General features: G+C 39.6%; 4 protein-coding genes across 24 annotated transcripts in view; 1 reads left to right on the forward strand and 3 right to left on the reverse strand.

The window, feature by feature from the left end:
• Positions 1-3,408: 3,408 nt before the first annotated feature.
• Positions 3,409-56,065, reverse strand: LOC125176887 (protein NPAT). The gene is made up of 18 exons (XM_047878802.1): positions 55,859-56,065; positions 37,710-37,828; positions 33,754-33,814; positions 32,081-32,153; positions 30,501-30,541; positions 29,010-29,237; positions 27,412-27,493; positions 24,259-24,346; positions 23,417-23,508; positions 23,249-23,336; positions 15,907-16,003; positions 14,928-15,056; positions 12,410-14,080; positions 10,166-10,281; positions 9,982-10,090; positions 7,251-7,311; positions 5,931-7,089; positions 3,409-4,690 (listed from the first exon to the last, which is right to left on the reverse strand). Exons 1-18 carry the CDS (start codon positions 55,893-55,895, stop codon positions 4,613-4,615), a joined length of 4,329 nt encoding a protein of 1,442 aa, XP_047734758.1. The 5' UTR covers positions 55,896-56,065; the 3' UTR covers positions 3,409-4,612.
• An 80-nt stretch (positions 56,066-56,145) lies between these two features.
• On the forward strand, positions 56,146-188,384 carry ATM (ATM serine/threonine kinase). 16 transcript variants are annotated; one of them, XM_047877192.1, is made up of 65 exons: positions 56,146-56,529; positions 56,816-57,269; positions 58,484-58,593; positions 62,704-62,799; positions 62,882-62,994; positions 64,885-65,030; positions 69,143-69,307; positions 78,728-78,893; positions 79,734-79,972; positions 81,762-81,925; positions 83,390-83,559; positions 85,351-85,722; positions 86,372-86,566; positions 87,319-87,414; positions 88,518-88,743; positions 90,786-90,911; positions 91,479-91,604; positions 92,537-92,626; positions 93,893-94,064; positions 95,000-95,199; positions 100,133-100,215; positions 100,312-100,467; positions 101,136-101,211; positions 101,340-101,470; positions 102,198-102,315; positions 109,453-109,626; positions 110,521-110,690; positions 112,196-112,442; positions 115,319-115,434; positions 116,312-116,438; positions 116,891-117,090; positions 120,191-120,365; positions 121,137-121,301; positions 122,134-122,266; positions 124,094-124,189; positions 126,385-126,556; positions 130,043-130,184; positions 133,449-133,625; positions 135,528-135,705; positions 138,216-138,303; positions 140,232-140,387; positions 143,548-143,656; positions 146,287-146,375; positions 146,475-146,577; positions 147,287-147,435; positions 149,092-149,196; positions 150,430-150,549; positions 158,095-158,329; positions 158,824-158,991; positions 160,588-160,701; positions 161,424-161,641; positions 162,374-162,581; positions 163,473-163,586; positions 163,937-164,095; positions 164,542-164,680; positions 165,671-165,753; positions 167,523-167,663; positions 168,617-168,733; positions 172,209-172,358; positions 174,681-174,846; positions 176,201-176,287; positions 177,684-177,798; positions 179,179-179,242; positions 185,592-185,728; positions 185,818-188,384. In XM_047877192.1, exons 4-65 carry the CDS (start codon positions 62,728-62,730, stop codon positions 185,999-186,001), a joined length of 9,192 nt encoding a protein of 3,063 aa, XP_047733148.1. In that variant the 5' UTR covers positions 56,146-56,529; positions 56,816-57,269; positions 58,484-58,593; positions 62,704-62,727; the 3' UTR covers positions 186,002-188,384. The 16 variants fall into 16 exon arrangements, 11 of the variants coding, with proteins under 11 accessions (XP_047733148.1, XP_047733147.1, XP_047733150.1 ...); XM_047877191.1 differs by having other exon boundaries at positions 56,816-56,999; XM_047877194.1 differs by having other exon boundaries at positions 56,816-56,962.
• A 13,578-nt stretch (positions 188,385-201,962) lies between these two features.
• Positions 201,963-262,855, reverse strand: CD1H11orf65 (chromosome D1 C11orf65 homolog). 6 transcript variants are annotated; one of them, XM_047876788.1, is made up of 9 exons: positions 262,780-262,855; positions 248,799-248,888; positions 234,497-234,589; positions 227,984-228,037; positions 227,655-227,855; positions 225,846-225,976; positions 213,190-213,360; positions 204,808-204,863; positions 201,963-202,459 (listed from the first exon to the last, which is right to left on the reverse strand). In XM_047876788.1, the coding sequence occupies exons 2-9, from the start codon at positions 248,877-248,879 to the stop codon at positions 202,308-202,310; spliced, it is 939 nt and encodes a 312-aa protein (XP_047732744.1). In that variant the 5' UTR covers positions 248,880-248,888; positions 262,780-262,855; the 3' UTR covers positions 201,963-202,307. The 6 variants fall into 6 exon arrangements, with proteins under 6 accessions (XP_047732744.1, XP_047732741.1, XP_047732742.1 ...); XM_047876785.1 differs by having other exon boundaries at positions 262,762-262,840; XM_047876786.1 differs by having other exon boundaries at positions 262,751-262,789.
• Positions 262,856-264,157: 1,302 nt separating this feature from the next.
• POGLUT3 (protein O-glucosyltransferase 3) overlaps positions 264,158-288,358 on the reverse strand; it is a 29,203-nt gene continuing 5,002 nt past the window's right edge. Inside the window, exons 2-8 of the mRNA XM_047876784.1 lie at positions 280,583-280,780; positions 277,446-277,732; positions 273,586-273,802; positions 271,907-272,103; positions 269,899-270,093; positions 268,460-268,564; positions 264,158-266,613 (exon numbers count right to left, since the gene is read on the reverse strand). Coding sequence (XP_047732740.1) covers positions 266,488-266,613; positions 268,460-268,564; positions 269,899-270,093; positions 271,907-272,103; positions 273,586-273,802; positions 277,446-277,732; positions 280,583-280,780 — 1,325 coding nt within the window. The 3' untranslated portion in view covers positions 264,158-266,487. The remainder of the gene's footprint in view (positions 266,614-268,459; positions 268,565-269,898; positions 270,094-271,906; positions 272,104-273,585; positions 273,803-277,445; positions 277,733-280,582; positions 280,781-288,358) is intronic.

Consider the following 288,358-nt stretch of genomic DNA (forward strand, 5'->3'; position numbering starts at 1 on the left):
GCAGAGAGAGAGGGAAAGAGAGAATCCCAAGCAGGCTCCACATTGTCAGCCCAGAGCCTGATAAGGGGCCTGAACCCACAAACCATGATATCATGACCTGAGCTGAAACTGAGTTGGATACTTAACTGACTGAGCCACCCAGGCGCCCCCCATAAAAGAATTTTAATTCTAAATAAAACTAGTGATCCTAAACAGTTAACCAGGACACATGGCAGGAGTGAGTACTTGAAAAAAATAGTAGTTATAATGGACACAAAGCTATAATCACTTAATCAATGGCACAAAATCTATACACCACAGTATATAGTATACATATGTATAATTTTTTTTTCATGTTTATTTATTTTTCAGAGAAAGAGAGACAGAGTGTGAGCGGGGGAGGGTCAGAGAGAGAGGGAGACACAGAATGTGAAGCAGGCTCCAGGCTCTGAGCTGTCAGCACAGAGCCTGAGGCGGGGCTCGAACTCACAAACTGTGAGATCATGACCTGAGTTCAAGTTGGCCGCTGAACCGACTGAGCCACTCAGGTGCCCCTATGTATAACTTTTATTAAAGTTTATTATTTTTGAGACCGAGACAGATACACGAGTGGTGGGGACAGGCAGAGAGAGAGGGAGACACAGAATCTGAAGGAGGCTGCGAACTGTCAGCACAGAGCCCACAGCAGGACTTGAACCCACGAACCGTGAGATCGTGACCAGAGCCAAAGTCAGATGCTCAACTGACTGATCCACCAGGTGCCCCTGTATGTATAAATTTAATATAGGTTCGGCGTCTTTGGTCTTATACCTTTAAGGTTAGCTGGGTTTCATGATTCATAATATTCAGGATTTTTAAAAAGTAACATGATGTGTCTATCATACCCAGTCGAATCTCAAACAGCACACTAAGCACATTACTACTTTTCTAGTAAAACGTGAATATCCATACCAAATGAGATAAAGATTCATGTAGCCTCATGTCAAATCAGGTCAGGTTTTGCCATAAAATGATTTTGATGCTAAACTTAGGGGAAAAAATTGGTGTCAGAACCTTTTGGATTTTAGAACTGTAAGAGATTGTGGATCAGGACAGAGTAAGGGAGACATTATAAGCAGATGCATGTGAAGAGAGAAACCTTATTTTCATCAATTACAGAATCAAATGGTTAAATATTTAGGGAAAAATTAGACTTTGATCCTTACCTCAGACCAGATACTAAAAAAAATTTTTATATGGGTTAGGAGCTAATACCTAATTTTAATAAATCAAGAAATAAAAGCCTAGAAACCAGTGATGATATTCTTCACTGTATCTCTGGTAAGGGAGAAACTGATGCTGTGGAAGAAATGACAAACTGAAAAAATTTTCTGCAAGAATTTGTGAAAAAATTTTGAGATCCTTAAAAAAAATGTGCACTCAGTTTTTAATTTGGTAATTCTGCTCTGTAAAATGTCTCCTAGGGGAGCCTGGGTGGCTCAGTCAGTTGAGCGTCTGACTTCGGCTCAGGTCATGATCTCACAGCTTGTGAGTTCAAGCCCCACGTGGGGCTCTGGGCTGGCAGCTCAGAGCCTGGAGCCTGCTTCGGATGCTGCTTCGGATCCCTCTCTCTCTGCTTCTAATACACTCGCATTCTGTCTCTGTGTCTCTCAAAAATAAATAAACATTAAAAAATAATGGGGCGCCTGGGTGGTGCAGTCGGTTAAGCGTCCGACTTCAGCCAGGTCACGATCTCGCGGTCTGTGAGTTTGAGCCCCGCGTCAGGCTCTGGGCTGATGGCTCAGAGCCTGGAGCCTGTTTCCGATTCTGTGTCTCCCTCTCTCTCTGCCCCTCCCCCATTCATGCTCTGTCTCTCTCTGTCCCAAAAATAAATAAACGTTGAAAAAAAAAAATTAAAAAAAAAAAATGTCTCTTAAGGAAGCAACTGATAACACAAACAAATAATAACTGGTTACAAATCTGTCAGTGCTATTTTTTTTTAAACTTTCTAAGCTTTTAAATCATTCATAAATTAAAATCATGACTCTTAATGGCTGTCATATAAATGTTTTTCTTTTTTCTGTTGGTAAAAACTGGAAAATGCTTGGTATTATTTGAAGTGAAAAACAGCATTAGGATGTTATATTTACAGTTTAAGTTCAGCTATACAGAGAAAATAATTTAGGAAAAAAGCATGCCAAATGTTAACTAGTGTTTATAAAAAGAAACAAGTCTATGAGGAGAAAAAGCCTAGGGGGCGCCTGGCTGGCCCAGTCGGCAGAGCATGTGACTCTGAATCAGGGGGTTGTGAGTTTAAGCCCCACGTTGGGCACGGAGCCTACCTAAAAAAAAGGAAAGAAAACAAAAAGGCTAATAATAAAGTGAAAACTTCATGCGGAATTTCAAGAAGCTGAGACTATGGCTGAAAGATGGTGGCTTGAGAAATAATGAATGTAAAATATATAATAATATTGCGTTTGAATTTACTCCTTATCAAAAATAAAATCTTATCCTCCCCTAAGAGTCATGACATCTAGCCTTTGGCTGAATGCTGATGGATGCTCTTCCCATGTACAACTTCAACATACTAAAAGATTCTAATAATATCCGGGCTAAAATAGTCAAACACTTTAATTACAAGAATTCCCAGATTTAATACACGACGACATTAATCAGTAAGTAATGTCCACAATAAAGAGTAGATCCTTACGTGTACTTACAAAAGTAGGCATAAGTTGTTTATAGTATATATACTCTTATCCAAAAACGTAGTCCCCGGGCACCTGACTGTTAAAATAGATTACCGAGTATACGCTACAACTAAGTCCAGGACTTTGGACTTTTAAGGTAAAATGGAGGTTATGGTTTTACTCTTGAACGTGAATGCAAGTTCCAAGTACAGGTTGTTTTTGGACTATATCTAATGGCTCCTGGCTGGTGACCTAACAATCTTGAATAAAGCAAACTTTATTTGTATGTGAATTCTTAGTACTTAGCAAATACTAATACATATTAATTGAATGAGAAGAAAATCTGTATTTTCCAACATTATGTGAACTTGTGAAAAAGTGGCTTGCAAAGGAATTTAATCAAAGTATCTAAATGAGAATGACTGCCAATATAAAGTAGTTCAAACTTTTGAAGTTACCGAAAATATTTATTCAAACCTAACTGTAGTACAGTATCACACTGAGTTAAATAAACATTAAGTGTATGATATGTAGTTCCTTATGAATAGACCACTGCCATATCATAACTCACAAGACAAATTTCTGCAGTAAGATTCAGCAATTATGACGTGATTTCCACACTGAGAAAGAGAAGTAGGATGCATTTAGTTTTCTGAAGGCCCAGTATAAAAAAAAAGGCCGAGGAAAAGGACTCTTTAACAACATACACACCTGTAGAAAAAAATCCTGATATACTGATATTTAACCAAACAGAAAGCACTTAAGAGAATATACTTTAATCTAGGCACAATTGGTCACATATTAAAGATAATTTCTGTTCTCATAAAGATTTAAACGAATTTTTCAACTTAACTGATGCATTTGAGTCTGAAACAGAGAAGGCACCTCTTTCATTCTCCTTAAGGACTCTGTGACAGTAACTCTTCGTAACACCTTAGGGGGCACTATATCTAAGTATAGACACAGTTATGTAACAGCCCATTTTAGGAGAAACTACATTAAAATATAAAACTATGATTTTTCTTTTTTACATCTTATGATGGACACAGCTTCCCAGACGATGGCCCTCCACACAAGCTTTAACCCAGAACACAAGACTTAAATCAAATGTGCACTGGTCACTACTACGTAAGAAGTGCTATGGATTAGTGCAATTCTTCAAATCCCCAGTATGTGGGGGAAAAGGATATACATACCAAGAAGTCTCAACTACCACATGAATAGACTTTGTATGGCTCAATAGTCTAAACATTTAAAGTTCTGTAAAAGATCTCAAAAGTTATAAACAAAAGATCAGAACACTCAAAAATGGTTTACAAAATTCTCTTTAAAACAAAGAGACCAGAACCATCAGAAGAAACAGTGAAAGTGTAAAACTTCAGGAATATAACCTTTACTGTAATAAGAAGGGGTAATAAAGTATTCACTCTAGAAAAAATCCTAAATTGTTAATTTCTGGTCTCTCTACCACCAGATGAGGTTGTCATCACTTCTGTACCACTTTGTGGCTGTCTTCAAACATCTTGTATGACAGTCACCAAAGGCAACTGTAAGGAAAAGCATCATTTTCCCCCCAAAAGTGAGAAACTAGTCCAGATGCATCAACCTCAGAGTTAGGGATCACAAGAAGTCAAAAAACACAATGTAAGAACACTAGGCTGATTTAACCTCTATTTCAACCAGATTCATAACAATATTTACAATACATAATTGTCACAGCTATACAGTTTTGCAGATTGGATTTACTTACATTTCTGCAAATGTTTTTTCCAAAATAAAAAATATACCAGGTAAATCTATTTACAAAGTAGGAAGCTGCTTCAGAAACAGCATGATTCAGGTATAAAGTGAAATTTCAGTACAAGGAAAGTGCAGGTCAGGTTCTGTCAGTATCTCATTCCCTACACTCAGAGTTTAAGGGATACGAGTTTTAAACAGCTACTGTTCTTTTAGGTTCAGAGTGTTTACTCATCATAATGCAATGATAACAAAAATTTGTCCACATCCATTCCAGCTGGAAATGAACTGGGTAGCTTCTTTTTCTGTTAAAAAAAAAAAAAAAAAAAAAAAGAAAAGAAAAGAAAAAAAAAGAAAAAAGAAAGAAAGAAAAGAAAAAAAAGAAAAAATAAACCTAAGTTAACATATTGAACTCAAACAAGGGCAAAAAACTTTCATTTACAACCTTATATCAGGTTCTTCCTATAGTACTACAATTCTGCCAAAACTTTTAGTTCACTGGAACTTGAGTTACACAGAGAAGCAGAAACACATTTTCTAAATCCAAAGTTACTAAATTATACCTCAGTGGTACTTTAACATTAGTTTAGGGCAAAAGACATTATACAAATCCAGAGCTGATGAATGCTGAGTAAGATAGAACACGCTTTCTATAAAGGTGGTCATTATTACCAAACCATAAACCTTAGAAAGCTTTACTGACTGTCAGTCACAGGTACCGTTCAAGTTCTCAACACTTAATGCACCCCACATATTTTATCAACACTACACTCAGGGAAGACGTGTGGTAACCTCGTATCAAGTGATGCAGCCGAGACTTGAGACTCGGGCACCACGGGCTTCACCATAGCCACAGACCCAGTGAACAGAAGATGTGAGATTCCGACCCAGGCTGGCACGGCATCGAGGCCAACACTCTTCCCCCGACACCATACTTCCCGTAAGACATCCTGAACACCTTTCTTTCTATTCAGTTCACTCACTAAATGGCTAAAGAGGTTTAGGAAAAATGGGTTTCAGTTATCAATGCTCTCCCTGCGTTACCTTCCCACAGAGAACTACGGTCAAAGAAAAAACAGGTAAATGTAATTTTTCCTCTGCTCCAACACATTAGCATCTGTTAGAGCCAATGGAAGAGATGGCAGGACGTGCGGAATAAAAACAAGAAGGAAGAGCCGCAAAGTTGCTTTCTACTTGGTAATTCCACACGTGACAGTGGCTTCCCAATCTTTTATGCCTTACAGCATTCTCCCAAACACCTGGGTCCTACCGTGACAGAAACAAAAACCTCCTTTCCCCAAGGAAGACGTTTGGAGATAAACGCCTTAGCAACGGTTTTGCAAACGCTCCATTCCACCTAGACACACACTGAGTACCACACTGGCTGAGACACACCACCATAAACACATTCTGTCAACCAAAACCCAGAGCTGTCTCGACCAGAATGTGCAGTTAGGGAGCTCTGGCAAAAACGCGGAGATCTCTACCGTGAGCACTGAACGAAGGGCAAAGGTGTGGTTTTGAAATTAAGACTTTCAAACTTGCCTTAATTTTCTTCTTTTTCATCGGTAGTGACGAATTTGCAAGACTTTTATTGGAAGTACGGGAGGTTCGTTCGCGTTCATCTAATTCCTCAATCTTCCGCTTTTTGGTGGCGCTCCTCGAAGATGCTCTGAATTGTTGTTGTGTGTTGTCTTTCAGGGGAGTTGTCGAGGCGGTCCTGGAGATGGCAGCCCGGGACAGAATCATCAGCGTGTGGGCAGCCATGTTCACACTGTTCTCACTCCCTGTCTCGCTGGCAGGGCTGCAGGCAGGCAGGTCTGGGGTGACAGGAGGGACCATGACTTTGGCTGTGCTACTGTCTTCACCAAATCGCCTACTGGAGGGGACCTTGATCCCATCTCTAGGTTCTTCTTTATGTTTGTCCCCTGCCCCCAAGCCCGCCGTCCGGGGTACAGAGGAGTCAGAGCTATCGGGGAGCCTACTTACTGGGCTGTGCCACTGACCATCCTGCAGCATTTCTGAGCCAGGTTTGGTTAGCGGGTTAACCAAAGAAGCGGCACATTTAGTTTGTTCTTGCTTTGGATCCTTCCCAGCTGCACCTACCGAAATGACATTTTTACTACTTGAGGACGTGCCTTGTTTTTTGGTCAGTTCTTGCAGTGAAGTTACGGTTTTCTCATTCCGTATACCCCCATTTTGCTGCCCATTTGACAGTTTTGAAGTTTCGGGATTTTTCTGCCTTTCGACATCGCTGCGTAATTCATTCTCCTTGTTAGCTGTTGTTTTATGGAAAGATTCAAGTACAATTTCTGTCGGTGGGACTTTCTTTTCTGACTGAGTTTCTTTTGTGGTGCTATGTCGGCTATTGGGAGTTTCTGATTTAGATAAAATCTTAGGCAAAGGAGGTTTCTCTCGGTCTCTTTTGAGAGCATTATTAGAAGGGGCCTTGGAGGTGGAGGACACAGTGGGTGACTCGAGATTAGGAAGTGAAATGTCATTCCTTTCCTTGTTTTGGGACACCGCCTTATGGTTTGTGCCCTGTGTATTCGCCACAGAAGCAGTGCTATCAAAACAGAGCACACGTCTGTGGCTTTCAAATGGTTTGCTAGCTGGAACTACACTCTCTAATGAGAAGGGAACCGTGATTTCTTCCAATTTTTTCCCGAGATCGGTGGCCATATTCTTGTCAGACACTTCAGTTCTGTAAAGTAAATAAATAAAATTTAGCAACATAAAGAGATCCTTGTCAGACTTCAGTTCCGCAAATCAATAATTAACTGTTTTTAGCAACACAAAGACATCTTTTATGTTTTTTATCTGAGCATTCAAAAAATCTAGAATGGAAACTACATGGATGCTCACCTTTGTGCATGACATCCAACTAAATGACTAGACGAATCCACCAAATTATTTACCTGCTTTCCTGGAATTATAAATGAAATAATTAGAAAAGAGAAACATTCCTGAGAGAAAGAGTACATTACTCTGAAAGGAAATGGAACAGACCACAGTATCACACATCATGAGAAAAATTTAAATGACCGCTAATGTACAAATGAAGTACTCTCACATACTGGGTGTAAAAAGCAGCTTCTAATTTTATATAAAAGAAAGTCACTCATCCATTTTACAGAGGAAATACACACATGGAGCAAATGACTTGTTTCCAACTTCAGGCAAATATTATGAATCCAGTCTCTGGATTTATCGATTACAATGTTCAACATAGCACTTAAGGGTACTCCTTAGATTCAGAAAGTTAAAGAAAGCAATATATTAATGCCTATTTTGAAATTCTGCCCATTTCACTGTCATATTTGCAAGCCTATGTCAGGCAGAGCACCAGCTCTGGAGTTTTAATAGCCATATTTTAATTTCCACGGACTTAGGAACTGATGTGGGGAGTAGCAAGATATGAAGCTAGAGAGAAAAGCAGAGATGAGCTCATAAAGGACCTTGTGCATTATGCAAAAGGTTTCTTTTTTTATATATATATTTATTTTGAGAGACAGGGAGGGAGGGAGGGAATCTTTTTTTTTTTTTTTTGAGAGAGAATCTTAAGCAGGCTGTGCGCTGTCAGCACAGAGCCTGACACAGGACTCAAACTCACACACCATGAGATCATGACCTGAGCTGAAACCCGGAGTCGGACGCTCAACTCACTGAGCCACCCAGACGCCCCTTTGCAAAAGGTTTCATGGAGAATCCTTAAAAGTTTAAAATAGGGAAGATGCATAAATCGATTTATGTTTTAGGAAGTCATTCTGGCGGTAGTGTAGAAGATGGACTAGAGAAGCAAGAAAACTGCAAAGAGAAATTCTACATACATGACTACAAATACTCCAGGTAAGAGATGAGAGAGGCGTCAGGAGACAGGGATGGGCATTCATAAAGACATGAAGGGTGAAGGAAGACTCAATGGTGACTTCAACCAAGGAGAAAAAGCAGGGAGAGGAGGAGGTCTTTGACAGGGAAGAGCTGAGAGGCCGAGACATGTCGAAGTTGAAGGTCTTGAGTTAGGCACGAGAGCAGGAGTGCACTAGTTGAGTGGTGGGTTCAAAAGCCACCAACAGCATCAAGTGCTAGAGGGAATAAGGTTAGAATGGAAACGATGCAAAGCATATGACGTTATCAGGAGGCCACTGATGATCTCCATTTAAACAGCTGTAGTGGAAAGAGGAGAAAAGACAGTAACATGGATGAAGAAAGAATGGGAGACGGAAGTGTTGGGGATAAACAAAGGGCTGGCAGGTGAGACAAACCCAAGGAACTTGACAGCCAGAGAGGGAAGAATCCAAACAAGAAAAATTTAAGACATACATAGGACACAAGATGCAGGCAGACTGCATTAACCTTAGGAAGAGCGAGATCATTATTCCTGTAAGAAAAGAAAGGAAAGGGAGGAATGATTCTGGAAGAACAGGTACACACCAAATGGGAGTGATGTGAGAAAATGCAGTTTCCTACTGATGAGGTGGGAGAGAAGAGTGCTGGCCTGACAGGAAGAGGGTGGGGACTGAAGAGATGTGAGAAGAGCTGTGAAGTCAGAAAGAGCCTGAAGGGGGATGGGAAAGAGTGCCAGGAAGACATGTGGAGTGACCGCTAAGAGACCGTGAACAGCCCCACTTTGAATGCAATGCCGGAGAGCCCAGGTATAAAGGCAGGGATGGGTGCCGGGACAGACCCAGGGCAGACAGCAGCAAGAGGGACGGTAGAAGAATGTGTTGGCTGAGGCCGTACACCGTCGGTCTAGCCTGGATGGGGAAGGGAGTCTCCAGGAAGGAAATGGGAGGTTCATGTGAAGTGTGAAAGTTCAAGTAATGGGAACTCACACTGGCGGCCGAGGTTCTCCGGTACGGGGGGAAGAGGTACGGGAGAGGCTGACTGGCACACACATACAGACTTGGAGACGGAGGGGTCTAAGGATCATGCAGGTTAGGCTGCGGGCCAGGCTGACACCACAGGCATTCATTATCCATGAGGATGGGAAGTGTGAGAACTAGATGCAACCCCGAAATGAAGATCGGATATTGTTCTGTACACAGTGTCTTCTGTGAACACAAATCTTTAATTTTGGAGTAGTCAGTGCTATCAACTTTTTCCACTATAAGTGGAAAGTGATTTTTTTTTTTTTCATTTTTTAAAGCAATCCTTTTATCCTTGTGCCATTAAGCCATTCTCTTACATTTCTTTTACTGTTTAATTGTTTTGCTTTAAATTTTTAGGTCTTTAATCACCTTGGAGTTCACCTTTCACCTTTGTATATGGTATGAGGAAGGGATGTAAAGTTTTTCCTATAATGTATGTAATGGCCAATGGGATTAATTTATTAAACAATCTTTCCCCTTCTCTCTGACTTTTGATGTTACCTCCACCACATACAAATTCCCTTAAGTACATGGTCTCTTTCCGAACTCTATTTTGTTCCATTTGCCTTTTTTTGTTTTTATTACTAAAAAAAACCTTCAAGCAAAGGTTGGACAATCACCTGTTGGGAATGAGACAAGTATTCAAAAAGAAAATACTGTGGCGTTGCTGCAAACAAATGCATATGGAGAACATAAAACTGACATTAATGAACTTAAAAATGTACCTGTACAAGGCTTGTTTCTCAGTCCCTGAGTCTTCTGAGACTTTGGAGGGATGGGGAATTGAGGGATACTTCTACTGCATACAGGTGCCGCCAAAGGCATATGAAGGACCTAGAAGAGAAGCAGCTGTTAACCATACTACGTTCGAGAAGCATCACTGTGCCATTTTCAATTCAAAAATCTTACCTGCTGAGGTGGAGCAGGAAAGGTATTTCCATTCTGTCCAACCACAGATACAGGGATCATCCCCACCATTCCTTGGAGTACAGGTTGGACAGGAGAGGCAATTATGATGGCAGATCCTTAAAAAAAAGAAAAAAAAAAAAATCTCAGTACGCTTCTCATAAACAAGAGACTCCAAAGTAATTATTAATTTAAAGTAAATTCTATAAAACTGTATCTCTTTCCCTTAGAATCTACTCTCCTTAAAAAAATTTAGGAACAGCAAGGCTACAAATTAAGAAAAAGGCAACCTGAATTATTAATCTTATGGCCCTTTCGGCCAGAACTGCCATCTTCCAGTAATTCACGCAAATGACCAACACAAAGGGAAAGAGGGGGAGTACCCACTATATATTCTCTAGGCCTTTCAGAAAATACGGAGTTGTTCTTTGGACACATTCATGCAAATCTACAAGCAAGGTGATGTTGCGGACATCAAGCGAATGGGCACTGTTCAAAAGGGAATGCCCCACAACTGTTAACAGGGCACAACTGAACAGTCTACAATGGTACCTGGCATGCTGTTGGCACTGTTCAGAGTAAGTTAAGGTCAAGATTCTCACCCAGAAATAATGTACATATCGAGCACATTAAGCACTCAAAGAGCCGAGATAGCTTCTTGAAGTGTGTGAAGGAAAATGAACAGATAAAGCAGGAAGCCAAAGACAAAGGTACTTGGGTTCAACTGCAGCACCAGCCTGCCCCACCCAGAGAAACACACTTTGTGAGAACCAAGGGAAAGGAGCCTGAGCTGCCAGAGTCCATTGCCTATGAGTTCATGGTGTGATAACTGTAAAAAAATAAAAGACCTCAGGCCTGTAATACATACGTACACACACAAATATACAAAGCAATCTTACAGCATTTGGTCAAGGTAAGTATCACGAGTAATGCATTAGACTTCACAGCCAGGAGATCACATTATAGCTATATGTTGACTGTCTGGCTAGAATAGTGAAACTGATTAGAAAATTGATGGTGAAGCCTTCAAGTTTCAATCTTATACCAGAAAATTAGGGTCTCAACTGAATGTTTACGGCTCAAGACTCGCTCAGACTCCAACCTATAACCTCTAATGGTACTTGTCAAAAAGAGTCCAGGGAAGTGTACAAACCGTCAAAACTATGGGGGGAAATTACAATGGCTATATGCTCCCTAGAAATCAACAATATAGTCTGTGGCTATCCTCATATATCCCTGTCGCACAAGTGAAACTTTTCCTTAGAGTCACTAACAGTTCCTGTCAGGTGGATCTCACTTTCACAAACACCCACTTCTGTCTCTCAAATACCTACTTACACTTAAGAATTCCCTTCCTTGGGATGCCTGGGGCTTAGTCTGTTAAGCATCCGACTCTTGATTTTGGCTCAGGTCATGATGTCGCAGCTTGTGGGATTGAGCTCCGTTGTCGGACTCTGTGCTGACAGCATGGAACCCACTTGGGATTCTGTCTCTCTGCCCCTCCCCTGCTCTCTCACTCTCAAAATAAATGCATGAACCTTCCAAAAAAAAAAAAAAAAAAAAAGAATTCCCCTCCTTTACTCCAACTACTACTTCATTTCTCTGAGCTTCAGCTCAAGTCCCACATTCTCTACTAATTCTGATCCCTCTTTTGTTATTTTAAACAGCACTTCAAGCAGATCCATCATGCTTGCTAGTTGATTGTTCACATTTAGTCACATTTTATTATATGCCTATAATATAAAAAAAAAAGGAAAGGAGTTTGGGAACCAACATATAAGGAAAGGTACATGAATGATGTATCATCAGCTCCAATCTCCAAGAATCACTGAAACCAGTGAATTCTGTAACTTAAAAAAAAAAAAAAACAACTTTATTTATCTGGGGGGGTGCAGATAGAGAGAGGGAGAGAGAGAATCCCAAGCAGGCTCCGCATGGCAGTGCAGAATCTGACGTGGGGCTCGAAACCCACAAATCATGAGATCATGGCTGAAGCCAAAGTCCAGAGTTGGACGCTCAATTGACTGAACCACCCAGGCTCTCCATGAATTCCATAACTTACTACTAGATTTAAAAAAAGGTTTGAGTGAATGAATTAGGGAGAGAAAACAAGGGCATCAACACAAATTTCAGTCTTTTCTCACACTATATATCCATGATTTATCACCTGCTAGTCAATAACTGCACACGCAAGAGAAATGAGATACCATTCCAGAGATGTGAACTTCAACGTGTTCTTGAAGTTACCTTGTGAAAAGCTGGGTGACACGGTTTGATTGACAGCAAATACGCTGTTTGACCTTGGCGGTGTCTGTAACTGAGGCGGTGGGGGCTGAGCAGTCCCAGGTACGGAATTTCCAGGCAACACCACCACATTAGACTGACTGACAGTGGTTCCTAAGGCTGTTGGATCAGTCACGCATGTAGCTATCAGAATGTTATTTGAATTTCCGAAAGTTGTGCTTGTAGCTGGCATCAACTGTATGTATCCGCCATCCTTGGAGACGCACGGTGGGGCACTGGCTGAAAAAGCCACGCTGCCTTCACTCTGAGCATTCACTGCGGAGTCTTCGGGTTTGAGGGCCAAGAGGCTCTGTTCCACCGATGCTGAATCCCCTGTTCTTTCCGCACATGTGAGAGCGCCTGCGGCTTCTTCTGAAGACAGGCACTTAACCAATTCTCCATTTTTGGCAGGGGACTTAGTGGGAGAGGACAGTATTATAGTCGGCAGGTTCTCCCCACTGATACTAGAAACAGCACTGTTCAGTTCAGTATCTGAGGAAACAAATGGATCGTCACTAATGATAATTTTGAGAGAGACAATATTTGCTGCATCCACGTCTGCCGAGCTGTCAACACTAGGTCTGTCAGTGGTGTTCTGGGACTCAGGGTGAGAACCTCCCACTGAAGAACACACAGATTCTGACAGAACAGCACGTTTATCTTCTACAGGATCACCTTCTGGAGCAATCAATGCAACTTCCCCACAGTTACCATTCTCACTTAAAGTGAGAAAAATACTATCTCCATCTTCTTTTAAAGAGGAAGGCTCTTGAGAATCGCCAGCAACTTTCTCAGACCTTGAGGGCTGAGTTTCATGTTCTTCCGCGTGATTTAACTCAAGAGATGATGAACCATCAGGCGGCTGTTTAACCGAAGATGTTGTATCTTCCAGACAAATGTCTACTTGTTCGGATATATTTAAACCTGAACTTTCAACCGATACAGGTAATATCTTGCTTTGAAGTGGAGAATTATCATGGCAATCCACATGTTGTTGTGATGTGACCGGCAATCCGTTGTGAATCTCAGGTTCACTCTGCAGAATCTCTTTAGGGTCTGGTGACTTAGAACCAGGGAGGTTAGTTTTAAGTCTTCCTGTGTTGTTAGAGCTTTCACAAAACTGACTTGTTTTAGATGTCTTTCCAGTTAATGGAATATTTTGGGATAAAAGCTGAGAACTCTTCCCAGAGAGAACGAAGTTTTCACTGTTAGTTTCCCCCCCGAGGGAAACAAATGACGTTACTGGTATACCAGACTGATCAGGCTGTAATGGAGAATCACGTGGCGCATCCGGCAAGAGAGAACTCTTTCCGACCTCCATTGCCATGGCGGTTTCAGTGGACATTTGATGGGTGTATAATTCGGCACAACGCTGATTACATTCTGCATCAGAATTTACTCTTTGGTTAAAGTCATTCAAATGAGGCACAGATTCAAAGGAAATATCGAGGTTACACTTCTGTTCATTAGGTACACCCGTTTTAAATGCCTTTTTCTGGACGCTAGAGCCTATCTGAGGAAAGTGTTCCTGTGCTTCTGGTCTAAGCTCATCGTGGTTGCTGCCATTCTTCAAGGCATTGGATGTGTCTTCATTTTGATAGGATGTACAAAATGGGGGCTGCCCAGACTGATCACCTGCAAAATAGGATGGAAGAGACAGGGAGTATGCGTTGCTTTCTGAGGGAGTCACGTTTACTGTAAAACCTGTTTTGTCAAGGAAGTAACGCATCTCGGACATAACGGAAAGGGCAAGTCTGAAAAACCGTATCTCACATTTTCTGAGTATCAAAAAATTCACAGGCACTTTTTTTTCTTTCTTTCTTTTTTTTTTTTTTTTAATTACTGATGCCTTTCTGAGTAACTGCCAGATTGTTTTTCAAACCTCTTGGAAAACAAATGACACAATGAAGGAAAAAGTATATAGGTTTCAGAACATCCAATGTTTATCAGTAGGTAAAACTGGCCCCACACATGCAGCTGTTTTCACAATAGCTGGCTTTTCAACTTCTACCATTTCTATCAACCTTACTTTATCTGATATATTTTTCACGGTGAAATGGGCCAAGTACACTGTGCATCATCAGCATTTGATGTTACTGTCTACTGTGTGCAACATTCAACGTTCAGTAGAAACATAGGAATATGACCTAAAATGTTTTAATATCCAGAATTCAAGACTATCACTACAGTATATAATTCCCTCTAAGCAAGTAAGATATAGATCTTGAGCACTCAGCTGCACTTGCTTACCAGGCTAAATGATTAATAACACACACCAACGTTACATAGCAGAGATTTGGACTTGTAACACACAAAAAACTGTTAAATGTTATATAGACTTTTGTCAAACTGGTCAATTCTATTAATGCTAAATTGCGCAGGTCAACAATTATGAAAGAATGAGTACTAAAAATTCTTTTAATAAAATTACTAAAAGGCTTGGGATTTTTTCTTTAATGAAAAGAAAAAAACTTATTCTTACCAGATTGTTCTGATTCAAAAGAACCTTTAACTGCTAGATTAGTTTCATCTGCTAACACTACACTAGGATTGGTGTCCAGATGTGGACTGCAAATGCCTTGGGATATCTGTTTATTATTCTTGGATTTACCTGTTAGAAAGGGAACAGGGAAATAACTGGTTAAATGATCAAAATAAAAAAAAGCATCAGTTAATACAACTTAACGGTGATCCATCAAATGTTTAACTTTATGTCTTTTGGATATAGCCTTGTATATCATGGACAAAACCAAAGATTTTTGTAACAGACTGGTAGTTCTTAAGCTTTAGCCTACATCAGAATCATCTGGAGAGTCCAAGAATTTGCATTTTTAACGTGTTCTCAGATAATGCTGATAATGCTGGTCTGGAGACTAACTCTGAGAATACTGCATGAGACCATAAAATTGAGGGCAATAGCCAATTTCTTGCATTCCTTTTGTACTACCCAATTGTGTTTAATATAATGTATGTGTTAACCTCAACATATTTGTGCTGACTGGCAAAAATGCCCATACAAAAAACAAAATACAAAATGTTTTTCATTTTTTTTTTTTTAAACGTTTATTTATTTTTGAGACAGAGAGAGACAGAACATGAACAGGGGAGGGTCAGAGAGAGAGGGAGACACAGGATCCGAAACAGGCTCCAGGCTCTGAGCTGTCAGCACAGAGCCCGACGCGGGGCTTGAACTCATGGACCGTGAGATCAGGACCTGAGCCGAAGTCGGACGCTTAACCGACTGAGCCACCCAGGCGCCCCTGTTTTCCATTTTTATAGCTAAAGTTTAAGGAAAAAACCCACCCTCCCCCACTCCCAGACCCTTCACAGCCATAGATTTGCTTTGAAGAAAATAGGATATTTTTCCAGATGCTCTGGGAATTTTGCTTCAGTCTGGTTAAGGTGCCCAAGAAATGGAAACTTTTTTCTTCTAACTGCCTTGAAAGAAATGGTCTACTTACCATAGTCAAAGAGATCAAAAAGTGCCTGAAATGCCGGATCTGATTCTGTCTGCTCCAGTATGTCCTGGATAGCCTCCTCAGACATATGGATTTCACTCTGCAAAAAAAAGAGTGATCCTAACTCAATTAGTATAGTTTAATACCAGCAAAATAATCATAGGACATCTGATAGCTCTCAACTTCTATGTATAATTATTTCCCTCCAGGAAAATTTCTTCTGATTATGACACTAGGCTCATGTGAAATAAATTAAAACAAGACTAGAAAGCAGAAAATGAATGTTCCCTCATTCAACTTCCTAAAGTTAACTGTCTTGGTGCATATATTCCCAAACATTAAACATAAGTAAAATCACACTATAAACGTTCTTTTTTAAAAACTTGACATCTGGCACCGAGTAAGTGCACAGCATCATGTCTTCACCTACATATGGTGTGAGATAATGACCACAGTAAGTTTGGTTAATATCTATCATCTTATACAGATATAACAACAGGGAAAGTTTTCTGAGAACTCTTAGGACTTCCTCTCTTAACCATTTTCAAATATGCCACACAGCGGTGTTAACGACTCATCATGCTGTACATTACCCCGCAGTGCTGACCGCCTTCATCCAACTGCCCCACTCTCAATGCCCTGCCTCTGGTAACCACAAATCTCATCTATTTTCCTATTAGTTTGGCCTCCTCCTGTATAAAATCTCACACTTTTTATCTACCTGTTTTGGCCTCTTAATATTAAATGCTTTCCTTAAGTGTCAGACAATCCTTGCACGTCCATTCACATTTGAGTAGCATGTCAAAAGCTACCTGCAAACTCTGTGCTAAGGGAGGGAGCTTGTCAATTACCAGGTATGCAACAGAATAATCTCACAGAACCATCCGTATTTTTAGTTTTTTTTTTCTTTTTTACATTTTTGTGAGAGAAAGGAAGAGGGAGAGTGTGCAGAGGGTGGAGGCAGACAGAGAGTGAGACACAATCCCAAGCAGGCTCTGCTCTGTCAGTGAAGAGCCTGATGTGGGGCCTGAACTCACAAACCACGAGATCATGACCTGGGCTGAAATCAAGTGTCGGAAGCTTAACTGACTGAGCCACCTAGGCACCACTAAGTTTTTTTTTTTGTTTGTTTTGAGGGAGTTAGATTTCTTGGTGGATGAGCTTAGGGCTGACAAACGTGTTTCTGGTAAACAGTGTGAATGGGGGCAATGTTGAGACTTTAACTACGACCTCCTAAATGTTGCACGCTGTCTTCCTGCTTTAGCTATCTTTACATCTGCTTTCGGAGCTACTGGTGCTAAGCTTTTTGGGATTTCTATGTGGTAAAGTTGGTTTTTCCTGAGCTTCGCCTTTACTGGCTTAGAACTCGGAATCTCGTAAGTACTACATGTCCATTTTGACTTTTGTAAGTTTCTTTTTTCCCTTTTCTATCCTCTTTCCTTTGTTCTTGTGAGTTTTTAAAATTTCCCTATACTGTCTAGTAGTAGGGTACAAAACTAAATGTTTAATCCACTATCTATGTAAGAAAAATGAATCCCTTTGTAACAGGCTTTTTGTTTGCTAACTATGCCACAATTTAACCAATTACCACTGCTGGATGTTAGAATTTTTTCAAATTTTCAGTTACAGTAGTGAATACTACAATGAAAATCTTTATCTAGGAATCTGTTCATTTCTTTCAAAAAAAGTTTTTTTTAACGTTTATTTATTTTTGAGACAGAGAGAGACAGAGCATGAACAGGGGAAGGGCAGAAAGACAGGGAGACACAGAATCTGAAATGGGCTCCAGGCTCTGAGCTGTCAGCACCGAGCCCGACGCGGGGCTCGAACTCACGGACCGTGAGATCATGACCTGAGCTGAAGTCGGAAGCTTAACCGACTGAGCCACCCAGGCGCCCTGGAATCTGTTCATTTCTTACAATAAATTCTTACCAACAGAATTACCGATTCCACTGATGAGAAGCAGCTGGAGGATATACACATTTAAAATTTTGAGAACTGGGGTAAAAAAAAAATGGGGCACCTGGGTGGCTCAGTTGGTTGAACGTCCGACTTCGGCTCAGGTCATGATCTAGCAGTTTGTGAGTTCGAGCCCCGCATAGGGCTCTGTGCTGACAGCTCAGAGCCTGGAGCCTGCTTCGGATTCTGTGTCTCCCCCTCTCTCTGCCTGTTCTCTGCTCATGGTCTCTGTCTTTCAAAAATGAATAAACGTTAAAAAAAAAAAATTTAAAATTTTGAGAACTGGGGAGCCTGAGCGGCTCAGTTGGTTAAGCATCCGACTCTTGATTTTGGCTCAGGTTGTGATCTCACAGTTTACGGGATCAAGCCCCACACTGGGCTCTATGCTCACAGCAGGGAGCCTACTTGGGATTCTCTCTCCACCACTCTCAAAATAAACATTTAAAAAATAAAATACCAAGTAGCTTTCCACAGAAGTTGTGTAAGAGTTCTCGTTCTGTGTAACAATGTACAAACTCTTAACAATAATGGGCAATATCAATTTTTAAGCATTGTTAGTCTATTAAATAAAAGTAATCTGTTCTCTTAATTTGTGTTTATTATTGAATTGAATATTATCTCCATGTTTACTAAACATTTCAACATCTTTTTGAGACCAATATGATTTAAACAGAATGACACTGAACACACTTTAAAACAATGCATTCAAAGCTGGTGAGGAACCAAGAGGGTGAAGTACATCCTACTCTTAAGCAGTCAACAAAAATGTGCTGAGATTTTTCAAGTTCACAAGTCATTGGGGTAAAGCACCACCATCGCCACCAGCTTTGTTTCCTTTAAAAGTTGGAGCAAACAGATTAGATTGTTACTTCACACAGGGATATGACAGATACTCAGTGAAAGGCTGGAGTAGTATGCCAGAGGGTATGCAATCTAGCTAGATAAAATGATGTATTTTCCACTTGCATCCATTTTACATGAAAATAGAATTTTTTTAAATTTTTTTTAATTAAAAAAAAAAAATTTTTTTTAACGTTTATTTACTTTTGAGACAGAGAAACAGCATGAATGGGGGAGGGTCAGAGAGAGAGAGGGAGACACAGAATCTGAAACAGGCTCCAGGCTCTGAGCTGTCAGCACAGAGCCCGACGCGGGGCTCGAACTCACGAGCCGTGAGATCGTGACCTGAGCCGAAGTCGGACGCTTAACTGACTGAGCCACCCAGGCGCCCCTAGAATTTTTTTTTTAAAGAAAAAAATAGGGGCGCCTGGGTGGCGCAGTCGGTTGAGCATCCGACTTCAGCCAGGTCACGATCTCGCGGTCTGTGAGTTCGAGCCCCGCGTCGGGCTCTGTGCTGACGGCTCAGAGTCTGGAGCCTGTTTCCGATTCTGTGTCTCCCTCTCTCTCTGCCCCTCCCCCGTTCATGCTCTGTCTCTCTCTGTCCCAAAAATAAATAAACGTTGAAAAAAAAAAAAAATAAAAAAATAAAAGAAATATAGACTAAGAAGCAAAATTGTAATCTTGTCAACTAAAATATTATTATTTCAAAGAAGTTTCAGTACATTCTGGCTGGAGTCTTCGTTTACTCTTCTCATAGTTGAAGATTTAAATTTCTCAATTTTAGTTATTTATAAGTCATGCTGCAATGTTGCATTTTTCAAGATTGATAAGGCGCACATTTGAATACTGTGGAACAGGAAATTCACATGCAGCAAGAGTTAAAGGGGAACTTTCATGAAGTGGTAAAAACTTGGATTTTTTTTTTTTTTAATAAAAATGGCCATAAAATGAAAAGAAGAACCTGTCTGAAGTTAAAGAGCCAGTCAACTTTGATTATGAGGATGTACAGAGAACATCAACAATTCTTGATGAAATGTGATTTGGGAGGAAGCCTGGAGCTTGAACAAATATTTCTATATACATGAACTTGAAGATTTACAGTCATGTAAATAATGTCAAGGATTCAATGTAATCAAATTATGAAATGGTGGATGCACTCTTATAAAAGTTAATGTTGATGAAATATACTCTTCTGGTCAATCGTTTTACTCTAAACTTCAAAAGTTACAACCAGAAGAATCCTGAAATACATGTTCCAATCAGTCTTCTAACTATTTTTAAAAATCAAAGTAGAATTTACACACAATAAAAGGCACAGATTTTAAGTCCACAGCTCAATGAGCTTTGAGAATTTTAAGGACTATGTAACCACTACTCCAATAAAAAACGTTAAAATGGGGCTCCTGGCTGTCTCAGTCGGGGGAGACTGTGACTCTTATTTTTTTTCTAGTTTAAGAAACAAAGATTGTCAATCTGGATTTTATTTTATTACTATTATCACTATTATTTCTTATTCTCAAGTTTGTTAATATACAGTGTAGTCTTGGCTTCAAGAGGAGAACCCAGTGATTGACTCATGTCTTACAACACCCAGGGCTCATCTCAGAGCTGTGAGTTCGGGCCCCACATTGAGAGTAGAGATTACTTAAAAATAAAATCTTTAAGGAAAACAAAACAAAACAAAACAAAACAAAACAAAACAAAAGTAAAACATTTCCACCACTCAAGAAACTCACATACCTATACACACCATTCCCTCTTCTAGAGAATTCTTCTCCTCGGCAAATCACTCCCCTCACCCTCACTGGGGCAACAACTTCTGATTTCTATCACCATAAATTAGTGCTGCATGTTTCAGAACTTTATATAAATGGAAGCACACCATTTGCATTGTTAGTCTATCTTCTTGATCAACATGTTTTAAGATTCATCCATGTTGCTATATATACTAATAGCTCATTCCTTCTTACTGTTCACCAGTATTCTATTTCATGGCTGTCAAAATTTGTTTATTCCTTTTTGTGCTGATGGACATTTGGTGAACATTCTTATAGAAGTCCTTTTGTAAACATATACTTATTTCTTTTGGGTAAGCAGCCTCGTAATTTCTAGGTTAAAAGGAAGGCATACAGGTGTATACATAACTTTGTAAACTATCAGTTTTCCAAGCAGGCTGTACCATTCCTAACCTCCATCAGCAATCTTTCAGAGTTCCAGGTGTTTCATATCCTTGTCCCCATTTGATATTGTCAGATTTTTAACTTTTTAGCCACTGTAGTGAGTGAAAGGGTATCTCATTTTATTGTTAAAGTTTACTTATTTTTTTTGAGATAGTGAGAGTAAGCACATGAGCAGGACAGGGGCAGAGAGAGAATCCCAAGCAGGTTTTGAGCTGTCAGCATAGAGCCGGACATGGGGCTCAAACTCACACAAACCAGGAGATCATGAATTGTGCCAAAAAGAATGAGACACTTAACTGACTGAGCCACCCAGGCACCCTTCATTGTATTCTTAACTTTCATTTCCCAAATGACAAATAAAGTTGTCTTTTTATAGACTTATTAGCCATTCCACTATCTTCTTTTGTCTGTCCCAGTCTTTTGCCCATTTCTTAAAATGGGTGGTTTATCTTTTTACTATTGATTTGTGGGAGCTCTTTTTATACAGTGGATACAAACTTGTCAGATAAATGTATTATGAATATTTTCTCCAAGTTGGTGGTTTGATATTTTCTTTAATGATGCTTTTAACAAGCAGGTATTTTAAATTTTAAGGAAGCTTTTTTCTTTTTCTTTTGTTAAATTTTTTATGTGTAAAAATATCTTGCTACTCCAAGGTCACAAAGATTTTTAACTACTTAAAAATTTCTACTTCACCTATTCATACAACTAACTAATCACTTCTTAGTGTATCTGATGTTTTTACTACTCAGTTGGGCAATATGTCTTGCTATTCTTGTAAAAAGTTATTTAGGGGCGCCTGGGTGGCCCAGTCAGTTGAGCATCAGATTCTTGATGTCAGCCCATGTCATGATTGCACGGTTCACGGGATCCAGCCTCACAATGGACGGCGCACTGAGCATGGAGCCTACTTAAGAATCTCTCTTTCTCTTTCTCTCTCTCTCTCTCTCTCTCTGGGTGCCTGGGTGGCTTGGATGGTTGAGTGGCTGACTCGTGATTTCAGCTCAGGTCATGATCTCATGGCCATGGAATCAAGCGCTGTGTTGGGCTCCATGCTGAGTGTGGAACCTGCTCGGGATTCTCTGTCTCTCTTTCCCCTCCCCACCTCCGCCCCACTACCCTACTTACGCTCTCTCACACTAAAAAGATTCTCTCTCTCTGCCCCCTCCCGTACTTATGCTCTCTCTCCACCAAAAAACAAAAACAAAAACAAAAAAAAAAACACACAAAAAAAACCCAACTTATATTTCGTTAAATTTACAGAATTTCACTATGGGAAAATATCACAATTAAAAATTATTTATTTATTTAGTTATTTATTTAGAGAGGGAGAGAGCAAAGTTTGACCAGCGTAGGGATACAGAGGGAGAGAAAATCCCATGCAGGCTCCATGCTAACAGCACAGAGCCCCAGGCAGGGCTTGATCCCATGAACTGTGAGATCATGGCGTGAGCCAAAACCAAGAACCAGATGCTCAACTGAGTGACTCACCCAGGTGCCTAGAAAATTTTCTTAAAGTATTCTGAAAGAACGGACAAAAAATAAATAAATAAAATAAAATAATTCAGTGGTTTGACCCAGAATTCATCTGAAGCAAACCTGCTACAATGAATTCCATTGGTGGGCATGGCAACAAGCACTGATTACACTGCATGAGAGCCCAAGTGAAAGGATGCGCTACAGTCACAAATCTCTGCCGCTCTTGAGAAAGTATTTGCACAGGAACAAATCTCAAAGATACAATATTATATTCTCCCTCCACCAGCTTACAGTCCTCCATCTTCACTATCACTGAGCAGCCCAAGTGACTACAGCCCCACCTTCCTTCTGTTAGTGGTAAGCGGTCACACTAGTTAGTAACCTTTCTTTTTCAAGTGTCTTGTTCATTTTATTTGGAATCATTAAATATCTTCAACGTAGAACTTCATTGTTCCCTCACGTTTTAACCTAGTCTGTAGCACATAAAAGGAATCTAATTTAAATATACGCTGTATCGTATTGTTGCTTCCTGTGCACCCATGTACCCACTCAGGTACCTGAAAGTATTAAATACTTGGATATCCAGGACAAGGGCTGTATAGCTATAGCAGACAGCTTTAGTGATACATGGAGAAACTGGAGATATTAGATGGCTTAGGATGCCTTACTCCTTTTACCATTTAAACAATGCAATTTACACTGATGATTTGAAAATTCACTAGCACATTTTCAGGAACACATTATATTACATTGAGATAAAGAAGGAAATCTCTAAAATTATGATTTTAAATAATTTTATACATCTAATCTGTTGGCAATGGATGTGACATGAAACCAAAATGTTAACTATGAGCATATGCACTATATGCACACACCGTAACCTGTACCTGAAGTCCCAGGAGCTCATCAATTGAAGTCTCTGGTTCTGTAGGGTTGCTCTCTGTTTGCTTAGGTACTTGAGCAATATTGTTGTCACTGTAATACAGAAAGAAAAATTTTACCATAGCTCTCAGTTAGGTGAAAACAATTAAGCATTTTAAACACACATAGCTTACCTAGTCAGAAATTTATTAATGTTTTCTGCAAGCTTTTCTTGAAGAGATTTGTTACTTAATATTTTTTCTCGTGCATTTTCAATAACCATTTGCTGGAAAAGAAAGTCAATATTAGAAAAAAAATAGGGTAGAGCTTCCAGTAAATGACAGCGAGGATACTTTTAATAAATCTAGGTGGAAACCCCGAAATTGTGGCTCCCTCCGTATTAATACTCAAATACAACACTTCACAATTGTTTTCACAGATCCTTTACCAACCTTTTCTTAACTGATTAGAAAACACAATTCCAAGCTCTTTATCTTTTTAAAGTTTATTTATTTTTGGGACAGAGTGACAGAGCATGAACGGGGGAGGGGCAGAGAGAGAGGGAGACACAGAATCGGAAACAGGCTCCAGGCTCTGAGCCATCAGCCCAGAGCCCGACGTGGGGCTCGAACTCACGGACTGCGAGATCGTGACCTGGCTGAAGTCGGACGCTCAAACGACTGAGCCACCCAGGCGCCCCAAGCTCTTTATCTTTTTATACAAGGTTTCAAATAATTTGCCTCTAGTAAAATGCCCTTTGTATCGCATAAGCCAGCACCCACAAGATATTTACAGGTTCCCAAACATTACACTGTTTCTTACTTAGTGCATTTGCTCATGTGACCTAATCTAAATGGACTGTCTCCTACTCATAAATTTTACTACTCTCTATCTGAAGGCAATTCCTCTGCACAGTGTTGTAGAAATATTATAACACACAAATGCATATACACACTAAATATATATACCCGTTTCTCTATCAGTATTTTAAAACTCAGGAATGTCTCAAGTTGCAAAGCTTGGTAAGGTCACTTACTTTTTCTACTGCAAATGCATTTGGATCCTGGAAATTCCGTATTGTTGAATGAGGCCCAGACAGAGTGTTACTTTTCCTTTGAGATTCACTGAAACACATTTTAAAGCTTGTCTTTTAACTAGCATGTAAAACAGATTCAATGATAATTATATATGCAGACACAAATCTTAAGATCACGGAACACCAGGCATTTTTACTCTTTGTGGTGGGAACAAAGGGCAGTAGAACAGAAAAGCATTACTAAATTTGGATTAATAAAAAATGAATCTGAGGTCCAGCTTTACCACTTACTATGTGGTCTGAAGCAAGGTAGGTTCTGACTCTTTGACCTACTTTTTAATGGGATAAGACCAACTCTATTATTAGTTTTATGAAATAATTGAATAAAGTGAAGTATGTGAAAAGACTTCATAAAAAGGCCAAGCTTTCACTCTCGCCATTGTTATTCAACAAAGTATTGAAGTCTTAGCCTCAGCAATCAGACAATGCAAAGGAATAAAAGGCATCCAAACTGGCCAGATGGAAGTCAGACTTTCTTCACAGATGACATGATATTCTATATGGAAAACCATAAGGTTCCACCAAAAAACTGCTAGAACTGATCCATGAATTCAGCAAAATCACAGATTATAAAATCAAGAGATTCCACCAAAAAACTGCTAGAACTGATCCATGAATTCAGCAAAATCGCAGATTATAAAATCAACGCACAGAAATTGTTTGCTATCCTATACACCAATGAAGCAGCAGAAAGAGAAATCAAGGAACTGATCCCACTTACAATTGCACCAAAAACCATCAAGTACTTAGGAATAAACATAACCAAAGAAGTGAAAAATCTATACACTGAAAACTAGAGAAAGCTTATGAAAGAAAATGAAGAAGACACAAAAACATGGAAAAATACTCCATGCTCCTGGATCGGAAGAACAAACATTGTTAAAATGTTGATACTACCCAAAGCCGCCTACATATTCAAGGCAATACCTATCAAAATAACACCAGCATTCTTCACAGAGCTAGAACAAACAATCTTAAAATTTGTATGGAACCAGAAAAGACCCCGAATAGCCAAAACAATCTTGAAAAAGAAAACCGAAGCTGGAGGCATCACAATCCCGGACCTCAAGCTATGCTACAAAACTGTAATCATCAAGATAGTATGGTACTGGCACAAAAACAGACACTCAGATCATTGGAAAAGAAAAGAGAATCCAGAAATGGACCCACAACTGTATGTCCAACTAATCTTTGACAAAGCAGGAAAGAATATCCAATGGAATAAAGACAGTCTCCTCAGCAAGTGGTGCTAGGAAAATGGACAGCAACATGCAGAAGAATGAACCTGGACCACCTTCTTACACCATACACACAAAAAAACTCAAAATGGATGAAAGACCTCAATGTAAGACAGGAAGCCATCAAAATCCTCGAGGAGAAAGGCAAAAACCTCTTTGACTTCGGTCACAGCAACTTCTTACTCAACACGTCTCTGGAGGCAAGGGAAACAAAAGCAAAAATGAACTATTGGGACCTCATCAAAATAAAAAAGCTTCTGCACAGTGAAGGAAACAATCGGCAAAACTAAAAAGCAAATGATGGAATGGGAGAAGATATTTGCAAACGACCTATCAGGTAAAGGGTTAGTATCCAAAATCTATCAAGAGCTTCTCAAACTCAACACCCAAAAAAACAAATAATCCAGTGAAAAAATGGGCAAAAGACAGAATAGACACTTCTCCAAAGAAGACATCCAGATGGCCAACTGATGCAGGAAAAAATGCTCCACATCACTCATCATCAGGGAAATACAAATCAAAACCACAATGAGACACCACCTCACACCTGCCAGAATGGCTAACATTAACAACTCAAGCAACAACAGATGGTGACGAGGATGCGAGAAAGAGGATCTCTTTGGCACTGCTGGCAGGAATGCAAACTGGTGCAGCCACTCTAGAAAACAGTAAGGAGGTTCCTCAAAAAAATTAAAAATAGAACTACCCTATAACTCAGCAATTGCACTACTAGGTATTTATCCACAGGATACAGGTATGTGGTTTCGAAGGCGCACATGCACCCCGATGTTTATAGCCAGCACTATCGACAATAGCCAAAGTATGGAAAGAACCCAATGTCCATCGACAGATGAATGGATAAAGAAGATGTGGTATATATATACAATGGAGTATTACTCAGCAATCAAAAAGAATGAAATCTTGCCATTTGCAACTACGTGGATGGAACTGGAGGGTATTATGCTAAGCGAAATTAGTCAGAGAAAGATAAATATCATATGGCTTTACTCATATGAGGAATTTACAATACAAAACAGATGAACATAAGGGAAGGGAAGCAAAAATAATATAAAAACGGGAGGGGGACAAAACATAACAGACTTTTAAAGAACAGAGGGTTGGAAGGGTTGTAGGAGGGGGATGGGCTAAATGGGTAAGGGGCATTAAGGCATCTACTCCTGAAATCATTATTGCACCATATGCTAACTTGGATGTAAATTAAACAATAAATAAATTAAGAAAAAGGGCTAAGGTTTCTATAAATGTTAGATACTCTTATCGTTATTTTACTATTAAAACAATAAAGGGGGGGGAGGTCAGCCTTGAATGGGAGACAACCAAGTAAAAACCATAACAAAAATACCCATGGCATGGCAGTTAAGAAATCAGAAAAAGCATTTAAAAACTATTCTCTCTCTTTTCTGAAATATCCTTCAAACAAAGACACAGGGCTAAGTACAGAAAGAACTTTGATCTCAAAGACTTCCTGAAAGGATTTCTGACTTTGAGACTCTAAATATTTGTTTGTGAAAATGCCAGTATTATTTATATTTACTCAAAAACAGCCTACTTAAAAAAAATCTGATAGTACCAATTTTAAGACATATTTTTATGCACTGTTTTAGAAAGAACAGATTTCCAACAAAACAGTGATAAGCCATTGATTATAAGATACAACTAGGTATCAAGGAGGTTAAAATGTGGGAAAAAAATGCATTTTGCAATGAATGTAATAGTAAATAATCCCAAGAAGTGAATCCATTCTTGTTATTTTATTCATAATGTAAATATCCTGGTGTAATTCTTATTTAATTTTAATGGTTATTAGAAACTCTTCCTTTTAAAAGGCATTTACCTTTTGCGTCTAGCAGGAGACATTACACTGGCTTGAGTTTTCCTTTCCTGAGGACCAGGAATGATACTTAAAGACTCTCCAGCTGTATTTCAAGAAAAAAAGTATTAAGTTAAGGACATGGAATAGTTTTCTAAACTTGAATTAATGGAATAAGCAGCATCACATACTGATTATTTTATATTAAATTCAGTTAGCATACACTGAATGCTTCACTATGTGCAAGGCACTGTAGAATATATTAGAATGAGTAATATCTATCGTTTGACTTCAGGTTTTTTAAAAAAAAATTTTTTTTAATGTTATTATTATTTATTCTTAAGCGAGATAAAGAAACAGAGCATAAGTGGGGGAGGGGCACAGAGAGAGAGGGAGACGCAGAATTCAAAGCAGGATGCAGGCTCTGAGCTGTCAGCACAGAGCCCGGCGCAGGGCTCGAGCTCACAAACTGAGAGATCATGACTTGAGCTGAAGTCGGACGTTTGACTGACTGAGCCACCCAGGCGCCCCGAGATTCTACATTTTTGACAAGCTCCCAGGTAATACTGATACTTCTGGTCCACTGACCACCATTTGAACAGACAAGATTCAGATTATTTTCAGTATTTTGTCATTATAAACAGGCTCCCCTAGATTAAAAAAAAAATTTTTTTTTAACATTTATTCATTTTTGAGAGACAGAGTGCAGGTGGGGGGATGGGGCAGAGAGAGAGGGAGACAGAATCTGAAGCAGGCTCCAGGCTCTGAGCTGCCAGCACAGAGCCTGAGGCGGGGCTCGAACCCACGAACCATGAGACGTGACCTGAGCCAAAGTTGGACGCTCAACTGACTGAGTCACTGAGGCGCCCCATTGTCTGACTTCAGGTTTTACAATTAAGTAGAACACAGTCTCAACAAAACATGGCAGATTGGAGGAAGTGTAAGAATTGTAAGTGTACACTAGAGTGCGTATATACTACATGTTTTTACCCAGAGGTGTAAAAAAGGGTGGAGAAGAGATGGAAATGAGGGAGGATGTCATGGATGGCAGTAAGTTTCAGCTGCACAGAAGAGAAAAGAAAACTTGTCTAAGTGAGACTGGCATCTGAATTTTAATCCCAACTCTGTTATTAAATAGCTTTTCGCCCCTTAGTATCAGGTGTTTTCAACCATTTCAAGTACACAACAAGCAAGCTATACTAGACGATCTCTAAGTGTACCTCCAGCTCTGAGATTCACAGAATATGAATGATTTTCAACATGTAGATAAAGATGGAGGTGAACTGGAAGAACACTGTTCGTTCTAGGAGACTGGCATGAACAAATATAAGGAGGTGGTCAAATTTACTGTGTATTACTTTTAAAATCAAATATAACACAAGTCTTTTCTATCAATGTAGAAAACGGAGAATTAGAAGAAAGTTCAAGGTTGGACCTCAGAATAGAGATAAGAATTCTAGATTAAAATGTTTTCTAAGTATAACAACATGCTCACTTTAAAACAAACTTACCCAAAGTCTGTTCCAGTTTATAGTACTTTACAATTTATAAAGACAGTAATATATCATCTATTTACACAATGTGATTAAAAACAAAACTCAGAGAACAAAATTTAAACTCACTGGCCACAGTGTCTTGTGACTGTGAATGGTTAACCACTACAAAATTTGACCTCACGGGAGCTGTAATCTGGCCAGCTGACCGGACAAGCTGTGTGGCTGTTGAAGGAGTAGTAGCAGGACATTGTCCTGAAAGATACGCTAAAGTCAGCAACTCTGAATTGACGGGAGCCGCTTGAGAAGCGAGCTTTCTCTGCCTTTTGATTTCTGCAATTCCACTTCTCGTTCGGACTGCAACACAGGAGAATTTAAAAAATTAACTCAGTGTCAGAGTGCTCTAGCAATTTTAACAAGTCTATGTGATACACATCCTACTATTTAATAACATGTTAGAGCTATAGATTGAAAAAGAGCCCTTGAAAGTAACAACTAAGTTTAGGTGTTAATTTCGTATGAAACAAACTAAAATGCATACAGTTGACCCTTGAACAACACAGGGGTTAAGAGCACCGACCCTTTGCACAGTCAAAAATCCAAATACAACTTTTGACTCCCCCCAGACTTTTTTTTTTTTTTAATGTTTATTTATTTCTGACACAGAGAGAGACAGAGCACAAGGGGGGCAGGGGCAGAAAGCGAGGGAGACACAGAATCCAAAACAGGCTCCAGGCTCTGAGCTGTCAGCACAGAACACGACGTGGGGCTCGAACTCATGAACGGTGAGATCGTGACCTGAGCCGAAGTCAGACGCTTAACCGACTGAGCCACCCAGGCGCCCCTCCCCCCAGACTTTAACTACTGATAGCCTACTGGTGACCAGAAGCCTTACCGATAACCAACAATTGAACACATATTCTGTATGTTATATTATACTGTAGTCTTACAACAAAGTAGCCTTAGAGAAGAAAACGTGATTAACAAAGTCATTGGAAGCGAAGATACATTTATATTCCTGTACTGTATTTGTTTACAGAAAAAAATTGTGAATAAGTGAACCCACCCAGTTCAAAGCAGTGTGATTCAAGGGTCAACTGTATACACAAAGTTTATAAATCTATGAGTATATTTCTTTAGTAATTCATACTGATAACACCTCTACAAATTAAGAAACAAACCAATGAAATGAGAATTAAAGACATGAATACATTAGAGTCAATGAAAAAAAACAGGGAGTACTTCAAATGCTCTTTTCTACAATATAATTTCCTATTATGGTAATAACTGTACTTCAAAGAGCAGTAGTTAAAAAAAATTTTTTTTTTAACGTTTATTTATTTTTGAGACAGGGAGAGACAGAGCATGAACGGGGGAGGGTCAGAGAGAGAGGGAGACACAGAATCTGAATCTGTGCTGAGCTGTCAGCACAGAGCCTGACGCGGGGCTCGAACTCACGGAGTGCGAGATCATGACCTGAGCCGAAGTCGGACGCTTAACCGACTGAGCCATCCAGGCGCCCCAAAGAGCGGTAGTTTAAACAAAATATATACTTAGCATAAATTTGACAGTTTAAGTCTGAATTAATGCTAAACATTATTTATAAAGCTGAATACCTACCTCTCTGACTGGCAACAAACCCTGGGGAACTTTGCATGCTCCTAACAAATAAAAGAGTTAGATGTTAAAAGATACGGTCTAGTTTATTAACAGTCAGACCTGAAGTAAACTGAATTAAAAGATAATAGACCTCTCTCAGATAAAAAAGATACGCACATTTTTTTGAGGGGTGACCAATCTTACTTGCTTTAGAATGGTGGCATGTTAACACACTCACACACACCGAATTTTAATAATCAAGTTTTTATCCAATGCAGTAAGTGTTAGAGAACTCTGACATCCCATTTAGAATTCGACGTGACTTTAGGAAGTCTATATATTTAAGGAAGCCATGGATAAAATTCTGTAGTTATTAATTACCTTTTATCACTACAGTGATACCTTCACAAAGAAATTCTTCATTTCACATAGGACTCCATACATAAATACGTCAGAATCCCGAAGTTAATTTCAAAGAATATCCTGCTTTTAACAAATTTACTACTTATAAAACTATTTTATCCAGTGTCTAACAAAGAAGGAAAACAAACAGGAAAGCAAACATATAAGAAAATTCACAGTATAAGGTGATTCTCCTTTTATTACGAACTGGTTACCCAATCACAGACACTGCTCTCTTCCTGGGAAATCTGTTAAATTAGTCTCTATGAAAAAGAGCAATAAAACTTACTAAATTGAAAAAGCATTTTTAATAACACACACACACCAATCTTGGAGAATATTTGACTAAGAGCCTTTTATTTTTATGTAGCATCTCAACAAAACATCTCAGTAACTTATAAATATTTATAGGTGTTTATTAAATTGTGAATGTCTTTCAAGATTATTTGAAAGGGGAGAAAGAAGTCAAGAAAGGGGGAATAAAGGTAAGAGAACCAAATAAGATGTGATAGAGTTAGACAGAAAGCATTTGAAGCCATTTCAGCAGTTTAAACTGGGAAGGAAATGAAGCCCCCTGCTGCATTTATGCTGAATGTTCCACTTTCTCTGGGAGAAAGGGTAAGAAACTGTTTTCATACTACACTCTAAAGTTAGGTAAGAGCTGTTTACCAGTAGGGCATTGCATGGCCATGACCTCGGTAAAAGGTGCATATTAGTACCATGAGAAAATTCCAAAATTAGAAGATTCCACAAGTAGCATTTTATTTAGGCTTGTTTCTTTACAGGGGAAGAACCAATGAGGCACGAATTCAACACATCAATTCTTTGCATGAGTAATGAAGATTCAACTGTGTAACGAAATTCACACAAGGCTGGATTAGATTTATATTGTACCCAGAGAGCTGCCTCTAAATTGCTAAGGGACTTTGGGAATATCATTAAACATGTGTAATTCTCAATTTCCTTATTTCTAAACATTTTATTACATTATTACATTGGAATAACATTCAAATTATTCCAATAAAAAACAGGAATATCCATAACCTCTGGAGTAAATTTAAAATTAGATCAGTATTACAGAAGTGCACTGTGTGGGTCATAAGAAGATTTAAATCTTAAGAGCTTTCTGCATGTGTTTGCATTCCCAAATCATCATGCATGTTCTGATAACTTTACTATACAGGCTTTTTATTTATTACCTGATCTGGGAAAGCGTATGGTCTAACTTCTTCCACAGAGATGACATAATTGCTGGAACATCATTTGATGTTTCTAGGGAAGAAGAAAAGTTAATGAATATGGCTGAAGAAAACTCATCACTTAATTTGGTCACAAAATCAACAAGGAAAAAACCTTTTCTCTCAACTGTTGACCTTATGTTGGAAACTAGGAAATAAGCCTACTTTGTAAAATGACCTGCAAAGCTGTACTTCTTTCTTTTCTCAAGCCACTGACTATCCGACGCAATGAGTGGAAATGGACATCTGTAAAGTCTCTGAAGCTTTTTAAGAACGATTTTATATCTTCTTTGCATTAAATAAAAGAGAAACTATTTTATTTCCTTTTTTTTTTTTTTAAAGACTTTTTAAAAATTTTAAATAATCTCTACACCCAACAAGGTGAGCTCACAACCCTGAGATCGAGAGTCACATGCTCCACTGACTGAGCCAGCCAGGTGCCCCCGAAAGGACAAACTATCTTAAATCTGTTCTATTTGACAACATGTGACATTTAAAAGTGAATTAAAATAATGTGATTTATAATAAATTTCATAAAGGTTATGCAAACTCCTGTGAATATGGAAATTATTTTTCCACAACCAATTTTTTCATGTCTAAATTACTGTGATTGGTCAGCAACCCCTCAATAAAAGCACCACCGCTTACTATACTTAAGATTTACAGGTAAAATTCCTGAGAACTGATTTTTTTTTTTTTTTTTAGGATATGCTCTTAAAGTCCACAGTGTTAGGGAACTTACAGGATATTTAAAATCTTTATCATATACTTACAAAAAACTCAAACCAGAGAAAGCTACCCAACATAAAAATGGGATTAAACGTTCATATTGCAATAGCATATAGTTTTTGATGTTATTTACACTGTAAAAATTCCTGTAGAGGGGCACCTGGGTGGCTCAGTTGGTTAGGTATCAGGCTCTTTATTTTGGCTCAGGTCATGATCTCACGATTTGTGGGATCAAGTCCTGATTTAGGCTCTGTGCTGGCAGCACGGAGCCTGCTTGGGATTCTCCCTCTCCCCCCAACTCTCTGCCCCTCCCGAGCTCACACTCATTCTGTCTCAATGAAAGCATCTAGCACAAAGCTGCCTACAGACAAATACTCAATAAACATGAAGCATCTTTTCAATGCTATTGTTTTATGGTAATTCTTGTTAATGTTCTGAGCTACAAAAATAATATTAGAGAATAAAACAATTTTAACTTTCCCCTTAAAATATTAACTTAGGCAAGTATTAATTTATATTCTGGTTAATATGAATCAGAATTTTATGACTGGGTCCTGTGTCCAGATTTAGACTACAAAGGACTTAAAATGTTACCTTGAAATTCTCTAACACGTAGCAATGCTGTTCATCAAGGCAGAGACCTACATTTAGGAGTTTTATTTTTTACAAAATTTATTTTGTTACATTCATCAGCATTCAGATTTTTACAATTTCTCGATATAAATGCAAACTTTTTAATTAGGTATTTCCCAGTAAAACTTCTCTCATCGTAATGGAGATAAGTTTTTTGCTTTGTTTTGTTTTTTGAAAAGTTTTCTTTTGATTTGGAAGAGGCATTAATATCCTTTAAAAATTATTTCTACTTAAAAATTAAATAAAAAGAATCCCTGAACCTGAATTCTTACCTTTTGCTTTCATAGCTACATATTCATTCAGAATTGTTGTCAAGTTTTTTCCAAACAAGGACTGAAAAGAAAAAAATCAAGCATTACAAAAATTGTGCAACACTGCCAATAATCTTCCACCATAGAACGTCTATATAACATTATAAAAGACCTGGATTTTTTGATGGGGGTGAAGAACAAGTTATCAAAAATAAAGAGTCACTTAAGTCAGGAGTTGCATCAAATCTTCCACGAGTCGAGAAAATTGCCTGTTTGAAATTTAAAAAAAATTTTATTTATTTATTTTGAGAGAGACAGTGAAGAGTGAGCAGGGGAGAGGCAGAGAGAGAGAGAGGGAGAGAGAGAATCCGAAGCAAGCTCCGCACCATCAGTGCAGAGCCTGACGTGTGGTTCAAACTCATGAACCATGAGACCATGACCTGAGCCCAAGCCAGAAGCTTAAATGACTGAGCCACCGTGGCACCCCAAGGACCTTGTCTGTTTGAATAAGACACTAAGACTATGTTTTTTTAGCTAAGATAGTCCAAAGGCAGAAAAGCAGTTTTCAGCTGCAAGGGAGGGATCCAGTCACCTAAGTTTTAAAACTGTAAGGACCCACTCCTAATCTGCCCTTTCTTTGAAAAAAAATTCTTTTTAAAATATTAATTTTTGAGAGACAGAGAGAGAGAGAGAGAAATGTGAGTGCACAAGAGTGAGTGGGGAAGGGGCACAGACAGGGAGACACAGAATCCAAAGCAGGCTAGAGGCTATGAGCTGTCGGCACAGAGCCTGAAGTGGGGCTTGAACCCACAAACTGTGAGACCATGACCTGAGTCAAAGTTGGTCACCTAACCCACTGAGTCACCCAGGTGCCCCACCCCCATGACCACGACCATTCTTAATCTTATTTGTATGTTCTTTCTCACAGAGAAACCTGGCTCCCATTATCTACATTACATTTTCATTATTTGTTGAGAATGGCTAATTTAGTAGAACTCAGAGGGATTTATTTAAGATTCATTCACGCTTTTTGAGTCAACAGCATGTTTGCTTTTTGTTGTTTAGTAATATTCCATTCTATGGCTGTACCACAGTTTATCTGTTTATTGGCTAAAGGACAGCTTGGTTGTTTTCAGTTTTTGACCATCACAGATAAACATCAGTGTGCAGGCTTTTGTGTGAACATGTTTTGCAATTTACTTGGATTAAGTATCTGGGTGTATGAGTGCTGGGTCACATGGGGAACACATGTTTACCTTTATAAACAACTGCCAATTTGTTTTTCAAAGTGGTTGTATGATTTTACATTCTCAGCAGCAATAAATGTGAGTTCCTGCTGTTTTGCACCATTACTGCTAATGATCTGACAGTTTTTAAACTGTTCTTTACAGTAGCCATTCTAATATATATATGCTGGTATCTCTCTCTTTTTCTTAATGTTTCACTTATTCTTGAGAGACAGAGAGACAGACGATGAGCAGGGAAGGGGCAGAGTGAGCGAGGGACACAGAATTGGAACCAGACTCCAGGCTCTGAGCTGTTAGCATTGATCCCCCGTGAGGCTCAAACTCACAAGCGGTGAGATCATGACCTGAGGCGAAGTCAGAGGCTTTACGGACTGAGGACTGAGCCACGGACGCACCCCTGTTGGTATCTCTTTAGAGTATTAATTTGCATTTTCCCAATGACAAATGATTTGGAGTTTTTAAATTAGCTTATTGCCATCTTCAGATCCCTTGCCTTTTAAAAAGATTTTCTTTTTTGGGGCACCTGAGTGGCTCAGTTGGTTAAGTGCCCGACTTCGGCTCAGGTCATGATCTCACGGCTCATGAGTTCGAGACCAGCATGGGGCTCTGTGCTGACAGCTAAGAGCCTGGAGCCTGCTTCAGATTCTGTGTGTGTGTGTCTCTCTCTCTCTCTGTCCCTCCCCCACTCACTCACACTCTCTCTCTGTCTTCCTCAAAAATAAACATTAAAAAAATTAAAAAAAAAAAAAGATTTTCTTTTTAAAGAGGTTGTGTTTTTTTTTTTAATGTTTATTTTTGAGAGAGACAGAGAAAGAGACAGAGTAAGAGCAAGGGAGGGGAAGAAAGACAGAGAGAGAGAGACAGAATCTGAAGCAGGCTCCAGACTCTGAGCTGTCAGCACAGAGCCCGATGTGGGGCTCGAACTCACGAACCATCAGATCATGACCTGAGCCGAGATCAAGAGTAGGATGCTTAACCGACTGAGCCCCCCAGGCACCCCCAAAATAATTTCATTAAAAAAAATTTTAATAGTTTTTAAAAGGGTGTTCTGGGTACAAATCCTTTATCACATAACTGATAATGTAATTTTTTTTTTTCCAGCCTATGGTTGGTCATTCTTTGAACAGTCTATTGTACAGCAAAATTTTTAAATTTTTAGCAAGTTTAATTTACCAATTTTTCCTTTTTGTCAGTGTCATACTTAAAACTCACCATCAAATCCAAGTTAACATAATAAATTTTCTCCTGAAAAGTCTTATAGTTCTATGCTGTACATTTGGTCTATTATCCATTTTGGTAGTCTTTGTATGATGTATGTGTAGAGAATCTTTTTTTGAATCTGCATGATTATTGCTCTATCTCCATTTGTTGATAAATTACCATCTCCAGTGAATTCCCTTTGTACTTCAATCACAAATCAGTTTTGCATGGGTCTACACTGGGCTCTATTCTGTTCCACTGATGTAAGTGCCAAACCTCTCCCTAACATCACCGGATCATGATGACCAGAACTCATTAATAAGTCTTACAATTAAGTAACAGGACTCTTCCAACTTATCCTTTTTAAGAACTGTTTGGAGTATTCTAGTCCCTTTGCTTTTCCACATGAAATTTAGAAATCAGCTTGTTGCTATCTATAAAAATGCTTATGGGGATTTTAATTGTAATGAATCTATAGATCAAAATGGGGAGAATGGACATCTTAAATGAGTGCACTATCTTCGATATTCTCTAGCAGTTTTACTTGTCTTTTCAGGTTTCCTCCACAGAAAAGAATGTTGTTTGTGACAGCTGAAATGAATCTAAGGAGGCATGTTTAAAATAAATTAACAAAATAATATGTCAAATAACGTGGTTACAAAATACACCCACTGTATTCCCAATGATGCTCTGTTGGTCTAGTAATCTTTTTTTTTTTTTTAAATGTTTATTTATTTTTGAGAGAGAGAGAGACGGATACAGAGACAGACTGTGAGCAGGGGAGGGGCAGAGACAGAAGGAGACACAGAATACGAAGAGGCTCCAGACTCTGAGCTGTCAGCACAGCTGAAGTGACAACAAAGATAACAAAATACCTGTTTTTTATTTATCTAAAGTAAGCAACCAGATGCAGGAAAAAATTGGTTAACTGTAAGACACTATATAGCAGGTGGCTTAAATAATAGGCATTTCTTATTCTGGAGGCCAGCGAGTCCAAGGTCAAGGTGCCAGCCAATTCAGTTCCTGGTGAGGGCCACCTTCCTGGCTTCTAGACATCGCCTCTGTGCTTATTCAAGGAGAGAGATCTCTCTCTTCCACTTCTTACAAAGGCAATAATCACAACACATGGGGCCCAACCTCACGACCCAATCTAAACCTAATTAATTCTCAAAGATCCCACTACCAAATAGCATCACACTGGTGATGGGGTTTCAACATATGCATCTTGAGGGACACAAATATTTTAGTCCATAGCAAGCAGAAAACAAGTGAGCCTCAAGACAAACAGTAGTGGAATTAATTAGAAATGAGAGAGTCATTTTGGAACTGATTCTTAGAGGCAAAGTTGTAATTGTGTGAAATAAATGTGTGAAAAGAAGAGTTGGCCTTCTCTGGGTCTTTCCACTCATGCATGAATACTATCAAATCTTTGCGAATTCTGATACTGCTAATGAGCTGATTTTAAGACTGTGTTTACAGTCTCTCATGTTGGCCAGTGAGGAAATATTTCCTGTAAGGAACATCACTCACCAGTAAGCAGGCTGGGATAAAACCTTCATCTGTACAATGTTCGGCATATTCTTTTAAATTTGAACTTTCCAAAATAAAAGTCTGGCAGGTAGAAGTGAGGTTTTCCTGTTGCAAGTAACCTAAATGAAAAACAGAAGTTTAGGTGACGCCAGTAAGCTTCTCTATTTTTACCAAAATGCTGTTGAAATGCTACAGCAGTTTCATATCACAAATGAACCCTTAGGTAGAATGTGCTGGGATTCTGCAGCCTTGCCCAGAACCACCAGTATGGGCTTCAGTACAAAGTAGTCTTCATAGAATAGATGGCTGTTTGATGGAAAAAAACTCCAGGTAAACGAGAAATATAAGGTGTCTGATAAACAGCAACCAACACCCAGTAATGCTTAGAAGAGAATAAAATAATGATCAATAACAGGAGAACTAATAAGGAAATGATAAATGTTCTTCTACTCCATGAACTCCATACTCACAAGGATGGCATAGAGTATAAATTAACTTACTGGCTTATCAAAAAATACTACATTCTCCTAAAATTGCTACTTACTTGTACATTTCACTTATTTGCCTGCTGGTTTAAGAGAAAAATGAACAAAAGACCTACTTTTCAAGAAAGGCAAGAACGGCACTCTTTTGATTTTTCATTTATGCCCTTTGGGAGTCAAAACACTATTTCAACAAGAACTTTATTAGCATTTACATCTAACCAACATTTATGGAACAATCTTACGTATCAGTGCTTGGTACTTGCACACATACGACCTGACTAGCAGTCAGTCTATCCTTGCTGTTTTGTTTCTTAGCATTACCAACCACTAAAAAAAGGTAGTATAGTACAGAAAGAACATTGGATAGGATCCTGGGAGACCAGGTTCTTCTTCCATTCTGTTAAAATAAGCATTGTGAATATAGGGCAAAAAAAATCACTTATATTCTGCAGAACTAAGGTGCTTCATGTATAAAACATCACACTTGCCTTGACTTGTGGATCGAAGCTGGTGAAATTAAACCCTTGTGTAAAGCCCTTTGATCATGTGTAAAGCCCTTCCATCACTTCCTGTATCTCTCAGTTTAAATTTCTAAAATCTTAGCAGTTTCAGTAGGAATGGCAACATAAGGACCTCCAAAAATCCTCTCGTCCATAAAAGAAATGAGAACGCTAGCACAAATTATTAAAAAAAGGTCACAAAACTCTGAATATAATCAAAGTTTTGAGAGCATTTAAGAAAAATAGATGAACATCACGTATAATGAACATCTTGGCACTTAAACTAGCTCTATTCCCATGATCATCTCCCTAGCTGAGCAATATATACTTGAAAGTCAATAGCCTGCAATCACAATTAAAACAAACAGCCTAAGCAGCCAATGGAGGAGCTGGAGATGCTGGAATTTTTCCAAAGACTCATTTCCAGAAATTGTCATAATGTGATCTGTGTGAAAATTCCCTGTAAAACTCTGGTTGCATGGCTTGTCTCTGAGATGAATCCGAATTTACCCAGTGCAAAGAAACTTCTTTAAGATGTTTGCTTAAAACTACCGGCACGAATTGCTAAACACTACGGCTGCCTGTGACAGAAGAGTAGGACAAACAAGCTAACTCAAAAAAGTTAAAAGGAAAAAAAAAAAGCTGGGGCATGAAGAGTACATGGCAGGCTATGAAGAGCTAGGATATATTCCTGAGATAGTAGGAGGCCACGTGCAACTGTAGGGCAATGTGCACACTCAGAATATACGTGACAAGGCCCCAAGCCCTCGCCTCTGGCTGACTAGGTAAGGCTCTGCGGAAGCAGGAAGTGAAAGCTCAGGCAGAGTCGTCAATGGTTTAGCTGAATGTTGAAGTGTGCCGAATATACACACAGCCCCTTGGTAAACAAAGGGAGACCAACTGACAGCAAGCATTTAAAAAATGAAAAAAAAGGCAGGGGGATAGGGGCGCTTAGGAGGCTTAGCCGGTTAAGCGTCCAACTTCCGCTCAGGTCATGATCTCACAGCTTGTGAGTTCGAGTCCCACTTTGGGCTCTGGGCTGACAGCTCAGAGCCTGAAGCCTGCTTCGATTTCTGTGTCTCTTGCTGTCTCTGGACCTCCCCTGCTCAAGCTCTGGCTCTCCCTCTCTCTCTCTCAAAAAAAAATACACATTAAAAAAAATAAATTTAGGGGCGCCTGGGTGGTGCAGTCGGTTAAGCGTCCGACTTCAGCCAGGTCACGATCTCGCGGTCCGTGAGTTCGAGCCCCGCGTCGGCCTCTGGGCTGATGGCTCAGAGCCTGGAGCCTGTTTCCGATTCTGTGTCTCCCTCTCTCTCTGCCCCTCCCCCGTTCATGCTCTGTCTCTCTCTGTCCCAAAAATAAATAAACGTTGAAAAAAAAAATTAAAAACAAAAAAACAAAACAAAACAAAATTTAAAAAATGAAAAAAATCATTCTCCAATCATAGGATATAAATTTAAAGACTATAGACCTCACAGAATTAGTTCAGGCAGCAGTTCACAGCCACTACTGAAGCAATAAAGTGCAGTAACAAAGAGAGTCTGATTATAAGAGTTGTCACATTGTATTATTTAAAACGTCAAATTTTCAACAAAAAATTATGAAACACGCACAGAAACAAGAAAGTATGCCTCATATGCAAGGGGAAATAAAAGTAGTCAACAGACATCATTCCTAAGGAAACCAAGACACTACAGTTAAAACTTTTAAAAAGTCAGCTATTTTAAATAAGTTCAGAGAATTAAAGAAAACTATTCATAAATAGTTATGAGAGCATAACTAAAAAGATTATGAGAGCAATGTTTCACCAAACAGAAATAAGACAGAAATTCTACAAAAAGCATAAACAAAATAAAAACCAAGTAGAAATTCTAGAGTTGAAAAGTAGAACTAAAATGAGAAATTCTCTAGAGGGGGGCTCAACAGATTTGAGGCAGATGAAAGAATTAGTGAACCTGAACACAGATCAAATGATCTGTATCCAGCATAAGGAACAAAAACAAATAGGATCGCGAAAAGTGAACAGAATCCCCGGGAGCTGTGGGGTATCATCAGCTGTACCAAGACACACATTATCAAAGTCCCAAGAGAAGAGACACAGAAAAAAGCAAAAAGACTATTTGAAGAAATAATGTACAAATAATGAACCTCCAAAATTTTTGGAAACACGTTAATCTATTCATGCAGGAAGGTCAATAAACTCCAAGTGGGATCAAGTGAAAGAAATCCACACCTAGACACAGCATATTCAAACTGTCAAAACACCAAGAGAGAATCTTGAAATCAGAAACAGCTCATCACATACAAGCAATCCGCAGTAGGATTAATGGCTTTTTTCTCATTAGAAACCACAGAGACCACAGGCAGGGAGATGACACATACAAAATGTTAACAAAAGTCAACCAAGACCAGCAAAACTCCTTCAAATTGGACAAATTAAGATATTTCCACATTAACAAAACAAAACAAAACCCAGATGCACTGTTGCTAGCAGACTCACTCTATAAGAAATATTAAAGGGAATCCTAGGGGAGCCCCTAGGGTGGCTCATTTGGTTGGGCATCTGATTCTTGATTTTGGCTCAGGTCATGATCCCCGGATTGTGGGATTGAGCCCCATGTTGGGCTCCATGCTGACTGTGGAGCCTGTTTCATATTCCTTCTCTCAGGGCGCCTAGATTGCTCAGTCGGTTAAGTGTTTGACTTCAGCTCAGGAGGTCATGATCTCGCAGTTTGTGAGTTCCAGCTCCACATGGGGCTCTGGGCTGTCAGCACAGAGCCTGCTTCAGATCCCCTGTCTCCCTCTCTCTCTCTGCCCCTCACCCACTCACTCTCCCTCTTCTAGAAATAAACACTTAAATAATGGATTACAATAAAAGGATGGAAAAAGATATACCATTCATACAGGAACTAAGAGCTGAAGAGGCTACACTGAATCAGACAAAGTAAGACAAACATTGTTAGTAGGGGCAAAGATGGCGAAAAAATATCCAATCATTCAAAAGATACACAAAACACAAAGGAGATACTCACAAAAGTGCAACAAGAACTAGACAATTCAATAAAAGTTATACACTTCAAAAAAGTCTCACTTTCAATAATGAATAGACAACTAGAGAGTTCAATAAGGAAACAGAAGACTTGAACACTATAAACCAACTAGACCTAACTTCTACAGTGTACTACACCCAATGACAGCCGAATATACATTCTTCTCAGGTGTATGTGAACATCTTCCAGGATAAACTATGTATTAGGACATATAATAAATTTAAAAATTGATGGAAATTATATAGAGGATACTCTCTGACCCTAACAGAATGAAATTAGAAATCAATAATAAGAAATTCATAAATATGCAGAAATTTTTTAAAAAGTTTTTTAACGTTTATTTATTTTTGAGAAAGAGAGAGTGCAAAAGGGGGAGGTGGGAGGGAGACACAGAATCCAAAGCAGGCTCCAGGCTCTGAAGTGTCAGTACAGAGTGAACGTGGGGCTTGAACCCACGAACCCTGCGATCACCTGAGGTGAAGTCAGACGCTCAAACGACTGAGTCAACCAGGCGCCCCACAAATACTCAGAAATTAAACAACACTCTCTTAAATAATCAAAGCATCAAAGAAGAAAACAAAACGAGACAGTATTTTGAGATAAACAAAAACAAAAATGCAACATGCTAAAACAGGATACAACTACAGCAGTGCTTAGTGGCATATTTATAGCTTTAAATACCTGTTTTTTGTTTTTTTTTCAAAGCAGGCTTCACGTCCAGCTCAGGGCCCAATGCAGGGATTGAACTCATGACTCTGAGATCAAGACTTGAGCTTACATCAAGAGTCAGACGCTGGGTTAACTCAACAACACAGGCGTCCCAGTAAATACCTGTATTTAAAAGATAAAATCCTGGGGGTGCATGGGTGGCTCAATCAGTTGAGCAACTGACTCCTGATTTTGGCTTGGGTCATGGTCCCATGTTTCATGGGTTTGAGCCCTGTGTCAGGCTCTGTGCTGACAGTCTGGAGCCTGCTTGGGATTTTCTCTCTCCCTCCCTCCCTCTGCCCCTCCTGCATGTACTCTTTTCAAAATAAATAAATAAAAACTTAAAAAAAAGATAAAATATCTCAAACCAATACCCTATCCTTCCATTTTATAAACTAGAAGAAGAGCAAACTAAACCCAAAAGAAAGCAGAAGAAAGAAAATAGAGTAGAAAAAAAAAATGAAACAGAGAATAACAAAAGAGACAAATCTATGAAACTAAAAGTTGATTCTCTGAAAAGACTAACAAAAACCAACAAATCTGTAATGAGACTGATAAAGAAGACTTAAATTCCTATATTCAGAAATGAAAAGGGGGGACATTACTATTAAGTTACAGAAATAAACTGGATTATAAAGGGATACTATGAATAGTTCTATGTACTATGAACAATTTAGAGAGCCCAGGTAAAACAGATATTTCTTACAGAGACATTAAATGGACTCAAGAAAGAAGAGAAAATCTGAACAGACTTAAAACAAGTAAAGAGATTTAACTGTAATAAAGAATCTTTTCACAAAGAAAAACCTACGATCAAATGGCCTCACTGGTGAATTCTATCAAACACTAAAAAAATTTCACCAACTCTTTTAAAAAAAGTAATAAATAAATAAAAGAGAGATTTGCCAATTCAGTTGCTAGTGGTGGTAATAATCTGATAATAAAACCAGACAATAACATCACAAGAAAACTACACACCAATATCCCCCATGAAAAAGTAGATGTAATAATTCTCAACATAATACCAACAAAATAAATTCAGTCACATTTAAAAATGATTATACACCATGACAAAGTACAGTTGTGCCAGAAATGCAAGACCAGTTCAATAAAACAAAAATAAATCCATGTAACACACGATATTAAATATCTAGTAGCCATTACCCTATATATTAATAAAGAATAAAACCATGTTATCTCATAAGATGCAGAAAAACCATGACAAATTCCAGTATCTTTTCATGATGCAAATATTAGGAATATAAGGGAATTTCTTCAACCTGATAAAGGCATCTATGAAAATCCCACAGGTAACATATCACATCTCAAGGGTGAAAGAGTCAAAGCTTCCCCCATAAGATCACAGACAAGATGATGCCTGCTCTTGCCATTTCAATGCAACACTGTACTAGAGGTTCTAGCTTGGGCAATTAGGAAAGAAAATAAAATAAAAAGCATCCAGATTAGAAAGGAAAAAAATCAAATATCCCCATTCGCAGATGATATGATGTCTTAAATAAGAAAATTTAAGGAATGCATGTACACAGAAAAACTATTAAAGTCAATAAATGACTTCAGTAAGGCTGCAGAATACATGATGAATATGCAAAATTTAACTGCATTTCTATATACTTGCAATGAGCAATGAATTTCAAAAATGAAATTAAAAAAAGTTTCATTTACAACAGCATCAAAAAGAATAAAACAGGAATAAGTTTAGCAAAAGAAGGAAATTATACTAAAAACTAAAATACCACTCAAAGATATTAAAGACTAAACAACTGGATAGATATACCTTGTTAATGGATTAGAAGAGTTAATATTATTGAGATGTCAATACTCTCAGACTCAACATAATCTCTATCAAAATTTTAGTTGTCTTTTGTGCAGAAATTCACAAACTGATCCTAACATCCATAATACAAGGGACACAGAGTAGTTAAAACAATCTTCAAGATGAAATAGCTGGTGGAGAAACACCCATTTCAAAATATACTACTATGTAATAGTAATCAAGCTAATATGTTACAGGCATAAGGATAGACACATAGATCAATGGGACAGAATTCACAATCCAGACATTTATGGTCAACTGATTTTCAGAAACAGCGCCAAGTCAACTCAATGGGGGAAATAGTCTTTTCAACAACTGATGCTGGGAGAACTGGGTACCCACATGCAAAAGAATGAAGTTGGATCCTCATGCCTCATGCCAAATATAAAAATTAACTAAAAATAGATCAAAGATGTAAGTTTAAGAGCAAAATCCATAAAAGTCTTAGAACAAAACAGAGGTGTAAATATTTCTGACATCAGATCAGGTAATGGTTTCTTAGTTATGACATTTAAAGAACAAGCAACCAAAGAAAAAATTAGATGAAATGAATTTCACCAAAATTAAAAACAATTTGTGCTTTCAATGAAAAGACAATGGATGAAACGGAAGAAAATATGTGCAACTCATCTACCTGATAAGGAACCACAATCCAGAATTTATAAAGAACAAACCATTAAGCACCTGAGAAGAGGCTCAACTTCATTAGTAATTAGGAAAATTTAAAACCAAAACTACAATGGGATACACCAATTCATACCACTAGGATAGCCAGAATTAAGACAGTCGTGAATATTGGCAAAGATGTGATGAAACTGGAAATCTCATACACTGCTGGTAGGAACTTAAAGTAGTACAAAATCGTTAGAAAATTCCTTGTGAAGTTCTCAGAAATATTAAACATAGAATTACCAAATGACCAAGTGATTCTACTAAGGTATATATGTAAGAGAGCTGAAACAGTATGTCCAAACAAAACTTGTACATGAGTGCTCACAGCATTTTTCTTAATATCCAAAAAGTGGAAACAACTTAAATGTCCATCAGTGAATGGACAAAATGTGGAATATCCATACAATGGAACAGTATTCAGCCATGCAAAGTACTACTTCCACTTGCTGCAACATGGATGAATCCTGAAAACATTACATTCTAGAAGTCAGATACAAAAGATCACGTATCGTATACGGTAAAACCTTGGACTGCAGCAGTAAGCTCACACGTTGTATGCAGTAAAACCTTGGATAACTTGTTCTGCAAGTGTTCTGTAAGAGCAGTGAACATTTCTAATACAAAACTTTAACTTGATAAACCAGTGATGTCTCACAATACTAGTAGTGCATGACAATGAATGTCACGTGATCACAACTGAGTCAATGATTCTCGAAATTCACTTTGAAATACAAGTGCTTTGGATTACAAGCATGTTTCCGAAATGAATTCTGCTCAACAAACCAAGGTTTTACTATAATTCCATTTATATAAAATGTCCAGAATAGGCAAATCCACAGAGACAAAAGGAAATTGGTGGTTGCTAGAGGATGGGGGGGATGGGGCAAGTGGGAGTGACTGTTAATGGGTTTGGGGTTTCTTTCTGGGATGACAGAAACATTCTGGAATTAACATAGTGATGATGGTTGCACAACATTGTGAATATACTGAAAACCACTGAATTCTACATGTTGTGGTACATGAAACTCAAAGTAAAAATGTAATCCTTAATTCTTAATATGTTATATGAAGTTCTACTTGTTTTCCATCCCAATTTCTTCTTGAGACTTGTGTCATTCCATCTCTCTCAGACTAACTGGTCTCTCAATTGTGCAAATTCATGAATGTTCTGATATCAAGGCCATTGTAAATGTCATTCCTGTTGCTTGGGCAGCTTATCCTTTCTTAGTCTAGCTAATTCCAACTCATTTTTCAGGTCTAGGGTAACTACCACTTACTCAGAGACTCTTTTTTGGCATGTATTATACTCCTCTTATCAGATACTTTTGTAGTATCTGATACATCTCAGTGCTAGTACAGTACTCAAGTATTTAACTACCAATGCAATTATTTAGATCTCTTCCAACTTTAAAATTATAAGGTTCTACTCTTCTCACCTGGAACTGTGTCCTTAACCAGGCCCTCCAAGTCAAAAAAGTAGCAAGAGTGCTTATGAAGTCATTATATATGAAGGTTATAAAAGGAAAGAGCCAGAAAACTGTCATCCCATTTTAGGAAATGGCCTAATTGGGATCTGGGAACCAACTCACCACAGTTTTCCAACCTTTTGTTAACTAATGCTACAGGAAGAAACAAATAAATATACCAATAAAAACCCCAAAGATATGTCCTTTGGAGTATGGGAGGACATTTAGAAACAGAAGAAACCTTTTATCTCATATATTACTACTTCAATATCTCTATCACTGAAGATGTGAAATCACCTCAAATAGGAAAGCAGATCAAGGATAAATGGCTATTTTTTCCTTTTTTATTTTTTACAAATAAAGAGCTCAAATATAAACCGTTATAATTCTACAGCCAGCTGAGAAGTTATCATTTTTATGAAGGTTTGCTTTTTGAGTTACATTATTTGTAGTAAGTCAGCTGCTACTAGGATTTCATGAATACAGAAGTTTAAAATATGTTAAGAACCACTGGAGTCACTCTGGAATCAGGGCAGGTGGAGCTTTTTATATGCTTCAGAATTTAAACTGAAGATAAACAATTTCTTTCCATGGGAGAGTTTCAAAACTTCTAATCACCCAGATGTATTCATAACCACTTGAGACTTCTAACAGGTGGTGGTGTGAAATCTAATTCCTTAAAGTGGATTTGCTTTTCTGCAGACCAAACATTCTCAAAAGAACAACATAGCCTTAAGGGGATGAAAATTGGTACAGAGGCAGCAAGGGAACAAAGAAAATACCACTGTTTTTATGCATAAGTCACAGATATACATACAATATGTAAATAGTGTACTTGTGACATTAAAATATTTGGAAATGGGGGGGGGGAGTCTAAAAATACTCCTTAAGGGTATGATAATGAAGTAAGGTTGAGAAATACCTCCCTAAACACAATGTAGTAACAGAAGTAACCTTTCTCAGAATAATATGGTCACTTGTGGTAGCATATGCTGGCCAAGGAATGGTTACAGATCAGACAGTTTATGGCTTATCATAAGACATTACACTTCAGTATACACTTCAGAAAAGGCTTTGTTAAAAGACTAAGTTACTTCTATAAAAAACGTTCAAAAATTACAATGCATCTTAAAATATCTAAGATATTTGGCTCTTAGAAACATGTCCAAGTTTAGGCAATCTAGAGTTCCCACTTTAGATTAGATTTAATGTGTTCTGCTTTACTTTTTAAAAATGAAAACAAACAGCTAAAGTTAATAAGCTAGTAGTGTAGACAAAATGGAATACTAAAAATAACCCATAAGAATGTAGGAAAAAATGGCACATTTTTGGTTGGAAACAAATGAGACAAACAGAAAACAAATAGTGAGATAGTAAACTCAATTTAGCAACTACTTTTTGGTATTTACTCAAATGAAATGAAACTTATGTCCACACACAAACTTGTAAGCAAGGTTATAAACATTTTTTAAGTTTGTATAAGCTTTATAAAACTCAAATATGCATCAACTGGTGAACACAGCATATACATTAATAATACATATATTGTTTACACATACACAATACATATTGTATATGTAGCATACACATATACAATAAAATACAGCAAAAAAGACGGATAGGCTGGATTTTCAGGAAGCTTTCTTTGGAGTAGGGTTTGTTAAAAATTGGGGCGCCTGGGTGGTGCAGTCGGTTAAGTGTCCGACTTCAGCTCAGGTCATGATCTCACGGTCCGTGAGTTCGAGCCCCGCGTCAGGCTCTGGGCTGATGGCTCAGAGCCTGGAGCCTGTTTCTGATTCTGTGTCTCCCTCTCTCTCTGCCCCTCCCCCGTTCATGCTCTGTCTCTCTCTGTCCAAAAATAAATAAAAAACGTTGAAAAAAAAAAATTAAAAATTGAACGAGTTCCTGAATAAATGGATAGCTAAATGAACAAATGAATAAAAATCTATGATAAAGGATGGTCTTTCAGTGTTTTCTGGCATTTAAAAGAAAAGCAGTTTATAGCACACATATATCCTCTTGGGACCTCGCTTTCCACCAATGTATCATAGAGCAAGCAGTTGCTACTTTTCTGGGCCCTTGAGAAGATCAAATAAGATAATAAAATATGGGGTGTCTGGGTGGCTCAGTCAGTTAAGTGTGCAACTCTTGATACTGGCTCAGGTTTTAAGATTGAGCCTTGTACTGGGCTTGGTACTGACAGTGCTGAGCCTGCTTGGGATTCTCACTCTCCCTCTCTCTCTCTCTCTCTGCCACTCCCCCACTCGCTCGCTAGCTCACTCACTCACTCACACACACACACACTCCCTCTCAAAACAAATTTTTAAAAAGTCCATTAAAAAAGATGTAAAAAAAATATTTAATATGTCTGGCCCCTAATCAGAGAAAACTAGTGATGTTTAAAGCTATGATGCATGTGTGCAGGAGTATGGGTACCTAATCCTGAAAATTCAGGCAGAATGGCTTACTTTATTTTATAGCCTGGTTTCCATCTTGTAGCATTATCATCAGTTTACCAGAGAGGGACAAGAGACTTTTCAGCATCCTCCACATGACCCATTTTCTCATGTGTAGGGCTGATTTTGTGCTTGTACAGACAATTTATGCCTTTCCTCAACTCTTATAATTCGAGTTATTAGTCATGACCATAGGATTAACAGTTTATATTGAAAGTGTTCCCAGGGATTCTGTTAGTACCTTTGGCTTCTACTCAAATTTAACAGAGATTATTAGAATTAGTATTTGCGATTTCACCCAGCTTCAAATATTTTACAGATGCTTAACTCTTAGATCCTTTTATCATTCCAACAGATTTAAACTCCGAGATAAATATTCGTTTGGGAGCTTTTATTTTGTTTTGATAGAAAAACTACCAGAGGAATGTGATTTGAAACTGACTTCTAAATGAGATACTCTCTAGCAATCCAAATATCTGACATGGCCATTATTCCACTGCAAAGCACAGTTTACCCCAGGGAATGTACTCTCAGAGAAAATTAAAACATAGCTGCCCACATCAAAGCCCATTAAGTCATGAGGTGGCCCTTCAGTAAGTGAGCTTCATTCTGCTGCTGGGCTGCAGGGCACTAGGAACCCTCCCAGAGACACTGACGAGAGCCTCCTGCCTGCAGATTTCTTTATCCAGGAATCACAGAATTTAGACCTGAGATGGACGTTGGGCTTCCTCAATCTGAAGAAGAAACTGGGCACAGATGACATTAAATGGTTTTTCCAAGATCTGTATCAGGTTACATAGTTAGGAAAAAACCCAAATACCCACAGCATCCTAAAATCCAGATTCTGAGTGGTCCTGAAGGTGGGGTCAATTATTCTAGACTGATGTGATTTGGACACTGGAATCAGAATACCATCTGGGTTGATGACTGCTTCAGATGAAGTAAAAGGATTCTTCAGGGGCGCCTGGCTGGCTCCGCCACCGCAATATGCAATCCTTGATCTCGTGTTGTTGAGTGACATGTTGGGTGTAGAGATTACTTAAAAATAAAATCTTAAGAAAAAAACACACCAATTCTTTAAAAACAAAACAAAAAACATGCCCAACTTTGGGCGATCCAGATTGGACACTTTAGATTAGACTTGATGTATTTTGCTTTACTTTTGTCTTAAGACTTCCAAAACAATGTGGTAATTGTATTAAGTGCCTACTTCACAGTTTTGACTACTTCAAAGCTTATACATATATATACACACACACACACACGCAGACGTATATATACACACATACATATACACACGCACATACATATATATATATAACCAGTTATTTGCTTACTAAAAGCTTACTTATCATCATTAAGTACTAGATCGTGACCAATTCTATTAGAATAATAGAAGCTGGGAATGCAAGCTGGTGCAGCCACTCTGGAAAACAGTATGGAGGTTCCTCAAAAAACTAAAAATAGAACTACCCTATGACCCAGCAGTTGCACTACTAGGCATTTATCCAAGGGATACAGATGTACTCTTTCGAAGGGACACGTGCACCCCTAAGTTTATAGCAGCACTATCAACAATAGCCAAAGTATGGAAAGAGCCCAAATGACCATCGATGGATGAATGGATAAGGAAGATGTGGTGTGTACATATATATATATATATATACATTGGAGTAGTACTCGGCAATCAAAAAGAATGAAATCTTGCCATTTGCAACTACGTGGATGGAACTGGAGGGTATTATGCTAAGTGAAATTAAGTCAGAGAAAGACAAAAATCATACGACTTCACTCATATGAGGACTTAAAGAGACAAAACAGATGAGCATAAGGGAAGGAAAACAAAAATATAAAAACAGGGAGGGGGACAAAGCATGAGAGACTCATAAAAATGGAGAACAAACAGAGGGTTACTGGAGGGGTTATGGGGGGGGGGATGGGCTAAATGGGTAAGGGGCACTGAGGAACCTACTCCTGAAATCATTGTTGCACCAGATGCTAATTTGGATGTAAATTAAAAAAATTAAATAAAACAAAAACTCACAGAACTGAGATTGAGTGATTTCCACTGTATGTAAAATTTTCATTTAGGGGCGCCTGGGTGGCTCAGTCGGTTAAACGTCCGACTTCAGCTCAGGTCACGATCTCGTGGTCCGTGAGTTCGAGCCCCGCGTCGGGCTCTGGGCTGATGGCTCAGAGCCTGGAGCCTGTTTCCGATTCTGTGTCTCTCTCTCTCTCTGCCCCTCCCCCGTTCATGCTCTGTCTCTCTCTGTCTCAAAAATAAATAAAACATTAAAAAAAACTTAAAAAAAATTTTTTTCATTTAATAAAAAATTGTAAAAAAAAAAATAGTGTAAGTTTTAGGTATAAATTATTCCAAATGTCAAAATTTACAATGAAAATACAAAATAGGGGTCAAAGATCTTATTATAATACATATAATTACTCTTTAATTAACATTAGTGATTATTTTTTACTTCTAAAGACAGCTTTTATGTAAACTTATTTTCAAAGATGTACAAAAGGTAAGAAAGCATGCCTGAGTTTCCTTTTTTCTTAATATAATACTGTCTTCAGCCTGCTTTTCAGTGGAGGGAGTAATGAGTAACAAAACAGACCAAACGGGAAATATAACTAGAAAAGAGAAGGAAAGATAAAATCCTAATTATACCTAGAGTATTAAAATTTTAGACTCATGGCAAGAGTCGATCTTCTTTCATTCTATTTATGGAGAAAGAAAGAGAGGTGCCTCATGAAGAAAGCAAGAGATCTCAAAACCCCCGACTTGAAAATAACTCCTTCACATTTTTTTAAGAAACTGTTTTATTTCTGACAGGGAGAGACAGAATGCAAGCGGGGGAGGGGCAGAGAGGGAAACACAGAATCTAAAGCAGGCTCCTGGCTCTGAGCTGTCAGAGCCCGTCACAGGGCTCGAACTCACCAACCACGAGATCGTGACCTGAGCCCAACCTGAGCTTAACTGACTGAACCACCCAGGTGCCCCAATCTCCGACATATAATACTTTTCCAGAAATTATCCAATTATTTAATGATTAATGATATTTTAAATATGTAAGTGATTCTGGGACGCCTGGGTGGCTCAGTCGGTTGACCATCCGACTTCAGCTCAGGTCATGATCTTACGGTCCATGGGTTCAGGCCCCGCATTGGGCTCTGTGCTGACAGCTCAGAGCCTGGAGCCTGCTTCAGATTCTGTGCCTCCTTCTCTCTCTGCCCCTCCCCCACTCACACGCTCTCTTTCTCTGCCTCTCAAAAATAAAGAAAACTAATAAAAAAAAATTTAAAAAAAAAGTGATTCTTGGGAAGACTTAACTTACTAATGTAACTAGATTCACAAATAACAAGTTTCTGTCTATAAATAAGTTATCTAAAAGGACCCAAAAGATACATATGCAAGTAACTGTAATACAAAGAAAAGGTAGTAACACAATAGGAGTTACTTCCTGAGGGGATGGGGCTAGAGAAAGTATTACTAGATTTGGGGAAAATTATGACTATCACAAAGATGTTGAGTCTCAAAGGACGGTTGGGGAATCCCCAACAAAGCTGATGAAAAGCATGTATGGAGAACATGCCCAATCTGGAGGAAGCACAACGTATATGAAAGAGAACAGCTGGAGATACAACTGAAAAGACAGAATGAGTAAGGATCATAAAAAGCTGTAAATGTCAGCAATGACATTATTATGAATAATATGAATAAACACAATCTGAATAAAAACAGAAAACATGGGTAAATGACATCAGTAGGCAAAAAGGACTGTTACGATCACAGTTGCACGTTTGTAAATATTTATCAAGTATTTATAATGTCTTAGCTATATACAGGTGAATAGGATCAGTGGCTCTTGACCTTCCAGGAGTGTGTCAATTCTGGTTCTGTTTGCTTTCAATCTCTTCTTCCTCTTTCTCTGCTTCGAAAGATAGGAAACCTGACCCCACGCAATGTTTCCTAGGCTCCAGGTCAGCTGGCTTCTAGCTGCATCCAAACAATGCGAAGCACTGGTGGGGGACTGGAGGGCAACTGGAAGAAGCCATATTGTTTTCTCTCACTTCTTCTTTACCTTGGCAGAATATCCTCTGTGACAACTGCTCCCCTCACCAGACAAGTCTACCTTCCATCTTCCCCAGAGAGAACCCAGCCTCTGGATTGCTTCATCTCTCCTTGTCCTCCTGATTATCATAGTGGCTTCCTGCTGAGGCTACTCTGAGTCTGTTCACATAAGCTGCTTGTCTTCTTAGTTCTTCTATCACCAGTGTAACCAATTCTCTCATTAAATCCCTTCCCTTTAAATACTCACATTCGTTTTAAGTTTTCCTGAACGGACTCTCAATCATATAGAAAGGAACAAACCTATTGACAAATCCAAAAACAGTTCTGGATCCTATACCCATAAAAGTGCCCAACTGTACATAAATCTTTACAGACAGTTTCGGGGGGCTTCCAAGAACCCTCGAAGCTGGTCTTATTAATCTCTGATCAAAAATACCAAGGACAGAAAGGCAACTTTCAATTTGGGAATATGAAAAACTACAGGTCGATGATGGTGATGGTTACAGAACAATGTAAATGTACTCAATGCCACAAAACCATACACTTAAAAATGGCTCAAGTGTTGTATATATTTATATTATGTACATTTCATAAACATAAGTAAATACGGCATTAGATGGAACATCAGGTGGGGTCTAGGAAAAGTATTTGGGGGGCAGGAGGGGCACATGCGTAAGGGTAAAAGAAAAAAACCACAACCCTAATTATGTGAACTCTAAAGGGAGAACTTGTCTATTCTTAGCATTTAGCACAGTGTCCGATACTAAGCAAAGATTTGCTTAAAGAACATTATGAATAAAAGGAACCAACAAAAAGGGAGCTGCTGAAAAAGGTGCTTTGTACTGAAAGAAGAATCATGAGGAAATAATGAAACTATTACTATTTTAGGCTTCTATGCTTTGTAATTATGGATCACCAGGTGCTAACATAACTTCAAGATACATAATACTAAGTGAGAAGAGTACGAATGGGTGTGGGTGGGGAGACTTTCTTTTCTTTTGTATTACACTACACTCTTTTGCCCAACATTAAATTTTGGTAAGTGCATACGTTTTTCAACTTTTAGAATAGGAGGTGTAATGTAAATGCTTTAGGCAGACTTGCTCAATAGTAAATATCAATAGCAAGACTATTTGAGAAGCCACGAAAGAGGTCCAAAAGAAGGCAAGGGGGGCGGGCATATTAAGTAGGACTGGCGGCAATTAAATTGGAATGTGAATGACAAAGAATTTTAGGAAAAGAAACAATTAATTTGGAGTTTTTATCCATTAAAAAAACTAGGAAGTCAAGCAGAGCAGATGGCTTGTGGAGAACACAAGTAGGTGTGAATTATTCCAGTTAGAAAATCATATTGCTTTCAGACCGGTTGTTTTTAGCTGGGGGTGATTTTGCCCTCCAGGGAACATACTGGCAATATTTAGAGACATTTGTTAAATGTCATAAGTGGGTGGGGTTGGGACTGAGGTCTTACTGGCATCTATCCATACATGCCAGGTATCTAAACATCTCACAATGCACAGGACAGCTCCCCATAATAAATAATTACCTGGCGCCAAAAGTCAATATCGAACAAGGTGAGAAACCCTGTTAAGGACTTCTATAGTTACATAAAATCCGGTGCATTAACCAAATTGCCAAAACTCAAAAATTCATAACCAAATGATACACCTTCAAGAAAAAACAAAGTATGTCAATATTATCTTCAACACCGTGAAAGTCTACTTCAGGTTATGAGGTTTACCATAAACCTCATAAATGTAACTAACAATTACAAGATAGCCAGCTTTTTCTCACAGATAGAGATGGAGGCTAACTACTGATAAGTTCTCATAAAGTGGACAAAACAGTAACCAAACATTAGCAAAAATACTAGTTTAAGCTTATGTCACTAGTTTCTCCAAAAACGGGCCGTGGAACCGTTAAGTCTCTCCTGTTTCCTGCAAAACGTGCTCATCAAAAGCCCCGTGCACGAAGACCTGTTTTTCTGGGCAGGGCTGAGTATTTAAAAAAGTAAGACTAATGGGATTTTCTAACAATAAGGTAACAATAGCAACTACTGTGGACACGACGGGAAATTTCATCACAGATGTTTACCATTTACTTTCAGGGGTGTCGCGTATGAGGTCTGCAAACCACTGGCTCGGGATCTGAGGGTTTGAGCTTCCTACAGATCTGGTGCTCAGCAGCACGACCCTCTCCATTCTTTTGGGAACAAACAACAACAAAACCCGTTTCCCACAGAAACAATACGTCCTGACAACAGGCCCGCTGAACCGACCGTCCTCAAATGGAGGAAAACACTAACCATCAGAGCTAGAAAACGTTCAACTGGAAGGCATTTCCTCTGCGAAATTGCTCGCCCGTCCTGTTTTAGAACATGCAGCTGGCATTTCAGACCTCGGTGCCGGACGACTAACTGCGGGGAGGGAGGGTGAGGGATGGGGAGGCAAGATCACCCCCGTTCGCCCCACATTCGTAGTTCTAAGGGCGAGGGACGAATAGGGCGTCGGGAAGGTCTTTCTGCACGACCGGGTGGCTCAGGGACGTCCTCATTTTTCCTAATTAGAACGTGGGTCCGTCCGTCTCGTCCACAAGGCTCCTTGCAGGGGTCCCAACGAAGCTTGCAGGCCCGGCTCCCCCTCCGAATCCAGGCCTCAGGTGTTCCGCCCGGGCTTCTCCTGGGCCCTCCCCTCGCCACGCAGCCTCCGGGGAGCGCAGCATCCACACAAAGAGGCTTAAGCGGTCTGAGAGCCCGGCTGGGGGAGAACGGCCGCCGGTCAGAACTTGCAAACGCGGAGGCAAAGCCCCAGAGCCTCCCCGCCCCGGGAGAACCTCTGGCCCCAAAGGTCGTTCCGTCCTGCTCTGCCTGGCCCACTAACTGTCCCTGCCGCGCCTGCACTCACCCAGAACCAGCCGCGCAATGTCCGAAGGTAACAGCATGACCGAAGCCGCAGCAGGAACCGCAATAGGAGACGAGACTCAGGTGAAAGCCCACACACCGACAGCTCCTGCGCCGCATCTCCCGGTTCCAGTGGCGGCACCGAACCCGCGGCAATTTGGCCCGCCTCTTTCGCCCCACGTCCGCCAATCGCTTCCGCCGGAGAAAGAAAGGCGCCGAAATGAAACCCGCCTCCGTTCCCGTCGGAACTGTCGTCACTTCCGTCCTCGCGTTAGGAGGGGTGGGGCTGAAGGCGGCGAGGAGGTGGGATGCAAGCGCCGGAGCCCAAGTCGGAGGGCGAGCGGAGAGCTCAAGTTCGCATGCCATTGGCGGGCGACGCGCAGGCGCGTTCGCTCAGACGAGCCGAATGTTTTGAGGGGAGCGGGGGCAGGAGGCGGAGAGCGTGCGGGGGTCGTCGCGCATGGGCAGACCGTGCCCGCTTCTGGGTCACTCTGACTTCTTCCTCCGGAGACCCAGGCTGTGCGGGCACGCCGCGTTTGAACCGGAAGCGGGAATAGTGGCTGTCTACTCGGCTGGAGCCGCTGTGGACGCGGGGAAAGGCGAGTGGAGCGGGATTTAGGCTGCAGCCGCCGCCTCCGCTTTGGGAAATTGCACTCTGGCCGTTCGAGTGCAGCGGTAGGTGCGCGGCGAGCAGGCAGCGGCTTCTGCGTGGGGGTACTTGAGGGGCGTCCAAGCCATTCTGTGCCAGCCCCCTGATGGCCGGTCTACCCTGCTGCTCTCTAGAGGGGTATTATTCCGCGCTGCACTTTTCTCCCGCTCTCTCTGCGGTCCCGTAGCGGACTTAGCGGAGTTAATAGCCGGGACTCTTCTGCCAAATGCCGCGTGCGCGTCCCCTTTCTCTGTCCCCGTATGGACCAGCTGTAACTAAATGACTAATCATGCCCCCCCTCTTCTTTATTAGATTTGATCTACGAGCATCTGTTGAGGTTTAAACTAGATTGGCGTGCGTTGGAGCGCGGAGTGTGGAATTACTTTTGCTGGAGCTGGAATTCTGGCTGACATCTGCAGCCGCGCTGTACAGTCTCCCTTGTGATTATTCTGGCCTGTGGTGAGCACTCAAGAGCGTTCGCTGCTGTTCTTGCCGGGTACCGAGAAATTTTAGACTTTTTTTTTTTTTTTTTTTTTTTAAAGAGTGGCAGAGGGAGAGTGAGGATCTCAAGCCGGCTCCAAGCTCAGCGCTGGGCTGGATCGGACGACCCTGGGATCATGACCTAAAAAGAAATCGAGCGCCCCATGCTCAAAGGACCGAGCCACCCGTGTGCCCCGCTAGGCACAGACAGTAAAAGGACCCTTAGAGCTCAGGGGGATAATCTGAGAGAGAACTGTGACGGCAGAGGAGCAAATGAGGTTGTGTGGTAAGACCTCCAATTGTTCAGTTGCCCCCGGAGGGGTATGGTAGGTGCCTTGCAGACAAGGAGAAATGCATGTAAAGGCATAAAGTGTGGAAGGTATCTGAAGCTCCAGGGTGAGGTCTGGCGTGGAATGAAAGATGTGGGCATTTTCAGCATGGTGGGGTCTTAGGGATGGATGCTCAACCCTGGGAGAGCATAGGTTGAGATGTAAGGACACAAAGATCCTCTTGCAGGTGTGGGTGGAAGAAGAACCAGCAAAAAAGATTAAGGAAACAAAGGGAATAATGATAATTGGTAGCAACGGTTGGGCATTTGCTGTGTTCCAGGCACTGTGGTAAACACGCGCATGCACCCTTACAAAACCTTTGAAGTAGGCACCCTTACAATACCTTTGGTATTGTTTTTTATTTTATCGTTGACAGAACTGACGTTAGAGGAAATAGCTATCTTGCTCAGGCTTATACAGTTTGTAAATGGCAGGACGAGGATTTGAACCAGTATGATCTAAGTACAGAGCCCACACACTATTACACCGGGAAAGAATGGCATGCCAAGGGCAGAATTGTATGCAGGAAGATGAGGTGTAGGTATCGTTGTCAAATTCTGTAAAGGGACCAACTTGATGGAGATCTAAAAAGGGACATTGGATTTGCCATTTCAGAGGTTGTTGCTTAGGAAATGTGTATTGTTTAACTGCTTGTTGGTAGTGGAATGTAGATAGTTCTGGATGAATGTATTAATCAAATTCTACCTGATCTGTTGACTCTCTTGCTGTAGCTGACTGCTTTGTAATTCTTTGGTTTTCTTTCACTTCCTCCAACATACCATGCACTTTTCCATTTTAAGACCTTTTGGTGATACTAGTCTCCGCTGAAATGTTGGCCCTCTAGCTGTTTCATTGATTGGTACCCGTTCAGATCTTGGCTTTGTTGTAACCTCTGCTGGGATGTGTTCCCTGGCACCTTATCAAAAGTGATCTTCTCCATTGTTATTGTATATTGTGTTTCCTTTGAGTCATTTATCAGTTTGGAATTATACATTGATTTTTCAGTGTACTCGTTTGTCGTCACTCTCCCTCACCACTTCTGACTCCACAAGGGTAGGATTTGTGTCTCTTACCTGTAACATAGTACCTCGAACACAGTAGTTGCTCAGTAAATGTTGCATGTATCAGTGATTGAACATTTCCTGATTGAACTGTTGTGTTTTCTTGAAAGTAATCCATTTTTGGGAAACGGAAGAGAGAAAAATAGAAAGAAGCCAGCAGAAAAATCACAGCTTTAAAAAAGAAAATTTGAGGGCTACATCTTCCTGGAAGTGTCACGTGGTCAGTAAACATGTGATTTTTTTTTTTACATTACAAACAACATGTTTTGCATATCTAGAAATAAATGTGCCTACCTTTATGGTTCTTTGGATATTGCTAAGGTGTTTTCATTGGTTACAACCCCAGTTTTGTTTTCCATATTGACTCACTCCAAGAGGGTTTTAAGCTAAGAGTGAGTAAGAAGGGGGAAGAGTCCTAGATAAAATTGTGAGGAATGGAAATGAAAATAGCATGAACATGGAAATAATAGTTGTTTTCCTCGAGAAGTTTACGACCAAACAAATAAGACTGTCAAGTAAATAACATCCTGTAATCCACAGCAGTGTAGAGGAGGTTGTACTAGGGATAAAAGAGTGAACAACCAATGAATAAAAATGAAGAAGTGACTTAGACTTTTCTACCAGTGAAATAGGTAGGCTCATTAGGTAGTGTGCCTTCACTGGATGTTAAAAGAGTGTTGAAATAATTTTGTAGGAGAGATTTCTTTGTACGAAGATTGGACGTGTTCTCTCAGTTCCGGTTTTAAGATCCTGTGAGTGAAATAGCAGCAGGGAAACATACTTGATCTTTAAAGAATGAGTAGAATTTATGTGAATGCATGGGTAAAGGACACCCCCCCCCTTGCCTCTTGAGATAGGTAATACACACAAAAAAGTACATATTTTCTTTGTAAATATTTATAGTCTAACAAAAATGAAGCTTCTTTGTAAAGTGACTCAAAATTAATGACACGAAATGCTTTTCTTATATGAGTTCTTTTAAAGGTTATCAGAGGTAGGCTTGATTATGTTCAAAAACCTAAGAGGAGAGCTACAGCAATGGCATTCAAGCCCAGTAAGATGTAGTTGATTTTTGACTTTTGCAAGGGATATCTCTGTAGTATTTTTTTTTAAATTTTTTTTAACATTTATTTATTTTTGAGAGACAGACAGAGACAGAGCATGAGCAGGGGAGGGGCAGAGAGAGAGGGAGACACAGAATCCAAATCAAGCTCCAGGCTCTGAGCTGTCAGCACAGCTAAGCATCTGACTTCAGCTCAGGTCATGATCTCACTGTCTGTGAGTTCAAGCCCCACATCAGGCTCTGTGCTGACAGCTCAGAGCCTGGAGCCTACTTGAGATTATGTGTCTCCCTCTCTCTCTGCCCCAACCCCACTCATGCTCTGTCTCTCTCTCAAAAATAAATAAACGTTAAAAACAATTTTTTTTTTAAATGAGAACCATCAGCCAGTTGAGACTTAAGTGCTAGGCAAGGTTTGCCAGCTCTGATAACCTCCTAGCTATCAATTCCAGAGCACAGCAAATTAAACTTTTGGCTCAACAAATGACACATCGCTACATATAAGAAAGAGTGCTGCTGTTAAAGTGCTAAATCCTTGGGTGCCCTTTTCCTTGTTCTTGACCTGTCTGTCTTCTGTTTATCTTTTACGTTTTAATAGAAATATCATATACATGGAAAATCCGATAGACTCCACCAAAAGTCTGCTAGAACTGATACATGAATTTAGCAAAGTTGCAGGATACAAAGTCAATGTATAGAAATCAGTTGCATTCTTATACTCTAATAATGAAGCAACAGAAAGACAAATAAAGAAACTGATCCCATTCACAATTGCACCAAGAAGCATAAAATACCTAGGGATAAATCTAACCAAAGATGTAAAAGATCTGTATGCTGAAAACTATAGAACGCTTATGAAGGAAATTGAAGAAGATATAAAGAAATGGAAAAACATTCCGTGCTCATGGATTGGAAGAATAAATATTGTCAAAATGTCAATACTACCCAAAGCTATCTACACATTCAATGCAATCCCACTCAAAATTGCACCAGCATTCTTCTTGAAACTAGAACAAGCAATCCTAAAATTCATATAGAACCGCAAAAGTCCCGGAATAGCCAAAGTAATTTTGAAGAAGACCAAAGCAGGAGGCATCACAATCCCAGACTTTAGCCTCTACTACAAAGCTTTAATCAGCAAGACAGCATGGTATGGGCACAAAAACAGACACACAGACCAATGGAATAGAGTAGAAACCCCAGAACTAGACCCACAAACGTATGGCCAACTCATCTTTGACAAAGCAGGAAGGAACATCCAATGGAAAAAAGACAGTCTCTTTAACAAATGGTTCTGGGAGAACTGGACAGCAACAGGCAGAAGATTGAAACTAGACCACTTTCTCACACCATTCACAAAAATAAACTCAAAATGGTTAAAGGACCTGAATGTGAGACAGGAAACCATCAAAACCCTAGAGGAGAAAGCAGGAAAAGACCTCTCTGACCTCAGCCATAGCAATTTCTTACTTGACACATCCCCAAAGGCAAGGGAATTAAAAGCAAAAATGAACTACTGGGACCTTATGAAGATAAAAAGCTTCTGCACAGCAAAGGAAACAACCAACAAAACTAAAAGGCAACCAATGGAATGGGAAAAGATATTTGCAAATGACATATCGGGCAAAGGGCTAGTATCCAAAATCTATAAAGAGCTCACCAAACTCCACACCCAAAAAACAAATAACCCAGTGAAGAGATGGGCAGAAAACATGAATAGACACTTCTTTAAAGAAGACATCCAGATGGCCAACAGGCACATGAAAAGATGCTCAACGTCGCTCCTTATCAGGGAAATACAAATCAAAACCACACTGAGATATCACCTCACGCCAGTCAGAGTGGCCAAAATGAACAAATCAGGAGACTATAGATGCTGGAGAGGATGTGGAGAAACGGGAACCCTCTTGCACTGTTGGTGGGAATGCAAATTGGTGCAGCCACTCTGGAAAACAGTGTGGAGGTTCCTCAAAAAATTAAAAATAGACCTACCCTATGACCCAGCAATAGCACTGCTAGGAATTTACCCAAGGGATGCAGGAGTACTGATGCATAGAGGCACTTGTACCCCAATGTTTATAGCAGCACTCTCAACAATAGCCAAATTATGGAAAGAGCCTAAATGTCCATCAACTGGTGAATGGATAAAGAAATTGTGGTTTATATACACAACGGAGTACTACGTGGCAATGAGAAAGAATGAAATATGGCCCTTTGTAGCAACGTGGATGGAACTGGAGAGTGTGATGTTAAGTGAAATAAGCCATACAGAGAAAGACAGATATCATATGTTTTCACTCTTATGTGGATTCTGAGAAACTTAACAGAAACCCATGGGGGGGGGAAGGAAAAAAAAAAGAGGTTAGAGTGGGAGAGAGCCAAAGCATAAGAGACTCTTAAAAACAACAAACTGAGGGTTGATGGGTGGTGGGAGGGAGGGGAGGGTGGGTGATGGGTATTGATGAGGGCACCTTTTGGGATGAGCACTGGGTGTTGTATGAAAACCAATTTGACAATAAATTTCATATATTGAAAAAAAATAGAAGTATCATGTCTCCTAGAAAAGGTCTCAGGGACGCCTGGGTGGCTCACTTGGCTAAGTGTCTGACTTCAGCTCAGGTCATGATCTCGCAGCTCCTGAGTTCGAGCCCCATGTTGGCTTCTGTGCTGACAGCTCAGATCCTGAATCCTGCTTCCGATTCTATGTCTCCCTCTCTCTGCCCCTCCCCTGCTCACGCCCTGTCTCTGTCTCTCAAACATAAACAAAATCGTTAACAAAAAAATTAAAAAAGAAAAGTTCTCAGAACAATAAATTACATGTTTTCTATTTTTATCCCACTGCTGCACACAAGTTTACATGTTTGAAGCTTTGTTTTGATATTTTTTTTTTTAATTTTTTTTTCAACGTTTATTTATTTTTGGGACAGAGAGAGACAGAGCATGAGCGGGGGAGGGGCAGAGAGAGAGGGAGACACAGAATCGGAAACAGGCTCCAGGCTCTGAGCCATCAGCCCAGAGCCTGACGCGGGGCTCGAACTCACGGACCGTGAGATCGTGACCTGGCTGAAGTCGGACGCTTAACCGACTGCACCACCCAGGCGCCCCTGTTTTGATATATTTTAAGAAAATCTCACTTGAACATGGAAACGTTAAGAAAAACCACTGTATGTTGAGCACATTATATCTCTAGTTGTGTAGTTTGACCTGCCTATGTATTAATACCACAATCCGAAGGTCTAAAATAATTTTGCATGTACGTATTTTTTACAGTGACGTTTTCTGAAATTCTGAACCATGAGTCTAGCACTTAACGATCTGCTTATTTGCTGTCGTCAATTGGAACACGATAGAGCTACAGAACGAAGGGTAGTAAATTCCTGAAATTTTATCTTTCCTTGTAGCAGGTGTGTGATTGGCAACCCATTACCATGTTGTTCTTCATTTTCAGAAAGAAGTTGAGAAATTTAAGCGCCTTATCCGGGATCCTGAAACCGTTCAACATTTAGATCGACATTCAGATTCCAAACAAGGGAAATACTTGAATTGGGATGCTGTTTTTAGGTATTCCATTCTCATTTCATTTTAGCGTCTTTATTTTTTGCTTTCATTTTTATTTGTTGTGATGTTTTTGTGTATGTAGGTGTTACTTTGCTCCCTATATACAGTTGTGCTTTGTATATAAAATTGCTGCTTAATATTCATCTGAAACATAAGTTTTAAAGGATGTTCATGTAGAAAAAGTTACATTTTTTAAGTCATTTGATCAATAAAAGGTGTTAGACATATCTCACTCAAGATTAGAGAAAATTCTGGGGTGCCTGGGTGGCTCAGTATGTCGAGCGTCTGTTTCTCGGTTTCAGCTCAGGTCATGATCTCACACTTCATGAATTTGAGCCCCATGTCAGGCTCTGCGCTATGCAGATTTAGTTGATTTTTGACTTTGGTGAAATCCTCTTTCTTTGCTGTTTCCTACTTGGTGCTTTCGCTCTCAAGAAAATAAATAAATGAATGAATGAATGAATGAATGAATGAATGAATGAAAAGATTAGAGAAAATTCCTTTCATACTAGTTAGTTCAAAAGTCTTTATTTCTAATTCGAGAATAAAATTAAGTTATAAAAAGTACTTTATTATTTTTGCATCTTTTAAAGCTTGTTTATTTATTTTGAGAGAAAGAGAGAGAGCACGCAGGAGGGTGAGGGACAGAGAGAAAGGGAGAGGGAGAGAATTCCAGGCAGGCTTCGCACTGTTAGTGCTTGTGGAGTTTGATACCAGGCTTGAACCCACGAACTGTGAGATCATGACCTGAGCTGAAACCAAGGGCCGGATGTTCAGCTGACTGAGTCCCACCCGCACCCCTGTTATTTTTACATCTATATTGCTCTAAGTAACTGCCATATGTTAAATTTTAACAATAACAAACAAAATTCAGGATTCAGGCATTGGAAAGACAGAATTGATTAGTGGACTGGAATGGCAGACAGAATTGATGCTTTTTTACATTAAAATGTAATTTTTAACTGTGAAGTCTGTAACTAGAAATAGATCGTAAGACTTAGGGCACATGAGTGAAATATTTTAAATTAAAAGAGAATACTGGGAAACATGAAACAACATTTTCAGTCAAGGAAGTTGTTAGTATTTAGAAAGAACACTTTTATTTTTACTGTGTATTTGGTACTGGAATGACTTACAGATTTCAATGCAGATAACATGAAAAATGCATGCTTCTCTTCCTCTGGTTAGTTTATTTCAAATACCACAACTATAGTTATTATCTAAAGATGACTTTTGCGTAAACTGTTCAGATAGGTCAGAGATGCACTTGGCACTTTCAGCTAATCATGAATATTTTCTAGGCCGCCTTTATTCCAAAGGTAGAAGTGTTACCAACTGCTTAGGAGAGGTGTGGGTTGTACAGAATAACAGGCAATAAAGAATCAAGAGCCCTAAAACCATTGTAAGCTTTTAATAATAAGGTGAGAAAGCAAGCAGGAAAGCAATAGAAAATCACGGAGGCTCCAGATCCAGACCAGACTTTAAGCGGGTGTGGTGGGGCTTAGGCCTTGAAAGAGAAAATTGTTTTATTTAGCTGGTACATTGATGGCACATTGTGGCTTGTTCTCTGTATAATGGCATAAGGACTTTTTAGAATTGTTGCAATAATTTTTTTTTTTAATGTTTATTTTTGAGAGAGACAGTGTGAGTGGCGAGGGGGGGGGTGGTGGGGGGCATGCGCAGAGAGAGTTGGAGACATAGAATCCGAAGCGGGCTCTAGGCTCTGAGCTGTCAGCACAGAGCCCGATGTGGGGCTCGAATTCACGAGCTATGAGATCATGACCCAAGCCGCAGTCAGCCGTCCAACCAACTTAGCCACCCAGGCGCCCTGAACTGTTGTAATAATTTAAGCATTTAATGAGTTTTCTGAGATTCTACTTTGTTTTCTTGAAGATTTTTACAGAAATATGTTCAAAAAGAAACAGAATGTCTGAGAACAGCAAAAGCAGGTGTATCCGCCTCAACACAAGCCACCAGGCAGAAAAAGATGCAAGAAATTAGTAGTCTGGTCAAATACTTCATCAAATGTGCAAATAAAAGTAAGTGCTGTTGTTAGTTGTAACGAGCTGGTTTGTTAAGAGTTACTGTGGCCTGAGTCTGGTTGGAATGTGTTGAGGTAATAGTTGATGCTAACTCTAATCTCTAGTACATATCGTGGTTTTTAATACTATAGATTTAACTATTTGGATGAATTTATGCAAGCATGGAATGGTAGTGCCTGGATTCAAAGATTAAAAATTACTATTCCAGCTGCCCATTCTTCTTCTTGGACCCCCTCTATTTGTTCTTAGCACTTAGGTGGCCTTAATGATGAACATAACCTTTTGAGGCTTTTTTTTTGCTATCTTTGAATAGCTTTAATAGTAGTAAAAACTTGTCTCCCTTTGTTATTTGTTGCTTCTGCCTTCTCAGGTAATAAAGACACATCCCAATAAATTTTTTCAAAATGGTATCCTTTGAGGTATTTGAAGTTAGCCATGACATTTTCTCTGAGGCTTTTTCTCTAAGCTAAACAGATAAACTTCCTTCAGCTCGTATGACCTAGTATTTGTGTCAGTCTCTTCTGAATTTTCTTCAATTTAATTCTATCTCAAAGTGTGGGACTCAATTATAGGTATGTTCTGATTGGTACAGAGCAGTGCAGGACTCGTATATCTTTTATTCTATACTTGTAACTCATTTTGAGATCACAGTGGCTTTCTTGGCAGTCAAAACCCACCCTTGTAACTATAACTGTGCCTTCTATTGATTAAAAAAGAAAATAACTGATTTTTTTGCTTCTGTTGAGCCACATATTTCCATTTTGAACTGATGCGGTGGATGCTTTAAAGAGTTCATATTTTTGGATCAAAACACAGGATCCTTGTAGGCTCATGTAAAGAAATGGGCTTCATACAATCCTGAAAACTAGAAGCAGAAATGTTTGTGTACAGACTCTTGGGCTTAAACTCTGTTCACTCTTCAAAGATGTGGCTTTGTTGGGAATGCAAGCTGGTGCAGCCACTCTGGAAAACAGAATGGAGGTTCCTTAAAAAACTGAAAATAGAACTACCCTACGACCCAGCAGTTGCACTACTATGCATTTATCTAAGGGATACAGGTGTGCTGTTTCGAAGGGACACGTGCACCCCAGTGTTTACGCAGCACTATCAACAATAGCCAAAGTATGAAAAGAGCCCAAATGTCCAACGAAGGATGAATGGATAAAGAAGATGTGGTGTGTGTGTATATATATATATATATATATATATATATATATACACACACACACACACACACACACACACATACACAATGGAGTATTACTCAGCAATCAAAAAGAATGAAATCTTGCCATTTGCAACACTGTGGATGGAACTAGAGGGTATTATGCTAAGTGAAATTAGTCAGAGAAAGACAAAAATCATACGACTTCACTCATATGAGGACTTGAAGAGACAAAACAGATGAGCATAAGGGAAGGGAAACAAAAATAATATAAAAACAGGGAGGGGGACAAAACAGAAGAGACTCATAAATATGGAGAACAAACTGAGGGTTACTGGAGGGGTTGTGGGAGGGGGGATGGGCTAAATGGGTTAAAGGGCACTAAGGAATCTCCTAAATCGTTGCACTATGTGCTAACTAATTTGGATGTAAACTGAAAACAAAAATAAATTTTAAAAAATGTGGCTTTGCGATACCAAGTTTAGTTTAAGAATCAGAAAAGCCATTGAGTCACTGTATATTGGACACCTGAAAGAAATATGACACTGTAGGCTATCTTGGAGTTAAAATAAGGAACTTAGTAAAATAAAAAGAATCAGAAAAGGCCAGTGTTGGTAAACGTTATTAAGTAGAAGGATACAGATGGCTAGCAAATGATATTTTAGAATGGTGGTATGAGACTTGAGTCTAAAAAGTGGTGGTTTAGGAGAAATTTATTTTTCCAGCTCTGAGATGCCAGTTGTGTGGATAGGGGCAAGCCCATGTCAGGGACTCCAGCATGGACAGAGGAAAGCTACACTGAAATACTCTGCACCTGCTTTTGCCCTGTAGGATAGCCCTGCATTTATTAAAATTTGATTTCTTGGCTACTGACATTGGGTTCTTAATAGATTTTAATCTGTACTTAGAGAGTAAGGAGAGAATGATACCCAAGCCCATTTGTAACCCCTCAGAAAAGTTTGCAGCATGTAATTTTTCATTAGAGTGAAAAGACCTTTAGTCACAAAATTAACAGTGGACATCACATTTGAAAATGTGTGAAAGTATCAATATTTTGTTTACAGGAAAGAGTAGATAAAATTATCAATATAAGATCATTTAAATGGTTGAAAAGTGGTTGTTTTCATTTGAAGCTTCCTTTTCTTTCAGGTTTAACTTTGAATTTTTTTTAAAAGTTTATTTATTTTTGAAGGGGAGAGATGGGGGGGTTGAGTGAGGGAGGGGTAGAGAGAGAGAGGAAGTCACAGAATCTGAAACAGGCCCCAGGTTCCGAGCTGTCACCACAGAGCCTTATGCGGAGCTCGAACTCGTGACCTCATGTGCCCTGAGATCAAGACCTGATCTGAAGTCTGATGCTTAACTCATTGAGCCACCCAGGTTCCCCAGTTTCAGGTTTAACTTTGTAACTTAAATGTCTTTAACCTCAGAACAAAGGTAGGGTGTTACTATTATGTCTTCTCACTTCTTTGTGTTTTTCAAAGAGGTGAGAGAATTGATAGGAATTGAAACACATGTGCAGACTTTGCCAGACTTAGTTAGCACTGGTATTCAAAGTGTGACGAAAGAAACAGATTGAAAAAACACATTTGGGAAGGAACCAATAAGCATTTGTTCATTTTTTTATGTAGGCATTTATCTGCTTCTGCACAAAGCACATTTGTAAAATGTTAAGTTCTATGAGGTTCCTTAAATCCTTTTCAGCTAACTTAGTTGTCCTCTGGAGGCAGATTTTTTTAGAAAAGAGTGTCAGCATAATACTTGAGGCCTTTCTCACATTTGGCAGAGGAAGGAAATATGTTGGGACTAAGACCATAGGGAAATGTGACTTCATCCTGACATAAATTTATGCAGTTAATAAATGTTTACTAAGCAAACACTATTTAGGACAGTTACTGGGTTGTGTTGCAATATAGAGATTAATTAATTCCTTAGGAGTGTTACAACAGACGTTATGGATAAGAAAATGATACAAGGACCATAAGAGAAAGATACACAGGGTGTTAAAGCAGAGGATCGTGGGATTGTGCATTTCATGATTGGCCAGAGATGCCTAAAATTGTAATATAGGCCACAAGTGAAAATAGTACTCCGATTATGTCAGTGTGTATTTATTTACCGTAGTTTGATGGTTGTCACCATATGAAAATGCTGAACTAGAATATGATCAGATACGTATGATTTGCGACCTGCTGATAGCTTATAACAAAAAAATGTTAATGTGTGGTTTTAAGATTGTTAATGTTGAAATAGGATAAAATTTTAGCCGCAACATCAGTGTGATTTGCTGAAAATAGGAAACAGTTTTTAAATATCCTTTTGTTAAGAGTATATCCTTTAGTACTGAATTTTTGGGACCTCTAGTAAATAAAAGAGGAAATATTACTGCCTTACATACTTACATGCCATACATGCTGTTGTAGGATTTGAAAGTAATTTGATTTTTAGTGTAAATATCTTCCTTACAATCTCAAGTTATTCTAATGAATTCGTTCTTTTTAAAAAGTACCAAGAAACGTTGGATCATTTTAGGTCTAATTCCAGAAGTTGTGAATTATTAAGGATAGGATGAATGATTGTTTTTGCTATATATTCCCCTAGAGATCAGCAAACTTCTTTTGTCAAGGGACCAGACTGTAAACGTTTTTGACTTTTTAGGCTCTCTAGTCTGTCTCAGTTATTGAGCTCTGCTGTTGTGGCATAAAAGTAGCTGTAGACAATGCAGAAATGAATGGATGTGGCTGTGGCCCCGTAAAGCTTTATTTCCCAAAACGGGCAGCTGGCTGCATTTTGCCCATGGGCCATAGTTTGCTGCTCCCTGCTCTGTGAGAAAGAGATTAATAGTAATTTCCCACATGGAATTATTTATATAGTTGTACTTCCAGGTGTTCTTATTTGTCTTAAGATTTATACGTTTTTATTTACTTGCTTGTTTATTTTTAAATAGGAGCACCCAGACTAAAATGTCAAGAACTCTTGAATTACATCATGGATACGGTGAAAGATTCGTTTAATGGTACTGTTTATGGAGCCGACTGCAGCAACATACTGCTCAAGGATATTCTTTCAGTGAGAAAATACTGGTGTGAAATAACTCAGCAACAGTGGCTAGGTATGTTTTGAAGTTTGTTATTTTTGAATTTTTTCTGTGAAATGAAATGTCACTAAAAGGCTGGTCAGAATCTGTATCCCCCAAATGACCTGGCCGTTTAACAGTATCCTGGTAAAATGAAATGATTACAGAATCCAACACCTAGTTTCATTTTTTAAGGACTTCCGAAGTTATTGTCTCTATCATAGATAAGGAGTTACAGAATTGAAAGAAGCCATACCTTTCCTCAAGAACTTGACAGGCCAGTGGCAGGAAAAAACCAAGTAAACCAAAAATTCTAACACACTATGACATAGATATGTTTGGAAGCCGTGACTTCACAGATCAGTGACACCCAAACCCCACCATGATTGAAGTACAAAGAAGAAAACCAGTAGGGAGAGGTGTTGTAGAAGTGAAAGCAACAGAGTTTCAGGTTGGAAGGGGGATGACGTTTTAAGTGTGGTGGAAATGATAAAACACATAAGAATCCACTGGATTAGGCTTGTAGCAGGTCACTTGTAAGGTAGCGCACATCACGAATAGCACAGGATGTACAGGCCCCAATGACTACAAGATAAGGAGAGTGGGTGCCAGGGAGGAATCGAGTGTTTTTGACAGCCTGTAGGTGAAAGTTAGTAGAGACCACAAAGGAAGGAAGTTAGGGTCAGAGACTGAAACATTTGAGTTTATTGATTTCAGAGGTGGAGCATTTTCATTGCTGAGTGGGTTCAGTGGGTGAGAATGGGATTTGGCTTTAGTGAAGCCACTCTAAGCCATGTCAGAGTCGTCTAATACAACCACCTCTGAAAATCTAAAAGCTCGGTATTTTTCATTGTAAGTATTCGAGATAAATTTTGCTGACTACCTGAAAAGATGTTTGTCTGTATTATTTGTTGTCAGTTTCTCGTTTCAAAATGAGATAAATGTGGATGGTAAAACCATGACCTGATCAGTGCTCTGCATTATACTCTACTGTTCCCACATGAAGGAAAGCCTTCTGAGCTGCTGTATTAATTTCTTAGATGTCATCTGGGGCCTCTCTTGTTCTGGACATAAGGGAGGCTGTGTCCCAAATCCGACCCTCAACAAGTCATATAGAGAATAGGCTAGTGATATCCAGGATACTGTGACACCTCTCTATGACCAAAGTGGTCCATCCTAAGTATTCAGAGGGTTAGATTATTACATGTAACCACAGGTCTCACTGAAACAAAGGTGGTCCTTTCTGTAGCATCCTAAGTATGGTTCCATCATCTGGCATGTTCTCTGAAACGCTCTTTTTATTTTTAAGCATACTACTTTCACTTCTCACTATCTGCCCCTTGGTTGAATTGTTTTTCTAGTTAGCTCCCTCCTCTGATGAGAACTTGCTTCTCTAATGAGGACTTTGCTCAAGAAGTGAAGTTTATGTTCAGAACCCATCTTTAATAGTGATGTTGATGGAGCCCATGGTTAGGGATGAGACTTTTTAGAGGGAGAGTTTTGAGGAGATGAGAAGATGGCCTGAAGCCATCCAGCATTTTCATACAAAGTTTGGAATCAGTTTGTTGATTTCTACAAAAAACCCTGCTGGGATTTTGGTAGGGATTGCACGGACTCTACTGAACAATTAAGGAAGAATAGACTTCTTAACCATGTAGAGTCTTCTAATCCATGAACATGATGTATTTCTTTGTTTAGGTCTTTGTTTTTGTTGTTGTAGTTGTTGTTGTTAGTGTTGTAGTGTTGTTGTTAGTTAATACATAGCGTTAGTATTGATTTCAAAAGTAGAATTTAGTGGTTTATCACTTATATACAACACCCAGTGCTCATTGTAATAGGTCTTTTTTGATGTAAAGAAGTCAATGTTTTATGATTATCAGCATACAGGATTTGTATATTTTTATTAGGTTTATATAGCAATAGTTTATATATTGTATAATGTTAAAATTTTCAACTTCTGTATTGTTCATTACTATCATACAGAAGTACAACTGATTTTAGTGTATTAATCTTGTGTCCTGGGACCTTGCTAAAATCACTTATTAGATCTAGGAGTTCTTTTTTAGCTTCCGTGGGGTTTTGTCTTTAGGCAGTCCTGTATCTGTGTTTTTTCCATTCATTTCTGAGCTGTGTGACTTTTATTTATTTTTTTCTGCTGTATCCTATTGACGAAGAGCTTCAGTATGATTTTTTCAAATGATGAAACGTACATGACATAAAATTTACCGTCTTAACCATTGTTAAGTGTACAGTTCAGTGGTGTTACGTATTATATCCACATTGTTGTGCAACCATCACCTTCCATTTCCAACACTTTTCTCATCTTCCCAAACTGAAACTCACTCCTGCAGCCCTTGGCAACCATTCTGCTTTCTGTATCTGTAAGTTTGACCACCCTGGCCGCCTCGTGTAAGTGAAATCATACAGTGTTTGTCCTCTTGTCAATGGCCCATTTCACTCGTGTCTTCAAGGTTCATCCATGTCGTAGTGTGTCTCACAACTTACTTCCTTTTTAAGGCTGAGTAATATTCTACTGTGTGTATATACTACATTTTGTTTATGTATTCATCTGTCATTGAGCATTTGAGTGGTTTCTACCTTTTGGCTGTTGTGAATAATGCTGTTATGAACATGAGTGTACAAATAGCTCTTTGAGTCCTTTATTTTTGGGGGGAGGGTGGCACAAAGGTGATTTTATTAAAGCACAGGGACAGAACAGGACCCTTGGGTAGGAAGAGCTGCCTGAGTCCTTTGTTTCAGTTCTTTTGTGTATTTATCCAGAAGTAGAATTACTGCATTATATGGTAACTCCGTGTTTAATTTATTGAGGAACCACAAAACTTTTCCTCAAGGGCTGCATCGTTTTACAGATCCACAATCACAAGCGTTCCCAGTGTCTCCACACTCTTACTACCAACACTTGTTCTTTTTCTTGTTTTGATAGTAGTCCTCCTAATGTGAATGCGTATGAAGTGGTGTCTCGTTGTGATTTTGATTTGCATTTCTCTAATGACTCTTCTCTAATGACTTTAACATGTACTTATTGGCCATTTGCACATCATCTTTGGAAAAGTATCTATTCCTGTCTTCTGTCCAGTTTTTATTCTATGTATCTGTGTGTCTATTTATTTATATGTTTTTGAGTGAGTGAGAGAGAGAGAGAGAAAGGGCGTGAGTGAGCAAGGGGCAGAGACCGAGAATCCCACAAGGGGCAGAGAGTGGGACGGAGGGAGGGAGAGAGTGAGGGGCAGAGAGAGAATTCCACATGGGCTCCGCACTGTCAGTGCTGGGCTTAAGCTCACCTGACGTGGGGCTTGACCTCAGGAACGGTGAGATCTTGACCTGAGCCAAAGTCGGATGCTTAACCAACTGAGCCACCCAGGTTCCTCCTTTGTCCAGTTTTTAATCAGCTTGTTATCTTGTTGTTGAAATGTAGGAATTCTTTACATATTCTGGATGTTAACCCCTGATTGTCAGATATATGGTTTGCAACTATTTTCTCCCATTCCATGGGTTGCTTTAACGCTGACAATAGTGTTTTTTGGTATACAAAAGTTAAGTCAACCTTGCATTCTTGGGACATACCCTCCTAGGGCATGATGTATTATTCTTTTTACATATTACTAGATTGAATTTGAAGGTTATTTTTGGAAGGTGATTTTTAACTATGAATTCAATTTCTTTAACAGATATGGGAATATTTAGTTTATTTCTTTTTTTGTTAGCTTTAATAACTTGTGTAAGAATTTGTACACTTTAAGTTGTTTAATGCAGGAGCATAAAGTTGTTCTTAAACATTATTACCTTGTTGTCCTTTTAATGTATGTAGGCTTGATTTGGTATTGCCTCTTTCATTATTGATTTCTGGTATTATTCTTCCCTTATGTTTATTTTGGGTTTAATTTGTTCTCTAGTTTCTTAACGTAGAAGCTTGCATCATTGGTTTGAGAGCTTCTTTCCTAATATGTGTATTTAATATAATATAAATTTTTCTCTAAACACTGCTTTGTCACATCTCACGCATTTTGGCATTATTACATTTTCATTTGTCTTCAGTTCAAGGTTTGTTTTTCTTGAAAGTTCTTCTTTGACCTGTGGATTATTTAGAAGTGTGTTATTTAATTTCCAATTATTTGGGGGTACTTTCCTATTTTTTATTTCATTTTCCCTTTTATGGTTTTTAGTCTAATTACATTATTGTCAGAGAACATACTTCTTATAACATATTTATAATTATTATGACTTCTTTCATGGGCCCAGGATAAAGTCTAATGTGATGAATGCTCCATATGCATTTGAAAAGAATGTCTGTCTGCTGTTATGGGTGATTCGTTCTGTAAATGGCAACTAGAGTCAGTTGGTTGATGGTGTTCAATCCTGTAACAGACTGGTGTGAGAGCTTGAGTGACAAGTGAGGAAATGGATTAGCAAAACGACGGTTTCCGAAGCTTTGGTTGTGAGGTGAAGGGAAAGGGGTCCTGCTAGAGAGGAGAGTAACTAGAGTATACCTAAATGTAATCGGAAGGATTTCATGCAGAGAGAGTGTGTGAATACACAGGAAAATGGATTATGTTTTCTGAGAATAAGTGTTTCCAAAGGAAGAGCTCTGGGATTGTCCCAAGGAAGAGGGCAGGTTTTCTAATGGGGTAGGAAGGAAGAAACGTTAAAACTTTTCGTGGCTTTCCTGTAAAACTAGCAAGAAACGTCGACTCCCCCTTTGCTCGGCCTTGGAAGTGTGGGGTAGCTCTGCCTGCCTCTCTGACCGTAACCAAAAGCCTGCCCCCGTCCTTCTGATCTCTGTGTTCTGGCTGCAGTGGCCCTCATTCAGATTCTCTAACCCAGTGGTCTCCAGACACTTTTTAAAAAACAGACTGCATTTTTTTAGAGCCATTTCAGATTCATCGCAAAATTGAGCAGGAAGTACAGAGTCTGCGCGAGCCCTCACACACAGGCACGGCTTCTGCTCTTGTCAACTTCCTGCATCAGAGTGGCACATTTGTTTCAGTCCACACACCCACACTGACGCCTCCTGTCACCTGGCATTCACACTTGACATTGGGATCACTCCTGGTGTCGTCCGTTCAATAGATTGTGACAAGTGTGTAATGAGGGGTATTTACCATTATAGTGTCACATAGAATAGTTTCACTGCCGTAGAAATCCTCCGTGCTCTATCAGTTCATCCTTCCCTTCCCACTGATCCCCAGCAACCAGTGATCTTTTTACAGTCTCTCTAGGTTTGCCTTTTCCAGAATGTGATGTAGTTGGTATCATGTAGTCATAGTACATAGTCTTCTCACACTGGCTTATTTCACTTAGTAATATGCATTTAAGGTTCCTCCGTGCCACCCCATGGCTTGATAGCTTACTTCTTTTTAGCGCTGAATAATATTCCATTGGCTGCATGTGCCACACTGTAATTTTCCATTCATTTACTGAAGGACACCTTGATTGCTTCCAGGCTTTGACAGTTATGAATAAAGCTGCCATAAACATCTTTGTGCAGATAGGTTTCCAGCTCATTTCAGTAAATACCAAAAAGTATGATTGCTGGATCATATGGTAAAACTTTGTTTAGTTTTATAAGAAGCTGCCAAAGCTCTCTTCCCAAATGGCCGTTATTGATTTCTACATCAATAAAGCTTAATTTTTTATTTGTAATTACTTTTAATTTAAAAAATAAGAGTTCTAGTATTTCCTTCTGACACTGCTACGGATCATCTCTCACTGTTTCGAGAGTGCAAGCCCTTTCTTGCCTCATGACCTGTCCTCCTCTTGTTAGAGGCTACCCTTTGTATGGCTGGTTTCTTCTCATCCTGCAGGTCTCAACTTAATGCCACTGCTGTGTTCTGGTCTCCCCTTCTAAATTTGTTCCTGTCTTTTTATATTCTACCATAGTACCCTGTTTCCTCAGGAGTCTCGCAGAGTCGTGACACCGAGGCTTTTTTCTTTAATTTTTTCTAACGTTTATTTATTTTTGAGAGAGAGAGAGAGAACGAGAGAGAGCTCACGCGCGGGGGACGGGGAGACAGGGAGACACAGAATCAGAAGCGGCTCCAGGCTCTGAGCTGCCAGCACAGAGCCTGACGCAGGGCCTGAACCCATGAACCAACCATGAGATCGTGACCTGAGCTGAAGTCAGATGCTCAACCCAGGTGTCCCAAACACGGAAGCTTTTTATCCAGGAAGGAACTTTATTTGTGCCAGCACCACTCAGTTGGGTTCCTACCCAAAGAACTGAGCACTCAACGTCACATGGCATAGTTTTGTTTTGTTTTAATTTTTTTTTAACGTTTTATTTTTGAGACAGAGAGAGACAGAGCATGAACAGGGGAGGGTCAGAGAGAGGGAGACACAGAATCCAAAGCAGTCCAGGCTCTGAGCTCTCAGCACAGAGCCTGATGTGGAGCTCAGTCTCACAGACTGTGAGATCATGACCTGAACCGAAGTCGGACGCTTAACTGGCTGAGCCACCCAGGCGCCCCTCATGACATAGTTTTTTAAAATACATTTTCTATTTCTTTGTCTACCCATATATGGTAGGTAACAGATTAACATGTAGTCTGATTAAGTAGTCTCCGTTTACAAGGTCATGAGGGATGTTGTCACGCAGGCGGATAGCCAGGTTACCTTGAAGTTTTCTCTCCCTTTTTTTCTCCCCTTAGGGAGGGGACCCTACCACAATAGTACTTTTGTGAAAATAAATAACACACTTCTGAATTCATGGGTCAAAAGAAAAGTCTTCAAGGACATCAAAGTATACTTAGAACTGGATGAAAATGAAAAAAAAAATACAAGATGTCAAAATTTGTAGAATGCAGCTAAAGTTATATGGAAAGGGCAATTTTTATAGCATCAACTGCCCATACTAGGAAGGATGAAAAGTCTCACATCAGTAACCTTAGCTTCCACCTCAAGAAACGAGAAAAGCAAAACCAAACTCTTTGAAGCAAGTGGAAGTAAAGAAATCACTGGAATTGAAAACAGAAAAACAAAAGAGAACAATTAATTAAATAAAAAGCTGATTCTTTGACAACATCAAGAAAATCTAGAACTGCTAGCAGGAGTGACTTACATACAAAAGAAGACACAGATTGCTGATATGAGGAAGGAAATAGATACAGTTGCATGTTTTGCAGCGATTAAAAGAGTATTGACATACTATGGACAACTCTATGCATTTAAATGCAGCAGTTCCTTTATGGATTCCTTCTTTTTTTTTTTTTAATGTTTATTTTTGAGAGAGACCGATCGTGAGTGGGGAAAGGGCAGAGAGAGACGGGGAGACACAGAATCTGAAGCAGGCGCCAGGCTCCCAGCTGTCATTGCAGAGCCTGATGCAGGGCTCGAACTCAGGAACCTTGAGATCATGACCTGAGCTGAAGTCAGACGCTTAACCGACTGAGCCACCCAGATGCCTCTGGACCAGTTCCTTTAAACCACACCCTATCAGAACTTACCCACTGGGAAATAGATACTCTGAATAGTTATGAATCGATAATTTAAAACCATTCATGAAAGACACTGGGAACAAGGCAAGAATGTGTGCCCTCCCCACTCCTGTTGAGCCTTGCACTAGAGGTTCTAGACAGGGCAGTTAGGCCAGGAAAGGAAATAAAAGGCATACAGATTAGAAAGGACTAAAGAAAACTGTTCCAGTTTGCAGATAGCATGAGTGTCTATGTATAAAGTCCTAAGGAATCTACATTTAATTTAAAACTTTTAACTCCAGAAGTCCTTTTAAATATCATGTTCCTTTACTATTCATTCTTTGAGCTTTTCTGTCAGTGTTGAATTCATGGAGGAAGTGAATCCACCTGGAGGCATGTCCTACAGCCTTTTTTTGAAGAAGTTGGACTCTTTGCTTTTGAGACTTCTGTTGACGGCTTATGCTGGTTTTTTTTTAACCGCTTGCCAGGATAGTATGTGGGATTCTATGAGAATTGGGATCAACTTCCCTGATCTAACATAAATGCCTTAGAACTTGAGCTTTAATCCAAGACAGTTGGCTTTCTCATTTCACCTCTCTGCACCTACCAACTAATAAGAGTAAGGTAACCACTCCTGTGTTCTCTTCTCCACGTTTGTGTGTATTAACTCACAGTTTTACCATTTAGGTGTTGTATGTCATGATGAAACTTTGAGAAGCACTGATGTAGAGTTGCATAAATTGATGTCATATACGATAGGAATCATTTGAACGGTTATTTTCTTTACTATCATGTTTGAGGTATTTATATTGTCCTTATTCTTTTGTATTTGATAACTGATTGTAAACTATTTTTGCAGAATTAAGTGATATTATACAGTTGAAAAGGCAGATACCCATGGTGTTAGTCTTACTTTACCAGCCAAGGACTTTGTGTTTTTCTCTTTATGGGAAGAAAATCCTGCATTAGCAACTTTGGTTTTCATTGTTTTGGGAGATGATTCTCAATGCATTTCAATGTTTCTGTGTGTCTTATAAGCAGACACTGGCTGCTTTATTCCTGGCTTTTTTTTTTTTTTAATGTTTATTTACTTTTTGAGACAGAGAGACAGAGCATGCGTGCGAGACAGGCAGAGAGAAAGAGGGAGACCCAGAATCCAAAGCAGGTTCCAGGCTCTGAGCTGTCCGTACAGAGCCCCACACAGGGCTCGAACTCATGAGCCGTGAGATCATGACCTGAGGTGAAGTTGGACGCTCAACCGACTGAGCCCCCCAGGCGCCCCGTCCAAACCTTTTTTTAAGTACGTGTGTATAGCAGACCTTGGAAGCCAGAGATGATGGCTTCCTCCGAGCAAAGGACAGGCTTCCTTGCTGCCTATTTGTTACAAGTGGCTTGAGATTTCTCTTCTATAATGTAGCTCACTTTTGTATCATGTCCCTTGTCCCTCTTCAGGTTGCCTTCAGGGCTGAGGAATTTATGTAAGAAGGAAGGTCCTGTGGCTATTGTCATGGCTGTGAGAAATAAACTGTCATTTTTCTCGGATCAAGAATATCTTGTCTTCTGCCAACACCCAGGAAACTGGCATTCTGATTCCTTAGGTTTCAAGTAGAATAAAATTTTATCCCCTTGACATGGTTCTTGATGCTCTTGATATATTTTACACGTGTTATTAATCAATTGGCTTTAAAACAAAATAGTAGATTGTGTGTGCCCTGTGTCACATGCTCTGTTAGACCTACATGGAAGGACGTAGATATTGAAGAGGTGCCACAGCTTGTCTGAGGGCCGGCTGCACATGGTCTGCGGCCTTAAGTTGTTCCTCTCTCGAAGGCAGTTTACATAACATAACATTAAATACTGATTGAACACTTTTACTGTTTTGAGTGTAAATTAGTGTAATTTTTAATCTTTTTGTCTGTATGGGATTATTGAAATTTAAATTGTAGCAGGACCTTTAAGTTAAATGCTTTCATAATTTTCTTTTTGATAACATAACTAAAATGGTTGTTTTTGTTTGTTTTTTAAGAGTTGTTCTCTGTGTACTTCAATCTGTACCTTAAACCTGCACAAGACATTAATAGAGTTTTAGTGGCTAGAATAATTCATGCTGTGGCCAGAGGGTGCTGTTCGCAAACTGATGGATTGAATTCCAAATTGTTGGATTTCTTTTCCAAAGCTATTCATCATGCAAGGTAATCTAGTCTCGTTTTGTTCTGTATTGGAAATCTATTTGATCTTTTTGCAAGTATATCTTTTATTTTGTGTGTGTGTGTGTGTGTGTGTGTGTGTGTGTGTGTGTGTGTGTTTTAATGTGTATTTATTTTGAGAGAGAGTGCAAGAGGGGAGGGACAGAGACAGAAAACCTTAAGCAGGTGCCATGCTATCAACCCAGAGCCCGATGTGGGGCTCAGACTCATGAACTGTGAGATCATGACCTGAGTTGAAATCGAGAGTCAAACGTTTAACTGGCTGAGCCACCCAGGTGCTCTGCAAGTCTGTCTTTTAGATCTAGCATCTGAAAATGTTACCAATTAAAAAAACAAAAACATCGGCCCATTGTAGTAGAATTAGTAGATTCCTAAAGAAAGTAGCACTCCAGCTATTCTTGAATATCCAAAGGCAGAACATGAAAATGATGTTTTTAAGTGGGAGATCAGTGCTGCTTTATTAAAAAAGATAAATATCCTCTTAAGTAGTTTGATTTTCCCCATTTTTGAGAATAGATGTACTAAGAAAAAATGAACTAGTGTATTTTGGAAGTATCAATATCTTACGTTTGTGCTGCATTAGTCTATAACATGAAACATTGTATACATGGTGTTTGAGCAGCAGAGAGAGCTGGTGTCCTAGCACCAGATAATGTTGTTGCTGCCTGTAGTCCCACTAGGATTTGTTTCCTGAATAGTTCTGAAACTAAGGCTATTGTTATTTGAAGATTAGATCCTTTTTTCTTTCCAGCGTGCAACTTCATAACTGTCTTCAGTGTTCATTGTCTTCCCTGTTAAGCGGAGTGTGTTTATTTTCTGTGACAGACAAGAGAAGAGCTCTGCAGGTCTAAACCACATCTTAGCAGCGTTTGTTATCTTCCTCAAGACGTTGGCTGTTAACTTTCGAATTTGTGTGTGTCAGTTAGGAGATGAAGTTCTTCCTACCTTGCTTTATATTTGGACTCAACACAGACTTAATGATTGCTTAAAAGAAGTGATTATTGAATTATTTCAGCTGCAAATTTATATCCGTCATCCAAAGGGAGCTAAAACCCAAGAGAAAGGTAATAAAAGGCAGTTTTTGCTGTTTTGAATTTACTTCCTCATCGAAATGTAGGGGCTTAAGTATGAAAATTGTATTTTGTAGGAGGTTATGACCTTCTTATGGATTACTGTGCTTGATAATGGTATTAGTCATAGGGATATTTCTCACACTTTTTTTAGAATTTGAAGTTGTGGTAGCAAGTCATATTGTGCTGTTTGTTTAGTACATTGCTAAGCATCACAAGGAAACACAAATATGACGCGATGTCCCCTCTGGGAGCTGATGATGCAGCAGTTAGGTGCTAAAAGGTATTTCTCATACTGTAGCGTAAAAGAGTTCAGAGAAGGCAGGGCCTTGTTTATTTACATGTGGCTTTTATTAGGAGGTAGAAAAGATAAATATGGACCCAAAGCCGTCAGATTAGTCAGTTCCTCAGGGAGATGTGTACATACTGCTTTAAACCTCATACTTGATCCAGGCCCCTGTTTGCTGGGAATACCAGAAATGAATGATTTCTCCTCTTTGATACCTTTACCTTCATTTTTCATCAAGAGAGTATTGCTGGTTAATACATATCGCATATTTGAAAGCAGCTAGGATAGTAGATCTTAAAAGTTCTCATCACAAGGAAGCAGCTTTTTTTTTTTTTCTTTTTTTGTTATGTAAGGTATGTTAACTAGACTTACTGTGGTCATTTCACAAGGTTATACAAATACTGAATAATTACGTTGTACACATGAAACTAACGTTGCATGTCAATTATACCTTCATAGAAAGAGTACTGCTGGGATGGTTTCGCTTCATTCAGTAGAAGGGAACTTTATTGGGCGGAACAGGAACTGAACGAGTTCCCCCATGCTCAGGGTGTGTTTACTTTTGGCCTTGTACTGGCCTTTGGATGAATTCATCATGGCGAGCGTAATGACTGTGTTAGGAAATCATGCTACACTGAGTAATAGCAGCTAAAATGGAGGAAAACAGTTATAGCCAATTTTTTTCAAAAGTAGCAATGTTTAATGGGCTCTTCTAGTATGTGCAGTCAGAGTATTTGTGGCCCAAGAAACTCCTGAAGTCAAAGAATGGCGGATTCTCTTAGTTTGTCATCTTTCACACAGCTTTCACCAGGATGAAGATCAGGCTTAATTTATGGGATGGCATGATATGTTTAGGGTTTTAGTTAATGGTATATTTAGGATGAAAATTGACAGGATGGTGAGTTTGCCAGAAACACTAATGTAGTGTTAGACTGTGTTAATAGATTTTATGGTTCTTTGTGGGGAGTAACAGCTCCTTTGTTACCCATCTGGTCAGATGACAGTGGGAGTATTCTGTCTACCAGATTTTGGACAGTCACCATTTGAAGAGAGATATAGTAGAGTGGAGTGTGTTTAGGGGAAGGTGACCAGAATAATGAGAAGTCTGGGTAACATGTCATTTGTACACCAGTTAAAGGAACTGGTAACATTTTTCTCTAAATGATGTAGTGAGAACTTGGTCCTCATGTAAATGACAGAGCATGTTAATTACATTTGCCTCAGGGGAGAGACACAGTTAAAGTTCGATTGAGATTTTCATTGAGTTGATCAGAGAAAAATCAGACTATTGAAGAATTTTATAGGACACACAGGTAAGCTGAGCATGAAGCGGACACTACAAAGTAGAGTTTGCCAAGGATATTGTCACAAGAGGCGTTAGTACTGAGTGGGCAGTTGGCCCAGTTTCCGCCTCAGTAGCTGAATGGTTTTGTGGGAGGTGGTGGGGCAAATGGAGTGTGTATGTAGATTATATTCTCTTTTTTTGAATTACAGGTGCTTATGAATCAAATAAATGGAAAAGTATCTTATACAACTTATATGATCTGCTGATTAATGAGATAAGTCATATAGGAAGCAGAGGGAAATACTCTTCAGGATCCCGTAATGTTGCTGTCAAGGAAAACTTGATTGACCTGATGGCAGATATTTGTCACCAGGTACAGTTGGTTGAAATTTTCCATTAATTTCCTTTTAATTGGTGGGTTTTTTGTTTTTTGTTTTTTTGTTTTTTTTAGAGATAGAGAGAGGATCTTAAGCAGGCTCCGGTATGGAGCCTGATGTGGGTCTCCATCTCACGACTTGTGAGGTCTTGACCTGAGCCAAAATCTAGTTGGATGCTTAACCAACTGAGCCACCCAGGTGCCCTTTACTGGACTTTTCAAATGTGCGTTCTGATAGGAAACCTTGTCAAATTATTTTGTATATGTAGCTTTTCTGTTCAAAATACTGTAAATATTTGGAATTAATCTTCTGACTTAAAAAATAACTATTTTGCACACATGAACTTAGTGAAAACTAGTGATGAACTCTTCATTCTTAAAAGGTTGTCTGTAGAAAATCAGATCATGTTTCTTGTTTAAAATTTTTTTTTCTACTGAGTTAGAAATCACATAGCATACAAGTACACAATTGAGTGGTTTTCAGTATTTTCACTATATTGTGCAAGCATCACCACTGTGTGATTCCAGAATATTTCCACTACTCCCCAAACAGACTCTGTACCTGTTAGCAGTCAGTCCCAGTGCCCAGCTTTTTTCAGTTTTTAGCAGCTAACCACTAAGCTCCTTTGTGTCTCTAAAGATTTGCTATTTTGGACATTTCATGTAAATGAAATAGAAACACAACTGTAAACTACGTGGAAGCAACTTGTAGTCTTTCGTCCATGTTGTGCTAGGAACTAGTGGTTCATTCCTTTTTATTGCCTGATAATGTTTAGTAGCGTGGGTATTTTACATTTTGCCCGTTCATCAGTTGATGGCAGTTTTGTTTTTTTTTTTAATGTTTTTATTTTATGTTTGAGAGAGAGAGAGAGGGACTGAGTGTGAGTGGGGGAGGGGCAGAGAGAGAGAGACACAGAATCTGAAGCAGGCTCTAGGCCCTGAGCTGTCAGCACAGAGCCCGACGTGGGGCTCGAACCCACAAACTGCGAGATCATGACCTGAGCCAAAGTCGGATGCTTCACCGACTGAACCACCCAAGCGCCCCTATGCCTTAATGTTTCTTTTTAAAAAAAATTTTTTTTTTTTTTTAATGTTTCTTAAGTAAAACTTTTTCCCAGAAATTTGATTAACATCCTGGGTAATTTCATTTGTCAGATATTTTCTTAATGCTAAACTTAAAATACTTTTTTTTAATTAAAAAAGCTTTTTTAAATTTAATCCCATTGAAAATAGAGATTTTTGCTTGGTAATATGTGCTTCCTGGAGAGCTGTTACAGTCCTGTAAAATGTTTGTTCCTTACTATGTTATCATGCTTATGTATTTCCATGATTTATTACTTTTGCTCTATGACTTTCCTCTGTCTAATTTGAGGAGGAACATTTTTTCCCTCATGAACTATTAGAAAATAGGAACAGTGTAAAAAAACAAAAAAAGTAAGTTGTCTTTTTGTTATTTTACAGGTTTTTAATGAAGATACCAGATCATTGGAGATTTCTCAATCTTACGCTATCACACAAAGAGAACTTAATGATTACGGTGCAACTTGCAAAAAGAGGAAAATAGAATTAGGCTGGGACGTAATAAAAGATCATCTTCAGAAGTCACAGAATGATTTTGATCTTGTGCCTTGGTAAAATTTTCTCTTTTTCAGTGTCATCCTGGTCTCATTTAGTTTTTCTTATGAGACCTCTACTACAACAGCCTGGCCATAACTAGGTCATCTGTCCACTCCTAAACCAGTCATTGGCGGAGGGGAAGGTGGTTGCTGGGACGTGTTGAGGTCCACCACCGTGGCTCATGTGCTCTAGCCGGGGCCACGGCCTTAGCAAAGGAGATGGGGGGACAGCAGCCTGGGAGACAGTCATGTGTGGCTCGTGGAATTTCCTGAGTTGCGCATCTCAACGTAGACATTTTAGCAGGTACAGCACCTGCTAGTAAAAGTAGCTTGGGAAGAAATTAAAGATGGCATTCAGAAATCACAGAATAATTTGGACCTCTTGCCACAATGAAAGGTTGTCTTTTTAAAATTTTGCCGGGTACAGCATACACAGTTACTTAAATGATTAAATTGTTGACCTCTGTGATAACATAAAATATTAGGTTTGGTAGGAGTCTTTAGAATTCATCCAGTCCAGCCTGTTCATTTTATCAAACTGAGGAAGGTTCCGCAGCTTGAACAAGGACACTTAGAAATTTGTAGGTGACAGTCAAGCTTCTGTGATCCCTGTCTCCGTTTTCCCCATGTTGATGTAATAGTTAAATATAATTGCGTTGTGGGGGAAAGCATCTTGATTTAGATACCTAGTGTTTGAACTCATGTTTATTTTATATAGTGGAGGATCCCTATTTCAGATTCTTCAATTTGTTCATTTCCTGCAGGGTTATTTATTGAATACTTGCTTTGTGCCAAGCATTATAGATGCAAGGATGAATAAGATAAAGTTCTTCTTCTTGAGCAGTATGCATTCTAAGAATTCACAGCAAATATTTTTTGACTTAACCAACATCTAGGAAGAATAGTTGTTTGGCTTTTTTGTTCTTGTTTTAGAGGAATATTCTTCGTGGCTAAAGAGTAAGGATGGGTGTGATAATTCAGAAGTAGAAAATTGGGTCATTTAGGGGCGTCTAGGTGGCTCAGTCAGTTAAGCATCTGACTCTTGATTTCGGCTCAGGTCATGATCTTACGATTCGTGAGATTGAGCCCCACATCAGGCTCTGCACTGACAGTATGGAGCCTGCTTGGGATTCTCTCTCTCTCTTTCTCTCTGCCCCTCCCCTGCTTGCTCTCTTGCTCAAAATAAATAAATTTTATTAAAAAAAAATTGGAGCATCTGGGTGGCTCCATCAGTTGGGCTTTCAACTTTGGCTCAGGTCATGATCTCATGGTCCGTGGGGTTCAAGCCTCACTTCGGGCTTTGCTCTGACAGCATGGAGCCTACTTTGGATTCTCTGACTCCCTCTCTCTCTGCCCCTCTGCCACTTGTGTGCTCTCTCTCTCTTTCAAAAATAAACATTAAAAAATTAACAAAAAAATAAATAAAAAGAAAATTGATAATTTACTTTTTATTTATTTTTAAGTAGGCTTCAATGTGGGGCTCACACTCCCAGCCCTGAGATCAAGAGTTACATGCTCTACCTACGGAGCCAGTCAGGTGCACTTACCTTTAGTTACTCCTCAGAATTTTTGTGTAAGGGAAATATGACAGCTCCCCTACCTGGCCAAAAAGTTGTCATTCTTCCTGTCACTTTAGGAAGTAGGGCTTAATAAATACTAAGAGCCTTTTATTTGGAGAGTAGTATGGAAAGTAATGATGGTGATTCTTTAGGATATTGTAAAGGTGCTATGTCTGTAGATTTGTTTTCTGTTAGCTTGTTAATAGACTTGAATCATTTTCAAATTAATTACACTTTTTTCTTTTAGGTTACAGATTGCAACCCAATTAATATCAAAATATCCTTCAAGTTTACCTAACTATGAGTTGTCACCATTACTGATGATACTGTACCAGCTTCTGCCTCAGCAGCGACATGGGGAGCGCACGCCATACGTGTTACGGTGCCTTGTGGAGCTTGCATCGTGTCAAGGCAAGAAATCAGACCTGGAAAGCTCACAGAAATCAGATTTATTGAAACTCTGGACTAAAATTTGGTCTATTACTTTTCGTGGTATAAGTTCTGAACGAATACAAGCTGAAAACTTTGGCTTACTTGGAGCTATAATTCAAGGTGGTTTAATTGAGGTTGATAGAGAATTCTGGAAGTTATTTACTGGGTCAGCCTGCAGACCTTCATGGTAGGTTGATTTATGTATTGTATTAGATTTTTATATATACATATACTTTTTTTTTTCCCCCCTCTGGTTTTTGTAGTTTTTCACTTCAGTTAAAAAATATGTTAAATTCTGGGGGTGCCTGGGTGGCTCAGTCGGTTGGGCATCTGACTTCGGCTCAGGTCATGATCTCCCTGTTCCCGAGTTCGAGCCTGGCTTCAGGCTCTGTGCTGACAGTTCGGAGCCTGGAGCCTGCTTCAGACTCTGTGTCTCCCTGCTCTCTACTCCTCTCCCACTCATGCTGTGTCTGTGTCTCTCAGAAATAAACGTTTAAAAAAAAACAACCAAAGAGATACAAATTGTTCTTGAGGGAAAGAATGTGGACAGGAGATGGTAACTTAAAATTGGTGCATTGCTGCTTTTCCTGCAAGAATATATAGGTAGCGTTTATAGTCTCCTCTTGCAATTCTTTTCTCCCATTCTTGACTCTCCTATTCTGTCACTCAAGGGTGGGGAACGCTTTGTCATTCTTTGATCACATGTAATCTAATTTTGGTTATTCTCGTGATAGCACTTACTGCAGAAAGAAAACAGAACTATTAGGACTGGGCCCGGGGTGGTGGTGGGGGGGGAAAGCTTATTTTTAACAACAGCGCCCTCTGTTTTGTTGTAGTCCTGCAGTGTGCTGCTTGACTTTGGCCCTGACCACCTGCGTTGTTCCAGAAACAGTAAAGACAGGAGTGGAGCAGAATACATGTGAAGTAAATAGAAGCTTTTCGTTAAAGGAATTGATAATGAAATGGCTCTTATTCTATCAGTTAGAGGATGACTTTGAAGACAGTACCGAGCCGCCCCCAGTTCTTCACAGGTGATTTGAATTCCTTAGCATCCAGCTGCTTTTTGTATGGGGAGGTAACGGAGGCTTGTGCTTGTTTGATACTCGTTGGCTTGTTGCACAGTGGTAATGTGGGGTTTCTCAGACCTTACCCCAAATATTAAACAGTCCCTTTGTTTTTCCAGTGTTCTGTGTCTTTGTGCTTGGATGTCTTCATGTCCTTTTACTTTGTTTTTATCTCTGCTGAGACAGTGAGAACACAGGGGGATGTGCCTGTATAATACAAATTATAATTCTTTGAGCACTTCCGTGTTCCTTTGTGATTTTCTGTGAGTAGGTTCATCTGCATGTATGTCTGACGCAGACGTATCCCGGAATCAGAATGGGAGTATCTTGTGCGTGACGGGTGTTAAATTAATGGGGGGGAGGAAACTGGAGACAGGGAGCAGCTTGACCCTGTAACCTTTCCACAGCTGGTGGTCAGGACTGAAGGAGTAGAGGATGGGATTTTGTGGGTCCTAGTGCTTTTGTTTTAATTTCACAATCTGTTTCAGATACAATTTTTAAAAATTAGATGAGTCTGCTGCCAGCAAGTATTGAAAATTATAGTAACATAAAATAAACGTATGCTTCTTAATTCTTGTTTTAGATGTTAAAAAATTCAGTAACGATGAAAGAAAGTGATGTCAAGATTTACAACCAAACATGGATATTTAAGTATAAACAATGCATTCAATGGGTTTTGGTCTTCTAAGTGAAGATTTTTTTTTAATTTTCCTTTGTAGTAATTTTCCTCATCTTGCACTGGAGAAAATTCTTGTGAGTCTCACTATGAAAAACTCTAAAGCTGCAATGAATTTTTTCCAAAGAGTGCCAGAATGGTATGTTATCTAATAGAGTTCTGTATTCGTTTAAGCTATGGCTGTTAATTACAAAGATAATAATTTTAGCAGGGTAGTAGCTACGTCTTAAAAGTTATGAACTAAGTTGATCAATTAAAGAAAATTCCATCTCTGAGCCAGGGAAAAAGCTGCTTTTAATTCAATGATAGTGATCTGCGTTCTATAATTTTAGATCCTGTCGACTGGTTTTTTTTTTTTTTTCTTTTTTTTTTTCATCGTTTATTTATTTTTGGGACAGAGAGAGACAGAGCATGAACGGGGGAGGGGCAGAGAGAGGGAGACACAGAATCGGAAACAGGCTCCAGGCTCTGAGCCATCAGCCCAGAGCCTGACGCGGGGCTCGAACCCACGGACCGCGAGATCGTGACCTGGCTGAAGTCGGACGCTTAACCGACTGCGCCACCCAGGCGCCCCTGTCGACTGGTTTTTAATGCCGTGTAGTATAGCGTGGCAACACTTGCCAATGGAAGAAATACAATAGTTATCACGGGTGGTTAAGACATGAGTTTTTTAAAGATGTGACCCATTTTTGTATGCCATGTAAAATCTGTTCATTTTAAAATTAATGGTAATGGAGGATAGGTCAAAGTAAAAATAAGTCTAAAAACCTCATTTTAGTTGATTGACTGAAGAGGCCCCTGATTATCACTGTGGCGGAAAATGGCTCACTAGTATTAAGACTCCTGATCTCCCTTGAGAGGGCATAGCATGAAAAACTCCTTCATTTTGGAGAAATCAAAGCAGAAAAAAGGAAAGTGTTTTCAGATAATGTTTATCTTAGTGTTTGTACCTGGTGCTATTAATGTTTTCTTTTTAATGTTTTCTGACTTTGCCTTTGAAATTATAACCTATGTGTCTTTCATCCATGTGTTACTGGAATTTGCTATTGCAAAATGAAAGCTGGTACACGAGCATAGCCATTCCAAAGCCGAGAAGCCTTTAAAAAGACTAATCCGTTAATTGTGTAAGCAGTCTGTAAAGTAGATGCTAAGTTAAAGTTTTCATTTGTGATAAATTGCTGCTGCGTGGAGGTGAAGCAGTTGGTCACTTGATTGTACATTTAAGGTCTTACTCTCTTGAAGTGAACAACACCACAAAGATGCAGAGGAGTCTTCGTTCTCAGAAATTGAAGAACTGTTTCTTCAGACAACTTTCGACAAGATGGATTTCTTAACGATTGTGAAGGAATGTCCTGTAGAAAAGCTCCAGTCCAGTGGACGCATTTCTGTCCACCAGAACCTTAAGGAATCACTGGATCGCTGTCTTCTGGGGTTATCAGAACAGCTTCTAAATAACTACTCCTTTGAGGTGAGATTTTCAGAAGAACTAAAGCCTACATCTGACTCAACTTTGGTGGACTGTTAGGAAGGAGAAACAGGCAGAAGGGGCCCTGAGGATGGTGACAGGCTTAATTAAAAAAAGCATAGTGACAGTACATGCGTACAAATAGGGAAGACTTACTACAAGAGCAGAAAGACCCAAGAAGAATAATTTGTGTTTCTTTTGTACCAGGAATTCCAGTAGATGTTAAAGAAGTAGAAATCTTTGTGTGGGTTTGTGGGGAACAATAATGGTTTGGAGCATAGGGATTATATGATGAGAAAGAACCTCTCCACTGAGAGGAGGGAGAGGTTACAATAACAGACAAGAACATCATTTAAACTGATCTCAAAGATCTTGGTGACACTTGAAGAGGGAGAAGTGTTAATAAAATGTAACAAATGATCTAGCAATCACCCATAGTTTAGAGGTCACTAGTAATTTCTCATAAATCGTTTTCTTCACTGTCTTAAGATCACACATTCTCATGGGGCGCCTGGGTGTCTCAGTTGGTTAAGTGTTTGTCTCTTGATTTTGGCTCAGGTCATGATCTCGTGGTGAGATTGAGCCCCGCGTTGGGTGTTGGGCTCCACGCTAGCAATGGAGCCTGCTTGAGATTCTCTCTCTCTCTCTCTCTCTCTCTCTCTCTCTGTCTCTCTCTGTCTCTCTTTCTATTTCTCTCTTTCTCAAAGAAAAAAAGATCACAAATTTTCTTTGTGTGTACCATTCTCTTGCCGAAACTCCCGTTATTTTTGACGTGAAATAAATATCTTTCTACCTATTTTTTGTGTGTTCAAAATCATCCACATGTCAAAATCCTGCTAAAGCCTTTTTTAGATAATCTCAGCCATAATAATTCATCTTTTGATTTTCACAGTACTTAGTATTTGTCAAAAAAATTTTTTTTAATGTTTTATTTTTGAGAGAGAGAGCGTGAGTGGGGGAAGAGAGAGAGGGAGACAGAATCCGAAACAGGCTGCAGGCTCTGAGCTGTCAGCATAGAGCTTGATGGGGGGGCTTGAACTCGAGGACCAAGATATCATGACCTGAGCCAAAGTTGGATGCTCAACCGACTGAGCCACCCAGGCGCCCTAGTATTTCTTTTTAAAGTAACTCTTAGTATATTCCTTGTCCCATGGATATTTGTGTGTATGTTTTATATGCAGATGTTTCAAGCCATGCTGTAAATCTCCTTAAAGGACATCTGTATTTTTGTTAATCTTTGGATCTTCCACAATGCCTTGTTATATTGTAAATGGTGAAATATTTGTTGAATAAAATAAAATTTGTAAGTTACTCAGAGGAGTGAATTCATTATCTGTGGGATAATGACCCACAGAGCCAGAGAAGAGATAGTGTGTCTGTTTCATATGTCTTATCCTTAGTTACTGACATTCTGCTAGATCACGCTTGTAACCATTTTCATGACAAAGTAATAAAGTCTTCTGTGTTTTCCCCTAAAATGCCATTTCCTACAATATAGGAACAGAGCAATCTGGAAATGTTATTTTTCTGTGTAGCCATTGCAGATTTGTAAATAATTGTGTAAATTTGGCTGAGTGATATCTACTTGCAAAATTTGTGCAAGTTTCTAGAGTCTAAAAAGCTGGGTAAGTCAGGGTTCTTATCTTTCTGAAGCTCAAAATGTCATTTTAATATCTCTTTATATGAATCTGATTTCTGCTCCTATTCAAAGAGTTATAGACTTTTATTTGTGTATCATTTTTTTTCTTTCCACCGTACCTCAAATATTAAGGGCCTTTGTGTACAGTACATTGTGCTACTTTAAGAGGAGATAGATGCCTAACTTGGCCATTAGGAGATAGTTTTGTTTTTCCCAAGATTTCTAGTTATCACAACTCCGCAGGGATCTCTTAGATGTTTTTAGAGATAATCAGAATTATGCCACTATTAAATCAGTTAACTAGTTTCTTAATGTGTACCTAAGATTTGTTCCTACAAAAGATAACTGTGGTACTCAAAATTATTTGTGAAACGTGTATATTTTTTCTTTCTTGGTTCACTTGAAGTCTACAGATGCAGAAACGCTTATCCGATGTTCAAGTCTTGTGGTGGGTGTTCTTGGCTGCTATTGTTACATGGGTGTAATAGCTGAAGAGGAAGCATATAAATCAGAGTTGTTCCAGAAAGCCAAGGTATGAGAATTCATTCTGTTCACATTCTGGATAAATATGAGTGCAATGTATTCCTGGGGAAATTGGTATATTTGCTTGAGAAAACATAAAAACTTCTACATAGGGTAACCTTTTCTCTTTGGTTTATGCTGTCTGAGAGAAATGGAATTATCCATCCTTCCTTAAAACTTGATTTTAACCCAACTATACGTAGAGTAATTGAAATAGTATCACATTAACACTTAATCTTGTTAAAGAAAAACACTGACTTGTATGGGCACTTTTAAACGTTTTTTCTGTGATCAGTTATCCTAAAGAATCCTTGACTGAGTGTTAAGCAGGTTTGCTGGACACATGAAACTTACTTTCATCTCTGAGTCCTGTTCTGTCAGCGTGTGGTTTGTAAGGAGAACAGAGTATACGTTAAGTCATTAAAAACACTGTTAATTGTTACTATGACTTTTAGTTACTCTGGATAGCCAAGTATAACTTAAGAACACTGATTTTATTTCTTAAGTAGACTTTGAAGAGCAATCCCTAAACTGTCATTTTAACTAGAGTTTGGATTTTTTCTTCTTTTATCAATAGTCTCTCATGCAGTGTGCCGGAGAAAGTATCACTGTGTTTAAAAATAAGCCCCATGAAGAATCTAGGATTGTCTCACTGAGAAATTTGATGCATCTCTGTACGCGTTGCTTGTCTAACTGTACCAGGGTAAGGTGTTCTTACTTCACTGTGTGGTCACTCAGCGTGGTGGATAACTGGGTGCTGGTGGTACTGTTTTTTGGTCCATTTGTAATTTACAATTAAATGGAATGTAAATAAAGGTAGCATCCACAGGAATAAAGCAACAGGTAATCTGAGTTTCTCAGGAACGAATTTCATCATTTCGGGAAGGTTTCTGGGATTACCACTTTTATAGCCAACTACAGAGGCAACTCTTTTATGGGCAGCGCATTTTCTTTCATTTAGTAAAAATTTGTTGACTGTGGCCATGTGAGGTGCATACCACTGTACCGGGGCTAGTGAGCACCATGAAGATAGAGAACTCCAGCACATGCCTTGTTCTCTTTTGCCCAGATAGTCTTGTAGAACCCTGGGCAGAAAGAGTGTTGCTCTGTGTCATCTTTGTTTCGATTTGGAACAGGCCTAAGTTGTACCTGAGCCAGGCCAGAGTGTCAGTCACAGTTGGAAAGCAAGTTTTTCGAAAGCTAATGATAACTACATGGCTACATAACAATATTACCAGCACATATTTTTGATTTTATAATGTGTTTTTGTTTTTGGCTAAAAAAACGTAATGTGTTTTTCTGTGTTTTTCTGTAAATGGGGAAGGAGAGAAATGGAAGTGTGAATTCAAACTTACAGTTATCACTTGTGTTTAGGGTCACTAGTCGGTATTTTACTTTAATGTTTATACACAATATACTTAAATGTGCTGTAGTTATTACTCTAAGAAAAGAGGTTAGTGTTGTTGATGCAGTTTATATCTTGGCCCTGATAGTAAACTGATCATCCATGCTTCTCATGATAGAGAATTTCCAGCGTCAAAGAAAATTGGTATTTCATTTAAGATAGAGAAGATATTGTCTGCCAAGAATAAGTTTTTATTTTTTTGTTTGCTTGTGTTTTTGTCTTCATTACAGCCCAGTCCAAGTAAGATTGCATCTGGATTTTTCCTGAGATTGTTGACATCAAAGCTAATGAATGATATTGCAGATATTTGTAGAAGTTTAGTAAGTATGCGTGTTTTACCACCCTGTTTCATTGATTCTTTGATTCTTTTTTCGTCGATACCTCTCTTCGGTAGGTATTCATCTCACGATATATGGCACCTTATGTATTTTTAAATGTGGAAATTGAAGTTATTTGGTTTTGGAGGGGAATATATTCTTTGCTTCTTAATATCAGTACATACTGGTTGGCTTTTAGTTTTTCAGTAATTAGTAATAGACTGAATGATTGTAAAGTAATCATCCAGGCTTACACTTATTTCTATGTAATATTATACCAGAATTCAAAGTAATTGTTTATCTTTAAAAATAAAAACAAAAACTGTGTCAGACGAACAACACCTTCTCATCATGGCATTGACTTTTCTTCCATCCATACGAATGGGCTTTTGCTACATGTATTCTTTAGTCTAGAACAGTGCCTGGCGTGTACACTACTTACTCAAATGTATGTTGAATGAAAAATATTCTGTAATTTGGTCATTCTTCTATGTTGCTACATGCTGCTGTTTTTTATTTATTTATTTATTTATTTTAATGTATATTTATTTTTGAGAGAGACAGAGACAGAGCACGAGCAGGGGAGGGGCAGAGAGAGAGAGAGAGGGAGACACAGAATCTGGAACAGGCTCCAGGCTCCAAGCTGTCAGCACAGAGCCGGACGCAGGGTTGAACTCACGAACTGCAAGATCGTGACCTGAGCCGAAATCAGATACCCAATTGACTGAGCCACCCAGGCGCTCCTACTTGTTTTTTTAAAGTAGCATTGTATCTCATTATATGGGAATGGTATATATGTATTTTTAGTCCATCTGACCTTACCATTAGATGTCGTTTCTATTTTGTTGTTGTTACAGAGAGTTTTGTGGTAAAGATTCTTGTATTTCTGTCTACTAGTATGTGTGTATATCATGAATGTAGAATAAATTCTAGCAGTGGAATTGCTTGTTTAAAAGGAATGCGAATTTTACTTTTTGATGGATATTGTCAATTTCCTCAAAAACAGTCCTACCAATTTATACTTTTCCCCATATGCTCATGACATTTGGGTGTTACAAAGCTTATTGTAAGAAATTATTTTTAAGGTTTGCGTATTATTGTTGTATATACATACTACAGTGTATCCATTTTTTATTGTTAGACATTTAATAGAAATAATACTGCAGCATTCATACATGTGAATGTTGAATTGTTTGATTAGGTGAATTTTAACTAAAACATGCTTCTGGAAGAAGCCAATTTAAACATCTTTGTTTTTCTTCTCTGAAGGCATCCTTCAGCAGAAAGCCATTTGACTATGGAGAAGTGGAATCAGTGGAAGATGATCCTGATGAAAGTCTGATGGAGGCGGAGGATCAGTCATCCATGAGTCTATTCAGTGATTACCCTGCCGGCAGTGTTAGTGATGCTAACGTATCTGGAGAGGGTCAAAGTACTATTGGTAAATACGCATTTACTTCTTTTTCCCTTTGTATTGATTTGGCATTACGAAAGGCCTCAGAGATACCAATTTTTTGCCCATTTTATTTTCCCTTCTATAGTCTGCTGGGATTGGTTCCTTTCTGTGTACCTTAGATTTCTTTGATTTTGAATTGAATTTATTAGTTACCTGTGTTATTCTTCATCTAAGGAATTTAAAATAGATTATTTGGAAAACAAAGCAGGAGAGTGAAAACACCCCTGGGGCCATCGCTTTTTGGAATCAGCATCAACCGTTCACATGTTTTTTTATGCCTTCATTTCCTTTTAACAACTGTGAGCATTTTTTTTCATTAAGCTTTATTGGTAATTATACCTAAAAATATATATTTTTTAATGTTTATTTTTGAGAGAGAGCAAGAGAGAGAGAGAGAGAGAGATTTAGAGCAGGGGAGGGACAGAGAGAGAGGGAGACACAGAATCTGAAGCACGATCCAGGCTCTGAACTGTTAGCAGAGAGCCCAATGCGGGGCTCAAACCCACGAACTGTGAGATATGACCTGAGCAGAAATCAGATGCTTAACTGACTGAGCCACCCAAGTGTCCTGATCATTGTACTTTTTAATGGCTTCGTAATATCCAAATTAACATATGTACCATAACTCACGTGACCATTTTTTTTTTTTTGTCAGAAGTGTGGGTTCCTCTCTGTTTCGCTGTACTTGGCAGTGCTTCCGTGAATGTTTGTATAGATTATTTATTGATGACAGAATCCTAGAGTAACTTTTCATGAAGAATTTTGAAGCTTTTAGTGTTTAATCACTTTCACCATAATTTTGCTTTCCGTAGACTTTCATCCCTCTCTTTTTTTTTTGTAGACTGGAAAATGTTTGAGTTAATGTTCAATATATGTGTGTTGTGTCCCTCTCTTAGTTTTAATAAGGGCTTTTTATTCAGGTGCCATGAATCCTTTAGCTGAAGAACATCTTTCAAAGCAAGATCTGCTTTTCCTCGACATGCTCAAGTTCTTGTGTATGTGTGTAACTAGCGCTCAGACTAGTACCGTGTCATTCAGAGCAGCTGACATTCGGAGGAGACTGTTAATGTTAATTGATTCCAGCATGCTGGACCCTGCTAAATCCCTCCACCTGCACATGGTGAGTTCAGGGAAAGTGACACACCTTCAGTTCTGTCTGATGTTGCTGGATAAATAGAGTAGAGTATATGATACTTGTGATGGTTTGAAACTACTTCCTTGAGGAACAAATCTGACGCCAGTTATAAAAATGCTAGTTACCAAAAAATGCTGGTTATAAAAATATAAAAATCTGATGCTAGTTATAAAATAGACTTTTCCTTTTCATGTACCGTGAAAAAATTTTAAGTGGATAGTGAAACATTAAAACTCGGTTGGACTTTGGATACATTTATTATTTTTAGTTATAATTAATTATTATAAATTACTTTAAAGTAGGCCAAGAAACACAGAGTCCCGAGTAAAAATAATACATACCTTGTAGTTGAATTCTGAGTCTTGCCTTGACCTTATTTACATGTTGTAGATATTTTTAGATGTAATTTCAAGATGACAGTAAAGTAATGATACTACAAGAATTCCCCTATTTCCTTCACACGCTTCCACAGGTAACATTTTACCACATCTGCCTGTTTAGTAATTCTCTATCCTTGCCTCAAATTGTCATGCGTTTTCAGTCTCTTTCAATCTGGAACAGTTCTGTAGTCTTTCCTTAGGACGTTAGTATTTTTGAATAGTATAGGCATTTGTCCTTCTCTTTTTTTCACTTGCATACACCACACAGTGCTCATCACAACAGTTGCCCTCCCAATACCCATCAGCCGTCTAGCCCATCCCCCTGCCCACCTCCCTTCCAGGAACCCTCAGTTTGGTTTTGGTTAAGAGTCTGTTTTATGGTTTGCCCCTCTCCCCGCCCCCCCATGTGTCTCTTCAAATCAGTATGTTTTTTAATGTTTCTTTATTTTGAGAGAGAGAGAGAGAGGGAGAGAATATGAATGGGGCAGGGGCAGAGAGAGAGAGAGAGAGAGAGAGAGAGAGAGAGAGAGAGTCCCAAGCAGGCTCCACGCTCTTAGTGTGGAGCCCCGTGTAGGGTTCCACTCCACGAACCGTGAGATATGACCTGAGCCGAAATCAAGAGTCAGACGCTCAACCGAGTCACCCAGGCGCCCCTCGAATCAGTATTTTTACATCCTTCAGGTAAATACCTAATAATGCAACCGTTAGGTCATAGGGTAGTTAGTTGTGTTCTTAACTTTTTGAGGAACCTCCATACTGTTTTCCAGAGTGACTCCACCAGTTTGCATTCCCACCAACAGTGTAAGAGGATTCTGCTTTCTCCTTATGCTAGCCAATACCTGTTGTTTCCTCTGTTGTTAATTTTAGCCATTCTGACAGGTATCAGGTGGTATCTCATTGTGGTTTCAGTTTGTATTTCCCTGATGATGAGTGATGTTGAGCATCTTTTCATGTGTCTCTTAGCCATCTGGATGTCTTCTTTGGAAAAGTGTCTATTCATATCTTCTGCCCATTTCTTAACTGGATTATTTTTTGGGGGGGTGTGTTGAGTTTGCTAGGTTTGCTGTAGATTTTGGATACTAACCCTTTATCCGATATGTCATTTACAAATACCTTCTTCCATTCCATAGGCTGCCCTTTAGTTTTGTTGATGGTTTCCTTCACTGTGCAGAAGGTCTTTATTTTGATGAAGTCCCAGTGGTTCATTTTTGTTTTTGTTTCCTTTGCTTCTGGAGATGTGTCTAATAAGTTGCTGCCTGTGTTCTCCTGTAGGATTTTGATGTTCGTGTCTTACATTTAGGTCCTTCAACCATTTTGAATTTTTTTGTGTACGGTGTAAGAAAGTGGTCCAGTTTTATTCTTCATGTTGCTGTCCAATTTTCCCTACACATTTGCTGAAGAGACTGTCTTTTTTCCATTGAATATTATTTCCTGCTTTTTTGAAGATTAGTTGACCGTATAATTGTGGATCCATTTCTGGGTTTTCTTTTCTGTTCCTTTGACTTACGTGTCTGATTTTGTGCCAGTACCACACTTCCTGGATGACTACAGCTTTGTAGTATAGCTTGAAATCCAGAATCGTGATGACTCCCGTTTTGTTTTTCTTTTTCAAGATTGCTTTGGCCATTTGGGGTCGTTGGTAGTTCCATACCAATTTTAGGATTGTTTGTTCTAGCTCTGTGAAAAATGCTGGTTGTATTTTGATAGGGATTGCATTAAATGTATGGATTGCATTGAATAGTATAGACTTTTTAATGATGTTTGTTCTTCCAATCCATAAGCTTGGAATGTTTTTCTGTTTCTTTGTGTCTTCTTCAATTTCTTTCATCAGTGTTTTATAGTTTTCGGACTACAGATCTTTTACCTCTTTGGTAGGTTTATTCCTAAGTATCTTAGGGTTTTTGGTACAATTATACATGGGTCGATTCCTTGATTTCTCTTTCTGCTGTTCCGTTATTGGTGGACAGAACTGCAACAGATATCTGCATTAATTTTGTATCCTGTGACTTCACTGAATTTGTGTATCAATTCTAGCATTTTTTGGTGGAGTCTTTAGATTTTCTACATGGAATATCATGTTGTCTACAAATCATGAGCATTTGACTTCTTTGCCTATTTGGATGCTTTGTTTTTCTTGTTGTCTGATTGCTGAGACTCATACTTCCAGTCTTATGTTAAATAACAGTGGTGAGAGTGGACATCCCTGTCTTGGTCTTGACCATACTGACCCTCCTTGCAGCCCAGGACCATGATCATGGTGAATGATTCTTTTAATGTACTATTTATTAGATTGGATTTGCTAGTAGTTTGTTGAGAATTTTTGCATCCATGTTCATCAGGGATATTAGTTTATAATTCTTTTTTTTATTGGAGTCTTTGGTTTTGGAATCAAGGTAATACTGGCCTTATAGAAGAGTTTGTAAGTTTCCTCCCATTTCTACTTTTTGGAACACTTTGAGAAGAAAATGTATTAACTGTTCTTTAAATGTTTGGTAGAATTTACCTGGGAAGCCATGTGGCCCTGGACTTTTGTTTGTTGAGAGATTTTTGATTACTGATTCAATTTCTTTGCTGGTTATGAGCCTGTTCAAATTTTCTATTTCTGTTTCAGTTTTGGTAGTTTGTATGTTTCTAGGAGTTTATCTGTTTCTTCCAGATTGCCTAAATTGTTACATATCATTTTTCATATTACTCTCTTATAATCGTTTGTATTTCTGTGGTGTTCGTCGTAATCTCTTTCATTTGTGATTTTATTTATTTGGGTCCTTTCTTTTTTCTTTTTGGTAAGTCTAGCTAGGGGTTTATCAGTTTTATTAATTCTTTCAAAGAACCAGCTCCTAGTTTCATTGATCTGTTCTGGGTTTTTTGTTTGTTTGTTTCTATATTGTTTATTTCTTCTCTGATCTTTATTATTCCCTTCTTCTGTTGGCTTTAGGCTAAAAGCATCAGAAGAAGGGAAATATAGCCACTTGTTCTTTAGAAACCCTCACTTTGGGTTTGTCTCATGTTTCCTAATAAGTAGATACAGATTTGGAGTTTGTTTTTTTTGTTTTTTTTTTGTTTTGTTTTTGTTTTGTTTTTTTTTTTGTTGTTGTTTTTTTGAGAATATTAAGAAAGGAATCCCTCTCCTGCCCTACCCCTATTAATCTGTCCACCTACCAATAGATATCTTCAGTTCCACTCCAACATCATAGGATTTGTTGTTTTCTCTGTCCATATTTCTAGCTACCTTTCCCAACAGTAAGGGACCTGGCTTCCCGTTTAACTTCCATACAATTTACTTGGTTACTCAGTATTCTTATATGTTACTTAGCTCCTGACCATGTAAGTCATCTCCTTCGCCCCAGCACTGCTGAACTTTTACGGAGAGCCTCTGGCCCAGCAAGTATGCTGGGTGAGTCCATGGGCATGTCCCTAGTCCCAGAAAATTGGCAAACATGCCCGTGTTTCCTCAGACCTGGGAAACATGCCAGGGGATTCTGTAATTAGAACCTCTTATGGTTGTGAAGTTGGAATCCTTGTGGAATCCTTGTCATGTTCCAGCTGTTGTGAACAAGCTTGTTGATCCTCTGACCCCAGCAAATGTGCGCAGTTGAGCCTTGTGTGATCCCCTGGTTTTGACCCTGGCCAACACTCTAGTCAGGTCTCCAGCCCTGACCAGTGAGAAAGGCTCTGAGCTTTTCTTGAGGCTTTGGTGTTTAAAGTCAGTTCACGATACTCTGTGACATCGTGCATGTGACTCTCAAAGCAAATATTTAAAATGGTCCAATTTAATCTTCTTTTATAATATCTGAGAAGGCGGAAGAAACATTTTTCTACATATGGATGATAGGAAAAAGTATCTTTGAATTTCTTACTATAGCTAGAAAATTGTTTGGCGGCTCTCGGAAACCAGCTGCCTAGTTACAACTGCCATTATTATACCTGGTAGTTGCTGAGTGGCCCTTGGTATCCCCAGTACCATAGAGAACCCTACAAGGTTGCCTTTAGGAAGAGAAGCCAGTGTATTTGCCTTTTCCCTGCCTACCACTATGTCTGTTGTCCAAAATTCCATAGAACAGTTTTGAACCATTGAAGTCTTATCCCGAAGCATTATTTTTGGAGGATAGGAACATAATAATCATTTCAGATTCTTGCGCAGGCTTTTAACCCCAACAGTGATTACAACTATCTATTTACTGAATTCCTACAAAACATGCTAGACATTTATATTCATTTCCTTTAATCCTCAGTAATCTGGCCATGTAAGTGCCCTGTCCGCATTTTACAGGTGAGAGTACAAGGCCCCGATGACAAGGCACGTTTTTTAACCATGCAAGTAATAGGTTGTAGTGCTGGGATTTGAGTCCAGCTCTGTTTGACTTCAGACCCTTTTTGTTACTATACTGCCTCTTTTACAAATTCACTGGTCTTGTGTGTGTATTTGTGTGTGCACACGTGTGCATGCATTAATGTGTGAATTTATGGTTACATATGTATACTTATTTAAGCAAATGACCTATAGAAAAAAAATGATTTAACCCTCTCAACTGTCTTAGTATCTAGTGCTCTTAAAGGAGCTTCCTGGAGAAGAACATCCTTTGCCGATGGAAGAGGTTGTTGAACTCCTAAAGCCACTATCGTAAGAAATTAAAACCATGTGTTATGTTCACTTTAAATTTATAAACTAACTGGTGTGTTGTGCTGTACTTACAAAGTTAAATTTTTTCCACTATAGCAACGTGTGTTCTTTGTATCGCCGTGACCAGGATGTTTGCAAAACAGTTTTAAACCACGTCGTTCATATAGTGATGAACCTGTGTCAAGGCAGTATGGATGCTGAAAACACAAGGGATGCTCAAGGGCAGTTTCTAACAGTGATCGGAGCGTTCTGGTAGGTGCAGAGTATTTTGTGGCGTTCTTAACTTTCTTTTACTACTCTGGATGCAATTGTTAACTTTGTCTTTCTGCATTAGTGATTTGTTCGAATCCTTGAATGTGAGTATATACATCTTTTAACAATAGCAGAATGTAATTTCTGTTTCCTTCCTCGATTGCTTGAAGAACAGTGAACACATTGGCCTTGTCACCAGTGTATGCATGTAGTCACAGTGTGATGTGACACGAGGCAAGTTTTACCATATTTACAGAGGAGCACATCTTTAGAGCCCTCCTCCCACTTGATTTGTAAGGATTTCTGAATCAGTGTAGAGTGTGGTTTTGAAATCTTTGATATAAAAACAAGTTTTACAAATGTTTTCCTTTTAAAGCAAGTTTATAAATTACATGGTTCGCTGAAGTATGATAGCCCCCAGATGAGGCATGATCATAGAAAACAAATAAGGTACATTAAAATGAACTCCTTTTCAAACTAACTTTTTTTATTTAGAGTTTTTTGGAAGCTGAGAATATTGGCCTATGAGAATTACAGAATGAGAATTAAATTTAGTATGAAAAGAAATTTCGGAAGAAACCTAGAATAAGTATGATACTCAATGATATATTTTGACTGAGCTTTTAGGGGAATAATTATTTGACTTTGAAACACTTACTTTATTTCAGGCACTTAGCAAAGGAGGGGAAATGCACATTCTCTGTAAGAATGGCACTAGTAAAATGCCTTAAAACTTTGCTCGAGGTGAGTTATTCCACATCAATTATTAGTAAGGTCTCTATTGAAATTTTTAAAGTAGCCTTTGTTTCTGTTTGTTGGTGGATAATTTTTGTCTTAGTATTTCATATTTAACCTTAGTTCTTTTCCCATAGGCTGATCCTTATTCAAAATGGGCTATTCTTAATGTGATGGGCAAAGAGTTTCCTGTGAACGAAGTCTTTCCACATTTTCTTGCTGATAATCATCATCAAGTTAGCATGTTGGCCGCAGAGTCCATCAATAGGTAATAGGTCCTATATTCATGACGTGTCTAGAATGCTGCAGATCGCAGTGTCTCATCTGGCACAGTCGTGGGTCACTAGTTGTGATATTGAAAGTAGGTAGCACTTACTGGGCATATACTGTAGGCCTGGCAGTTATGTTTTCTCTTAATTCTGACACTTTTATCACTTAGATACTATTATTTTCTCCATTTTGTGAGTAAAAAGTGTGGCTCAGTGAGAGAAAGTAACTTGCTCCGTGCCATACAGCTAGTAAGTGGTTGAGTTGAATAAGATGTGTCTCTTAACCACTTCCAGAAGGTATTGAATGTTTGGATGTCACTGTGACTTTTATATGCATTTATAAAATGAAGATTGGGACATTTCATTTTGTGCTAATTACGATTATATTTATTCTGGTGAACATGCAGTCAGGCATTGGAGTGATTCTATCATGTAGACCTGTTTTATGTTTGAGTACTTAAAGGAGCAACTGTAATTTTTTAGGACTGCATGTTTTTGTCAGGTTGTTCAGCATTCTTGAACGCTTGAAATGTTATGTTCTCACACATCTACCTAAAATATAAGCTGCTTAAATGGGCTCAGATTTCATTAGTTTTTTGAAACAAGACCCAGTATGTTAGTGTGTGTCACATAGTGATTTATTTGTGTCTGATAATATACTTTGGAAAGTTGTATTTAAGGTAAATTATTTCGCTTTTTACTTTTTTTTTTTTTTTTTTTTTTAAGATTATTCCAGGATATGAAGAACAGAGGTTCTTCCACATTATTGAAAGCACTTCCTTTGAAGCTTCAGCAAACAGCTTTTGAAAATGCATACTCGAAAGCTCAGGAAGGAATGAGAGAAGTAGTAATTTTAATACTTGCTAGTATCATACACTTCTTATAAATATGGTATATACTACTTTACCAAGTGTGGTCTAAGACGACATCCGCTGGTTTACTAAAACAACTGTATGAGTTAATTGAAATTACCTTATTATAGGTTAGACTTGGTCCAATAATGGAAATTTCTTTTGATTCAACTTAGATGTACTATTTTTGTGGGAAGAACAAAATTTATTGAGTGTAAATGGCTTCCTTTTTCATTAAAATTTTAATTGAGGGGTGCCTGGTTGGCTCAGTTAAGTGTCTGACTCGGTTTCGGCTCAGGTCATGATCTCATGGTTCGTGAGTTTGAGTACCGCATCAGGCTCTGCGTGGACAGTGTGGAGCCTGCTTAGGATACCCTCTCTCTTTCTCTCTGTCTCTGTCTCTCTCTCTTTCTGCCCCTCCCCCACTCACGCTGTGTCTGTCTCTCTCAAAATAAATAAAAATAAACTTAAAAAAAAATTTTTTTTAAGTTGAAGTATCGTTAACGTACAATGTTACATTAGTTTCACGTGTATAACATGATAATTTCACAATTCTGTACATTACCCAGTGCTTACGATAGACGTAGTCACCATACTATAAACGTAGTCACCATACAGCATTGTTACATTATTATTGAGTATATTCCCTGTGCTGTATTTTTCATCCCTGTGACTTATTTTATAGATGGAAGTTTGTACCTCTTAATCTCCATTCTCTCTTTCACCCGTTCCTCCACCCACCTCCCCTCTGATAATCACCACTTCTCTGTATTTAAAAGTCTGATTTTTTTTTGTTCACTTGAAGTGAAATCCTATGGTGTTTGTGTTTCTTTGGTTTATTTCACTTAGCATAATACCATCTGTGTCCATCCACATTGTTGCAGAAGTCAAGATCTCATTCTTTTTTGTGGCTGAGTCATATTCTGTTGCACCCACCTGCGCACTCATCCTCCATATATTCTTTATCCATTCATTTGTCAGTGGACACTTGGGTTACTTCCATCACTTGGATATTGTGAATAATGCATAGGGGTGCATATATCTTTTTTTTGTTTTTTTAATTTTTTTTTAATGTTTATTTATTTTTGAGACAGAGAGAGACAGAGCATGAATGGGAGAGGGTCAGAGAGAGGGAGACACAGAATCCGAAACAGGCTCCAGGCTCCGAGCTGTCAGCACAGAGCCCGACGCGGGGCTCGAACTCACGGACCGTGAGATCGTGACCTGAGCTGAAGTTGGTGCTCAACCGACTGAGCCACCCAGGCGCCCCTGCATATATCTTTTAAATTGGTGTTTTTGTTTCTTTGAGTGAGTACCCAGTAGTGAAATTATTGGATCATAAGGGATTCCTATTTTTAATTTTTTTTTTTTTTTAACATTTATTTATTTTTGGGACAGAGAGAGACAGAGCATGAACGGGGGAGGGGCAGAGAGAGAGGGAGACACAGAATCGGAAGCAGGCTCCAGGCTCCGAGCCATCAGCCCAGAGCCCAACGCGGGGCTCAAACTCATGGACCGCGAGATCGTGACCTGGCTGAAGTCGGACGCTTAACCGACTGCGCCACCCAGGCGCCCCTCCTATTTTTAATTTTTTAAAGAACCTTATACTGTTTTCCACATTGGCTTCACCATTTTATATTCCCACCAACAGTGCACAGGGTTCCTTTTCTCCACATCCTCACTAACACTTGTTATTTCTGATTTTCTTGATAGCAACCATTCTGACAGGTGTGAGGTAATAGCTCATTGTGGTTTTGGTTTGTATTTCCATGATGAATGATGTTGAGCATCTTTTCATGTGTCTGTTGGCCATCTCGATGTCTTCTTTGGAAAAATGTCTGTTTAGGTACTCTGCTCATCTTTTAATCAAATTTTTCTTTAGGTGTTAAATTGTAGAAGTTCTTTATATATTTTGGATGTTAATTCCTTATCAGATATATCACTTACAAATATCTCTTTCCTTTCCGTTTTGTTGATGGTTTCCTTTGGTGGGCAAAACATATTTATTTCGGTGTTCTCCCAATAGTTTATTTTTGCTTTAGTTTTCTTTGCCTGAATTGATACACAGAAAACTTGCTAAGGTCAGTGTCCAAGAGAATACTGCCTATGTTTTCTTTTAGGAATTTTGTGGTTTCAGGTGTCACATTTAGACTTTTCATCCATTTTGAGTTTATTTTTGTGTATGGAGTTAGTGGCCCAGTTTTATTATTGGCATGTAGCTGTCCCGTTTTCCCAGCACCATTTTATTGAAGATACTGTTTGTTTCGCATTGTATATTCTTGCCTCCTATGTCATAGACTCACCATGTAAGTGTAGGTTTATTTCTAGCCTCTCTCTCATGTTACATTGATTGTGTATCTTTTTTTATGCCAGTACCATACTGCTTTGATTACTGTGATTGTGATATCTCTGGTTTTGTTCTTTTTCAAGACTGTTTTGGCTATTCAGAGTCTTTTCTGGTCCCATACAAGCTTTATAAGATTATTTGTTCCAGTTCTGTGAAAAATACTGTTGGTATTTTGATAGGGATTGCATTGAATCTGTAGATTGTTTTGAGTAGTATGGACATTTTGATAATACTAATTCTTCCAATAGGAGACCATGACATATATTTCCATTTTTCTGTGTCATTTTCAGTTTCTTTCATTAATATCTTATTTTTTCAGAGTATAGGTCTTTTACCTCCTTGGTTAAATATACTCCTAGGTATTTTATTCTTTTTGGTATAATTGTAAATGGCATTGTTTTCTTAGTTTCTCTTTCTGCTACTTCGTTACTAGTGTATAAAAAACTGCGACAGATTTCTGTGTATTAATTTTGTATCCTGCAACAGCATACTGAATTCATTTATGAGTTCTAATGGTTTTTTGATGGAGCTTTAGGGTTTTCTTTTTTTTTTTAGTTGATTTATTTTGAGAGAACACAAGCAGGGGAGGGGCAGAGAGAAGGAGAGACAGAACCCCAAGCAGGATCTGCACTGTCAGCGCAGAGCCCGATGTGGGGCTTGAACCCACAAACCACAAGATCATGACCCGAGCTGAGATCAAGAGTCAGACGCTTAACTGACTGAGCCACCCAGGCGCTCCGTGGGGTTTTCTATGTGTAGTATCATTTCATCTGCAAATAGTGGCAGTTTCACTTCTTCCTTACCAATTTAGATGCCTTTTATTTCATGTCTGGTTGCTGTAGTTAGGGCTTCCAGTATTGTGTTGAATAAAAATGGTGAGAGTGGACACCTTTTATTTGTGCCTGCTCTTAGAGTAAATGCTTTTAGTTTTTCACCATTGAGTATAATGTTAGCTGCGGGTTTTTCACATATGGCTTTTATCATGTTGAGCTTTGTTTCCCCTAAACCCTCTTTGTTCGGAGAGTGTTTATCATGAAAGATGTTGTAGTTTGTTAAATTTTTTTTTATCTATTGAGGGGATCATATGGTTTTTATTTTTCCTCTTGTTAATATGATGTATCACATTGATTGACTTGTGAATATTGAACCTTCCTTGCATCCCTGAAATAAATACCCTTGACTGCAGCAAATGGTCTTTTTGATGTATTGTTGAATTTAGTTTGGTATTATTTTTAAAATTTTTTTTTTTCAAAGTTTATTTATTTTTGGGACAGAGAGAGACAGAGCATGAACGGGGGAGGGGCAGAGAGAGAGGGAGACACAGAATCGGAAACAGGCTCCAGGCTCTGAGCCATCAGCCCAGAGCCCGACGCGGGGCTCGAACTCGCAGACCGCGAGATCGTGACCTGGCTGAAGTCGGACGCTTAACCGACTGCGCCACCCAGGCGCCCCGAAGTTTGGTATTATTTTGTTGGGGATTTTTGCATCTGCATTCATCAGGGATATTGGCCCCTAGTTCTCTTTTTTGTCTGTCTGCCTGGTTTTGGTATCAGGGCCTTATAGAACAAATTTGGAAGTTTTCCTTTCTCTTCTCATTTTTGGAGTAGTTTGAGAAGAATAAATATTATCTCTTCTTTAAATGTCTGGTAGAATTCACCTGTGAAGCCATCTGGTTTTGGATGTGTTTGTTGGGAGATTTTTGATTACCAATTCAATTTCTTTACTAGTAATCTATTCAAATTTTCTATTTCTTCCTGATTTAGTTTTGGAACTTTATGTGTCTAGAAATTCACCCATCTGTTCTTGATTGTCCAGTTTGTTGGCATATAATGTTTCATAGTATTCTCTTATTCTTTGTATTTTTGTGGTATCAGTTGCTTTGTATTTTTGTGGTATCAGTTGCGATTTTATTTGAGTCCTCTCTTTTTTCTTGATGAATCTGGTTAAAGGATTATCAATTTTGTTGATCTTTTCAAAGAACCAGCCCTTGGCTTCCTTGATCTTTTGTTTTTGTTGTTGTTGTCTCTTTTCTTTATTTCCTTTCTAATCTTTATTCCCTTCCTTCCACCAGCTTTGGCCTTTGCTTTTTCTTTTTCTAGTTCTGTTAGGTGTAAAGTTAGGTTGTTTTCTTGAGAGTTTCGTTGTTTCTTGAGGTATTGCTATAAACTTCCCTCTTAGAACTGCTTTTGCTACATCCCAAATATATTGGATCATTGTGTTTTCATTTTCATTTGTTTCCATGTATATTTTTATTTCCTCTTTGATTTCTTCATTTACCCACTGGGTGTTCAGTAGCATGTTGTTTAGACCATGTGCATTTGTGGTTTTGTCAGGATTTTTAAATTGATTTATACCATTGTGTTCGGAAAAGTTGCTTGATGTGATTTCTGTCTTCTTAAAATATTTCTTGTAAGATCTGGTTAAAAACCAATTTGGAGAAAGGTGATGGTAGGAAGAAATGGATTGAAAACCATGTTCTGATAGGGGAGATCAACTTATGTTGGTGTTCTTTAGGGAGCCTTATGATTCTTATATTTCTTTGTAGAATAATGTTTTTCTTAAATGGCAAAATTATCTGACTGTTAGAATTTATTCACTTATTTATGCCTTGATATGTTTGTGAAAAGTATATGAGGTGGTTAATCAAATACTATCTAGTCGGTGATAACACAAAAGGACAGTTTTTGGACAGTTGGGTGAAAGAATGTGAATTTCAAAAAAAGTTTCAATAGATTGGAAAAATGAATGTGAATTATATAAGATTTAATAGAGATGTATATGGTACATTTTAAAATTAGCCTGTCTTAAGCAAAAAGGGAAAATACTGACTTGATAGAAATTCATTTGTAACAAGTCCTAACAAGTTTTACTCTTGAGAGCACTGTATGAATCCCATTGCAATAGTTATCAAAAGAAACAAATTCTGCCTTAGATGTCATTAATAGAAGCTTACTGTCACAAACAAGCTGATAAAAAGAATCTGGACTCATCTATACATTATAGAAGGCAGCTTGTATTTTGGGTTGGGTTCTGAGTAGAAGTAGATTTTTAACTAGGATGTTAAACTAGTCTGTAGATCCTGTCTCTCCTAAGGAGTTGGTGAAGGAGCTGACTTAGTGGGAACCTCATAGCTATTTTCAAACATGTCAATGATGGCCATTTAGTAAAGGCTCTTTCTTTTCCTTGTTCCAAAAAACCAGAAGTAGGATCAATGGGTAGGAGAGTTTCTAAATGTGAAGATAAACTTTTCTTTTAAGATTTTATTTTTTAATTTTTTTTAATGTTTATTTATTTTTGACAGAGAAAGAGACAGAGTGTGAGTGGGGGAGGGACAGACAGAGGGGGAGACACAGAATCTGAAGCAGGCTCTAGGCTCTGAGCTGTCAGCACAGAGCTTGACCCAGGGCTTGAAGTCGCGAACCATGAGATCATGACCAGAGCCAAAGTCAGATGCTTAAGCAGCTGAGCCACCCAGGCGCCCCATTTATGATTTTATTTTTAAGTAATCTCTTCACCGATTGTGGGGCTCAAACTCACAAGTCTGAGATCAAGAATCTCATGCTCCACCTACTGAACCAGCCAGGTGCCCGAGAAGCTTTTATCAACTATAGCTAGTCAAAAAATGTTCACATCTGTTGGGATATTATAATGATGGGTCATTAAACTAGAAGCATGTGTCATTCTGTCTAGTTGCATGATTTTATTTTTACCTTTTTTTTTTTTTTGAGAGAGAGAAAGAGCACACATGCCCATGCACGCATGCAAGTGGGACAGGGGCAGAGGGAGAGAGAGAGAATCTCAAGCAGGCTCCCTGCCCAGTGCAGAGCCTGTAGTGGGGCTTGAGATCACGACTGCGAGATCATGACCTGAGCTAAAATCAAGAGTTGGACGCTTAACCAACTGAGCTACTCGGGTGCCCCCATTTTTACTTTTGACAGTACACGTGACTGTATGTTTTGCAGTATAAAGTGCTATCTATGAAGTTATGATAATAAAAACATCTCAGGATGTATACTTTGTAATTGAAAAGGAGCTTTTAATTATTCTCCCCTACTTGGTTTTTTTTTTTTTAATTTAAGTTTTTGTTTTAATTCTAGTCAGTTAGCCTACAGTGTTTTACTAGCTTCAGGTGTACAATGTGGTGATTCAGCATTTCCTTACATCACCTATGCTCATCACAAGAGCACCCTTCATCCCCATCACCTGTTTACCCTCCCCCCCCACCCCTCTGCTTGCCTCTCTGGTGACCATCAGGTTGCCCTTGTTGCAATTTCTTTCTTGTTTTTCTTTAAATTGCTTTATACCTCACTGAAATGTTTGTGAATTCTTTCCCTAAGATATTATCAGAAACAGTTTTTGCACTCTGGGAACTTTGATATTTTCTCATATCTCTGCTCTTGGCTCCATCACTCTAGGGTTTAAAATTGCTCACTGGCGGGGGCCTGGGTGGCTCAGTCAGTTAAGCGGCCGACTTTGGCTCAGGTCATGATTTCGGTCCGTGAGTTCGAGCCCCAGTCGGGCTCTGTGCTGACAGCTCAGAGCCTGGAGCCTGTTTCAGATTCTGTGTCTCCCTCTCTCTGACCCTCCCCTGTTCGTGCTCTGTCCTCTGTCTCAAAAATAAATAAATGTTAAAAAATTTTTTTTTTTAAATAAAAATAAAAAAATAAAATTGCTCACTGGCTGCTTAGACGTTATAATGGTGAACATTGATTTTAGCCTGATTGGTTTATTTGTAATGTTTGTGTACTCATATGACATCATTGTTTTTAAAATTCCGTTGCAGGCCCACAGAGCTGAGAACACTGAACTCGTAGATGAGGTTTATAACAGAAAATCTGTCCTGCTGATGACGGTGGCTGTGATTTTATGCTGCAGCCCCGTCTGTGAGAAACAGGCTTTATTTGCCCTGTGCAAGGCTATGAAAGAGAGTGGATTAGAACCTCACCTCATTAAAAAGGTACATGTGGATGAATACTTTTTATTATCTTTCTTGGGTAACTTTTAAATAATTTAAAAAGTGTAAACTTATTTTAAAGTGCCTCTTGGAGACCGTTTTATTTTTTAGATCCGGAATATTGGAAAGTAGTAACTCTTTAGTGTATGTTTATTTGTATGCGGTATCATTTATTTTTTTACCTCCAGCGTGTCACGGGGTGTTCATTGAACTGATAGGGATCAGTGACCTTTCATCAGGCAGACCAGGCCCTCTGCAATTGCTTTTATTGAGGGAGACCCATAGAGAAAAGAGCAGTAGCAGGTGTTTTGTCTGGGAGTTCTGGGTCACGACCTTGGGATCTAGCAGGGCTAGAAGGCAAGTCATAGAGCTGTGACACTTTTAAAGTTGCAAGACTGGGAAAGGAACACTAGAGTCCATTTGTGCAATCACATCAGCACATTGTTGTTGAATGTTTGCCTCTGCCCTGTTCCACCACCTCACCTCCATGGTTTGGAAAGTTCCACGCCTTTCCATCATAGATGTTCATGTGATGAACCAGTGATAGACCTGTGGCCTGACAGACCATTCAGGATTCTACCAGCATGGTCTCCATGGACCCTTAAAGTAGGCCAGCCTGTGGGTAATCAATCTTAGACCAGTTAACCTTTTAACATTTACTGAGTGGTCGCTATGTGCCAGGCAATGTGCTAATTATATTAAATACATTTTTCTTGTTTAGTGTCTCTGAAATATAAGTACTTTTATTATCTCCATCTCATAGATGAGGAAGCCAAGGTATAGAATAGTTGAATGAACGTGTCAAGGTTATACTGTAAATAAATAATGAAGGATTTAGATCTAGATATATTATTTCATTGGTTTCTTAAAGCATTGACTTCTTTCTGATTTGTGCAGGTTTTAGAGAAAGTTTCTGAAACTTTTGGGTACAGACATTTAGAAGACTTCATGGCTTCTCATTTGGATTATCTGGTTTTGGAATGGCTGAATCTTCAAGATACTGAACACAGCTTATGTTCTTTTCCTTTTATTTTATTAAACTACACAAATGTTGAGGATTTCTATAGGTAGGTGTACACACACGTGAAATATGTTCATTTTAAAATTAGAGGGTAGTGCTCGCTTCAGCAGCACATATACTAAAATTAGAGGGTAATATTTGGGAGCCCCCCACCCCCACCTGACACACGCGCATACACACATGCACATACACATGTACTTGCGCGCACACACACACGCACACACGCACACACATCCGGAGCTTGGGGGCTGTATAGTAGGAGAGACAGGGCTGCTTGTTTTAATTAGAGTATACTGAAGGGAATCACTGGATTTAGGGTCTGGTCCTAGCTGTGCCAGTAACTAGCTGTGTAACTTTAGGCAAGCCATGAAAATACCCACTTGGCCTTGGTTTTTCAATCTGTACAGTAAGGAAGTAACATCAGTCTCTAAGGACTCTTTCAGCTTTAAATTTTTTTTTGAATTTTTTTTATTTTTACATTTATTTATATTTGAGAGACAGAGACAGAGCACGAGTGAGGGAGGGGTAGAGAGAGAAGGAGACACAATCCAAAGCAGGCTCCAGGCTCTGAGCTGTCAGCACAGAGCCCGACATGGGGTTCGAACTCACAGACCGTGAGATCATGACCTGAGCTGAAGTTGGACGCTTAACCAACTAAGCCATCCAGGCGCCCCTCTTTTAGCTTTAATGTTTGGTATTCTTCCCTATGACAAACCAAAGAGAAATTACTAGTGGCTGTTATTTCTGCGTTGTTCTTCCTTTCTGTTCCTTGGCTGTGGACCATTTTGTCATTATTTTTATTAGATTTAAAGTGTAATGTAAAAATACTTATTTTGCTAAATCCTAACTCTTGAGAAGAAAATTTTGAAAATAGATTTGGAACAACTGAAGAATCATCTAGAGAATAATGTTTTGGTCTCAGGATGATGGGAAAGCAGTGCATTATTCAGTGATCCTTGTTGTTTCATTTTGGCGATAACAGTATTTACATTCATAGTTTGAATTCACCGGGCACCTGGGTGGCTCAGTTGGTTAAGCGTCCAGCTCTTGATTTCAGCTCAGGTCATGATCTCACCATTTGTGAAATCTAGTCCCACATCAGGCTTGTGCTGACAGTGTGAAGCCTGCTTCAGATTCTCTCTCTTCTCCTCTCTCTTTGACCCCTCCCCTGCTTGTGTGTGTGCTCTCTCTCTCTCAAAATAAACAAGTAAACTTCAGAAAAATAGTTTGAATTCATACATTTCTTTCACATTTCATTCTACATAAATGAAATAATTTTGCATAAATTGATTATGTAGAAGAGAGAAATTCATTTCCCACTTTTTTTGATCATAGAATTAGGTTGACGTATTCTAAGATCTCTGTTTTCTTATGTGATTATTTAAAATTTATTTAACTTCATCTCTGCATTTATAAATTTAGAGTAAGAATGTTTAGTGATTTAGACAAAGTGATGTTCTAATGCCCGTTTCATTATTTTAAGGGCTGTATTGTAAAATTTGACTTTGAGAAGTTATATATAACATGTACTTGAAATTTTTACATTTTTAGATCTTGTTACAAGGTTTTGATCCCACATCTGGTGATTAGAAGTCGTTTTGATGAGGTGAAGTCCATTGCTAATCAGATTCAAGAGGATTGGAAAACTCTTCTAACACACTGTTTTCCAAAGATTCTTGTAAATATTCTTCCTTACTTTGCCTATGAGGGTACAGGAGAAAGTGAGACAGCACAGCAGAGAGAGACTGCTACCAAAGTCTACGACACACTCAAAGATGAAAACTTACTAGGAAAACAGGTATGACTTCACTTTTACCTACTAGCTCTAGGCCGAATGTGGGGCTCGAACTCACAATCCTGAGATCAGGGGTCTCACGCTCTACCAACTGAGCCAGCCAGACACCCCTCTTGAGCCCCTAATTGGTCTGAGATGTAACTTAAAGACTTTCTTTTTAATGTTTATACATTTTTGAGAGACAGAGACAGAGCACTCTGCGAGTGGGGGAGGGGCAGAGAGAGGGAGGGAGACACAGAATCCGAAGCAGGCTCCAGGCTCCGAGCTGTCAGCACAGAGCCTGACTTGGGGCTTGAACCCACAAACTGTGAGGTTGTGACCTGAGCCGAAGTCGGACACCTAACTGAGCTACCCAGGTGCCCCCTGAGATGGGACTTTAAAGTTTTAAGACCAGTCATCATTTATGTAGTAAAATTTAATATGTAGTCATCACTGTCCTGTCTGGTGTAGGCAATCCGTGAATTTTTTTATTGTTGTTATTACAGTGGTCTCTTCTTTTGAGTGGCTTTTATAAATGAAATGTTTTTAATGAGGAAAATTTTTAAAAACTTTGAAATTTATTGCTTTTTCATTTTTAAAATTTATTTTTATTGGCAGTAATACCTGAATGCAAGCTGGGTGTTCAATCCATGCACTACTGGGCAGTGTATACAAAGTGTTCCTCACTTTCTCTTCAGTCCCATTGAGCTCTTTACTGTTCAGGGAGAAGTATGATCCCAGACTCCCATGTTCTGCTCTTTGTTTTTTCCATGACACTTACCACCTTTTAACGTGTAATGTAAGTTACTTAAGAATATGGTTTATCTTCTCTGCTGTGAGTACTCGGACAGACTTTCTGCTGTTTTTTTTTTTTTTCTGCTTTGTACCCCTGCTACTTAGTATGTAGTGAATACTCATAATTTGAGAAAAGATGGAGTCAAGTAAAAAAGGATCTAACAGCTTCTGTTTGTAATATAACTTACATACATCCAAAATAACTTGAGGGAGATTACATTAAAAACACACATATAAACTTTGTTTAAGGTCAAAGAGGATTGGCAACTCTCAACTTTTTTGTTTTGTTTTGTAAGTAAGGGATGACTAAGCAAAGTTGGCTAATGTTAAAATTACAGTTAGATAAACTTCAAAAGACTTTTTTTTGTTTGCCCCCTGACCTATATGGAGCCAGCAAACGGAACGAATTTCCCAGCTGCTTAGAGGGACCACTGCCGGTCAGAGCTGCTTCTCAGTCAGTCTGGAGGCAAACAAGGAGCTCCCTTCTCAAAAGTTACTTGGAACTGGATGTTAGAGCTCCAGAGGTTATGGAATTTATGAAAGACGCTGCTTTTATCCCCTCCCAGCCCATCTTCCTGCTTAGACTTCTAAGCAGACCTAATCTTACTACTTTTTAAAATTATTCAAACCAAAAGATAGCAATTTTCAGAGTCAGAGTAAGTCTAGGAGGAGAACATAATTACACTGAGGCCTGATTGAAACATTAGTCTTGAGAATGAAGAGAGGCAAACTTAAATGATAATTTCTTATCTTCTTGGTTAAAGACATGAATTTTTATTAGTTTCAATTCCAGTTAGCATTAAGTTGTCACAAGTTAAGTTTTTCTTTGATTCTCTAATACACACTTTCTCTGAATCCATCTTGTTGATTCTTTTTTCAGTGAGTAAGGGTTGGTGCAGCTATTATTATTAGTCTCTAAGCCTCTTAAAACTGTCACTTGTGGAAAGCCAAAAATATTAACAGTTGCAACATTGTTTACTTGTACCTAGACATCTGAACAGTTTGTATGTCCCTCAGCTAAACAGTACAGATCGGGCTTATTACAGAATAATAGGAAACTAGTGAAGCCGCTGGTCATTTTTTGTGTAAGGGAATTCATGAGTTTTTCCTTTGTTATTAATCAGATGGGGCCAATTTGTCCTTCCTTGTCCCATATATACTTTGAAATGAGCTGGTGTTTTAAGAGGGTTGAAACCTTGGAAGTGGTGACCTGAATGACGGATGTGTAAGCCTGAGGGAAAGGCTAGCACCTTTATGTTTGGCTTCCTTTTTGTCACATTTTAAAATGCTTCTGTTATGAGGAAGTGTGTTTTCAAACCTCCTTGCACACCAAGTAAATCAGCCGTTTATTTGCCTTTAAGTTTGGTGCCCTTGTAATTCCTAACTTGGAGAGCTAATGAATCCTCCTTCACAACTTCATGACCGTCCTTCACTTGGCTGGGGTATACGTAACGCAGCAGGCCCATTCTGTATAATTAGAGAATGTGTGCCTCTCTCTGGGAGGCCGCCGTAACAGGAGGTAGATCGATGGAGAACCTGCTCCTGTCTGGGAGGATTTTAGTTGACTGATGATGACAGGGGATGTGGGGGCCAGCTAGGCTCAGAATTTGGCACATCAGCCAAGTAGAAATCTGGCAGAAAGTTCTGCAGGGAACAGAGAAATGCTTATTGCCAGTCACTGGGAATTCTTACAAGTATTGTTAAATGAGAGAGATCTCCCAAGTGAGTCAAGAGTAAAATGCAGACTGAGAAGCCATGTAGATCAGTGGGGAATTTGGTTGGCAGGAAAATTACTAGGTTGAGGAATTCAGTGCTACAGCTGAAGCCTTAGTTAAAATGATTCTTTAAAATGAAACTAGAGTCAGATTAAGGGAGTCTTGTTTGGTTAGATTTCCTTACTCTCCCCCAGGCTACAAGTCGGTTGCATAGCAGAAAAAAGTGGAGTTAGCCGTATGTCTTGGCAGATCTTAGGTCTTTCATCATCTATTTCCTTTTACAGTCACTGATTAATTTTGGAAATGATGCCGTAACATTAGCCCCTTGAGCCGTGTTAAAGCTCACAGACATAAGAACTTAAACATTATTTTAATTTTGTATCCTTACAGATTGATCACTTATTCCTCAGTAATTTACCAGAGATTGTTGTGGAGTTACTGATGACGTTACACGAACCAGCAACTTCTGGTGGCAGCCAAAGCACTGACCTCGGTGACTTTTCAGGGTACGGGTATTTTAAACTTAGCGGATTAGCTGCAATCTCAGAATTTCCTTGGGAAGCTTATTGCTTGACACCTCCAAATGTCTATTTCAGTTTTTAGGCACAGCTGTGCTTTTAAATTGTTTCTTTAAAAGTAACTGCCTTTGACTTGAAGTACCACCTCCTTGCCTCTACTGGAGTCTTCCCACCATGATTGCTCGCTCTTTCAGGTGGATCACCTGGTTTGCAAATCCGTTGACCTTTTCCTTCTCAATCTTTCCATCTGTTTTTTGAAATTTCATGGACACATCCATGGTTTTCTTATCTGTGGCTTGCATTTCTAGATCACCTTTTCTTAATGCTCCTTAGCTCTCAGAATCTTACCTATGACAGCTTAACTTGGATGTGAGACGCACTTGGCTGTATATGAATGTTACTTTCCCAGCTTGATTGTAAGCTTCTTGAAAGCACCCTTTACATTTTTTTTGTGTTCCCTACCATGCCAGCTGTGCAAAAAAGTAATAATATCCACCCGAGTACTTTTACTGTATAATTTCATTTGATGTAAATAGTGTTTGATTTCCCAGTCTTAAGGTATTAGTGCTTTTACAGTACTAGCTTAGAACTTTAGTTCAAATATGAAGTGATACCAAGGCTCATTTGTGGGATTGCCATTAACTTCATAAAAGATTTCGTGAGCAAATCATTTAAAATTGATTCAGTCATGGAGGGCACAGGTATTTAGATATGCTGAATGCTAACATGTAGACCGTCATAAGTCATTTGTGATTTTATTTAAAAGCCAAGTTTTTCAATGGAAGAGTAGTTGTAGAATGTGGGATTATTATTGTCTTAATTCTGTTCTGAAAATGATGACTGCGTGTTTTCCTCTGACTCTTAGGGATTTGGACCCTGCTCCTAACCCACCTCATTTCCCATCACATGTGATCAAAGCAACGTTTGCCTATATCAGTAATTGCCATAAAACCAAGCTTAAAAGCATCTTAGAAATTCTTTCCAAAAGCCCTGTGAGTACACATTCCTATTAAAATAACTGAAGAGAGAATTCCTTCTTTTTCAGCTCAAAAATCTGTGTAAGTGCATCTTAAAGAGAAAAAAAGATGAACAAATGGAAAATGCATCTGAATTAATTAAAAAGTAAAACACTCCTCAACAAGTTTATATCTTGGTATCTTACCTGTCAGTATTCATTGATGAAGCCTGGATTTCATGACAGTTTAGTCATATGTTAGCTCAGAGTATAGATATTTTTTTAAATTATTTTTTGCTTTCTGAAAGCTAGATAAGTTGACAATTGTTTTTTAAGTTTATGATATTAATTTTATTAATGTAATATTTGCCATTGATATCAAACCAACACAAAATTCTGTAATTTGTTATTTTGAATATAAAATACATTTGTTATAGCTGAGTATAAATGATTACATAAGTTTTTATGAAATGTCTCTTTATTTTCTAGGATTCCTATCAGAAAATTCTTTTAGCCATATGTGAACAAGCCGCTGAGACAAATAATGTTTATAAAAAGCACAGAATTCTGAAAATATATCACCTATTTGTTAGTTTATTACTGAAAGACATAAAAAGTACCTTAGGAGGAGCGTGGGCCTTTGTTCTTCGAGACGTTATTTACACTTTGATTCATTATATCAACAAAAGGTAAGAAATATATTTAGAGCAATATGTAAGTTTTTTCTACCTTGTTAGTTGAAAATTTACATAGTTTTAAGATGTAGAAGCCACGGTATTGTTTTCTTTATTTTGCTTTTTAATATATATCTACTTAATATTTTTTAAAAATTGCATTACTATTTCTTCATCTCAAAAAATATTAGTATTAAGGGTCTTCAACATTTAAAAAAAATTTTTTTTTTTTTTTTTTTTTTTTTTTTTTTTTTTTTTGAGAGAGAAACAGAGTGTGAGTCAGGGAGAGGCAGAGAGAGGGAGTCACAGAATCTGAAGCAGGCTCCAGGCTCTGAGCTGTCAGCACAGAGCCCAACGCAGGGCTCGAACCCACAAACTGTGAGATTGTGATCAGAGCTGAAATCTGATGCTTAACTGACTGAGCCACCCAGATGCCCCAATTCATCATTTTAAAATAAACGAATTTTAGATGGTTTGAAATAACTATGTCACTATAGTGGTTCTGGTCACCAGTTCCTGTGTGTGTGTGTGTGTGTGTGTGTGTAACACCCACTCTCCAGACATACACACACACACACACACACACACACACACACACACACACACACACTTCTCCAGACACCTGCTGGGTGTCCTACAGTTCAACTCAGATGTAGTTGGTTAGTGTCAGATTCCACAGATTGAGGTCTCAGTTCTGCAAGACTGCCTGCCCCTCCTTCCTTTCCAGTGGCAGTCACTAGCCAGGATTACCACCTGTGCTGACCAGCCAGCTCTACACTGCAGGTTCCAATGACCCTCTTCCTACAGTTCTGAGTCATTTTTAGAGCCGCTGTCAGAACTCAGGATAGCTGTTTACTGACTAAAATACCGCTTTATTATAGAAGGACATAGCTCAGGAAAAGCCAGATGGAAGAAATCGCGTAGGACCATGTATAGGGAAAGTGGGCACCACTTTGGATGGACTTGACATCCTCATCAGAAATCATTTGGCCCTTGATGTGTGGATTTATTTCTCAATTCTCAATTCTATGTCCTTGGTTTGCCCTTGTGTCAGTACTACCTGGGTTTTTTGCTGTTGTTTTTGTTTTGTTTTTTTGAGAGAGCACAAGTGGGAGGGAGAGGGAGAGAGAATCTGAAGCATGCTCCATGCTCAGCATGTGGGGCTCAGCCCCACAACCCTGGGATCAAGACCTGAGCTGAAATCAAGAGTCAGATGCTCAGCCCCCCAACCCACCCAGGCACCTTACTCTGATTATTTTTTTAATTTTTGTGTGAATTCTTTATGTATTTTGGATATTAACCCTCATCAGATACAGCGTTTGGAGATATCTTATATCTTACCTTGTTTTGTTGATAATTTCCTTTGCTGTGCAAAAGCTTTTTATTTTGATGAGATTTTTTCTTTTGTTTACCTTGCCTGAGGAGACATACCTAGAAAAATGTTTCTCTGGCTGATATCAAAGAAGTTACTGTCTGTGATTTCTTCTAGGAGTTCTGTGGTTTCAGGTTTCCCATTTAGGTGTAATGCATTTTGAGTTTATTTTTGTGTGCAATTGTAAGAAAGTGGTTTAGTTTCATTCTTTGGCACATAGCCGTTCAGTTTTCCCAGCACCATTTGCTGAAATGACTGTCTTTTTCCCTGTTGTAGATTCTTGCCTCCTTTGCTGTGGATTAGATGACTATATAAGTGTGGATTTCTGGGCTCTCTGTTTTGTTCTGAAAAGTGGCTATTTTACTATTAAATTGTGGTAAATGGGGAAATCACACTCTCCCCTTCCCTAGGGTTTGACTTTTTTTTCCCCTAATTGTCGAAGGTTGTAGTGGTCCATATGTTTCGTGAGTGTGCAAACTCTTTTTGCCAAGGGTGTGTTCCTCACTGTATATAGCTACTGAAGAGTGTTCCTTGTGTTCAGGTAGTATTTTTACACAGATTTCCTTGAATGCCGAGAGCAAGTGATTGAATATGAGAGAGACAGAGAGAGAATGAGAATCTTTCCCAACTTCTGCAGGTTGGCTCTTTGTGAGGACTTGCCTTCACAGGCAGGTTCTCACCGAGCCTAGGGACTAGCCCAGCATGAACGCATACGGTCTTCCTGGGTGTTTTTTGAATAAGGTTCGTACCTTGGGCATATGTGTGGCTTTCTCAGTGTCCCAGATATATGAGAGATTTTGAACTCTCTAATTTCAGGAAGAAACTTTCTTCCCAGCTTTTCATCTAGGCTTTAGGCAGTCTGTTGCATGTCTGAACAATAATCTGTTGCCCCTCACAGCTGTGGGTAGTTGGCCAGTGTTATTTATGGTGCTTTTGAGCACTGCTCATGGCTCTTACAGCCTGGGGAGATTCAAGTAAGACAAACCAGAGTGAAGCACCCGCCCTTCAGGTAGCTCCCAGACAGGCTTAGGACAGATACAGTCATTAACAAATACGCTCTGCTTTGCTCCATCCAGAGCAAAGGGCCAGGATCCCATGCTGGGAATGGGGACTGTAGTTTTTTCATCACACCCGCCAAGCTGGGGAGGGAGTAGCGAGGCAGAGGCTGGTAGAACGCCATGAAGCTTTAAGTCTTTTTTTTTTTTTTTTTTTTAAACGGTTGTTTATTTAGAGAGAGAGAGCGCACCAATGGGGGGAGGCAGAGAAAGAGGGAGAGAGAATCCCAAGCAGGCCCCACGCTGTCCGTACAGATCCCAGTGCGGGGCTCGAACCCATGAACTGTGAGATCATGACCTGAACCGAAGTCAGATGCTTAACCGACTGAGCCACCAGGCGCCCCTCCAACTGTTTTTAAGTTGCCGTTTTTGTTTGTTTGTTGTTTGTTTTTTAGCATTTGCTCGACTTCTGTGCACCTTTGCCTGTCTGACAGAGTTCTGACAAAGTTCTGCCCGCTCGTCCTGTCTTCCAGTGTTTCTGTCAGGAGGGGGGATTGGAGCTGTCTACTCTCTCATTTTGCTGTCGTCACTTCTCCTTTTGGTTTTTAAACCATTAAGGAATTAGATACAAAAGTGACTTTTGTGTCGGGGTCACTTCAGAATTAGAGCTGCTGAATAAAAATGACTTTTTAATGAGCTCATATGGAAGCAGTTTCCTAGAACTTACTGTTTTTTGCCTGTGTCACAGGCCTTCTCGTTTCATGGACGTGTCGTTACGAAGCTTCTCCCTGTGTTGTGATCTGTTAAGCCGGGTTTGCCACACAGCAGTCACTTACTGCAAGGATGCTTTAGAAAATCACCTTCACGTCATTGTTGGTACACTCATACCCCTTGTGGATGATCAGATGGAGGTTCAGGAACAGGTGATGCCCAAATCATCTTCACAAAGATATTTGACATACATTGATAAAGCGTTATTGGAAGGAGCTGAACGTTTTATGTTTACTTAGTTCAGTGAGTCATTTCAGTGAAAATATTTGAAAAATGTTTGGAAAAACACTTTCAGTTAATTAAGCCTTGTAATCATTTAATTACGGAGCACTTAATTTTTTTTAATTTTTAAAATTTTTTGTCTTTGAAAGAAACAGAGACAGTGCGAGTTGGGGAGGGGCAGGGAGAGGGAGGAGAGAGAGAGAATCCCAAGCAGGCTCCGCACTGCCAGCATAGAGACCAGTGTGGAGCTTGAACCCACAAAACCTCAAGATCATGACCTGAGCTGAAACCATGAGTTGGGTGCTTAACGGATCGAGCCACCCAGGCGCCCCCAGTAACTTGGATCTAACAGATTACCTAACAGTGTCTGTCTCTTACTTGGTTTGAAGTGTAGAGGTAATGAAAACGAGGGACAGCAGTTCATACCACTGTTCATGGTGTGTGAGATACTGCTTAAATAAAATGTTCTGGTAATATTGGCATTTCTCTACCCCAGTGCCCGTGCTGTAGCAGCAACTTACGTACTTGTTGACTCATTTGAAAACAGTAATAGCTGGTACTATAGAAGTAATTAGAACATTTTATCTGAACTAGGCCAGTAGAGTGTTTAGCACTTATTATAGTAGGTTTGGTTGTTCTACATTAGAATATAATTAAACCATTTTTTCCTTTTGATTTTTTCTTTTTTAAATTATGTTTAGGTATTGGACTTGTTGAAATATTTAGTGATAGATAACAAGGATAATGAAAACCTCTATATGACAATTAAACTTTTAGATCCTTTTCCTGACCATGATGTCTTTAAGGATTTGCGTCTTACTCAGCAGAAAATTAAATACAGTAAAGGACCCTTTTCACTTTTGGAGGTAATAATTATTCCATCATCTTACTATTTTGTATTAGGATAAAGAGCAGTACTTTTTGAACACTTCTAATTCTCTGAAAGAAAACAACTGAGTTTTAAAAAAACTGTGATAAAAAATAACCTGAGATTTAGCTTCTCAACAAAAAAGTGAGTCTTAATATATCCTCTTGTATTGCAGCAAAATTGTAAATATTAACTTTTTTTTGTTATGGTCTGAAATTAAGTATTGAAGAAATGTGGTATAAAATATGCTTGATTTTCATATGCATCAGATTCATTAATTCCTCAAAATGACTGTGTGATCTTTTGAGGGACAATTTGATGTTTGAAGTAGAGATGATATGTGAATTTTTAAAGAGTTTTTCAAGTTTTAATCTTTAATCTTTATAAACTTGAAAATTATTTTCAAGTGTATTTTTTAGCGTAAATTTTATTCCAATTTTAAAACCATACTCTATATTTGACTACATATCAATGTGATAATATAGCTAAATGTACTAAGATATAAAACGAGAGTTACAGTACTAAATAAGTAGAAATTTAAACTTTTCCCTTGGAGTATGTTAATTATAATCTTAAAATCTTAAGATGTTCTTGTGAGAGAGTCAAGATTAAAACATTGGCCAACAAAACAAAACAAAACAAAACAAAAAAACCAAACCACATTGTAGGACTGAAATGGAAGAAGTCATTTATTTCTACCTTGTTTGGTAATAATAAAGCTGTGAGTGTCTGCGAAAGGCTCTTAGTAATTTTTTTCTTTTGAGTTTTATTTCGCAGACTTCATACAAATCAAAAAACCGGTTATGTTTTTAACTAATGCTCTCTTTCAGGAAATAAATCATTTTCTCTCCGTGAGTGTTTATGATGCACTTCCCTTGACAAGGCTCGAAGGGTTGAAGGACCTTCGCAGACAGCTGGCACAACATAAAGATCAGATGATGGATCTCATGAGAGCATCTCAGGGTACTGATGTCAACGACCCGGGTTATTTGCACCTATTTCTTTGGGAAAGAGCTTTGTAAACTTTTTTTTTTTTTTTTTTTTTTTTTGGTAAACTCTTACTCTTTGATTAATTGCCACGGACTTAGTTTAGATTCTGATCCTTTAGTTCAAACCTCTATCATTTTTCTTCTAACTGGGAAAGAGGTCGTTACATGGCCTCCTCCCCTTGAATTACCCTCATTTCATCCATCCCCTGCACCTCAGCCAGGGTGATTTCTCTGAACCCAAACATGATTGCATTATTCTCTTGCTTGAAAAGTTTTAATCACTTCCTGCTGCCTGAGACAGAAATTTGAGTTCCTTAAAGCCAGGCATACAGGCAGTGTGTCTCTGCCTCTTGCTCCAACTCATGTTCATAGAAGAAATGTATCCCACTTACAGCCTCTTAGCCATGTGTGTGCATGTAATTGTGTGCATATGTGTGTGTTTTTCTGTATACACACATATTTGAATATGTGTTTCTACTTTTTTCTCATTTAAGAAAACATTCATTTTTATGTTATTTTGATTTCAGTTTAGGTTACTTTAATATTGTACTTGGAAATTTTCTCTACTTTTTGATTTTCATCTTGTACCCATTAATTTCATATTTCCATTGTGATTTTTTTCCCAGTAACTTTAAAAACTAATTTTGGGGGCGCCTGGGTGGCTCAGTCGGTTAAGTGTCCAACTTCGACTCAGGTCACGATCTCACGGTCCGTGAGTTCGAGCCCCGCATCGGGCTCTGGGCTGATGGCTCAGAGCCTGGAGCCTGCTTCCGATTCTGTGTCTCCCTCTCTCTCTGCCCCTCCCCCGTTCATGCTCTGTCTCTCTCTGTCTCAAAAATAAATAAACGTTAGGGGCGCCTGGGTGGCTCGGTCGGTTAAGCGTCCGACTTCAGCTCAGGTCATGATCTCACGGTCCGTGAGTTCGAGCCCCGTGTCGGGCTCTGTGCTGCCAGCTCAGAGCCTGGAGCCTCCTTCAGATTCTGTGTCTCCCTCTCTCTCTGCCCCTCCCCTGTTCATGCTCTGTCTCTCTGTCTCAAAAATAAATAAACGTTAAAAAAAATTAAAAATAAATATATAAATAAATAAACATTTAAAAAAATTAAAAAAAAAATAAAAACTAATTTTGATTTTGACCACCTGAGCTCAGAGCTCGTAGTGCATTTGTTCTGAGATGTAAAAATGTGTAAAGATGAGAAACTGTATCTTTTGTTCTCGTGTGTTTGGGTCATTCATTGGTCTAGACTTCTCTTGTCCAGTAGCTGTTCATAGCTACTTAAATTTCAGTGAATTAAAGTTTAATAAAATTTAAAATTTAGTTTCTTATATCATACTAGCTCATGTCACGTTCTCAGGAGTAAGTGAGCTAGTGGCTGCTGTTGCACAGTACAGATTATGGAACATTTCTGTCATTGCAGAAAGTTCTTTTGGATATTGCTGTTCTAGACTAAATGCTAGATGTTGAAGAACAAGACATGCTCCCAAGGTCTCTTTCAGGTTGATGTTGAATGATTTTTGTATTTCTTACTGTGATTTTCCTAAGGTATTGACTTATCTGTGCAACATATGAAGACATTTCTCTTTCTCTCTCTGCCAAATATTGCCAATCATTTTTACATGGTCCTGTTTTATAAGTCGAGATCTATTCACTATATATTTTTTGACCTTCTTATGGTTTTAAAACCTTGTTTAAAAAAAAAAAACTTGATAAAAGTGTTATAGATAATTTGATATATAAGCCTATTGTAAAGAAATGTGTATTCTCCGGTGTAGTTGAAACTAATTTTTTTAAAACTGCTCCTAGAAAACCCACAAGATGGCATAATGGTGAAACTAATCGTCAGCTTGTTGCAGTTATGCAAGATGGCAGTGAGCCACACTGGTGAAAGAGAAGTTTTAGGTAATCTCTGGCTAAATGAATGTGAGTTTTTCTGTTTGAGTGGCCATTCCTGTTTTCACAATCAGTAGAAGTTTGTCATTTGGGTTATTAGGGAAACGTTCGGTGCTAGCTGAGGTATAGTTCTGTCTAGTTCAGATGGCCTGAAGCAGTCCTCCTTTCGTACTTTCCTTAAACATTTATAAAAGTGAAAAGTTAGCGATATACACGTGTGCAAAGCCTTTCTTTTGAAAAGGCCTTGGTTATCTTTAGGAAAGTCTGAAATACCTGTTTGTAGCATTAAGTTGCAAATAAATCAACTTTTGATACATTTTGTAAATATAACTGATTAGTACTTAGTCTTTTTGTAGGACAGAAATAAGATGAGGTTTTGGAGGGCTAGATGAATTAAACTCAGATATTAAAATCACATTCGGGGCATCTGGGTGGCTCAGCTAGTTGAATGTCCTACTTCAGCTCAGGTCATGATGTCGCCATTCATGAGTTTGAGCCCTGTGTCAGGCTCTTTGCTGACAGCTCAGAACCTGAAGCCTACTTCAAATTCTGTGTCTCCCTCTTTCTCTGCCCCTCCCACTCCCCCACTTACACTGTCTCTCTCCCTCTCAAACATTAAAAAGAACCAAATTAAAACCACATTCAAGTCCTATACTATTTGTAGGGTATCCTATTGTAAGATAAATGGCCACCATACATCCTGCCTAGAAGAGGTGTTTAGACTTAGTGATCCCAGGCTGGAAACACTGAATGATTGAAGTCAGCTTGAAGTTGTCATGACAGCATTGATTCAAATAAGAAAAATGGAGGAATAAGAGGTCCTTCAGATACTATTTCCTTTCAGTGAAGCCTTCCTTCACATCTCAGCAGGAGCCTGTTATCTGGGGCACTTCTTTTTTTTTTTTTTTTTTTTGTAAATTTTTTATTGAAATATACCTTACATACAGACAAGTATACAAATGATAAGTATGTAACTCGAAAACTTTTCACAAATGGAACACACCTGTGCTTTTAGCATCCAGACCAGGAAACAGAATCTTATTAACGCCCTAGAAATTTCCTTTGACCAAGGAATTTATACCTTGTCCATGGTGGCACTGTTTCTAGAGACAAACCTGATTTGCTACAGGAGCCCTAAGTGGCTTTCCTGTGTAGCGTAAAATCTTAACATGGTTTTATTAAGTAGCCACAGCTCACATCATACTTAGCGGTGAGAGACTGAAAGCTTTCACCCCCAGATCAGGAAAGAGACAAGGTTGCCCTCTTTCACCAGTGCTGTTCCAAGTTGTACTGGAAATTCTAGCCGGAGCAGTGGGACAAGAAGAGAAAAAGCATCCAAATTGGAAAGGGAGAGGTAGAATTGTCTCTATCCACAGATGACATCATTCTGTATCTAGAAAATGCTAGAGAATCTACAAGAAAGCTACTGTAACAGAGCCAACAAATGAATCACAATCGCAGGATATAAGATCCATACACAAGATTGAGTTGTGATTATGTACACCAGCAGTGAACAATCTGAAAAGAAAATTTCATTTCATTTACCATTCTGTTCATAATAGCCTCTAAGAGAATCCGGTACCTGGGGATAAATTTAAAGAAGGAAGTGAAATACTTGTACATGATCTGTTTGTTACAACTGAATCACCAAGGACACCCCACATTGAAGGGGAGAGGAATCAGGCTCCACCTTTGGAAAAGAGAGCTATCAAAAAAGTTGTGAACATACTTTAATAAATTCCATCACTCCTGGAAAAGAGCGTGAGGGAGTTCTCTGGCATGCAGAAACTGCTCCCTATCTTCATCTGGGTAGTGATAACACAGGTGGAAAAAAACATGTGTGAATTTGCACTAAAGTAAGTGTTTCAGATTGGTGTGCTTCGTGTGTGTAATACTTAAAATTTTAACAGGCTTAAGTCTGTTGATAACGTCCATACAGTAGCTCTGTTTACACTTTCATTCTTAATACCTACATTCTGTTAATGACTTCTCTCTCCTGGATATGATTTTATATGGGAAAATACCTTTGCCCACATGGATGTATAAAGGCAGTGATACAATGTATTGCAGCTTCTTTATTCAGTCTTTGGTTAACCACTTAAATCTTGAAGAATGACAAAACATTTTATTTTTGAAGTTAGAAAAGTTGTTTTATGGAAGAACTCTAAGCTACAAGTGTACTGACAAGGAATTTCTCTATACAGAGGCTGTTGGAAGCTGCCTGGGAGAAGTGGGTCCTATAGACTTTTCGACGATAGCTATCCAGCATAGCAGAGATACATCTTCTACCAAGGCCCTGGAGTTCTTTGAAGATAAAGAACTTCAGTGGACCTTCCTAACGCTGACCTACCTGAATAATACGCTAGTAGAAGATTGGTGAGTATTTAATGATACTTTATATCTGATAGCACCTACCTTGTCCTATGTTCAAGGAGAATAATACTTTATATAAAATTTTTTTTTTAACGTTTTTATTTTTATTTTTGGGACAGAGAGAGACAGAGCATGAACAGGGGAGGGGCAGAGAGAGAGGGAGACACAGAATCTGAAACAGGCTCCAGGCTCTGAGCCATCAGCCCAGAGCCCGACGCGGGGCTCGAACTCACGGACCGCGAGATCGTGACCTGGCTGAAGTCGGACGCTTAACCGACTGCGCCACCCAGGCGCCCCAAGAATAATACTTTATATAAACAAACATCTCTCCTAACTAAACTTTTCCCCTGTAAGCTGCATATTTTTTTTTTTAGGTTTATTTATTTATTTTGAGAGAGAGCATGTACACATGCTGGGGAGGAGCAGAGAGAGAGGGAGAGAGAGAATCCCTGACATGGGGCTCGAACCCACACACCATGAGATCATGACCTGAGCCAAAGTCAAGAGCTGGACGCTCAACCTGCTGAGCCACCCAGGCATCCCATAAACTGCCATACTTGTAATCTCAGGTATTTTAATGAAATTGGTGTATTTTTATTAATTCACATAATCGTTGAAACCCTGCTAGGTGCCAGGTCCTGGATTCACTGGTGAGCACACCAGACTAGGTCCATGTTAAATTCTAGTGAGAGTAGACTAGAGAAACAGTAAGGAAAGTACCACGTGGTTCTGTACAGAACATTAAAATAGAATTGCCAAAGAGGATGCTTGTCAAGATCACAGGTGCTGCTCTCCTCTCATTTAGAGAATTATGATCCTTTTCCAGTAAGTCCTGGAGCAGAAGCTTCCTAACTCCAACAGTCTTCAGCTTAGACAGAGTTTTCTTTTGCCCATTTATTCATTATGCGAAACAAAAGTGCCACACATATTATCCTGACTACTGCTTTGGTGGCTATGAGTTCACTTTGGCTTTCTTTCTGCACACCCCTGCCCCATTTATGTATCTATTTTTGGTGTATGTGAGCACCTCATCACCACCGTTTTGGGGAGGGTGGGTTCAGAGGAGTTTTGCCCACCACCAGACACCCTTCTAAGGTAATAAGGTGTCTTACCTGTGTTTGCCTACAACTGGCCCACCTCTGATAGAATAAATAACTGGCAGTAATGTAGACACATGACATGTTTTCATTGTTCATTTAATGGGCATGTATCTTTCTCTTTTCTTGTTACAATAAAAATGCTGACAGCATTTCTTTCTCAACATTTTATTTTAAAAATTTTCAAGCCTACAGAAAAGTTGAAAGAATTTTACAGCAAGTGCCCGTATGCTCACCACCTAGATTCTACCCTTACTGTTTCACTGTGTCTCTGCTTCATCACCTCAAGCCATCCTTCTATCCTTAGTAATCCATCTCATTAGTCAAACTGTATTTCAAAGTGTATATGACATAGTCGTTGAAGATGTTTCCACAGAAAATTGGCAGGCAGCTTTCACTACATGGTAATTTGGAATTGGCTCTTCTGAAAAGGGTGGGCAAAGATATTTAATGTGACTTAAACTGTAAACCATAAGGAACCTCTTTGTGTAAGAGGGAACAGATCATTACGTTTGAGGGCCTCCGGTCTACCAAGGGAATGTTGACCAGAGGATTCTCCCAAGAGCTGGTCCTGGAAGGCTTGTGTGAGAAGTGTCATCCAGCTGATCACTGATGGGTGTGAGCGGGAATGAAGTGTAGGTGATAAGGGATGAAACATTCCAGACTGGGAGATAACTCCAGAGCGGGGATTAGCGTGGTGTGTCTGAGGAGCAGAAAGAAGCCTGGTATGGAAGACGATGGTATGTTTGAAATTAAAAAGGTAGGACTAATTCTGATTAAGAAATTTGGATTATATTTGAAACATACATGAAAGCCATAGAGTTTTGAGTAGAGTAGTGTCAGGATGCAGCCTACTGTTTCACTCTGGCTTGTATGTGGCAGATGGCTTGTGGAGGGGAAACGGGAAGCCCAGTTATGGAGCAGCTGGGGTGGTCCAGAGGGGAAATGATGGTGATTCGGGTTAGGGTGGTGGGGACAGAGGGCAGGTGGAACATTACTGGAGCCAAGGTGTGTTTTTAACGGAGAGCCGGCAGGACTTGCCCGTGAGTCGGGTGTGGAGCAGTGAGGGAGAGGGGATGAAAGGTGAGTCCAGGTTTAGGGTTTGTGCTTCCACATCTTCAATTGAGAAACCCAGGAGGAACAAGCCTTTATTTCATGGCTCGTCGCCAGTTTACAGGGTCAGGCTTTTGATGTTTTGGTCCACTTGTATTTTCAGCTTTCTTGTATCACAGCCCTCCTTTTCCTAATATTTTGCAAAGCAAAGGGACTTTCAGGGTTTTATTACAGGTTTCAGATGCCTTACCTCATGATTCTCAACTAGGTTCTGGTCAGAATACGTGTGTACTTACTGTTTGTTTAAAATTGTTGCAGACTTGGGGCGCCAGGGTGCCTCTGTCAGCTAAACGTTCAGCTTTGGCTCAGGTCACGATCTCGTGGTTCGTGAGTTCGGGCCCCGCATCAGGCTCTGTGCTGACAGCTCAGAGCCTGGAGCCTGCTTCAGATTCTGTGTCTCCCTCTCTCTCTGCCCCTCCTCTGCTCACACACACACTCACTCTCTCTCAAAAATAAATAAACATTACAAGAAAATAAATAAAATTGTTACAGACAATAATTTTATCATTTGAGGGAAAAGCTATTCTTTTTTGCCCAAATTATTTATATCTTTTAGATAAAGCACTATCAAAGTATTGTTTTCTCAGGTGAATTTGTATTCTGTGGTTCTCATTGCCCATATTTATTAGCCATTGTTATTTCCAAGTATTTCTTTTCCTGAGTACTTTTAATTTATAGCAGTCATAATGTAAACTTTATTGTAGTCATTGAAGGGAATTGCTGCAGTGATTAATAACTCAGGCTTACTGAAGTAATATTAAAAATTCACTGATAATTTTGGCTTTGATGCTGTAGAATTTTATAGGTGTAAACTTTCCGTATGTTAAAACTGCCTAACACAGTTGGCTTTTACAGTTTACAGTTGAACAACACAGAATTGAACTCTGCGGATCCACTTCTATGTGGATTTCTTTTGATAAACACAGCCCAGTACTCTAAATATATTTTCTCTTCCTTATGATTTTCTTAAAAACGTCTTTTTCCTAGCTTACTTCTTTGTAGAAATACAGTATATAACACAGAACATATAAAATATATGTTAATTGACTGTTTATGTTATCAGTAAGGCTTCTGGTCAATAGCAGGTTGTTAGTGGTTAAGTGTTGGGGGAGTCAAGATTTTTATGCAAATTTTCGACTGTGGAGGGATCAGCACTCCTAACTCCTGTATTATTCAAGGGCCAACTGTAATGTAAATTTACTTAAATTTTTTATTTGAGATTGCTTCATGACCATAGTTGATATAGTGTATAGGCATTTGAATTATATATGTTTTTCAGTGTCAAAGTGCGATCAGCTGCTGTTACCTGTTTGAAAAGCATCTTAGCCACAAAGACTGGACATACTTTCTGGGAGATTTATAAGACGACAACTGATCCCATGCTGATCTATCTACAGCCTTTTAGAACATCGAGAAAAAAGGTCTGTCAAATAGTGAATGTTTATTGAATACACACTGTCTAGAACAGTTGTATGTGCTGTGAGATATGACTGTCAAGTTTCTTAAGTAGCATTATACTAACGTTTAACCTTTCTCATAAGTAATTCCAACTGTACTTCTTGAATCCAGGGGATTTGTTTTTAATTATAGCGGTGTGGAATAGTTGAGAGATAGAAAGCTCAACTTCAGATTGACGCAGGGGATAGGAGGAGTTCTCAGTGATACGCCTTTTTTCTTAGGAGTAGAAAACCCTTACGTTGATCCCTTGAAAGCCTTTGGTGTTGGGGGTGGTGTGTAGTGTAGGTATTGTGCAACAAGCAACAGTTTATTCCCAAAGGAATTTAAAATAGCACCGTCCTTCGGGATAGAAGGAACATACTTAAACATCATAAAAGCCATATATGAAAGGCCCACAGCTAATATCATCCTCACTAGGGAAAAGCTTTCCCCTCTCTGGGAGAGCTTTCTCCCTGAGATCAGGAACATGACAGGGATGTCCACTCTCACCACTCTTGTTTAACGTAGTGTTGGAAGCCCTAGCATCCGCAGACAACAAAATGAAATAAAAGGCATCCAAACTGGTAAAGAAGAAGTCCAATTTTCACTTTTCACAAATGACATGATTCTCTACATGGAAAACCCAACAGACTCCACCAAAAGTCTGCTAGAACTGATACATGAATTCAGCAAAGTTACAGGGTACAAAATCAATGTACAGAAATTGGTTGCATTTTTATACACCAATAATGAAGCAATGGAAAGAGAAATAAAGAAATGGATCCCATTTACAATTGCACCAAGATCCATAAAATACCTAGGAATAAATCTAACCAAAGATGTAAAAGACTTGTATGCTGAAAACTATAGAAAGCTTATGAAGGAAATTGAAGAAGACACAAATGGAAAAATATTCCACGCTCCTGGATTGGAAGAATAAATATTGTTAAAATGTCAATACTACTCAAAGCAATCTACACATTCAGTGTAATCCCAATCAAAATTGCATCAGCATTCTTCTGAAAGCTAGAAGACATAATCCTAAAATTTGTATGGAGCCACAAAAGACCCCAAATAGCCAAAGTAATACTGAAGAAGAAAACCAAAGCAGGAGGCATCACAATCCCAGACTTTAGCCTCTACTGCAAAGCTGTAATCATCAAGACAGTATGGTATTGGCACAAAAACAGACACATAGACCAATGGAATAGAATAGAGAACCCAGAACTGGACCCATAAATGTATGCCCAACAAATCTTTGGCAAAGCAAGAAAGAATATCCAATGAAAAAAAGACAGTCTTTTTAACAAATGGTGCTGGGAGAACTGGACAGCAACATGCAGAAGAATGAAACTAGACCACTTTCTTATACCATTCACAAAAATAAATTCAAAATGGATAGAGGACCTGAATGGGAGACAGGAAACCATCAAAACCCTAGAGGAGAAAGCAGGCAACAACCTCTTTGACCTCAGTGCAGCAATTTCTTACTCAACACATCTCCAATGGCAAAGGAATTAAACGTGAAAATGAACTATTGGGACCTCATGAAGATAAAAAGCTGCACAGAAAAGGAAACAATCAACAAAACTAAAAGGCAACCATGGAATGGGAAAAGATATTTGCAAACAACTTATTGGATAAAGGGCTGGTATCCAAAATCTATAAAGAACTCACTAAACTCACACCTGAAAAACAAATAATCCAGTGAAGAAATGGGCAGATGACATGAATAGACACTTTTCTAAAGAGGACATCCAAATGACCAACAGACACATGAAAAGATGCTCAATGTCATTCATCTTCAGGGAAATATAAAGCAAAGCCACACTGAGATATCACCTCACGCCAGTCAGAGTGGCTAAAATGAACAAATCAGGAGACTATAGATGCTGGTGAGGATGTGGAGAAACGGGAACCCTCTTGCACTGTTGGTGGGAATGCATACTGGTGCAGCCGCTCTGGAAAACAGTGTGGAAGTTCCTCAAAAATTAAAAATAGAACTACCCTACGACCCAGGAATAGCACTGCTAGGAATTTACCCAAGGGATGCAGGAGTACTGATGCATAGAGGCACTTGTACCCCAATGTTTATAGCAGCACTTTCAACAATAGCCAAATTATGGAAAGAGCCCAAATGTCCATCAACTGATGAGTGGATAAAGAAGAAGTGGTTTATATGTACAATGGAATACTACTTGGCAATGAGAAAGAGTGAAATCTGGCCATTTGCAACAACGTGGATGGAACTGGAGGGTATTATCCTAAGGGAAATAAGTCAGTCAGAGAAAAGACAGATACCATGTTTTCACTCTTATGTGGATCCTGAGAAACTTAACAGAAGACCATGGGGGAGGGGAAGGGGAAAAAAATTACAGAGAGGGAGGAAAGCAAACCATGAAAGACTCTTAAATACTGAGAACAAACTAAGGGCAGATGTGGGGTGGGGGAGAGGGGAAAGTGGGTGATGGTCATTGAGGAGGGCACCTGTTGGGATGAGCACTGAGTGTTGCATGGAAACCAATTTGACAGTAAATTACATATGTTAAAAAAAAAAAAAAAAAACAGCACCATCTGTAGTGAAATACAAGATGACCTATAGATTTCTCCTTTGTCCACGGTAATAACCATTCCAAGGTTCTACTGAAAGTAAATACATAAGAACTCTTCCTTCTCTTTTAGTCTAAACTTTCCTCTTTAGTATTTTCTTTTCATAAAGCATCTGGGAAATACACAGTAGAATTTTCACCAAATTAACTTAAGGACATATACCCATTATTGTAATAGTCTTTTTAATAGATCATCAATACAGTTTTGGTCTCAGTGAAATTACTGGTAATATAAAGTATTAATAAAACCAGTCATCTAAGCTATAAAATACTGTAGTTTTAACATTTTGAGAACTGATTTGGTCTTGAAATCATTTCTGTGTGGTGGACCCTGACTGGTTCTGTCCACAAGACAGGTGCCGCAAAGAGTTTGTGATTCATATAACACACTAGTGAGCTCAGGTTCGAACTCATGCATCCTGCTGTGTAGACCAGTAACTTTTTGGCATACCACTCTGCCATTCATGTAAACATAAATGTATTTTAATTTAAAAATGTACCCATTGCTTCCAGATTTAGTTTTAACTGTAGTTTGGTTTGGAAACAGATTTGTTTATGTCTGGATATTTGTTTTGCATAAGAAAGATAGAATGTATTTCTAATTGCCTTACTTACATGTGTTGACTGTTTTCTTTCTAGTTTTTAGAAGTACCCAGACTGGACAAAGAAAGTCCTTTAGAAGGCCTGGATGATACGAGCCTGTGGACTCCTCAAAGTGGAAATCATGACAGTTGGATAAAGAGGCTGACTTGTGCATTTTTGGATAGTGGAGGCACAAAGAGTGAAATTCTTCAATTATTAAAGCCAATGTGTGAAGTAAGATTAGTTAGTCTGACTTAATTACTCCCTTCCTACCTTTGCCGTTTTTATTTGAGCCTTCTCTTAATAGCTTTCGTGGCTGGTCACGTCCCGTTCGGCTTCTGTGTACACAATTCTGGTCTGCAGATCTGTGGTACTCACATCATCTCCATGGAGCGTCATCTCCATGGAGCAGTGCCCGCGCTTGGCTGTTGGGAACCCATTGCACAGACGTGTTTAAATATTTAGCTATAACTTTGTGCAATCGGTTTCTCCTGTGGGCTAGCTACCTCCTAGATGAGCTCTAAAGGGTGCCACTAATGATAGTTAAAATACGGATGGTTGTAAATTATTTATATGAACCAAAAGTCTCCTGCTTTTTTGTTAGTTTACTTTTTTTTTTTAAAGGTGTTTGTGATTCTCTTTCCCTGGTATATACTTTCTTGAGTGAGAAAAAGAACTAGGGTAGCAGTTAGCATTGCTCTTTTATTTTTGAAGGTACAGTACAGTTTATTTCAATAGAGAGTAAAGGTACATACCCAATTAAACACGAACTTTGTGTGCTTTTATCAAGTGTGCCAAACAGTACAATATCATGCTCTAAGGCTTCAAAAGCTGCATGATTCAATAGCAGTGTGAAAACAGAGTATCTGACTGGTTCAGACATCTGCCAGTTCAAAGTACTGATAGAGAAATGAGTATTTTGGTAAAGTGCCCTGATTGAAAGCAATTTAAAAAACGGTCCTTACTTCTACAGAAAAACTGTTGGCAGTGAATAAATTCTCACACTCTCTGCATTACTATGTAGCATTTGTGCTACGTCAGCATGGTGATAACCCTGGACACACACACACACATCGCATTTCCCATTAGTGAACATACCTGAGATTTTTTATAAAGTCCTGACTTTGGGTCACAAGATAAAATATTCCAAATATACATAGAGACAACACCCCAGCTCCAAATTCCTTAAATTCTTTATTTCTAAAACTGCCATTTTGATTTGTCTTTAGTCTAAAAGGAAAAGATAAAGTGTGCATTTGGTAATCTATGATTTGTTTTGTGTGTGTAGTATGTGATGAATAATGAAGAGAGTGCCTTGACAAACATAAGGTTGTATGCTGTTTCAGTGTACCACGGGTATTAAAGTGCTTATCTGTACTTTGGAGTAGATCACAAACAAGTACCCACATCATATACCCATAAATTGGAGTTTCTTAAAATAATAAACATTTTAACATGACTGTTGTAGCTTTTCACTGAGTGTAGAAAATGTACAAACATAGCTTTCCAGCTTTTTTCTTTAACTTCAATCCCCATTTTCCTTTATAACAAATTAGAAAGCTGCTTTATTTTTTCTAATTTTTTTAATGTTGACTTATTTTTAAGAGAGAGAGAGTGAGAGGGAAAGGGCAGAGAGAGAGAGGGAGACACAGAATCTGAAGCAGGCTTCAGGCTCTGAGCTGTCAGCATAGAGCCCAATGTGGGGCTCGAACTCACGAACCATGAAATCATGGCCTGAGCCAAAGTTGGACACTTAACCGACTGAGCTATCCAGGTGCCCTGAAAGCTGCTTGTTATTAGTAACACTTGTCAACAGTGAAATTTTATTTGCTCTAGTGACGTAATAATTTCACTTGTAAACAGTATCCTGTTTCATTGCATGCAGGTGGCCCAGGTTGGAAATGAACAGTTGTCATGTAATTGGCACATGTTTGACATAGATACTCTAGATTAGTTTGATTTGTTTAAGCACTGCCTGATACATGTATTTTGGTTGTGTTTTAGAGGTACGTTGAGTTCATGGCAGATTGATCTATCTTTTTTTTTTTTTAAGTCTAATATGCCAGTAACGGATTGAAAATTTTAAGTACATTATTTTCACTCAAACTCTTGATTTGATATGCTTGTATATTTTAGGTGAAAACTGACTTTTGTCAGACTGTGCTTCCATACTTGATTCATGATATTTTACTCCAAGATACAAATGAATCGTGGAGAACTCTGCTGTCTACACACATTCAGGGATTTTTCACTAACTGTTTCAGACACTCCTCACAAACGAGCCGATCCACAACCCCTGCAAATTTGGATTCAGGTATTCTGTTCAATTTCTAGCATTTATACTTTAACTTCTCAGTTCTAGAGAAAGGTGGATTTGTTTGAATCCCTTCAGGATGCTTTATTGGCTTAATTCCATAGCATCTAAATAACTATTTCCTCATCTGTAGAATGGAGATGAAGGTTGTAGCCAGTTTTCAATGAGATAACATATAAAGCACCTGGGATAACACTTGATGCACAGTACTCCCTCAGGAAGTTGTGGCTTTTAATGAGGGAGCAACTAACTGAGCATTCAGTGTGTGTCAGGCACTAGGCTTGGCACGGACACCAGCCACACGGAGAAGACGCCCTACAGTCTAGCAGTGGAAAAAGCAGGCTAATAAATGCAAGCAAATGTTAGGAGTACCATGTTGGAAAGATGATGAAATGTTCATGCTAAAGCTCTGGCCCCGACTCATTTGTTTGAAAACAACCCTTTTTATTACCAAATATTTATTGTGGAAAATAGAAATGAGCAGAAATTAAAAAATCAAGTTGCCCATAATTCCATGATCACGGGTAACAACCATTCACATGTGGTACATATCCTTGGAGTTTTTGTAAACAAAAATTAGATTATACTTCATCTGATCACATAACCTCCTTTCTTTTCATGCTTTATAATAAGTATTTCCCATGGTAAGAGCTTATATTGGGAGAAATTCCACCGGGAACAGGAGCACTATATTATGGGGGTATATAATACATGTGTGTGTGTGTGTATATATATATATATATGTGTGTGTGTGTGTGTGTGTATATATATATATATATATATATATATATATATATATATTTATATTTATATATATGCATAGTTGAGGGCTCCTTCTGGGTCAGGTTTTCAAACCTAAGATTAAATAAAGGCAAAACAAATCACAAATCTGTAATGGTAACTTATTGTCTTTAACATGTGTCATTAACGTATTTTATGTGCAAACACAAAACCAGGTGCAAATTCACTTGGTGTACTGGAGACCAGTGCAGTTCTAAGAGAAGGACCGATTTACGTGCTGTTTTGCAACTGACTTGCTCTTCCCAGTCTTGATTCGGTTCTAGTCACTTTGGCAGAAGCTGTGACTTGTCCCACTCGTTTCTTTCTTTACTACTAAAACCTTCGACACGACTGAGGTGTCACTTAGGCTTATGTTTCACCCCTACCATGTGAAATACTCTAATTATAAACCTAGTCCTGGGAGCTCACTCTGTGGTCTGAGTAGATTATACATTGTCATGTAAATGACCCAAAACATGCTTACATGAATTGTCTTCAGATTATTGGAATGAAATTCATGAAATAATTCTCGTAGAGACTTTGCAAACTAAACTGTGTCTCCTGTCCTTAATTTGGGAAATATGGTGTAAGTGATTCAATTACCAGTAAGCGTTTAAACTTTAAATGTTAAAAAAGTTTAAAGTTCTGTTAAAGACGATTTTATTACCAACTTTAATGTAATCATTGCTTGTGATGACCTGGCAGTTCATTATCATGAACATGATAATTGTTTTCATATTTATCCTATATACATACATGTGTATATGTGTATATGTGTCCTATCACCATTCGCTGGTAGAAATCTGCCCATTTTATTTTATCTCTGTGTAAAGTGCCAGTATCTGTGACCATAAATGAAAATTTAAATTTCACCTGTAGAAATCTGTTGTTTACAAGGAAAGTAAATACACATTTCCATCAGATCTGATGTCTGTAAGTCTCCCTGACCTCACTTGATTGTGTCCCGTGCACCTTGGACTCACTTCTCCAGAGTAAACTTGCCATCTTCCTCCTATCCCCTCCCCTCGGCCTCTCTGACCATGCACCTTGTCAGTGAAGGGCACCCACTTAGACCTCTCTCATGTTCACCTGACTGCCAGGTCCTGCCACTTCTGTGTTATAAATCCTGCAGTCCCTCTGTTTGTGTCTGCCCCCAGCATCCTTGCTGCTATCAGCACAACTGAAATTCTTACAGTGAGTTCCTGTTGCAGCCGCCGTAGGTGGTTGTTTCTGTTGCCTGGGACACTGTCTGCCACTCTTCCATCGGATACCCCTTTCTCTGTGAACCTTTCCTTGTTTAGGTTCCATCCTTTGTGCCTGTCCACTCTCCACTTCCCTGTCACATCCTCATCACACAGAGGTGAGACTCTCAGGCAAGCCAGTGACTTCTGTGTGCACAAAAACAGTCTCTCTTATTCAGAGTTGTATCCCAACTGCCCAGTACATAAAAGATCCTCGGTAAGTATTTACTGAGCCAGTGAATTAGCCCCCTCCAGAAATAAAATATAAATTGTAATTAAATTCTCAGTTTTATTAATAAGCACACTTTCTTGTAAAAGTAAGAAATGCCATTAAATTCTTATCGATTCATACTTATTAAGAACCAGTTTTGTGCCAGGTGACTGCCCACCAGAAGCTTAGAGTGTAGAGGGAGACAGACGCATGCCCAGAAGGAAGGATGCCCTTAAGCAAGTCTGCCCAGACTAAGGGGAGCTGTCTTTCTTTGTCAGACTCAGAGCACTTTTTCCGATGCTGTGTGGATAAAAAGTCCCAGAGGACCATGCTTGCCGTTGTGGACTACATGAGGAGACAAAGGAGGTAATGGAGTGAACATGGCTTTTGGGGTTTGGGGACTTAGAAGGGTCACTTGTTACTGCCGGCTGCATTGTCCCGTTCTCTCAGGTGGTGCTCTTTCCAAGGTGCTGTATGTACTTTGTGTGATGCTTCTATCTTCTTGAAGTAACCCATATTCAGGTGGCACTTTGGTTAAATCAGCGCTGGGAACTTCATGAAAGTTTCTTGGCTGTGCATTGTGGTCCTCAAAATGTACGGTTCCGTGGAGTAAGACTGTGCCAGGGAAGTGTTTGTTTCCTTGATTGTGAGAACTCGTTGTACTAGTGTCTTGTTCCTGTTACTCGTCAGGAGGTTTTTGCCCCTGAGGGCAGACACTGCTAGAGAGGTCTCATTGATCTCTACTGCTCCGGAGTAGAGAATTCTGAAGAAACAATGTACCAGGCCTGTAGCTTGGATAGATAGGAAGTGGCGTCTTATGTGCGTGTATGCTGGTGGCGGCAGTGGTTGACGAAGGGTGGGAAGGAGAGTAGGGGAGGAGTGCAAAATCCCTAAATGCCTTTACGTTTTCAAATGAATTCCTCTTTGTCCCCCGCATACCATCCCGCACCACTCTTAGAAATGTTAGGGTTTCAGTATGTTTCCAACACGTTACCGACACGCTATATTGTCGCGTAGAGATCCTTTCCCGAGAAAGCCCATAAAAAGCTGTAGCTGTAGCCAGAAGCATGTTATTTCTTGGGGCTGGGAGTCCGTTTCACCTCTGAATTGTTCAGTGCAGATTCGTCATCAAGGTAGAGTGGTGTTGACATTCCAGTCCTTGGAGAAGATAAACATTCTTCACATTTAGTTTTCATTTTGAATAGGCCGTATGGAAGATTCCTTGAGAGAATATGAACAGAACAAAGGAATGTAAAGGACCTCAATTTATGTCCGATTCTGGTGCTTAGAAGCTTTGTGATCTCTGAACTTCAGGTTCCTCAGCCACAGGGTTTTTTTGTTTTGTGGTGGTTTTGTTTTTTATTTTAGAGAGAGAGCACATGCAAGTGGGGGAGGGGCACAGGTGGGGAGAGAGAGGGCAAGTGGGAGCAGGGGAGGGGCAGAGAGAGAGGGAGAGAGAAAATCCCAAGCAGGCTCCCCGCTCAACCGACTGAGCCACCCAGGCGCCCCTCCGTAGCTACAGTTAAGCGTCAGCTCTGTGATAGGCACTGTATTCATCAGCCTGATACGTGTTATTTAATCATTGCAAATTCCGTGGAAGATGGCTATTGTTCCCCGGTTTTACAAATGAGAAAATTAAACCTTCAGAATCAAAGTTGTTGAAGGTGATACATCTTGTAGTGGGGGGTCCAACTGGACTTGAACCAGGCCATATGCTGGTCTAAAACCAGTGTTGTTACCCACTACCTTGTCGCATTTCATTTATAATGCTGGTTTTAAAAGAGATAGATGATCCCTTCCGATTGTGACCCACTGTTACCCCCAGAAGGTTTTTATTAAGTAACTTAGGCGAAAAAACAAAGAGAAAACAGACTGCATTAGGAAAGACATGTACTTGTGTTTTGAAGAAACAGTTTTTCCATTAAATTGGCCACTTTTTAAAAAAGTTTTCTCTAGGTGTTACTGGGTATTCTGTGTAGCCTACCCTTAGCCTGGAGTCCATAGACCCCTTGATGGAGGGTAAGTGTGAACCCCAAATTTGTATGAGCTCTGATGATCCATGGCTTTCCTCAGATTCCGTATGGGGTTTGTGATCCGAAAGGGGTCAGATAGGGCTCTTCAGCCGTAGTATGTTAACATGTTTACAGCTGTATGTTGGGGACATGCGGTTTTTGGCTATTTGAATCTAATTTTCTTTTTAACGCTTGCTACCGTTGTGTTCTATATCAGCATACTCTTCTTTTGATATTGAAGTTAAAGAAATGGACATGACTTGATGTTAAGTTTTTCCTTAGACCTTCCTTAGGAACCGTTTTTGATGATGCTTTCTGGCTGGAGTTGAATTACCTGGAGGTTGCTAAGGTGGCTCAGTCTTGTGCTGCTCACTTTACAGCATTGCTCTATGCGGAAATTTATGCAGATAAGAAGAGCACAGATGACCAGGAGAAAAGGTAATGGAATTTAGACACTTGGTTTTTTAAATCAGTGTTGACATTGTTTCAGTAAAGGTATGTATTTTATTTTGCTCCCATTCCCCCATTTAAAAGACATTTTAGATAGAAGTTTTCTATTAAAGTGAAATAATATTTTAAAAGATATAAATAATTCTGCTCTGAAATAAAACACAGATGTTTATTCCTTAAGAATTGTAGAAATTCTACATAGCAAACTCCTTATTCATCTCTCTTTTCCCCCTAGCGGTAGCATTGGGAATTTAATAGAAGTGATCAATAAATGGTTTTCAGATGATTGAGTGATTGCTTGATTTCAGTGAAATTACTTTTACCACTAATCCCCCAGCTTGTCCAAGGTCCATTTTCCTTGTTTATTATAAAGTAATGTACTGATTTCTTTCTGTGACTCAATTACTTTCATTACTTTGCTATCTACCTGTATTTCTACCAACTTAATTAACTTGTCCTCTGAGTTAGAATTCTAATAGGAGTTGAATAGGTGTTGTCCTAGATCTTAGTGAAAAACAAGAAAGCAAGGAGGTTAAAGAGTAGAGAATGCACACTGTATTATTCCAGCTGCACTCCTGAGATCTTACTCATTTGAAGTAGCCTAGTGTTTATTTTTCTTCTTAGCCTCATTTTCCCACCACAGAATCACTCCTCTTACAGAATTGCAATGGCAAAGATATAATATGTTGCTATATTTCTCATGCTTGAACGATTTCTACCTTGGACTGTCCTTAAGCTGGAAACAGTGTGGTTTTTAGACTGTGGAAAACCAGGAGCCAGAATTCAGATCCTCGTCCAAACATAAATAAATGAGTTATTTGGACTGATTTCTTAAGTCTCTGGTTTGGTATTTAATTTCTCCTTTTCAAATGAAAACAAAAATCTATGATATGTAGATACTATGTATAATATGTAATTGGTTCATCATCACTATAGACTGTATGAAGACAGTTATGTTCGTTAAATATGTTATGAGTAAGAAATGGATCATTGCCCATTCTTGGAGACTTAACATTTGAGTCAGGGTCTACATACTTGGCAGTAGTAATTATGATCTGAATGTGTTTCAGTATCTTGGTTTCATTGTATGTTTCTTTCTAATTAGTATTTCTTCTAATTAGTATTTCTTTGTAACCGGGAGTGAATACACTTGTCTAGTAGTATAATGTTGATTTATTTTTGAGAGACAGAGCATGAGTGGGGGAGGGGCTGAGAGGGAGAGGGAGACACAGAATCCGAAGCAGGCTCCGGGCTCTGAGCCGTCAGCACACAACCTGACGTGGGGCTCCAACTCAACAACTGTGAGATCATGACCTGAGCCGAAGTCGGATGCTTAACAGACTGAGCCACCCAGGCACCACTCGTCTATGAGTGTAAATAAAATCACCTTAATTTGTAGATAGGTGATTGGATAGAATTTGGGAAACTTTTGCAGAATTGTTTAACAAGCAGGAGGCCCAGATTTTGATTTGGTTAACTTTAGGAACAAGTCCTTGACAGAGAAGGCTTGCAATTTGCTTTAACAGTTTGGTTTTGATTTTCGATTTTTTCCCCAAGTGCCTGATGGCACAGGAAGGGCAGACAGAGGGATGAGCTTGACGGAGGGTAGGGAACGCTGGTTTTCTTCAGTGACTCAGTCAGGTACCATAAAGTTTTGTTAACTTGCTCCTGAGAACATACGAGATTTCAAAGCTAGTGTCCATAATTTTTCAGAAAGAAGTGTAAAACTCCCTCAAATAGATTTAGGCCAAAGGTGTTCATTCGCGACCTTGGTTATGGGAGTGTCACTGGTATTTGAGGCAGCGTCTGCCAGGTCCTGGCGGCTCTGTTTTTCCTGGATTAATTATAGCCTTAGACGGACAAAGTTAACAACCTCTAGTATTGTCTCCCCTGCTCTCCAAATTTCTCTTCTGAAAACTGTCTTCTGCATGACCTGCCAATAAGGAAAATAGATGTAATAGCTACACATAAATTGGACGTTGTCGCTACTCTTCTGTCAGGCAGCAGTCTCCTCTGTCCCATCCCTCTGTCTTCCCTCCAGGAGGTGAACATGAGCTCGTGTTTTGTGTTCATTCTTATAGGTGCTGTTTTTATCCTAGGAGTATGAATACATAAATATAGTTTAGTTTTCCTCATTTTTGAGCTTCACGACAAATTACGTGTGTGCTTTTCTAGAACTTGTTTCTCCGTTCGGTATCTTTGTAAGATTTATCTATGTCGTGTGTTGCTGTGGTCAGTACTTTGTCACTGCCACTGCGTGTCCCAGCGGGGGGGGCGGTGCACCACGATTCGTTTCCTCCTTCCCCGGTTCAGGATCTGTGTCTAAGGGGAAAACTACTGGGCTGCAGGGGATGCAGAAGTTCAGCCTTGCCAAGATAGTGCCAGATTGTTTCTGAAAGTGGTCACAGCCCTTTGCATACTTGTCAGAAATGGAGTTATGGGAGTGGATCCGTAGAAAGCCTTACGTTTGAAGGAGGGAGCCAAACAGGAATCGATTGATAAGTAATAACAGAGGCACTCCCACTTAGGTTACTATTGATTTTATACACGGGATAATTATTGTCACCAACTTTATAGCTGACACGACTTGGGAGTTGAAATTATCTGATGGGACTGAATATCCTGTATGTACGTGCAGGGCTGAAAGCTGAGGCCTTGGGGTGCCCAGATCTGTGCCTCCATCCTGTCACTTAGTGGTTTTATAACCTTGGGTGGGTGGATCCCACCCATGCCCCTCTTTGTGAACACTTAGTATTATCACACTTCCTAATTTTTACCGATTTATCGCTTGTTATGTGGTGTCTCGGTGTGGTCTTGTGTGCCCGTGATTATTAATGAGGTTGAACTTCGGGTAAAACCCCTGACAAAACATTAGAGGTTGGAGACCATTTATTTTTAAACAGGCCTGGCCCTATAAATAAGCACAATTTGACATATGGCCTTCCTGTCTATGAGATTGTCATTAATATTTGATAATCATGAGAAGAATTAATATTCACAATTTTTTTCCATTCTAGGTGTGAGTCGTATTACATTTTAAAGTATAAATGGTTCATTATGTTTTATCTGTCACCTTGGTTAGTTTTTCTCATTCAAGGCTATAGTGTGTGTGTTAGTAAGCTTCACAATAGTATATTTTCATTAAAAGATGTGCTCTTGTGACAAACAGAAGCCTTATGTTTGAAGAAGCAAGCCAAAATACAACGATTTCTAGTTTGAGTGAAAAAAGTAAAGAAGAAACTGGAATAAGTTTACAGGTAAATATTACAGAGACCTTATTATTTGTGATACTGTTTATTTTGTATTATTATTTTATTATAGAGATGCTAGAGACATCATTTGATTTTCAGACTGATGTTACTGTTTGGGCTGAGTGCCCTGTACGTAAGCTCACGGTCTGAACGTTAGGCCTCGGGGTAGACAGAGTTGAGTTCTAATCCTGACTCTGCCACTTGTAGAATCTTGTGCAGATTACTCCCCCTTTCCAACCTTGAGTTCCTTCATCTGACACTTGGAAGTAAAACCACCTATCTCATACAGCACATTTATACCACAGATTTTTCTGCCACAGTAGCCTGTTTTTTTTCTTTATAGAATTTAACATCTGTAATTATATATTCCTTTGTTTACTTGTTTACTGTATGTCACATCGCAGGGCCGATTCCTTCTATAAATTTTTTTTTAATGTTTATGTATTTAGAGAAAGAGAGAGAATCCCAAACAGGCTCCACACCGTCAGCACAGAGCCCAACATAGGGCTCGATCCCATGAACTATGAGGTCGTGACCTGAGCTGAAACAAAGAGTTGGACACTTAACCGACTGAGCCCCCCAGGAACCCCTTCTATAAATCTCTTCATGCCTACTCCTAAGTTGGCCATTCTCACTGAATTTCTTTGGTCGGCTCAGTCCTCTGAAATGACCGTTTCTACCTCTCCACTTTGTCTCTTCCCTTTTGCTTGTAGCTTGCCTCCTGCTTCTCGAAGAAAACCGGGGAGGTAGAGAGGAAGTCCCAGCACATCTCCGCATCAAACACGAAATCCCCCTGCATCGCTCAGTGTAACCTTTCCTGTTGTTAAAGTGGAGAAACACTTTCTCCTTCTAGTCAACACAGTCCTTCCTGTGCTTCGTTGTTTATGAGTTCTTTCTCAGAACAGTTACTCTTCACTGTGCTCTGCTCCCTCTGGAGGTGTCCAGACGTTGTCACACTTCTGTTCAAGTCATTCTCCTGCACGGGCGCGTGGCTGGCTCAGTTGGTAGAGCTCGTGACTGTTGATCTCAGGGTCGTGGGATCAGGCCCCACTTTGGGCATGGAGCCTACTTAAAAATAAAGTCATTTCCGGGGTGCCTGGTTGGCTCAATTGGTTAAGTGTCCGACTTCGGCTCAGATCAGGAGCTCGCAGTCTGTGGATTCGAGCCCTGCGTTGGGTTCTCTGCTGACAGCTCAGAGCCTGGAGCCTCCTTTGGATTCTGTGTCTCCCTGTCTGCCCCTGCCCAGCTCACTCTCTGTCTCTCTCTGTCTCTGTCTCTCTCTGTCTCTCTCTCTCTCTCAAAAATAAATATTAAAAAAAATAAAAATAAGTCATTTCTCTCTTCTGTCACCCTTTCTGGCCTCCTTTTCCTTAACAGCTGGACTTGTGAAAGACTAGCCTCCTCCCAGAAGCAGCACTTGCTCGTGGGCCCTGTGAACTTTGTGTTACTAGCATGGGGGTCGCCTTCCTTTCAGCATCTTCTCTGATGTTTCACTAACCCTTAGCACCATTAGCCTCTCCTGGCGTCTTGTATGTTCTCTACTGTTGATCCCATTCTCCTTTCTCTTTTCCATTTGTGCTTTTTTATATTTTACCCTCTTTTGCTGAGTTTTTGCAGTATTTTCTGTGCTAGGCTGGCTACTGCGCTAAGCTGGGTACTGAGCATTCCAGCACCAAGGGCTCAATTTCACGTTCATGAATAGAAACAGTTTCATTAGAATTCAAACTGCAGGGGCGCCTGGGAGGCTCAGTCGGTTGAGTGTCCGACTTCAGCTCAGGTAATGTTCTTACAGTTTGTGGGTTTGAGCCCTGCGTTGGGCTCTGTGTTGATGGCTCAGAGCCTGGAGCCTGCTTTGGATTCTGTCTCCCCCTCTCTCTCTGCCCCTCCCCAACTCACACTTGTGCTATCAAGAATAAATAAACATTAACAAAAAAAAAAAAGAATCAGAATTACAGACTTATGCCAGTATCCGTGAAGTTGTATTTAGTAAATATTTCCCAGAGCAAGCACCATTAAACAGTAAAATTGCTTGATTGGTTTTCTGTGCAGACGTTTCTAGCTTTTCCAGTCTTCTGTTGTCTTTCTGTTTTCATTTTTATTTTACTGAGATGGTTTTAAACAGAATCCATTCTGTGTACATTTTACAACAAAGATTGGAGTCATCAGGCTGCTTCTTTATCCTTACTTTGTTTTACCAATTGTAACATAATTCAGTTTCGAGTTTTCTTTGAAAGAAAAGTTCATGACCTTTATTTTTACTACGTTCAGTTTCCAAGAGTCAGACTTTGCAGATGTCATTTTCCTGTGTCCATTTTTAGCTGTTGATAGGATTCTTTGTTTTTGTTTTAATGATTACTTATGCATGTGTTTGAAAGCCTGATAAATTGAGGTTGATTTCTTATTTAATGCATGAAATTGTGAGCACTTCTTTTCAGGGAGTCATTCTGTTGTCTGGGATCATTTTGTTGTGTTGCCGATTCACATCTTTGGTATACATTTCCATATCACTATCTTTTACGTTTATGACAATAATGTGTAGTTGGGAGACATGTTGGTAATGATATAATTTCCAATTTGTTGAATTCATAAAGTGGTATTTTTCCCATCTCCAATTTTTGTTGCTGCCCTGTTTTTAGGATCTGCTCTTAGAAATCTATAGAAGTATCGGAGAGCCAGATAGCCTGTACGGCTGTGGTGGGGGGAAGATGCTCCAGCCCCTTACCAGGTAAAACCCATGCTTCTGGATGGCGGGATGGTAATTCTGTCTGTGAAGGAGCCACACGCAGGTAGAACTCAGAGGTACCTTGGGAATCTGTAATTACAGGCTGCGAACGTACGAGCATGAAGCCATGTGGGGGAAAGCCCTGGTGACATATGACCTTGAGACGGCAATCTCCTCATCCACCCGCCAGGCAGGAATCATCCAGGTGAGTTCTCTTCTGCTCTGGTGAAGTCCCGTGTCACATGAGGGGATTTCAGTACATGGGTGGCGTCTTCAGTCGGCCACGTAAACTCTGGACACGGGCATTGGGGTCAAAACCCAGAGGGTCACTGACCTGAAAGGTGGTGTGGGTTTGTTGATCACAGTCTCGTTAGCCAGCAGAAGACATTTCTCTCCAGCACGCAGTGTGGCAGGTCATGGATTACACCCTTTCTGTGGAAAGCCTCATGTAAACTCTTGCTCGTAGTCTGTATGTCAGGTGGTCCGGAGGCTGTCATCTGTGCTGCTGGCTGGCGCCCCTCAGCCGGGCTTCAGTCTGTCTTTATGTTTCGGGGAGAGCAAACGAAATGGTACTTGGGGATTTTCAGTGATGGTGTTGTGAAAGTTACTTCTCATGTTTTGTTGTTTTTTAATGTTTATTTTTGAGAGAGAGAGAGAGAGAGAGAGAGAGAGAGAGAGAGCAAGCATGGGAGGGGGCAGAGAGAGAGGGAGACAGAGGATCTGAAGCAGGCTCCTGAGGGTGGAGAGTTCAGTGCGGGGCTTGAACTCACAAGTCATGAGATCATGACCTGAGCTGAAGCTGGTTGCTGAACCGACTGAGCCCCCCAGGTGCCCCTACTTTTCATGTTTGGCCGTTATTTTTTCGCTAGTTTTGTTATCTTTGACTACTTTTTTTTTTTTAAACTCCTGCTTAGGCCCTGCAGAATTTGGGACTCTGCCATATCCTTTCCGTCTATTTAAAAGGATTAGACCTTGAAAATAAAGAGTGGTGTGCAGAGCTGCAGGAGCTCTGTTACCAAGCAGCATGGAGGAATATGCAGTGGGACCACTGTGTTTCTGCCAAGTAAGAGCTTGGACATTTTCTTCTGGTTGTAACCGATGAGCTGTTTTTATTCTTTTTTAAGTTTATATATTTATTTTGAGTGAGAGAAAGGGAAAGAGAGAGCGTGCATAAGCAGGGGAGGGGCAGAGAGACAAGGAAAAGGAAAGAGAATCCTAAGCAGGCTTCGTGCTGACAGTACAGAGCCTGACGCAGGGCTCGAACTCATGAACCGTGAGACTGTGACCTGACTCAAAATCAGGAGTCAGATGCTTAACGGACTGAGCCACCCAGGCACCCCTATAATGAACTGTTTTTAAACTTACTCTGTGAGCATAACAAGAGTTGGGGGGTTTCTCATGTTTTATACATGCTGCAGGCTATAGAGATGCCCGAGTGGCTTAAACATGACAGCAGTAAGCAGTTCACCTACCTGGGTTGAGTTACACCCTCTAATTCCATCAGGGCATCCCTCCCCGCCCCCACCCCCACCACCCCCCCACCCCCCACCTGCTGCCAGACATACTTGAAAATAGAAATGTAAAATGTTTTTTCTCCTGAGAATCTTCTCATTGATTGTTTATGAACCCAAAGAGAAGTATAGCCTTTCCGCTTCCCAGTCCCCGCGGTCAGGTAGCACCATCGCGGCTGGACAGCACTCCTAAGACTTCTTATCTTTAGCGATGGGATATTTTCTTTCATGAAAAAATACTGCTAATCCAGGAACATGGGAAGATACCGTTTGTAGCCCTGTATGTAACATCACCATTTGCTCCGAATGGAAAGCCAAACACCTGATCTTAGAAAAGATTTCTCATTTATGTAAAAAGTCTTTTGATGACATAGGCACCAAAAAACGAAACCATATTAATTGTATGTTTAATTGCCTTCACAGAAAAAAATTTCATCAATTGGAGTGTCTTTCAGATTTCAGACTGTTAGATTGCTGTGTGATTAGAGAGATACGCTTTCATATTTTTATAGCATTTACTCTTGCTTCCTCTCTAAGTCACCGTATACTCTTCCCACTGCCTGCTGTATTTCAGGCACGTAGGCTTTCTCTGTGTTCTTCCTGCACACCAGGCTGTTGGTACGTAAAGGCCTTGAATGTATCTGCTGCCTGTTGCCCCTGTTGCCCCGGGTGTGGCTTCTCGTCATGCAGATTCTAGTTGGACAGCGTCGTGTCTCAGACATTCCCTGACCACCCATCTCAGGTTGCCACCCGGGCCTTCTCTTTTGTTACCGTTTTAATTCTCTGCACGTTCCTTGTCAGCGTCTGGCGTATTTATTGTCCATCTTCTCTGAACCACAACATGAACTCCATGGGAATGGCGACCTCATCTGACCTGTCCAGTCATGGACCCCCTTCCCCTGCTCTGCCCCGGCTTTGGAGCCTCGTGCCCCCTGGCACATAGTCGGTGTTCGCTGAATAAGTGAGAATGAGAACCAGGCCAAAGATCTGAGAAATACCCTTTTTTCTGCTTGAATAATTTAAATGACCCACAAGATTCTTTGTATTTCTTGCCAGAATTTCTAGAAATGCATTGTTTGAAATGGAGACGCCTTAATTTTAGTTGTCACATTTTGTTTTTTGGGTGCAGTTTTATTGTATATACATGTACATTTTAAGACTTTTTGTTTTTAAATATATTTTTTTCTCTTATGTTTTAATTATCTCAGTAAAGGAATGGAGGGAACCAGTTACCATGAATCCGTGTACAATGCTCTACAGTCTCTGAGAGATAGAGAATTCTCCACATTTTATGAAAGTCTCAAATATGCCAGGTATTGTAAAAAGAGTTACTGTATTTTAACATTTAGTGTCCTGGCTGCTTTTCTGAAAACTTGATGAGTAATTTCAGCATGCGGATTTGCACTGCTGAAGGGTAAGGACTTGGTGGCTTTGGTCAGGTTGTGTCTTCGTCATTCCCACCCTCTTGTCAGGCAGCACCTTCGCTGTGGAATAAATCATGCCAGTCAGTGTTGGGATTCAAACGGTGCAGAAGGGGGAGGCGAAATCCTGTAACAATTTTGTAGCTTATGTACATCTGAGAAGTAAGTGCTCAGATGAGTTTTATCTTCTGCAGGAATGTTCTTAATAGGAACTGTGGGTGTTTTCCGTCTCTTGGAAGGGCATTCTCTGTGTTTCAGCGGTTTTATATGAGAGAATTCTCTATTCATATTTGTCAGGTATATATGTGTGTGTGTGTGTGTGTGTACACACACACACTATAATAGTACCTTTTTATTTTTTGTTTTAGATGGAGGAGCTTGCTCATGTTAGGTGCTTACATAAATTGTTACATTCTTTTTTTCTGATAAGATCTTTTTACTTGTTCATGTGGTTCAAATCTGTTCTTTCTTTAAAAAAAAAAAAATTCCCTTTGGGACCAGGTCAGCTCTTTATGTAGAGCCCTCGAGAACGAGATTCCCACCTCTCTGTCCTGTTCCTGGGCCTCTGTGTCTCGAGAGTTGTAACCTCGCCTCCGTTGGTAGTTGTATGGCATTTACCTCTTAGCACTGGTGTTCTTTTTGTTAAGTGCTGACTGTGGTTAGTACTTACCAATACTTAGGCTTGTTATGAGGCGCAATGAGATAATACACCAGCAGGTACTTAACTATAACAGGTTAAACACAGGTAACATACTATTTATTTAGCAGTAGTTAGTGACCTGTTAAATCCTGTATTTGGTTACAAAAATATTTGCTGCTATTTTGGTGCTTATTATGTGCTGGCCATTTTGTTAGGCTCTTTCTCTATGTATTCTCTAATGTTCAGAAGAATTCTGAAAGCGAAGAAACCTAGGTGCAGGGGAGTGCAGGTTAGACAGCCTGCGGCTTAGGACCGGGTTGCAGTACAGGTCCATGCGAGGATGGTGTTTCTGCCGCAGGATGCTGGGGCCTCCACAGCATTAGGTCAACAGCAGAGCCAGCAAAGCAACTCTGTAGCCGCAGATTTGAACTTTGATCTTTCTGCAAGCCTCTTCGTGTCCCAAGTGTCTTGTCTTTTGCCGCCAGGGTGAGAGAAGTGGAGGAGCTGTGTAGGGGCAGCCTCGAGTCCGTGTACTCGCTCTACCCCACCCTCAGCAGGCTGCAGGCGATTGGAGAGCTCGAAAACATCGGGGAGCTTTTCTCCAGGTATGTGGTTCCTGCGATGCTGTACCTCTCCCCCGAGGGCAGGTCTGCTGTGTGCAGTGAGCCCTGACCAGAGAACTAAGACAGAGGGTGAGCCTTGACCGGAGGACTGAGACAGGAGGTGAGCGCTGACCAGGGAACTGAGACGGGAGGTGAGCACTGACCGCTAAAACATTTTCAAAAATATTTATTGTAAAAATTCCAGTTTTTAAAATTTAGCATCATTGTACTGATTCACAGCTTTCCCCCTTCCTACCCCAGATAAAATTGCTTTTCCACAGTTTTTTTTGCCATAGCACGTGATCGGCCATTCTGTCTTCAGCACTGTGTTGGCATTGGTGTTGTTTTAGGTCTATGCTGCCATGCTGTACTAGAAGCATACTTTTTTTTTTTTTTTAGTGAATATAATTTATTGTCAAATTGGCTTACATACAACACCCAGTGCTCATCCCAATAAGTGCCCTCCTCAGTGCCCATCACCCATTTTCCCTCTCCCCTACCCCCCATCCACCCTTAGTTTCTTCTCTGTATTTAGTAGTCTCTTGTGGTTTGCCTCCCTCCCTCTCTGTTTGTACCTATTTTATATTTTCCCCTTCCCTTCCCCCATGGTCTGTTCAGTTTCTCAAGATCCCCATATGAGTGAAAACATGATAATCTATCCTTCTCTGACTGATGTATTTCACTCAGCATAATACCTTCCAGTTCCATCCACGTTGCTGCAAATGGCATGATTTCATTCTTTCTTATTGCCAAGTAGTATTCCTTGTATATATAAACCGCATCTTCTTTATCCATTCCTCAGTTGATGGACATTTAGGCTCTTTCTGTAGTTTGGCTATTGTTGAAAGTGCTGCTATAAACATTGGGGTACAAGTGCCCCTATGCATCAGCACTCCTGTATCCCTGGGGTAAATTCCCAGCAGTGCTACTGCGGGTCATAGGGTAGATCTATTTTTAATTTTTTCCGGAACCTCCACACTGTTTTCCAGAGCGGCTGCACCAGTTTGCATTCCCATCAACAGTGCAAGAGGGTTCCCGTTTCTCCACATCCTTGCCAGAATGTATAGTCTCCTGACTTGTTCATTTTAGCCACCCTGACTGGTGTGAGGTGGTATTTCAGTGTGGCTTTGATTTATATTTCCCTGAAGATGAATGACGTTGAGCATTGTTTCATGTGTCCGTTGGCCATGTGGATGTCTTCATTGGAAAAGTGTCTATTCTGGTCTTCTGACCATTTCTTCACTGGATTATTTGTTTTTCGGGTGTGGAGTTTGGTGACTTCTTTATAGATTTTGGATACTAGCCATTTATCCAATATGTCATTTGCAGGTATCTTTTCCCATTCTGTTGGTTGCCTTTTAGTTTTGTTGATTGTTTCCTTTCCAGTGCAGAAGCTTTTTATCTTGGTGAGGTCCCAATAGTTCATTTTCGCTTTTAATCTCCTTGCCTTTGGAGGTGTCAAGTAAGTAAGAAATTGCTCCTGCTTAGGTCAAAGAGGTTGTTGCCTGCTTTCTCCTCTAGGGTTTTGATGGTTTCCTGTCTCCCATTCAGGTCCTTCATCCATTTTATTTTCGTGTATGGTATAAGAAAGTGGTCTAGTTTCATTCTTCTGCATGTTGCTGTCCAGTTCTCCCAGCACCATTTGCTGAAGAGACTATCTTTTTTCCATTGGATACTCTTTCCTGCTTTGCCAAAGATTTGTTGGGCATACGTTTATGGGTCCAGTTCTGGGTTCTCTATTCTATTCCACTGGTCTATGTGTCTGTTTTCGTGCCAATAGCATACTGTCTTGATGATGACAGCTTTGTAGTAGAGCTAAAGTCTGGGATTGTGATGCCTCCTGCTTTGGTTTTCTTCTTCAGTATTACTTTGGCTATTTGGGGTCTTTTGTGGCTCCATACAAATGTTAGGATTGTTTGTTCTAGCTTTGAGAAGAATGCTGGTGCAATTTTGATTCGGATTACATTGAATGTGTAGATTGCTTTGGGTGGTATTGACATTTTAACAGGATTTATTCTTCCAATCCAGGAGCATGGAATATTTTTCCATTTCTTTGTGTCTTCTTCAATTTCCTTTATAAGCTTTCTATAGTTTTCAGCATACAGGTCTCTTACATCTTTGGTTAGATTTATTCCTAGGTATTTTATGGTTCTTGGTGCAATTGTAAATGGGATCCATTTCTTTATTTCTCTTTCCGTTCCTTCATTATTGGTGTATAAAAATGCAACCAATTTCTGTACATTGATTTTGTACCCTGTAACTTTGCTGAATTCATGTATTAGTTCTAGGAGTCTTTTGGTGGACTCTTTCGGGTTTTCCCTGTAGAGTATCATGTCATCTGCAAAAAAAAGTTTTACTTCTTTGGCAATTTTGATGCCTTTTATTTCATTTTGTTGTCTGCTGATACTAGGACTTCCAGTGCTATGTTAAACAACAGTGGTGAGAGTGGACATCCTTGTCGTGTTCCTGATCTCAGGGGGAAAGCTCTCCGTTTTTCCCCGTTGAGGATGATATTAGCTGTGGGCCTTTCATATATGGCTTTTATGATGTTTATGTATGTTCCTTCTATCCCAACTTTCTTGAGGGTTTTTATTAAGAAAGGATGTTGTATTTTGTCAAATGCTTTTTCTCTATCTATTGACAGGATCATATGGTTCTTATCCTTTCTTTTATTAATGTGATGAATCACACTGATTGATTTGTGAGTATTGAACCAGCCCTGCAGCCCAGGAATGAAACCCACTTGATCATGGTGAATAATTCTTTGTATATGCTATTGAATTCGATTTGCTAGTATCTTGAGAATTTTTGCATCCTTGTTCATCAGGAATATTGGCCTATAGTTCTCCTTTTTTATGAGGTCTCTGTCTGGTTTAGGAATCAAGATAATGCTGGCTTCATAGAATGAATCTGGACGTTTTCCTTCCATTTCTGTTTTTTGGAACAGCTTGAGAAGGATAAGTATTAACTCTGCTTTAAATGTCTGGTAGAAGTCCCCGGGACTAGCCATCTGGTCCAGGAGTCTTATTTGTTGGGAGATTTTTGATAACTTTCAGTTTCTTCACTAGTTATGGGTCTGTTCAGATTTTCTGTTTCTTCCCATTTGAGTTTTGGTAGTGTGTGGGTATCTAGGAATTTGTCCATTTCTTCCAGGTTGTCCAGTTTGTTGGCATATAATTTTTCATAGTATTCCCTGATAATTGCTTGTATTTCTGAGGGATTGGTTGTGATATATCCATTTTCATTTGTTATTTTATCTATTTGGGTCCTCTCTCTTTTCTTTTTGAGAAACATGGCTAGAGGTTTATCAATTTTATTTATTTTTTCAAAAAACCAACTCTTAGTTTCATTGATCTGTTCTGTTTTTTTGAATTCTACATTATTTATTTCTGCTCTGATCTTTATTATTCCTTTTTTTCTGCTGGGTATGGGGTTTCTTTGCTGTTCTGCTTCTAGTTCCTTTAGGTGTGCTGTGCTGTTAGATTTCATATTTGGGATTTTTCTTGTTTCTTGAGATAGGCCTGGATTGCAATGTATTTCCCTCTTAGAACTGCCTTTGCTGCATCCCAAAGGGTTTGGATTGTTGTGTTTTCATTTTCATTTCTTTCCATACATTTTTAAATTTCTTCTGTAATTGCCTGGTTGACCCATTTGTTTTTTAGTAGGATGTTCTTTAACCTCCATGCATTTGGAGGTTTTCCAAACTTTTTCCTGTGGTTGATTTCAAGTTTCATAGCATTGTGATCTGAAAGTGTGTATGGCATGATCTCAATTCTTTTGTATTTATTGAGGGTTTTTTGGTGGCTCAGTATGTGATCTGTCTTGGAGAATGTTACATGTGCACTCGAGAAAAACGTATATTCTGCTGTTTTTGGATGAAAAGTTCTAAATATATCTGTCAAGTCCATCTGGTCCAGTGTATCATTCAGGACCATTGTTTCTTTATTGATTTTCTGTCTAGATGATCTTTCCATTGTTGTAAGTGGAGTATTAAAGTCCCCTGCAGTTCTTACCAATAAGATCGCTTATGTTTGTAAATAATTGTTTTATGTATTTGGGGGCTCCCATATTCGGCACATAGACATTTATAATTGTTAGCTCTTCCTGATGGATAGACCTTGTAATTATTATGTAATGCCCCTCTTCATCTCTTGTTACTGTCTTTAGTTTAAAATCTAGTTTGTCTGATATAAGTATGGCTACTCCAACTTTCTTTCACTTCTAGTAGCATGAGAGATGGTTCTCCATCCCCTCACTTTCAATCTGAAGGTGTCCTCAGGTCTAAAATGGGTCTCTTGTAGACAGCGAATAGATGGGTCTTGTTTTTGTATCCATTCTGATACCCTGTGTCTTTTGATTGGAGCATTTAGTCCATTTATATTCAGTGTTCTTATTGAAAGATAAGGGTTTAGAGCCATTGTCTTGTCTGTAGGTTTCATGCTTCTAGTGATGTCTCTGATCCTTTGTGGTCTCTGTAACACTCACAGAGTCCCCCTTAGGATCTCTTGTACGTCTGGTTTAGTGGTGATGAATTCCTTCAGTTTTGTTTGGGAACACCTTGATCTCTCCTATTCTGAATGACAAGCTTGCTGGATAAAGGATTCTTGGCTGCATGTTTTTCATTTTCATCACATTGAAAATTTCCTGCCATTCCTTTTTGGCCTGCCAAGTTTCAGTAGATAGGTCAGCTACTACCCTTATATGTCTACCCTTGTAGGTTAAGGTCCGTTTATCTCTAGCTGCTTTCAGAATTCTCTCTTTATCTTTGTATTTTGCCAGTTTGGCTCTGATATGTCATGCAGAAGATCGATTCAAGTTACGTCTGAAGGGAGTTCTCTGTGCCTCCCGGATTTCAATGTCCGTTTCCTTCCCCAGATTGGGGAAGTTATCAACTGTGATTTTTTCAAGCACACCTTCGGCCCTTTTCTCCATCTTCTTCTTCTGGAATTCCTATGATACGGATGTTGTTCTGTTTCATTGAGTCACTTAGTTCTCTAATTCTCCCCTCTGCCTCTTCTGATCTTTCTGTGACTGCCTCTAGTTTATTTTGCACCTCATTTACAGCATTTTTAAATTCATCATTACTATTTTTTAGTTCCTTGATCTCTACAGCAGTAGATTCTCTGCTGTCTTCTGTGCTTTTTTCAAGTCCAGCGATTAATCTTTTTTTTTTTTAATTTTTTTAATCTTTATTTATTTTTGAGAGAGAGAGACAGCAGGGGAGGAGCAGAGAGAGAGGGAGACACAGAGTCCGAAGCAGGCTCCAGGCCGTGAGCTGTCAGCATAGAGCCCGTTGCGGGGCTCGAACTCACGAACTATGAGATTACGACCTGAGCTGAAGTCGGACACTCAACCGACTGAGCCACTCAGGCGCCCGCCAGCGATTAGTATTATGACTATTATTCTAAATTCTAAATCTCCCTACGGTAGTGGTGTTTTGAACCCTCCACTAAGTGTGCTTTCATTTGTTCGTTCAAGTAGCCCTGGAAAGGAAAACAAACAAAACTCAGAAAACAAAAACATGCGAACAAACGAAAAGCCAGAAACAGAAACACCAGCTGCAAGTAAACCATAGGGTGGAGGCAGTTCTGTTGGAACAGGCCTTATCGCATACGGAGAGAGAAATGACAGGGGCCGGGGAGAAAGAAAAAATAAAAATTGGCCAGGTAGAGAAACTCTCTGGCTTAATCCAGAGAGAGAGAAGGGAAAATAAAGAAGGAAGTGGGGAAAAAGAAAAGAAAATAAAGTTATCCAGACAGAGAAACTATACAGCTTAATCCAGAGAGAGAGAATGGGGAATTAAGAAGGAGGTGTGGAACATGTATCAAGAAAATGGATTAAATATGTCTGCTTAAACAAAGCAACAACCAGAGTAACCAGACTGGAGGAGGGAAGAGAGAAAAAGACGAAAAGGAAGGAAGAATATATGTCTATAATTAGAATTATCCGAGAATTAATCCAGGCAATGCAGCAGCTCAGGTCTGGAGGAGGGGGCGTCCGGTTCCTCAGCGCCAATCCTGTTCCCGTAGATACACAGCACCCGGCGCCGGGGGGCGTGGTTTGGTGTAGGCGGGTCCCGCCTCCACTGTGGGCCCTGCCGTCTGTTAGCTGAAGTCCCCCCTTGGTGGTGATGGCAACCCCCAGTCTCTTCTTCACAGACCTGGTGTTCCAAACCACTCTGTTCGAGCCGTCCTCACTGTGCCACGGACACAAATGAGGACGCAGACGAGGCGGTTTGTCCTGCTCCACCGACTCCATGCCTGGGGCTTGGCTGGGACTCAAACTCCCGCTCCGTGCGCCCGGGTACTGGCGAAGTGCCGCTGCACGCCGCCAGATATGTGGTCCCCGACTGGCAGGCGCAGCAGGCTTTGCCCTTCGCTGCAGCACTCCAGGGAGGGGATCGCTTTCTCCTACTGCGGACTGCACCCGCGACCTAGTCCCCGAGCCTGGGGCTGGCTCCCCTCCTCCTCAGTCGCCTGATCTGGACAGCTGGCCCAGTCCCCGGCAAGCCCTGCAGTTAGAGATGGGCTCTTTCTCCGTCCTGGTTTGAGGTTTTTCTCTTGTCCAGATACAGTCCTATGCTTCCCCAGCTGCACTTTCTCTTCCCTTTGTGTCTCTGCAGAAGGGGATCCCTCTCCTCCGTTCGTTTCATGTCTCCCAGTTCAGAATCACGCACTTACGGTCCATCAGATTGTCCCTGTGGGTCCCTGGAAGCAACTGTCTCTTTTCCTCCCGGACTCTCAGAATTCAAAGTCCTTTAGTTTCAACACTGCTTTGTTTCATAAAGGAGGGAACTTTGGATCCCCCTACTTCTCTGCCATGTTGGCCCCTCCCATCTGGAAGCTTCCTGAAGGAGCTTTCATTTCCTAGTCATCACCTTGTCATCTTCTTACTGTCCCTTCTTCGTCTTGATTCCTGTCAGTACAGTGGCCCTCAAGGATTGGAAGGTATTGCTTAGTGTGACCGTGTGGGAAGCATCCTTTTCATGTAAACTAATTGCAGAATATGCATTTTCTCTTCCTTTAATAAATAATGTTGGGGAGTGAGACCTTTGCTGGCTACCAGCATTTCTCCCCCTGAATTGTGATTTCTTTAGCAGCTGTAATTATGCATAGAGTCCTCCCCTGCACCCACTTGGGCACAGCAGAAATTAATACACTTGTTCCCTTTCCTTGCTGACATGCCGCCTTTTGCCACAGGGAACGTTGAAGCGGGACTAGAGGTGTCGGCGTTCTGATACCAAGCCTCATGAAGGTGTTCTCGTTTCAGAAGAATATATACTTAGAAATGCTGCTTTTTGTGAGCTTTAAGAGTATTTTTAAGAAAATCTTTAAAAACATTCATCATCTATAGCCCCTGTGCTGACCCTCACAAGTCTGATGGTTTTGTAGTTTTCTAAACTTTGGTGCTTACTTTGTATCCTTTTTAAGCTCTCATGTCATTACTGTCAAAACTCCTTTGTGTTTTATCTTAAATGCAGAAGCTGTGTGGTAGCATTTTTGTCCTTCATTTCTCTTGCTTACGTGGCTTCTGTGATGTTGCTTTCAGATCGGTCCCCGGTAGGCAGCCCTCCGAAGTCTACGCTAAGTGGCGGAAACACTCCCAGCTTCTCAAAGACAGTGACTTTAGTTTTCAGGAGCCCATCATGGCTCTCCGCACAGTCATTTTGGAGATCTTGATGGAAAAGGAAATGGAAAATTCCCAGAGAGAATGTTTTAAGGATATTCTCACCACGCACCTTGTAGAACTCTCCATACTAGCCCGAACTTTTAAGAACACTCAGGTAATAAGATTTAAAATGATGTCGTCTCACCCTATGACTTTTTCTTTTATGACCCAGAAAATGGAAAGCACGAGTAAAACAGAAGTGTCACCGAGAAACAGATTGCTATAAAAATATTGCTTAGGATAATTGTTCAAGATTTCCCGTTTTGGCATCAGACCTGAGTTCAAGCCTTGGACAGGGTACTTCTCTAAGCCTCAATCTCATGGTTCTGAAATGAGAAGATACCTAACTGACTATATTGATAACAATTCAGTGGTCTTATATACTGCACGCATACACACACGTGTGTTCGTACATGTGCTTATGTATACATCTATATGTATGTATTTGTGAGAGAACCAGATGGATGCGGGGCTGAGGGAGGCAGGCACAGATGTACTTGAGACCGTCCTGACAAACCGTCGTCAGTGATGGGAGTTACTGCTTCCATGATTCGTACTAGCAGTAGTAACAGTAATGGTATTTATTCCCATATGTCGCTTTCATTTCAGCTCCCCGAACGGGCAATATTTCACATTAAACAGTACAACCCACCTGGTCGTGGAGTCTCCGAGTGGCAGCTGGAGGAGGCCCAAGTATTTTGGGCAAGAAACGAGCAGAGTCTCGCCCTGAGTGTCCTCAAGCAGATGATCAAGAAGCTGGACTCCAGTGGTGCAGAGGTTTACTGGGTTTTTTTTAATTGGCTGAATTAGTATTTTATTGTTGTAAAGCAACCACTGAGCTTTAAAATAGATATATTTTTAATTTTTTTAATGTTTGTTTATTTTTGAGATAGAGATAGAGCATCAGCGGAGGGGGGGCAGGGAGAGAGGGAGACACAGAATCCAAAGCAGGCTCCACACTCTGGGTTGTCAGCACAGAGCCCAATGCAGGGCACAAACTCAGGAACCGTGAGATCATGACCTGAGCCAAAGTTGGACGCTTAACTGGCTGAGCCACCCAGACGCCCTGAGAGAGAGAATCTTAAGCAGACTCCATGCTCAGTGTGGAGCCCAACAGGAGGTTTGATCCCACGACTTTGGGATTATGACCTGAGCCGAAATCAAGTCAGACGCTCAACCGACTGAGCCACTGAGGTGCCCCCTAAAATATTTTTAATAAGTCCACAGTTTTATTAAAGCCTTGAAATTTGCTTATATATGAACAAGAAATTATAAAAAGGAGCCTGGAAAATTACTATTTGTAAAGAAGTTTAGAAATACTAATTTTAGTTTCTCTTTACAATAATTCTGTTAGTCCATCTTGTGGTAGATTTATTTGATTTAACCCAGTGTTAAGCATTTTTTTTTAAACTTTATATGGAATTCGAGAAGAGTATGATGGAAACAAACATGAAATAGCCAGTACAGGAGGTGGAGGGGGAAGAAATAGCTACTATAAATTCAAAATAAAGAAATGGAAGGGGCGCCTGGGTGGCGCAGTCGGTTAAGCGTCCGACTTCAGCCAGGTCACGATCTCCCAGTCTGGGAGTTCGAGCCCCGCGTCAGGCTCTGGGCTGATGGCTCAGAGCCTGGAGCCAGTTTCTGATTCTGTGTCTCCCTCTCTCTCTGACCCTCCCCCGTTCATGCTCTGTCTCTCTCTGTCCCCAAAATAAATAAACGTTGAAAAAAAAAAATTTAAAAAGAAATGGAAGAGGAAATGTGTGAGAGAACCAAAGTTTAAAAAGGAAGCAAGTTGGAACAATTAAGTTGTCAGTCTTCATACTTAGGAAAAAGAATGTCTCATATTTTATTTAACATTACCCACTGGTTACTGGAAATCTGTGTGCCTCTGTAGCTGTCTCTCCAGCGTATTATGGGCACAGTAGAGGTGTTTGCGGGAGTCGTGCGGTGTTTGCAGGTGTGGCCACGGTGCTCTCCTTCTGACACGCACCTGCCTTTCCGGTATTGGGCACTTTAGGACATCTTCATCGGAGAGTTTTACCATTATACCAGAGCTCCGGGAGCTGATACAGTATGATGTTTACACGTTGCTTAACAAGTGGGGCCCGGGATCAGCCTGGCTCCAGGTACCTGCCACCTCTGTATGTACGTCCGTACTGCCACTGCACTCTGCAGATGAAGGGTAATAGAGTCCTCGCCTCACAGGGTTTTGTGGGGATGAGATGAGGTAACATACAGAAATCAAGCCTTGCTAAAGTGCCTGGCATATACGAGGAAAAATATTTTTAACCTGCTTTTTTCCCCTACATGGAAGATACTTTCGCATAGTCATGATAGTGAATTACATTTTAAGATTTTGCTTTTCATATACAGAATGATCCCAGCCTAAGACTTCTGTACACAGAATGTCTGAGGGTTTGCGGCACCTGGTTGGCGGAAACTTGCTTAGAAAACCCTGCGGTCATCATGCAGACCTACCTGGAAAAGGTAAAGTTTTCTCACAACCCTTAGGAGAGCTGTTCAGCATGAGTACGCTTGATCTTTCATCAAGGCCATGTGCATTTCAAAAGCAAATAAAAGGAAGATTTCAGTTTTGGGGTATTTATTACTATAGCAGCTCCATGTAATTTTTAGGGCAGGATGAAACAGTGGTAAAAAAGAAGGACCCTGTTTTGAAAGGAAGCCCAGATGTGTCTTCCCTCAGTGCCCCTCCCCCCCCCCCCCCCCCCCCTACTCTCTGAGGTTGTTTCTGGTCATTTCTCCATTTACTTATCTACAAGAAGAGGTGATTAAGGAACATGCAAGTTAGTCTTGACTGTGCACTTGTAACCCAACCGCCTTACAAACAGGATCAGGACTTTGTGCTCTGGCCCCTCTCTCCCTCTTGTTTCTCCCCTTATTCCTGTAGTTTAATTAATTTTAGAAGTAGCTATCTCACTATAAATAAGTATAGCATGAAAAGTATAATATGACCGTCTTTAAATTTTATGAAGCTCTTTGTTTTCTACAGTTTGTTAAAATATTAGCTGTTTTGGTTATTTCTACACTGTCAAAGTTGTTTGAAAATTCAAAATACTGTGCTTCATATAATTTAGCTAATTCATAAAAATATGTATAAATTGAACTTTACTGTGACTGTCCTTTTAAGTGGTTCTTTAGATACATTTAGGATCTGTGTAAATAACATAAATTACTGTGTTTTCTTGAAGGCAGTGGAAGTTGCTGGAAATTATGACGGAGAAAGCAGTGATGAGCTTAGAAATGGAAAAATGAAGGCATTTCTCTCATTAGCACGGTTCTCGGATACGCAGTACCAGAGAATTGAAAACTACATGAAATCATCAGAATTTGAAAACAAGCAGGCTCTCCTGAAAAGGGCCAAAGAGGAAGTGGGCCTTCTTAGGGAGCATAAAATTCAGACCACCAGGTAACTACATGTCCACCAGTGATAAGTGACAAGATGCACAGAAATGCAGTGACTGTATGTATAGACAAGATGTACAGAACCAGGGCGTGATTGCGCACTGTGGTTCTAAGCTCATTGTAGACTGTATGGATGTTAGCTTTTTGTTTTGCTTTTTGGGTTTGTTGGTATCATAGTTAAAAGGAGATAGGTGGTGAAATTAAATACAGAAGAGTTATCTATTCTGATGTGTGTGTGTTTTTTAAACCCTTTCTTCGGGCATCCCTTTTGTCTGAATAGGATAGTGAAAGTGGAGAATAAAGTTAAGTAGGTATCTTGAGTGGAGTCCACTTGGCCCCTGGTTGCCTAGGATGGCTTTGATGTTTACTTTTATTTTTGAGAGAGAGCGTGTGTGCTTACAAGTGGGGAGGGGCAGAGAGAGAGAGAGTAAAAATCCTAGGCAGGCTCCACGCAGATCACGACACGGGGCTGATCTCACAAACTGTGAGATCATGACCTGAGCCAAAATCAAGAGTTGGACGTTTAACCAACTGAGCTACCCAGGCGCCCCTACAATGACTTTTGAATTGCCCAGACTTACTTTGAGATACTAAGTTTGTTCCCTTATAATTTTTAGAATTTTGCTTTTTCTCCTAGGATGGACAGTTGACTTTTCATTTATGTTGTATATCATGTATGGTGTAGTTGTATACATTTTGATGGGTTTTGCATCTTCCTTTAATTATCCAACACAAGATACACGATAAAGGTGCAGCGAGAGCTGGAGCTGGATGAGTGTGCGCTCCGTGCCCTGAAGGAGGATCGTAAGCGGTTCTTATGTAAAGCAGTTGAAAATTACATCAGTTGCTTATTGAGTGGAGAAGCGCATGATATGTGGATATTCCGTCTTTGTTCTCTCTGGCTTGAAAATTCTGGAGTTTCTGAAGTCAATGGCATGATGAAGGCAAGTCGTCTTTGTAAACCCCAGATTCCAGCCTGCGCTTGAAAAGCTTAGACAAGAGCCTGCCAGTGTTACTGATTTTGTGTGTTCTTTGTATCCCTGCCATGTGGTTCGGCGCTCTACTCCTACATACTTGATCAGCTCTCATGGTGCAGGTTTATGCGGAGACGAGAGCCTTTAGGTCAGTCTTTCACTGTACCTTTGCAGTTACTGCTGGAAAGTACCAGAATGCCAGATTGGGAGATTTCAGGCAGGTTTTTCCTCTGGCTTTAACTTTTCTGGGATTTTTACAGTGAATTACTTTTGCAAATGACAAACACATTTTTAAGAAACATTAAGGCAGTAGTGTTTCCTGAGTTTTTACTTAAAAATTTTAGATTTCAGTGAGGATAACTAATGTTAAAGTTATGCTTACAGGATCTACATCGGCAATCCATTTGAAGCTTAAAAATAAAGTGGTTCTTCTGGATGAGAAGAATGATAAGACACATAGTAGTTACAAGCAAGCAGTCTCTGCTGCAAGTGCACATTCAATCCTGTTAACTTTTGGCGTCAGGGAACCCGGTTACCCCATTTTATTATACACGGACTTCCCAGGGGTCACCATCACAGCAGCCCCCCCGTCTCATGGAATGTAATCAGTGCAGGTGTTCCAGGTCTGAACAGTTTACTTTAGGATCAAGCACTGGGACTCACCAGTGAATCAAATCCAGAATACCACTGAAACTAAGAGAAGATGAATCTTAAGGGGAAAAATGTAGCTAGTGCAGTTTTAGTAACAACCAGCAGATGACTGTGCTGGCAGCGTTATCTTAGAGTAATTTATTTGCTTAGATGTGAGGCTTCTTGAAACGCATTGTTTCTTAAGGTTTGTTTTTTTTTTTTTAATCGTAGAGCAAAGGAATGAACATTCCATCATACAAATTCCTGCCTCTTATGTACCAGCTGGCTGCTAGAATGGGGACCAAAATGATGGGGGGCCTAGGATTCCACGAAGTCCTCAATAACGTAAGTACGCCTGCAGATCAAAGCACAATTGGTTGTCTTTCGTGTGTTGTATACTAATGTCCCACTCTAGGAGATGAAGATAAAAAATATCCCAGTCAGTTGCATTTATTATGCTGTAAAAGGGCGGGAATAAAAATCGCCTTTTGTCTCGTCTCTCCACGTAAGTTACTCCATTTCTGTATCGTGCTCACATTCCTCTGTCCCACACATAATACAACGCTCTACCCACTATGGCATCTGGTACCCTATGTGTCTTAACGTCAAACAAAATGAAAAACGTAATGGATTTTCCATTTTTGTTTTTTGGTTGATTGATTGCATAAAACTAATAGTTCTTTATTTTCTGACAGCTTATCTCTACAATTGCTATGGATCACCCCCATCATACCTTGTTTATTATACTGGCTTTAGCAAATGCAAACAAAGATGAATTTTTGACCAAACCAGAGGCGGCAAGAAGGAGTAGAATAAGTAAAAATGCACCTAAACAAAGCTCTCAGTTGGATGAGGTATTTGGATTAAACATACATACCTTTTTGAATTATAGTATTAATTTTTTCCCAGAATATTCTCTTCTTAATTGTCAGGGATTCTAAGAATGTGTGTTGTTCATACTCCGTTTGTAAATCCTTTGTTATCATGCCACCTAAAAATGGTTCAAAATTCCTGAATATTCTCAAAGCATAGGACATACCAATACTTTTTTTCCCTCACATCATTGAGCAAAGAAAAAACATTTCAAGGCACACCTAAGTCATTTACTGTTGATAGTATTATACCTTTGATGTATTGCATTCACAAGGTGACTGTTTTGTTCATTTCTGGGGGATGCGAGTCCTTCCGGTGCTTAGATCAGTCCATTAACTTTGGTGGTTCTTTTTGTTATAACTCTGAAAAGTGCCAGTGTCGGGTATTCCTTTGTGTAATGTTTTTTTGTTTGTTTTTTTACTAACAGGATCGAACCGAGGCTGCAAACAGAATAATATGTACTATCAGAAGTAGGAGACCTCATATGGTCAGAAGTGTAGAGGCACTTTGTGATGCTTACATCATATTAGCAAACTTAGATGCCACTCAGTGGAGGACGCAGAGAAGTATGTGTTGGGAAGAAAGAGTGTTGTTTTCTTGCTGTTTTTCTCTGTAGGGATATATTAATTATAGAGCTTAATATGTAATCTCTTTTAACTTATACACATAATATTAATTATAGACATGAAGGTCTTTATGATTACGATTCACATGTGATCCACAGCTTAAGTTTTACCCGGTGACTTCAACATCCCCTTGTCACTTCTCATTTAATATATCTATCTGATGATAGATGACTGCGCTGAATTAGTTGGTTTCTCTGGGTAATATTCTGGTGCAAATACTTGTCGCAGAGAATTCATTGTGTAGAGACAAGTGCGTTAAAATAACCGACAATTTTCAGCGTCGCAAGTTCTTAAAATGATGTCAGTTACTCACTGTGCTCTGGTACTTAAGAGTGAGAAGGCCTCACCATTTCCTCCACAGGTGTTAGAATATCTGACGCATATATAATCCCTCGTTCTTCTTGCCTTGTCTCTTCCAGTAATCAGAAGCTGCTATAACATTTGGTTATGTGCATACACTCGAAAGTCTCTCTCCGCATTCTTGGACAATTATATTCCCTTTTCCGTTCAGGACTGTCTCTTCATATTTACGTTTTTGCTACTTTAAAATAAGAACGAGACTTTTCTGGTATTTGTGTAAGCAAACAAAGAGTATTGATTGTCACATCCTTTGGTTACATTTGATAGTGATGTGGCAGGAGTACATTAATCTGTGTGCTGTGCAAACTTGTGGAATTATCTTAAGGTGCTCAGCATGGACCCTCAGCTGGAATGGGACCTAATCACTAGCACCAGGTTACCTGCAAATCCGTGTGTCAGCCATGCTCTGCTCTGAGCTACATTGTGTCGCAAGCCCTGGCTCTTGATTCCTGAATCAGGGCCTGAGCCGCAGGTTGGGGTCTGTGGCATCTGCTGAACTCTCCTGCTTTCCCTTCCGAGCTGTTGGTCAGGGTCCAGGTGTTCACCAGAACCTCTTTATTTTAAATACAGAAGGCATAAATATCCCAGCAGACCAGCCAATTACTAAACTGAAGAATTTAGAAGACGTTGTTGTCCCAACTATGGAAATTAAGGTATTTTACTATTAGCTGTTTTGATTTTTTTTATTGAACTAAATTCACATTTCTCTTGATTAGGCTAAACCATTTGAAACAGACTTTTTTTTTCTTTTGTTTTTTTTTTTGCCAAAATTAGCACTTTCATTTGTTTCAGCATACAGTTTCTTTCTACATTCCGTTGACCCAGCCCTTAAAATACTTAAAGGACTCTCCTGCTTTCTTTTCTTTTGCCTTCAGTTTTGTACCTCCCATCTTCCCTGTAGGGAAGGTCTGTAGACGGTTACCTTCATTGGCCAAAATAAGGAAAGGTTCCCGTGCTTATGCCAAGACTAATTTTTAACTTGGCAATAAAGTCCCTAAATACTTTATATTTTAAAAATTCTGGATGTGTTAGAATGTAGTGACCGTGAAGTGTTATGGTATTAAGTAACACGGTACAGGTTATGGTAGTAACTGTAATATATGTGATACTTCTGGCTATGTTGTAGTGATCTGTATTGCTAGAAATACCACGTTGGCAGGGATACATGTAGTAATAATAAAGGTTATAGTTTAGTGATAGACTCCTAACTCTAGAGAACAGACTGGTGGTCACCAGAGGGGAGGCCGGTGGGGGGGGGGTATGGATGAAATAGGTCATGGGGATAAAGGCCGCACTTGCTGTGATGAGCACCAGGCGACGTGTGCAAGTGCAGAATCACTGTATTGTACACCTGAAACTAACAGTAGAATTTAAATAAAAACTTCAAAGAAATTTTTTTAATGAAAGAAAAATCATTTTGAGTACATTCTTGGTATACATAGTTACTTGATTTGAAATGTAGCTCCGTCATCTGGACTAATAATACCTTTCCAACGACAATAGCAAAGGTAGTTAGCTGAGTATTTCCAGAAAATGCCAGATTTAGCAGTTACAACCCTGGAAACCACTCTCCACACTTTTCTAAAATTTACCTTCCTATCTTGTGATAAATTTCACTATTTCTCAGATGACTGAACATAGACACAGTCACTGGTCAGACCTGAAAGCACCATTTTGGCTACCCTTTCCAACACTGTGTGCCCCTCTTTTAGTGAGAGGTACTTAGGGGAGGTAACTTGTGGGAGTTTATAAACTTTTTCCATGTTGCATTTTGGTTCTTTCATTTATTATTTTTTGTAATTAAAAAACATTTTAAGTTTATTTTGACAGAGCACAAGTGGGGGAAGGGCAGAGAGAGAGAGGGAGAGAGAGAATCCCAAGCAGGCTCCATACCGTCAGCACAGTGCCCCACGCCGGGCTTGAGCTCACGAACCATGAGATCATGACCTGAGCTGAAATCAGTAGTCAGTTGCCCAAACTGAGCCACCCAGGCACCCCATGTTTCCTTCATTTAAACAGGAAGTAAATTATCACTCTAGCTCTTAACCCGCAGCATGTTGTCATTCATTCCTGTGTTTCATGTTAAAATTGTTGTCTATAGGGGCACTGGGTGGCTCAGTCAGTTAAGGATCCAACTCTTAATTTTGGCTCAGGTCATGATCTCACGGTTCATGGGTTATCGAGCCCCATGTCTGGGCTCCACGCTGAGCATGGAGTCTGCTTGGGATTCTCTCTCTCTCTCTCTCTCTCTGTCTCTCTCTCTGTCTCTCTCTCTGCCCCTCTTGCACTCATGCACTCTCACTAAATAAACAAACTTTAACAAAAGAGTAAAAAATAAAAAAGAGTAAAATTGTCATTTATACTTCGTCTTTAAACGCCCATAATATACCTGACCTGTTTATCACATTTATACTTTTATCAGGTGGATCCTACTGGAGAATATGGAAATCTGGTGACTATACAGTCATTTAAAGCAGAATTTCATTTAGCAGGAGGTTTAAATTTACCTAAAATAATCGATTGTTTGGGCTCTGATGGAAAGGAAAGGAGACAGCTTGTCAAGGTGAGACTCCCCTCGAGTGGTGTGGTCCTTACAGGCTTAGTGAAAAAAGTCACAGCACAACTTCCTGCTTGGGTCTTTATTTTTCTTTTCAAAAATTATAAGTGAGGAAAACTTACAAAATATAAATTACATCATTGTCTAGAAGCAGATTGCTTTTCCTGATTTTTTTGTGTCTCTTGGAAGGCCATCATTAGAAAAGTTGATTGAAATAAAAAAATGCCTTTAACATGCACAGGTATGATGAGGTTAACAGCTTGCTTATTCTGGAAAATCTGTTTGGTGATTGTTGCTTATTTTCTTGAATAGTTCAAGTTGAGGGCTCTTGCTTCCCTATCCTGAGACTGGCACTGTGCCAGCTGCTCTTAACTGTATGAGGAAGGGGACAGCCTTCCTCCCTGACTCTGCTCCCAAGTCCTGGGGGCCTTGCTGGGAAGGAGTAGAGAGAACAGTGCTGTGCCTCCAGTGGAGGAACAGAGGGGTTCCAGTTAGCCTGGCTACAGACGCAGCTGAGGGAAGCTTTTTCCTGAATCTGTCTGGCTACCCAGGGTTAGAGCTAATTCTAAGTGAAAGAGTAGCGATAGGTCTTATTTTAAGAGACTGTGAGGAGTACAGACGCCCAGATTGATTTGGGGTTTTTTAAAAATTTTTTCAGGGTTTTTACTTAGTTTTGAGAGACAGAGTGCAAGCAGGGGAGGGGTGGAGAGGGAGACACAGAATCCAAAACACGCTCCAGGCTCCGAGCTGTCAGCACAGAGCCCGATGCAGGGCTCGAACCCACAGTCTGTGAGGTCATGACCTGAGCTGAAGTTGGATGCTTAACCGACTGAGCTACCCAGGCGCTCTGCCCGGATTGATTTCTGAGAGCCCTGTCATTGTCCTGATGTGACCCTCTGTATGGTCCTGTAATAAAGAAAATGGACTGAGCCTCCTTATTTGCGTTTGATGTCCTGAAGGGCCGTGATGACCTGAGACAAGACGCCGTCATGCAGCAGGTGTTCCAGATGTGTAACACGTTGCTGCAGAGAAACACCGAGACCAGGAAGAGGAAATTGACTATCTGTACATACAAGGTAAGTACCTCAGGCCTCTGCTCCTTCATCAAGAGCATAGGAAAGAAGCCATTATTCAGACTAGGGGCCAGCCAGTGTTTCCTGGGATAGTAAACACGTTAGAGTCTGTGTGCCACGTAAGGTCTCTGCAGCCTGGTCCCGGGCAGCGTCCACACTGGGGACGGCGGCTCTGCAGTCCCAGGCCTTCCCCCTTTGGCCGTCTTCCCTGCTTCTCCTCCCCTGCTTGGTCTGTGATGAGGGTCTGTGTCAGGTCACATACAGCACTTGGAAGGCCTGGCTCCTGACCAGATCAGGGAGTCATGTCGAGGTCTAAGAGATACTGAATTAATATCTCCACCCCCCAACACCCAAGCCAAACACAACTGCTTTTCCTCAGCTCAGCGGGACCTGAGTTCACCCCGGTCCTCCGTCCATATCCTGGAGGTGCAGTTTCCTTTTTACTTTTAATACTGCTAGAAATTTCAAACATATAGAAAAGTAGATAGAATACTGTAGTGAATTCCCTTGTACCATCACTCAGTGATCAGTAGTGGTCAACTCACGGATAATTTTGTTTCATTTCTTCTTCCACCCATTCCCTCCTCTCTGATAATTATATTTTGAAGCAAAATGTCATATCATTTCATCTGTAAACGTTTATTTCAATGTGTAGTTAGATGTCTCTTTAAAAAAGGAAAAGAAAGGGGCGCCTGGGTGGCTCAGTCGGTTAAGCGTCCGACTTCAGCTCAGGTCACGATCTCGAGGTCCGTGAGTTTGAGCCCCGCGTCGGGCTCTGGGCTGATGGCTCAGAGCCTGGAGCCTGTTTCCGATTCTGTGTCTCCCTCTCTCTCTGCCCCTCCCCCGTTCATGCTCTGTCTCTGTCTCAAAAATAAATAAATGTTAAAAAAAAAATTAAAAAAAAAAAAGGAAAAGAGAACCACAGTAGTGTCATCCTAGGAGAGTTAGCAGTAATTTCTAAATATCACCAAATATTCAGCATACTAACCCCTCCCATCTCTCATATCTAACATCTGTTCCATCAGCACTTCCTTACCCGTCCGCTTTCATTCGACCCACTTTTTACACGTCTGGCAGTCCGCCCTGCACTCACATCTCTTCAGTGGCGTCTGGCTAAGCCCCTACTTCTGGCCTCGGCCCCACAAAGCTAGCGGTTTTCTCACAACCGCTAGAATGATCTGTTTAAAGAGTCCAAGACTGAATCGGTATGTCCGTTTCCTGCTTGGAACTCCAGATGACTTCACATTGTCCCTGAAGGAAAGGGGTTTGCCTCTCCTGCTCCCTTTCCACCTTTATCTGCCCCTCTCCCACCCTCATCCCTCACTTCTTCCTCGTGATGGCGTCACCTCCCCTGGGCCCACCTGGTCTTCCCACTCTCTCTTGTTCACAGGCACCAGTTTTGTTTGAGCTCAGGGCTTCCCTGTTCCCCTCTGCCTGGAATGCTCTTCCCTCAGCTCATGCCTCCCTCCCTCATGTCATTCAGGTTCTCTCCGGTCACCTTCTCGTGGAGCCCTTCTCTGACCAGATGTCTCTTACTCACTATTTTCAGTGCCTGTTTCATTCTTTCGTCCTTGTTCTCTGGCATCATTACATGTCTGTGAGCGCATATGTTCCATCGCCGGCGTGAATCTGTCGGACAGCATGGTCCTCGTCTACCTCACGTGCCCCTCTCTTGCACGTGGGCACCAGTGAGCACAGAACAGACCCTCAACACACGTAGTAAATTAAAGACACAAACCATAAAACAGTACAGTGCAGCCTATTTGAGCACATTAAAGTAAGACCTTTATAGAATCAAATATTCTATGAAGACAAGTGGCCAACTGAGAAAAATGACTTTAAGGATATTATAGTAACAAAAAATTGTTGTAATATTAATAACAAGGGATTTATATACAGAACATATAAACAGCTCTTAAAAACCAGTTATAAAAAGACTAACATGTCTGTAGGAAAACCGGTAAAGAATACAGACAAGTCACAAGAGGAAAATACTTGAGTGACCAATAAGCCTGCCAAATTTTACTCAGCCTTACTGGGAATCTGAAAATACAAATTGAAACCACAGTGAGCTACCATTTTACCAGTCTCAGATTGGCACAGTTCATTTATTTATTTTTTAAGTTTGTTTTTGACAGACAGCAAGCATGGGTTGGGGAGGGGCAGAGAGAGAGGGAGACACAGAATCCGAAGCAGGCAGCAGACTCTGAGCTGTCAGCACAGAGCTCAACTCGGGGCTTGAACTCACAAACTGTGAGATCATGACCCGGGCCCAGGCTGGATACTTAACCAACTGAGACACCCAGGTGCCCCAGATTAGCACAATTAAAATAAAAGTCTTAACAGTACTTTGTGTCGGGAAGGTCGTGGAATGAACTCTACTTCTGGGTATATAGATTGGCATAAGCACTCTGGGTAGTTATTTGGCAGTATCTGGTTAACTAAATTAAGATGCACATCCCCTGTGACCCACGTATTGGATTCCCAGGTATGCACGTACCCGGGAGACACTGAGATACTGTCACCAACCAGTACGCTAGGGCATTGTAGCAACACTTCAGGGGAATGTGGACAGAATGTAATCTTAATTAATATGCAGATTGCAGCAAGTGGATAATTATGGTGTACTTCTGCAGTGTATGTTTGTTAAACGATTTAGTTACATGTACTCACACAACTAATGGTAAAATAGTGTTGAGTGAGAAAAAAACAAATTGCAGGCCCATTCACCGAGTATAATACTCCTTCACTTAAAGCTTACAACTATTTATGCATACATTGCTTTGAAATAAAAATATAGCAGAAAATACATGAACACGATAAAGTTATTGGTGGCAGACGGCATGGGACCAGTGAGGGGTTCAAGGGGAGCTTCCTCTCTGCAGCACATAGGAGAAAATCTTTAGATTTGAGAAACCTGATTAGTGGGTAAAAGGATGTTTGTATCATTTTCTGTACTTTACGTATCTCTACATGTGTCATAATTTCTAATCTTTGCAGTAAAATTGCTCATTTCATGTTCAGGAATAGATTTCCTCTTGGTGTAGCTAACAAGACTACAAAGCAAGAATATATGTACTTGTAATGATCAAAGTATTAAGATTTATATTCAGTATTTTTCAAAGTGACATTGCTTAAATTTGTTTGCTATTAAGTAGAAGGAAAGCAGGCAGCTCCCTGCTAAATGGAGCAAACCGTTGCGTCACAGACGATGCAGGAAAGTATAGTTAGCAGGACCGGCCTCAGCAAATCCTGGAGCTTGAGAGAGGAGCAGGCCCTCAGGAGTCCACGCGGCGGGCTGGAAAATCGTGTTCTTGGAGTATAAGTTTATTTTCCTCCAAGGAGTTTTGTCTCCTTTGGACAGGGAAATAGCGGTCCCACCTGAAGAGCTGCTTCGTGCGGACTCTGAGGGTTGAGTGACCGCCGCGTGCCCGGCGATACCTTTGCATAATCAAAATGTATCTAATCTGGGACTCAGGTGGTTCCGCTTTCCCAGCGAAGTGGAGTTCTCGAATGGTGCACGGGAACCGTCCCTATCGGTGAATTTCTTGTTAACAACGAGAATGGCGCTCATAAGCGATACAGGCCGAAGGATTTCAGCGCCCTTCAGTGCCAAAAGAAAATGATGGTGAGTGACACTCAGAAGTACGAATCATTGCAAGATTATTTAATAGCTTATTAAAGCTGGCAGTTACCGAATGTTACTGAGTACAGAATATTTTAATTTCATCGGCTAACGATACTAAGGTTAATGATACGAAGTAAGAGAAAGTGGGCTTACCGGAATGGAAGTTTGTGTGAGTGAAAAGTGAAAGTTGTTCAACTATATAAAGTGTCAGCCTTGGTCTGATGAGAGATTTCACATTCAGTGGAATGCTAATTTGCTTCCAGTTTGGGGTGAGCTGATTCAAGCGCTGACTAAAGCCAAAAACAGGTTATGAAGTAATTTTTTTTTTCATTTTTTTTTTTCAACGTTTATTTATTTTGGGAACAGAGAGAGACAGAGCATGAACGGGGGAGGGGCAGAGAGAGAGGGAGACACAGAATCGGAAACAGGCTCCAGGCTCCGAGCCATCAGCCCAGAGCCTGACGCGGGGCTCGAACTCTCGGACCGAGAGATCGTGACCTGGCTGAAGTCGGACGCTTAACCAACTGCGCCACCCAGGCGCCCCTGAAGTAATTTTTATATGAAACCGATAGACCTTTAAAGACACGAGCCACAAGACGCCATCTGGCCTGACGGTCATTCAGCCAGACAGCAACATTTACTGAATGCCCCCTGTCTCCCAGCAACTGTGCTGACACGTCACAGACGTTAGGACTAATCATCATCATACGTCTCCCATTTTATTTATTTTATTTATTTTTTTATTTATTTTATTTATTTATTTATTTATTTATTTATTTATTTTTGGGACAGAGAGAGACAGAGCATGAACAGGGGAGGGGCAGAGAGAGAGGGAGACACAGAATCGGAAGCAGGCTCCAGGCTCTGAGCCATCAGCCCAGAGCCCGACGCGGGGCTAGAACTCACAGACTGCAAGATCGTGACCTGGCTGAAGTCGGACGCACGTCTCCCATTTTAAAATGAGAGGAAGTTCAGAAATGTAACCTGCCCGCGGTCAGTGAGCAATAAATGGTGGAGCAAGGATGTGACTCTTGTCTGTCCAGCTCTAAAGTCCTTTGCTTTTCCTTTCATTGTGCTGTTCTATAGACACGTGAGGTGTGTGATAGAGCTCTACGGGCGCTGTCACGGAAGGCTGTCCACGGCGCCTCGCAGGGCGGGAGGTGGGCAGCTCTACCTGAGACAGACAGGGGTGGGGTCAAATTCTGGAGGGCTTCATGGAGGAGTGGCCTTTGAGCTGAGATTACTGCCCGAGCTGGTTTTCTAAGCAGAAGGAGCACACAGTCAAAGGGCAAGAGGGGGCACGGAGAGGCAGTTAGAGACTGCTTAGGCCTCGTCTTTGAGGAGGAGATGTACGTGAGACTTGCAGCAATAGTTGTCAGAAAATGGAAGGTTCCTTCGTGAAATGCTGGGAAATTTGCACGTTATCCTGTGGGCAGTAGAGAACCCTCGAGAAGGTGCTGGTACCACATTTGCATTTTAGAGAAACGACTCTGGCGGCACCGTGGGCTACATTTTTGAGAAGCTGACGAGAAGCATGACACAGGGGTCCTGAATTAAGACTAATAACCAGAGGAACGGAGAATGGGGGAACATACCAGAAACAGTAAGGAGGCAGAACTGATGGGATTTGGTTGCTCACTAGAAGTGGGTTTGGGGAAGAGAGTCATTAGAGGCACCCGGTTTTCTGGTGAGGGGGTGGAAGGAGAGAGGAAGTGGCTGAGGTTTGCCGAGGCTGAGACGGGGAAGAGGTTTGGGTTTGGAAGTGCTCCCCGCGCACATGTGGAGTGAGCCGCTGGAGAAGCACATCGAGCTGGAGCTTAATAAAGACACGGGGCCAGAGACGCAGATTCGGTTCGTCAGCATGGAGCTGCGAGTTGGGCCCACTGAACTAGATAAGCTTTGCTTCAGGGAAGGACGAAGCACCAGCAGAAGGTCTCGGAGGACAGATCCGAAACACGTGAGCTGCTTTGCCGTCCATCGGTGACGCTTCCGTTCTTCCTGTTTCCTGTTGACCCTGGTGCTGTGAGGCTAGAGCTGCCTCTGGCTTTTTTGTGTATATGTCCACATACATTTTAGAACTGAATTAAGAGAAGAACAGCCACTGTTGGTGTCCCCCGAGATTGACACGTGAACCCTAAAGGGATTCTGACTTGTAATTGTTTCCCTGAGCAGACTGGCAGCTGCCGGTGGCGGAGGTGATGCCTCGTTCACCTCTTCGTCGCCTCTGCGTCTGTCGAACTAGGTTCTATCGAGAACTCCGAGTAGGTGTTGAAAGTAGTTGAACACAGCGTTGAGAAAGTTTTATGTTGGGTCTTTCAAAAGGATGTACAAAAGAAGTCTTTCGAAGAGAAATACAAAACCTTCACGGATATCTGCCAAAATTTTCAACCGGTTTTCCGTTACTTCTGCATGGAAAAATTCTTGGACCCGGCTGTCTGGTTCGAGAAACGACTGGCTTACACGCGCAGTGTGGCTACTTCTTCTATCGGTAAGCTTCTCACACACTCGGGCAGATGCAGCACTCGTGCTTTCTGAGCTCCAGGGGGGCGGCCGTGGTGGTGGCTGTCAGCTGGGCAATCCTCATCGTGAGATCTCGTTTCTGGTTCACCCTGATTCTCAGCTTCTAAGTGTAGCTCCTGCGAGCTTTTGCGCAGAAGGCTTCCTCTCCTCTAAGGAAGAGAGACCAGGCTGGTCATTCCTCTTTGTTGCATAGTGCATATGGTGTATTTTCCCTTCCCTCGATACACTGTTTTCTCACATTTTCTTTGGAAAATCATAAAACCCATAATAACTATATTTAACTTGTCTCCTTTAATTATTGTTGTTGTTCTGTACAGAATCTCTAATATCACGCAGTAATTGAATCTGCTTAATAGAATTTTATTTTTGCATTAGAAATCATGGTATATATTTAAATATGCCACAAATGCGTATTTTGGCTTTGTTTTTTTTTTTTTTTTTTTTAATTGGTAAGAGATTGGAATAGCTAGATAGGGCAATTAATAAAATCCTAAACTGTGAAAACTCATGTTGAACACCAGAGATTTCTTAATCTATTGATTTTAAAGTAATAAAGACCATTCCTCCAACACTTAGGTACCACACTCCAGGAGGGCAGGGCATGTACGTTTTGAAAAAGTTCTAGGCAATACAAAACCCTCTTCTTTTCCACACTGAGAATCTCTAATCTGATTCAGCTAATTTAGTTTATAAACAAGAAAGTAGAGCCAGTTAATGTGGCTATACATACAAGCCTCCTGACTCCCTATTCACTGCTTCCGCAATACCGCACGGTGTTTTTCATTGGATTAAAAGCATTCGTGCATGCCATCATCTATGTTAAAAACAGAAATGCAGTTTTTCCTGGATAGATATCTGATGAAATGAATTAATGATTAATTTGTGTGAAATGTAATTCATCACAGGGGAGAAAGTTTCACTGAGGAATGAAGAATTTACCCATAGGCTTCTCACTTTAAAAGTATACTGAGTAAAATATTCGAATGCATATAATACTGCTTTGACCTTGCCACATAATGGGTCTCGACTTTAACCACACTAATTTTGGAAGTATGTACTAATATTTTTAGATGTATACTTATTTGTAAAGGGAAAGCTTTTTGTTTTTTTAAACACATCATCTAGGATTTGTAAAATGCAGTATAAATGAAAATAGCTGGCAAGACTTGACTTAAAACACAAAGTGGCAAGTTATATACATATCTGCCTTTAGGCTAAATGTTCTACACTAAAAAGTCATGTGGTGGTGGTATTAGTTGACATTGTGGCTAAATGTGTTCTAGAAATAGATACCAGTGATCTCAGGTTGTTTTTTCTCCCAGTCGGTTACATACTTGGACTTGGTGATAGACACGTACAGAACATCTTGATAAATGAGCAGTCCGCAGAGCTCGTACACATAGATTTAGGTAAGTAGTGAAAGATGAGAAATGCGTCTTTATTCTGTTTAACAAATACGGTGTCATAAGAAATGATGTTTGCCCCCAGCTTATTACAGGTGAGAAGGAGATAGATACACCACAGCAGGAGATGTTTCAGATAGCATCAGCATGTGCAGGAGGGACTGGCTGACTGCTGGCGTAACGGGGGGTTCTTCTAGAACAGGACATTTAAGGCAGGTCTTAGAGTGAGGGAGCAAGGATCATCCGGACAGGAGAGAGAGCAAATACAGAGGGGTGAAGAATGAAGACGAGTTTGCGGGAATGGTGAGACACCAAATATGGCCGAGTGAAGGCCGCATGTCGCTGAGCAGCTGCAGAGGTAGACAAGGGGAAAGAAAAGATTTCACTTAGTGTGGAATTTAAGATTTGTAAAAGGGTGTAGTCTTAGGAAATTACAAGGTCTGTAGTAGCCACATAAGTGGTTTGCCAAGAGAGAGTAAGGCTGATTTCCATTAGAATAGAGGAGATCAAGGATATTATATGGTTTTCCCCAGAATGCATTTATTACGAAAGAGTAGTGATTGCTGGAAGCACAGGGTGGGCGGGTGGGCGGTGATAGGCCGCGGGAGGATGTGGGTGGCTATAAAAGGGCCAGTACGAGGGATCCTTGTGGTGATGGAAATACTCTGTGTCTTGATTCGATCAATGTTAGTATCCTGGTTGTGATACTGTACTATATAGTTTTGTAAGCTGTTCCATTGGGGGAAAGTGGATAAAAGGTATACGAGAAATTTTGTATTTTGTGTATTGTATCTTACAACTGAATATGAATCTATAGCTGTCTCAGAATAAAAACTTTAGGGGTGCCTGGGTGGCTCAGTCGGTTAAGCATCTGACTTCAGCTCAGGCCAGGATCTCACAGTCCGTGAGTTCGAGCCCCGTGTCGGGCTCTGTGCTGACAGCTCAGAGCCTGGAGCCTACTTCAGGTTCTGTGTTTCCCTCTCTCTCTGCCCCTCCCCTGCTCGCACGCTCTCTCTCTCTCAAAAATAAATAAAACATTAAAAAATTAAAAAAAAGTTGTACACTTAACCGATTGAGCCACCCAGGTCCCCCTGTGTATATTTAAATAAAGAAATATAAATTAAGATTACATACATAGTATGTTTTGCATTTTAAATCTTATCCATCATTATTTCATTTAAAAAAAAATCACTGTTTAATCTGGAACTTCTCTAATGTCTAGAGTAGTTACGCTTTTTCAGTCTGAGGTGCACCTCCTAGGCAAACAGAGCAGAAAGAGAATAAACCACTGTGGGTTCTGGTGCGCTGGACTGTCGGTGACAGATTATTTGGGGTGTATGCGCAGCTCACGTGCCACACGGGAGGAGGGAAGCTCCTAACGCTGCTGTACTGTTGACTTTAGGAGTCGCTTTTGAACAGGGTAAAATCCTGCCTACTCCTGAGACGGTTCCTTTCAGACTCACCAGAGATATTGTGGATGGGATGGGCATTACTGGTGTTGAAGGGGTCTTCAGAAGGTAAGTGTGTATTTATTTCTTTTTCTCCCCAGTTGTATTAAACAATAACTGACATCCATCACTGTAGAAGTCTAAGGCACACGGCATGATGGTTTGATTTATATATATATATATATATATATATATATATATATAGAATGATCAGAATGATCACAGTAGCTTTGGCTAACATCCATCATCCCATATCAATACTATAAAAAGCGAAGAAGAACAGAAAAAGACAAAAAAAGTTTGTTATGACTCTTAAGACTCCCTCTCATCACACAGCTGTGTTCGAGGGTGAACCAGAGTGTTAACTGGTGTCCTCCTGTCGTACTTGCCGTGTCTAGTACTTGTCTTCTACCTGGGAGTTTGTACCTTTCGCCACCTTCCTCCCTGTCCCTTCCCCCACCTACCACCTCTGGTGACCACCGGCCTGTTTTTTGGGTTTTTTTGAGAGAAACAGAATTTTACTTATAATCCCTTAACATTAAACATAATCGTTTTTTTTTTTTAAAGTTTTTATTTAATTCTAGTTAACACATAGTGTAGTATGGGTTTCAGGACTAGAATTCAGTGATTCATCACTTACAACACCCAGTGCTCATCACAGGTGGCCTCCTTGGTCCCCATTGCCCATGTAGCCCATCCCCTGCCTGCCTCCCGCAAAAGGTGTTTAAAAAGATAGGTAAAGCAGATGGCTTTTGGTGTCAAAATTATTTGGATGATTGATTTCTGTAGATCATAGAATTCACTGCTAAATTATGTTCCAGTGCTTTATTGGTAGAAAGGAGAAAGCTGAGATAGAAAGAGTAATAGTTTCTCCCTTCCTTCTGACCATCCGGGACCTCACCTCACAGGACATATTAACCTCCTTCCTAGCCCCCTCTGGAAGCAGTAGCCTCCACCTTTAAAGCCCCTGTCCCAGTGAACTCTCTCTGCCCCAGTGAAATCTCTTGTTATTGCCCAGAACTCCGTTGGGCGCTCATTGTCGGGCCTATAACCTGTGCTGAAGGAGTGTCTGATGTACCAGTTCCTGCTGAGAGCACGTCGCAGTTCCCCATAGTTTTCCCAGCATTGGGCCATGTACTCCGCTTTTAATAGAGTAGATTCTCGTTAAAATTTAGAGCTAAAAATTACCACAATAATCAAGGACAGAGAAATGTTTCATAGTAGTACTGTGTTATCCGTATAATGCTTAGCTTACGTTCACCTACATACTTCTATTCCTTTCAAAAACATTTACTGAAAACAGTCTGCCCAGTACTCTGCTCTTTGAGATACTAATTTAGGAATTATTAACAAGAATAATCTCAGCACGGTATACGTGAATGTACACAGATGAAGTTATGTTGGAAACAGTGTTGTGTAACAAAATCCCTATTTATAACGTGTTTGTAGATGCTGTGAGAAAACCATGGAGGTTATGAGAAGCTCTCAGGAAACCCTGTTGACCATCGTGGAGGTAAGGCGGATTCTAAGGAAATCTCTGTTGAGAGACTGTGGATCTTGTTAGAAGGTGACTGGTTTGAGGATCGGTGCTTCATTTTTATGTGGTGGGAAGATGCCGGGCAGCAGGAGGGGGGTGGGATGCATAAATGAGTAAATCATGGTTTAGAAATGCCTCCAGTCCTCTCAAATTTCTGGGCATTTTACAGCAGTATAAGTAATCTCTAGTCTTTAATTCATAAATCAGCACTTTGATGTCTTAGATCTCTCCTATGGCATTACTTGTTTTCAGAATGGTTTCCGTTGGAGTTTTAAGAGAAATTAGTAAGTTGTATCTCCTTTTCCCTGCCCAGGTTCAGAACCATTTAGTCACTGACTCATGTTGATCAGGCAGAAAGGGAAGGAAGGAAAGCAGATTTCCAGTGCCTGTGACACCAGCTCTACCCAGGACAAAATTGTGTACCTAGAGCAGGCACTCACCATGCTGGCGAGAAGGGTGTGTGGAGCAAGAGGTAGTAGTGTCTCCTCCACAAGGCAACGTGGGGGCCAGAGTATAGGCGAGCCTCCCTTACTTAGAGTCTTCAGCTTTTATTCCTTTACCTGGTGGTGCCGGACCGGCTGTACTTTAGGATCACCTGCACTCCTTTTAAAAAAATGTTGAGGCTGACCATACTCAAACCATACTTCTGGGGATAGGGCGGGAACATTTGTGGTTTTTATGAGCTATCAACCTGTACTGGGTCGAGGCTTCAGTGCACAGGACACCCCCACAACAAAGCGTTCAGCCCGATAATGTCAGTAATGCTGAGATTGAGAAACCCTATTCTAGCTTAATCAGGCTGTGTCCCTTTATTGTGTTCCATTCTGATAGTAAGACTAAAGTCAATTTTTGAAATACTCTGGTTCCTCCTTGATTTCAGAGTTGGCAACTGTGACTCCAACAGAAGCCCTAGAGTTTGAAATAATTTGTTTCTTCAACCCAAGAAGAACTTACAGGCTTTTTATAATAGTAGAAGCCTCCATTTCTTTTGGTTGATTAATAAAATGTACCTCCCTATGGGTTCAAACTTAAGCAACCATCAATTTCAGATAGACTGCTATATGAAAATATTATATATAAGCCTAATTGTCACCACAAATCAAAAAAGTCTAATAGATATGCAAAGAATAGAAAAGAATCCAATTATAATTACTAAAGAAAGTCAGCAAACCATGAAAGAGCAGGAGAAGGATCAGAGAAAAACCACAAAAACAACACAAAACAAATAACAAAATAGCAATTCCATATCTGTCAGTAATTACTTTGAATATAAATGGACTAAATGCTCCAATCAAAAGACAGAGGGTGACAGAGTAGATTTAAAAAAAAGACCCATCTATATGTTGCCTACAAGAAACTCATTGCAGACCTAAAGACAGACACAAGCAGACTGAAAGCGAGGGGGTGCAGAAACATTTATCACGCAAATGGATGTCAGGAGAAAGCAGAAGTAGCAATACTTCTATCGGACAAAATGGCCTCTGAAACAAAGACTGTAAGAACAGACCAAGAAGGACACCATATAATAATAAAGGGGACAGTCCAACAAGAAGATACAATAATTGTAAGCATGCACATAACAGGGAGCACCAAAATACGTAAAACAGTTAATGACAAACATAAAGGAACTAATCAACAGTAATACAATAACAGAAGGAGACTTTAAACATCCCATTCACACTGATTATCCAAACAGAAAATCAACAAGGAAGTAGTGGCTTTGAATGACCGACTGGACCAGATGGATTTAAACCGATATATCCAAAAATTCCATCCTAAAACAGATTACACATCCTCTTCAAGTGCACATGGGACATTCTCCAGAACAGATCATATATTACGCCACAAATTTCTTTTTTAAGAAATTAAAAAAGACTGAAGTCATACCATCCATCTTTTCTGGCCTAGGATACTAGAAGTCAATCCACCCACCCACCCCCAAATCTGGAAAGACCACAAATACATGGACATTAAGTAACTAAGGAATGAATGGGTCAACCAAGAGATCAAAGAAACAAAAGAAAACACAATGGTCCAAAATCTTTGGGATGCAGCAAAGGCAGTTCTAAGAGGGAAGTATATAGCAATACTCAAATACCTCAAAATCTCAAACAACCTAAATTTGCATCTGAAGGAGCTAGAAAAAAACAACAAACAAAACCTAAAACCAGCAGGGGAAAGGAAATAAAGATTAGAGCAGAAATAAATGATAATAGCAACTACGGAAAACAAGAGAACAGATCAATGAAACCAGGAGCTATTTCTTTAAAAAGATCAATAAAATTGATAAAACTCTAGCCAGACTCATTTAAAAAAAAAAGGGGGGGGGCTCAAACAAGATCACAAATCAAAGAGGAGAAATAACCAACACTACAGAAATACAAACAATTGGGGGCACCTGGGTGGCTGAGCTGGTTGAGCATCCGACTCTATTTCAGCTCAGGTCTTGATCTCAGGGTTTTGAGTTGAAGCCCCACGTTGGGCTCACGCTGCACATGAAGCCTACTTAAAAAAAAAAAAAAAAGACAACGAATTATAAGAGAATTATTATGAAAAACTATTAGACAAATTAGACAACCTGGAAGAAATGGATAAATTCCTAGGAACATAACCTACCAAAACTGAAGCAGGAAGAAATTTAAAAATTGGACAGACTGATTACCGGCAATGAAATTGTTGGGATTTTTTGATTATCGACTCAAACAGAAGTCTAGTACCAGACAGCTTCACCGACAATTTCAACCAAACATTTAAAGACTGTTAATTTAAAGAAGAGTTAATACCTATTCTGTTCAAACTATTCCAAAAAATAGAAGAGGAAGGAAAACTTCCAGATTCATTCAATGAGGCCAGTATCACCCTGATAAAGACACCATAAAAAGAACTACAGGCCAGTATCTCTGACAAACAGATGTAGATGTAGGTTCGGTTTTCGCAAATTAATCAACATGATGCCTCACATCAATAAAAGGAAAAACCACATGATAATTTTAGTTGGCACAGAAAAAAGCATTTGACACAGTACAACATCCATTCATCATAAAAGCCCTCAATAAAGCAGGTGTAGAGGGAACATACCTTAACATAATAAAGGCCTTATGTGAAAAACCTACAGGAAACATCATATTCAATAGTGAGAAACTGAGAGCTTTCCCCCTAATAAGATCAGGAACAAGATGAGGATGGCCCCTCTCACCACTTTTATTCGACACAGCACTAGAAGTCCTAGCCATGGCAGTCAGACAACAACAAGAAAGAAAAGACATTCAAATTGGTAAGGAAGAAGTAAAACTCAGTATTTGCAGGTGACATGGTGCCAAGAAAGATAATAACCCTAAAATATTCCCCCAGAAATGACTAGAACTGATAAATGAATTCAGTAAACACACAGTATATAGAATCAATGTGCAGAAATCTGTTGCATTTCTATACACTAATAAGGAAGCAGCAGAAAGCGAAATTAAGAAAACAATCCCCTTTATAATTGTATCAAAAATAAGACACCTAGGAATTAGCCTAACCAAAGAGGTGAAAGAGCTGTGCTCTGGAAACTATAAAACACTGATGAAAGAAATGAAGATGACACAAGGAGAGAAGAAGACATTCTGTGCTTATGTATGAGAAGAACAGATGCTGTTAAAATGTCTATATTGCCCAAGGCAATCTACACGTTTAATAAATCACCAGCAATTTTCACAGAGCTAGAAGAAACAGTCCTAAAATTCTTATGGAACCACAAAAGACCCCAAATAGCCAAAGCAGTCTTAGAAAAGCAAAGCTGGGGGCATCACAATTCCAGGCTTGGAAGTTCCATTACAGAGCAGTAGTAATCAAAACAGTATGGTACTGGCACAACAGTAGACACATAGGCCAATGGAACAGAATAGAAAACCCAGATATAAATCCACAGTTATATGGTAATTAATCTTTGACAGAGTCAGAAAGGATATAAAACGGGTAAAAGAATGTCTCTCCAACAAATGGTGTTGGGAAAACGGGACAGCAATATGCAAAAGAAAGAAACGGGACCCCTTTTCTTACACCATACACAAAACAAATTCAAAATGGGTTAAAAACCTGTGAGACCTGAAACCATAAAAAAAATCCTAGAAGAGAACACAGGTAGTAACTCCTTTGACAATGGCCATAGCAACTTTTTTTCTAGATACGTCTCCTGAGGCAAGGAAAACAAATGTAAAAATAATAAACTGTTGGGACTTCGTCAAAGTAAAAAGCTTCTGCACAGTGAAGGAAACAATCAACAAAACTAAAAGGCAACCCACTAAATGGGAGAAGATATTTGTAAATGACATATCTGATAAAGGGTTAGTATCTAAAATATATAAAGAGCTGATAAAACTCAATACCCAAAAACCAAATAACCCAATTAAAAAATGGACAGAAGACACGAATAGACATTTTCCCAGAGAAGACATCCAGATGGCTAACAGACACACGAGAAGATGCTCAACATCACTCATCATTAGGGAAATGCAAATCAGAACCCCAATAAAATATCACCTCTCACCTGTCAGAATGGTAAAATCACCAGTAGATGTTGGCAAGGATGCAGAGAAAGGGGGAAGGAACCCTCTTGCACCGTTGGTGGGAATGCAAAGTGGTACAGCCACTCTGGAAAACACTATGGAGTTTCCTCAAAAAGTTAAAAAAAGAGCCACCCTATGATCCAGTAGTTGCACTACTGGGTATTTACCTAAAAAAACGCACTAATTCAAAGGGATACATGCGCCCCTATGTTTACAGCAGCATTATTTACAATAGCCAGATTACGGAAACAGCCCAAACATCCATCAGTAGATGAATGAATAAAGAAGTGATGTATATATACAGTGGAATATTACGTGGCTATAAAAAAATAAAATTTTGCCATTTGCAATAACATGGATGGAGCTAGAGTGTATATTCTAAGCAAAATTATTCAGAGAAAGACAAATACCATATGGAATTTAGGAAACATGAGCAAAGGGGGGAAAAAAAAGAAACAGGCAAACCAAGAAATAGACTCTTAACTGTAGAGAACACACTGATGGTCACCAGCAGGGAGGTGAGTGGGTGGGGGGATGGGGATGAATGAGAACACTTGTGATGAGCAAAGGGTGATGTATACAAGTATTGAATATCTGTATCCTACACCTGAAACTAATCTTACACTGTGTTTTAACTATACTGGAATTTTAAAAAATGTACCTCCCTTGTGTGGGTGAATCTGGTTTGGATGCCTCAGCTCTACAGCGTGTCAATGCCCAACTTAATGTCACACAGGAATCCTCGAACTTGCAGACAAACCACATATATTCAGAGTCGGTGCCCCTATGGTTTTTAATGGCTGTGGGGGTTGCTTAAAACAGTGGAAAGCATGAAATGGATGAGCCAATTTTGGTACTGCTGAATCAGTACATGTCTTGGAATTGAACATGTAACGCTAAAGGCAATTTATAGTCGCAGCCCACAGAACTGAGAAAACACGAAGCAGCAAAAAAATGGTACGGTTCTGTAGTCATCATCCCTGGAAATGAGTTTGCACTTATTAAGACCTGTGTGGTAAGCATTTTTGCTAAGGAGTATTAAAAAAAAAAAAAAAAAAAAAAAAAAAAAAGTCCGTGCTTATAAACAGCAGGGGCAGTTAGCTGTTCTACATTGCCAAGGTCAAAAATCTCTCATGACCTCATTTACTAAAATTTAAGACCTAAAGTCCCTTGCTCTGGCCATGCCAGTTGTTTTGGTTTTCAAATTCTGCTACACAGATCTGTCTCCACACTGCACTAGACCTTCGGTTTTGAGGACTTTTCAATAAAGTATACCCTTTCTTTTCTCCAAATTTGAAACTTATGGAGAGAAAAGGAAAAAGCCTTAAGAATAAGGTAGAAATCAAAATGTTTGGGTTAGTACAGATAAAATCATCCCACACCTAACCTCTGCCTGGGTCCAGCCCGAGGGGAGCTGGGGTGGGCAGAGCAGGTGCCCTTGCCCAGGACCATAGCAGTGAGGAGGAGAGAGGAGGAGGAAAGTGACTAGTCCTTATCTCTTGAATAGAGCAGTTTCCAGGTGGGGGGAGGTCGGCACTCCTACACAAGAAGAATGGTTTGGGGGGATGAGAAGCCCAGAGCATTGTGCTCGCATGGTCTCCTCCACAAGGAGGTGGGGGGTGCCTGCCATAGGCTGGCCCATTCCACCCCCCTCCATCCCTCCGCCTAGCATTTGACCTCCGTTACCTCTATGCATTTGACCTCCGTTACCTCTATCACGCGGGTTCTTCTGTGTCTAAATACACGTCCAGATTCACATTGTTCTTCTCCCTGCCTAGGTCCTCCTGTACGATCCCCTCTTTGACTGGACCATGAATCCTTTGAAAGCTCTGTATTTACAGCAGAGGCCGGAGGACGACGCGGAGCTCCACTCCACTCCCAGTGCGGACGACCAGGAGTGCAGACGCGGTCTCGGGTGAGCCCTGCTGTCGCCTGCTCAGACCCTCCTCTTCCCAAGGCCCTTTAACCCGCTCCGCCTCATGCAGCCTCTGTGTTTGTCCTTAGTGACATCGACCAGAGTTTGAACAAAGTGGCCGAACGCGTCCTGATGCGGCTCCAAGAGAAACTGAAAGGGGTGGAGGAAGGAACCGTGCTCAGCGTCAGGGGGCAGGTGAATCTGCTCATACAGCAGGCCATGGACCCCAAGAACCTCAGCCGGCTCTTCCCGGGATGGAAAGCGTGGGTGTGAGGCAGCACGTGCCTCGCCCTGCGGTTCAGCCTTTAGAAATGACATCGCAGCCTTCATTTTTAACGCAGCCGGCGTACTTGGAATAGGCGTTAATGTACAACCAAATGAACTGTGTACTGTGTTTTTTAAAAATGTTTAATACTTGCCTTGGTCACCAGAAGATGCCTCGACAGTCTCCACGAAAATCTCTTCTCTCACATTTTAGAAGTGTCGTTCATGCTGTACTTCTGGGCTGAACATGTATTTTTTCTTCCCAAGTACATACTTGTGTTGTTCACAGTAGAACCACTGACTTCTGCTTCAGCTTAAGGGCAGGAACATAACTGACAGTGAATTAGAGGAAATAAAACTGCTAGGTTTGAGGTAGCTTTTAATTAAAACTTGTTTCTCAGGTATTATGTATGAATAAGTTATTTGATATTTATAAAGGGAAAAAACTTTTACAATTGTAACCGTTTATATATCATAGTAAAGCTACAATAAAATTAAGCAATGTTGAGGGGCACCTGGGTGGCTCACTTCGTTAAGCGTTGACTTCCGCTCAGGCTGTGATCTCACAGTTTGTGAGTTTGAACTCAGCGTTGGGCTTTTTGCTGACAGCTCAGAGCATAGAGTTGGCTTCAGATTCTCTGTCTCCCTCTCTCTCTGCCCTTCGCCCATTTGCGTGCACGCTCTCTCTCTCAAAAATAAGTAAATTGAAAAAAATATAATCAACGTTAAAAGCAAATTAGTACTTAAGAAACATATTTGGGTTTTCAGTAGGAAGATTCCTCAGCGTTACTAGATTGTGAAGTTGTTACGTTATGGAGAACAGATTTCAAAGACACGGTATCGTTTCTCTTTTTAAAAATGTATACTGGCCCTTCTCATTCTATTCTCTTCATCTTTGAAACCCTTCTGTGCTCTTTTCTCTTTCTCTGATGACTTGTATCCCTTTTCTAGTTTATGAATTCTCTTGTTAGCATGCATAATCTCCTTTTTAGATCATTCATCGGGTTTCTTTTTTCAGGAATAATTTTTCATTCTTAGCTCTGAATCATTCGTCAGATCTGTTACTTGTTTTGTAACGTCCACTTGTTTTTAACTTTTCTGTTCTTTTTCTGTCACTAATCATTTCACACATCCCTATTTTATAGTCTCTCTAATAGTTCTACATTAATCACATTCCTGCGCTTGTAAGGTCTGTTGAATCTCGTATGTGGCAGACTGTTGATTCGTGTGTCTTGTGATTTTGTAAGGTGAGCTTCGGCTGGGCTTTCTCTGTGGGAATCCTGAGTGACCAGGGTTAAGAACAGTTCCTTCCAGATTAGGTTTCTGGAGAACTCATCTTGAAATGATTATTTTGCATTTCAGATAACCAACTTAATCTTGACGTATCTTTGTCTTATACACTGCCTACATGAATAATTTGGTATATATAGGAAGTTTTATTACTATAGTGAATCGAGGGAATGTAGTAAACTTACGTCTTTATGAAAGCCTTGGAATCTTCATGGATGGAATAAGAGATTATGAGCTAGATGACAGTATAGGTAAATGAACTGTGGCCAATTCGTGCTAGTTGATGCATACAAAGAGCTTTGAATAACATTAATCTACGCTTCAGCCTCGAGGTGCCTTGAGGTATGCTGTAAGTTTTCTGTCCTGTTGCACATATTCTTATTATAATGGCTTTGTCCAGTCTGCCAAATTTGCAGATAACAAATGTAGGAGGAAGAGTTAATTCACAGGAGGTAGAATTAAGCTTCTCAAAGATTCTGACAGGAACACTGTCTGGAAATGAATATACAATTTGTTGCATGCTGAGTACCGGAAATATATGCAGCATCTCTTGGAAGATTAGTGATTTTATCCCAGTTTACATCTGGAGAAAGTGAAGTTGAGAGAAAGTAAAAGTAACCTGTCCAAGACCGGAATATAGTACAGTGAAGGTACAAGTGTAAATGGACAATCTCTGACTTTAGAAGCTTTCAAGTAAGAAGAATCTAGTCGTCACCAATTGCTCAATGAAAGCCAATAGAAAGGCTAATAGATTGTAGACTGAACACTCGTGTCTAGATTAAGGGAGAGAAAGCGCTGCCTCATTCTGTGGTCAGTCCCGCTCTCCTTACAGTATATACTTAAAACATATGCACTTAGAAATACGGTATGAAGGAAATAGGAAAAGCTGTGGGTTTCTTAGTTACAGTAGGCAATTCTTTAAGAAAGTAGAAAGCTAGTATACTGACTTAAAATCTAGAAATATATGCCATTTCAAGTATTTTAATTGCACTTTAATGAAATTATATATTTTCCGTAGATTGATTTTAGTACCATTGAATGTATTTCTTAAAGCCTGTTGCACTGTTCCCTGTTTTTGAATAAAATGTTCTAAAAGAAAATACATGCTAAGACTCATTTATTTTATTCAGATGTTTGTCTTGTGTGCCAGGCATGGTGCTAGTTCCCGGGAGACAACGGTGAGCAAGAGGCGGGCACAGCAGACCCTTAAAGAGCCCGGGGTCTGGCGCAGACAGGCAGCTTGTACGCAGGTCAGCTGGGGAGCCAGCTACCCAGATCCAGCCCGGTGCCCCGCACTCAGTCCTTGCGGGGACCTCTAGCCCTACCCCTGGCCCCAGCAGCGGTCTACGGTTTTATTCCTGGGGGAGGTCTCTGAGCTGTAAAATCTCAGGCCCGTACATACACTAATACCTGAATCTAACACTTAACACCTAACTCAGATCCCTAAAAGTAACCTAACTGTAGATGTGAAAAGAGTGGCTTCCTGAATACGCTATGAGAAAAGCGGCCTAGTTATCCTGGAGAAGTCCCCATTTAGGTATTAGTAGTATTTCGGAAAATGGTTGTGACAGTAGACATAAAAACAGAAGGACCGACTGAATACGTATTTAGAGTATTTTGAGCCGCCGATCCCTCCTTGCCTCAGCTCAGTGGATGGCTGCTATGTCTGTCTATTCTCACCCGGGCAGAAATCTGTGGTTTTAGTCTCTTGAGTGGTCTGTGAACCGCAGGATAACCAGGTACACACCTAATCCCTAACCCTAACCCATAACCATAACTATAACCCTAACCCTCTGTAGTCTCTGAACTGCAAAATACCAGACACATAAACTAACGCTAACCCTCTAACCCTAGAGCTGAGAAGAAAAAGAAAAAACTAAGTTCTAGAAGCACAGTATCTCCTAAGCCTCTAACCCTAGAGCTGAGAAAAAAAGAAAAGAAAAAGAGAAGTTCTAGAAGCAAAATATCTCCTCCAACTGACAATTTTGAAACCAGATTCTGAGTAGGGTTGTTAACTTTGCTAGTAGATTTTAATGTTAGGTTATTTGAAAACCACCCCAAAATGTTTCCTGGTGGTATATGTAGTGTTTGAATATTCACTGTAGACTTATAAATCTTTGTAAATATTGCTGAACTTAATATTACAAAGATTTTTTTTAGTGTTTATTTTTGAGAGCACAAGCAGGGGAGGGGGAGAGAGAGGCAGACAGAATCTGAAGCAGGCTCTACATTGTCAGCACAAAGCCCAATGCGGGGCTTGAACCAACAAATTGCAAGATCATGACCTGAGCTGAAGTCAGACACTCAACCGACTGAGCCACCCACACACTCTAAACTTAGTATTTTTTAAAGAACTTTCTTTTAGGGGCGCCTGGGTGGCGCAGTCGGTTAAGCGTCCGACTTCAGCCAGGTCACGATCTCGCAGTCCATGAGTTCGAGCCCTGCGTCAGGCTCTGGGCTGATGGCTCAGAGCCTGGAGCCTGTTTCCGATTCTGTGTCTCCCTCTCTCTCTGCCCCTCCCCCGTTCATGCTCTTGTCTCTCTCTGTCCCCCAAAAAATAAACGTTGAAAAAAAATTAAAAAAAAAAAAACTTTCTTTTAGATATTCATGATTATAAAAGTTGGAAATACTCTAAGAGAAAAATGGGTAATCAGCTGATTACAAATTTGTTGAAAGTCATTGCAGTGTAAACCAACTTGGAAAATGGATCTCCTACCTCTCAAACATATTCATAGCATGGAAAGGATAAAATACAATGAAAATAATCCTGATGAATCAATGCCTTCGACTTCTAAGGAAGTAATGACACCAGTGCTACAGAAACGCTCCTGATATTAGTAAGAGCCCTTTTACGAGTCCTGTATTGCCCTTATATCAACAATTAAAAGAGTTACAAGAAAATTGAAGACCAGTATCATGAACATGATACAAATATTAGTGAATCAACTCCATCAATTAAAACACAAAAGGTAGGGGCGCCTGGGTGGCGCAGTCGGTTAAGCGTCCGACTTCAGCCGGGTCACGATCTCGCGGTCCGTGAGTTCGAGCCCCGCGTCAGGCTCTGGAGCCTGGAGCCTGTTTCCGGTTCTGTGTCTCCCTCTCTCTCTGCCCCTCCCCCGTTCATGCTCTGTCTCTCTCTGTCCCAAAAATAAATAAACGTTAAAAATAAATAAATAAATAAAATTTAAAAAAAATAAATAAATAAAAAACAAAAAGTATATCATGACCAAATGTCATTATTCCAGAAATACCAGGTTGGCTTAATATTTGCTGTCAGTTTAATAAACTAACAAAGAAAAACCATATCATGTCAAGAGATGCAGGAAAAGCATGTGACAAAATTCAACATTCATGATAACTCATCAAACTAGGGATAAAAGGAACATTTTCAACTTGATAAAGGAGAACTATTAAAAACTCACAGCTCATTGGGGCGCCTGGGTGGCTCAGTCGGTTAAGCATCCGACTTCGGCTCAGGTCACAATCTCACAGTTCGTGGGGTTGAGCCCTGCACCAGGCTCTGTGCTGCCAGCTCAGAGCCTGGAGCCTGTTTCAGATTCTGTGTCTCCCTCTCTCTCTGCCCCTCCCCCACTCGTGCTCTGTCTCCCTCTGTCTCAAAAATAAATAAACATTAAAAAAAATTAAAAAACAAAAAAAACAAAAACTCACAGCTCACTTCATACTTAATGGTCAAAGACTAAATGTTTTCCCCCTAAGATGAGGAACAAAGCAAGGATGCCACTCTTACCAGTTCTATTCAACACTGGAGTTTCTACCCATGCAATTGAGCAAAGAAACAGAAAGAAAAGACATACAATTTGAAAAGGAAGTACAATTATCTTCCATTTGCATATGACATGATCGTCTATGTAGAAAATCCTCAGCATTCTGTATATTAAAAAGCGCCCTAAGTTCTAGAACTAGTGAGTTTAACAAGATCAAATAATAAAGACCAATATAAAAAACGTCAACAATATTTCTGTGTATCAGTGTCAAAGTGTCCAGACTAGGCCCAAGATGGAGTCACTTATTCTAAGTCCCATATCAGCAAACCAAAACTTAACTGAGTTTCTATGCTCAGCTCTCCCAGAAAAAGAAGGCCCAAGCCAACCACCTGGCACTTACCTGCTCAGCAGAAGTTTCTTAACCAAGATCCAAGATTTCCCTTTACTCCATTTAAAGTAATCTTACTTTGGGGCACCTGGGTGGCTCAGTCAATTAATCGTCTGACTTCAGCTCAGGTCATGATCTCACAGTCTGTGAGTTTGAGCCCCACGTCAGGCTCTGTGCTGACAACTCAGAGCCTGGAGCCTGCTTTGGATTCTGTGTCTCCCTGTCTTTCTGCCCCTCCCCTGCTCATGCTCTGTCTCAAAAATAAATAAAAACATTAAAAAATCAAAAAATAAATAAAGTAATCTTACTTTAACCAGTTAAATGCCCAACTTCCTGTTCACTTTGGTCTGTGAAACCCTCTTGCTTTAAGAAGCTCCTTTTGGTTTTCTAGACTGGATTCTTCCCAAATCATGAATTGCTAAATGATAGTCAATTACATCTGGAAATTATGTATCTGTGAAATTTTCCTTTATCACCAGTAATGAACAGTTTAAAATTGAAATTAAAAAACACCATCAAAAAGATGAAATAGTTGGGCATAAGTTCAATAAAATATGTTAGGTGCCTGGACACTGAAATTTATAAAACATTAATGAGGAAAGCAAAGGCCTAATATACAGAGAGATGTACTATGTTCATGGATTGGGAGACTCCATATTGTTAAGATAGCAATTCTCCCCAAATTGATACATAGAATCAATGCAATCCAATCTAAATACAAGCAGGCTTTTTTCTTTTTTTTCCTTTTGTAGCTTGACAATTGGATTATAAAATCCAAATGGAAATGCAAAGGAATTTGAATAAGCCAAAACAATTTGGAAAGGAAATACAAGTTTGAAAGACATACACTAAAGCCACAGAAACAAATACAAGGTGGTACTGTCATAAAGATAAGATATACAGATCAATGGATCAGGATAAGGAATCCAGAAATAGACCCTTATATATGGTAACTGATTTTCAGCAAAGGCTCCAAGGTAGCTTAATAGGGAAAAGACAGTGTTTGCAAAAACAACAACAACAACAACAACAACAACAACAAAACATATCTATATGCAAAAACACCCACAAATCTCAAATCTTCTCTCCTACTATATATAATAACTAACTTGAACTAGATGATATACCTCAATGTGAGAGCTAAAGTTATAAAATTTGTATAAGAACTCCTTTGTGACTTGGTTTAAGCAAAGATTTTGTAGATAACACATTAAAACACTGGCCAGAAAAGAAAAAATGATAACCTGGACTTTATTAAAATGACATTTTTCTCCTTAAAAGACATTAATAAAAACTGCCAAGCCTTGCAAAATAGTATCAGATAAAGGATTTGTTTTTAGAGCACACTTTAAAAAAATATTTTAACACAATAAGGAAATGAACGATCTAATTTAAAAATGGCAAAAGATTTTACAAGACACCTCAACAAGAAGATATCCAAATGGCAAACAGGCACATAAAGAACCTTCCATCCTAAGTCATAGGGAAATGCAAACTAAAATCACAATGAGATGCCATTCACTATACATCCACTAGACCAGTTAAAACATGTTACAACACTAAGAGACAAAGCACAAGTGGCCAAGTCAAATGTGTTCACTGCTGGTGGGAATACAAAATGGTACAGCCACTTTAAAAAACAGATTCTTGAGTTCAACTGAGGGAAAATGTCAGAGTAGGAGGGTCTGGACTCACCTTGTCCCACAGACACACCAAGGTAACAACTCCACGTGTTATAACAAACTCTGAAAACAGACTGCAGCCTGGCAGAACAGGTCTATCACAGCTCGTCCTCGACAGAAGCCCACACCAGAAAAGGAAGGTGGGGTGGAGACACTGTTGGGAACCCCTTTACCACTCCATACCCCCACCCCAAGCAACTAACCAAAACCAGGAGGGGCATCACCAGCAGGAAGAAGCAGGAGGATCAGACCCCACACTGGGAGACACCACCCCCCCCCCCAGACCCCCACAACGGGAACAGACAATAAGGAAGAGGAGTTCCCATGAAAACTAGCTTTGAGAGCAAGTGGGGCTTAACTCCAGGAAGTTTAAAAATCAGGGCATCTTAACTTCATAAGTTTTAATTATCAGCAGGTTTTACTCCAGGAGAGTGTGAAGGCAATAGGCAATGGAGTCCTCAGCCTTGAAGAGCCGGCATACTACATAGCTCTGCCCAAGGCACAGCACAGGAGAAGCAGTGTGAAAAGTCCCTGCGGTATTTGTGAAGGACAATGTGCCAGGGGGCAGGGATCTGTAGGGCATTTCTCCAGGAATGAAAGTGCTCGCAGCATCAGTTTTCTTCCCCTGCCCCAGCCTGGAGAGCCAGAAGCTTGAAGGAGCCAATGCTAACACATTCCATCCACCTGGCTGGCAGAGCAGGCCCTCCCCCTCTGGTCCCCTACAGACCCACCCACCCTACCTCTGCCCCACCACACGCAGGCAGCCCGGCCAGGACCAGCACCACTCCCAAGTGACTCCCACCCTGGGGAGTGAGGGAGATAACCACCCACATCGCGCGCCCGGGTTACCGCAGTCGGGCCCTTTAGCTGGCTGTGCGGGGAGCGAGCCCCGACCTCCGGTGCACCTGCAGCTGTGGCAGCGAGGCTGACTCCAGACGGCCAGGCTCACTGCCCGACCTGCCCACCAGGAAGCCTGCGGCAGTCACCACTGGGCTCCCAACAGTGTGGGGAACAAACACTGCTCAGTCTACCCACTGCAGGCAGAGCGGGTCACTGCCTCAGGCTGGGCTGGAGGCGACGGCGCCCCAGCCACAACAGGAAGATGCCTGCAGCCCACACAGGGAAGCCCCCGGAGCACCTCATTCTGGCGGCTACGGGGGTCTGTGCCCAAGGGCACCACAGGACCTCTTCTACATAAAGCTACTACCTCCAAGCCCAGGGGACAGAGCTGACCTACCTAACACATGGAAACAAATACAGACACAAAATGAGGAGGCAGAGGAATAGACCCCAGATTAAAAAGCAACAAACAATCACAGTAAAACAGCTACATGAAACAGAGATAAGCAATATACTTGATAAGGAATTAAAAGTAATGGTCATAAAAATTCTCCACGGACTTGAGTACAGTCGATGAACTCCGTGAGAAAGTCAACCAAGAACTAGAAAATCTAAAAAGGAACCAGTCAGGGCTGAAGAATTAATTAACTGAAAGGAAAAATATACACTAGAGGGAATCAATAGCAGATCAGAGGAGGCAGAACGGATCAGTGACCTGGAAGACAGGGTGATGGACAGCAACCAAGCTGAACAGCAAAAGGAAACAGAATAAAAAATCAGACTAGGTTAGTGGAATTCTGTGACATCATCAAGAATAACATTCACATTAAAGGGATCCCAGAAGGAGAAACGAGAGAGAGAGAGAGAGAGAGAGAGAGAGAGAGAGAGACAGACAGAAGGCGGCAAAAACTTATTTGAAGAAATAATAGCTGACAATTTCCCTAATCTGGGGAGGCAAACAGACATCCAGGTCCAGGAGGCCCAGATGAACCCCAGGAGGTCCACACCAAGACACATAATAATTAAAATAACAAAAAGTACTGATAAAAAGAGAGTCTTAAAAACAGCAAAAGACAACAGCTACATTCAAGAGAAACCCCAGAAGGCTATCAGCTAATTTTTCAGCCGAAATTTTGCAGGCCAGAAGGGAGTGGCAGGATGTATTTGAAGTGCTGAAAGGAAAAAACCTACAACCAAGAATACCTTACCCAGCAAGGTTATCACGTGGGAGTGAAGGAAAGGTCACTCCCAGAAAAACAAAAGGTAAAGAAGTTCATCACACTAAACCACTTTTTGAAGAAATGTTAATGGGAATTGTTTAAGTTGAAAGAAGAGGCTGTAGCTAGAAGTAAGAAAATTATGAAAGGAAAAATGTTACAGGTAAAAGCAAACATACAATAATGATAATGATAGATTAACCACTAATAAAGCCAGTATGGAGGATAAAACACAAAAACAATAAAATCAATTATGTCTATAAAAATTAGTCAAGGGATACAAAAAAATAAAAAGATGTAAAATATGCCACTATAGACATAAAACATGGAGGAAGGAGTAAAAATTGAGTGCTTTAATGGTGTGTTTGAACTTAAGTGACCATCAACTTAATATAGACAGCTATACACATAGGATGTTATATATGAAACCCATGGTAACCACAAATCAAAAAACTCTGATACGCAAAAAAAATAAGGAGAAATTGATCAAAACATACACTAAAGAAAGCCATCAAACCACAAGGAAACAGAGCAAGAGAGCAAAAAAGGACAGAGAACTAAAAACCATAAAACAATCAACAAAATGGCAACAAGTATATACTTGTCAGTAATTACTTGAAATGTAAATGGATGAAATGTTCCAATCAAAAGACACATGGTGACAAAATGGATAAACCACCAGACCACCCCCCCTAAAAAAACACAAGACCCATGTATGTGTTGCCTGCACGAGATCACTTCAAACCTAAAGACACGCACAGGCCGAAAGTGAAGGAATGGAGAAAGAGATTCTATGCAAATAGAAGTGGAACAAAAGATGGAGTAGCAATACTTTTCCAGACAAGATAAATTTTAAAACAAAGACTTTCACAAGACAAAGAAAGGCATTACATAAAGATAGAAGGGATCCGTCCAAAAAGACTATACAACAACCGTAAATATCTATGCACTCAACACAGAAGCACCTAAATACATAAAGCAAATATTAATAGACATAAAGGAAAAACAGGCAAGAGTTAAACACCCTATCGAATCAATGAATAGATCACCCAGACAGAAAACCAACAAGGAAACAGTGGCTTTACATAACACATTAGACCAGACAGACCTAACAGATGTATACAGAACATTCCATCCAAACACAGAAGAATATACATTATTTTCAAGTGCACATGGAGTATTCTCTAATATAGATCACGTTAGGCCACAAAATAAGTCTCAATAAATTTAAGAAGACTGAAATCATATCAAGCATCTTGTTTCCTCACGACAGTATGAAACTAGAAATCAATCACGAGAAAAAAAAAACAACTAAAAGAACCCACAAAAACATGGAGGCTAAACAATATGCTACTAAAAAACCTATGGGTCAACAAATAAATGAAGAAGAAATTTAAAAAAATACATGGACACAAATAACAATGAAAATATAGTGGTCAAAAAACCTTTGAGACACAGTGAAAATAGTTCTAAGAGGGAAGTTTATAATGATACAGGCCTAAATCAAGATCAAGAAAAATCAAACGTTACACCTAAAGGAACTAAAAAATGTAAGAACAAACGAAGCCCAAAGCTAGTGCAAGGAAAACAAAAAAGAGTGGAAATACATAAAATAGAGATTAAAAGAACAATAGAAAGGATCAGTGAAACTAAACACTGGTTCTTTGAAAAAATAAAGTTAATAAACCTTAGTAAGACTCATCAATAAAAAAAGAGAACTCAAGTAAAATCAGAAATGAAGGAGGAGAAATAATAACTGACATCCCATGAAGTACAAAGGATTATAAGAGAATATAATGGAAAATATATGCCAACAAGTTAGACAACCTAAAAAAAATGAATAAATTCCTAGACACACATAACCTTCTGATCTGAGTCAGGAAGAAGTAGACGGGTGCTTGGGTGGCTCAAGTGGTTAAGCGTCTGACTTTGGCTCAGGTCATGATTTCAGAGTTCGTGGGTTCGAGCCCCACGTTGGGCTCTGTGCCAACAGCTCAGAGCCTGGAGCCTGTTTCGGATTCTGTGTCTCCCTCTCTTTCTCTGACCCTCCCTGGCTCAAGCTCTGTCCCTCTTGCTCTCAAAAATAAATAAACATTAACAACAACAACAAAAAGAAATTTAAAAAAAGGAAGTAGAAAATCTGAACAAACCAATTACCAACCAGTAATGAAATTGAATCAGTAATAACAAAAACACCTAACAAACAAAAGTCCAGGGTCAGATAGCTTCATAGGTGAATTCTACCAAACTTTTAAAGAAGAACGAATACCTATTCTTCTGAAACTACTCCAAAAAAAAGGGAGAGGAAAACTTCCAAATTCATTCTATGAGACCAGCATTACCCTGATACCAAAACCAGACAAAGACACCACACAAAAAACTATAGGCCAGTATCTCTGATGAACACAGATGCAAAAATAACCAACAAAAATTTAGCAAACCAAATCCAACAAGACATTAAAAGGATCATTCACCATGATCAAGTAGGATTTATTCCAAGATGCAAGGGTGGTTCATATTCATAACTCAATTAAGGTGATACATAACTTTAACAAGAGGAAGGATAGAAACTGTACGATCCTCTCAAAAGATGCAGTTAAAGCATCTGGCAAAATACAACATCTTTCACCATAAAAACTCTCAACAACATAGGCATAGTAGGAACATACCTTATAAAGTTCATAAATGAATACTCCCCAGCTAACATCATCCTCAATGGTGAAAAACTGACAGCTTTTCTTCTAGGATCAGGAACAAGATAAGGGTGTTCACTCTCACCACTTTTATTCAGCATAGTGTTGGGAAGTCCGAGCTGTAGGAACCAGACAAGAAAAATAAATAAATAAATAAATAAATAAATAAATAAATAAATAAATAAGAGGCTTCCAAATTCTAAGAAAAGAGTAAAACTGTCACTATTTGCAGATGACATGACACTGTATATAGAAAACCAGAAAGACTGCCAAAAAAAACCGATTAGAACTCATAAATGAATTCACTAATCTTCCAGAACACAAAATTAACATACAGATATCTGTTGTGTCTCTATACGCTAAGAATGAAGAAGCAGAAAGATAAATTAAGGAATCAATCTTTTTCACAATTGCACTAAATATAGGAATAAACTTAACCAAGGAGGTGAAAGACCTTCACTCTGAAAACTGTAAGGCATTGATGAAAGAAACTGAGGACAACACAAATGGAAAGATATACCATGCTTGTACATTGGAAGAATATTATTAAAATATCCATACCACCCAGAGCAATCTACAGATTTATTGCAACCCTTACCAAAACACCTATAGCATTTTCCACAGAACTAGAACATACAATCCTAAAATTTGTATGGACCACAAAGGACCCTGAATAGCCAAAGCAATCTTGAGAGAGAACTAAGCTAGCAGTTTCACAATCCCAGATTCCAAAATATACTACAAAGCTATAATAACCAAAATAGTATGGCAATGGCACAAAAATAAACATACAGATCAATGGAACAGGATACACAGCCCAGAAATAAACCCATGCTTATATGGTCAATTAATTTATGACAAAGGAGTTGAGAATATAAAACAGGGAAAAGACAATTGGGGAAACTGGACAGCCACATTCAAAATAACGAAATGACCACTTTTTTTTTTAATTTTTTTTAACGTTTATTTATTTTTGAGACAGAGAGAGACAGAGCATGAACGGGGGAGGGTCAGAGAGAGGGAGACACAGAATCTGAAACAGGCTCCAGGCTCTGAGCTGTCAGCACATAGCCCGACGCGGGGCTCGAACTCACGGACCATGAGATCATGACCTGAGCCGAAGTCGGCCACTTAACCAACTGAGCCACCCAGGCGCCCCCGAAATGACCACGCTCTTAAACCACACATAAAAATAAGCTCCAAGTGAATTACAGACTTATTTGTGAGATGTGAAACCATGATACTCCTAGAAGAAAACATAGGTAGTAAGCTCTTAGACATAAGCGTTAGCAATGTATTTATGGATATGTCTCCTCAGGCAAAGGAAACAAAAGCAAGAATAAACTACTGAGACTACGGCAAAATAAAAAGCACGGCAAAGGAAGCTATCAACAAAACAAAAAGGCAACCTACTGAATGGGAGAAGATATTTGCAAATGATAGATACTAATAACAGGTTAACATCCAGAATATGTAAAGAACTTATACAACTCAACAGCAAAAAACTAAATAATCTGATTTTAAAATGGACAGAAGACCTAATAGACATTTTTCCAAAGAAGACATACAGATGGCCAACAGTCATATAAAAAGATGGTCAGCATCACTCATCGTCAGGGAAATGGAAATCAAAACCACAATGAGATACCACCTTACATGTATCAGAATAGCTAGAATCAAAGACAAAAAATAATATGCTGAAAGGATGTGGAGAAAAGGGAACCTCAGGCATTCTCAGTGGGAATGTTAATTTGTGCAAACATCGTGCAGTACAGTGTAGAGGGTCCTCAAAAAAAATAAAAATAGAATTATCATATGATCCCATAATTCCACTATTTATTCAAAGAAAATGAAAACATTAATTTGAAAAGATGTATGCACTATTTTTATTGCAGCATTATTTATAATAGCAATGTGATACACACACACACATACACACACACACACACACACACACTGGAATTTTTTTTTAAGTTTACTTATTTTGAGAAAGACAGAGAGCTTGCATGTGCACCTAAGTGGGGGAAAGGCAGAGAGAGAGGGAGAGAATCCTAAGCAGCACAGAGCCCAATGTGGGGTTGATCACAAACTCTGAGATCATGACCTGATCCGAAATCAAGAGTCAGCTGCTTAAGTGACTGAGCCACCCAGGTGCCACACACACTAGAATATTACTTGGACATAAAAAAAAGTGAAATCTTGCCATTCGTGACAACATGGATGGACCTTGAGATATTATTATATGCTAAGTGAAATAAGTCAAAGACAAACACTACATAATTCCACTTATATGTGGAATCTAAAAACAAAACAAAAAAATAAACAGTTTAAATACAGAGAACAAACTGGTGGTTGCTGAAAGGAGGTGGATGGGGGGTGTTGATCAAAATAGATGGAGATTAAGAGGCACAAACTTCCAGATATAAAATAAATAAGGATATGAAACAGTAGTTGTGGGCAATGGTGACTGTTGTATACATTGATAGAATTGTCAAATCAGTATCTTCTGTACCTGAAACTAATATAACACTGTATGTCAATTATGCTCCAATGATAAATTAAAAAAAAAAGAATAAAAAACAGGTTCTTACAAAATAGAGTTTGCCTTAGCAGTTCCCTCTCACAGGTATTTCCCAAGACAAAAGAAAACATATGTTCCCACAAAGACTCTACATGAGTGTTCACAGCATCTTCATTCATAACGATCCCAAACTGGAAACAACCGAACGTCCATCAACTGGTGAATGGATAAACAAACTGTGGTAAAGCCATACAATGGAACACTAGTTATTAAAAGAGGAATGAGCTACTGATAAGAGCGACAAGATGAATCTCAAAAGCATTATGCTAAATGAAAGAAGCTAAACCAAGGAAGGCTACATATAGAATCATTCCATTTACATGACATTCTAGCAAAGGCAGAAGTGTAGTGATTGAAAGATCAGTGGTTTCCAGGGGCTCAAGGTGAAATGAGTGGATTGACTCCAGATGCATAATCTGGGGATGACAGAATTACTATCTAGCTTGAATGTGAAATTGACATGAATGTATACATTTGTCGAAACTCAAACTGAATACTCAAAATGGGTAGATGTAAATCATAGCTCAAGAAATCTGATTTTTTTTCTTAAATATATAGTAGATCCTCTGAATGATGTGGGTTTTTTTTTTAAATACTTGAGGGTACAAGCCCCTAGTCTATTAGGCTTATATATAGATATTTTTTTAATGTTTATTTATTTTGAGAAAGAGCGTGTGCACAAGTGTGTGAGGGGGCAGAGAGAGAGAGTCCCAAGCAGGCTCTGCACTCTCAGCACAGAGCCCCACATTGGACTCGCTCTCATGAACCTCAAGATCATGACCTGAAATCAAGAGTCGGACGCTTAACCGACTGAGCCACCCAGGCTTTTAAAGGTATAGTGTGATGGGGTGCCTGGGTGGCTCAGTCGGTTGAGCGTCCGACTCTTGATTTCAGCTCAGGTCATGATGCCAGGGTACTGGGATCAAGTCCTGTGTCCAGCTTCGTGCTGAGCATGGAACCTATTTGGAATTCTCTCTCTCTCCCTGTCCCTCTATCCCACTTGCACACATGCTCTCTCTAAAATACAAAATAATAAAGACCCAGAATGACCAGTGTGATGAGGGCTCATAGCAAAGGATGCTTCTGGGAACACACAGTAATTCAGACGTGAAGGATATGGGAGGCCCAGCAGTTACCTCCACTCCTCTACTCCTCCCCCTGTGGAAGATGAAAGACAGATTTTTGCTCTTCTAGCTCCTTGAGCTAAGAGTGCCCCGTGACCTAGTTTCATTTCAAGGATGCCTGAGGTGACTAACGCTGGGACTTCTGGTTGGGCTTTTGCTTTTCAGATAAAAGGAAAACTTGTTACACTGCCCTTATTCCTTTTAGATTATTTATTAATTTTTTTTTAACATTTATTCATTTTTGAGAGACAGAGACAGAGCATGAGTGGGGGAGGGGCAGAGAGAGAGGGCAACACAGAATCCGAAGCAGGCTCCAGACTCCGAGCTGTCAGCACAGAGCCCGACGTGGGGCTCGAACTCACTGACCAACAACCTGACCCCAAGATCATGACCTGACTCGAAGCTGGACGCTTAACAGACTGAGCCACCCAAGTGCCCCTTTCCTTTTTTAAATGGAAAAAGAGCTCTGACATGAACACCCGAAGAATGCTTCAAGAAGAAAATCCAAAGATTTTTTTTTTTGCACCTAAATGTATTTATTTACGTGTGACTGTGAGATTACTGCAGTTTCTTCGAATACAAGGAATAATTTCTACACTTTCATGACCGTTGTTTTGAGTCTGATGTCTTATTTCTCTTTAGGCTTCCTTATTTACTTGAGGTAGACAGATTCTGTGCCAAGAACACACAAGTCATTCCAGTCAGAGTAAACGATCTCTTGACAGTAACTGATGGAGTCGGGGTGAAGGGCTACCGCTCAGGAAAGCGGAGAACTTTATACTCCGTAAGTGAGATCGGGTGATAGTCTAGGAAAATTTGGTTTTTCATAAAAACTTCCATCTAAAGTATCTTCTGGGATTCCCAATTTCTCCTCTGATATATCTGCACAGTCGTATCCTTGTTTCCGTGCTTGCTCAAATGGGAAACCTAGAGAGAAATGACAAATGTTTAGAAAGGTGTCACATGTAAGGTGTAGACTCATTCAATATGCTACTCACTATATGCCACGTAAGGTCCTTTTCCCATCCCTTCCTACCCTGCTTCAAGCAGGCACTTTTCTATCCTACTACTTAACTGAAACCATACGTGTCTCAAGTTTCTCAGTTCATCCTACTTTTCACTACCATAGAGGTCCATGGTCTACAAAAGGTTCTGCAGGACCTGGATTTGAGGTTTGATCCGCTACTAAGTAGCTGTGTAATTTGGGGCAAGTTACTTAGCCTCTCCATGTCCTCATCTGTAAAACGGGGATAGTAATAGCACATACGTACCTCATAATCATGAGAATTAAGTGCGATGGTGCATGTAAAAAAACTGCGTTTTAGTTAGTTTGACATTTAGCTAGTGCTCCATGATTATTAGCTCACGGTTCCAGAGAAAAGGTTCCAAACCTTCTCGTGATTTGATTTCCTCGTGCTTCTTGGAGTAATGACACACATTCTCTCCTCTTCTCCCATGCCACCAACCACCACGCGTCATCTTCCACTGACTTCGCTCATAGTGCAAATCTCCACCACTCGATTCTATGCCCCTTCCAATGACCATGCTATCACTTTGCTTCTCTTCACAGTAACCTCTTTTAACTCAGTATTTATATTCTCTGCTTCGGTTTTTATACTTGTCATTCCTTCATATTCTTTCCTCTGCCATTGAGGACCTACTACTTGCTACATACTGGGGATTTAGTATCAAAGAGACAAATCCCTGCAGTCAAGTCAGGGTAGTTACCTACAGCTGTTCTCTAGAAGGCCATCAACTCCATGAAAGCCCTCGAGCGGAAACCACCGCAGAGCATTTCTGAGGAACAGGCAAGAGAGGCTGGTGATGCAGGTTTGGGAGTGAGGGGGGGGCCTGCAGGGCGTAAGAGTGGAAGGGTGGCCAGAGGCGGAGCCAGAAGGCCATGATGACGTCAGGGTTTTATTTCAAAAGCAGTGGAAAATTAGGAGAAGCTGCAGAAGGTCCTTGTCGTTAAAGAGCATGGTTTCTGAAGCTAGCCTGCCTCAGTTCAAATCCCAGCCATCCCAGGAACTGACTGGGTGACCTTGAGCAAGTAACTTGGTATCTCTTTGCTCATCTGTAACAGGAACCTCGTCTCACTGAGTTGTTCTGAAAATTAAACGAGTTAATCTTATAAAGCGCTTTCAGACAGCACTTCACACAGTAATTGAAAGAGAAGATTTTGTTAAACAAATGCTTTAACTGTACTGATTTAAATCTGTAAAAGATCATTACCTATTGTGAGGGGAGCACCCTGGCTGCTTACCAGTTTGGAGGCTGTTGGGAGAAGCCTGAAGTGGATGAAGGATGCTTGGACCGTGGGGGCGGCTCTGGCTCGGAAATAAGTGGGTAGGTTGAGGCGAATGACAGCTGACGCTTAGGGAGTACGTGTTACATTCGAGGCGCCATTCTAAGCTCTTCACATGTATTATCTCTTATTACCTCACAACGACCTAAGAGCTGCCACTGTTATTCTCATTTTAGAGATGGGGAAACCGAGCTGGTAACTTCCCCAGGATCACGCAGCCAGTACACTGTAGGGCCAGAAATCAAAGCCAGGCAGCCTGAATCAACACCCCACCAGTGTAACCTCTCTGCTGTACTGCCTCTCACTGGCGATCGCAGGACAGAACCCGGACCCCCAGAATGTACAATAACCCCAATTAGGCATTAGCTATGTTAGGACTAGTGATATTTCTAGGACATGAGACTATGCCTCCTCAACATGCTATCCGCGGCAGCACAATGGCGACACAGGGCCTCAAGAACACTCCTAACATTTTGAGGCGTTTATTTTGCCAAATGAAGCTTGCTCATTAAAAATAATTATGGAAACCATGAGAGAAGCAACTTTTTAAGGGGAGGATTCATTTCTTGAAACCATTTTTCCAACCTAAATAAAACAAAATTTTCTTCTATTCCCAAATAACAATCTTACACATAAAGGTACAAATGACTTGGCAAATTCATTGGTGTCTCTGCACAGTGTAGGGTGCTGAAATGCTAGGTGCTTCGAAGCATGTCCGTGTGTGGAATGTATCATTTTCTTCATAAGAATTTCCCATAAAGTATTACTAAAAGTCACCTACTTTTTTAAAAATTTACATTCAAGTTAGTTAACATCCAGTGTAGTCTTGGCTTCAGGAGCAGAAACTGGTGATTCACCTCTTACATATGACACCCGGTGCTCATCCCGAAAAGTGCCCTCCTCGACGTCCGTCACCCATCTGGCCCATCCCCCAGCCACCTCCCCTCCAGCAACCCTCAAAATCACCTACTTTTGAAGTTAGCTGAAGAGTTGCTTGTAGCAATTTCCTTCCAGTTGGCAATATACCTAAGCACATTATATGGGCATTCATTAAACTGAATCAACGTATTAGTAATCAACTGATCCATTAGTACGTGTTAGACTACTTCTAAAATTCCACTTTCTCTATGAAATCTTGAACTGATGCCAACTAATTCACAGGTGCAAATGTCTAATTCTCATGACTTTTCCATGTCCAACTAACTCTCATGTATCTAAAGTAACCCCTAGAACAAGGAATTGGAGGAGGAATAAAAATGGTGCCTACCATCTACCATATTCGTGCCCTCTGAGCTCGTCCAGCACACATCATCTCATTTTATCCTGTTTCCTTCTTGCAAGATCATGTCCTCAATTGAGGGCATACTAAGATCTTAATTTCTAAATTAAAAGTACAAACAGAAAATTCTCTGGGAGGGAAAAAGTCAGGGGAAAACAACAACAACAACAACCCAACAAACTTTCTCCTTGGCTCTGGATTGCCAGACTTACGGTTTCCAGCATGTCAACGGAAATGAAAAGTGTGTGCTTTATGATCTTACTGGGACAACAATGCTACCTTTGTCGTGTCCCGTAAATATGAGCAATGACACTTAAATCAAGCACAACTTCAGGGCTGCCACATCTGTTCCCTAAACAGGTAGACAAGGCAGCCCAGGAAGAGGTAGAACAGGAAGGGATAAGGCTACCTGATGAGCTACAAAGAGGAGGTTAAGATGCCTTTCAAGAGGCAGGTTTCCTGAGACTTACCCTATTTCATCTTAGGCTCTGCACCCCCCTTTCCCAAGCCTCCTTGAAATCACGTAAGGAGGTGGTTGCACCCAAGAAATCAAGTAAGGAGTTGGTACCAAAAGGTGCTGAAAAGGGACCTCGTAGAGCAAAAATGAGAATTCTGAATCATATAATTCAGAAAACTCTGTGATTTTTCAAGTATTTATATATTCCATGTGAATTTTTAGTTCTGCTGTTTCTGAAGTTTTGTTGTTGTTGGTATAGGAAGGTATATATTATCCAAGAGTATTTAATTAAAACAAAGTATCGTGTCTAATTTGTCTCCTTCCTGTTACTGGTACCTTTGCTCCAAGAACTTTATAGCCTTAAATGGGTGCTCCTGGGTTACTGTCACATGAAAAAGGTGCAACAAAACAGAAGGCAGTGGAAACTCCCTCCAGGATGTCTTGGTAGACAATTCAATCTGGCTTGACCTTAAATTCAGGTAAATTCAGGGTGCTTGGGGGACTCAGTCAGCTGAGCGTGCGTTTCTTGGTTTTGGCTCAGGTCATGATCCCAGTTTCGTGAGGTCAAGCCCTGTGTCTGGCTCTGTGCTGGTTGGTGGTGCAGAGCCCGCTTGGGATTCATTCATTCATTCTCTCTCTCTCTTTCTCTCTCTCTCTCTCTCTCTCTCTCTCCCTCTCCCGCTCCCTCTCCCCCCCTCCTCCGCTCTTGCTGTCTCTGTTTCTTTCAAAATAAATAAATAAACTTAAAAAAAAAACTTTAGACCAATTCCATCCTCAGTGGTTGCTCGGATAGGAGTGCTATCAGGTGTTGGTCAATCATCCTCCTTCCTTGGGTTCATATACTGAAAGTTCTCATTCCACTTTCAAGGAACCAAGATAAAGGACCTTCAATCAATTTATTCTATGACCTAACAGTCTGGGGCACAAACATATCTCATCTTTAAGCTGATCGATAACCCTGTTCTACCTGCGATTAGGACATGAATTTATTTAATTGATAAAAATTTATAAAAAATTTTTTCTCATCATGAACATACCAGCTGTAACTGATAAGAAATCTAAGTTTTACAAACAGAAGCAACAATCTAATGAGAGCATTACCATGCTGCGTATATCGTAGAGCTCATCTGTCTTTCCCACGAAGATATTTTTGGAACTTTTTTTTACAGAATAAAGTGTATATGGAATCTATGCTGAATCCCTCAGAAATCTACACTTAACATCTTAATGGCCCAGGCAAAGTCCCTGGCTATAAAGGCCACTTAACTACACATCTTAGATATCAAAGGAGCAGCTCCAGACATGGAGACTACCCATAACACACACGGGCAAAGAGCTCTCACCAACAGGATTCACAGAATATCAGGAGACAAAGCTAGTCCAGCAGCTGACCATGTAACAGGTTATGTCAAAATTCACTTGCAGGTTTGAAAAATAGGAAGACCCTGGAAGAGGAACAACCATCTTGATAGAGAAGATGACCCTGAAGTCCAGCGGGATAAACGCTGGCAACAGTCACCGTGGCCATCCTGTGGGTGAGTTGGTGACGCTAACACAAGGACTGTTTTACATTCTAAGTGCCTGCAGCAACATATCTGTGGATACCACAGAAGGACAACAGTACTCATCAGTGTACTTGAGTCCAGGAGTTAAGTTGACTCTGCCTATTCTTTAAAGTACATAATAACAATATTGTACTCAGTTGGTACTGTTATAATGTGCGTCATAAGACGCACATGACGGTTCCCAGTGAAGGGTCCATCTGTCATACCAGGGGCTGGCACACAAGCCTTTTGGGAAGAGACAGGCTTGTACCATTCAACATCAATGTTCAACACATTTATGTCATTCTAATGCTCTGACTATTGAAAACTGTCCACAGATTTCAGTGGCTACAAATTTTCCTGAAGGGAAATGTCAGACTCTGAAATTCTCAACAAACTAGGTGTCATTGAGACAGCTACGAACATCTAAATGACTACAAAGATCTAACAAAGAGAAGACTGTGAAGACCATGAATATGCTGTGGAAAAGGTACTTACACCTGACATCTGCCATTAGTAGCGGAGGGTCTTTGCAAGTTTGGTCTTGCCTGAGATAATCAGTAGCTTGAGCTCAGTAATGTTAATGAAATATTCCCAAATTATCATGCTGGATTCCTGGGAAACTTTTGTTGTCCAGGGCCCAATAGGAAAAGTTAGAATACTGTAACACAGCACTAAAGAAAGCCATCAAACCATACAAAAGAAAGCAAGAGAACAAGAAAGGAACAGAAAAGAACTACAAAAACGAGCAGAAAAAAATTAACAAAATGGCAGTAAGTGTTTACCTATGAACAAGTTCTTTAAATGAAAACTGACTAAACATTCCAATCAAAAGACAAAGGGCGAGGAAATGGATTAAAACACAAGACCTATATGCTGCCTGTAAGAAATCACTTCAAACTAAAGACACATATAGACTGAAAGTGAAGGCATGGAATAATGCAAATTGAAGCAGAAAAAAAGCCAGGGTAGCAATATTTATATCAGACAAGATAGACTTTAAAACAAAGAAGCAAGGGACAAAGAATGGCATTACACAATGATGAAGGGATCAATCCAACAAGATGATATAACCATTGTAAATATCTCTGCACCCAACACAGAGGCATCTAGCAAATGTTAACAGATATGAAGGGAGAAACAGACAATTATATAATAATACTAGGGGATTTTAACACCACATCTATGTCAATGGCCAGACTGCCCACACGGAAAATCAATAAGAAAACAGTGCAAATTGGTGCAGCCGCTCTGGAAAGCAATGTGGAGGTTCCTCAGAAAATTAAAAATAGACCTACCCTATGACCCAGCAATAGCACTGCTAGGAATTTATCCAAGGGATACAGGAGTACTGATGCATAGGGGCACTTGTACCCCAATGTTTATAGCAGCACTCTCAACAATAGCCAAATTATGGAAAGAGCCTAAATGTCCATCAACTGATGAATGGATAAAGAAATTGTGGTTTATATACACAATGGAATACTATGTGGCAATGAGAAAAAATGAAATATGGCCTTTTGTAGCAACGTGGATGGAACTGGAGAGTGTGATGTTAAGTGAAATAAGCCATACAGAGAAAGACAGATACCATATGGTTTCACTCTTATGTGGATCCTGAGAAACTTAACAGAAACCCATGGGGGAGGGGAAGAAAAAAAAAAAGAGGTTAGAGTGGGAGAGAGCCAAAGCATAAGAGACTGTTAAAAACTGAGAACAAACTGAGGGTTGATGGGGGGTGGGAGGGAGGGGAGGGTGGGTGATGGGTATTGAGGAGGGCACCTTTTGGGATGAGCACTGGGTGTTGTATGGAAACCAATTTGACAATAAATTTCATATATTGAAAAAAAAAAAAAAGAAAAAGAAAACAGTGGCTCTGAACGATATATTAGACCAGATGAAGCTAACAGATGTCTAGAGAAAATTCCATCCAAATGCAGAATATGTATTCTTTTCAAGAGCATGCACAAAGGACATTCTCCAAGACAGATCAAATGTTAGACCACAAAGCCAGGCCAGAAAACAAGTGTTAATAAATTTACAAAGACTGAAATCACATCAAGCATCTTTTCTGACCACAACAGTATGAAACTAGAAATCAGTTAAAAAAAGAAAAAAACTGAAAAAAAAAATCACAAACACATGGAAGCTAAACAACATACTACTAAATAGCCAATGGGTCAACCAAGAAATCAGAGAGGAAATAAGAAATACACGGAAACAAATGAAAATGAAAGCACAACAGTCCAAAATCAGTGGGATGCAGCAAAGGCTGTTCTAAGAGGCAAGTTTATAGTAATTCAGGCCTAACTCAAGAGACAAGAAAAACCTCAAACAAGCTAGCTTACACCTAAGGAACCGAAAAAAAAAAAAAAAAGAACTAAGCCCAAAGCTAGTAAGAGGAAAAAATAATAAAGATTAGAGAGGAAATAAATAACATAGACACTAAAAGAAAAATAGAAAGGATCAATGGAACCAAGAGGTAGTTCTCTGAAAAGATCAACAAAACTGATAAACCTTTAGACTCATCAAGAAAAAAAGAGAATAAAATCAGAAATGAAGGAGAAATTACAGCAGATGCCCAAAATACAAAAGATTATAAGAGAATGTTATGTAAAATAAATGGATACATTCCTAGAAGCATACAATGTTCTAAAAGTGAATGAGGAAGAAATAGTAAAATTTGAACACGTCAATTACTAGTAATGAAAATGAATCAGTAATCAAAAACCTCTCAACAAACAAAAGTCCATGACTATACGCCTTCATACATGAATTCTACCAAACATTTAAAATTTTTTAATGCTTATTTATTTTTGGAGAGAGAGAGAGACAGAGTGAGAGCAGGGGAGGGGCAGAGACAGAGGGAGACACAGAATTTGAAGCAGGCTTCAGGCTCTGAGCTGTCAGCACAGAGCCAGACACAGGGCTTGAACCCACAAACCTGAGATCATGACCTGAGCTGAAGTTGCATGCTTAACCGACTGAGCCACCCAGGTGCCCCTACCAAACATTTTAAGAAAAGTTAATACGTATTCCTCTCAAATGTTCCAAAAAATAGAAGAGAAAGGAAAACTTCCAAATTCATTCTGTGAGGCCAGTATCACCCTGATACCAGAACCAGTCAGACATGACAGAAACACAAAACCAAACGAAACTGTGGGCTAATTGACCTGATAACATAGATGCAAAAATCCTCAACAAAATATTAACAAAGTGAATTCAATAATACACTGAAAGATTAATTCACCACAAGCAAGTGGGATTTAGTCTAGGGATGCAAAAGGGGCTCAGGAGCTGCAAATCAATATGATACATCATGTTAACAAGAAGAAGAAGAAAAAACATATGATCCTCTCAATAGACGGGAAAAAAACCATCTGACAAAATACAACATCATTCATGATAAAAAAAAAAAAAAACAACAACTCTCAAACAAGTGGGTTTAGAGGGAATATACCTCAATATAATAAAGGCTACATAGGAAAAACCCATAGCTCACAACGGTGAAAAACTGAGAGCCTTTCTTCCAAAATCAGGAACAAGGCAAGAACGTCTACTCACCACTTTTATTGAACATAGTACTCGAAGTCCTAGCCACAACAACAAAACAAGAAATAAAAGGCATCTAAATTGGTAAGGAAGAAGTCAAACTGTCACTATTTGCAGTTGACATGATACTATATATAGAAAACCTGAAGGACGCCACCAAAAAGCTATTAGAACTCATAAATGAGTTTAGCAAAGTTGCAGAATGCAAAATTAATATAATACAGAAATCTGTTGCATTTCTAAGCACTAATAATGAAGTAGCAGAAAGAGAAATTAAGAAAACAATTCCATGTACAACTGCACCAAAAAGAATAAAATACCTAGGAAAAAAACTTAACCAAGGTGGTGAAAGACCCATACTCTGAAAACAGTAAGACACAGATGAACGCAAATGAACACAACACAAAGAGAAAGATATACTGTGCTCGCACTTTAGAAGACTTATGTTGCTAAAATGTTCATACTACCCAAAGCAATACACAGATTTAATTGCAATCCCTATCAAAATACCAAGAGCATTACTCACAGAACAAACCATACAATCCTACAAAGTCATATGGAAACACAAAAGACCCCAAATAGCCAAAGCAATCTTGAGAAAGAACAAAGCTGGAGGTATCACAATCCGAGATCTCAAAATACACTACACAAAGCTATAGTAATTAAAACAGTTTGGTATTGGCACAAAAACAGGCATGTAAATCAGTGGAATAGGATACAGAGCCAGAAATAGATCCATGCTTATATGATCAAGTAGTCTATGACAAAGGAGGCAAGAATATACAATATTCTCTTCAATAAATAGCGCTGGTTAAACTGGACAGCTACATGCAAAAGAACGAAGCTGGACTACTTTCTCAAACCACACAGAAAAATAAACTCAAAATGATTACAGACCTAAATGTGAGACCTAAAACCATAAATCTCTTAGGGAAAAAAAATGTAGGCAGTTATTTCTCAATATTGGCCTTACAAACATTTTTCTAGCTATGTCTCCTCAGGCAAAGAACACAAAACCAAAAATAAACTACTGGGATTACACCAAAATAAAAAGTTTTTACAAAGCAAAGTAAACTGTAAACAAAATGAAAAGGCAACCTACTGAATGGGAGGTATTTACAGATGAAATATTCAATAGGGGGTTAATATCCAAAATATATAAAGAGCTTAACAACTCAACAAACACACAAAAAACAAAGAATTCAAAATGGGCAGAAGACACACGAATAAACATTTTTTTTTCAAAGAAGACATACAGATGGCCAATAAATTTATGAAGATGCTCAACATCACTAATCATGAGGCAAATGCAAATTAAACCCACAATGAGATGTCACCCTCTACTTGTCAAAGTGCCTAGAATCAAAAAGACAAGAAACAGTAACCATTGGTGAGGATGTGGAGAAAAGGAAACCCTCAGGCACTGTTGATGGGAATGTAAATTGGTGCACTACAGTGGAAAATATTACAGATGTTCCTAAAAATTAAAAATAGAAATACCATTTGATCCAGTAATTTCACTACTGGGTATTTACCAAAAGAAAAAAAAATACGGATTTGTAAAGATATATATGTTTACTGCAACATTATTTACAGTAGCCACAAAATAGAAGCAACCCAAGTGTCCACTGATGGATGAATGGATATATAGTGGAATATTACTCAGCCATAAAGAAAGAATGCGATCTTGACATATGTGAAAATATGGACGAACCTAGAAGGTATAGTGCTAGGTGAAATTAGTTATATGGAGAAAGACAAGTACCATAAGATTTCACTTTGTGTGGTATCTAAGAAAAAAAATAAATGAATAAACAAAAAATAGAAAGAACTAGTGGTTGTCAAAGGGGAGGTGGCTGGAGGGATGTTTGAAATAGATACAGGGGATCATGAGGTACAAACTTCGAGTTACAAAATAAGTAAGTCACAGATGTGAAAAGTACAGCATCGGGAATAGTTAATAATGTTGTAGTAAAGTTGTATGGTGACACATGGGGAGTATACTTCATGTGGTGAGCACCGAGCTATCTATAGAATTGCTGAATCACTATGTTATAGACCTAAAACTCATATAACATTGTAAGTTGACTACACTTCAATTAAAAAAAAGAACACCTAGGGGTGAGTGGGTGGCTCAGTCAGTTAAGCTTCTGACTCTGGCTCACGTCACGATCTCGTGGTTTGCAAGCTCGAGCCCGGCATCAGGCTGTCTGTAGTTAGAGCAGAGCCTGCTTTGGATCCTATGTCCCTCTCTCCCTCTGCACCTCCCCCTCTCACACTCTCTTTCTCTCTCAAAAATAAACATTAAAAAAAAAAAAAAAGAACACCTAAGTCTAATTTTCCTTTTCTACTTTTACATCATCTTTTTAAATATTCTTCCTTCATTTCTTCTTTTTTCTAGACAATACTCTTTTTTAAAGTAAATATTACATTTGTGGGTCCAATATTCAACACGGGAGTGGGAAACAGAAAAATATATGAGGCCTGCCCTGCTCCCCAACAAAAGCAGCATGTATTTACTCATCAAAGTTCAGCGTGTTTGTCCAGTTGAGCACTTCATCCACCTCCCATTCCATCACCGAATCTATTCCACCGATTTCGACAGCTCTCATTAGCCCCTTCGTTGCTGTGTGGATTAAACCTAGAGTTTTAGCATTTGTTGACCTAGCCTCTAGGCTTCCTGTATAGTACCTAAACAGGGGAAGGGAAGGGAGATATAAACCTTGTCAGACAGGTGATTACTAGTAGATGCAGTTAACATATGTGTTGTTATTGCAAAACTATTTACATATTTAAACCAAGTTTTCACCCTATTTAACTCAAATACATTCAGACCAGGTTCTATGTGATGGGATGTTTGGGAAAAAACAAAACAAAACAACTTAGCCAACCGCACTAAACAGTGAGGCCTCATTTCAAAACCCACCCCTCAGTACACTGGGCTGTTATGATGAAAAAGCAAGTTATTAAATCACTGAATCATAGGATTATAGAGTCAAAGGATCTTGGGAACCAAATAACTAGTCCTCTTGTCTTATAGGAGAGAAATTAAGTCCTGGAAGAGTTGACTGACTTTTATGAGGTCACATGGCTAACGGCAGGTAAGAAGAGTAAAGGGGAGGGGAGCAAGAAGGAGAAAGGGAGGGAGAGGCAAAGGGAAGACAAGATGGTAACATCTTTTTTTGTGTCAGGTACTTTTCATACATCATCGTGTTTGATTCACTTTAAATTTTTTTTTCAACGTTTTTATTTATTTTTGGGACAGAGAGAGACAGAGCATGAACGGGGGAGGGGCAGAGAGAGAGGGAGACACAGAATCGGAAACAGGCTCCAGGCTCTGAGCCATCAGCCCAGAGCCCGACGCGGGGCTCGAACTCACAGACCGCGAGATCATGACCTGGCTGAAGTCGGATGCTTAACCGACTGCGCCACCCAGGCGCCCCTGATTCACTTTAAAAAGACAAAGCCGTTTGTGACAGCTATTTTTATTTCCATTTTATGGATGAGGAAGTCAAAAGCTGAACAAGTTAAATTCTTCAAGATCATGTGCATAGTAAATAGATGCCAGAGCCAGTGTTTGAATTTGACTCCAAGTCCAGACTTCTTGGGCAGCACTGTTCTGTCTTACGGTAGTCTGAGCACATAAATGAATGCATCCACACAACGAGAACTGAGTGCGTAGAGATAAGTTAGCATTCCTCACAAAGAATATTAGAAAGGTGCATTTTTCTTTTGGTTTTTCATTTTAAGATCTACATTTGTATTCCATTTTTAATTTTTTTTTCAACGTTTATTTATTTTTGGGACAGAGAGAGACAGAGCATTAACGGGGGAGGGGCAGAGGGAGAGGGAGACACAGAATCGGAAACAGGCTCCAGGCTCTGAGCCATCAGCCCAGAGCCCGACGCGGGGCTCGAACTCACGGACCGCGAGATCGTGACCTGGCTGAAGTCGGACGCTTAACCGACTGCGCCACCCAGGCGCCCCTGTATTCCATTTTTAAAGTTAACTTTCTCTGAAATTGTTTTCACTTATTAAGTCAACATTGATTAGGAAGTGTCATGGTGGGAGTATAGAGCTAGGTAGGACTCCGATATCCAACTATCTGGCTTTGAGTCTTGCTTCTGTGATTTACTAGCTCTATGAGTTTTGCCAAATAACCTAGTCTTTCTGGGCCTCAGATTACCTTAAAATGGTAATCACATCACTCCTCTTCTTAGCATTCTTGAGAGGTTAAGTCCCTATAAAGCATTCAGAATGATGACTAGCACATAGTAAGCATTCAACAAAAGAAGACTTACCAACTCCTGGATGGCAAGGGGTAGGGCAGTGACAAGATATGTCTCTGCCCTCATGAAGTTTCTGCTTTCTCAAACTTTAAATAGATAATGATCCATGGGAGCTAATTTCATAAAAGCAGGAACATGCCTCTTGATTTATATTGATTAGTAAGAGCACAAATTCTAAGAAAGTGTGAATTCACAACTTTTCTGCCACCGCCATTTGCAAAGCACTGTGTACAGAGGTGGGATTCCTTTGTGGAGCCTGCATTCTTCTACCCAAATTCCCTGAACATAATAGGCACTCAAAAAAAGTAGGTACCGAATGAATGAATGAATGAATGAATGATGGTACTCAATGGATGGCCTAGGTTTATGAACTAGTGTTCATGCCACAACAAAAATGAATTTAGAAAGTAGAAACTTCTGGAAGGCTAAGAGTGAGCACATTTTTTATGACTTCCTCCACAATTTACCTTTGCAAATATACACATTAGATTTGGAAACCTGGACGATATTTGTTTTTCCTTTGACAACAGTGATTTATGACAGTTCAGTTACCTATTTTTGCTCTCATCAAGGATATATAGAAAGGTGATTTGTTTTAAAGAGAATTATAATACTTATTCCAATAATTTAATTCTGTTTTAAACTCTTCAAATATTAGTCACTATTTATAGTTAAGTGGGCTATAATAGTAATCAAACAAAAGACTAGCAAGTAGAATACAAACAATAGTGACCAGAATGAAGACTACCTTATAACAATCATACCTTGTCTTATAATAAATGAGTGATATTTAAAACAACAATATAGGGGCGCCTGGGTGGCGCAGTCGGTTAAGCGTCCAACTTCAACCAGGTCACGATCTCGCGGTCCGTGAGTTCGAGCCCCGCGTCGGGCTCTGGGCTGATGGCTCAGAGCCTGGAGCCTGTTTCCGATTCTGTGTCTCCCTCTCTCTCTGCCCCTCCCCCGTTCATGCTCTGTCTCTCTCTGTCCCAAAAAATAAATAAACGTTGAAAAAAAAATTAAAAAAAAACAACAACAATATAAACTTTGGCTTTATAGGTAATGTTGCAATATATCCAGTTTTAAATGATCTACTCTTTCTACAATAGAAAACTGAAAGAGAGAAAACATTACAAAAATATTTTTTCTGAATATACCAACAGGCAAAGAAGTTAAAATGCAAAATACCTAGTAAGAACTGAAGTGGTTTTTTAAAATATTTATTTATTTTGAGAGAGAGTGGGAGGGAGAAGGAAAAAGTATGCAAGCACCAGCGGAGAGGGACAGAGACAGAGAGGGAGAGAGAGAATTCCAAGCAGGCTCTGTGCTGTCAGCACAGAGCCCAAAACAGGGCTTAATCCCTTCAACATTTCTTCTCCATCCCCTGCAACCTTACAAATAGGAAACATTACAACATCCAGTTATAAGGATTCACTCACTCACTCACTCACTCACTCACTGACTCATTCAAGAAGCAACACATATTCATTAAGCATCTACTAGGTCTAATGAAGCTGTCCTTTCGGAGCTCCTAGTGGAGGCGGCAGACAAATATACAGATATTTGCAGAAGTGTGACAAATGAGTATGTAAGACATCGATGAGGGCATGCCAAAAAAAGTGCCCGTGCCTAGCTAAGTCAGGGAAGGCATCTCCTAGCTAAGGAGGTATGTGAGCCAAGTATCAAAGATGAAGATCTTGTTGCCATGTAACTGAGCCAGAGAAGAGCAACCTAGGGAGAGGGAGCATCACGTGGGGATAGCTAAGGGTGAGTCCCTGGCATGTCTCAGGTAAGGAGGTGATTTGTGCTTTGGAAACATCACTTCAGTATTTCTGCAGGGATGGGGAGAAGATTAGAGAGGAAGAAACCAATCAGAAGGACTCTGCAGATGCAGGAGAGAGGAGAACAATGAGAAGATGCCACAGGGAGGGAGAAAAATGCCAGTTTTGGGAGATTCTTTGGAGGTAGAACAGGACTTTATGACAGATTACACATGGGAGCTGATGAAAGGTAAGAAGTCAAGCATAACCTCTACTTTTCTGGCTTGGATGACTGGGTAAACAAATGATGGTGTCATAAACCGAGGGCGAGAGGAATGCTGAAAAGAAACAACTTTTATGATGAGGAATGTAAGAAATTCAGCTTAAGACCTGTTGAATCTGAGCTGGGAATGTCCATGTAATTAGAAAAACAGAGCTCAAGGGCACCTGGGTGGCTCAGTCGGGTAAGCATCTGACTTCGGCTCAGGTCACAATCTTGCAATTCACAAGTCTGAACCCCGTTGTCGGGCTCTGTGCTGACAGCTCAGAGCCTGAAGCCTGCTTTGGATTCTGTGTCTCCCTCTCATTTGCCCCTCCCCCGCTCATGTTCTGTCTCTCTCTCAAAAATAAACATTAAAAAAAAGAAAAAAAAAAAGAAAAACAGAGCTCACTTATGGATGAGGACTGTTTTGAGAGTAAATAGAGGAAAGAAAAAAAGAAATAAGACAGATTAGCATCCATGTGCAACGACTTATTACCAGGTGTGTGTCTGCTGGTGCTTGGCCTGATCTTCAGCAAATCACACTGCCATTCTGTCAAAGCCAGCTGTTTCTAAGCGATGGCACATATGGTGAGTGTATTTTGTTGTTCTCAGCCTATTACCACACTTCTTTTGCTGCAAATGGGCCCCCTGGGTAGAGGCAATGTTGTATGGAATAAAATGATGATGGATAAGGCTTCTATAATAAATCGTATTGCTGACAGAAGTAACGCAAGCTGAGAAAGAAAATACACATCCAGAATATTTATCACTGTGCATATAAAGGGATGCCACCTCTATATGGGAAGGGTCCAATATCATCAGCCTGCCGCCAGGCAGCCAGCACATCCCATTGCTGGAGGCAAAGCAATGGCCTTCACTGTACAGTTAGCTGTGACTATAGAGCCAGAACAGACTCCGTGAGGAAAAGACCATGTTTATGAGTCTATCTGTAGCCTTGATCTTGATACCCATGACCACTTTGGACATGGCTCCAGTGAGCAACCAGGTGAAAAAAACGACATCCACAGGATGCATCATCTTGTCCATCTGAATACTTAGGGCTTTCTGCTTCATAAACCCTTTGGAGGGCATTCACAAGGACACAAGTATACTCTATGCCCATTCTGAGTACACATGTCCCCACACCCAATCACCACTTTTCCAATTTAATTCCAAGTACCCAATTATGTGAGAAGTTATTAGCCACTGCCCACAGTCAATAAGATCCCTGTCTCAAGCTATTTCACCTTCCTACATGAAGTGTAAACCCAGTTGGGCTCACTAGGAGGATACCCTTGGCCATTTTCTGGGCCTATTGAGGGGTTGTAATCTAGTGACTGTCCACGTTTGGATGTTGCCAGAATCCTGCGCAGATCCATGGGGAATGAGACCTAATGTAGTCTCTCTCTGTTAGCTCGTCACAGGGGACTCCCTACGAAGCCAAAGGCATGGACATGAAGCAGAGCCAGTGAACATAAGCAGTGCTGAAGGAACCTGGGCACTGGCTCATACAGCTTACAGAGCTCTCTGGACCTTCTCAGACCCATTCTTTTCTATCCTGCATCCATTTCATTCTGAGATGATGCTGTTCACTCTCAGTTTTATGGTTCATTGGATTAGATAAAGCCCAGGTCAGTTCATAGTCACAGGGCACCTGGAATCCCACTGCCAAGCATCCAGTCTCTATGAGGGCCCAGTAGCAGAGCCAGAATTGATTTTCAAATGTAACACAGTTGTAGGCAGAAGAAGGCACTACCTTTCTCCTAAACCCTCTGTGCTGAGATCCTCTTATTAAAACTCTTGGGAGACTCCATACACAAGTTCACAGTCTCTCACAGACATTTCCAATACTGGCGGGACTGCTTGGCCATCAAGGGGAAGTGGTGGGGCAGCTTGACCACACCGTGGACCTGCTACCATGTTTGTAAGAACACCATGTCCCGCTAGAGCCTGGCAGCCTCCTTAGGTTACCTCTAATATGGGTTGGAGCAGCATGCCCCAATGGGGCATATTTTACCCCCTAAATCCAGGGAGCCCCTCTAAGTGCTGTGTGCCTTCAAGGTGGACGGTACAAGGTAGTGCAACTTGTCTCTCACTTTAGAAAGGATATCCCCAAATGTCCATTAGCTTTAGTTATGCGGCAAACCCTTAACATTGTGCAAAATGTATCGCTCTCCTTCTGGTGTGCATCTGTCTTATTAAGTCATCTGGGGACTTATTTTCTGCTCACTGCATCTGATTAGTATAAGGTCACCAAAGTAATGGAGAGGCACAATGGTCTGTGGGGACGGGGATGTGCAAGCCCCGGGGGGGGGGGGGGGGGGGAACAGCAGGAGAGCCGACAGCCCTGAGAGTAAGATGTAAAGGCACATCCTCTTCTTTCCGTGCCAATGCCAAATGCTTCTCCTTTTGTTTACTGCTTGGGATGGGAAAGAACATGGGTCAGGTCAACAGCAGCATACCAGGGGCCAGGGGCTGTGTGGATTTGCTGAATTGAAGGAACTTAGCTGCAGTCTGTGTCACCAGCTGACCGCCACCACTTCAAAGTTCCACTATTCCTGTGAGCTAAAGGAACCAATCCCATCACCGCTTTCCCCGCTGTCATCTCGTCTGTAAAAACAGCCACCACAGAGCTCATCAAGAACTCTGTTGCTCCCCACTGGGGCGCCTGAGTGGCTCAGTCAGTTAAGCAGAGGACTCAATTTCAGCTCAGGTCATGATCTTAGGGTCATGGGACCAAGTCCCGTGTGGGGTTCCGTGCTGAGTGTGGAGTCTGCTTAAAATTCACTCCCTGTCCTCAGCTGCAGCTATTTCTTACTTGACGCATCTCCAAAGGCAAGGGAATTAAAAGCAAAGATGAACTATCGGGACCTCATCAAGATAAAAAGCTTCTGCACTGCAAAGGAAACAATCAACAAAACTAAAAGGCAACCAATGGAATGGGAAAAGATATCTGCCAAGTGACATATTGGATAAAGGGCTAGTATCCAAGAACTCACCAAACTCCACACTCGAAAAACAAATAATCCAGTGAAGAAATGGGAAGAAGACATGAATAGACACTTTTCTAAAGCAGACATCCAGATGGCTAACAGACACATGAAAAAATGCTCAATGTCACTCCTCATCAGGGAAAGAGAAATCAAAAAACACACTGACATACCACCTCACTCCAGTCAGAGTGGCTAAAGCGAACAAATCGGGACACTATAGATGCTGGAGAGGATGCGGAGAAATGGGAACCCTCTTGCACTGTTGGTGGGAATGCAAACTGGTGCAGCCGCTCTGGAAAACAGTGTGCAGGTTCTTCAAAAAATTAAGAATAGAGCTCCCCTTTGACCCAGCAATAGTACTGCTAGGAATTTACCCAAGGGATTCAGGAGTGCTGATGCATAGGGGCACTTGTACCCCAATGTTTATAGCAGCACTTTCAACAGTAGCCAAATTATAGAAAGAGCGTAAATGTCCATCAACTGATGAATGGATAAAGATGTGTTTTATATATACAATGGAATACTACTTGGCAATGAGAAAAAATGAAATCTGGCCACTTTCAGCAACGTGGATGGAACTGCAGGGTATTATGCTAAGGAAAGTCAGGCAGAGAAAGACAGATACCATATGTTCTCACTCGTATGTGGATCCTGAGAAACTGAACAGAAGACCAGAGGGGTGGGGAAAGGGGGGGAAAAGTTACAGAGAAGGAAGGAGGCAAACCATAAGAGACTCTTAAATACTGAGAACAAACTGAGGGTACATGGGGGGTGGGAGAGAGGGGAAAATGGGTGATGGGCATTGAGGAGGGCACCTGTTGGGATGAGCACTGGGTGTTGTATGGAAACCAATTTGACAATAAATTATACTGTAAAAAAACCCAAATCAAACCAAACAAAAAAAAAAAAACCAAAAACAAAAAATACCAAACCTTTAACTAGAGTCAGTGGAAATAAACTGCCCATCATAAAATAAGAGAGGTATTAGGAGAACTCAAATGTACAGACAGCCCAAAGAAAATACCTGAATTTTTTTTGTTAGTAAATATTGGGTCTCAATGTACCTCTTCCTTCAAGATGTGCTAAAATATAAGGATATATTGTCTTCCACATATTAATATAACTTTATTAATAGAGTAATTGATGCTTCCATTGTCCTAGATAAATAGGTTTTTCATATTTGAGTTTTTAATTAATTTCTTCTAAAGACGTTAACATGCTTTGACTTATGTGGGGCTGTTATACTATTTGACATACAAAATTTAAATATTGTTGTATTTTATTTTATCATGAACTGCTTGTCGATATAAAATGGAATAAGGGTGAGAGTGTGAGGGTAACTGTAATGGGACATGATGGTAGGAATGTTCTAGATTTTAGTTTGGTGGTTATATGGAAGTATTCAATTGACAAAACTCATCTAATTATACTTAGAATCTGTATATTTTATTGTATACAGATTATGCCTCAATAAAAAACTTAAAATAGGAAAAAATAAAAAATAAGTAAAAATAAAAAATAAAATATTTTGCCAGAACCAAGGTCACTAAGATTTTCTCCTTTGCTTACCTGTAGATATTTTATGGTTTGGGCATTTATATCTATGATCTCTCACCAGATACAAAACTTCATATAAATGGTGTGAGATAAAAATCAAGTTTCATTTTTCTGATTTTAATATGCAATTTGTTGAAAAGAATATTGTTTTCCAATTATATTGCCTTGGCACCTGTGTGAGATACACATGTATATTGGTAAGTTTTCTCAGCTATGTCCCATTAATCTATATATCTTTATGCTGATACCACAATGTCTTGAGTATAGTAGCTTTGTAGTAAGTCTTAGAATCAAGTAGTAAAAGTTCTCTAAATTTTTTTTCCAAATTGTTTTGGCTAGTCTAGCTCCTATGCATTTCCATATAAATTTTCAAATCAACTTGTTAATTTCCCCAAAAAACCTGCTGGAACTTTTGACTGTTACTGCATTGAATGCAGGTACCAATTTGGAGACAATGGACATCTTAACAATAGTCTTCTGATCTACGACCACCATATATCTCGTCATTTATTTAGGTCTTCTTTAAGTTCTCTTAGCAATGTTTTGCAGTTTTTAGTGTACAAGTCATACAGATTTTTTTTCTCTTAGGTGTTTCATATTTCCTTATGCTACTGTAAATGTTATTTTTTAAAAATTCAATTTCCCAATGTTTCTTGCTGGAATATGGCAGTACAGTTGGTTTCTGTATCTCACAACCCTGATAAACTCACTTATTAATTCCAGTAGCTTTTTGGTAGGTTCCTTGGGATCGTGTACCCAGTCAATCATGTCAACTGTGGATAAAGACGCTTTCAGATCTTCTTTTCCAATCTCAGCGTCTTCCCCCTCCACCTTGCTTTACTGCATGGACTAGGACCTTCAGTCCAGTGTTGTAAAGAAGTGGTGAGAGCAGACATCCTTGCCTTGTTCTTCATCTTAGAGATAAAGCATTCAGTCTTTCACCACTGAGTATAATGTTAGCTGTAGGATTTTTGTAGATTTCCTTTATTGGGTTGAGGAGGTTCTCTTATATTCCTAGTTTGATAAGAGTGTTCATAATGAATGGTTGTTGGATTTTTGTAGTAGTTTTTCTGCATCTATTGAGATGGTCATATCCAATTTTCTTTGTAAGTCTGTTAGTATGATAAATAACAATGAATGATTTCCAAATGTTAAACCAACTGTGTATTCCTCAAACTCCATTTATGATGTTTACTATCCTATATATATGTTCTTCAGTGATACTGGTTGTTATTTTCTTATGATATCTTTTTTTATAAGTCTTAAGTCTCAGGTAATACTTTATAGATATTTTTGGGACATATTCCCTATTTCTGGAAATATTGTATAAAATTGTACTCTATTAAATGCTTCTTAGAATTCACCAGGAAATCTATCTGTGCCTGGAGTTTTCTTTGTGGGATTTCTATCAACTAAAAATTCAATTTAATAGCAGGACCTATTTATGCTTTTTGGTTTTTTTTGAGTGAGTTTTGGTTTATGCCTTTCAATGAATTTTTCTTTCACCTAATTTTTCAAATTTGTATGCATTATTCATAATACATCTATATTGCTTTAATGCCTATAGGATTAAACATCCTTTTTATTTCTGATGTTTCTGAATTACATGTGTCATTTCTCTTTTCAAATTTTTATTTAGAGGTTTATAAACTGTATTGCTCTTTTCAAAAAAAACCCAAGTTTTGATTTCCTTCATTTTTGCTGATGGTTTTCTGTTTGCAATGTTACTGCTTTCTACTGTTATCATTTCCTTTCTTCTACTTGCTTCGGGTTTGACTTGCTCTTCTTTTCTGGTTCTTATGTTGGAAGCTTAGATTACTGATTTGAGATTTTTAAAAAATATTTATTTTTGAGAGACAGAGAGATAGAGCACAGGAGGGGAGGGGCAGAGAGAGAGGGAGACACAGAATCTGAAGCAGGCTCCTAGCTGTCAGCACAGAGCCTGATGCAGGGCTCGAACCTGTGAACCATGAGATCATGACCTGAACCAAAGTTAGATGCTTAACCAACTGAGCCACACTGGTGCCCTGAGATCTTTCTTTTTAAATATAAGTATTTAATTCTCTTAAGTAAAAATTCTCTGTAAGTACTGCTTTAGCTGCATCCTTCAATTTTTGTTGTATTTTCATTTCCATTAAATCAAAAATATTTTCAAATTTCCCTTGTGACTTCTTGCACTCATAGATTATATAGAGGTATGCTGTTTAATATCTAAATAGTTGGACGTTTTCCAGAAAATTTTCTGTTATTACTGTTTTTAATTTTTTTATTGATTTATTACTTTTAATTCATTTTTATGTTTTTAATTACTTTGTAATTCCATTGTGATCAGATAACATCCTCTGTATGATTTTAATTTTTTCAAATTTGTGGTTGTTTTATGACCTAGAATATAATGTATCTTGGTGGGATTTTTCACCAGCACTAGAAAAGAATATTCAGTGCTCATGCTGGGTACAGTGCTCTATAGATGCCAATTATGTCCAGTTTTGCTCAAGTCTTCTCTAGCCTTACTAAGTTACTGTCCACTTGTTCTACCAATCACTCATGAAAGGGCTTTGAAATCTCTGATTATAATTTTGGATTTGCCTATTTCTCCTTTCGGTACTATTAGTTTTTGTTTCATGTACTTCGAAGCTCTGTTATTAGGAGACAAGTATTTAGGACTGTTCTGTCCTTGTGTATAGTTTTCTTATCCAATCTGTCAAACTCTGCCTTTATTTGGGGTGCTCAGACCACTTGAATTTAAAGTTATCATTGATATGATTGATTTCAGTCTATATCATGCTATTTGCTTTCTCTTTGTCCTCTCCGTTCTTTCCTTCCCTCTTTGTTCGCCCTTCTTTTGGACTGATTGTTTTTTATGATGCTATTTTATTTCCATCGTTACATTCTTATATTTACGTCTTTGTTCTTGTTGATTTTATGGTTGCTTTGGGGTTTGTAATATACATCTTTAACAACCACAGTCTACCTTTAAGCACTATTATACTACTTCATATGCACACTCAGGACCTCTAGCAGTACACTTCCATCTCATCTCTCCCAACCTTTATGGCATCATTATCATACATTTTACTTTTGCACTGTTCTAAGTTTACAAACATCACAACATACTCTTGGTGTTTCTGCTTTAAATAGTAAAAAAAACCTTTAAAAACTTAAATTTTTAAAAATTTTATTCAGTGATTAATTGCATCATATAATGGTATTATATTGGGTTTTTTTGAACAATTTAATTGTAATGTCAGGAAAATAAGCAATTATATTTTGCTTGAAATGCAGATTTTCAATATAAGAGAAAAAGGAATATAATTGTGGGATCAAAAATTAAAGTACAACTTGATTGGTAATATCAATATTAATTCATTCCTTTACAACTTTAATACCCATCTTTAAAAAGTTCAGTAAAGAACATGTAACACAAAATTTATCATCTTATCTATCTTTAAGTGTACAGTTCCATAGTTAATTATCTTTTAAAGAGATTTAAGTAGTAAGAATAAAAGTTGTTTATATTTACTTACATAATTACCACTTTTGGTGTTCTTCATGGATCCAGGTTTCTACCTAGAACCATTTTTTTTCCTGCCAGAAAAATTTCTTGTAGTGCTGGTCTGCTCATAATAAGAGAATTCAGCTTTTATCTGTCTAAAAAGTTTCCTTCACCTTCACCTTCAAAAGATATTTTGGTGGGTCTGTTGCTACTAATTAATTTTTCTTCTTAAATGGGATCTATTGTCCTGTTTCTTTTCATGCTTGGTAACTGAATGCTATATGGTAGACATTGTGAATTTTATATGATTTGGGATACTGAAGTGTTTGTATTCCTTTAAATATTGTGGGGATTTGTTCTGGGTATGCAGTGAAGTAAACTTGTAAACAATCTGATTTTTTGGCTTGCTTTAAACATTTGTTAGAAAGGTCCAGAATGACTTTTAGCATAATCCATTTAGGTCAGTCTCTTAGGACAGAAAGAAGGGTTGAGAAGGGTACAGAGTGGATCTGGAGGGCCAAATACAAGTTACCCGATACGTAAGAGTAAATCCTTATTTTCATATCTGATATTCCTATAGACTGTAATTTCCTTGGGATCAAAGCATGTCTTTTTTCCATTTATATCTCAGAGAGTAACAGTGTCTCACAGATAGCAGGCATTTGTTAAATGTTTGCTTATCTAAATATTGTTTAAAACATAAACATTATCTTACATTTTCTTTTTAAAAATAACATGCAGTTCTTTTCGTAGTGATACCATTTTTTTAAGAAGAACTTAAAACAGTATATATTTAGTAAGTCTATTTCATCAACTTACATTTTCCTCATCCATTCTATTTTTCTAATTTTTCTTTTCTTTTCCATATCTTGCCTTCTCTTCAGTTTAGAGAAATGGAATTCGCTTTCTTTTTTGTCTCCCACCTCTACGTTTTCAGGAGACACCCAAAACTGTTGAGAAATGGAAAATGAATACACAAAGTGTTGAAATACTGATTGTGAGGTAATTTGGCTACAGTCAAAAGTTCTGTGTGTTCAGTAGGAATATGCCAAGAGAGAAACAGAGGAGAGAATACACCTCCTCTAAGGTATTTCTTATTATGCCACAGGTGAATAGCGCATTGAGCTTTCAGAGGCACATGTCACAGAAAGACTAAGAAAGCACTAGCATACTGAGGTACTTAATAACTATTCATTGAATGGGTAAATGAAAAGACATACTCCAATAGTGTTTTTGTTTTTCCTAAGAACAAACTCTTTACTCGTAAGAACAAACTCACCTACTCTCAGTGCTGTTGACGTTTGAAGACTCTATTTCTCAGGGAGGACAGGTACCCTCCAAGAACAGGGAAGTCTCATCATTTTGTCCCAAGAGTTTGTGGTTTCCTGTATGACATGCTATCCTAACTGGTTGCCTATTTTTCCTCCTTCCAAATCATTGCCTCTCCTTCACCACATATTAAAAAACAAGGAGGAGAATTTTCTATCCCCCACAGCACTACGTATTTGTCTCTATTAAAGCACGTATTTACTACACTGTACTGAAAAGCTCTTTTTTACTTAAGTCTCTCCCAAATTAAAAGGCAAACTACTTGAGAGAAGGGACTATTTTATCTACCATTGTATCCCTAGCATCTAGTACAATGCCTGACATATGTTTGGTATGCAATAAAATTTGTTGAATAAATGTGTGAATACACAACTCGATCATGTTCACTTTTCATTCTTAGTATATTAAATATACTACATTCTATAATCTACATACCAGAGATTAAAAATTTGAATGAAGATATGAGGCCATATAAACAGACATCTAGAGCTATAGAACCTGATCATGTTAACCTAACCAAACATGCTTAGGTAGAAATTATCCCCACAAAAAGAGGAGGTAAAACATGGGTGTCTATGGAAAAGTCCCTACATCACATATACGTATTAAGAACTATGTATATTTAAAATCATTCCATTCAATTAATATGACAACATGTTAAAGTTCCAAACACCATGACAATCCAGATGATTTTCCACCAGTATCTGTTGTTACAAGCTCTGTAAGAGAAAATGTCATCTTTTTCTTAAGAATTCCCACCTCTAGGGGTGCCTGGGTGGCTCAGCCAGTTAAGTGATTGACTCTTGATCTCAGCTCAGGTCATGTATGATCTCATGGTTCGTGGGATCGGACTGTGTTGGGCTCTGTGCTGACACGGTGGAGCCTGGTTGGGGTTCTCTCTCTCCCTCTCTCTGCCCCTCCCCCTGCTCATGCCCTCTCTCTCTCTCAAAATAAATAAACACTAAAAAAAAAAAAAATTCCCACCTCTAGTCCAAGGATTAATAGAGTCAACAACATTTTCCAATTTGCTTTGTTATAAAGACACTAAACTGCTGAGTTCCAAACAGTATCTAAATATGGCCTAGATCAAAGCTGATTACTAGAAGTATAAGCAAATGTAAAGAAAAAAAAGATACACTGTTGATCTTGAAGTATTATTAGTAACCTCTGAGTACTTACCATCATCAGTTTTTATCAGTTAAATTACCAAGATTTATTATTTTAAAATTATTTTTCAAAAAGACAAAAGAGTTCCTAAATATGTAAGATTCAAAATTATTAATATTTTTATTTTCTTACTGTATCAGAGACAAGCCTCCAGCCATTGTTCTCTATACGACGATACCAGCCACGATGATCCTCTTCCTGAAGATTATCACTTTTAATATGAGATGTATATTTTGCTGGAAGTTTTGTATAATCTCTAGGGCTATTAGCACACAGATCTTCAATAGGTCTATGAGTGAAAATTTTATAGTATATATCAGGTGGAAATTTAACCTGTATACGGAAAAGTTCAAAGGACCACTGTAATCACAAAAAACGATTTATATTTTTAAAATTTAAATCTTTTAAATTTCATATAAATGTGCTTTAAAATTACCAAATAAGAATTCACCCATACTTACACCACCTAATCTGAATCGTACATGAATGCCCGCAGCAGCATCTAGCAGCTCTGCCTACAAAAAAATACATTACTCTTCAAAATTCTGTGTGTATCAACTCACCACTTCTCACTCTATCATGCTAAAATAGTGCCGAATATTAATTATTTATGAAATAGGTCAAGTAAATAAGCCTTAAATAATTATTTTTAAATTAAAATATATTTTAAGATTTAATTTCTAATGGGCATCCAATAAGTAAAACAGTTTTTGTAACTGGAAAAATGATACCAAATATGTTCCCTTTCTGTGCAACATATAAGTATAAAAGCCAAGTGATTTGTTATTCCAAAAACAGAAATTTTAAGTAAGTCCTCAAACATATGACTTACATATTTATCTTACAGGTAAATTCAGAGTAAAAAAATGTCATTGGCTAATCCACGTTTAACACAAGATGACCGTTCCTAAGTAGCTTTTCTTAAATCAAAAATCCATGCTTAAATTTTTTAAGAATTATATAGAATTGGTCTTATAAATTTTAATGCCTTGCACCAAATGTAAAAGAGAGAAAACAATTTTGGGTCCTCTAACAGAAGAGTTCAAGCTTACCACCTGATAGTACTGTTAGATGAGAATATACATATTATCCTAAATCGTTCAGTCTATAAAGCCTAAAAGACTACCTTAAGTTTTGCATAATTTTCTCCTGACTAAAAAGCATATACATACATACATACATACATACATACATATGTAGGGTCACAGTTCAATCGTGAAACGTATGTTTTATAACAGGCTCTTAAACTTACATTTATAAAATTTATACAGGTGACCCTTAAACAACATGGGTTTGAACTGCACGGGTCCACTTATATGTGGATTTTTTATAGTATAGCATTGTAAATGTATTTTCTTCTTACGACCTTCTTAATAACACGTTATTTTCTCTAGCTTAACTTACTGTATGAGTACAGTGTATAATACATGTAACATACAAAATACATATTAACTGACTATGTTATTAGTAAGGTCTTCGGTCAACAGTAGGCTATCTGTAGTTGAGTTTTTGGAGAGTCACAAGTTACACATGGATTCTCTACTGCATGGGCAGGGAGTCACTGCCCCTATCCCAATGTTATTCAAGGGTCAACTGTATATACTTTTTAAACAAAATTCACTATATATATACTTTTATGTCCACTAAAGTAGGCACATCTTAAGTGTACAGCTTCATGGAATTTTTTCCTTCCTATTTCAGTCAGTTAGGGTGAGGTGCTAATCATGTCAATCCAATCAAAAATTTAGCTGGCTCAAGCCTGGACTGCAGTTTTAGTAATCTATGTCTGGTTTGTCCATTTCCAGTTTTCCCCTATTTTTTAGATATGGCAACTCTCTATCTCTTCAACTATGAAAGCCTATGGGAAATTCAAAAGTACTTTGAGAAGATTTAAGCTTAATTCTTTATCCTTCTACCTACCATCTACAAACTCAAATGGGGATGGGAGTCAGCTGTGTATTTGAGGCAGTTCCTTTCCCTTAAGCATGACTCTGTCTCCTATGCCTATGGGGAACTTCATTTAGTGCAATAGCATTATTTAAAATGGACTTAGATTAGGGGCGCCTGGGTGGCGCAGTCGGTTAAGTGTCCGACTTCAGCCAGGTCACGATCTCGCGGTCCGTGAGTTCGAGCCCCACGTCAGGCTCTGGGCTGATGGCTCAGAGCCTGGAGCCTGTTTCCGATTCTGTGTCTCCCTCTCTCTCTGCCCCTCCCCCGTTCATGCTCTGTCTCTCTCTGTCCCAAAAATAAATAAACGTTGAAAAAAAAATTTTTTTTAAATGGACTTAGATTAGCTGTAAATACTCAATGCAAATTCTAGAGAACCAAAAATTAGTAAAAAAGAGGTATAATTGATATGCTGAGAGGAAAGAAAATGTAATCATATTAAATGCTCAATTAAAACCAGAGAAGACATAAAAGGATGTAATAGAAAAAAAGAAACAAAGAACAAGGGCAAGAAATAGAAAACATTAAATATGTTAGACATCAATCACCATACTAAATATCAATGGTCTAAATACACAAGTTAAATGGCAGAGACTGACAGAATAGATTAAAAAAAAAAAAAAGACCCAACTATATGTTGTCTGTAAGAAAACCATTTAAAATATAAAGACACAGATAGGGTACAAGCATAGTAATAGAGAAAGATGTAACATATTAACTAACACTGATTAAACAAAAACCGAGAAGCTGTATTAATTTCAGAGACAGCTGAATTCAGAGCAAGAAAAATCATCAGGGATAAAGAAGAGGACTACAAGATGATAATGTGGCCACTTCTCTGAGGAGACATAACAATCCATAAAGTATATATACCTAACAACATAGTATCAAAATATGAAGGCAGAAACTGAAAGAACCACAAGGAGAACTAGAGAAATCCACTATTATAGTTGGAGAATTTGACACCTCTCTATCATTAATTGACATATTCAGCAGTCTATTATGAAAATGAAGAACACTTTCAATTAACTGGATCTAGATTTCTACAACACTTCATCCAACAACAGCAAACATACATTCTACTCAAGCTTACAGAGAACTTGTATTTACCAAGATAGAACATGTTATGGACCATAAAGTACATTTAACAACTGTAAAATAAGAGAAATCATACAAAGTGTACTTTCAGACTCCAATGTAATTAAACTAGAAATCAGTAACAGAAGGATAGTCCGAAAATGCCCCGACATTTGGACAGAGACAAATGCCCAGACATTTGGACATTTGGACTTGGGCAGTGAACAACACACTTCTAAATAACAGGTGGATCAAATAGGACATCTCAAGAGAATTTTAAAATATTTTGAACTAAATTAAAATGAAAACACAGCTTATCAAATTTTGTGAAATGCACTGAAAACAGTGCTTAGGGGAAAATTTATAGCACTAACTACATATATCTGAAAACAAGAAGGACTTGAAATCAATAATGTAGGCTTCCATCTTAAGAAACTAGGAAAACAAATTAAATCAAAAGTAAGCAAAAGTCAAGAATAAAAAAACAGAAATCAATGAAATTGAAACAGGAAATCAACAGAGAAAAATCAAAGAAATTAAAACCAATAAAGCTCAATAAAACCAATAAGCTTCTGTACAAAAAAACTAAGAAGGAAACAATAGAAAGAAGACACAAATGACTAATATCAGAAAAGAGGGTCCATCACTACTGATTCCATGGACAGTAAAAGGATAATTAACAAATATTATGAAAAACTCTATTCCCACAGATTTGATAAATGGTTCAATTCCTTGAAAGACATAACCTGACAAAACTCACACAGGAGAAATGGAAAATCTGAATAGACTAATACCTATTAAAGAAACTGAATGAATAATTAACCTTTCAAAAAAGAAAGCACCAAGCCTCAATGGGTTCAATGGTAAACTCTACAAAACATTTAAGGAGGGGCGCCTGGGTGGCGCAGTCGGTTGAGCGTCCGACTTCAGCCAGGTCACGATCTCGCGGTCCGTGAGTTCGAGCCCCGCGTCGGGCTCTGGGCTGATGGCTCAGAGCCTGGAGCCTGTTTCGGATTCTGTGTCTCCCTCTCTCTCTGCCCCTCCCCCATTCATGCTCTGTCTCTCTCTGTCCCAAAAATAAACATTGAAAAAAAAAATTAAAAAAAAAAAAAATTTAAGGAAAAAAATATCAATTCTCTACTATCTCTTCCAGAAAACAGAAGCAAAGGGGACAAAGGGGACAGTTCCTAACACTACTCTAAATACCATTACTCTAAATACCAAAAACATAGGGGTGCCTGGTTTTCAGTGGCTCAGTCAGTTAAGTATCCAATCTGGAATTGGCTCAGGTTATGATCTCACGGTTCATGGGTTCCAGCCCCACGGACCCTGTGTTGACAGTGCAGAGCCTGTTTAGGATTCTCTCTCCCTCCCTCTCTCTGCCCCTCCCTAGCTTGCATTTTCTCTCTCTCTCTCTCTCTCTCTCTCTCTCTCATTAAATAAACTTAAAAAAATAAATAAAATTTACATGGAAATACAAAGCATCCAACGATAGCCTGGAAGTGTCTTCTTGAAGAACTACAAAATGGGAGTATTGTCTACCATATAATATACTTGTTACAAACTCAAAGTAATTATAACAAGGGTATAAAAACAGATCATGGAAGGTAATAGAGAATTCACAGACTCATACATAACTGGTTACTTGATTTATGATAAAAGTGGCATGGCAGAGCAGTGGAGACAGTGGAGAAAGGACTATCTTTTTAATAAATAGTGTTTGATCATTTTGATATCTATAAGGAAGAATATGAAAGGGATCTCTACCCCACACCATACACAAAAAAATGAATCCTGAGTAGTTTGCATATCTAAATATGAAAAGATAATCAATAAAGTTTATATAATATAGGAGAATACTTTCATGATTTCAGGATTGGCGAAGCTTATAAAAAGCGCCACTCATACACAAAAGCACTGATAATCTTAAGTACATTAAAATCAAGAACGCTGGGGGCACTTGGGTGGTTCAGTTGATTAAGCATGCCACATCAGCTCAGGTCATGACCTCGTGGTTGTGGATTTAAGTCCCGCATCAGGCTCTGTGCTGACAGCTCAGAGCCTGGAGCCTGCTTCAGATTCTGTGTCTCCCTCTCTCCCTGCCCCCTCCCCCTGTCACTCACTCTCTCTCTCTCAAAAATAAAAAACATTAAAAAAATTTTAATTAAGAACTCTGTTCACCAAAAGACATTCTTGTTTCAAAATACTAACCTAGGGATTGGGGAAATAGGGTGGAAATATAGATGAAGCAAGACTGGCGGGGAATTGCTAATTGTTGAAGCTAGGTGATGGGTACCTGTAGTCTATTACTTTACTCTTTCGACTTTGGTAATATGTTTGCCATTTTTCATGATTAAAAACACACAGTGAGGACCATCCTAAGAATGACAAGTCAAATCACAGAATGGAACACGAAACGACAAGGACTTTTATGAAGACTATATAAAGAACTGCTTTAAACTAGTAGGAATAAGAGACAATATACACATAAAAGACACCAAAAAAATGTCAGGAGCTCAGCTGATCTGGAAGAACGGTAGGTGAGATGTCAGTGTCAGAGTAGCCAATTAAGGAAACAAGCACAAAGGGAAAGAAAGCTTCTGACCACTTACTACATGGTAATAAGCAAGAGTTAGGACGTCTACAACTAGAGGAGGCACCAATCCACCTGTTCCATCTCACCCTCACCCCCCTCCCCCCCGCCCGCACCGTGAGCAGTGCAGTGACAGAGAGTCAGGTGGATCAGCACAGAATCCTGAACAAAAGGCTCCAGCAGTGTTAGGGACCATAAGGTGTGTATATTCGGGGTAGGAGGTATGTAGGAGATTAAGGGAGGACAGTCTGAGTGGACTGAGTCAGAGTGGGAAAAGGGTCTTCAAGGTTTCCCCCATAAAGAGGTCTCAGCAGAGGTGTCTGAAGACCTCAGCTCAAAGCCTCAGATAAAGAACTAAAAATGAAAGTGCTGGGACTAGATACTTAAATATGTCGGGGGTCGGGGGTTCCGTCCAGGGTGTCTGAGTCCCAGCCTGAGCTCCCTTGAGAGGCTGCAGGACACTGCCATGCACCAAGTCTGATTGTGAGGAGGGGACAGCCTTCCCGTGTGGGGCCTGTTGGATAAAGTCCCTGTAATTGTGTCTAGTCAGGCCTGCAAGAGCACACAGGATTAAAACCAGGAGCGGAACTCCTCACAAAGATGTGCAACTTCAGTAGCTATCAGGGAAAGGCAAATTAAAAAGCAGAAATTAAACACTGATAAGTATGTAAAGCACCAAGAATTCCAAGAGACGGATGATGGTTAATACAAATTGTACAGTAACTTTGGAATATAGTTTGGCAGATCCCGTTACCCAGAAATTCCATTTCTAGGTAGAATAGAAACCAAAAGAAATTCGTGCACATATGCACCAGGGCAGATGAATAAGAATGTTCCCCAAAGCAATCTTTGTAACAGACTCAAACTGGAAAAAATATATATGTATAAATCTCAACCACTGAATGAATTAACAGTAGTGTGTGTGTGTGTGTATAATGAAATAATTATCATTGTTTTTCATAAAATGAATACAATTCAGCTACACAAACACAATGCTGAATGACCAAAAAGCGCACCATAAGATTCTATTTACATACAGTTCAAAAACAGAGAAAACTAAAGAAAAAAAAGCTACAACAAAATGGTGGTTGCCTCTCGGGAGCAGGGAAGTTGGCGGTGATGTGCAAAGCCTGGAAGGCAGTGGTTTGAAGTAGGAAACATTGATCTGGGTTATGTAAGTTACACAGGGGGCTGTTTGTGATGATTCAGTGACCTTATACATTTATGTTTCATGAACTTTTCTATAACGTGCTTCAATAAAAAAGTGTTTTAAAAGAAACAAATACGAGCACATTTATAAAGCAGCCACACATTTTGAAGGGAAAACACAGATGCTGTATGAATAAAGTGTCCTCACCTCTTTAGGATTGATGTATCTCACTATCTGACGTGGCTCTCCTCGTCTTCTTAGATCAATCAGTCTTTTAAAGTGTTGGAAGACAGTGACATTCTAAAGGTTCAAATACATAAAACTGTATGGTCAAAACTGGATTTTCTACCTCTGATTAGCTTTTTGCCTAATTAGGGCAAAATGAGTAAAAACCATATAATAGATTTTATGTGTGTAACCTAGATTTTAGAAATATTACCACTCACGATTTACTTTGACAAGCCAGGCAATACCAATTTTATTCTCACAACGAGTTTTACCCTTCACTTTGGAAGTGCATCATTAGCAAGTGTAAAGAAAACACCCAGGACATTGGTTGAGTTGCTTTTGCATGTTCCAGAGTCATCCAGGAGGAAGACAAAATAGAGCCTACTGGTTAAGAACACGGAGCATGGCATCCTATTATCTGAGTTCAACAGTTAGTACCAACTCACCATGCGACCCTGGACAAGTTGCTTAAATTCTCTCCTCGGTGTCTCACCTAAAATGGGAATGATAGTGGCTATCTCCTACAGCTATGGTGAGGAGTTCATGAGTTAATATTCATAAAGCACTCAGAACAACTTCTGGCCCAAGAAAGCACTAAATAATTACTATTCTATTATTACCATTACAGAAACCTCATTACCGTAGTAATTCCACTGATTTACAAACCCTACCTACTATTCATGTTAGGACATATTTGGTCAAACAACTCCAAACAACTGTTTTTTTTTTTTTTTGAGAGAGAGAGAGAGAGAGAGAGAGAGAGAGAGAGAGAGAGAGAAGGAGGGGCAGAGGGAGGAAGATACAGAACCCAAAGCAGGCTCCAGGCTCTGAGCTCTCAGTACAGAGTCTGACTCAGGGCTTGAACTCATGAACCGCGAGATCATGACCTGCGCTGAAGTCGGATATTTTTTTTTTTTTAACGTTTATTTATTTTGAGACAGAGAGAGACAGAGCATGAACGGGGGAGGGGCAGAGAGAGAGGGAGACACAGAACCGGAAGCAGGCTCCAGGCTCTGAGCCATCAGCCCAGAGCCTGACGCGGGGCTTGAACTCATGGAACGTGAGATCGTGACCTGAGCTGAAGTCAGTCACTTAACCGACTGAGCCACCCAGGCGCCCCTGAAGTCGGATATTAACTGACTGAACCACCCAGACACCCCTCCAAACAATTCTTCTCTCTCAGACAACAATTTCTTTGGTAATACTCTCCTCATACTCTATCCCCCAAAAAACCCTTACTAACTCTTGGTAAACTCCCCCTACCCCACCCGTGAGCTTATGTTAAATCAAATAAATTCAAACTGAATCCCCATCACTAATAAGACAATTTGAATCCCCACTGCTTCAAGAAGCACACTGCCTGTGGAGATGGTGTAGCCCACATCAAAACAGATAATATTCTTTCTGAAAGGAAGATATAATTTCCAGTAGGTATAACCCCAAGTTGAGTATCAAGAAAAACTTATGGTGATACCTTGGGGGATGGTGAATAAAAATTTAGTGCTTTTAGAAGGGGTTTGGACTTAAGCGATCATCAACATAATATAAACAGCTATGTGCATAAGATGTTATCTATAAACCTAACGGTAACCACAAATCAAAAACTATTAATAGATATGTAAAAAAACAAAGAGAAAGGAATCCAGGTAATATCACTAAAGAAAGCCATCAGAGGGTGGGGGCAGGAGGGAGGAGGAGGGGACAGAGAGGGGGAGGGGGCCACGGTGGGGTGGGATGGCCTTCTGGCCTAGGTGGCAGAAGCGGTGGCTGCAGCTGACCAGCCTGCTGCTCTCTCACTTCTGCTTGGGCTTCCCGGCTCCTCCCTTTCCCCTCCCCACCGCAGATGGAGAGGGTGGCCCTGCTGTGGATGGTCAGATAGCTCCCGCCACCCATCTCTGGCCCCAGTCAGCATGGAACAGACCAGGAGGAAGCTGGCGGGAGGGCTGCCGGCCTGTGTGATAGACTGGGGCACACAGTAGACAAAATTAGGAGATGCTGAAAACACAGAACTACAGCTTATCATCCCCTCCTGTTCTGCCAGTAAGGAGTCAGCGAAAGTGGAAAGTGGGTGATCGAGCTCAAGGGAGGGTGATGACAGGTGTTGATCACCTAGGCTTCCTCATTGGTGATGAAGCAATAGGAAAACCTACGTAGGCAACATAGAGGCCAATTTGCTGTGGTGTAGCTGGAGATTGGGACTTGATGGAAAGGTTACGGAACAAGTGATTTTTAAGTATTTAAGGGCATAACAAGAAGACTATTTCCAAAACTGTAAGCAACAAATTTCTGTTGCTTATCATCCACCCAGTCTGTTGTAGTTCATTCTAGCCGCCCAAATGGACCAACACAAGTACTAAGGATCTGAACAACATGGTTAGCCAGTAGGACTTGAACCATGTCAGAATACATTTTTTTCCTCAAGTTCATGTGAAACATTTACCAAAATAGACTTTTTTCTAAGACAGGGAAGTTTCAACAAATTTCAAGTTATTAAAATCATATAAGAAGGAGGAGCCAAGATGGCGGAACAGCATGGAAGCTTTTTGTGTGTCTCATGTCCATGAAATACAGACAGACCAACACTAAACCATCCTACACACCTAGGAAACTGATTGGAGGATTAACACAACAATCTGCACAACCTGAACCACAGAATAGAGCAGGTATGTGGTGCGGAGAGCTGAACTTGGGGAGTGAGAAGCCCTGAAAGGTAGGAAACCACTTTTGTGGGCAGAGAGAGGACACAGACTGGGGAGGGGGGGAGAATACATGAAAATCACCCCTCCCCAAAAGCAGCTGGAGAGAAAGTAGAAAATTGGAAACAGCCGCAGGGACTAAACTAAAAAGGGAGAAAGGAGAAAGTTTAAATTCCATTAAGACTGTAAACATGGAGAGCACAAAAGCTGCAACTCCTCAGCTCGATACCTGGCGGTGCTCTGGTGGGAAGGGCGAACCCCCAGGAAGAGGATGGGGTCCGGGAGGTTCTGGGGCCTCACGGGGAAAAGCAGTTCCACTGCTGGAAGGACATTTGGTAAAGACTGTTGCAGCCACCTGGTCCCAGCAGACCCCGGAAGGCGGCCACATTCGCTGGTGCTGGGACAAGGTTGTTAAGGGTGCAGCCTGGTGCCAGATGTGTGTTGCGATTTTCTATAATCCCTGAGACGCTGCTGCTACACTGTCTCGCGAACTTTTTCTGGGGCGGGCTGGCATTCTGGCCGCAGTCTCGGGGCACCGGCAAAAACAGGATCCAACGGGCATAGCTGGGTGCAGCCGATATTCAGCCATGGCTCATTCGGCCATTGCTCGGTGAGACCCTCCCGCAGAGGGGCGGAACGGGTCAAAGCCACAGTCCTTCGGAAGTAGGAGGCCGGGGAAAACAGCCGCATCTGAGATAAGGCTTGGGAGAGAGGTGCTGCCTGGAGCCTGGTCACGAAGAGTGAAGAAGCGGAGAGTGGACGAGAGTTGAAGACAGAGGACGAGTGCACGATTGCTGATCCAGGAGAACAGACTGGGTAGCTGAGTGGCGCCATTTTCACTGCTCCCGCACATGCGCCTACACAGCTACGAGCCCCGCAACAATCCACCCCAGTAGGCTAGCAGCGCCATCTAGTGGACAGCGGAGCTGTTATACCGAGTCCTGCCCAACTGGGACAGCTTGGCTCTTCAAGAACACAAACCTCACTGCCGGCTTAATTTATGGACTATAAAGAGCTACATAGACTGACTTCTAGGGGAAAATGAAGCAATTTCAGTCCTACTTCAATCTGTTAGCAGGTTCATCTATTCAATTTTCTTTCTTTTTCCTTTTTCTCTTTTACAATTCTTTTCTTTTTCTTGAATACAGAAAGAGAAAAAATTCATTTTTTCAATTTTTATTAAAAATATCTTTCTTTTTTATTACTATACTTTTTACTTTTGTGTAAATTTTTTAAAATTCTACTTTACTTCCATCATTTTATTTTAGTCTACTTCAGTGTACTCACCTTTTCAAATTCTCAATTTCCTTTTTTTTCTTTCTTTTTTTCTCTTTTTTGTTTCATTTCTTTTTCTTGAATGCAGAAAGAGAAAAACTTCATTTTTACTTTCAATTTCTATTAAAAATATTTTTATTTTATTTTTATTAGTATATCTTTTGCTGTTACGTAAATTTTTTCAAGTTCTATTTTACTTCCATCATTTTATTTTAGTCTACTAGAGTGTATTCACTTTTTCAAATTTTCAAACGATTTTTTTCTTTTCTTATCTTTTTTCTTTTTCATTTCTTTTCTTTTTTCTTAAAAAGAGAAAATATAAAAATTCATATTTATTTTTAATTTTCATTAAAAATATTAATTTTTTTCTGCTACATTCTTTACTTTTGTGTATATTTTTTCAAATTCTATTTTACCCCCATCATCTTAGTCTACTTCAGTGTATTCACTCTTTCAAATTTTCAAACACTTTCCTTCCACCCCCACCTTTTTTTCTCTAATCTGCCAAACCACTTTCAACACCCAGACCAAAACACACCTAGGATCTAGCATCATCTATTCGATTTTTGTGTGTGTGTGTTTTTAATTTTTAATTTCAATATAGTTTTAATTTTAATTTTTTTAATTTCAATTTTTCTACCTCATTAATTACTTTCCTCCCTTCAAAATGACAAAACTAAGGAATTCACCCCAAAAGAAAGAGCACAAAGAAACGACAGCCAGGGATTTAACCAACACAGATAGGAGTAAGATGTCTGAACCAGAATTTAGAATCACGATAATAAGAATACTAGCCGGAGTCAAACATAGATTAGAATCCCCTTCTGCAGAGATAAAGGAAGTAAAAAATAGCCAGAATGAAATTAAAAATGCTGTAACAGAGCTGCAATCACGGATGGATGCAGCAGTGGCAAGATGGATGAGGCAGAACAGAGAATCAGCGATACAGAGGACAAACTTATAAAGAATAAGGAAGCAGAAAAAAAGAGGGAGATTAAGGCAGAAGAGCATGATTTAAGAATTAGAGAAATCAGTGACTCATTAAAAAGGAACAACATCAGAATCATAGGGGTCCCAGAAGAGGAAGAGAGAGAAATAGGGGTAGAAGGGTTATGTGAGCAAATCATAGGGGGAAAACTTTCCTAACCTGGGGAAAGACACAGACATCAAAATCCAGGAAGCACAGACGACCCCCATTAGATTCAACAAAAACCAACCATCAACAAGGCATATCATAGTCAAATGCACAAAATACTCAGGCAAGGAGAGAATCATGAAAGCAGCAAGGGAAAAAAAGTCTCTAACATACAAGGGAAGACAGATGAGGTTGGAAGCAGACCTATCCACAGAAACTTGGCAGGCCAGAAGGGAGTGGCAGGATATATTCAGTGTTCTGAATCAGAAAAATATGCAGCCAAGAATTCTTTATCCATCAAGGCTGTCATTCAAAATACGAGGTGAGATAAAAAGTTTCCCAGACAAACAAAAATTAAAGGGAGTTTGTAACCACTAAACCAGCCCTGCAAGAAATTTTAAGGGGGCTTTCCGAGGGGAGAAAAGATGAAATTAATAAATAAGTAAGTAAATAAATAAATAAATACCAAAAGCAACAAAAGATTAGAAAGGACCAGAGAACATCACCAGAAACTCCAACTCTACAAACATCATAATAGCAATAAATTTATATCTTTCAGTACTCACTCTAAATGTCAATGGACTCAATGCTCCAATCAAAAGACACAGGGTAACAAAATGGATAAGAAAACAAGACCCATCTACATGCTGTTTACAGGAGACCCACTTTAGACCTAAAGGCACCTTCAGATTGAAAATAAGGGGATGGAGAACCATCTAACATGCTAATGGTCAACAAAAGAAAGCCGGAGTAGCCATACTTATATCAGACAAGCTAGACTTTAAAATAAAGACTGTATCAAGGGATGCAGAAGGGCATTATACCATAATCAAGGGGTCTATACACCAAGAAGACCTAACAATTATAAAAATTTATGCGCCAAATGTGAGAGCACCCAAATATATAAATCAATGAATCACAAACATCAAGGAACTCATCGATAGTAATACCTTAATAGTAGGAGACTTCAACACCCCACTCACAGCAATGGACAGATCATCTAATAAAAAAATCAACAAGGAAACAATGGTTTTGAATGACACACTGGACCAGATGGACTTAACAGATATATTCAGAACATTTCATCCTAAAGCAGCAGAATATACATTCTTCTCCAGTGCACATGACACATTCTCCAGAATAGACCATATACTGGGACACAAATCAGCCCTAAGTAAGTACAAAAAGACTGAGATCATACCATGCATATTTTCAGACCACAATGCTATGAAACTTGAAATCAACCACAAGAAAAAATTTGGAAAGGTAACAAATACTTGGAGACTGAAGAACATCCTACTAAAGAATGAATGGGCTAACCAAGCAGTTAAAGATGAAATTAAAAAGTATATGGAAGTCAATGAAAATGATAACACCACAACCCAAAACCTCTGGGACGCAGCAAAGGTGGTCATAAGAGAAAAGTATATAGCAATCCAGGCCTTCCTAAAGAAGGAAGAAAGATCTCAGATACACAACCTAACCTTATGCCTTAAGGACCTGGAAAAAGATCAGCAAATAAAACCCAAAACCAGCAGAAGACAGGAAATCATAAAGATTAGAGCATAAATTAATGCTACTGAAACCAAAAAAAACAGAACAGATCAATGAAACCAGAAGCTGGTTCTTTGAAAAAATTAACAAAATTGATAAACCACTAGCCAGTTGGATCAAGAAGAAAAAGGAAAGGACCCAAATAAATAAAATCAAGAATGAAACAGGAGAGATCACAACCAACACAACAGAAATAAAAACAATAATAAGAGAATATTATGAGCAATTTTATGCCAATAAAATGGATAATATGGAAGAAATGGACAAATTCCTAGAAACATATACACTACCAAAACTGAAACAGAAAGATATAGAAAATGTGAACAGACCCATAACCAGTAAAGAAATCAAATTAGTAAAAAAAAAAAACAAAAAACAAAAAAAAAAAACCCTCCCAAAAAACAAGAGTCCAGAGCCAGATGGCTTTCCAGGGGAATTATACCAAACATTTAAGGAAGAGTTAACACCTATTCTCTTGAAACTGTTCCAAAAAAGAGAAATGGAAGGAAAACTTCCAAACTCTTTCTATGAAGCCAGCATTACCTTGATTCCAAAACCAGACAGAGACCCCACTAAAAACGAGAACTATAGACCAATTTCCCTGATGAACATGGACGCAAAAATCCTCAACAAGATATGAGCCAACCGGATCCAACAATACATTAAAAAAACTATTCACCACAACCAAATGGGATTTATACCTGGGAGGCAGGGCTGGTTCAATATCTGCAAAACAATTAACTTGGTGATTCATCACATCAATAAAAGAAAGGACAAGAACCATATGATCCTCTCAATAAATGCAGAGAAAGCATTTGACAAAATACAGCATGATTTCTTGATAAAAACCCTCAAGAAAGTAGGGATAGAAGGAGCAGACCTCAAGATCATAAAAGCCATATATGAATGACCCAACGCTAATATTATCCTCAATGGGGAAAAACTGAGAGCTTTTCCCCTAAGGTCAGGAACAAGACAGGGATGTCCACTCTCGCCACTGTTATTCAACATAGTATTGGAAGTCTTAGCCTCTGCAATAAGACAACACAAAGGAATAAAAGGCATCCAAATCGGCCAGGAGGAGGTCAAACTTTCACTCTTCGCAGATGACATGATACTCTACATGAAAAACCCAAAAGATTCCACCGAAAAACTGCTAAAATTGATTCATGAATTCAGCAAAGTGGCAGGGTATAAAATCAATGCACAGAAATCAGTTGCATTCCTATAGACCAACAATGAAGTGACAGAAAGAGAAATCAAGGAATCGATCCCTCTTACAGTTGCACAAAAAAACATAGAATACCTTGAATGAAATTGAAGAAGACACAGAAAAATGGAAAAAGATTCCATGCTCCTGGATAGGAAGAACAAATATTGTTAAAATGGTGATACTACCCAAAGCAATCTACCTATTCAATGCAATCCCTATCAAAGTAACACCAGCATTCTTCACAGAGCTAGAACAAATAATTCTAAAATTTGTATGGAACCAGAAAAGACCCCAAATAGCCAAAGCAATCCTGAAAAAGAAAACCAAAGCAGGAGGCATCACAATACCAGACTTCAAGCTATACTACAAAGCCGTTATCATCAAGACAGTATGGTAATGACACAAGAACAGACAGATCAATGGAACAGAAGAGAACCCACAATGGACCCACAACTGTATGGCCAACTAATCTTTGACAAAGCAGGAAAGAATATCCAGTGGAATAAAGACAGTTTCTTCAGCAAGTGGTGCTGGGAACACTGGACAGCGACATGCAGAAGAATGAACCTGGACCACTTTCTTACAACATACACAAAAACAAACTCAAAATGGATGAAAGACCTCAATGTAAGACAGGAAGCCATCAAAATCCTTGAGGCGAAAGCAAGCAAAAACCTCTTTGCTCTTGGCCGCAGCAACTTCTTACTCAACACATCTCTGGAGTCAAGGGAAACAAAAGCAAAAATGAACTACTGGGACCTCATCAAAATAAAAAGCTTCTGCACAGTGAAGGAAACAATCAGCAAAACTAAAAGGCAACCGACAGAATGGGAGAAGATATTTGCAAATGACGTATCAGATACAGGGTTAGTATCCAAAATCTACAAAGAACTTATCAAACTCAACACGCAAAAAATCCGGTGAAGAAATGGGCCAAAGACATGAATAGACACTTCTCCAAGGAAGACATCCAGATGGCCAAATGACACGTGAAAAAATGCTCCATATCACTCATCATCAGAAAAATACAAATCAAAACCACAATGAGTTACCACCTCACACCTGTCAGAATGGCTAACATGAACAACTCAGGCAACAACAGATGTTGGCGAGGATGCGGAGAAAGAGGATCTCTTTTGCAATGTTGATGGGAATGCAAGCTGGTACAGCCACTCTGGAAAACAGTATGGAGGTTCCTCAAAAAACTAAAAATAGAACTACCCTACGACCCAGCAATTGCACTACTAGGCATTTATCCAAGGGATACGGGTGTGCTGTTTCGAAGGGACACATGCACCCCCATGTTTATAGCAGCACTATCGACAATAGCCAAAGTATGGAAAGAGCCCAAATGACCATCGATGGATGAATGGATAAAGAAGATGTGGTATATATATACAATGGAGTCGTACTCGGGAATCAAAAAGAATGAAATCTTGCCATTTGCAACTACGTGGATGGAACTGGAGGGTATCATGCTAAGTGAAATTATTCAGAGAAAGACAAAAATCACATGACTTCACACATATGAGGACTTTAGGAGACAAAACAGACGAACATAAGGGAAGGGAAACAAAAATAATATAAAAACAGGGAGGGGGACAAAACAGAAGAAACTCATAAATATGGAGAACAAACTGAGGGTTAGTGGGAGGGGGGATGGGCTAAATGGGTAAGGGGCATTAAGGAATCTACTCCTGAAATCATTGTTTCACTATATGCTAACTAATTTGGATGTAAATTAAAAAAAAAAAATTAAATTGAATTAAAAAAAGTCATATAAATAACTGGCCTCAGAATCAAACCAGAAATCAGTAACAGAAAGGTAACTAGAAAACTTCTAAATATTTGGTAATTAAATAACATACTTCTAAATAACCAATGGGTCAAAAAAAATCACAATGGAAACTGTAAAATATTTTAAAGTGAAAGGTAATAGGGACACCTGGGTAGCTCAGTTGGTTAAATGTTTAACCCTTGATTCAGGCTCAGGCTCAGGTCATGATCTCACAGTTTGTGAGATCGATCCCCGTGTCAGGCTCTGCACGGATAGCATGGAGCCTGCTTGGGATTCTCTGGGAGGGTAATAAAGTGCAATATTGTGCTGGAGTACAATAAAGAAAAAGAAGTAATAGGTATAAAGTTTACAAAGAAAAAAACAAAAGTCATTCAGACATGACATGATTAGGTAGTAAATCCAAAGGTGTCTATAAAAAATCAATTAGAAATAATAAGTGCATACTAGGCCAGGAGATAAAAATAAATTATATTTCTATAAACTAGAAATGAACAATTAGAAAATAAAATTTAAATTAATACCACTCACAGTAGCATCAAACAATGTCAAATACCCGTAAGTTAAATGAAAGATACATAAGACTTCTACACTGCAAACTATAAAACGTTGTGGAGAAAAATTTTTAAAGATCTAAAACATGAAGATATGTACCAGGTTCGTGAAAACTTGGAGTAGTAAAATGTCAGTTCTCCCGCAAACTGATCCTAATGCAATCCCAATTATAATCCCCACAAATATTTTTGCAAAAATTAATAAATTGATTCTGCTATTTAAATGGAAATACAAAAGCCCTAAAATAGCTGTGATAATCATGAAGAACATCACAGTTGGAGGATTTTGATACCCACACTTATGACAAAGCTATAGTTACTAAGACAGTGTGGTACTGACCCAAATAAAGACAAATAAACCAATGCAAATGAACAGAGACCACAGAAACACTTCACATACATGGAGACATGATCTAGTGTTTTCAGTAAAAGGACTTAACCATTTGGTTATCCATAAAGACAAAAATGAACTTTGCCTACACCTCTTATCACACACAAACATTAATTTGAGAGGATACTAGATCTCAACCTACAACAAAAGCAATCAAGCATCTAGAAAAAGCTTAAGGAAAATATATCCTGGCTTTGGATTAAACATTTCCCCCCAGATTTATTTCAATATAATTGACACGTAATATTGTGTTGGCTGAGCTGGACGTCTGCCTTAGGATCTTTTCCCACTGGGAAAGTTCTGATATTGTCACCTCTTTAGGCAAACATTTCTTTTTCATTTTTTAATGTTTATTTATTTATTTATTTATTTATTTATTTTCTAATTTTTTTTTTCAACGTTTTTATTTATTTTTGGGACAGAGAGAGACAGAGCATGAACGGGGGAGGGGCAGAGAGAGAGGGAGACACAGAATCGGAAACAGGCTCCAGGCTCTGAGCCATCAGCCCAGAGCCTGACGCGGGGCTCGAACTCACGGACCGCGAGATCGTGACCTGGCTGAAGTCGGACACTTAACCGACTGCGCCACCCAGGCGCCCCAATGTTTATTTATTTTTGACAGAGAGAGAAAGAAAGAGAGAGAGAGAGAGAGAGAGAGAACGAGAACGAGTAAGGGAGGGGCAAAGAGAGGAGAACAGAGGACTGGAAGCAGGCTCCGTGCTGACAGCAGAGAGCCTGATGTCAGGTTCAAACCCATGAACCCTGAGACTACGACCCAAGACATTCAACCGACCAAGCCACCCAGGAACCCCTGGGCAAACATCTCTTAAACAGGACACAGAAAGCACTAACCATAAAGAACAAGGGATTGAATTGGACTTAATTAAAATGAAAGACTTCTCATTATCAAAAAAACATCTTTAAGAATGCAGTGTCTGGAGAAAATACCTGCCACACATGTATTCAATAAAGGACTTGTGCCCAGGATATATGAGAAACTCCTCCAAGTGAATATTGACAGTGTACTAGTAGATGTAATGGGATTTGGGGGTTTGAAGATTGGGAGAACAGGTTAAAAAAAAAGGTGGGGGTTGGGATATTTATATCTTCATCAGACATAATAAGGAGTCACATAATCCTATGTTAACATGATGGAACAAGAAACAAAGGTTTAAACATGCTCTTTTTAACGTTTATTTATTTTTGAGAGAGAGGGAGACACAGAATCTGAAGCAGGCTCCAGGCTCTGAGCTGTCAGCACAGAGCCCGACGCAGGGCTCAAACTCATGAGCCATGAGATCATTACCTCAGCCAAAGTAGGTCACTTAACCAACTGGTCCACCCAGACGCCCCAGGTTTAAATTCTTTTTTTAAAAAAATTTTAAATGTTTTTTTAAATTTATTTTTGAGAGAGAGACAGAGTGAATGGGGGAGTGGCAGAGAGACATTAACAAAGAATCCAAAGCAGGCTCCAGGCTCTGTGCTGTAAAGAAATAAGGCAATAAGGGTGTCTGGGTGGCTCAGTCGGCTATACCCTGACTCTTGATTTTGGCTCAGCTCATAATCTTACAGTTTGTTAGTTTGAGCAACATGTCCCCCTCTGTGCTGACAGCTCACAGCCTGCTTGGGATTCTCTCTCTGCCCCTCCCTCTCTCTCTGCCTCTTACCCCATCTCTCTCACAAAATAAATAAACTTAAACAAAAATTAAGGTAACAAATAGAAGAACTAAAAAATCATTACATATGGTACTGGCAGGGCTGTGTAACGGGTAAGTAAGATAAGCTCTCAATTATCTTTGCAGAAAATCAACAGGTCACTTCTGAAGTTGGCAAATAAAAAATAATGACACAAGCATGTTATATAGAAACAGAAATAACTACCAGAACATCTAAAACAAAAAGTAGTTCAAAGTGCTTCCCTTTAGAGTATGAGGGTAGAGAAGAACAGGAGGGGGTAAAAGATGTGCTTTTATTTGTAAGTTCTTCTCTATTATTTTACTGAAAGAAGTATATACATTATTTTGACTTAAAATATTCACACAAAAGAAAATACCTTCATTTACAGTAGTTTGACTATGCAAATTACTCACTTACTGGGCCAAGTAATGTGTTAAAATTAAGCATCCTTATTTAGAAATCCTCCTCTGAGCCACTTGAAAAAGAATATATCGAGATTTAAGATCAAATGTTTTCTCTTTGGGTCTTAGAACTATTTAAATTATCCTAGGATTTGAACCATGGCTTTCATGGTTGCTTTTTTTCAGTTTCTAACCACTTTTTAAATCCAACTGCTCAGTCACACCTTCTATTGCATGGGACACCATTTTATCTCCAAATACAATCCGCTTTAATCCTTTCAACATACAGATCTTATCTAAATTGATCACAATTTTAAGAAAGATATTTTAGGGGCACCTGTGTGGCTCAGTTGGTTAAGCGTCTGACTCAGCTTAGGTCATGACCTCACAGTTCATGGGTTCCAGCCCCGTGTTGGGCTCTGTGCTGACAGCCCAGAGCCTGGAGCCTGCTTCAGATTCTGTGTCTCCCTCTCTCTCTCTACTCCTCTCCTATGCATACTCTGCCTCTGCCTCTCAAAAATGAATAAATATTAAAATAATTAAAAATTTTTTTATAAAAATGTTTTTATTTATTTTGAGAGGAAGAGAGAGAGCAGAGGAGGGGCAGAGAGAGAGAGAGAGGGAGAGAGAATCTCAAGCAGGCTCTGAGCATCAGCAGAGCATGATGCAGGGCTTGAACTCAGAAACCGTGAGATCATGACCTGAGCCAAAGTCAGATGATTAACCGACTTAGCCACCCAGGTGCCCCAATCACCTGTCTCCGATTCTGTGTCTCCCTCTCTCTCTGCCCCTCCCCTGTTCACACTCTGTCTTTGTCTCAAGAATAAACATTAAAAAAAAATTAAAAAAAAAAAGCATTAAAAAAAATTTTTAAGAAAATTATTATTTTAGTATTGGAGATCAAGAGTTAGGGGTTTTATGGGTTGAAAGAGGCAAAAGAAACACATAAGGGAAGCTATTTTGTAAGACTCGATTAACGGATCATGTGTGTTAGAAACAGAGCCATCACACTTCACGTATAATTATCAGGCGCAGACAGTGTTGCTACAAACACAGAAGAAAGAGTGAAGTCATTTTAGTTATTGGCCCTCACTCAACCAGGTAAGTCAACCTGGAATATTCCTCCCACCAATGAGACCAGCTCTACCCAGACTATAGCATGACAAAGTGTATTAACTCAGATACAGTTTATTATTAAACTTTAAGTCTTCAAGAGTCAAGTACTCGACAACTATTTAATGAGTGAATGAATGTATCCCTAACACTTTGTCAGAAACCTGATTGCTGAGTCAAGAAATAGTTTTAGAGGTAAAAGCCAAAGGATCCTATTCGTGATACTTTCAGTGATCATAGTTATTTTCAGAGTGCCTGACCCTGACCAGGAGCTCAGTAAGGATTTGCGAGGCTAATGGAATGATTAATTAATGTTAACTTTCTGAACTTCTAAAAAATGGGTGCTTTTAAAGCAAAGGGTGGTACACCAATCTGTAAATATATTTAAAATGATTGAATTATACACTTTCAAAAGGTGAACCTTATGCTATATAAATTATATCACAATAAGATTACAAAACAATGAAACAAACTCACAAGAAAACGTTTCCAGGCCTTCTGAATGACTCTAGCAGCTTTATCCCTCTTTGTAAATTCTGATTCCTGTTCCCAAGGCATTTTAAAGTCCTAAAATAAGCAAAAAGGGTATATCTAAAATTTCTTTATAAACTCCAATGTGAAACTCACTAGAACTCACGAAAAGTTAAATAGAAAGTTGAATAAAGGAAATAATAAAGATGAGATGTGGTATCAAGATAATTATAATAAAAAATAAAAATTGTTACCTACTATTGATTGCCTTATATGTTCCAATTTGTTTCTTTTTTCTAATTTATTTAATTATTTTTAAAAATGTTTATTTCTGAGAGAGAGAGGGGGGAAGGGATACAAAGAGAGGGATACAGAGAATTTCAAGCAGGCTTCCATACTGTCAGCACAGAGCCTCATGTGGGGCTCAAATCTATGAACCGTGAGATCATGACCTGATCTGAAGCTGGATGCTTAACCAACTGAGCCACCCAGTTCTAATTTAAACAACAACCTTGCATAGTAGACTTTACCAGTATGCTGGTGCTAGAGACATAGAGATTGCACTTCAAGGCCTATGGTCAAATAGTGATTAACAAAGCCAGTATTAAACCCAAGGCAGCTAGTGTTGAAAATCCACGACCTTTCATGACCCCATTCAATGACTTCAAATAAATTGTTCTTATTCAACATATACAGTGACAGAGTTTCACCCAAAAACTTACCCAGGCCCCTAACCTAGAATTAGAGATGATTATAGAATTTTTCCTTCTCTGTAAATATGCTGACTAGTCAATCATGCATTAAGACAAAACAAAATCACCAGTTCTACCCATAATTTTTATTAATACTGTGAAGAAATAAGTAATAGGGAAGTCAGAAACACATTACGGTTTATGAGTCCTTTAAAAAGCTGCAGTAGACAGAGAGGATCCTGGGAAGAAAGTGGACTAGGAAGCACCAGGAATCTGTCTCCACTTCTAGACAACTGTGCTGGCAGAATCTAACGTAACTATTTTAGAACTCTGGTGTCTACTGAAGGCTTGCAACTTCCAGGGGAAGGCTTGGGGGGGTAACTTGTGGTTAACTCCAGTCAATTTCTGCTCTTAGCCCAGTAGCAGCTACCCATTCCCTCACCGCAGCCTCAGCAGCAGGCAGCTGTGCACATGTTTCTGGAACAGCTTGCACACTTGTGGGAGCCAGGGTGGACAAAAAGGGACTCGGTCCTCCAATCCAGGAGATCTGTGCTCTGATTGTTGGTTGCTGCTTCTGATCACACAGGTGTAGACAAACAGGCAGGCAGCCTTTGGGGATGCACCTTCACCCCCCACTGTTGTTGCAAGCCCTTCCCATCTGACAACTTCCAGGGAACTTAAAGGGTTTTTCCTTCCCTCTAGATTGTTGTCCTTTCCCCTTAGGAGAGCCAGATATTAAAAATGAGGACATTCAAAAATAACAACACATATGGAGAAAACTGAGAAATTATCAGTCATTTCCAGAGAAAGGTACAGATTCACAAAAGAAATGAAAAGACCTTAAGTTTACAATTCAAACTGATCCTTGACTGATCCTTGTAGCCTATAACAATTAAACACACACACACACACACACACACACACACACACACACAGAGTAAACTCAGGGGAAGGGAAAGAATCTGATTTCCAGAGTTCCTGCATTATTAAACTGAAATATCCAGTTTTCAATACAAAATTATAAGGCATATAAAGAAACACAAAATTATGTCTCATTCAAAGGAAATTAAAAAATCAATAGAAACTGACCCTGAAAAAGACCTGATGGCAGATCTACTAGACAAAGACCTGAACACCAATCAATGTCTTAAAGATGCTCAAAAACTAAAGGAAGATGTGGAGAAATTCGAGAAATGATGCACAAAATGGAAATATCAATAAAGAGACAAAAACTAAAAAAAGACCAAACAGAAACTCTGAAGCTGAAAAGTAGAATAACTGAAAGGAACAATTCATTAGTGGGATTCAAAGGCAGAGTTGAGCAATCAAAGAAAGTAACCAGCCTGGATTCTTGAAGATAACTTGAAGATAAACAATGGAAATTGTCAAGTCTGAGAAACAGAAAGAAAAAAGATGAAAGAAAAGTAAGCAGAGCTTAAGAGACCTATGGTACACCAGTAAGCAGACCAACATGCATGCTGTGGGAGTCCCAGAAGGAAAAGAGAAGGAGAAGGGGGAGGAGAGAATATCTCAAGGAATACTGGCTGAAAAACGCCAAACTTAATTTTTTTTAATGTTTATTTATTTTTGACAGAGAGAAAGAGAGACAGAGCATGAGCGGGGGAGGGGCAGAGAGAGAGAGGGAGGCACAGAATCCGAAGCAGGCTCTAGGCTCTGAGCTGTCAGCACAGAGCCCGACGCGTGGCTCGAACTCATAGACTCCGAGATCATGACCTGAGCTGAAGTCGGACGCTCAACCAACTGAGCCACCCAGGCACCCAAATTTGATGCCAAATTTGATGAAAAACATAAATATAAACATCCCAGAAGCTCAACAAACTCCAATTAAGACGGACTAAAAGATACATCCTCACCAAGACACATTATAATTAAACTTGTGAAAGCCAAAGATAAAGAGAAACTCTTGAAAACAGCAAGAGAGAAAAAATTCATCACATACAAAGAATTTTTAATATGTTAACAGATTTCTCATCAGAAACTTTGGAGGCCAGAAGGCAGTGGGCCAATATATTCAAACTTCTCAATGAAAAAAAACTATCAGGCAAGAATCCTGTGTCTAGCGAAACTGTCCTTCAAGAGTAAGGGAGAAATTAAGACACTGAAGATAAACAAAAGCTGTAAAAGTTCATTGCCACTAGACCTGCCCTGCAAGAAATGCTCAAGAGAGTCCTACAGGGAAAAATGAAGGACACTTGACAGTAACCCAAAATTGTATAAAGAAACAGAAGTTTTGATAAAGGTAAATATATGGATAGTTATAAAAGCCAGTGTTACTGTAACAATGGTTTGTAACTAAAGTTTTTGTTTTATACACGATTTAAGAGAACAATATATTTAAAAAAATTATTAGTCTAAAAATAGTATTATTGTAACTTTGGTTTGTAATTTCACATACTGTTTTCTATGTAATTTAAGAGACAAGTATATTTAAAATAACTATTAGATTATGTTTTAGGGCATACAATGTATAAAGGTGTAATTCTGTGATAACAACAATTGAAAGGAGTTGGGATAGAGGTGTAAAAGAAGAGGTTTTGTATGGCACTGAAGTTAAACTGGAATAAATTCACAATGGAGTGCTATAACTTTAGGATGTTAGATGTAATCTCCATGGTAACCACAAAGGAAACAGGTATAGAATATACACAAAAGGAAATGAGAAATGAATTTAAATGTTTCACTATAAACAAATCAGCTGAACACAAAAGAATACAATAAGGCAGAAAATGATAAACAGAGAAGTCATAAATCATAAAGAAAACAAATAGCAAAATGACATAAGCAAGGTCCTCCTTATCAGTAATTACTTTAAATGTAACGGTTTAAACTCTCTATTCAAAATACACAGATTTGCAGAATGGATAAAAACACAAAACTATATGCTATCTAAAATAGACTCACATTAGATTCAAAGACACACATAGATTGAAAGTGAAAAGACTGAAAAAGATATTCCATGCACATAGCAGCCAAAAAGAGAGGACAGGTGGCTCTCTTAATATCAGACAAAATAGACTTTACATCAAAAAAGTTTATAAGAGACAAAAGATATTATACATTAACAAAAGGTTCAACACAATAAGAAAAAATAACAATTATGAACATTTATGTATCTAGTAAAAGATCAGCAAAATATAAGAAGCAAAAAATGACAGAATTGAAAGGAAGACTAGACATTTATATGCCACAGATATAGGTCTCTCTAGATAGCTTTTCTATAATATCTATATATACCTATAATATTATATATATGTTTGTATATATAGCTTTTCCATAATTGTTGGAGACGTCAATACCCCACTCTCAATAATGATAGAACAACCAGACAGAAGGTAAACAAGGAAACAGAGGACTTGAAAAACACAATAAATCAACTTGATCTAGCAAATACAGAACATTCTACCAAATAACAGCAGCATTCACATTTTTCTCAAGTATACAATGGACATTTTCCAGAATAGACCATACCTTAGGCCTCAACATATTACATCTCAATATATTTCAAAAGAAATATACTTCTTTTGAAGTTATAAGTCAATAACAGGTGAAACTGGAAAATTTACACATTTGTGGAAATTAAACATCATACTCCTAAACAACCAATGGATCAAAGAAGAAATCACATGGGAAATTAGGAAAATGAAAACTAAAACACAACATACCAAAACTTACAGAAAGCAGTGAAAGTAGTGTTAAGAGGAAAGCTTACAGCTCAAATCAACAATCTAACTAAAACTTACAGAACTAGTAAAAGAATAAACTAAACCCAAAGCTAGCTGAAGAAAGATTAGAACAAGAGATAAAAACAGAAAACAGAAAAACAATAGAGTAAACCAATGAAACCAAAGCTGATTCTTTGAAAAGATTGACAAAATTAGCAAATCTTTAGCTAGATAGAGAAGAAATTTACTTCTAGTAATTCAGGAATGAGAGTGAGGACATTACTACTTATTCTGCAGAAATAAAAGAAACATTAACAGTACTGTGAACTAGTCGCAGTTTATAGCTGTGTTTGATATACTTGATGAAACTGACAAACTGACAAATTCCTAAAAATACAAAACCTACCAAGACTAAATCACAAAGAAACAGAACATCTGATTAAATCTATAACTAGAATAAGGAGATTGAATCAGTAATCAAAAATCTCCCAACAAATAAAAGCCCTGGACCTGATGGCTTCACTGTGAATTACACCAAACATTTAAGGAAATTACCAATCCTTATTAAACTTTTCAAAAAAAACTGAAGAGAAGGGAACACTTTCTAGCTTGTTCTATGAGGTCAGCATTACCATGATACAAAGGTAGACAAATACTACAAGAAAACCACACATCAACATTGATGCAAAAATCCTGAACAAAATACTACCAAACCAAACTTAGCAGTATATTAAACAGATTACACACCATAAACAAACTGTATTTACTCCTGGAATTCAAGGGTGGTTCCATATACAACTATCAATCAATGTAATACACAAAACTTTAACAGATCGTGATCATCTCAATTGATGCAAAAAAAAAAAAAAGCATTTGACAAAATTCAACACCCTTTCATGAAAGCCCTCAATAAACTAGGAATAGAAGAAAACTGCCTCAATATAATAAAAACCTTTTATGAAAATCCCACAGTAAACCCGATACTCAGTGAAAAGACTGAAAATTTTGTCTATAACACCTGGAACAGGACAAGGTTGTCTATGTTCACCACCTCTATTCAACATAGTACCGGAAGGTCCAGTCTAAACAATTAGGCAAGAAAAAGAAACAGAAGTCACTCAAATGGGAAAGGAAGAAGTAAAACTATCTGTTCTGGATAATATGATCTTAAAAGTATAGAATCTAAGTATTCCACAAAAAAACTTTAGAACTAAAAAATGAATTCAGCAAGCAGCAGGATATAAAGTCACCACATAAATCAGTTGCACTTCTCTATAATAACGATAAACAATATGAAAAAGAAATTACAAAGTAATCATATATGTATATACATATGTGTGTGTGTGTGTATATATATATATATAAAGCATTTGTATACACACACACACACACAGGCATCAAATAGAATAAAATACTTAGGAATTAATTTCATCAAGGAGGTGAAAGACTTGTACAATGAAAACTATAAAACAATGTTAGATGAAATTAAAGTGACATAAATGGAAATACCATCTCATGTTCATGGTTTGGAAGACTTAATATTTTTAAGATGTCAATACTATGCAAAGTGACCTGCAGATTGAATGCAATCCCTAACACAATTCCAAAGACTTTTTTTTTTTTTTGCAGAAATACAAAAGCCCACTTCAAAATTTAGATGGAATCTCAAGGGATCCAGAATAGCCAAAACAAGCTTGAAAAAGAATGAAGCTGAGGACACACACTTCCTAATTTCAGAACTTATTACACAACTGCAGTACTCAGAACAATGTGACACTGGCTTAAAGCCAAACACACAAACTGAATAGACATCCCAGAAATAAACCTTTATATACATGTCAAATGATTTTTGACAGGTGCCAAAACCATTCCATGGGGGAAGAACAATCTTCTCAACAAATAGTGTTGAGAAAACTGGATACTCACGTGTAAAAGAATGGAATTACACACTTTTCCAGCACCACATACAAAAATTACCTCAAAATGGATCAAAGTCTTAAATGTAACACCTAAAACCATAAAATGCTTAGAAAACAACAGGGAAAAAGCCCTAAAACATTGGATTTGGTGATGACTTCTTGGGTATGACACCAAAGGAAAAGCAACGAAAGTAAAAATAGACAAACGAGACTTCATAAAAAACTAAAATTCTATACATCAAAATTCTATGCCAAAGACACCATCAACAGAATATAAAGGCAACTCACAGAGTAGGAGAAGATATTTGCAAACCATGTATCTGATAAGGGCTTAATATCCAGAGTAACTCCCAGAGAACTCCCAACAACAAAAGAACCAACGATCTGATTAAAAAATGGACAATACAGATATTTCTCCAAATATCATACATAAACAGCCAATAATCACCACAAAAACACGCTCAACATCATTAGTCATTAGGGAAATGCACATAAAAACTATCATGAGATACCACCTTGTACCCAGTAGGATGGTGCCTATCAAAAAAAAAAAAAAAAAAAACCCAGAAAGAAATGTCGGCAAAGGTGTGGAGAAATGGGCACTTGTGCGCACTGCTGACAGGAATATAAAATGCTGCAACCCTGTGGAAAAGGATATGGCAATCCTTCAAAAAACTAAAAATAAGTTGACCGTATGATCTAGCAGTTTCATTTGTGGGCATAAACCTAAAAGAATTGAAAGGAGGGTCTCAAAGAGATATTTGTACGCCTAAGTTCACAGCAGCGTTATTCACAACAGCTAAACACAGAAGCGACCTGAGCGTCCATCGATGGAGAGCAAACAAAATGTGGTATTGACATACAATGGAATATTATTCGGCCATTAAAAAAATGGAAATCTGACATGGGCTGCAACATTGATAAAGCTTGAGGATGTTATGCTAATTAAAACCAGTCATAAAAAGACAAATACGGTATGATTTTACCTGTACAGGATAGTTATAGTAGTCAAAATCATAGAGACAGTAAGTAGACGGTGGTTGCCAGTGGCACAGAAGGGGTACGGGGTGGTTATCCTTTAATGGGCATGGTGTTTCAGTTTTGTAAAATGAAAAGAGCTATGGAGAGGGACGGCTGCACAACATCATGAATGTATTCAATACCACTAAGCTGTACACTTAAAAGTGGTTAAGATGCATATTTTATCACACCTAAAATAAAGCTGTAGTACGCTCAATCCTTTTAAGCACTTACTACCCTAAAAAGGATGTCATTCAAAACTGAATGACTGATCAGGTCAAATAATGAAACTGTTCTAATATTACTCCAGTGTTATCAGAGAAGTGTAATGCAAGAATCTTGTTTGCCTAGGTTATATAAACGATTTACAGTTCTACTTGTTGGCAGCACACAGAGAGGAAATGCAAGCTATACATAAGCTTTGCAAGTAAGCCCCTGTTTGTGGCAGTTTTCATACACATAACCACAGGCGGAAGACTACCGAACTGAAAGCCTGCAGGTGTGGATTAGTTTCCGTTCACACTGTTACCTAACAGAACCGGAGACGAACAGCTCAACATCTTTAAGCTTCAGTTTCATAAGCTGTAAAATCAAAGCACTGCAATAAATTAACTCCAACAGCACTTTCAAGTGTCACAATTCTGTGAGTTTACATTATAAAGGATACAATGCTGCAATAGTCAAATATAAAGGAAAAAAAAAAGCACGGCACTGAACACAGGGAGAACATTTGGGTTTTACTTAATCTCTGTTATTAATACTTCACAGTATAAATAATGTTATTCACTACCTTTATAACAGCAGTGTGGTTGTGAGATGCTTTATCAGAGTCTCACCTAAGGGAATAAATTTTACTCAAAATTTTAAATTCTCAACTTCTACTTACTTGTGAAATGTGAGAGTTATAAGGATTTATAAATCCCAAACCCCTTAAGTATTTAAATACATAACAGACATCAATACGTGTATTTATTTATTTTATTATTATTTTTTTTATGTGTATTGTATTTAAAGAGACAAAGACCAAACATAAAAATTCTCTAAAGGATATGCCATTTATAGGAAAAATTAAAGAAAAAATCTATATATTTTAATTGGTTATTTTCTCTCTCTCTCTCTTTTTTTTTTTTTTTGTAAGCTTAAAACAGGAAATGTTTTCTTCCAGACTATTACGGAGTTTTAAAAATTGACATTTTTAGGGTAGGGACAAAGTGCTCTGTGAAAAAGTGTCTGAATTTTTTCTCTTCAAGTAGTTTTAACAATATAGGAGGCAGGGGATATAGGTTAAGTCTATGGGTCTAAAGTAGGATAAACTGGGGTTTGAATCCTAAAAAAAATTCCACCTCATACTCAGTTGTGTGATCTTGTGTAAGTTATTTAACTCATTCCAGCTTCAGCTTCCTCATCTGTAAAATAAGGGAATTCACAGTACTGATCTCATAGAGCTAATTTGAGCTTCAGTTTTCTCATCTGTAAAATATGGGGACTCACAGGGGTGCCTGGGTGGCTCAGTTGGTCAAGCGTCAGACTTTGGCTCAGGTCATGATCTCACGGTTTGTAATGATCTCACGGTTTGGGAGTTGGAGCCCCGCATCGGGCTCTGTGCTGACAGCTCAGAGCCTGAAGCCTGCTTCGGATTCTGTGTCTCCATGTCTCTCTGCCCCTCCCCAACTTGCACTCGCTCGCTCTAAGATAAACAAACATTAAAAAAAATTTTTTTTAAATAGTGTCTGCTTAACTTTCTAAAAACTGGCATCTATATATCAATACCTGATACATATCTCTATATATCTATGATCCTTGCAAGTGGTGTCTGATATATCAATATATACATAACAATTAAGATATATGTATATATAAGATATATATAGATATACAGATAAATAAGATATATATGATACCTATCTATCTATCTATTATCTATCTATATCTATATATATCTTGCTCTTAAACTTGCTTGAGTTCTTACTGGTACTTCAGTCCCCTTGTTTGGATGGGGTTTAGTAGGGTGGGTGTTGGGAATTTGGGGCAGATTTTAACATTTCATTTATATCATGCAGCCATTAAAAACTGTTTTCAATAAATATTTATTGAAGTGAATTATACAGCGGATGATAAAGGAGGCAAAAAGTTCTACATATTAATTTGTTACTGGCTTGAGCACAAAGCTGAATGAAATGGAGGGGGTCATTCTCACACCCCAAGAACTCCGTAGACAGAACAGCAGGAGTGAAGGCACTGAAAACAGGAAGGTGGGACAGGACGAAGGCCAGTGTGACTGTGGCCAGAGACAGAGAAGACATGGGAGATAAAGGCAGAGGAGGAGTGGGATCACAGGTCCTAGAGGACCTTGAATCCTGGAAAGTGAGAATTTTAAGTGTGATGGGTGGCTGTTGGGAGGGTTACACCAGAGGAGCAACATCACCTGTCTTGTGTTTTCTTAAGTATCTCTCCAACTGGTGGCAAAAGGAAACTAAAAAACTAAGCTCCGCCATGAGTAATTATACAGTCGTAACTATGTAAATATTAGTATTAACTCTACTGGCATTACAACAATAATACCCCATAATGATATAGCCTACGATAATACCACCCATGATAATATGAATTTGAATATCACATGATTGGCGACTGGCTCCTGTCTCCAAAGCAGGCTGACTTTGGAACAACTCAAGCTTATATTGTATGCAATTAAAATTTCTTAAGCCTACCTAGTATGATGGCAGGATTCTTGTTGTGTTTTTAATCAGGAAGATGAGGGCAGAGGATGAGTATGCGTAAATATGTGTGTTGTGGCACTTCGGTCCAAGAGGTTTGCAACAGGAAGTTACCAGATAATAACTAAATCTAAAAGACACCAAGGGGGCACGTGGGTTAAGCATCCAACTTTGGCTCAGGTCACGATCTCACAGTTTGTGAGTTCGAGCCCTGCATCAGACTCTCTGCTGTTACCTCAGAGCCCACTTTGGATCCCCTGTCCCCGCCTCTCAGCGCCTCTCCCGCCTTCTCTCAAAAATAAACAAACCATAAAAATAAAGAAAAGACACCAAGAGCAGGGGCACTTGGCTGGTTCAGTCAGTAGAGCATGAAACTCTAGATCTCAGGGTTGGGAGTTTGATCCCCATGTTGGGTTAGAGATTAGTTAAAAATAAAATCTTATAACAGATACAAAACAAGTAGACTAACATGTTATTTAAAATATGGAGGTAAAAACTCAAGGAAATGCACGTGCAATAAAGACAGAATAGTGGGATGAAAAATGATCAGGGCTATGTTGGCACAAGTAGTCAGGGAAGGCCCCTCTATTAAGAAGACATTAATTTTCAAGATGCAAAGAGGCAGGACAGTTGCAGGAGACTGTTCTAGGCAGAGAAGATAAAAACGCCTTGAGATAAAAGAGCTTGGTGTGTTCAAGTGGCTGAAAGCAAGCAAGCAGTATTGCTGGAGCTTTGAGAAGAGGCAGAAGTTGGGGGGGTAGGAAGGGAGGTGAGAGAGGTACCAGGAGCCACACTATAATCAGGCGGGAAGTGGACTATCAACTACTGCTTTATCAACTATTGGTTTGGACAGTGCACCACAGCTTGTACTGGCTGCGTGGAACCAAAATTTAAACGCTCAGGAATTTTGTGAGCTGGTTTTTAAATACAGGGACTGCTAAAGATTATTTAAACTTAGAGTAAAATAAAGTTAACTAATACTCAAAATTTATCCCCCACCAGTGATCTTACTATTACAGGGGACCGTAATATATCACCTGAAAACATGCCACTCTGGCACAAGGACTATTTAATTTTTTAACGTTTATTATTTTTGAGAGAGAGAGAGAAGAGACACAGTGTGAGTCGGGGAGGGACAGAGAGGGAGACACAGAATCTGAAGCAGGATCCAGGCTATGAGCTGTCAGCACAGACCCTGACCCAGGGCTCAAACCCATGAACTGTGACATCATGACCTGAACCGAAGTCGGACGCTTAACTGACTTGACCCACCCAGGTGCCCCTGCGTAAGAATTACTTAGAGCTGAAGGCAATCTAGAAAGAACAGAGGCAGGAAAATCTCTCTATCCTTCCCATCTGTTTAAAAGCAGGACACAAATTTGCCTTTGCAAAGGTGCTGCCTCTCTGCTTTCCCATCCCAATAGGAGAAAACTAACCAACACCAGACACAAAAAGTTGACAGTGACACAGGTCTTTACAATTCTAACTAAAATAACCCCTACCTTTTAATAGTTTCTCCAATATATTTACCTTCCCACAATTTACTACCTCTATAAATCCAAACTCCTTTCATCACTCTTTGTTAAAATGGTATATAAATCCCTGGGTCTAATGAACGTCCTCTTTGGGTTTTTAATTCCTTTTCTGTGAGACCCCCATATGCGTGTAAAATTGAAATATTAACATCAAATAAAATATTTGTCTTTTCTCTGGTCAATCTGTCTTTTGTCAGTTTAATGTGCAGGTCTCAATTTTAAAACTTAGAATAGTAGAGAAAAAGTTTTTTCCTTTCCTACACTACATTTTACTGTTTATTTCTTGAGGTTATTTACGTTCACTGCAGCGGCATTACTGACAACTTTGGCTGGATTCTTTGTTGTGGGCCTTGTCCTGTATGTGGTAGGATGTTGAGCACAATCTCTGTACTCTACCCACCAGACGCTGGAAGCACAGTTGTGACAACCGAAAATGTCTCCAGAAACTGCCAAATGTCCCCTGGGGAGCGAAACCACCTGTAGTTGAGAACTACTAGTCTCCATATGTTGTCTATCGGTATATGTGTGGTGTAAATAACGTCATGGTGCACTACCACACGTCTTCCCAATACCTGAGGTCATTTCGCTGTCTCGAAATTGGTCATGGCCAGGCTATTTTCATCACAGAAACTGACAAAAACTATAAACCAGGACTTGATTTATTGTTCTGCTGGTTGTCTAGATTTAACAAAGTGGTATTGAAAATGTTAACGGACACTAAATTTATAAACGTGTTGTATAGGTCACCATTACATCAGGAATAGCACAAAATACTGACACAGTATCTTCCAGTATTTGTAATTAACATGATTCGGAAACCAGTCACAGCACAGAGGAGTGATGATATCCCACATATTTCAAGGAAGGGAACGTGCTCAATTGCATCAAATGCTGAAGGGTCAAGTGAATTAAGAATAAAGAACTAGATTTGGCCAGATGAAGTCGCTGGTAACCTTGAGAAGTACTGTTTTCAGCTGAGTAGCAAGGAAGAAGGCCAGGGATTGGGTGGAGGAAGAGGCCAAATCCAGACAGCAGGTACAGTAACAAGTGCTTAGAATTCTGTCAAGAAGAAGCTACAGGGGCGCTTGGGTGGCTCAGTCGGTTGAGTGTCCGACCTTGGCTTGGGTCATGATCTCATGGTTCATGGGTTCAAGCCCATGTTGGGCTCTGTGCTGACAGCTCAGAGCCTGGAGCCTGCTTCATATTCTGTTTTCCCCTCTCTCTGCCCCTCCCCTGCTTGGCTCCGTCTGTCTCTCTAAAAAATAAATAAAAACATTGAAAAAAAAAAAAAGCAGATACAGAGCAACAGCTGCTGGGCAGGAATGGATTCCCAGGGTGGTTTTTTTTTTTTTTTTTTAATAGGACAGACATTAAAGCATATTAAAATGTTGTTAGGTATGATCCCATAGTGAGGGAGAAATTTTAAGTGCAAAAGGGATAAACTGAAGGGTGGCAAAAAGTCTTTGGAGGAGGTTTAAGAGTCAAGAAAGGGGGTAGGGACAGCTGGTGGCCTTAGATAAAAAGTGATACTGCTTTCACAGGGTTACTATGAGGCTCTAAATAAATGCACCAACGTGAAAACACTGCATACATTGTAAGACCCTAGAAAGTACTATAAAACCACTGCTCAAGTAATGAAGGAATTTACTACACCAGCTTCCAATTACAGATTCAGGAATGGAAGGTTTTTGTCCACCCCAACTCGGTGATAATTTTTATTAAATCGATTATGGCTCCACTAGTCTTTTATCTTCATGAGAAAAAGCCTACAAGATAAATCTCTGAATTCTCAGTTCCACTTACTTTAAAAGCTGGGAAAGAGTACTAAAGTTAATTTGCTGGGATCGTAACCTCCTATCTTGTTTTTAATGAATAAACCAAGGTGTTTCAGGACCTTTCTCAGTTTTGTAATTTCGCTCTTCCTTTTTTCCTGTGCTTTCTACCGAGGGCGGAGGAGGGCAGACGCTCTTCCATCTCTACATAACGAAAACCATTTCACGGGTAGAACGGAAAAAAGGTGAGGCCGGTTAACAAGTACTTCGCCCCCGGCCTCCAGGGAGACGAAACCGCGTCTCCGCGGAGGGGCGAGGATCTGGGACCGTGAGGCTGTAGGCCGAACAGGAGCCGCGTCAGCCAGGGCCGCGCGAGTTCCCCGAGGCCGAGCCGAGGACGCAGGGCTCAATCGTGGGCAGCGCTGGAAACCGGAGGCTGGAGGCCCGGGGATGGGGGCGCTTCAAGGAGACCAAACGTTTTTACGGGGGTCGGCTGGGGAGCGGAACTCAAGCGCAGGGGCGGGGGGCGCTTTAGGGCGCTGGACAAGGGTGGTCTTAGAACAGAGGCTACAGAGAGGAAAGACCAGCTGTGACATGGGCACACACGGTAGGGGTACAACCTTCCATTCACCTTTCTACGCCGCTGTACCTGGCTCCGCAGAACTTCTCGTTAGCACTGCAAACGGAAGCTACGCACCTCTACTTCCGTTCTGGCCCGTTTCAAGGCCCCGCCCCGCTCTGTCCCTCGGCCCCGCCCCGCCCCAAGGCCCGGCCCCGCCCCTCAGCGCCGAGCTTCCCTCCTCCACCACCACCCCCGGCCCCGCCTCGGTCTCCAGCGTATACAAAAATGTGAGGCTGGTTGAACCTGTTAGTTCTCGCTGCGATTGTTAAAGGCTTTGAGGCAAAGCATTTTGAAAGGGAAACCACAGTGCATTTCCGCGATTTGGGGCTAAACTTATAAAGCCTGGTCACTGCCACCAAGGGCTTTAAGGATGTGGGAGAAATACACAAAAGCTTTCATATGTAAGTAATTTATTCATTTGTAAATAAGAAAACTGATCCTTCTAGCGATTTGGCATCTAGTGCTCAGGATCAAAAAGTGACACGTGATTGTAATCTAATGAGATTTCTAAATGTAAGCTCTTTAGCTGGTAAATCCTAAACCAGTTTTTTTTTTTTTTTTTCAACGTTTTTTATTTTTGGGACAGAGAGAGACAGAGCATGAACGGGGGAGGGTCAGAGAGAGAGGGAGACACAGAATCGGAAACAGGCTCCAGGCTCTGAGCCATCAGCCCAGAGCCTGACGCGGGGCTCGAACTCACGGACCGCGAGATCGTGACCTGGCTGAAGTCGGACGCTCAACCGACTGCGCCACCCAGGCGCCCCCAGTTTTATTTTTTTAATTGAGGTATAATTGACATATACATTAGTTTCAGGTGTACAACATAATGATTTCGTACGTGTATATATTTATTGCTAAGTGATCGCTACAGTAAGTCGTGTATAACTTACTAAACCAGTATAACAATGAAACCAGTATAATGACGACCTAAACTGTCTAAGACATTGCACTTCTTGTTATTTTAACCTGGAATCAGAAAAATAATGGTGTCAAGCCCAAATTTCTTTCCCCCTAATATTAGGGAAATCCCACTAGGGACTGAGTGGTGGTGATATAAATTTGGGTTCATTCACTCATAAAGACACAATAAAATTATAATTAGACCAACCCAGTTGCAGAAATACCAGGGCTATAGGTTGTTACAATCTTTTTTTTTTTTCTAATATTTACTTATTTTTGAGAGAGGGAGAGGGAGAGGGAGAGAGAGAAGGGGTGAGGGGAAGAGAGAGTGGGAGACACAGAATCTGAAACAGGCTCCAGGCTCCCAGCTGTCAGCACAGAGCCCAAGGCAGGGCTCTGATAACTCTTGACCTGAGCCTAAGTCGTCGCTTAACTGACTGAGCCACCCAGGCGCCCCACTTTCTTCAAAACAGAAGTTGTCTTTTTCAAAATATTATTTAGAAAATTTACTTTATTTAAAAGTGTATAAAATATATCCCATGATATAAAATTCTAGACATAGTAGACTTAAAAACAGCATAATGGAAAATATAAATATCCATTTTCTTATATATATCTTTTGTGCACTTACAATCTTTTCCTAGGTTTACATTTTTCTTTATTTTATAGTCTAATTCATACTTGCAGTAAAAACAAATATCATAGACAGGTATATAGCAAAAAGTAAAAATTCCCTTCTCTCCATCCCTTCAGATATTGGTAAATAAAATCTTTCCAAACTTTCAACCATACAAACATATTTTTGTTTTTTACATTCATGGTTTCACATTATACATGCTGTCCTGTAACTTACTTTTTCCACTGAATACTGTAATGGAAATCTTTCATGATAGTATGTTTAGAGATACTTCATTCTTTTTAATGGTTGTATTATATTTCTTTATATATCATTATCTATTTGGCCAGTTCCTTCATGAAGGCTATTCAAGGTGTTTCCAACATTTTACTAATAAAAACAGTGCTGCAACAAATACCCTGGCAGCTTATTTAGACAAATGCACTTACTATATTTACTTGCACATCCTTACAGTCCTCTTCTTTGAAATATCAGATTTTTTAAATGAAAGTTGAAGTATTAAAAATGACTAATGGATTATGTGGGTAATGTGTGAATTCGAAGGGAAAAATCATGGTTTTAGTAAAACTACTTTATTAGGTTATATTCATGTCAACAAACCAGAAAACCATTTAAGCTAACTTTGAGGGCTCCACTTAATTTCTTAAATACATCCTCTCTGTTCCATGCTCAGAGGCTGCCTGATGTATCTCAGTTCACTTTTCACTCTCAGTCTTGTTTGGCAGCTGGTGATAGATATTTAAAAATTTTAAGATGTTTTGAACAAGATGCCATCAGCCACAAGGAAGGAGCAGGGGTTGGTGGGCAGGGAGGTATGAGGGAGGGCAAATTTTCTTTCCATAATCTCGGCCTTGACAAACCCCAAACTCCGGATACAATATATAGAGGACATGGATTCATTAGATTATGGTCCCAGTACAGCTTGCCCTGTGACCGTGTACTTGGGAACAACTGGTGGGTATTGGTTTTCCTTGGGTACTTGGCTTTGGTTACACTGCTCTTAAATATGGTTTTGCTTTTGTCTAGTTACACAATTCTGTGTTCTTATTGACCTTCAGAAAAAGATATGACTACTTTAAAGTGGTTACATTACAGTGCTTTCCAGATTAAGTAAATATTTCAATGAGAGGAGTCAATATTTTTAGATTGGGAGGGTAGATAGCTCTTGCTTTGGGGAAGTGCTCATTAGTGACATGACCAATGACTCTTGGATGGGTGGTTTTACAAGGAGTGTGTAACGAAGTTCTGGGCGTTAAGTCTTAAGTCTTGACCCCATCCAAAAAAGGCGAAGGAAATTTCAAAGTTTTTCTCTTAGCAGTGCAAAACCACTGCAACAGCAAGGATGCATTCAGGATGTTTGCCTTTCTTGTCAGCATATTAGTGAATTCCCAAAATACCAGGCTTATTACTGTTGCTTCTGGCAGATGTTTTCAAGTATCCTTTTATAGATTAAAAAAAAAGTGGTAAAGATCCCCACCTTACTATCGTTATCTTCCCTCTATTCAATAGATAGATAATGAATGGTTCCCATAGGATGTTCTCATGTACTTTAATAACCGTGTTGTCCTTGCTGGGTGTCCCACCCAGGTAGATTGGAAATTACTAGCTTATGACACAATTTCTCCTTAATTTTGTCCCAGGCTTCGGTAAAACTTAGCTAAAAAGATCCAAGTGAGCTTTAAGACAATACTGCCTCCCTAGTCTCCAAGCTACCTTTAATAAGGGAACCATCCGCTCCTTCCTTAACTGTTCTTATCAGACCTTCCAGGAGGAGGCTTGCCATTACTGAATGCCAAAAGCAGCCTGCAGGAGAAGAAATTACGCAGTGAGACGGAAGGACCCTGCACAAGCATTTCTTCTTCACAACTGGAAGAGGAGGAGGGAAAGTGAACAAGGGCAGGAACACACCAAGAAATATGGCGCCAACAGTTTCCTAGAGAGTGATATTTGGGCAAGCCTATCTACTATGACCCGCAAGTTTTCTTTTTAAAAAAACAAACTGATGCCGATGATAGCGGTTTTTACACAAAAGAAAATAACACTTAAAGACACATGTAATGCTGGCTCTCCTACTGCTCTATCCATGCACGTTAAGTCTCCTGAACTGCGCTCGACACAGGGTGGCCTCTACCTGAATGATCTGAATGCTTGCAGGCAACTCCTCGGCCACACACGCAGGGCTGTGAATGTGAGCTGACTTACAGCTCTTCTCTGGAAGGTCTTTCCCGGTGGCACTGGCACACGGATGTGTCATCATCAGGCTGAGCAACAAGTTGCATTCCGTCGCGTATTTCCGGTTTGCTGGACTGGCGCTCCGCATATTCCTAGAATGTGCGTGTGAAGGCAACTCAAAGATTAGTCCCCACGTCATCCCACTGGATCCTCCCTCCCTACCCCACTCACGCCATCCTTCCTAGTGGCTGTGTATCTTTAGAAGAAATTTCTTTCTGTTAACGTTTATTCATTTTTGAGAGACAGAGCACAAGTGACGGAGGGGCAGAGGGGCAGGGAGACACAGAATTTGAAGCCGGCTCCAGGCTCCGAGCTGCCGGCACAGAACCCCAGGAGGGGCTCAAACTCAAGAACTGTGAGATCATGACCGGAGCTGAAGTCCGACGCTTAACCGACTGAGCCACCCAGGCGCCCTAGTGCTGTGTATCTTGAGACTACAACCAAAGGTCTGGTTTATTCCAGTCCCAACTTCAGTTGTTACGGGTACTAAGTGCAATATTTCATAATCTAACAAGGAACCCCAACCTATAATTTTCTGTGGACGTAGGAAGCCTCCACAAAAGGAGGTCAAGCCAGGCATCCCCATTTGAAATAACAGCACATCTTGGCATTTACCCTCCACTGATGAATGAATAATTAAATGTGTCGAACACTCAAATCAACAAAGATGATATGTATCTCAAAGTTGGCGGTCCCACACACCCTTCCCTTTAGGCTCATAGCCACATATGTTTTGGCTACAGACCTGCATGGTATCCTCCTACTTGGCCACTGACTGAAATATTCCTATAAATTAGACTTCCAGTTCAGTGGTTCCATATATGTTGCGCTGGACATTCCTGGTGGGGGGCCCAACCCCAAAAAATACTGACACGAGTACAGGAACCAACTTAATAATTTAGGGTGAAAAACCCCTACTATTCAAGTTACAGGTAGACCAACAGAGGGTGCACAACTCATTTAAGGGAAAGGCTAGTTTTAGTAAATAGTGTAATTTATCATTTTAATTTTTCTACGAGAGAACAATATCCCCCAGCATCTGAAGAAATGTACTTTTCTTCTGCCCACAGAAAAATAAGTTTAGGTTAAAAACAGAAGTATTATTTCTCTTTTTTTTTTTTCTTCCTGGTGAGATTTTACTGTGTAAAAACACAAGATAGTTACTCAAAGAACCAATCCTTGCATTTCCGTATTTTAGGCCTAAGGTGTTAGAACCATTAGAAATATATTTCATTTTGGGGTGCCGGGGTGGCTCAGTCGGTTACGGGTCTGACTTTGGCTCAGTTCATGATCTCACGGTTTGTGGGTTCGAGCTCACGCTGGGCTCTGTGCTGACAGCTCAGAGCCTAGAGCCTGCTTTCAATTCTGTGTCTCCCTCTCCCACTGGCACTCTGTCTCTCTCTTTCTCCAAAAATAAATAAAACATTAAAAAAAATGTAATAAATGTATTTCACTTGTTTGTTTTGTACAGCAAGCTAAATATTGGCTTTCCATCCTATACCGTGATACCAAAAGCATGAATCTTAAGTAGTAAGAACAAAGAGGCAGACACGTTGAGCAGAAAGAGATGTTCATGATCTCCAGTCCAACCCCCTTACTTTCTAGAGGAGGAAAGATATCCTCTGAGGTTCAGAAAATACCTAAACTAGGAATTCCATAAGGCACTTAATAAAAGCACTGCCAAGGTAGGGGGAGCTTTTCATCTAGATTTGGAAGGGCTCGGTGCACTGTTTTTCATAATACCGAGTGGAGATAAAAATACAGGGGCCACAAAAAGACTTAGCACTGATCCTGTCTTTCTGCGGGCTGGTGCTCGGCTTGGCCAGAGTTCCGTGGACTGACTCTCAGAACCCTATGAAGAAGTGAGGCACCCAGGCCCAGCATGGGGTCTGAGGATGCTCCCCCACCCTCCTGGCAGGATGGTCCGAGGGCACTCACCCGGAATACTCTGTAATAGTAGCAGTAAAGCCGGTGTGGCTGCAGCAGGTCCCTGGCACTCAGCTGCCCTTCTTTTGCAATCTTCTTGGCTTCATCATCATTTTCCTGAAAGGTTTAAAAAACAACAACAACACGATAAATGAAAAGTACTCCTGTGACCACCCACCCTCCCAAAGAAGGCTACTGGTGAGTGTGAAGCAGGGCCGATGTCGGGTTAAATGTGAACAGCATGGAAGACCCGGAACAGGATGAAAACAGCCTCAGAACGAGGCTCTGAAAAATAGACAAGGTACTTTGCTAGACATCTGTTACACAGCAATGGTCACACGTGTTTGGACCCTGTTCCACTGGCTCAGAAGCTCCCCCCACCCCCTCCCGCCCCATACCTTCACCCAACATGCAACTTCTCTTGTGTCTCCTGGCTCCCCAGGACATTTAGGGCTCATCCTGTTTCCCCCATCCTAGCCTCTCTGCTTGGTATTAAAATGCAAACTGGAGTAGAATGAATCACTTTTTATGTTCTAACATCTCTTAAGAGCTCCATTTTAATTTGTAGTCAGAGCTCCAAAGTTGTTACCAAGCAGAACCTGTGAAAGTCTATCTTACTGCTGTAATAGTAAATTCGGCGATTGGTACCCGCAGGCTGTTCCTTCATTACCAGGAACACTCAGCATTCCTAATTATACTTTTGGAAAATAGCTAATATTCTACTCTGCTGCCCACAGGAAAAGCCACTGGTAAGCAATCCTTACTTTTTATTAAAGGTCACAAAAATGATTCTGCCTCGGGCACCCACTTATTTGCATACCCAAACACTGCTTCTCAGAAACTTAGAAATAGAACAAAATCTTATAACGAAAGGGTAAATTTCTAGAGCTTCATAATAAAACAGAACAGCTTTTTAATACTTTTTCTTTTAAAAATATGAAAACAAATCATATTTTATGGAAAACTTGTAATTCTTGGGATGTTGTATAGCATGCATCGATTGTGCCTTTTTCCTAACTGGGAACAAGAAAAGAGCATGGTATCGTAATTGCCTTTAATGTCTTCTTGTGCATAAAGCACTCTAACCCTGGGATTTTCAATCAGCAATTTGCATTCAGTGTGTTTTTGCTTGATTAGTGTGTGTATGCATGAATAGTGATTCCTTCAGAAAAATCTATATTCTATATAACACTGTTATATTCTATATAATATATACATTCCATATAACATTGGACTTCCAACACTTCTAAAAATCCTCAAAAATGTTGATAAAGGGTATTAAAATGACCTCAATGTTGATTCTTTAGCTATTTCAAGGGAACAAAAGTTCCAGAAAATAACATTTCTCTCACTAAATTATGTCAAGGTAAATTGCATCATGATGGAACTCATGTAAATAACATTGGTAAGTGTGTTATCACCTCAAGAAATTAAAACTCCAGAAAGCGTACCTTGGCCCACTTAATTTTCTCTAGTAAATCACTAAGATTTCTTTTAATTGGGACATAATGTTTCCAAGGCTTTAGTGCCATATAGAAATGTTCATAGTATGTTGAGTCCTGCTTCAGAACCAGACTGTCACCCAGCATGAGGTACGGATATCTATACGCAGCCACAGTCCCATCCACATTCACTTGATACTTGTACTAAAAGATTAAAACAAACATAAACAAAGAAGAAATTTAACAGCCATTTGCTTCACTTCTGATTGTCATCAACACCATAATACTAAATATAAAGCAGTTATTTTCCATGTTCCAATTTCACTGTTTAGAAGTTATATACATCATTTTGTAATTCACATTTTCTCTTTGTATTAAAATCATAAGCAGCCTTTAGCACATCGATTTTAGGAAATACAATGCAATGGGGTGTCTGGGTGGCTCAGTCGGTTAAGCATCCAACTCTTGTTCTGGCTCAGGTCATGATCTCACAGTTCGTGAGTTCGAGCCCCCCATCGGGCTCTGCACTGATAGCACAGAGCCTGCTTAGGATTCTCTCTTTCCCTCTCTCTGCCCCTCTCCCACTCGCTCTTTTTCTCTCAAAAAAAAAAAAAATCTTAAAAAAAAAGAAATATAACGTATTTAAGGATAAGATAATCAATAGTTTTAGGAAATAATTTAGGAAATAGGAGTACCTTTTTCAACTCTATGTAATGGGGATTCAGATTTCTGTGACCAGGGAGGAAAATGTTTCAAAAGTTCTATGTTTGGGGTGCCTGGGTGGCTTACTCGGTTAAGTGTCAGATTTCAGCTCAGGTCATGATCTCATGGCTCATGAGATCGAGCCCCAGGTCAGGCTCTGTGCTGACAGCTCAGAACCTGGAGGCTGCTTCTGATTCTGTGTCTCCCTCTCTCCCACTTGCACCCTGTCTCTCTCAAAAATAAATAAACATTAGAAAAAATTTTTTTTTATTTTCTAGGTTTATTAAAACTGACTTCTGGTAACAATTTACACTTTCATGTATACCTAATTTCCCTTGTTCCTTATACCTACATAAGTATGAAAAAGGAAAGTGTTACCTCCAGAAAGCTCAATTTTAGAGTTGAGCACATAGAAATGTGGAGAAGTTCATGGACTAGTGTGATGGCTTGCGACACAATAGGTACTCGGTTTACATATTTGCTGGATTAATAAGGCTTGGTTTACATTTCAAAATCACTTTTCATAGGAATTAAACCTCACTAGATCATAATAATGTGAAGCACATATTATGATAACCTCTCCCCCCCCCACCTTTTTTTTTTTTTACAAATGAGAAAACTGGTGTTCAGATAAATTTATAAACCTCTATTCTTTGAGTTCAAATCCAATGTTTTTTTCATTCTATCACACTGATATGAACAGGATGTACTCACAGATTTGGTAATTAATTTTTTCTTAAGTAATTGGTACCAAAGAGTTTTCTAGCCAGTCAGATTCTGTCATACTGTTCACATCTCTATCCTTTGGGCCTCATGACAGTGCTGTGAAGGAGCAAGGCCGGCATCTTGCATGTTTAGGGGCGCTAAGAGATGAAGGTCCCACAGTTAATGGCAGAGGCAGGACGCGTGCCATAGTTCCAGCTCCTATTTTACTTATATGGAGTTTATACTCTTTCTGTTTACAAAAGGCATTTAAGATCACTTTATGTAAAAGGTATTTATAGTCCCAGCTTATAAAATAAGTCTAAACAAGAAAAAAACAGATAAATAAATGCACCCAAAACCCCAGGTTAATCCTCATACTATAGTATTAAATACAGTCCTGGCCATTGGGTAGACAGAACCAACAAAAACAAAAATACCAAAAAGGAGACCACAATGAATGCTCTAACTCCCTATTCTTGGAAGGGAGAAAGTGAGAAAGTGTGGGTGTGCCAGCTCAAAAGACTGGAGAAATCTGCCCACCCAGTGATTTGGTAGACTTTTAATGCAAGTTTATCACTTCATATTCATACAGGAAGACATAAACGCATACCTTAAAGAAATCAAAGAAACCTATCAATTTAGCTTTTCCAAGCTCCTTTTCTTTCTCTTGGAAAAAGAAATATCCTGTAATTCCTGCATCTAGGAGCTCTGGGTTTTCCTTGGACATCTGTACCAACTGGAGTCTCTCTTCTCGGCTATCTCTACCTCTGAAGAAAGCTTTTTCTGTTTTATTGATCCAGGAAGGCCCTAGAGGTTTGAAGCCATAAAAAATATGATTATGAGTTTGACATTCATAAAAATGGTAAGCATAATCATCTTTAATATACCATTGTCATTTAAGATGTTAAAGCTCTTTTATCATCAACTCATCTTCTAAAGTAAGGTGCTATTTCCAAAACATAGGGGATTGAGTACCTTCCTGAGATACTTTCCAGTTTAGACTTTCAAAAACAGCCCTTTTATCTGCTGTATCACATAAAAGAATTCTCTCATTTCTCCTATTTGTCTACCTGTGAGAGCTCACTCAAATGCTAGAGTGTCTGTTGTATGACTTTAGGAGTTATCCAAAATAATGCTGGATCAAGTTCAAAGCAAAAAACATTCAGCGACTTGGCCACTCACTCACCCAGGCATTAGCTTCTTCCATCCTTTGTGCTTCACAATAAAAAATGAGCTAGGCTTTTGTTCTTAGAGTGGGTGACCAGAACAAACTATATAACTAGGTAACGCCCACATCTTTAATCCTTAGGTTGCTCAGATTTTTGAGCACATCACCTTTGAATACAGGGAGGATTGTCTAATATGCTCTGAAATCAAAAAATATATATATATAACTCAACTATATGCACGTGTGTAAATGTGTGTGTGTGTGGGGGGGGGGGGTTTCTTTCCTGAGAGGGAAATATTCTAGAAGAATTAACTAAATCTGTTTCTATGATTCTAACGAGAGGTCATTAGTTAACACCTGTTACTCTTCTAAGGGATAAATTGTAAAACATAGAAACTGGAGAGGATCACTCTCTTTAATATTTTAGTACACTTCTCAAGAATTCACTGTTACCAAATAAAAAGTCAGTTTTGAATCCATGTTATCTTCAGGTAGTTTGCAAAGAGTCTTCGGTCGCATCTGCCAAATAAGTCCACCAAATCACAATAAATGGGAACAGAGTTTATAAAGACAGGCAGGGTTAGGCAGGGTTTATTCTACTCAGGGAGTCTGGTTTAATAAAAAGTTGTGTTGGGCCATAAAGTGTAAGGCCATCAAATGGGAGCGGGGGAGGGGCAGAAAGAATTCAGGTTTTAAAGGATCAAGTAAGGCAGAAGGAAGAAATGAGAAAATTCCTCACTACATGATGGAGGGAGTAATATCCAAATAACACTGCTGTAACAATTCTCTTACATCCACATATAATTTTATATTTTTCAAAATGCTTTCTGGCTCCATCCAGCAATATAAAGGCACTGGAGTCAGAATTAAGTGACGATTTTACCAAATATATATTTTCAAATGGTATTTACAAAGGACCAACTCAAAGGAGACCCAGTTACGGCAGGTCTGGATTTTACTAGTCCAACCCATACATCTAAGTTTTGGATTAGAGGAATCCTACACTGCCCTTTTTTTCTCGGTTAGAAAAGAAGAATGATGGTTATTTAAATATATACCTTTATTCTCTCTGGTTGAACACTCCCTTTTACCTCTGTCTTCGAGAACAAACTTTTATTTACCTGTATTTCCCTGAATAGAGAGGAGATCATTTGTGACACCCCTCATTGCTTCCAGTGTGGAGTGGGAGATGTCATATGTTGGAAGGATAATGTCTCGTGAATCCAGGGAGCCGCACCACGAAATGATAGGCAAAGGGCCAGGGGTTTCATTGACTTTTCGATGCTCCAGAGGCCAATCGCCAAGATTAATATAAAATTCTATATCGGGGAGAAGCACCTAAATAAACAAAAGACGAAACATCAGTTCTGCAAAGACCTCAGTTTTGGGTACTAAATGCTTCTGTTCTTTGGCTTTTTAAAATATGTCTGGCAAAAGTGAACATTTGGAAACAGTAGAGGCAAGAAAATTGCCTGTCAGTCATCAGCAGTATCCGAAAATCGAGGGTGAGGATGGTAGATGGCAAATCCATGTAACCAGGAGTAAGCTCCTTCTGTCCAGAGATGGTGTTTCAAATCGCTTAGTATCAGGGCACCAGGCTGGCTCAGTCGGTGGAGTGTGTGACTCTTGATCTTGGGGTCGTGAGGTTGAGCCCCATGTTGGGCATAGAGATTACTTAATAAAAATATAGATAAATTATCAAAATTGCTTACTGTTCTAGCAGTGGACATGGTATAGAACAGTACAAATAGGGGCGCCTGGGTGGCGCAGTCGGTTAAGCGTCCGACTTCAGCCAGGTCACAATCTCGCGGTCCGTGAGTTTGAGCCCCGCGTCGGGCTCTGGGCTGATGGCTCGGAGCCTGGAGCCTGTTTCCGATTCTGTGTCTCCCTCTCTCTCTGACCCTCCCCCGTTCATGCTCTGTCTCTCTCTGTCCCAAAAATAAATAAACGTTAAAAAAAAAAAAAAGAACAGTACAAATAAAGGGCTTCAAGAACTCTTTCTGCCAGCTGCCTACTAAAGAATTGACAAGGTTAGACCCAAGCCCTTGTTTTCCTTGAGTATCAAACCTCCATGTCACGTCTACCTTTGCTTCCGGAATCTGCCACTCCGTGGCCATCTCCACGGTCAATGCCTTGGTTTAGGCTCTTCCCATCTCTTGCCTAGAATGGTGCAGTAGCTTCCGCACTAGGTGTTCTGCTCGAGGCTCTCCCCACTCTGATTAGCTCTCACTTTGCTGCCTAAATGTCTAAAACCCAAATTCATGTTACTAGAAGCTTAAGAGAACCTTAAGCCCACAGGACAAGGTGTAAACTGTCTGGCTAGAAGGCAAGGCTTGTTATCTTGTTCCAGCTAAGCTATAAGCCTCACCTTCCACCCGAGAAGGTGCCGGTCAACTTCAGGCTGCTCTCTGAAAACGCCAGCCACTCTCCTATGCAATTCCCTTCCCACTTGGAATATTCTTCTCCTCCTTATTCACTTGGTGGTCTCCTTTCTCATCCTTCAAAGTCAGACCTGATGTTACCTCCTCTATGACTCCCCCTCCTCAGACATTTTCACCCTGGGCACCTACTTTCCTTACAAGCTAACATGATGAAGTACAATTTGTTTATATCCATACACCACTCCAGCTTCCAAATAACAAAACAAGTCCCACCAGAGCAGGCTGCTCAAAGTCCAGAGATGAGTCTCATTTGTCTTGGATTTCTTCCCAGTCACTGGGCAAAGAACACAGAACAAGAGGGAAGGGCCAGGGATGGGACTACTCAACCTCATGCTTCCCCACTATTGTTTATAAACTCATTAATAAACTCCACACCTAAATAAATAAATAATAAAATAAACCAAAAAACCCTAAAACAAACAAAAACACACAAAACACAAAACAACAACAACAAACTCCATACTAGAAGTTCTCACTATAGAACGGGGTTTCTTCATCTCAGCAGTATTGACATTTTGGTCTGGGTAGTTGTTTGCTGTAGGCAGTTCTGTGCATTGTAAGATGTTGACTAGTATCCATGGTCTCCACCCACTAGACGTTAGTCGCAACCCCCAAGTTGTGGCAACGGAAACTATCTCGAGACTTTGCCAAATGTCCTCTAAGGGGCAAATTAATCACTAGGAAAAACCACTGCTCTAGAGGCAGCAACATGAGTACAAGGTAGGACACAGGGCAGGGTGAACTGGTGGGCGGTAGGCCAGGAAGAAAGGACCACCTTTGTGATCAGGTACCTGCGATGCGTTCATGCCGTGGGCGAGTGCGGAGTGGGGAGGAGGCTGCTATTTAAAATAAGAAGTGATTGGGGCGCCTGGGTGGCTCAGTCGGTTAACCATCTGACTTCGGCTCAGGTCATGATCTCACGGTCCGTGAGTTCAAGCCCCACGTCGGGCTCTGTGCTGACAGCTCAGAGACTGGAGCCTGCTTCGGATTCTATCTCCCTCTCTCGTTGACCCTACCCCATTCATGCTCTCTGTCTCAAAAATAAATAAACATTAAAAAAATAAGATAAAATAAGAAGTGACTGCAGCCACACATTCAGCACACTTGGGAAAGTGTGTAACTCATATCACCCAAGTTGGCTTTTGGTTTAGACAACTACCTTGACAATCTTGAGTGGGAAAGGTAGAAAAACTCCCATCCTCACCCTTCACTCTGCATGGTCAGGAAGCAGGAGGAACAAAAGGCAATTTGAACTGCTCTGCTTGAGAGTTTTGCAGGTGTGGAAAGAAGGGTCGAGTAGAGGGGAGTGGGGGTGGGGGCGGAGTTGAGAAGTCTTCTGAAAGATAGAGGCCCAAGCATATTCTACTAAGAGGCCAAGACCTGAACATCAGTGACAGCCAGTGAGAAATTCCTGGAGGCAAGGATGACTGAGTCTGATTAATATAGGCATGTCTATATTTATTTGTTTGTTTGTTTGTTTAAAGTTTACTTAGTTATTTTGAAAGAGAGAGTGAGCATGAGTGGGAGAGGGGCAGAGAGACAGGGAGATAGAGAATCCCAAGCAGGCTCTGCACTGTCAGTGCTGAGTCCGACACAGGGCTTGAACTCACCGACCACGAGATCATGACCTGAGCCGAAACCAAGAGTCTCTTAACCAACTGGGCCACCAGGTGCCCCCAGGGATGTCTATTTTTAAATGTTAGAATTTTTGTTTGGTTGGCTTTTACTACACAATGGTACAAAATAACCTCTCTGTTACTAGAACCATCAACAAAACGTGCCATGCATACTATCTTTTCGAGATGGTTAGGATAAAACAAGGAAAAGTGGTCTAAGTTCAAGTCATTTTGAGGTAATAAGAAACAAAAGAGCTGCAGAAAGTGAAATCTGGATGGAGGGAGAACTACAAGAAGTGACCTTGGGGCTAAAAATGGGAGTCCACGAAAGCACTGGGAGTTTTATGCAAGGCCTACTTACCTGGGATGGGGGCTCAAGCCATTTAATTTAAATATTAAAGGAAAGAAAGATCCATAAAAGGGGAGAACTGATGAACACTCAGGTGGTGGACATCTCAGCTACACATTTGCAAGGCCAGAAGCCATTTCTATCCTTTGCCACTGTTATTCCAGGCATCGCAATGTTACAACTACATAATTAAACTACAGTTGACCCTTGAACAATGCAGGGGTTAGAGGTGCCAATCCCCACACAACCTAAATTTTGTGTATAAGATTAGACTCCCCCAACACTTAACAACTAATAGCCTACTGTTAACTGGAAGCCTTACCGATGACATAGCTGTTGATTAACACATACTCTGTATGTTATATTATATACTGTGCTCTTCCAATAAAGTAAGCTAGAGAAAATAAACTGCCATTAGGAAAGTCATGAGGAGGACAAAATACACTTAGAGTACTGTACTGTATTTATTTAAAAAAAAAAATCCGTGTATAAGTGGACCCACGCAGTTCAAACCCATATTGTTTAAGGGTCAACTATATATTGTTTTTAGAACCAATGAGTTCATGCTCTCATACCTTTCTTGCCAGTGACAGCAAAATCTCATCTGAGAACATTTTGAAGTCTGTGTATTTCCCTAAAGATCTCCGGTAGATGTGGTTGTTGAGAATCGTGTAATGGACAATGGCACCCCTTTCATCCCCAAACCTTTTCGGAACTTCATTTAACATCTGCTGGAGATTGATGCTGGGGAAAGAAGCGAAATCTTTTGCAATCTGTGGTTCCTTGGTTGGACAAGACAGAGTTTTTTGCCAGGCCTGAGGATCCTCTTCCGGACACTCACAGTACTCGTGGTACACTGGTCCTAGGGAAGGCAAAACATGTGTAATGCCATGCTCCATTAACAAGCACCACAACACAGGGAGTTGTTTCTGCCCCTGATATGAACGTGGGATGATTTCTTGGTGAATTCTAAGATTATCCAGATGGGGATAATCTGCCCTAAACAAGTCAGTGGTGAAAGCAGTTATGTCAGAGTCCCATGCTTCCATTTTCATCCCCGTCTTGTACGCCTCTAGACGACCTACGGAGCATATGCTCTCTCCCCATATCACCCACTCTCAGCCAACTAGCTGCTGAATTCAGTTCTAGTGCGTTGTAAGTGCCTGGAGAACATAAAACAACTTACCTTTTAGCAAAGAAAAAGAGAATGTATTACTTTTGAGGCATTATTATATAGTAGGGGTGGTGACTTTTTTAAAGACAAGATGGAGAATCTCTAAATCTCTAAATCACTGAATCTCTAAAATCATTTCCGTCAACACATCTCAGAGAAGAAATATGTAACCCAGGGGTATCTGGCAGTGTAATTTTCTTCTTTGTTTTCTTTTTTTAAGTTTATTTATTTATTTTGAAAGAGAGAGATTGAGCACAAGCAGCGGAGCGGCAGAGAGAGGGAATCCCAAGTAGACTCTGCAATGTTCATTTAGAGCGAGACGCAGGGCTCAAACTCACAAACCACGAGATCATAATGTGAGCCAAAATCCAGAGTCAGGTGCTTAACCAACTGACCCATGCAGGTACCGCCCCGGCAGTGTAATTTTTAAAAAAGAATTTAAATTTTATACCCAGCCATAAGTATAAAACTTCTCTGAGGACTCATTTTAAAAGAACTTTATACCAATTTTATATTTTACTTCAAAATATATTTATATTTAACTTAACATAAAAACTTAAAACAAACGATTGTGTTTTTTGACTATTTCTACTTGGACCAAGGTGAGTAATATGGATTTACCACCTGAAACTATCAAGAAACAGGCAAAATACATGAAACAGTTTTTTAAGCCACCAGACATGAGGCAGTAAAGGACAATGAGTCTGAGAAATAGGAAGCAGATGAGGTAAACCCTACAATTCCTAAGGTTACTGCTTAAGGGAGTTTCTAGGTTATGGAAACAGGGGGAGAAATATAGGTTGAGCCCAGCAATCTCACTGAGTTGAGGGGACAGAGCAGAGTGTCCAGGGAGGACAAGGCAGCTAGAATTTATAGGGCATAGTCTATGAAAGGGAAGAACTATGCAGAAAGAAAACTCCAGAGATCTGCAAAAGGTTCCCCCCTTAAGTATTTAGGGTTTCTGAAGTGTGTATATAAGTGAGGAAAGGATCCAAGGCAGGGAAAGAACGAGTCAGAACGATTAGAGGCAACAGTAGTACCCACTGGTCATAGAGGGTTGGAAATAGTGTCTGTTCACACAAGGCAGCCTGGAAAGCATCCTTATTTCTGAGGCTTGGGTAGACCAGGCAGAGAGATATTACCTGAGTGCTGGGGGAAAAAAGCCATAGCCAAATGCGGCTCTGGTCTCACCTAACAAATTGTAAAAGCAAAATTTGAAAAATTCAAACTATTTCCAAGTAACTTAACTGCATTCTAGAAAAAAGCTCAAGATGAGAAAGTGCCAAGAGATGAAAAACAGACTGGATACAATTAATGACAAATTGGACACTGCAGAAGAAAAGATTAGTGAACTTAATGACGTAGCAATAGAAAGGAGACACAATGAGGGACACCTGGGTGGCTCAGTAAGTTAACCATCCGACTTTGGCTCAGGTCATGATCTCCTGGTTTGTGAGCTTGAGCCCCACCTCGGGCTCTGTGCTGACAGCTCAGAGCCTGGAGCCTGCTTCAGATTCTGTGTCTCCCTCTCTCTCTGCCCCTCCTCCGCTCACACTCAGCCTCTTTCTCTCTCAAAAATAAATAAACATTTAAAACAATTTTAAAAAAAAGAAAGTAGACAAAATGAAATGGAGAAAAAAAAAGAATTTTAAAAATGAAAGGAGCATCAGTGTGCTCTGGGATAATTTCAAGTCTGATATAGGGGTAATTAATTCTTGGTGGAACTCTGGAGTAGAACAGAAAAAGTATTGAAGAAATCATTGCCAAATTTTTTCTGGATTTAGTGAAATCTATAATCCCAAAGATCTAAGATGCTCCACAAACCCAAGCACAAGAAACATGAAGAAAACTACACCAAAGCACATAATAATCAAATTGTTTAAAAGAGCCATGAGAGAGAAAACCTTCAGCAGGATGGAGGGACAGAGACAGATGTCAGCAGATTTACTGTTGGAAACAATGCAAGCAAGAAGACAGTGGAACAACATCTTTAAAGTACTAAAAGGAAGAAAAAAAACCTGTTAAACTATTCTATATTTAACAAAGATGTCTCTCAAAAATGAAGGCAAAATATAGACTTTTTCAGACACACAAAAGCTGGAAGAACTCATCACCAACATTCTCACACTAAAAGAAATGTTAACAGGAATCCTTTAGCCGAAGGCAAATGGTACTAGATGGAAATACGGATATGCCAAAGAATTAAGAGTGTCGGAAATGTTAACTACCTCGATAAATACACAAGATTTTGTTGCTTATCATTTAAATTTCTTTACCTAGTTTTCCATCCCTCAAAATTCCAAGTTAAATTGAGCTCCAGGAGGAGCTCCTGGCCAGCTTAGAGCATGCAACTCTTGGTCTTGGAGTCGTTGAGTTCAAGCCCCCCATTAGACATGGAATTACTTAAAATGAGCTCCAGGAGGTATGCATACAATGTTTCCTCTGTTGTACATGACTTCAAGGTCATCATAACCCATTCTGAAACGCACAGGGTGTACACATACAAGGCTGGCTCTGCGCTGTATAATAATCACTTACCTTTCAAAATATAGGGAGACTGAGCCACATGTTCATCACCATAAAGGACCTCTATCTTCAGCCCTTCACTGACAGTTTCATACATCCTATATCGCACCAAAAATGTCCCATCATTCCTGTCCAAAGGTTTGGGGATGTGAATCCGGACTAACTCTTTAGGTGAAAGAGATTTGATTACTACCTTGAATAGTGTTTGACCTGAAAGAAAAAAATATATATACGTAATGCTACTATTTCATGGTTATTTTGTCTTATCAATTATTGGATAAGTGTCTCTATACTGAAGTTACTTTTTTCTACACCATCAATTGTAAACAAAAGTTTTAGTGTGGAAGGTCCTTGAGACCAGGAACAATGTCTGGGTTATGCCTGGAAACCAAGTATCTAAGTCAACATTTGATTCATTAGTCATTCAATAAAGACTTACTGAATGAACAAAATCAATACATTAAAAAAGCAAAGAAGAGAAGAAATTTTTGTCTATTTGCTCTTTTTTCCTTTGTGTGGGTTTAAAACAGTTCAGGTATTTAAAAATCCATAAACTCCTAGAAAGACAGGGCTCTATCACGATCCAACTTTCTCCTGGTTAAATATACACCAGCTTTCTTGTAAACCATGTTCATACCAGATAACCCTCATTTCTGAGGAAATTTCCCGTTTGTTAACCCAAATTTCTAGCTAGACTTCTAAGTTTATTTCCCTAAATAGAGATTATAGCTAGTTAGCAGACTGTGCACAAATATCACTCACACACTTACACACACACACACACACACACACACACACACACACAATTTTCACACACGTTTGTAAATGCTAGAGTTTACTTCTCTAAGCTTTTTTCCTCAGGTTGAAATGAAAGTTATCCTAGGATGATCTAACATCCTTTTCAACTCCAAAATTCTGTGGGTTTTCTATTCCAGAGTAAATAACACCTGCTTAGTAAAGCTCCCCTTCTCTTTTTGTAGTATACTGACTGATTTAGACTTTGAAACAATACTGTTGTGATTAATATCACTGTGATCCAGGGATAAACACTGCAGATCTTTCTTCAGAGAGTCTGCAGATCAGGGCAGATCTGATCCCCAGGAGCTTTGAGAATAAAGATCAGTTAAAGTCCTCACCACAGTTAATCACTATATCAAAGGCAAATGTGTAAAAAAAAAAAAAAAAAAGTGGTGAATCCTCTGAAATTCACAGCCCTGGAAAAAAATAGTGGTGACCAAAGTAGTCTTTGATCCCACATCTATCATAGTATGAAATTAAGCATATTTAATATATGTGTTTTTGAAATTACTGAGTGAACCTAAATCTAGTTTCTTAGTTTCTAAATCTAGTGAGTGAAGTTTCTAGTTTCTTTTGATCTTCAAGGGTTTTACTTTTTCCTGTGGGTCAGGAGAGGTGTCCCTCAGTCTCTTCAGTTTGTAATAGTAATGTAGTATCTGACATCTTGCTATTAAATTTTACTATTTTATTTTAGCATTGAAATGAGTGTGATAAAATTATGAAAGCAATCTGATAAAATAAATGAACTATAACCAACATAGGGAATGTTGTAAGAAAAAAGGAAAGAATTTAGTGTGAAATTATTTAAAATGTTAGTCATTTACCTGAAATGCTTAAATGAAGCATATTAGTTATTGCTTTCATGTTATTTCTCACTTGGTTTTATTTTTATTTTTTTAAATGACTTTTTTAAAATGTTAATTTATTTTTGAGAGAGAGACAGAGACAGAGACAGAGACAGAGACAGAGACAGAGACAGAGCGTGAGCACAGAAGGGGGCAGACAGAGAGGGAAAGAGAGAATCTGAAGCAGGCTCCAGGCTATCAGCACAGACCCCAATGCGGGGCTCAAACTCATGAACTGTGAGATCATGACCTGAGCTAAAGTCAGATGTTCAACCAACTAAGCCACTCAGGTGCCCCTCTCACTTGGTTTCAGAAAGACAATGCAGTGTGGCAAACTGAAAATCAGGCAAGCAGAGCCTGGGAACCAGGAGGTAATTTCCATTATATTCTCCCCAAATAGGAAACAGAAAAGCTTTGTCTCTTGATCAAAGAGTCCTATTCTCCACAAATTTATGATTTTAAATAAACAAAACAGATATAAGAGAAACATATTAGTGACTGTGTGATCTTTTTGGAAAAAATAGATTTACAGAAAAAAACAGCTCCAAAGTGCTTCCTTATTTTTAAATTGAAAGAATTGGACTAGATATTGTCTTGTCTCTTCCAACTATAAAATTTGTCTCTGAAATAGCATTTAAACATTCCATTTCAAGATATATGTATAAAAATAAAATGTAGCCATTTTTAATATTTTAATGTTCAGCTATGTTTATAGTAACCTTACATGCCTGTGTCATTGTTGGCATGACATTAATGCTGGAATCAACACAATATAACAACGGCCAGGACTGAAATAGAAATAAGCAGTTTTAACCTCATAAAAGAGAAAATGAGGGGCGCCGGGTGGCTCAGTCAGTTAGGCATCTGACTTTGGATCAGGTCATGATCTCAACGGTTCACAAGTCCAAGCCCCACATCAGGCTCTCTGCTGTCAGCACAGATCCTCTGTCCCCTTCCGTCTCTGCCCCTCCCCAGCTTGTGCTCCCTCTCTCTCTCAAAAGTTAATAAACATTAAAGACACACACACACACACACACACACACACACACACACACAGAGAGAGAGAGAGAGAGAGAGAGAGAGAGAGAGAGAGAGAGAATTAGAAGAGGGCACTTTGAAATTGCTTCAGTGGAAGGAATGTGAATTCTCATTGGCCCCAGGCACCAACATACTGAACAGACTTCAAGCCGAGCTTGAATTTTCCCACTTCACAAATTCAGACTTTAAGAGAGTGAGTTAAATGAGGCTGCAGGGTCCATGGACACCAAAGGAGGTTCACAGGATCAAAGCCTTGTATCATTGGAATCAGAGCTTCTGAAGGCTTTTGGTTTGGAAAGGAATACTTTTTTTTAATCACTTACGTAGCATTTATTATGTGCCAGTGCCCGAGCTGGAGATCTTCATTTGCATTTTCTACGTTCTTTATTTCCTACAAGAATTTGTAAGGTGGGCATTGTCAGCCTCATTTTACAGATCAGGAAACCAAGACTCCAAGAGGATAAGTAACCTGACCAGAGTCACCTATGTTAGGTAGGAGAGCCAGCTTGAATCCTTCTTCTTTCCAAGCCCCTCCTGAATCCACCTGGTCACGCTATGTAAGGTTAGCATATTGGTCTGCAGGATTCAGACTTGGAGGAACAACCTCCAGAGCTCCTGGTACAACGGAGTCACCGCCTCCCATTTTGTTTAGGAAGATTATGAAGGCTCGACAGCTGGAACGAATGTCAACCCCGTACGGCCAAGGGAACAGAGTGCCAGAAGGCCAAGCTGTTTTGCCTTGAGGCTAAACGTAGTCTTCCAAAAATGTCTGGCTGTCTGCTGACCATGGATGCTCTCCAGGAACTTGCTGAAAACTGATGCGTGACAATCACCTCACGGGAGATTTGATTAGACGGAAAGAGCATGCATGGATGTGTACCTTGGCTCTGACGCTTAATGGCTGTGGGGGCACAGGCAAAACATTTTAGCTTCACTGAGCCTCAGTTTCTTTTTTTTTTTTTATTTTATTTTTTTTCAACGTTTATTTATTTTTGGGACAGAGAGAGACAGAGCATGAACGGGGGAGGGGCAGAGAGAGAGGGAGACACAGAATCGGAAACGGGCTCCAGGCTCTGAGCCATCAGCCCAGAGCCCGACGCGGGGCTCGAACTCACGGACCGCGAGATCGTGACCTGGCTGAAGTCGGACGCTTAACCCACTGCGCCACCCAGGCGCCCCACTGAGCCTCAGTTTCTTACGTGTAAAGCGGAGAGAACAGTACCTATCCTTCTTATCTCACAAGATGATTAAGGAGAACAAATTAAACATGAAACAGTTTAAAACACTAAAGTGCTACCCAAGTAGGAGGTAAGATTATTTTCTGAATATACTATTACTGGTGAAGGTAAAGGAGGACCGAGTAGAAAGTGAGTATTTGTATCCAGCCACCTTGGGATATTCCAACCACCCTGCCTCCACCCTTTCCTTTCTTTTCTCGACAGTATTTACTGAGCATCTCTGCCAGGCATTATATCAGATGCTGGGAATGTAACAATGAAAACAGGTTTTGCCTACGTTCAGAACAGAAGGAAATACTCAATTTAAGTCAGAAGGGAGTAAAAATACACATGAAAGATAGGTCCTTTCCCCTTATCCAAGGTCACAGACCCTCTAATTTCTCTCTTTGGATTCCAGTTTGAAATCCTTTGCTTAGACCATTCAAGATCACATGTTTGTTATCTAGGTACCTGGAGATACACAGCATAATAACAATATTCAGACAAATATGACTGTTAAATGGGAGTAATAATTATTAAGGGAATCTTGGTAAGTCATGTAAGAAGGTCTAAATCTTGAGAGGAAAATTGCCTCAAGGTGACTACGTGGCTCAGTTGGTTGAGCGCTCTTTCTTTTAAAAGCATTTTATTGCCATCCTTATTCACATATTTTCTTTTTTTTAATTTGAATTTTAGTTTACCTTACAATATTGGTTTCAAGAGTAGAATCAGTGATTTATCACTTACATACAACAGTGAGAGCTCATCGTGACAAGTGCCCTCCTTAGTACCCATCACTCATCTAGCCCATCCCCCACCTGCCTCCCTCCATCAACCCTCAGTTTATTCTCTGTCATTAAGAGTCTCTCCTGATTTGTTACCCTCTCTTTTCTCCTGCCCCAACCCTGTATGTTCATCTGTTTTGTTTCTTAAATTCCACATATGAGTGATATCACATGGTATTTGTCTTTCTCTGATTAACTCTTTTTGCTTAGCATAATATATTCTAGTTCCATCCACATCATTGCAAAAGGCAAAATTCATTCTTTCTGATGGCTGAGTAATATTCCATTGGGTGCGAGTGCGTGTGTGTGTGTATGATACCATACTTTCTTTATCCATTCACTAGTCGATGGACATTTGGACTCTCTCCATAGTTTGACTATTGTTGATAATGCTGCTATAAACACTGGTGTGCATGTACCCCTCTGAATCTCTATTTTTGTATTCTTTGGGTAAATGCCTAATACTGCAATTGCTGGATCGTAGGGTAGTTCTATTTTCAGTTTTTTGAGGAACCTCCATACTGTTCTCCAGAGTGGCTGCACAAGTTTGCATTCCCACCAAGAGGGTTCCCATTTCTCTGTATCCTCACCAATACCTGTTGTTTCTTGTGTTAATTTAGCCATTCTGAAAGGTGGGAGATGATACAAATCACATTGTGATTTGTTTTCCTGATGATGAGCGATGTCGGACATCTTTTCTTGTGTCTGTTAGACATCTGGATGTCTTCTCTGGAAAAGCATCCATATCTTCTGCCCATTTCTTCACTGGATTACTGGAGGGGGGGTGTTGAGTTTGCTAATTTCTTTCTAGATTTTGTATACTAACCTTTATCAGACATGTCATTGGCAATATCTTCTTCCATTCTGTAGGTTGCCTTTTAGTTTTGTTGATGATTTCCTTCATTGTGCTTTTTATCATGAAAGTCCCAATAATTCATTTTTGCTTTTGTCTCCCTTAGCTCTGGCGACTTGTCTAGTAAGAGACTGCTAGTAAGGTCAAAGAAGTTGCTGCCTCTGTTCTCCTCTAGAATTCTGATGGTTTTTTTTTGTCTCACATGTAGGTCTTTCATCCATTTTGAATTTATTTTTGTGTTGATGTAAGAAAGGGCTCCAATTGCATTCTTCTGCATGTCACTGTCCAGTTTTTCCAGCACCATTTGTTGAGAGACTTTTTTCCATTAGATATTCTTTCTTGCTTTGTTGAAGGTTAGTTGTGGGTCCATTTCTGGGTTTTCTATTTTGTTACATTGACCTTTGTGCCAGTACCATACTGTCTGGATGACTACAGCTTTGTAATATAGCTTGAAATCTGGAATTGTGATGCCTCAAGTTTTGTTTTTCTTTTTCAGGAGTTTTTTGGTTATTCAGGGTCTTTTGTGGTTCCATACAAAATTTAGAATTGTTTGTTCTAGCTCTGTAAAAAAATGCTTATGGTAGTTTGATAGGGATTGCATTAAATGTGTAGATTGCTTTGGATAGTATAGACACTTTAACAATGTTTGTTCTTCCAATCCATGACCATGGAATGCTTTTTTATCTTTGTGTCCTCTTCAGTTTCTTTCACAAAGTGATCTATAGTTTTCAGAGTATAGATCTTTCACTTCTTTAGTTAGGCTTATCCCTAGGTTATCTTATCATTTTTGGTGAAATTGAAAATGGGACTGATTCCTTGATTTCTTTCTCTGCTGCTTCATTATTGGTGTATAGCAACGCAAGAGATTTCTACATGTTGGTTTTTCTAAATATATATTTTTAATGTTTATTCATTTAAAAAAATTTTTTTACATTTATTTATTTTTGAGAGACAGAGAGAGATAGAGCACAAGTGGGGGAGGGGCAGAGAGAATGAGACCCAGAATCCGAAGCAGGCTCCAGGCTCCAAGCTGCCAGCAGAGAGCCCGACGTGGGGCTCGAACCCACAAACTGTGAGATCATGACCTGAGGCGAAGTCGGACGTCTAACTGACTGAGTCAGTTGCGTCCCTCTGCATGTTGATTTTATATCCTGTGACTTTGCTTAGTTCATGTATTAGTTCTAGAAATTTTCTGATGGAGTCTTTTGGGTTTTCTACAGAGGGTCATGCCATCTACAAATAGTGAATGTTTGACTTCTTTCTTGCCTAATTGGATGCCTTTATTTCTTTTTCTTGTTTGATTGCTAAGGCTAAGACTCAGTACTATGTTAAATAGTGGAGACGAGGGTAGACATCCTTGTCTTGTTCCTGACTATAGGGAAAGGCTCTTAGTTTTTCCCCATTGAGGATGATATTAGCTGCTGGTCTTTGTATATGACCTTTATGATGTTGACATATGCTCCACCTGTCCCTAATTTGTTGAGGGTTTTTATCAAGGATGGATGCTGTATTTTGTCACATGTTTTTTCTGTATCTATTGACAGGATCATATGGTTCCTATCCTTTCTTTTATTAATGTGGTGTGTCATGTTAATTTATTTATGAATATTTAACCAGACCTGCAGCCCAGGAATAAATCCCACTTGATCAAGGTGAATAATTCTTTTAATGTACTGTTGAATTAGATTTGCTAATATCTTGTTGAGAATTTTTGCATTCATGTTCATCATGGATATTGGCCTGTAACTCTCCCTTTCAGTGGGGTCGTTGGTCTTGGAATCAAGGTAATGCTGGCTTCGTAGAATGAGTTTGGAAGTTTTCCTTCTATTTCTATTTTTTGGAATAGCTTAAGAAGAATAGGTATTAATTCTTCTTTAAATCTGGTAGAATTCCCTTGGGAAGCCATCCAGCCCAGGACTCTTGTTTGTTGGGAGATTTTTTATTACTGATTCCATTTTTTTTGCTGATTAGGGGTCAGTTCAAATTCTCTATTTCTTCCTGTTTCCATTTTGGTAGTTTGAGTTTCTAGGAATTTGCCCATTTCTTCCATATTGCCCAGTTTGTTGGCATATAATTTTTCATAGTATTCTCTAGTAATCGTTTGTCTTTCTGTGGTGTTGTTTTTGATCTCTTCTCTTTCATTTGTGACTTTATCTATTTGGGTCCTTTCCTTTTTCTTTTTGATAAGTATGCCTAGGGGGTTATCAATTTTTTAATTCTTTTTTTTATTTTACATTTTTTAGAAGTTTATT

This window comes from Prionailurus viverrinus, chromosome D1, assembly GCF_022837055.1.
Source record: "Prionailurus viverrinus isolate Anna chromosome D1, UM_Priviv_1.0, whole genome shotgun sequence".
Classification (NCBI taxonomy): domain Eukaryota; kingdom Metazoa; phylum Chordata; class Mammalia; order Carnivora; family Felidae; genus Prionailurus; species Prionailurus viverrinus.

Coding starts and splice junctions, on each gene's coding strand:
- LOC125176887 (XM_047878802.1), bottom strand. CDS start 55,895: ATGCTGTTACCTTCGGACATTGCGCGGCTGGTTCTGG. Junction 30,542..32,080: donor CATACGCTTTCCCAGATCAG/GTAATAAATAAA, acceptor TTTATTTGTTAG/GAGCATGCAAAGTTCCCCAG. Junction 29,238..30,500: donor GTTTGTTGCCAGTCAGAGAG/GTAGGTATTCAG, acceptor CCTGTGTTGCAG/TCCGAACGAGAAGTGGAATT.
- ATM (XM_047877193.1), top strand. CDS start 62,728: ATGAGTCTAGCACTTAACGATCTGCTTATTTGCTGTCGTCAATTGGAA. Junction 163,587..163,936: donor TCCACGAAGTCCTCAATAAC/GTAAGTACGCCT, acceptor ATTTTCTGACAG/CTTATCTCTACAATTGCTAT. Junction 167,664..168,616: donor AAAGGAGACAGCTTGTCAAG/GTGAGACTCCCC, acceptor GATGTCCTGAAG/GGCCGTGATGACCTGAGACA.
- CD1H11orf65 (XM_047876788.1), bottom strand. CDS start 248,879: ATGCCTTGGGAACAGGAATCAGAATTTACAAAGAGGGATAAAGCTGCT. Junction 227,856..227,983: donor TACGATTCAGATTAGGTGGT/GTAAGTATGGGT, acceptor TTCCGTATACAG/GTTAAATTTCCACCTGATAT. Junction 225,977..227,654: donor GGAGGCTTGTCTCTGATACA/GTAAGAAAATAA, acceptor ATTTCTCAACAG/TTTTGGGTGTCTCCTGAAAA.